The sequence below is a fragment of the Ciconia boyciana genome, chromosome 1 (genome assembly GCF_034638445.1).
Source record: "Ciconia boyciana chromosome 1, ASM3463844v1, whole genome shotgun sequence".
NCBI lineage: Eukaryota > Metazoa > Chordata > Aves > Ciconiiformes > Ciconiidae > Ciconia > Ciconia boyciana.
The window spans coordinates 217633687-217917509 of record NC_132934.1 but is presented as its reverse complement, the minus strand read 5'-3'; the positions used below and the strand labels follow the sequence as shown (position 1 = coordinate 217917509).

At 47.3% G+C, this 283823-nt stretch overlaps 4 protein-coding genes, 1 long non-coding RNA gene and 3 other non-coding genes across 14 annotated transcripts; 6 read left to right on the top strand and 2 right to left on the bottom strand.

Moving 5' to 3' along the window:
* Positions 1 to 4678: 4678 nt before the first annotated feature.
* Positions 4679 to 10715, top strand: RPS3 (ribosomal protein S3). Its single transcript, XM_072850931.1, has 7 exons — positions 4679 to 4804; positions 5675 to 5805; positions 6049 to 6142; positions 7266 to 7360; positions 8242 to 8429; positions 9713 to 9909; positions 10647 to 10715. The coding sequence occupies exons 1-6, from the start codon at positions 4775 to 4777 to the stop codon at positions 9904 to 9906; spliced, it is 732 nt and encodes a 243-aa protein (XP_072707032.1). The 5' UTR covers positions 4679 to 4774; the 3' UTR covers positions 9907 to 9909; positions 10647 to 10715.
* On the top strand, positions 7748 to 7894 carry LOC140646731 (small nucleolar RNA SNORD15). Its single transcript, XR_012040537.1, has one exon. It is a non-coding gene; the product is annotated as a small nucleolar RNA SNORD15 (small nucleolar RNA).
* Positions 9215 to 9362, top strand: LOC140646730 (small nucleolar RNA SNORD15). Its single transcript, XR_012040536.1, has one exon. It is a non-coding gene; the product is annotated as a small nucleolar RNA SNORD15 (small nucleolar RNA).
* On the top strand, positions 10122 to 10258 carry LOC140646732 (small nucleolar RNA SNORD15). The gene has a single exon (XR_012040538.1). It is a non-coding gene; the product is annotated as a small nucleolar RNA SNORD15 (small nucleolar RNA).
* A 2993-nt stretch (positions 10716 to 13708) lies between the features above and the next one.
* Positions 13709 to 20556, bottom strand: SERPINH1 (serpin family H member 1). 3 transcript variants are annotated; one of them, XM_072850930.1, is made up of 6 exons: positions 20456 to 20539; positions 19328 to 19371; positions 17282 to 17898; positions 16987 to 17085; positions 16339 to 16571; positions 13709 to 16157 (listed from the first exon to the last, which is right to left on the bottom strand). In XM_072850930.1, exons 3-6 carry the CDS (start codon positions 17862 to 17864, stop codon positions 15855 to 15857), a joined length of 1218 nt encoding a protein of 405 aa, XP_072707031.1. In that variant the 5' UTR covers positions 17865 to 17898; positions 19328 to 19371; positions 20456 to 20539; the 3' UTR covers positions 13709 to 15854. The 3 variants fall into 3 exon arrangements, with proteins under 3 accessions (XP_072707031.1, XP_072707028.1, XP_072707029.1); XM_072850927.1 differs by lacking the exon at positions 19328 to 19371 and having other exon boundaries at positions 20456 to 20556; XM_072850928.1 differs by lacking the exon at positions 19328 to 19371 and having other exon boundaries at positions 17282 to 17895; positions 20456 to 20556.
* A 4637-nt stretch (positions 20557 to 25193) lies between these two features.
* Positions 25194 to 27861, bottom strand: LOC140648955 (uncharacterized). The gene is made up of 3 exons (XR_012041420.1): positions 27732 to 27861; positions 27175 to 27329; positions 25194 to 25341 (listed from the first exon to the last, which is right to left on the bottom strand). It is a non-coding gene; the product is annotated as an uncharacterized lncRNA (long non-coding RNA).
* A 33873-nt stretch (positions 27862 to 61734) lies between these two features.
* Positions 61735 to 242945, top strand: GDPD5 (glycerophosphodiester phosphodiesterase domain containing 5). Of its 5 annotated transcripts, XM_072855447.1 has the most exons (17): positions 61735 to 61920; positions 106286 to 106453; positions 127934 to 128108; positions 189176 to 189279; positions 197664 to 197757; positions 198438 to 198497; positions 201854 to 201952; positions 204188 to 204281; positions 207946 to 208091; positions 220012 to 220094; positions 223335 to 223485; positions 224793 to 225011; positions 228495 to 228652; positions 230657 to 230804; positions 234299 to 234381; positions 240886 to 240998; positions 242361 to 242945. In XM_072855447.1, exons 3-17 carry the CDS (start codon positions 127992 to 127994, stop codon positions 242474 to 242476), a joined length of 1785 nt encoding a protein of 594 aa, XP_072711548.1. In that variant the 5' UTR covers positions 61735 to 61920; positions 106286 to 106453; positions 127934 to 127991; the 3' UTR covers positions 242477 to 242945. The 5 variants fall into 5 exon arrangements, with proteins under 5 accessions (XP_072711548.1, XP_072711569.1, XP_072711539.1 ...); XM_072855468.1 differs by lacking the exon at positions 106286 to 106453 and having other exon boundaries at positions 127945 to 128108; XM_072855438.1 differs by lacking the exon at positions 106286 to 106453.
* Positions 242946 to 252317: 9372 nt separating this feature from the next.
* Positions 252318 to 258518, top strand: KLHL35 (kelch like family member 35). Its single transcript, XM_072855424.1, has 6 exons — positions 252318 to 253207; positions 255093 to 255277; positions 255841 to 255959; positions 256453 to 256641; positions 257314 to 257502; positions 258330 to 258518. The coding sequence occupies exons 1-6, from the start codon at positions 252318 to 252320 to the stop codon at positions 258516 to 258518; spliced, it is 1761 nt and encodes a 586-aa protein (XP_072711525.1).
* Positions 258519 to 283823: the final 25305 nt, after the last annotated feature.

Sequence of the window (283823 nt, the reverse complement as noted above, 5' to 3'; positions counted from 1 at the left end):
GGAATCCCACGTTGCTATTTGTGGAAGGGACTGAAATGTTCCCAGCTGTGAAGGCCACGGCTTGGAGCCCACTGGCTTAGCCGGGCCATGTCTGGGGGGAAAGGGGACATTCCCTTGCTGCCTAACACCACCGAGGCCCCTGGTTTGTACCAGGGTGCAGCTTGACCCTGGCTCTGGTTGTCGATGCTGACCCTGAAATGCTGACACGACACATAGTTTCTCCTTAATAGGGCATGGAGAAGGCAATGCACGTCAGGCCCAGGCTTTTTGCTAATGTTGTGCCTTTCCCTGTCTTTATATGATCCAGAAATATATTGGCTGAGCCCCTCCTGGGTAAACTCGGCCTCAAAAAAAGATGATCTTGGGCAGATACTTCCTGCTCTGGAAGTATCATGGTCCCACGCTGGAAACCAGCAAACAGAGTGGGTTTTGTGCAGGTTAGGAGGGTCTTTCCTTAAAAATTGTTTGAGACCCTGGTTAATAGGGTCTTGGGCTCGGGTCCCTGCACAGAGACATCCTCAGCTGCTGGCCACTTCTCCAAAGCCAGTGTCTGATGGTCTGGCGTTACCCTGGGGTGAGGACCTCAAACGCAGATGTCCCCTCAACTTGGCACGGTGCTGGGACTGTGGGTTCCCCAAGTGCCACCCCAAACCTGACCACCTTCGTGGTCTTTTGAGCAAGATGTTCCTGCCTGGCCCCGTCCCCATCCCCCTGCCGCAATTTGCTGCTCTCTCCTTGGTGCTCACAGGCTGCTGTGGAGCTGGGCTGGAGCAGGGAAACGAGCAGGGCTTTAAATAACCTCCTCCAAAATATATGTGTGTTTGTGTTGGAGCGTTTCTGGGAGCTGGTTGACAGCCGGGCTCCAGAAACAGCAGGATGGGCCAGGGAGGGGGGAGGAAGGGGCAGGGGCGAGGGAGGAAAGAGGGGAGCTCCTCTAAGCCTCTTTGCTGCCAGGGAAAATGCGATACTGCACCATGCTGGAAGAAAAAAGGAAAGCTTTCCTTGGAACTGAGGTTTCTCCTGCCCATCTTGTGTCTCAGTGGTGGGCTGGGGAAAGGTCATGTGCACTCACGCTTGTTTGCAGCCCACGCAGAAACGCTGTGTTGGTCAGTCCTATGATCCATCCAGATGGATTAGGGATGTTCGAGGTACATCCCTGGCCTGTTGGCTTGAATATCTCCTCATAAGGTGGCTTCCCCGTCCCCTTTTCCTACCTGCTTTAAATACTGGGCATCCTTCTGAACTCCTCTGCAGCTCTGCCACAGCTCCATGCAGCCCAACGGCCCCAGCTCCTCCAGAGGATGAAGCTCAGTGGGTCCCTCTGAGGGGTCAGTTCAGAAAGCATGGTGCGGAGCAACCTGCAGGCTTAGATAGGGGGATAGAAATTAGGGTGCCCTACACCCAGGCCAATTTGTTGCAGATATAGGCTTGGATGAAGCGTCGGTGGCGATTTATACAGCGCTAGGAAGGGACCAGCACCTCTTCTGCTATCTGCATGTGAGCTGGCTTTGTCTCATTGTGTCCAGGGATGCAGATGGGGAAAAGCACCAGGAGCTCACAGAGTGCCTAAGCAGGTATTTCTGCCCAGAAAACATCAGCCCAGTCTGAGCCCTGGGCCCTTAGTGCCCCTCAAATCCATCCGTGGTCATCCTGGCTCCAGCCTGGCCACAGCCTCAGTCCCTGGGGCAGAGATCAGGAAGAGATCGATGGAGCTGTGGCTCCTAATTTTGGCCAAGAGGAAGTCCCCTTTGAGAACAGCACTGCTGGAGTCCCTGGACAGTAACTGGCACTTGAGGAGAACGGAGATGAAAGGAGAGAGGAGGATGGGGCCACCAGAGAGACCACTGAGGTCAGCGTCTTTTGGCAGCCTGAGAATGAGGGAAGAGAGTGGGAGCAGAGGACAACGGGCACAACCGGAGCAGGAAAGGGGGACGGGGGTGAGGGACAGCCTGTCCTGCTGCATCCCTTCTCTCTGGAGAGATCATAGCTCTCTGCAGAGGGTGGGGAGAGAGGTCGAAGGGTGGAGGGTGAGGGGCAGCCAAGCTTGGACAGGCCCAGAGGGAGGGGAAGGATTTGGCTGAGGGCTGGGCATGATGGTTGGACACCCCAGGAGTGAGAGAAAGGTGTTTGGTGACAACAAGAGGGGACACACTTCCCTCACCGGCAGCTGTCCTTGCAAAGTGGACCGTGGGCTGCTCCGGACGGGCTTTGTCTCGCCGATGTCTCCGTCATCCCTCAAATCCTGGACAAATGAATCCCTGGGGAAGAGGGAGGAGGGAGGTGAGGAGAGACACGAAGCTTTTCCCACCCTGGAAACCGTCTCCACTGACATCTAGTGGCAAAATAGTCCTTTCCCTGGTAGAGAGGAGAGCTGGCTCCTCCAGGCGCTGCTGCCTCCCCGCTGCTCCCCACGGGTGATGCTGGCGTGGGTGTTTGAAGGAGAGGTGTTTTACCAGCGCTGTACTGGTAATACTGGTATTCCCTGCATGGTTTGCCTGGCTACGTCTCAATGAGGCAGCAAAGCGATGACGAAAAACACGGGCCCCAAAACAGCACTGTCGGTGCAGTGACACTGTTACCGGGGCCCTGGCGGGGTTTGGCGCAGGAGTTAGCAGGGGCCAAACCTCAGCAGGGGTCCGGATGCGGCCACCCTGCTTGGGGGAGAGTTGGGCGAGGCTTCGGACACCCTCACTCACGCTCCCAGGCACCAAAGGTCCCACTCCGCTCTCCATCCTCCCTTCAAGGGTTGGTACCAGCTCCAGAGCAGAAGTGCCTTCTCCACCTCGCTGTTCCCAGAGTGATGCTGATTGTTGCCTGGCACGTTTATGGGACCTGATTTTTGCTCATTAACTTTCCATGATCTGAGCAGTCCAGCCTGAAAACGGAGGCAGTGTGGGAGGTGGCTGCCAAGCAGACCAGCCTGTGGCAATGCCTCTTGGCGGGGATGCGAGGGCCATCAACCGTCTAATTTTGAACCACCACTGGCCCCTAACCAGCAATCCACTACTGTCAGCTACCTACAAACAAGAGAGCAGCCAAGCTGGCTCAGAAGAAATCTAGTCCAGAGTTTCTTTCTGTAGCCAAAAGCCCAAAGAAAACTGAAAATATGACAAACCTGTTTGCAGCAAACACCCAGCTCCCACTGCCTTCATCTGCTCTTCGTGGGAGGACCACAAACAGTCAGACCCTGCCCATCCTCTCGAAGCTTGTGTGGGTTGGTAGATCTTGACCATGTTTTACCTTTCCCAGGTTAGGTCCCAACCTGCACAGCTTACTTCACGCAGAGGTGCTCCCAGACCTGTAAGCATCCCTGCTGCCCTGCTCTGACCCTCTCCCAGGTCTCCTCTACCCTTTTGGAAACAGAGGATCAGCTGTACCCAGTGGGCACACCACAGAGTTATTTACAGAGCCGTGAAATGATGGTCTCCCATTTCTGCCTTTTTGATCATTCTAACATTTAATTTCTTCTTTTCTTGCACAGACCCCTGCAGCATCCATGTAAGGAGCAGAGCTGTGCAATGCCCCTGCCTTCACCCATGGCTGCTCAGTTTCTGTAAAGCCTCTGGCAAAGCTTTCCAAGAGAAGCCTTTCAGGAAGCTAGGCAGCTCATTTCAACCTTTTTGCCCTTATTCCCCCATCTTCTGGCTCCCGTCTGGGAGGTTTGCAAGGCAGGACTTCCCTTCGCTGACTCCTCCCAAGCAGACCATATTTACCCACTAGTGTGCCGTTTTTTTCATGTATCGATTCTACCCATTATTATTATTTATAATTGAAATGGCGCAACCAAACCTGTAATCCCGTACGATCCCTAAACCGTTTAAAAAAAAAAAAAAGAATTGCCACTTTCCCCATCTTTGGCCACCACAGAAGTTTCAAGCGAGAAAACCCATCCTGCTGTTACTAATTTAACCCAGTGCCCAGACTGCAGAGGTGATGATACCATGGTAGGAGGAAAAAAAAACCACAGAAGATCTGCCCTGGAGCCCCAGCTGTCCTATTTACTGAATCATTTGTCTTGCAGCGAGGCATAGGGACCACAGCCCTGTTGCTCAAGATGCTGCACACATACAATAAGAAAGACCTGCAATAGCTTTAAGTTTACAGTTAACTATCATCCATATTTACGGTTAACTATAAATGGTTAATAGCTATTGTTAAAATTTACATAAAGTAGCAAATTACTGGATAACAGTACAGCATCAGCTGGCAGCAAAGACTCCTGGTATTTCCCTGGAAATAACCAAATAGCCTGTCCATGATTTTCACACCTTTTTCCTGATGGGTGTTTCCTTCATCTGTGACTGCCTAAAAAATAGGTTAAAACGACAGAAGCAGCCTGCTAGGAGGGGGGCTCTGCTGCTCTCCTCATCTCCCACCGGCCTGCGAGCTGTGCTCCCCTCACGCCTGGGGTGGCCGGTCACAGTGCTGTGAGGGGAAGGCCTGTTTACCACCAGAGCGGGCCTCCAGATAGAAAATCGGGGTGAATTATCATGCCGCTAACTCCTGTGCCCGTTTATACCGGTTTTATAGCCGTTTTAATGCCGGCTGTGGGCGTTCACAGCAGCCTGGCAGGGCGGAAAAACGCACTGACAGCGGTAGGGTTAAGCCTCCCCAACATGGCGGCGCGCCAGCGCACCGGGAAGACTACATTTCCCATCGGCCCCCGCCCGCCAGCCCACGTGATCTCGCCGGCCCAATGGGGAGCGGCGGAAGGCAGATATAGCCCTCCCTCCAGGGCCCGCTCCCTCCTTTCCGCCGGGCGGCGCGGCGCAAGATGGCGGTGCAGATCTCCAAGAAACGCAAGGTGAGAGCGGCGGCCCGGCTCGCCGCGGCCGCGGGGCGCCTCCATATCGGCTGGGTCACGCCGGGGGCGGCTCCGGGCCTCGCCGGAGCGGGGCGGCGGCGAGGGGATGGCGGCGGATGCGGGAGGATGGCGGCGGATGCGGCTCGGCGGCCCGGCGGGGAACATGGCGGCGGCGGCGGGAGGCCGGGGTGAGGGAGCGTGCGGGGGGCCTGGGGCGGGGAGGGAGCTGTGATTCCCCCCCACAGCCCTGCGTGGGGCTTGTACAGGGCTCTGGGCTTGTGTGCACGGGGGAGGCAGGCTGGGGTCGTGCTGAGGGGCGCGGAGCGGTGCTGGAAGCTGATGAATTTGATTGGATTTTATTTTACTTAGGGGAAACAGTTTGGGTTTAGTGACTCCCTGCGTCTGTGGGTCAGAGGGGCCGGGAGGGTGCGGGGCTCTGCCTGTCTTGGAGAAGGAGGGAGGCTTGGGGCCTGTGCACTGTCAGGGTGGAAGCGGGAGCCCTAGCAGCAGGCCTCTGTGGGGCTGGTAAAGGGATGTGACCCCTCTAATTATTTTACGTAAATTCACACTGAATCAAAATACGACCGCCAGACATAGCAGCGAGCTATGATTTCAGCATGAAGCGTGGCTGTAGCGAGGTGTGGATCAGGCAGTGCCGCAGGGTCCTGCTAGAAGTGAAATGTCTCTGGGAACTTCAGGGGAGATGCTTTTATTTCTCCCCCCTGCTGCTTCCTCTCAGTTGGGGGGAGAGAGACTGTTAAGTCTGCAGGATGGTCCCAGGGATGAATTGCTCCCAAACTCAGAAAGTGCAAATCTTGTGTTCAGGCTGAGCACTTGAACAGAGCTTGACTTGGTCCGTTTGTTTTTTAGTTTGTCGCTGACGGTATCTTCAAAGCTGAGCTGAATGAGTTTCTGACTCGTGAACTGGCTGAAGATGGGTACTCCGGAGTAGAAGTGCGGGTCACTCCAACCAGGACTGAGATTATCATACTTGCCACCAGGTAACTGAGATGCTGCTGTTGACTCATGGGTGCTGTGCAAGGCTGTAAGGGATGCTGCTGCAGGCTGAAGCTTAAACTGGTAAATATTATGGGAAGCTACTTGGGAAGGAGATCCTGAAGTGATCTTTAGTGATACAGCAGCATTACAACCCCTGACCTAAGTTAGATGCCCAGTACGGAAGCTCTTTGGGATGGTTACAGGCTCAGACGCTTTTCTCAGTCATACTGTACTTTTTTTTCCAGAACTCAGAACGTGCTGGGCGAGAAGGGGCGCCGCATCCGGGAGCTCACGGCTGTCGTGCAGAAGAGGTTTGGATTCCCTGAGGGAAGCGTTGAGGTAAAACTGTCTTGGTTAAAACAGTAGTAAAGTGGGTTGTGCAGTTAGTTTTGTGCACTGTCTGGATGGTGTCAGCTGAAAGGCGGTTTGACTTGAAGATAGCTTGGGGCGTTATCTTAGGGCGTTTTACCTGTTCTCACAAAACACTCTTGCACTGAAATACAAAATGATTTGCTGTTTGTGGTACATTGAGTGCTGTCACTTCGGCCGGTTTTCTCTGATTTCCCAAAAAGGAGGATGCAGATAACTTTTTAAACTTATCTGTACATATTTTATAGAGAATATTGCTATCCCAATATTGAGGTGAAAAGCTAGTCTAAGAGGATAATGTTTGGTATTCATGTGCTACCATTACCCTTATTGAATTCATAATGCTTCTTTCCTTATAAAGAAGCTGTTTTGGTGCGGAAGGATCTTGGAGATTTTTGAGTGTGATACTGTAATGAAATAGATAAAGTGACACACCAGCAATTTCCGGTCTTTTAATGTTTGAAATATGGTGCCCTTACTAGTCCTTTCCTCTAAAACAAATTGGAGGGGGGCGAATGTGGGGTCTGGGGTGGTGCTCCCATTTATTCCTGCTTGGCCAGTGTTGCTGGATCACATTATACAGTGAAGATTGCTGATTACCTCCAGCAAATGCTTAAACCTAACTGAATGGCACAGACCCTCACAGAGCACATCATGATTTGTCAGCTCTAGGAATATTGTGTGCATGATTTTGAATGTCTGCTTCTGAAGTATCAGACTTCGGTCTCTTGGAGATGTTAGATTTAATAATACACCTCACTCTCCCAGCTTTCAAAAATCAAACCTTTTCTTAGGTTTGATTTTAATACTTAAGCAGACTTCTGTAACTGATGTGTTGTAAAAACTGTATGTCAAGCAAAGTTCTTGTGATTGTCTGGATACCTTTCTCCAGTGATACCTAATGTTTTGGGGCTGTTTGAAGCAGCAGCTCTTTGAGACTGCACCATGGATGTTTTAATAGTCTCCTGACTTTCAGTGGAGCATCCTCAGTGTGTCTCAGCTCTGCCAGGAGTAGAAGACAGGCACCAAAGGAGTAATTACAAGTACCTTGAAATACAGCCCTGTTTCTGAGTTTACTTCTTTTTCTTTGTAGCTCTATGCCGAGAAGGTGGCCACAAGAGGTCTGTGTGCAATCGCTCAGGCAGAGTCCCTGCGGTACAAGCTTCTGGGAGGTTTAGCAGTGCGTCGGTGAGTAGAGCAAGTGGAATGTGATGGCACAGTGAGAAAGTGTGGGATTCAAATACCATTTTAAAAAAACTCCTTGCCAACTTGTCTTTAGTTTGAAAATTTAACCTAGTAATGCTGCGCTTGGAGAAGGCAGTTCATATGTTTGATAATTCCACCTTATAGAAGCTTTCTGTTTAGTACACAGTTACTTTTGATAGTAATTGCTAGATAATGTATTTCAGACATAAAAGTTGAAATCTTGGAGTAGATTACAGATTACAAGTTGTCTGGTGTGCATAAAGCTTGTATTTATTTCTTTGTGGAAAAACGGGTGGAGGAGTGAAACACAATTTCAAGCCTTCTGGCTGAATTATAGTTCAGGTGACAGTGGCCTTGCTTCTCAGATCCCTTCGGTGATGATAAGATGACGAGTCAGAAGCGGGTAGCTCTTGTTGCGGTACCTCTGCAGTGTCATGTTTTGTGATGCTGCATGTGGTCCTTCAGCAGGACCATCCTGTCGTCATTGAATGATTTAGAGGCATTTGTCTGAGAAGGGATGGGTAGCTCCACTCCTGACATGGGTGTGTTGGCCACCTTCAGCTGTGGAGCTGCTTTTGTGTTACAAAGAATGTGTAAGGACCACAGCAAGGACCGTAAGTCACAAAAGTTTTGTTAGACTGGGCTTGACAGTGCTAAAATGGTGTGAAGAATTTTGCTGCTTTGCGTAGCATTGACAGAGCTTTGGTTGCACGGGTGTGCGTTTGGAAGGCTTTTTACAAACAAAAGTTGAAGTCTGATTGCCTGTGCTTGAAATTGAGGTAAAATGCCTCCACGGAGAGGCATCCATGTGGATTTGGCAGAGTGGAAGTAACGCTGTGGCTGTTGCTGCTCTCTCCCTGCAGAGCCTGCTATGGTGTCCTCCGCTTCATCATGGAGAGCGGTGCCAAGGGTTGTGAGGTGGTTGTGTCTGGCAAACTCAGGGGTCAGCGTGCCAAGTCCATGAAGTTTGTGGATGGCTTGATGATCCACAGTGGCGACCCGGTGAATTACTACGTCGACACAGCCGTGCGTCATGTCCTTCTCCGGCAGGGTGAGTAGCTGGGATGCAGATCCCTTTGCAGCTCTGTTGGTTCCTTCTCTCAGTGCTTCAGAGCCAGAAGATCTCAACTCTGGCATCCTGTGCCTGCAGGTTGGAGGCTTCCCTCTGTCACCTGTGGGGTGGTAACTCACATGATTTTGATGCACCACTGATCTTGCAGAGTTGTGCTACCACTAGTTGTTCTGACTCTGAAAATCTGTTGTTTTCTTGAGCATTTGCAACTAAGCTCTCACTGTGGAGTTTCCACATTACATCTGAAGTAGAACTTTATTTGCATTTATGTTACGTGAATGGGAAATGGAGAAGGGGCCTTCAGCAGACAACGGAATTTTGTGTAGTCATCCCAGGTGATCCACTTCTCTAGTGGTGGGGATCGAATGTTTCCAGTTGAGAATGTGGCTTTAGATTTTCCAGATGCTCCAGATACTTGTGGCCTGTGGCCTCTGAGGTTGGTAGCAAAACAACTTACAAATGAAATGCATATTGACTGAGTTTAAGAGCTGTTGGCAGTTTGGATTCTGGCTTTCCTTGCTCTTAGGGGTAGCAGACAGAAGATGGGTGCTACAAGACCCATGAAAAAGCAAGTGTCAGACAGTTTTCCGCCATTGCTATAATCTGTCAGGTCTTCCCAGCTAAACCAGCCAAGCCTGCTTACACTTGTCCTTTCCCCTGGTAAAACACAGGTGACTTCTGCATCTTAATTGGCTTTGGGTTGCTTAATTGCAGAACACCTGATGTAGGGATACTGGCATAGACAAAGCTATTCTCCGTCTTCCCTTCAGTGATGATATGATGACGAGTCAGAAGGGATGTCCTTGTGTCATTGCAGCCTGTTCAGTGCCACGTTCTGTGGTGCTGTGCTAAGGCTGCCTTGGGCAGGATGTCCTATTCATTGGATGATTTAGAGGCATTTGTCTGAGAAGGGATGCAAAAAACCCGGTGCAATTTCCTTGGAAAGTGAGCTGAGTTATCCTGGGAAAGACAGGGTTTAAAAACCATGGCATGACTTAAGGATATAGCATGTTTTCATCACAGTCCCAGGCTGCAGTTAGCAGAGACAATTAATTGGATAAACACACTGATGTAAATTCACAGTAACTAGATTTTTAAGCTATAGCACATTTGTGTTAATCGGGTTGCATCTTCAGTGTTGTCAGGAGATGTTTTTGATGCAGGTAGCATATTTTGTCCCCTTGGGGCTCGTCGCTACGGAAGGTGTGCTTGATATTTTGTGTTGAATGAACATGTCTGTGTTGTCCTGTCACTCTTTGCAGGAGTACTGGGGATCAAAGTAAAGATCATGTTGCCCTGGGACCCAAGTGGAAAGATTGGCCCCAAGAAACCTCTGCCAGACCATGTCAGCATTGTGGAACCCAAAGAAGAGATCTTGCCCACCACCCCCATTTCAGAGCAGAAAGGTGGCAAACCAGAACAGCCAGCCATGCCTCAGCCGGTTCCCACTGCCTGAGGGGTAAGTGCCTGTGAGTGGTGGGAAGTAGCTTTGGTGAGGATCCATGCGGAAAAGGTGTCATGTCACCAAAAAAGCTGTCAGGTAGCTGGGGTACTGGGAGGAAAAGCTGCTGCATTGTACCAGGTGCAGTGATCATCTGGGTTGGGTTTAGAGTATTGCCCTGGATGAAGGGGGCACAGTTTAAGGCACGCTGTGAACCAGCTAAGCACGCCCTTCAGTGAAAATGAGATGACGAGTCTGAACGGGAATATTCTTGTCCAAGTGCCCTGTTTCATGTTGTGTTCTACAGCATGAGTTTGGGGACCTTGGGTCACAATTTGAGTGACTTAGAGGCATTTGTCTGAGAAGGGTTCAGTGCCTTGGATGTTTTCACATTGTACCACCTACTACCAGTGTGCGGTTGACAGCACAGGGTATTTATTCCTCATATACACCCCCAGTTCGGGACAGACTTGAAAATCAATAACGTTGAGCACGATATGTAGGCTAGTTTTGTAAGTAAATAATCAAGGTTTGAAATCCTGTCTCCCTGAATGAGTAGCTTCTAAGGCAGAAATTGATAGCTTGAAATTGTCTGAGACCTGCAGAAAGCAGAAAACAGTGGCTAAAATGCAAGAAGTGAGAGATGCTGTTTAATTTGAACTCTTGGAGCCTGTTTGTTCAGCATTTTGGGTAGGAGAATGGTTATGGGAAATGGTTTGCCAACATCTCACTCAGTATTTTGTTTTTCATTGTAGGGTTTGTAACATCTGCAACCAGAAGCTTGACTGTCCTGAAAACATCTCTTAATAAAATCACAAAAGACAGTGTTTGTGGAGGTGCTTTTTTTTGCAAGATGTATTCCAGGAAAGCCTTGCTCCTCCTGCCTTTGGTATGGAAGGAATTCTGTTGCATTTCTTCCAGCTTGTGTTACCCTTTTGGAGTGAACTTACCACATCCTGATCTAAACAAAGTGGGGACAAAATGCTGATTTCTAGGTAGAGCCGGAGCAGCAATCCAGTGTTTAGAGAGTCATGAATGACACTCCATGAACTGGAGTAGTACTGGTAATGCTTCAGTTACATACCAATCCCTTTCTCCGAGGTTTCCAGAAGAGGGAGCTTTTTAGCAATGTCCAAAGCAGTTGCGGTGGTTTATACCTTTCTGGCTTCATGTGAATGCTATATTCTCATGTGAAGTTCTATATTCTACTAAATGCTTTTTTCACATCCATACATCCATTTCCCTTATCGCTAAAAAGATGTTCACTATGTGACTTTCAGGGCTGTACACTGTATAGGAACATTATAGCTCCTGTTAGGGTCAGGTAACCTTAGTTGGTGGAGATATGGAGTGAGACAAACTTCTGAGTAGGTATTTACACATTAGTTGGGGCGGGGGGAAAAGTGTACACTCTGGATTTCAAACCTTCTGTCCTAAGCTTTGAGATGGAAATATGTTTAAGCGATTGGGGAAAAAACTTGTCTTCATTTGAGCTTGAGTATATAGTGCATTAATATGTCACTGTATTAATAACTGGCTTTAATGAGCTGTAGGATAACATAAGTAGATCCTGAAGTTGATAATAAGATGGCAGGGCTACTTACGCTATTAAAATGCATAGTCTGTAGGCAGGGATGTGTTTTCACTTCTCTTCTGTTGCTGTATGAGTTGCTTTTGATGCTGTTTTGTCTGCTGCGGTCAAGTTAAAGCCCTGTAGCTGAAGCAGTGAGACCGAGCATTTGGTTAAGTTTCAGACAGAGATTCTAGTTCTGTCAGCTCCTTTCCCAGTGTGTTTTTCCAAGTCCAGTGCAGTAATGGGAAGAGACTGTTATGCATGCGCATAAGACATCATGTTGTGTACAGGATCAAGGCTTTTGTTCAGATTTCGAGAAATTCAGAACCTATTTGTTGCATTGACAAAAATTGTACAAATCTGCAAAATTTGCTGCTTGGGAATAGCTTTTACATCCAGATTTCCATTTTCAGGAGGCTCCTCTGCCAGAGCTGGGCAGGTAACTTATGAAATGGAATTTCAAACTGATGGTGTCAGGAACTGGTCTGTCTGCCAACGTGTTTGGATGTGTGAGCCTCAGCCTTCCTGTTCCCAGCTTCTCTGGCAGGCTTCCTGGAAACCCAGCCTGGCAGGGTGCTGGCTGGGAAGCTGGTTAAGTCTGTCAGAGACAGATGTGCCTTCTCAGGGTGTCAGAGAATGAATCAGATTTCAGGTTTCTGTGTACGTCTTTCAGTGGAAAGCTTTAAAAATAAGTTATGACATGTTAAGTGTTAGAGTAAGTAATACCAACATTAATTTTTTAAATTTTTTTTAATGTGAATTTGAATTTTGAAAAAAAAATTCCAAAGAAAGGTGACAGACCGGCTTTGTCACTTCGCAGGAGCAGGAAATGTGTGAAAGCTGGAAGGCCTGAAGCAGTAGAAGGGTGACACACAGTGCAAGGCCTTGCATGTTGTATCTAAATTCTTAAAAGTCCCTATATACTAGATGATGATCAGCTGGAAATTTCTCCTGCAATCCTCCAGTGAGGCCTGGCTTTCCTGGAGATCACTCAACTCTTTTTCTGGTTTAGAGCCCTCCGACCCGGTCCATCAGCCCGTTAATCTCACAGTGCTGATCACTGGTAGAATCAAGAAATATTTAGTTGCTTGCGTGTAAGATCAAGAGGTGTGCAAGCAGTGTGTTTAAGAGTGGTATTGTATCTCGCTACACCCATCGTGTTGTGAGAAGCTGAGGACAACATCAAGGATTATCCCGTAATGGTTGAGGTTTGCATGTGTGAACTGAATACCTTTCTGGCATGCATTGGTTGGTGCATACCACCACCGTGAGCTGTTTGAAGAAGCTCCTAAAGGAGAGGTAAGGGGACTTGTTTAGTTCCCTGTGTCTTGAGGGTGCTGTCTTCCCTAGGGTGAAAACCACAAGTATTTAAAGCTGCTTGCAAGACGAGCTGGGGCTAGATGGGCTCAGGAGCTCTGGAAAGCTTTTCAGTTCCTTGCAATATTGCTGTTCCAGGTTGATGGTGTTCCTGGGTTGCCACAGTGCTGGAGATGGCTGCTGTAATTTTCTGCAGTGAAAGATTGATCTGGCAAGCATATGGTGCTTTTTCAGTCTGAGGAGCTCCATGAGGATGCGTGTGCCTGCCTATCCCAGATGTGCGCTATTTTGGCACAGGGAGAAGGGGAGATGTCTGTCTGTGGTTTTAGTTTTACTTCTGAGTGGCAGAAGGCTGCATGCTTGAATGGACAGCAGGTTAATCCATTTCCAGCAGTGGAAGGACGTGGGCCAGCAGGGTCTGACACTGCTGGATTTTCCAAGACTTAGCTGTATTCCCACGGCCATAGTGCAGGTTCTTGTGGTTCTTTTTCCTCTATCTCGACTGGATCTCGGCTAGAGAAGCTTTGGGTTGTAGGGTTGGGAAGGCTGGTCCCTGTGGCGAACACCTCAGTTTTATTCCTACACTGCTATATTTTCTCTTTAACTGAGCTATTTGCTGCTCTGTTAAATGTCAGAGCAGGGAAAGGCAGTAGGTCCTCTTGACTGTGAAGCATTAAAGATGCTGGATACTTGCAGTTTCAGGAGAAAAATGTTCAAGTGAAAAGCCAATCTGCTAAATAGTGTTCCCTTCCCACGACACAGATGTCATGGGAATTCACGTGTTGTTGTGCATTAAGTCTAATTTTGGTCCATAATTACCAGATTAAGAAAGGTGTGTTGGATTTAAGGATGGCAAGGAACCTCTCCAAGCTCTTTAAGAGTATTTTTTCCCACCCAAACCCTGCAAGTGACTGTGGCTGCCAGGGGTTCATTGAAAAAGTTTTATTGCAAAATTATACAACTGTCATTGTGTGGTACAAGAACAGACAATAAAAGCCATCAGACGCCTGCATCCACATGATGCAAATTATTCACAATATCCCACAGTGTGTTCTCGCCTTGCCCACCCCTTTTACCACCCCCCCCCCACCCCCCCCCCCCAATCCTCCATAACGTGCTACAGCATGTGGGTTTCAGTGCGCTGATTCACCGGGTAGTGTCTAGCTGGGCTTTAGGCTTCCTGTGCATTTGGGTATGTCCTTGTGGATTGCCTCCTACCTCCCAACACGGTGGGGAAAGCACTTTGGGAAGAGAGTAGGGACAAGATCTCCCATTCTGGCTGGCTTGGATAGGAATTAGGGCAGACAAGCTTTTTTGCAACTGTGTAACCTTGCAAACCTGGAGAAGGCACGGTCAGGTCAAACTTGGGGGCACAAGCTGCTGTATTTTTGCCTGTACGAAACACCTAATAGGAGACTTTGTGGTTGTAACTTTAATAAATAAGTGGAGTTAGTGCTGTGTATGGTCTGAAAAAATGCAGTATTTGGCTTCTATGTAGCAACCTGACAGCAAGCACATTGGCAGGGAAATAAAACAGAAAAGCAATGCAGTCACTGTCCTTGCTGGTTTCAAATAACTGGCACTTAAATTGTGATGCACAGATTTCTCTCATTTCAATAATCTTGTCATTACTTGCTTTGTGATGTCTCTCAGTGCGTAGCAAGGCTTACCTGACACATGCTTCAACGCTCGTGGGATCATATCAGTTACTTTAAATAATATTAACCTGATGATATCCCTTAAAGAGAAGAAGATAGGAATAGCCTCCAAGTCTAGGCTGGAGCAGGCCGTGAAACTTGCTAATTATCAGACATAAATACGAGTATAACTATAAATACATTTGTTTTTCAGTGTGCCCTTATCCAGGTCAGCCAACAGGGAGCTAAAGCGTCACGGAGGAGAGGAGCTTCAGAAAAGGGTCATTAGGAAGTCAGGTAACGGCAGCTCTAAAGCTTTGTATTTAAACGAAAGTGGAAGTGAACCTGATCCACCTCCCTGTGAGAAGCCAGCAGGAGTCCCTTGGCCTGCTATGGGAGCTGATGGGTACCAGCCCTGGTCATAATTGGGAGAACCTTCACAGTGGTAACTGTCTCTTTCCCAGCCCTATGTGCTGATGCAGAAGCACCGAGAGAAGCGGAGTTCCTCTCTTTGCCTGGTACAGGATGTTTAATTCCAGATGTTGGCCCAAGAGCCCCCTTCGTGATCCCCAGAGGGGTGGAGCACAGCCATTTCTACCATGCAAGAGTGTTGAAGGCACCTCAGGTTTATCTTTCTAGAAGCCCATCTGCTCTTGGCCTCTCTGCTGACACCCCAAGCCACTTACTTCTCTGTGAAGTGTTGAGCAAAGCTGCACTTGGCTTTGCAGTGAATGTTCTAGCTAAGGAGCTGATGACCTGCTGCAGTTGAAGCATCTAACAGTCATCCAGAGCAGGGTTAGGCAGGACAGAAAGGCACAACTCCATACAATCTCCGTTCTTACATGCTGTCACGGTCCTGCTCTGCTCCCAGGGCCATAGAGGGGGCTGGACCGCAGAATTGGCCCTTCGTGCTCTGTTATATACCACTGAAGATAGAAGAGAGAAGCAAGGAACAACTGCAGAGCGACCAGAGCCACTCTGGTGTGGTGCCGCATAGCATCAAAGGGGGACAAAAGTAAGTGGCAGAGCTGAATGTGCAGAAGCATTTGCGATGGAAGGGTGGAGGGCTTGTGCCTTTGCAGGGCCGATGGTAGCAGCAAGGTACTTAGCAGGAGGTTTAACTCTAGTGCAGGGAAGAGCTAGGCATCAGCCCGAACATCTCAGCTGAGGATGCCAGTAGCTGAGACAGTGCATGCCAGTTCCCTTGCACTCCTGGTGACCCTCTTGTGCCAGGCTCCCCTGTTCCTCTCTGGAGGTGGGTTTGTGCAATAAGTATTTTGGGGTGAGGTAAAAGTGTATGCTGGTTTCTCATCACAATGCACCCTGGTCTGAATAGCACCCATAGTTCGAGAAGGATACAAAATAGTGTTTCCCCTTTTTTGAAATCTCCCACTAAAAAACACAAACCAAAGCTCTGGGGAAAAAAAAAAAACTAACTACAACTCATCACGCATCTTGTCCCCTTTGGGCCTCACGAGTCTGCCGATGAAGAGAATGGAGTTGGTTTTATTGTCCTTGATCATGAAGATGAAGGGGTGGTCAGCATAGAAGAGCTTGGGGTTCCTCATCTCCTCTCGGCCGTAGATGTCAGCATCGTAGGGGTTCCCTTCTGTGTCCCATTCAAGAGCAGCAGCGTGGAAGACGTTGGACAGGTAAAGGTCTTTCTTGCCAGAGATCTTTGATAAGTCAGCCTTGGTTTTGTCAATGGCTTCTGTCAGGCCCAGATCAGCCAAGTGTTTCTAGGAGGAGAAAAAGGTCAGCAACCCTCCCAGAGATGACACAGTACAATCCTTTCCAGCCATGGTTAGACTAGCCGCTGGAAAAAGGATGACAGGCACAGATAACCCATCATCCCACTATCTTCTCTCCCACCCCAAAGAACTGTAAGGCCCAACTGTTTTCTTTAAGGACCTCCTTTACCTGAAGGTCGTGGCTGACTTCCAGGATGACTTTAGGCAGCGAGATGGCCACTGATCTCTTCTTCATCTTGCTGGCCCAGGCCTTTAGCTGCTCCCTGTTCAGCAGTTTCTCAACTCTCTCCAGAGGCTCCACATGGTTTGGCATGATAAAGATCATGCTGGAGAGCTTGTGAGCAAGTGGCATCTCTACCACCTGGAGTTTCTCTGTCTCATCATCATAGTAATTGTAGAGACCTTGAAATCAGAAGCAGGAAATGGTGAGATGTGGAGCAGAGGCAAAGTTACCCACAACCTTGTTGTGAATTCACCCTGGACTTTCCCTGACCAGCAAGGGAAGCGAGTCTGAACACTGTTTTGGGATCTGGCCCAGCATTACTGGACTTGGCAACAACTCAAAACTGCGGCTCTCGTTTGCGTGGTGAGCTAGGATTTATTCCTAACAGCCAAGCACCCAATAGTAAACATGGATTCTCTCTGCTCACAGAGAGATTGAGTCAGCAGAACAAGCACACTCTGCTTTGTTCCCTCTCACTCACTGACCCTGAGGCAAACCAATCTTGGAAGCAGTTGGTGGAAAACTGGGTAACGGAGCAGCAATGAGCATTAACTCCGCTTGGTCTTGACATGGGGCAGGAGGTTTGCAACGTACCTGTGCGATGCATCATGGGAACTCCCACAGTGTAGGAACGGGTCACCATGAAGCCACGGTTGTCCACCATCTTATGATGGAACTTCTCATCCCAGTGAGCTACAGGAGAGAGAAATTCAGGTTGTAAGAAAAGGGAATGACTGGTAACTTCATGCACAGTTCCTAACTACTCGCTCTGAAAAAGAGCACGCCTCCAGTGGACCTAGGATTTGTTCATCTTCCCATTTGGGCTGCTCTGTATTGGCTCACGCTAGGTTTTGGGTCACTTGTGTGAAGAATTGAAGGTAGAACTTACGCTTGAAGAACATGGCATTGACGATCAGGGCCCCATCAGTTTTCTCAACGTCTTTTGTGACCTCTGGGAGTTTCCCATCCGTGGTCTGGGCTGCCCACTCGTTAATGGATTTCAGGGCGCTCCTCTTGTCTCGGAAGTTGATCTTGGAGTGCTCGTAGTTGTAGTGTTTCTTGCTGTTCTTCACAAAGTCATCGGCGAAGTTGATGGAGGCAGGGCCGTACAAGCGGTTGCCGATCTTCCAGGTGACGTTGCGGGCTGTGCTGTTGCTGACCTCGTTCAGGAGCTCAGACAACCCACTGTGCATGTAGTCGTCGTTCAGTTTATCTGCGCTGAGCACTGCCTTGGCTTGGGAGGCGGTTGTGGCCTTGCCCCCGAGGGACACGAGGCCGAGTGAAGAGGCAACGACCACGGGGGACAGCAGGATGTTCTCCATGTTCTTGTCTTTTGCCATGGCATGGTAGAGGTTGAAGGCTAGCGTCGTGCTGCGGTCAGCCAGCGTTGTTGCCTTGTCGCTCAGCTTCCTGTCCTCTGAGGGCACGGCTGCAGCGAGGCCGCAGAGAGCAAGCACCAGAATAGTCCACATGGTTTCAGCAGCACCAGACACCTCTGAGGACCTGCTGGGAAGAAGAGCTCACCGTCAGCATGATTCACTCCCTTCCTGGAGCATGCAGAGACCCCAGGGGCTCTTCCAGTGAAACCTGCTCCAGTGATAGACAGAGCATCTGCATCAACGCTTCACTTGGGGTGCAACGATCCCAAGTCCACGCTGGGCTTTCCCCTGAGCAACAATTAGTCTTCAAGAGTCCAGGCTGCACTCTGGCATGCAGAGCCTGTGCATTTTGAATGAAAGCTTCCCTTATAAGCAATTTTACTGTATTACTCTATGTTCATGTACAGTAAATGATTTAAGGAGGGGCCAGGGAATGGAAGCAACAGATATTTCTGGTCAGGAAAAGCTAAAAGCGGGATGTTTCTGCTGCCTAGGGGCCACATAGCCCCTGGATTGACGGGCAGGGCTCTGCTATCACAGTCAGCATACGGCAGGGATCGTCCTCCCTGGGGACCCCAGCTTAGTAGCCAAGAGCTCAGCTTTCCAGACACTAGATGGAGCCCATGAGCTTCCACCAATAAGTCAGAGGGGCCCCTTGAGAAGATCCAACACTGTCTGGTCAGCTCTGTCTGACTTAGTTTTTGCCTGTACAGCCCTGCCAGGGAGGTAGCGGGACAGAGGAAGGTGGTGGACCCCTCCTTTCCCCCAGCAGAGCCCCTTCCCAATATGTTCATACATTAGGTAGATGCATCTCATCACAACGTAGGTGCACCTATCCCCAGCGAGGGCTCTGAGCTACTAGCTTCGATAAATCTGCAGGCTGCCCAGTCCTAAATGCTGTGCTTGAAAGCTCTTTGGAGCTCATCCCGCCTGCCTCCAAGGCTTTAACCTGTCCCCAGACCTTCCCTCCCTCCTAACTTCCCACTGCTCACAGCAAACCTTCCATATCGCAGATCCCCAGGGCTTAAATTCCACCTTCGCGCCCAAAGCGAGCTTTTCCTGACAGGCTGGATCATGCCTAAGGCTACAATGAAGTTGCGTTCCTCAGTCCTCTCCTCTCACCCTGCTCCGGGCCAGCCTCAGAGGCTGCTCCTTGCGTGCGGAGACAAGAAAGGGCTGTAACAGGGCAGCTTCAGGGTTAAAGCAAACAGAGCAGGAAGCGAAGGGCCCGCTGGGATTACATATGGAAGGAAACACGCACATAGCCCGAAGCAAAGAGAGTGCGCAGTTGCACCAGGGACCAGTTGCCAGAGTGGGGAATTACGTAGCCTCAGAGAGGGAGGCAATTTGTATCCTAAAATCCTTTTGGGAGCAAGCCTTCCGTTGAAAGGAAGAGCCATCCTGGCTACCTAAGAGCAAAGACTTGTGCAACAGGCTCAAAACTGCCCTTGATGCACTTTTAAGGCGCAGACAGCACTGGGTGCAGCAAGCATTTAAAATCTGAAAGGTTTTCTTTTGGGTTTTTTTTTTTTCTTCCCTTTTATTTCTAAAGATACCTTGAAACTCTTTCATAGTGAGGTCAACGTTTGCCTTTTTCATTCTGAAAGAAAACAGATACATGGAGTAGTTCTCTTGCAAGCAACGGGCGGCCCATGCCGCTTACATCCTCAGCTTAAAAAAGGTTCATTACTTCAGAGACCGGTGAGAAATTTGGCCGGGCTGCGATGAGTGACGCAGCCCATGGCGGCGAGACAGAGAAATTTTGCCCATCCTTGGATTACGGCTGAGATTATTGGTGAATTCATAACCCAGGGTGAAAATAGAGGGAATTTGGGGGAATGCGCAGCCGTAACATCCTCTCTTGCGTTCGTACAGCGCACCCCTGCAAAGGGACGCCCTGTGCCAACGTGGCATCCTGCAGACCTCCTCGGGGCTGTCGGGGACCTGCTCTCCTGGCAGGATTTGGAGGTGCCATCGCCCACGACGGCCAGCCAGAGGCACGCACCCCTTCGAGGACTGTATTTCTCCCATGACCAAGACAAAGCCGCAGGATGGAGGCATGCAAGCAAAAGGCCATTTCCATGTCAGGAGAGGAACGTGACGCTTCGTTAAGGCAGGCAGAAGGACAGGGTTAGTCAGTCTTGTCGCAGGGAGGCTGTAGGGAGAGCTCTTCCTCCTGCGCTGGGCCGGTGCCCAGGGTCCCGGAGGCTCCCAGGCTGGGCAGGAGCAGGGGCTGAAGGCTTTCTCCAGCCAGGGTTGCTCCGGGACCACTTGGACCAAGTTGGTGCTTCCCTTACCCCCTCTTCTCTTTCTTCACCCCCTGAAAACTTCTCCTGGGTGCAAACCCAGGGTGCAGCTTCGCTGCAACCGTCTTTAGCAAACTGGAGGTGGTGATGGTGGGAATCTTTTAATATCTTTTCTCCAAAAATAGAGCCAGCTTGTGGGGCAGTCCGTACCCTACACACATCCCCAATCGCAACCCACCCCAATGCAACCTACCCCCCATGCAACCCTCTTCCCCCCCATGCAATACCTCCCCCCCCGACTTCCCTGCCCTGTGGGGCCAACCAGGAGCATGCAGGACCCCAAAATAACACCCGGCCTGCTGCAATCTCAGCTTGGCCGCATCCCTGCCTGGCAGCGGTCCTGCGAACCGGGGCTGCCCCGGTCCCCCCCTCCCTTACCTGCGGCGGGGCGGTGCGGGGCTGGGACGCTGCTTTGCTCGGCTCCCCTGTGCACCTCGCCGTCCCGCGGAGGGGGTATATAAGGGGCCGGGGAGAAACTTCTGGAAAGTTGGGAAAAAACCTCTTAAAAACGCCTGGGGAGGGAGAGGAAGGGGAGGATCCGATAAAGCTCTCCCGACCTCCCGCCAATGGCAGGGAGCGCCCGGCCCCGCCGCTGCTGCGCGGGGGGGGTCCGGCGGGGCCGGGGGGACGCGCGGTCCCTCCTTCTGCCGGCACGGCCGGAGCTGCCTCTCTGCCTGCCCCCCGCCAGCCTCGCAGCAGGGCTACGGGAGGCTCTCCCAAGCCCAAAGGGTGCTTTTGCATTTTTACAAGGCTCTGGTGCATCTTATTCCCGCCCCCCCCGGCACCGCTTGAGGCTGGGTGGTTGGTGAATGAGGCGGGGGAGTTATTTATTTTTCTCTAAGGTGGCATCCTCCATGAAGTCGAGGGTGTTGCAAAGGGCTTCAGCCACGACCGGAGCAGTCACGGGCAGCGAATGTTTCACCATCTGCACCTGGGTCGAGCCACATCTTGCCACCTGAAATGCCCCCCTGTTTGGCGATACCCAAGAGGACCTGCATGCGCTCTGCAGGGACCTGATGGCCAAGTTACGGGCAGCTGGAGAACTTCCTCATATCGCTGTATCCCACAGACACTGGTTTTCCATCCATCTCCCCACCTGCACTAATACCCACCTCTCCTTTTCCCCAGCAGCTGGGCTGATGGAGGGGTGAACCTCTTACCCATCACATCGTCCATACTTCCAAATTTCCCCCTGCATCGTAGGCGTGAGATGAGCAGGTCGGATGGGGGCTGTTCTTCATTGTAGCACAACACGGTGGCAAAACCCTCGTGTCCGGCAAACGTACGCAGTTTAGAAAAGCGTTATGGCAGCAAATATTCGCAGCCCCAAAGTAATGTTGAAGGAGTTAAATGCTCATGCCGCCCAGTGCCAGACTGCCTGGCTGAGAGCGCTTGCAGCAAAGTATGTGCCATAGAGAAGTTTCCGCGCTGAGTCACGAGTATTGAACGCTGCTCGGTTTCAACCCTGTCACATTTTAAGCGGGCATGGGTTTTTTTTTTTAATGGCAATCTGGGATATCGTGATATTCTAGGTACCACCCAGTAATTAAGCATCATCCTCATTGATGGTTACCACATTAGCAGAAGGATGCCGCATCATTGTGTTGTTTAACTGATGTCTGTGTCTTTGCTTGCTTCTAATCACCAAGCAAGTTCATTCCCCCCCCATTAATGCTGGTTTTGGCTCTGCAAGTTTCTCTGCTTCCCTCACAAGATGGGTCTCAGCAGGTTGCTACCTCTTCCTATAGTAGAAAACAGCATCTGATTTAGTGTTCTGGCTTTGAATATTCTGCCCTCAGACCTGGGTTCTTGTCTTGCAAGCACCTTGCAATTGGGATCATCTCATCTTTCCGCTGTCCGTTTCCCTGCACAACATCCGTCCACTGCTTCTAGAAGATGGCATCAAAAAGTGACATTTTTCTTCTGTCTAAACCGTTCAGATGATGCCATGCGAGTAGATACTCCGCACCTCAAATGAGGAGAGGTCTTTGAGCCCTCCCTGTACAAAATTTCCTACCAGCTGCAATAACCCAGCTCCCCAGAACTCTTAATAGCAAACCAAAATGCGCGTTTCTACGATGATTTCGCTCACAGCACCGATTGCAGCAGCAAGACCTTGATAACAGCGGTTAGCAGATAACGGGAGGTTTGTTCTGGTCACTGGGTGTTTGCTTCTGGCTGTGAGAAAGATTGTCCCGTTCATCCATTCCCAATAGCCTTTATTATGGCTGATGGATATCATGGCGGTGTCATTTGCACAAAAGCTGTTACAGGGGAAAAGTGCCAAGGGGTCTCACTCGCTGGGCGACCTTTTGGGCGCCAAGCCTGAAGTCATTTCAGCTGCCTGAAGGCTCCTAGCTTTGTGTGATTTATTTAACTTTTTTTTGTTTTCTTTTTCAGTGGTGCGTGTGGAGAAAGAAATACCTGAACAAACCACGTTTCCAGCTGACATCTTCCCTGGGCATTTTGCATTCAAGCAGGTACCTTACGCTGCAGTCTTTAATGATAACGTGCCTAAACGGTCCTCATGGCCTCGCAGTGGTGATGTTCAGAGATCAGCTTCCTTCTGGGAGGGAGTCAATGGGAAAGAGAGGTTTGAAGTACCTTAAGCATCATATTTTCGGGTACGCTAGTATATATTTGGAGCAGTTTTCTTGGCTTTGTGTCTGCATAAATGATCAGAATGTGGCCCCAGGGTTTTTATAGCACGATCTTTGCTTTATTACTATGTTGCCATAGCAAAAAATGGATTTGCTGATAGCAAACAATCGATACGCAGGTGAAAAGTTACTGGTCTGTACCAGCAGCATATACCAGCTGAGAAATGAGAAAAGCTCCTTTAAACTTCCAGTGTCAGCTTGTCTTCTCTGCCAAGCTCTGAATTGCTCCACCTTCAAACCCTTCTGTGTAATTACTTCCCATGTAAGATTTTTTTTTTTCTTCCTAGTGAAATTTAAAATAAACTCAAAAACTTTTAATCTTGATCTCTTTCAATGCCTCCCAGCACCAAACTCCTTTGACACAAGTGCAGGGCTCTGTGCTTCAGTCCTTTTAAGTGGCTTTGCCTCAATAACGGGAATTGGGAGTTGAATAAAAATAGTTCTTTGTGTTTGAGGACAGGCAGCCCAGCATAAAGGTATTTCAAATTTTTGCCTGATTTTTAAATGTATATTCCCCCCTATTCCTGCTATCGCTAACTGTCCCACACTACTAATTCATCCCCCCAGACAACACAATTCTGGGTGCATTGCTCTAAGACAGCCACGATAAATCTACAGGGGTTTAGGATGTGAATATGCAGAAAATGAGTACATTCTGCCAAAATGTCAGCAAACAGCTTCATCTTGACCGTGAACATATTTTCCAGGGTAAAAGGGCTAGGAATCGGGCCGATCTGCATTGCAGGGGAAGATTTCTGTTGCTATCGAGTGATTTCCAAGTGCAATTGGACTTTGCAGGGGCTCTGGCCAGCGGTCCCTACCCCCACAGTGCCACGTAGGAGATCCTACAGCAGTGGGATGGGGGAGAGGACCGGGAAGGGGGAGCGATACTGGGAGTTGCCTTCTTCCGTCTTCTCTGCTCCTTTAATGAGAGGGCCCAGCTGCCAAAAGACACATCCACTTCTCCAGCCCAACTCCTCCCCTCCAGCCGCCCAGCTTTAAAACGCACTTGCGTGTAGGGCAAAACTTGCATTTCTTTTGTCGCGAGTTATTTCGAGTGCGGTTACGCTCCCTGGGGAGCCTTTGGATTTCGGTGGCTGCAGATCTGCTGAGCTATAACATACTTTAATTTAAAAAAACCCAAAGAGTTTGTGATATGGGTCTGATCCTACACGCCCTGACAAACCTGACGGAGATTTGCAGCCTCTTGTCGCAGTGCCTAGGCCGGGTGTGGGGGAGCTGCTGGGGTGGAGGACAGTGAAATCCGACTGGTACTGGAAGTCCTACACCCAGCTCTGCGGTATACAACCCATGCCCAGCTGTAAAACATCTGGACTGATGCTGTCGTGGTCGTTTGGCTTGTCTTATTTAAAGCAGTGTTACTAATTCACTTGATTACATATTAAAGGAGCGCTTTTATTTCTGCAAAGGCAAATGAAAGCAAACACTGCAGTCTAACAGGCTCTTTGGACACGACTTTTTAAATATAAACTCCAGCAGCTTTGCACATTCACCCTTTCCTGTAGGCTACAGTGACCCAGGAGTCTGACCCTTGTTTTCCTGTATCAGTGACAGAGTCTGTCATCTTCTAAGCTGGCATGAAGCAGTGCTGGTGCAGGATTTCTGTGTTCCAGGATCAAACATGCTCTGTAGCAAGGATAGCAGTGAAGGCAATTTGTAGAGCGGAGATACTTAGTCCCTTCTTGTAACTCTCAGCTTTAATGGGGCGGGGGATTAAAGCTGTTCACCAGATCCCACAGTTAAGAGCATGGAGCTGGGTAGAAGCTAGCAGGAGATCATTTTAAAACAGATCCCAGGCAGTCCTTTTTTCATGCAGTTGCATCCACAGGAGGTAGATGGGATCCAAGCTAAAAGGCTTAGACAAATTACATTAATTAGTTCCAGAAGTAGATACTAATGGGGATGTACGCTGAACATCCCTAATCCAGCAGGTGTGGGTGCTGGGGTGGCACAAGTGCAATGGACCACAGGCAAGCTGGAACCAGTTGCTTGCCCTAAAAGTGCTTGCCTCTCCCGTGGTCGCTGGTGGAGCAGGGCTAGCTGGACCACGCTGGCCTAGTAGGACATTTTGTACGTCTTTATGAGCCCCAGAGTTTATGAGCCTCACCTCCCCCTCTGGGTAACTCATTTACCTCTGGGGTTTCTCTGTGCTGCAGATGAGGAAGGCAGGGATGCTCAGAGCCAGCATGGGTCTGGCACTGAAGAGCAGCTGAGAAGCAGTCCTGGTGCTGAACATCTCTTGGAGGGAGCACAGCACTTGGCAGGATTAGGTCTTGGAGGATTAAAACCCATGGGACCTGCAAAGATCATGGTGGGGGCAGCCAAGGTGATACTGATCCTCTTTGCAGCCTCCACCTTGAATGCATCTAGTCTTCCCGCAGAGGATGCAACAAGCCTGCGAGACTCCTTGATACAGTCAAATTCCCGAATTTGCACGTCCCCATTGTGTCCCCCATCCTGGTGACAGCGTTATCTCACCTGCCTGCAAGGGTGAGACAAAGGCAGCCCTGATGTGAATGCTCCCCTGCCTCTGCACCGCTTCTCGCTTCTCCTGCCCGCATCTGCTGGGCATCGTTTTCTCACCTAATGAGCAGGAATGGACAGAGAAGGTGAACCAGCCTTAAAGAATCCCTGCCTAGGTCAGCTCAAACCTTCTCAAATCAGTTCAACCCTCCCCAGACCGTTTGTCAGTCCCAGGAGCAGTGTTATCACTGATTCAGCTGGGATTGCAGAGGCACTTGCGTGTGTCTCATCAGCCAAATCTCTCCCCAGACCAGAGCAAACGGTTCTGGATGGAGCCTGGAAGCAGCTGTGGCCTTAGGATCCAGCCTAAGGTCATCTCCCAGAGCCACGTGAGGAGCCATGGGGGCTGGGGCTGGTGGCAACCAGTATGACTCTAGGCTCAGGTGAGTTCCCAGTAGCACTCAAACACCATGGCTTCATCTCTAGGCAAACCAAGCGTGTGTTGGATGAGGGGTTCCCCATCCAGAGCTAGTCAGAGCTCACCTGGTTCTCTGGGTACCCACATGCAAAGGCTTTGGGGGGGATTCTGCTTCTCTGCTCAGCTCAAGGGCAAGTTCAGGATTGGCGCTTTAATTTTCCCCTTGCAACATCCTCCTTTGCCACTCTGAACTCATTCATGCAGCTCAAGGCATGTCGGAGCAATGGCTTTGCAGGCAGCAATGTCTCGGACTCAGGCAGAATCGCAGCCCATTTCCCTCTCTCTGGCTTGCACCCATGCCCGGGTCCCGGTTTGGCTGCAGCTGGAAGGGACCAGCTTTGTCTGAATAGACAGCACACAAAGGATGGCAGTGAAGCTGAAAGGCTGAGTGTCCCGTGGATCTGTGCCCTGGCCTGTCTGGTCTGCCGCATTGACGAGCCAAACTCATCTCTGCTAGCCGCATCCCCAGCCCGGAGCTGGGGATGCCGGTCCCTGGCTTTCTGGGAGGTCACAGGGTGGGTTTATGTGCCCTAAGGGTGCAAATTCAGCCTATGGATGCATGCATCCTCTGCAAAGCACCCGTCAGCTTCTGCTTCTTCAGCAGATGTGATGGAGGAGAAAAAGGAAGAGGGAAAGAACTGTGATTGCCCTAGAGGGGGGCGAATTCTCCATCCGTGGTATCACGCAGGTATGCCGTGATGCAGGAACACGGAACGACAGGCTAGCGAGGCCCCAGCTGCCGCTTTCCCACAGGGCATAGAGGAGAGAGACTCCCTTGATCCCAGCTTGTAATCCCTGTTTAATACACCCAGAGAAAAGTTCAAAATCCACAGGGTCTCCTGCCAACACGTGGAGGCGGGGGGGGGGGGAGGTGGAAATTCCTCTGGTGCTTTCGGGTGGAAAGAATGGCATCTGCGCGGCCTCGGCGGAGGTCCAGCACGGGTGACAGCAGATCTGATTGCAAACTCCTGCATCCTGTACCTTCCCGGGAGCTGGGTGGAGGAGATGGGGTCCTTGTGGACAGACGCAGCTTGGGGACAGGAGTTTGCCATCCCTGGGCAGCAAGCTGGGAGGACCCACGTGGTCGCCGGGTCCTGTGCTCTTTCTACACTGATACAGGAGCTCTGATTTGGGGTCGTGGCACAAACCAACAGGACTCAGGACTCCGGGGTACCCTTTCCAGGCTGGCTGGATGAGCTGTCTTGGACTGGTGATACGCACTCCTCAACCCCTCCCTTCTGCCTCGCAGTGACTGGGACTGTCTGAATCCACCCGAAAGTTAACCGAAAGAAAAAGAAAGCGGTTAGTTTTTCAGCCACGTCAGCCCCACGAACGCCAGGGCCATCTCAAGGGTAGGCTGCGAGAGCAGGGTGAGACCAGTGATTTGGGATGCTGTAGCTTCAGTTTCCCCACTGTGAGGAGCCTGAGGCAGGCACCAAGGAATGTGCCATTTCTAGTTTTTTACCCTTTATTACCAAATATGAGCAGAAAAGGCCCAGGAACGGGGAGGTCGGTCTGCTCAGAGTCATGCACGGAGTGCAGCTGCGAGGGGGAATCTCTGATGGCTCGTTAAAAGCTGAGTTCCCATCCGCTGCGACGTTAAAGCTCTTCGTCGTCTCTTCCTGGCTGCCTGTTTTCAAGAAGCATATGGGAACTTAAAAGGTTTGAGCTCTCTGCCTCTCCTTTAAATTTGATTGAAGCTGTCAGAAAGCTGAGAGGAGGCGTAGACCCACATGTGTCCCCCCCCCCCGCAGCACAGCAACGTTTCAGGCCTCTTCGAAGGAAACGGGATGTAAAAGGAAACCATTTATTCTGGAGCCAGCTGAGGGAACAGAAACGCCCCTAAAACCAACCCTTGCTTGGAGAGAGATCCTTCGGCAGCCAATCTTCTGCTTCCAGCTCGGAGCTGCGCTGGGGCGGGCAGTGGGGCGGGTTCAGCGTGTGCACGCGTGTGCACGCGTGTGCATGCGTGTGCACGCCCGCTTGTGTGTAGGCACACAAGTTACACAACTGCCTGTCTCACCAATCTTACCGGTGTCCCTCAAAGTGCCTTGGTTGTTGGAAATCAGGTCCCCAACAAGCTGAGCTGCAAAACTCTACCACTGGTGATGCCGATGGGATGGGGGAGCCGAATGCAGGACAGGGCTGAGGCTGGCGGTTTTGCTGCGTTGTGGGCTTCGGGGTGCTTGATGCAGCAGTTTTAAGGCAGAAAAGGAGGAGGGGAGAGATGAATCTGAGAAAAGACATGCTGGGCTCAGCACCCCCCTGCACCGGGCAGCAGTCCAGCAGGAACAAACAGCATGTACATCTCTCATCGCCCACGTGCTGCGGATGTGTAAGCAAAGGGATGCTTAGGAAGGGGCTTGGCAGCCTCTTCGTCTTTTCCGCTTTTAACAGAGGCAACGGAAAATCTGCCCAGAGAGATACAACAGGAGAAAGGGCTTCATCCTTCCCAGGGTCCAGGGACCACAGGCTCTTGGTTGCCCCAACCCTGGTGACCTTGTTGTGCTGATCTGGTGGGACCAAACCAGTTTGTGTCTAGATCCGAGTCGCTGCGTCTTTGCTTGGGATGACGCAATGCACCCACACGGGAGGCAAATGTCACACCGGTCGGGTCCCTTCACGTAGGTCCAAATTGGGTGAGGGACCATAACCCTCGCGGCAGTTTAGGAGGTACCTGCAAAAGGCCAAGACCAGTCTCCAAGGCACGGGGACTGGCTGGTGGAGGATTGAGCACGCGTCGATGAGAACAGAGAGAAGGCATTCGAGGGTTTCTTTGCTCTCTGTGTCATAAGAGTGGTTGAGCTCAAGTGAAAGTTACCCGGTTGAACTGAATTTGGCCTTTCCGAGCTTTCTAGTGCTTTTTGCAACTTTAATGCCAATTCTGATGTCACTTTGCAGTGCGTGATTGATACATAGTGTCACATGTACAGTTTAATACATTGAACCATGTATTTCTCTCTCTCTGAAGTTTCCTATATCCCAGACTACTGGTTCTGCATGCGGGACCCTTAGCAAAAAGGGACATCTTTTGTATGTCCCCATGCATCAAAAACCACATACTATGCTTAGCCTAAATACTCCTGCCTGTTTAAAACATGCCAGCAGAGAATTGCAGTGTGTATTTCCTAGCTACTGTATAGATTTGCAGTGAAAACTTGGCAGGAAAGAGGTGGCAGGCAGGATTTCTGGAAAATTCAAGGAGCCCACATGATGCAACCCTGATGCATTCTTGCAGAGCGACGTCTGCTAGTGCAATCTTTAGAAGGAGCCACTAGTGTTTTGCTCCAGATGTTAACGGGCTGCATCCACACATTAAAGACTTTTCCAGGGTCAGATCTCTGTCCTGCCAGAGCACCGGGGTTTGTGCTGCTCTTATTGCAGAGCCACATTCATGCGTCAGGGAGAATTATGTTAATTTTAGAAGCGAAAGCCACTGTTAGATTTCCATTTTCCTTCTTTTATAACTTGCAGGGAGGAAAGCTGTTCATCATCCAATGAACTTTTCTCTATTTCCCACTTTAGAATTAACCACAGCTGCCGCAGTCTTCACTAAAAGCACAAAAAAATCCATGCAGCCTTTGCAAACGTTTCTTCTTTGCTTCTTCCTCTCAAATCGCCCTCTGGCCATCGGACACAGCAAGTCTTGCAGGGTTTGAGCTGTGCGTGTGGCTGAGTCTTGTTACGCTCAGCTGGTGTCCTGGCCACTGGGAACCTGAAGGTCTTGGCAGGTACCTGGGATGGAACAGAGGGGATGGAAGTGCCTTTTGGCTGTTCCTATAGTTAAATTGGCTACTGTGGGCATTGGCAGCAGTTTGGCCGCTGCAGGTAAATATACCCTGGCCTTTATCTCTCTCCTACATCATTGCATAAACCAGAGGTTATATTCGTTCATAACACGCTGATGAAGATGTTGCGATGACCCCTGTATTGCTAACAGAAGTGTTTAACCGAGGAAGGTTTTTTTTCCTGGTCTTCCCAAATGGGTCTAGAAAGTCACCGAAATATTTAGTTGTGGGAATAGTCACACACTCAGGAGATGTCTGTGGCTGCATTGCTGCAGTAAGACTAGCAAATACAGACCCTAGAGCAGGGGAAGCCCTGTAGCTGGTCAGTGGGAGATGGCCATGCTGACGCAGGGCTCAGCATCTGCGAGCTGAGTCACAAAGAGAAGATCTGACTCATCGCATATGAAGATCTGCATCTGCAGATGTCCAAAAATTTTATGAAATTGGGCAAGGTTGATTGTCCTGGCTTAAGAGTTGGGGAAACTGAGGCACAGAGGACAAGTCTGGGGCAGATCCAGAAGCCAAGCATCCCGCACCATAAGTCCTGTACCAGTTTTACTGGTTTCCTTCTGCAAAAGAATTCTGCATTCCTTCGGCTGCATTCCTTCCCCAAAAGGATGCTGAGTACTTTACAGGGAGCCACAGAGGCATCTCCGCTCGCTCCCTGGACAGATCATCTGCCTGAAGGGCTGGTACCCTGGGATGCTGAGCTGCTCTTTGCCAGCTGCACCTAGGCAGGACTGAGCCCCTGTGATTACCCCAGCTCAAATCTCATCCAACAGAGATGGATCTCATGGCTAGGCAAGCTACACGGTCCTCACAGCCACAGAGCAGCCCTCCGTACCCTTGTCTTCTCTCCCACCTTCTGGTCAGTCTGTCATAAATCCCAGGCAGGAATAGGCTCTTGCTTTGTGTTTTTGTAGCCCCTAGCACCACGGGACCACGATCAATGACCCTTCTCCAATGTGGATGCCCAGATTTTGCTTTAAGCAAGGAGCTGTCTGTTTTCTACAGCGGGAGGAGATGCACAAACTGCCTCTCTTTTCACCTCCAGCCACCGGGCTGCCCAAAGGCAGCACCATTCATGCTCTTGGCCCAACACACAGTGAATTAAACATTTCTTGCATAGCACCCAGGGTTTGACAGGCTGTTTCCAACACTGGAGGAGGTATTGGTGCTGATGAACTTGGTTTTGCACACAAGGTTTCTTGTTCAGTGTGGGGCAGGGGTGGTTGGGCAAGCGTGGGAGAGATGGGGTAGGAGGCCTAGATGAATGAGGACCGTTGTTTCACTCCTGATTACCTTCAGGGGGATGCTGGATGTTTACCAGCCATGGACAAATGGCTTGGATTCAGTCTTTCAAAATAATTTGCACTTCTGGACTCTTGACTTTGACTACCAGACCTGTATCCCCCTGTGATCACTCCTGGTTTGGTACCCAGGGGGATGGAGTGGTTAGAAAGACATGTGTGAATCAAAGCCTCTTACAGATGCCCTTCTCCTCTCCTGCATGGAGCTGGCTCAAGCCCATCCAGCTGCGATTTGTTTCAAGCTCATTTTCTGCCCGAACATAGCGAAGAAGCAGGAAAGAATGAAAGGCAGCTCCTGAGCTTTGAATAGTTCAGGATGTGAATCAAGGGCTACAGTTTATTTAAAGGGAAACACTCAAATCCTAAACTTCCAAGGCCACAGGTATCTGTTGGATATGGTACTACCCAGCTGCGGTTATTGTTGGCTGCAGTTTCCAAGGGCAAAGCTATGTGCTGGACATGCAGAATCGTGGCGAAACCATAATTTGTACATTGTACAAATTGTAAACGAGCCAAATTTGCTTCCAGGTGGAGACAGTTAGAAGATCTCCAGATCCAAAATCCCAGTTTCTGTTCAAGCCCCATAAATGGTTCCTGCCCCAGCAGCCTCCTTTGATGCTGTGTCTGTGAGCTGTAACCCACCTAACAAGCACTCCTTTCATGGTCCTCTTCTAGGAGAACTCCCTGGCACCTCTTCAGACACAGCATCCATGTGGGAATTCGCAGTGGCATGGGAATCTGTTTTCTCAGTGAACACACTTGTGATGAGGGGTTTGCAGAGTAAAATGCAGAACATTTGGTGTCTCCTGTTCACCTTGACTCATGAACACCCTCCAATGCCACATTTCCAGGTTTGACTTCACTTTTTTTTTCAGGAATCCCCCATGAGCATCCCGTTGTCGCCATTTTTTTCTTTCTGCTTGCTTTTGGTTTTCAACTTTTGAAGTGGGTTTTTTTTTTAACCCTTTCCCATTCTTTGTCTGGACACCATGACAGGAGTTAGAGAAAAGCCATTTCTTCATCTCTTCCATGGACCCTGTGCCTCTGCTTTGAGCATGCGTCTGTGGTGGGACTCCTATTATGCACTTCCCGCATAGCAGCTAGCGGGGGATAAATCACAGAGAGGGCACATTGGGCTGTCGCTTTCACTTTGGTTAACAGATCCAAAGGTCTCAGAATCTTTCAAGCATCTAAATTAAATGTGTGGGTCTCTCCCAAGAGACGGGAACCTCGAGAGATTAATCTAGATCCCTCTTTGGATCATGGAGGAAGTCTGAGATCAGGTCTCATGTTAAAGCACATGTAGACCCTCTTTCTAGGCTTGACCTCCAGCTGTTAATCCACCTCCAGGCTGGATTATGTTTTTCCCCTGTGATGGTGCATCTTGGCACATCTGAAGTCTGGGAGCATTGCACCCCTGGAGAATTCATATCAGCAGCTATTGGGGAGTGAACACTGAATGCCAGGGAACATCTTATGGTGCAGTGAAAATGGAGGCTTGCCTGGCGTTGACCTTTCATTGATTCTGGTGCACATCAAGGGCAGGCGCTTGGCACAGCAAAGCTGTGAGAAGGACATCATTTCCCCATCCCTGCTGAGACTCCGTGAGCACCTGCATCACACCAAGCCTGGTGGGATTGCTCACCAAAGGGGCTGCCCTATTCCTTCTCCCTTATCCCCACTCCACCTTCATTCTTCTTCACACCACGTCCTGTTCATGCAAATCCAGGGGTAATCCGCTTGCGAGTTGATTTGGTGAATTACTTGGTTGTTGCTGGTGTTAGGAAGTGCAGGCAGATGACTGGGTTGCCTTTATATCTTAAGAGCCGGTGGGTGGGTCTCAATTTTCCTGTGGCATCACCATCACAGAATCACAGAATCGTATAGGTTGGAAAAGACCTTTAAGATCATCGAGTCCAACCGTAAACCTAACACTACCAAGACCACCACTGCACCATGTCCCTAAGCACCTCATCCAAACGTCTGTTAAATACTTCCAGGGATACTTTTAAATGCTTCCAGGGATCACACAGTCACCCTGGGATGTGGCAGCAGAGTCCAGGGCATTTAGAAACCCAGGACAGAAACATTTGGGTTTTCCCTCGTGGAAAAAATTGCCGACAGTGCTTTTGGGTGCCAGAGTTGGTCTTGGTGCTGGGAAGGTCTCGCTGTGTTTGATTCATTCAGTGGTCACCAAAAAGAATTGAGTTGTAATTGGGATGTATCTTCCGAACAAGCAAATTTGGATCTCAGGTGGAGCGAGAGGTAAACATGTGGGTGCAGCAGCAAGAATAGGCTAAAAGAGCAGTGCCTGAGAGCTGGTGGCTCATGTTTCACAGAATCACAGAATCACAGAATCGTATAGGTTGGAAAAGACCTTTAAGATCATCGAGTCCAACCATAAACCTAACACTGCCAAGCCCACCACTGCACCGTGTCCCTAAGCACCTCATCCACACGTCTGTTAAATACCTCCAGGGATGGCGACTCCACCACTTCCCTGGGCAGCCTCTTCCAATGCTTGATAACCCTTTCAGTGAAGTAAAATTTCCTAATATCCAGTCTAAACCTCCCCTGGCGCAACTTGAGGCCATTTCCTCTTGTCCTATCAAGGACAGGAGTAGGCTGGTAGTTTCCAGCCTACTCTTGCCATGTTGGTGGAAAGCTCTTAGCCCAACCTCATAAAAACAAAGGGAAATTGATGTGTGCAGCACCCACGTGCCTCGGACATCACTGATGTGGTCACTGAGGTCACAAAATTGGGTCCCCTGGGATAGGGTCAGCCCCATCTCTGGGCATGCAGAAAGCTGAACCCATGTGGGGCTTGCTGGGGGCTACTCACTGGTCTGGAGCAAAAGTCTGATGAGTGGTGAGCAGCTGGAGGCTGGCAGGTATTGGATGCTGGGTACGGATGAAGCTGGTTTCTCATCCCTCCTCTGCAAACCAGAGAGACACCCCAGCACAGTAAGTTTTAGTGATCTCATTGGTGGTGGAAGTATCTGTAGGACATCATGACCCTGCACAGCTCATGTGGCTTTCAAAATGAAATGTTAGATGTTTCATCAAATCTCCTTTCATTGCTGGGGTTGGTTATTTATCCTGCATGCCCACGGTGGGAAAAATTACCTGCTAGAAATGGCTCTCTGTTGATGGTGGAGGAGCTGCACAAACCTTCTCCAACGTTACAGGCACAGCTTTAGGAGGAGTGGAGTTTTTGTCCCAAGGGTCACTCCAGGAGATCAAATTCATTGTTCATTTGGGACAAATAAGGTCAGAAGGGGCAATTTTCTGGCCAAAAGGGAAATCCACAGCACTTAATTTGAAGGAAACATTTTGGTTTTTTTTTTTGTTTCACTATTCTTCTGAAGTAGAAAAGGGCTAAATGTAGCCTCAGATATCATTTTCAGACAAAGAAAATGAAAACAAATTAAAGACATCAAAACAAACTGCTTAGTTGGTTTTCCCCCATTTTTGTCTTCATTTTTCAAACACACCCCAAATTCAGAAATATCTTCAGTCACTGTGGCAGCGCCTGTCTTGATGAGTTAACTATTTAACAATGATTTTCTCCCTAATTCCAGCTAATAGAATAATTGGATCTGCTGAAGGCAAGTTCATAAAATGTGGAATGCATAATGAATCTGCTCTGGGCTCTGCCACTGAGTCACCACGTACCTTTGAATCAAGCGATGCACCGCTGCCTCAAGCTTTCCTGGTGGCAGGTTGAGCCGCAGAGTTTGCAGGAAGGTCTGCGGTCGCTGCGTGGAAGGGGCTATGAAGTGGGAGGTGGATCACTGGGCAGCAGGGTGGGGAGACACCCCAAAATCCCTGCAGGAACCAGCTTGGGCATCACAGGGCTGATGTTAGTGCAAATAAATCCTCATGGACATGAGGTTTCAGAGAAGCACTAGACATTACAGCACCGTGTTCTTCAGCAGGTCCTGTAGGACCTCATCACCTGCGTTTTCCCATTAGCTGGAGAACCTCAGCTGTCTTGCTTCAGATAAACAGAAAATTGTGTGCCTTGATGTCACCCCTGCTTCCCTGGGCTGGCACGATCACTGTCCTCGAGGGTGAGATCAAGGAGAAAACCTCCCCCAGCCTTGACTGCTGCCAGGTTTTCTCTTGTCTGTCCAAGCCCCAGTCCGATGCCCCGTATCCTGCACTGGGAATACACTTTGGGCTGCGTGTGGTCGTGTCTGACAGCTTCCCATACTTCAAAAAGTGCCAGAAAACCACAAGAAACAGCACAATCCCTGTTCTGCTGTCTCTGAGCTCCCTCTGATCCCTGGTGGAGCTGATGCCTACCCTTGGGAGAACAATTATATTTAGGAGGACTTTCTGGGCTGTAAGTGTCAGTGAGGAGTATGGAAAAGGCTACACCAAAGCAAGAGAGACCATTGGAAAGAGATGGATTTAAAAATAGTAGAGACAGAGGAGATGGTCTGGATGAGGTTCAGTGGCTAACAGAGAGATGGGAGCACAGAGATCAAATTAGCGTGCTGCAGGATTAATTTAGACCCTGTTCCTACATGGGTGGTGAGACACCAGCCCTGGGCAGGGCTTTCCCCTGCAGAGACTCCCCCATGCCCGTGGCACTGCTGCCTCTGCCCCGGGGGTTCCCGACCGAGCAGCGTCCAAGCACGGCTCCCACCCAGCTCCACGATGTCCCCTTCTGCGGAGCACCGTGGCCCACCTAAACCCATCCAACGTCCCTCTCTGCAGAGCTCGGGGCTGGCAGGGCCCTAAGTCTTGTCCCCCGGGGAAGCTCTCCCCTGGCTGCCAGGAGCCTGGAGACCTGCGGCTGCCCTGGGCTGGGGGAAACGCACTCATCCTGCCCCATGTCCCGTGTTACGGTCTCGCTGCTCCCCCAACTGCCCAGCTCCTGCACCGTGCCTCTGGGTGCGCGGCCCGGCTGTCTCCAGCCTTCCCCTTCCACAGCCCACGCCGCTGCGGGATTGGGACCTCGGCACCAAGGAGGACAAGCCGGGCACTTGGCCTCCACCGCACAACCCCTGCATGCCCCGCAGCTGGTGGTGGCACGGGGCTCCCGTGGCCGCGTTGCCTGCAGACCACAGCGTGCGACAGGGCGGGGGTAAAGAAAGAGCTCCGAGCCTCCGTGTGCAGGCAAGAGGCGTCTCGCCTTCCACTTGCCCTGGGAACGATGCTCTTCCCACTCAGTCCTCTCCGGTGCACTGGGAGCAGACCAAAGAGCTGGCCGGGGCCAGGCAGCAGACGGGGTTTGACCTTCCTGGTGCAGGAACCCGAGCTCTGGGGCTCTACTTGCATCCGTTGTTTCTTGGCCCTGGCACCCTTCGGCAGAGGGGCTGATATTGCTCCCACCCGTGGCGTTGTGCCTCGGCTCCTGGCCGAGGGCTGCCGGCAGACTCCTGAGCAGCTCCTGCGCTCTGACCCCACTGTGTCACCCTCTCTGGTGGGCGAGTCACCAGGGACCTGGCACGAAGCATTCACAGACCTGGTGAAGGTCTTACATGGGCTCCTTCTTCATTATGGGTGCTATAGCCCAGTAAATGCAGCATTGCCACTGCTAGGGCCAGGTTGCAGGCTTTGTGCTGGGTTTTAGGACCTCGGGAATGGAGTTTGCCAGTCCTGCTTTGTCTTAACTTGTCTTGAGCTGCCTGAAGCTTAGTTTTTTTGTCCTTGATTTAGTGGTAACCGCATTTTTCTTCATAACCAAGTGGCTATGACTAAGTTGTTTTACTTCTGCTTGTCTTTTTGTCTGTTGTAACCAAAGGTCCATATAGACATTAGGAACAAGCAGTTTATCTGTGCAGAATGAAATATTTCTGCCTCTCCTGTACTGATACAGGGTGGAAGAACAGAGGCACGATGTGACAGCGGAGGTCCTGAGCAGGGGGACGCAGGATGAGAGGGGCCACGGGCTGGTGCAGGAGCCCCCGGGGCTGTTCCTGGGTGCAGCAGGGGCCAGTGACACCAGAAGGGATCTGTATTTCCGAGCCAAGCGCAGTAGCAAGACTGGCTGGGGCCAGGAGGGAGAAAAAAAATGAAGCAAAGAAAGATGGATGAGTGCACCACATTTCACAGGGACCATTTTCTTCTCCTTACTTCTTGATGGGACCATCCTCTCCCATCCTCTGCCCTCACATCCTTGGCTTTCTCCTTTCTAGCTGATTCCTGAAGCTCGGGTTGGCTCACTGCTCGTTGCGTTGGCTCTGCAAATGCTTGCAGGCTCCTGGTGATGCACAGAGCTCTCAGCATCCCTGGGGTAGCCAGCCTGGTGGTAAATTATTCTTGGTGGCAAGAACAGCTCGTGGTATTTATGTAGTTGTCAGCAGATATTTCTGCTGACATTGGAGAGGAGCCTGGCGGGAAGAGGAACAGGCACTGATTTTGCAGGGACCTGGCTTTGCCTGCATGGAAACACCATTCCCATTTAACAGTGTGGGATTGCTGTGCTCGCTGCAGGTTAATCTCCCAGCCATGCTTGTTCATAGCATCCATGACACTCCCCCGTGGCTCCTTGATGCGCTGCTCGGTTGGTGCAGGGTGTTGCATAGCTAAAGGGGACATTCTGGGGACAACGCACACTGCTGGCCTTCCCAGGAGGGGCAGCCAGACCTGTGACTCCCCAGCCTGAGGGATGCTAAAGCAACCTGGGCACTCACCCAGCCTCTAGCTGCTCTGTCAGGGTGACACTATCGGGGACAACTGCAGCCCTGGGGCCTGATGCTGCTCCGATGCTACAGGTTTGGGGGGCAGGAGAACAGGGGGGGCTGCAGTCCTTCCCCCTGCAAGCGCTGGCCCCAAGCTGATGGGAACCTGAAAGGACGTTTTCCCCATTCTGCTGCAAATTGTGCGCTGTGATGTATCTGGGGCACCCTCAGAGCCCAGCCTGAGCTGTGAGCCGGCGGTAATCCTCCTGGCTGCAATACCCCTGGCTATAATATCAGTTTATTTTTTGGGGTAATGGGGTGGATTTCCATGAATTAGGATTACTTTGGCCCAGCATCTAGCAGAGGGGGGGGCACAGATGTGAGTGATGCCCTGGGGCTCTGCATTCATCTTCTCTCCTGGTTCATCCTGGTAAGAAAGACACTCAGACTCTGTAAAGTATTATTTAAAACGTGATTTATAGGAGTTAACACTAGAAAGAAGGCGATGATAGTATAGATAATCCCATGCCCCTTCAGATGCTGAGGACCCCAAATTGTGCAGCGTCGAATGGGTGCTTGACCAGCATGCAGCACGCCGGGAGATTCCGTATGTCTTTTCAGGTTTCATTTTAAAAGCTTTGGTCAATGCTGCTGTTCTGCTAGAAGGCAGAGAGAGGGAGTCCTTCTCCTTCTGTCTGAAGCACCTGCAGGATCCTCTTCTCTTGAAGAGGGTTCCCCAGGCTGCCCAAATCCCAATTGCCATGAGGAGTGGCTGAACTGTTCATCTCTTTTGCATGCAGGGAGGGAAAGAGAGGCAGGGAGCAGCTGGGAACTGCAGGAGAACCTTGCAGGAAGAGCGTAGGACAGGAGGGACTTAGAGCAGCTCTCTCATATAAAATCATAGAATCATAGAGTCACGGAATGGTTTGCGTTGGAAGGGACCTTAAAGATCATCTAGTGCCAACCCCCCCTGCCATGGGCAGGGACACCTTCCACTAGATCAGGTTGTTCAAAGCCCCATCCAAGCTGGCCTTGAAGGGGAACGTAACTTATCTCCTCCGTCCTTGACCATTATCAAAACCACAGAGGCTTCGTGCCAGGTCCCTGGTGACTCGCCCACCAGAGAGGGTGACACAGTGGGGTCAGAGCGCAGGAGCTGCTCAGGAGTCTGCAGGCAGCCCTCGGCCAGGAGCCGAGGCAGAACGCCACGGGTGGGAGCAATATCCGCCCCTCTGCCGAAGGGTGCCAGGGCCAAGAAACAACGGATGCAAGTAGAGCCCCAGAGCTCGGGTTCCTGCACCAGGAAGGTCAAACCCCGTCTGCTGCCTGGCCCCGGCCAGCTCTTTGGTCTGCTCCCAGTGCACCGGAGAGGACTGAGTGGGAAGAGCATCGTTCCCAGGGCAAGTGGAAGGCGAGACGCCTCTTGCCTGCACACGGAGGCTCGGAGCTCTTTCTTTACCCCCGCCCTGTCGCACGCCGTGGTCTGCAGGCAACGCGGCCACGGGAGCCCCGTGCCACCACCAGCTGCGGGGCATGCAGGGGTTGTGCGGTGGAGGCCAAGTGCCCGGCTTGTCCTCCTTGGTGCCGAGGTCCCAATCCCGCAGCGGCGTGGGCTGTGGAAGGGGAAGGCTGGAGACAGCCGGGCCGCGCACCCAGAGGCACGGTGCAGGAGCTGGGCAGTTGGGGGAGCAGCGAGACCGTAACACGGGACATGGGGCAGGATGAGTGCGTTTCCCCCAGCCCAGGGCAGCCGCAGGTCTCCAGGCTCCTGGCAGCCAGGGGAGAGCTTCCCCGGGGGACAAGACTTAGGGCCCTGCCAGCCCCGAGCTCTGCAGAGAGGGACGTTGGATGGGTTTAGGTGGGCCGCGGTGCTCCGCAGAAGGGGACATCGTGGAGCTGGGTGGGAGCCGTGCTTGGACGCTGCTCGGTCGGGAACCCCCGGGGCAGAGGCAGCAGTGCCACGGGCATGGGGGAGTCTCTGCAGGGGAAAGCCCTGCCCAGGGCTGGTGTCTCACCACCCATGTAGGAACAGGGTCTAAATTAATCCTGCAGCACGCTAATTTGATCTCTGTGCTCCCATCTCTCTGTTAGCCACTGAACCTCATCCAGACCATCTCCTCTGTCTCTACTATTTTTAAATCCATCTCTTTCCAATGGTCTCTCTTCCCACCTTGCAGCCCTTTTCTATAAGCTTGGCTGGAGGAAGGAACCCCCTGTAGAGCCGGCGGCAGCCCCTCGGGGAGCTGGAGGGCCAATCCTGCAGTCACAGAAACCCTTTAACACCCAGTGTTGGAGCCAACGTGGAGCTCAGAGCATTTCTGAATGATGCAAAGAGAAGAAAAGGCCACATCCCACCATGTGCCACCTCACGGGTGGCTCAGGGTATTTGCAATTTAAGCCCTGGTGTCAGGATGATGGTGTTGGTTGTATCTGCTGTGCACTGTTTTTTCCCTATTCTGGATTGTCAGTCCTTTTGGGTGGAAAAATCAAGCTCCAGGCATCTTCTGGGTATCCCAATGTGCCTCAAAATTGCCGGCTATATTGAGAAGAGGGACGTGCTGCCCTCCGTTGCTGTAGCTGTTGGTCACTATGCCATGAGGTGCCAGGTCTCCTGATTCTGGGGCACATCCATGTGTCCTTGAAGGACGTGCCAGCGTGCACAGCCCAAGCCAAGCAGCAAGCAAGACCTTTAGCAGGGGATGGGAAGAGCTGGCTTCCTACAAGGCACTAGGAACCGGAAAAAAAAAAAGGCTGGAGCCATCAGAGGGGGGTTGCAGTGATACGCTTATGGTCTCCCACTCAGGTCTGATCCAGCACTGCAGCCTCACATCAAACGCCAACCAGAAAGGGGGGTTTTGGCTTGTAGGGAAGCATTTTATTTTCTGTAATTAGTTCGATCTGAACTGGATGGACACCAAACATTTTCTCAATCGCTAGCGAGCCCTGAGCCGTGCAGTGCCTGATAGGAGCTGACAGCCTCAGTGGTGTTGGTGCAAATGCCAGCAAAACCTGCCGATCGACCTGAAAAACCCCTACAGATCTGACATGAAACATTTCATGCTCAGGGAATGGACATTTTAAACAAAACATCAGGAGCAGTTCCTGCTCAGATACCCTCCTCTCCTGACTTTGCAATTGCTAGTGGTGAGGAAAATCCCTGCAGAGTAACTCAGACCTGCTCTAACAGCCCCTTGCATTGGAATAATCAACTGAAGCAAGAAGTTTTACCCTATATATATCCAGGACAGAGAAATTAGAGCCTGTCATGATTATTACAGCCTGTCTGTGGTGATTTACTAGGCATCTGAGTGCTTATGCACACATCTCTGGGTGCCTCGCACTTGCCTTTCTTAAGGACACGATGTTTCCCGCAGGGATCTGCTGAATGAAGGGGGAATTAAAGGCATATGTTATTCACTGACACAGTTCATCAACAGGCCGGCTTCCCAAGGAGCAACAGCTCAGAGTCTCACCTTTGAGGGAGGATCGGCTTTATCATGGTGTGGCAGCTCGCCCAGGGAAAGCCAACACCGCACCCTGCCTCGGAGACAGCTGTGATGTATTCCGGAGCTGGATTTCTGCTTCTGTGCGATGGGGTGGTGAGACGTGGGGTCGAAGAGATGAGACAGGCTGCATCAAGGAGACAGGGAGGTGGTTTCACGCTTCCAGCATCCCCTCCTGTAACCACTCCAACATTGCATCCCCAACCCAACCTGGAAGGCAGGTCCCAGACCTGCTGGGGCTTTGCCTTCCCGAAGGAACCCCAGTGCTTTTCTCCTGGTGCCCAGAGCTCATTGCACAGCACAGCCCTTCCCCTGACCTCTGTGCAGAAGACTTATTAGATGCATGTAGGGATGTTCAGTCAGCTCCCTTTCGTGTTTGGATATGTGCTTGCTACCCACCCTGCAAACCTTTCTGCAGCCGCAGCCCATTTCCCCTGGGGAGTCTTGTTCCACCTCTAAACCCTATGGCCTTTTCCTTGCAAACACTTTATTTCCATCCTCTTGGCTCCCACCTCTGTCCTATAAACGGAAAGGCTTAGACAGACACTGTTGCACATTTAGGGCTGTGTGACCACGAGATTTACTGAAGCAAACCCAGTCAGCTGATCTATCCCAGCACACTCATTAAAAGAATTATTTTCCACTGACATTCAATCTGTGTCTGCACAGGGTGGAGGGAAAAAAAAAAAAGGGCGAGCTGGTATGTTTTTCATAACTGGTGAATGAAAGGCACACCAGCCAGTGTCCCAGGAGATGGGGCATGTCTCTGCCATACCTATATCACTATCTGCTATGGTCTTTATCAGGGAGTGTAGTGATAGGATGAGGTGTAATGGTTATAAACCGGAAGAGTGTAGATTTAGATTAGATATTAGGAAGAAATTCTTTACTGTGAGGATGGTGAGACACTGGGACAGGTTGCCCAGAGAAGTTGTGGATGCCCCATCCACAGGATGGAGGAGATAAGTTGTGTTCCCCTTCAGGGCCAGGTCAGATGGGGCTTTGAGCAACCTGATCTAGTGGAAGATGTCCCTGCCCATGGCAGGGGGGTTGGACTAGGTGACCTGTAAAGGTCCCTTCCAACCCAAACCATTCTGTGATTCTACCTGCAGCCTTTTCTCCTGGGTAGAGTCGGATAGGCTGGGACTACGAAGACCTCTCTTTACTCCCATAGGAAATTCTCTTCTGAGCAGCCAGCGTGAGCACTGTAGAGAGAAAGCTTCTCAAAGCAGATCTGAAGATCAGTACCATGATGGAGGGAGGCCCTACCCCACGCTGCGTAATACGTTTTAGTGTTTAAACAGCTTTTCCCTCTAGGAGATCAAAGGATTTGTTGTTATACCCTGAACAGGGTTTGCATAGGATGCGACCAGCTCTGGGGTGCGCACCAGCTGTGATGATGGGAAAGGATGGCACAAGCCTGGGAGGCACTGGCAGAGCAGAGAAGGCCATGCCCTTGTCCAGCAGGGTTAGATGCCATCGAGGGCTGGAGTAATGCACTTGCCAGCGTGCACGTCCCATGCTGGGGGGTGGACACCAGCCCCATCAGTTCTGAGCTCATCTGGAGGACATAAGGAGGAGGAGGAGACGGCTGGGGGACTCTGGGTGATCACAAGATGTTTAAGTCTGTGATTCTGCACGAGCAAAGGCAAATGAGGTCCCCAGATGCATCTGGAAGGGTGTTCTCAGCAGATCAGAGAAGGGTTAGAGCCACGGCACAGACTCTTTGCTGGTGGCACGGAGAGATCAGCCCAAGTCCTTGGAGGCACCAAACTCCTGCTGCTCCCAATGGCTGTCAGAGACTGATTTGCACATCCAGGGAGTCTGACAGAGCAGGAATGTGAATTCAAGCATCCAGTGCCCAATCTAGTGCTCTAAATGCTCAGCCATCCTCTCCCCTGACCTGCCAATCCCACACTGGCAGCTCCAGGACCAACCTGAAGATACATTTGAGCAAGGCAGAGATTTGAATTTGGTACTGAGATCTGAACTTCCATTCCTAATTGGATCAGATGCCAGCTTCACATACAGGCTGCTGAATCTAAAGCTCTTTCATAAAATGCACAGCTTACACTAAAAAGAAAGCTCAGGTGGGCATATAGCAGATGCGTTCTTGGGTTCATAGCTGCTTGAGCTCAGAGCTGTTTCAGCCCTCTTTTGATTGTCCCAAGTGGATGTTTTTTTGGGTTGACTCTACGCTGAGTTGGCCAACTGTAATGTGCAGCCTTAAACTCTATAATTTTCATAAAAAGTATTTCTAAGGGAACAGGGAAATACTATTGCCATTGTACCAGGCCCTACTAAAGTTCACTTGAAATGCCGTGTACAGTTCCTGCAGTTTGGATCAAGAAAAATCAAGTCAACCTGGAGTGAGTGCTGTTGAGCAGTGATGGGTTCTTCAAGACATGGCAGGTTTGGAGAGAGGACATTGATGTATCACTCGCTGGATACCAGGCAAAGAAGATGGTGTTGATGTGAAAAAAAGGCCAGCATCATCCTGGGCTGCGAGTCCTGCTAACAGTCTGCCTTCTGTTGTCTGCCTTGGAGAGCCTTTGGCTGGTGAGCTGTATGCAGCCTAGTGCAGATATCAAAACAGGGGGGGACCAACGAGAGACTTGGAAAAAAATGATGGGAGAGACTGGCAATCAGGAAAATGCAATTTCTGGGGAAAGATGGATTGAAATGGGATTTTTAGCCACAAGAAACCAAGTGGAGACATAAAATGGCCTTCAAATACATAGAAAAAGCTGGTACAATGAGGAAAGGAATAAACTTTTCCATGCCCAGGATACATAGGAGGAGATGTTACAGGCTTAAATCCTACCAATTAAGGTCAGACGTTAGGGAAAAATTATAAGGATGAAGAGAGAGGAGGCTGGAGAGGGCTTGCAGTTCCCATCGCTGGAGGTCTTAAAGCACATGGTAGATAAACACATACCATAGCTGGGCCTGCCTGGGGCAAGGGATGTCTCGGTGGCTTTTTGAGGGCTCTGTGGTTCCAAGTGAAAATGCTTTGTTTAGTCTAGGAAAACAAAGCATGAGCCATCACTGTCTATAAATATGTAGGGAGTCTGGAGAGGGAAGGGGTAGTAAACACACTGGAGAGAAAAAAAAGTGACTTTGAGACAACTTTGGGACAGTATGGACTGAGTGATGGGTGGGTGATGGCGAGGCAGGAGGAGGACTCTGAGCATCAGAAGGTCCCGTTCATGGCAGCAAGGATCTCCTCTGCCTCCCAAAGTGGGGAACTGAGAAAACCAGACTCACTCGAGGAGCTCAGCAGTCTCTGGGTGAGGTTACATGCCCTGGTGCAACTGAGGACTGCACCCAGTTTTCCAAATTCCTGTTGAGCCCTTAATGAAGCTCAGTGAAAACATTTGATGAAACCGTGGAAGGCCTTGAATTTTGTATGGTTTCAGCATAGGACTAACTATGGTTTCAGCATAGCTCAGGCTTGCTGCGACCATGAGCAGACTCATGTGGAAGGTGTCTCCTAGTAAGCATAACCCTCAAGCATTAAAATAGATTAGTTCAGTTGTAAGGGACCTACAACGATCATCTAGTCCAACTGCCTGACCACTTCAGGGCTAACCAAAAGTTAAAGCATATTATTAAGGGCATTGCCTAAATGCCGTTAATAAGTCAAACACGTCCCAGCCAGCACGAGCTGTGACCGGGGCTGCAAACATCTGGCCCAGCTCAGACAGGACCATCCTGCTGCAGCCGGCTGCTCTGTCCCTGTATGTTGGTGACCTCTCTGCTATTTTGCTGCAAATGATGTCCACATCTGGACTCTTTCCTTCCACCTTCAGCTTTCCAAGATCTCCTTTCAGGCTCTGCACCTTACGCTCCCCTAAAGAAATCAAGGCCTGCCCCCGAGGCTACCCTCGACCTACATCAGCACTGTAAATCACGCAGGGTTGGATTTATTGCTGTTGTGTGGTGAACTGAAGGTCTTGTATCACATCAGCAGCTGCTGCAGCATCAGTGCGACACGGGCTGCAGGACCGGGGTGTGCTCTGCAGGCACAGCAAGAGGCAGCTCCTGCTCTTGTGGGTTTTCTGCTTGTCTTGAAGGAGAAATGGAGGCAGAGGGTGAGTGGCTGCAGCTTACCCAGATGAGGGATGTGGTTATCCCATGAGTCATGGGCTACCTGGTAGTGTGGTCATCCCTGCATGTCTCCTTAGCACATGGCTGGACCTGCCTGCGCATATGCAGCTAATCTGAGCTTGCAAATAGACCCAAGGCTTCCTGGGAGGGTTGAGGTCCCTCATCGTGCCTTGCCCAGCCCTGGTGACCACAAAAGCCCTGGCTGCACCTAGGGACCATCATCGGGACAATTTGCACACGTGATGTCTTTCTGTTGATGACCAGTCCTCTGTCCCTCGTGATGGGGCAGCTGTCCCCAGTGTTTCAGTATTTCACCTCTCCTCCTTTCCAAAACACGTATTTGGCAGCTGGGAGAGAGTGGAGAGCTTGGGGGCCTCTTGGGTACATCCCTGCACAGCTGCTGACAGTTGGGGCCAGAGAAGGTCTCTGCTTCTTGGCTGCTCTTGACAGCTTGCCTTCACCCCTGCGACTCCTCCTTGTTGCTTTCCGGGGGATAGCTGAAAATCTCCAGGCAGAGAGAGGGGCTGGAGCGCTCCCACGGAGGGGACAGGGTGAGATGGAAATTCCTGCCGGGGATGAGTCACGCTCCGCGTGCACAGCTATGCCTGGAAAAAGCAACCACTGGCAACTGCTTCCCATCCTGCTGCGGTGCTCGGGGGGAAGAAGGGCTCGCCGGTTCCTTTGGGATCACATTTTTTTTGCTTGCTTTGTTCTAACGGGGATGCACGGCAGGGCTGAGCGTTTGCTGGGAGGCTGCAACTCCTTCTCCTGTGCATCAGCCTCTGCCCCAGCATCACACCAAAGCGCCTGGTGGCATTTACACTGTGGGATCAGAAGGAAAGAGGGAAAGGATCTCTTTGGGGGAGCCGTGCTGGTGTAAGATTGCTTCCCCAAGCAGGACTATTCCTGCTGTGCTCAGTGCGTTTCAAAGTGGCCACCCACGGGGAACCTCAGTCCCTCCGGTTCCCGGTTTAGGGGTAGGACTGTTGCATGGGAGCGAGCTGTCGGTGGGCCGTGCTGCGGAAGCTGCTGTATACACGCTCCCAGCCTCCAGACATTTCTAGCCTAAACACAGAAGTGAGGGGGAGCCACCAACATGGTTGTTTTTTGGTGTTTGTTTTTTTTTTTCTTTTGCAAAATAGTTTTCTTCAGAAAATGCTAATTGGTTGAACTCGCCCTTGCATACACGTCTGTGAGCCTGTATGGTGCTTACCAGGTTTCAACACATTTCCATTAGGAACAGGCTTTATGTTTTTTCTGCTCTAAGATAAGGGGAGAATTTTTAGGCTGGAGTTTCACCCAGGTTGGGGAGGAGCCGCAGAGCTCGGAATCAAATCCCAAATGACTGCCCAATTCCTAGCTAGTAAGGCACAAAGCATAGGGTGACTTTTTCTATTTTACCCACATCCCTCGTTTTTTTTTTTGGTCCCAGACCAACTGCACAAGTGCCAAAACCCCAGCACTTCGCAGGATACAAGCAACATTTTCCTTCCCAGCTCCTGGAGAGACACTACCCCGTTTTGTAGACACAGCACCCAAAGTGTTTGCTCACAGCCACTGGTAGTCGGGCACAAAGGTTTATCTGTGCTGCTGGGTCTGGGAGCATCCTCCCGGCCTGGATGCAGCAGTCGGTGCTACGCCGTACCAGTGCCATAAGGTCTGGATCCACACCAAACCCCTCCTTATCCCTGTAGTGATCACCTCTCCAACCCTCTGGGTTTTTCCCTATCAGCTCTTCCTCTATTTCACATTTACTTTTGTGGCATTTTGCCTCGAGATCAGGCAAAACTCACCATCCACCTCCCCGCATTTGTGCTTTATCGCCGACTGTGGGAAGCAATCGTACCGCTGCATTTATTTCTGCTTCCCACTCTGTTTAGTATTAAATTTTCTGAAAGATCCTCCTGCACAAGAGTCTCCTTCTGAGCACCAAAGCATTGCATGCACTTTGTAGGAAACATCCCCTGCTCGTGCCTCTCCAGCAAAGCCAAAATGCTCCTGCCTAAAAAACTATTTGTCAATCAGGCAATAACAGAGATGTTTTAGGCAGAGAGGGAGTAGCACTAAACAAGCTTTGAGTGGGGGCTTTGGTTCTGTGATGGAGCTGCAGAGCGTAATCTGTGTTTAACTTTGCTGGGGTGCAGGTTTCATGCATTGGGAAAATAATAGACCACCTCCTAGGCTGAATCTCTGGCTGATGGCTGGAATTTGAGGAAATCCTGCGAGTTTCTAATCTTAGGCTGCTTTTCCTGGGTAGTTTATTCCTTTAAATAGAAAGGCTTAAATGGGATTGACTCCTACAATCCTTCTGCTCTGGACTAGCCTGTAATCTGTAGTGGCCAGCAACGGGCATTGGTGCTGCATTGCACATCCTTCCTGCCTCTGCTGGGAAGGGAAAACGGGGCTTAGGTGGGCTCGCTTTCTGCTTCTTTGCCCCATCCGACCCACTTTTGCAGCCAATTTCAGCCACACTCGATGGGCGGTGGCAGCCTTCAAGCTTTGCGAAACTGGGCAGGCAGAGCGAAGTTATAACTGATCCATGGGGAAAAGGCTTGAATATGAGCACAACCCTTTATGAGGCACTAGAGAATCCACATGGCAGAAAGCCTCTGTGGCCACAGCCTGTCCTGGGTTTGACTCAGTGGTACCACGTGCTGAGAGCATCCCTCACTCCAAAAATAGTCCAAGGACATCTAAAACACAATGTGCTACTAAACCCACGGTGGAAGAATATTCCAGATATGGTGTTGAAAGGATGGTTATACATGGGTAAATCTGGAGGCTTCACCTCCAGGTAAGACACTTTGGAGTTCGTAATTGGGTCATTAATTCAGAAGAGCATAATTAACAGAGTAATTTAACCAGCTATGAAAGCCAAAGGCAGAAAGGTCGCTAAGTGGCTAGAAATCACCCTGCTGAAGAAATCCCACCGGGCCAGCTGGTGTTGGCAGCCCACGTTCGGTGTTGAGTGGGTAATGTGGTGGTACCACCTGGAGATCTGTCCCAGCTTCAGGCCTGGCCCCTCGGAGCAGCAGGGAAAGGACCCTGCTGTCTGCTGCTGCATGCGTCCAGACCTCTCCCAGGTTTCTCCTGGGCTGTTTGAAGCCCACGTGAAATGGGAAAGGAGGGAGTGGGTGGCAAGAACAGGTCATGGAGCAGAAGGGTGATGGACCCATTGCTGCAGCTCCTCAGCTCCATGGTCCCAGGCCATGCACAGCTGACTGCCAGACCATCGCCCAGGACTAATGGAGCAGAAAAAACAAACGCCGTGCTGTAAATGAACGAGATACAGCCCTGGTCGTGGAGAAAATTGAGACTGGGTGCATCTCTGTGAGATGTGGTGGGGCTGGTCACACTGGGCAAGAAGAGGTCCTTGAGGATGCAACCACTTCTGGTGTGAAGTGCCTCACTGACAGGCAGTGCCCAGCCACACTGCATCCTGGTCTTTTGCTAATGGTGTCTGTCTGTCCATGCAGGTGTGGTAGACACTTGGACCACAACCGCACCAGGACGCCCTCATCACAGGATCTTTCAGGTGAAATACCTGGGATGCTTTCTAAAGCTTATTTGTTCAGTCTGGAAGGGAGCATCTTGTTCATCTGCTCTGACTCACATACGAAACAGGTCAGAGAGCATTGTCCCCCACAACTTGGAATGGCACGAGGGAGCATCTTTTTTAGGGTGACCATCTATATATCTGTTTCAGGATGACCATCTACATTGCAGATCTCCAGGAGAGCAGTCCACCTCATCCCTCGCAAGTGAATGCAGGTTTCTCTGTAATTTTGCAGTGGGTGGTCACAGACTTGAGAGCTTGGCAGCCTTTTCAGTGGTGCTGTTTGCTGCAGAAACCACTTATTTTTATCCTTGTATGGAATAATCATCTCCTGATGTCTGTGCTGAAATCTGTGATACGTGCAGCTGAGCTCCCTAACTTTACAAGGTCTGTGCCACCACCCATCGCAGACCCCAAAGTAAGACACCAACCCTGGCTTTACCCATCCTCTTCCTCACCTCTGCAAATCCTTCTCCCTAAACGTACCCCTGGCCCTTCTCCTCAGCCAGAAGAGCATGTCCTGGAGAGCAGGTCCCACTGCGGTTGCCAACCTGTTCCCATGCTGGCCAGCAACTCCTAGACCAGATCACTTTATGTCTGTACACCCCTTGTCCAGAAGAAGAGTCCTTGCGCTGCCCCAGCCTGCCCCAGCTTCCCCACCCTGCTGATGTGTCTGCAATGCCCTCTGACGTGTCCTCAAGGCACAGGGAAGGGCAAACGGAGCATTTTCATCCTCCCACCACCCCGTCTTGGAGCGCGTGGGAAGTCCGACATTGCTGGGAGATTGCGATGAGTCAGCGTTTCCACGTGCTGAGTCACTGCAGGGAGGTGCCAGAGAGGAGGGGAGGATGCTCAGCCTCATCGGGGGATGTAAATGTCCCAGGAAGAAGATCTGTCTGAAAAATATTCCTATTAATGAAACCCACTGAGCTATCAAGGACAGGTCACCACCTTGTAGGGTTGCTTCTAGCAGGGCCACTATGGACTAGAAGTGTCACACCATGAGGAAAGGTTATTGCCTGGCCCTGCCGCCGTCCGAATCCTTTCAGATGGCCCACAGCTCACCATCTGGGAGGTGTGCCGCATCCCTAACCCATGGCTGCCCTTGCAGACCTGTCCTGCGACATGCAAAGGGGTGCCTCTTGGTAGCTTCATCATACCAAGTCTGGGGACCCATGCCGTCCAACATGCTGTACTGGCAGGGAGGCCATGGAGGAATGACGGGCACGTCCACAAAGCAGGGCTTTTGGGATGTCTTTTGAGTATAACTAAATCCCAGTCCCCCCACTGATGTGCTTTGTATCACTAGGGTTTGGTTTTTTTTAGGTAAAGAGGCTCCTGAGCACATGTGATGGCTTCAGGCATGGATTAGCTCAGGACTTCATCCCTGATGCTCAAAGCAGGTTTAAGATTTAAAGGTGAGAGTTGCAGCACGGGCAGGTCCTCCGTGCTGGACACCCTTGCTGACACCCCCACAGACACCCGAATATCATCGGTCCCTTGATGAACAGCACAGAGTGCACCAGGGGATGCTTTAAATACACGTCCCCAAATCACCCTCTCTCTTGCCAAGTACTTGCTGGCTGTAGGGACACTCCTCACAGCCAGCCTGAAGGAGTCCTGGTTATTTTTATCAAGCCCTTGATTTCCTCTCTCCTTTCTTTCAGCTATAAAATGGGGAAAAAATGAGCTCCTAGGATGATGACAGGACAGTGAGGGGGACCTTTCCCTCCACAGGTATCCGCACCACGGCAGAGCCAGATCTTCCTCCAGAAGATCTTCCTCCCTTCATCCTATCTGGGAGTTAACCTATTTGTTTTCTCATATGTGGCTTCCTTTCTCTTCACCCTCTCCTCCTCCTGAAAAGCAGGCCACAGGCAGGACACACGTGCATGACAGGGGTACAAACCCCAAATAGATTTAGGTGGACTTTTTCGCTCTTGTCTGAGTTCAATACTCCTTTCAGGTTCCCTGTTCTGGTTAAGTTCAGTAATAGAGTGAGGTAGTCCTGGCTTGAGATTTTCACCTCCATTTCCAGCTTCAATGGGATAAATTTCCAGGTCAAGAAGAGCTGGAAGAACCACCCCAGGAATTTTTGGTCTCAGGGTCTCTGCTAGGACCTGCCTTTAACATGAAATTAATTTTCTGTGCTTGCTCAGAGCAGAGGCCAAGCAGGGAGGGAGGCCAGAAAAATGGGGTCATGTTGGAATTTCTTTTTTCCTTCACTTAACTCTGAAATAAAAATATATCTCAAGCTTGTTTTGGGATTAACAAGAAAAAGTTCGTCTTGATGGGAACCATCTGTGGCCAGGAGATGCCGGCTGCTCTCTGCTTTCCACCCAGCACGCAGACGCTGTTATTTGGGGTGTGTTCCTCTCCCAAATATTATTCCTCTCATCCCTATGCTGGTCGGAGGAATCCCAACTATTTAAGGAGGCTTTTCTCTCTGGATGGGCCCAGCATTAAAAAGCAGCAGCAGCTCATTACACCTATATAACATAATATTTGCTTTCCTCATTACAACACCGCTGCCCGGCACGGCTTGCTGGTGGCTGCTGGTCTCGCTAGCGTAAATACTGGAAGCGTCTTTGTTGTAACCTTTCCACCCCAGACGTTACCTCATGTTCAAAGCAAATATCCTGTGGCCTCTCCGACCTGTCCTGCAAACCAGGAGGGGAAATATGCTCCAAGGAGTGGAGATGCCCTTGCTCCCTATCTGCTGTGCTGCTGAAAATGAGTGTATTTGCACCAGTCCCCCCCATGGTGTAGAGGACCGCGGTGATTGCTGGAGTGGCTGCTAACCCCACATGGGGCTTGGGGTGTCTGCCAATGACACGCAACAGCTTCTGGGTTGGAGGATTGGCAATGGGAGGATAAAGAGGTGTGTTTACAGCATCAGAAACGCCAGAGAGCATTCGAAGCAGGAAGAAGCCTCCTAAGGCCAGGAAGAGGAGGGGAAACTCAAGATGAAACCAGCAGAAGACAGGGCAGGTCTGGTCCCAGGAGGAAAAAAGGAGAGGCTGAATATATTACTCTGCTCTCACCATGCTTCCAGCAGGAAAGGAGGCTGAGATGCCTCCTCCTGGGATCGGCTCTTGGCAGGTTGAGCAGGAAGCTGGAAGCAAGACGAGACCAACAGTTTCTCCATGCTGCTGGGGCTGTGAGAGCCTCTCAGATGGCAGCTACATACCTGGCCTGGGATCCACCCTCTGCCGAAGCGCGAGGTGCCGAGCTGAGCTTAGCTAGGCATGAAATGGGCCAAAATGAGCACTTTGGGGGCTTTTACAAACCTGGTTCGAAGAAGGATTTTTGCACAGGCCTTACCGGCTGTGACACCTTCAGAGTGAGTCCAGACCTTGCTTGGGAGATGGTTTGGACTCATGTGCACAAGCGATGGCAGGATGCATAGGTCTTGCCTACGGTGCCCTCCTGCTTGTCCCTCGAGGACAACCTACTACACTGAATGTGGGGACCCTCGAGTTATTTTAATCTGCCAGGACTGAGTTAGCTCACATTTCCTCCATGGAGCCCAGCATGAGCTGGTTGGAAAGAAGGATGCTGCTCCCACATCACTACCTCCTTCCCACTGGGGCTGGCACAAAGTGTCCCAGTGTCACGGGCACTGGTAGATTTTGCAGTCCAGGGGATGAAGGCAAAAATGCCTTCCATCTTTGAGGCTAGCAAAATCCAGCCATAAGACACGGGCTTGTCCCCGCAGCCGGGGGCGCAGCCCATGCTCCCACCTCAGGAATGCGGGATGCTCTGACACTGCTTTGCCCAACCCTGCTCTGACCACGGGCTGGGAATAGTCATTGCTGCTGTCCCTGGCCAGGCAGCCAGCCCTACCCATCCTGCCTGTCTTGCATCCCTAGGGATTTGTATGATAATTGCTGAAACTCCCTTGGGTTTCATCCTGCCCTGGCACTGCAGGACCCCAGCGACGAGGAGCCCTTGCAGCTAAGTGCTGGCTCAGCCCTGGCCCAACCAGTGCCCCCAGTTCAATGGGACCGTTTTGCTACTGGTGACCATGAGGAGGTAGCAGGAGCTCTGCCAGCACAGCTTGGGTTGCAGAAGTGAAATCCTTGCTATGTCCAGGCCCTTTGCCTCCTCCTGCCATTTCACACCCCGCTTCGATTTCATCTAGGAGAGCACAGACGCTGCCTAAGGACTCTGGGCTTGAACACAGAGATAAACCCGTGTGGGTAGCGAGTGTGGCACATTCGCCATGCAAACGGAGCAGCGAAGCATTGGGAAGAGCTGTGTGGTCTCAGCTCTTAATGTGGCCCTAGAAATCTCCCAGGAAAAGTCTTCATGGAGGAGTTGGGGCCAGAGATCTTGAGCTGCTCCAGGGAAGGACAGGCAGCACACGGGCAGTTCTGCCCTTTGACTCAGCTATTTTAAGGCACTCGTGCTGTCTCCATGCACATGTCCTCCCCGGCAGAGAGGGTCTTGCTCACTCTTAGTCCCGAGTCACTGCTTGTCCGGTTCCCACCACACGAGCTCTGAGTCCTCCCTGGCTCTGACACACAAACCCGGGCTCCAACGCCACAGTTATGCTCAGACTAGTTTTGCATGATGAGGGGTGACCCCCTTCATCCATTCCTGCATTTATCCTTCCTGTGCGAACTGGTTAATTGGCTTTATGGTTAACACTCTCTGCAGTAGGTTGTAACACTCTGCAGCAGAAGAGGAGAGTGGTCCTGCTTTACTAGTGGTGGTTTTTTTGGGGTGTTGAACCTTTCAAGTGCACCTAACCTTCAGGCAACATCAGCTCTGACACTGACCACTCCACTCTGCTTAAAATCCTCTCCGTGAGCCCAGGCCACCCAAATGCTGGCTAGCACTAGTGGTGCTCTGCAAGGAGGACTCGTCTTTCCAAGATCTTATATTAAAGCCCTGATGGGACTTTATATTAAAAGCTTATATTAAAGCCCCAAATGCCAGTCTGACTTCAGTAGAGGAGTCTGTTTGTGCATAGTTACTGATGCTTGGACAACTGAACTCAGATGCATCCCACGTGCTGTATTTCACCCATCAAAAAGCAATTTACAGGTTAAATTTGTGTAAACCACTGGAACAACATCATGTAGAACCACATTATATTGCAGCAGGAAGAAAATACGTTGCTTCTTTATTAGAAAGGGAGGGGAACGGATTCACGTAGCATTTTTCAGACAAAGAGATTTTGAACTCCGGGGGTTTAATTTCAGCATTGTTTGCGCAAACACACTCCATCACAGACAGACTTAGCCAGAGGCTGTGATGGGTCTTTCATCCCAGCCTGCAGATAAAGCCCCTGTTATGGGGTCACCGAACAGAGACCTTCAAACCCTGCGTCTCTGCCCGAGAAAACTCCGGGATGGAGATAATCAGAAAACCGATGTTCCCCTTTGCCTCGCTGAATAAGAGAGGCTTTGTTCAGGGATACAGGTCAGGTTTGTGGCAGAGCCGCTTGCAAGAGATTTTATTTCAGCTACCTGCAAAGAAGCTATGAGAAGAATGTGGTAGGTTCCTCTCGGTCTGGAGAAATGGAGAGATATCACCTGAAGGTGTTTAATATTAAACTGGACCAGCGCGCATCTATGAAAGGTTTGACTGTGTGCCTATCTGTGTTTATATATAAACATCACCTCTAAAGTCATATTAATGTGGCTAAAGCCTTGCACAGGCTGGAGCAGGTGAAAGTCCTCCTGGAAGCAGCTGTATCGATGATCGTTTTTGTCAATAAAGATAGATTTCTTTGTTGGCACTGGGAACATAAACCATGAGCCCAGACCTTCCCATGCTCAGTGATGTGCAGGCACAGAACAAAGGCATCATCGAAAAGCCTCTGATTAATGTTTCGGTTAAGAGAAAACAAGCGGCGGGCAGGCAGGGAGCAAAAGGAAACAATGCAGCCCTGTTTGCACGGGAAAGCCGGCGAGCGGCTCTTGGGAGGATGCTGGGGTTTGCTTTCCAGGATGGATGTGATGGGAGCTCCTCCAGCAAAACCCACTGTGATTTCGATGCAAGCAAGGCTTGGCCTTCACACTCATCCTCTCTGACTCTTTGGGCCAGATGGTATCAGAGGCATCTCTGGTAAATCTCCTTCTCACAAGGGCAGGGAAAGCTTGCTTCACATGATGACAAATATATTTCTTTCCTTGCTGTTTCAGCCATTTTTGTGTATTAAGTGGACCACAATCTAGGATCTAGAAAATGCTGTTAGACACAGTCATTTTGACTCATTAGTTCAGAGATGGCTTTACCTACATGCCCTGAAGTTCTCACAATATATCTAAAACCAGTCTGGCAGTGGGTGGACAGCTATTCCCACCTACAGCTAAATGCACGTTTCAAAACAGGAGTTGCAGACTTGAAATTGTCTCGTTTGCCACCAATTATATATTCAGGACTGGATTTTCCTCCTTTAAACTACCTTCATTCAGGGAATCACCAGATAGTGAGGAGGATGCTGGTTTAATGGCTTTAGAAAAGGGAGGAAAAGGACCCTTGGTGGCGCTTATATGTTCCCTTCCAGGAGCAAAGAGCTTCAATATGATCTTAATTAATCCCTTTTCATATATGATTTCGTGTATAACCATCTCAGAGTGGTCTGGCTGTGTCCTCCTGACCCTTGAGCACCTAGAGTGGAGTAGCAGGACCAAAGACCTGTCCCATCCATACACTTATCATCTGCCTGATGCTGGTCTGTGTGGCTAGAGGGGAGGAAAGGAGATGGAAACTGCTCCTTGGTACCAGGAAGATGCACAGACAGGTCTTGGGACTGCCGTGCATCGCATCCCAGCGACAAGTGCTGCTGGCTGAGTCAGCATGCTCAGTCACTTTGGTTTTCTGTTCACTAGAGAAGATGCCTCCCTCCTCCAAAGATCTTCATGCAGACACCAGATGTACTCTTTCTGCTAACAACATGTGGGTGTAGTCAACAGGCATGTGTTTCATCAGCGAGGCCAGCTGCAGACCATAGGTGGATGGGGAGTGAGATGTCTGGTCTAAGTCCCTGCCCCTCAGATGAGCTGGAAGGGGAGCCACTAGTCCAGACTTACATCCAAATATCTATTTTACTGCTCCACTAATTGAACACAGCCATGAATATCTCTGGCACTCGTAGACCTTTGGTAACGAAGGCCGATGTGCAAGTCAATATGGGATTTTGTACTAATGCATGCCTCTTTTTTTCCCCTGTAACAGACCTGGGTTTATCCTGAGCCTCAGACTTAAAGCAGGAGATGAGGGTTATAGATGGGTTCATTACTTCCAATTGTGAGTACTTAATGTGGGAAAAAATGCCCACAAATAAAAGTTCAAAAGCCTGGGATACAAGACTGAGACTTGCCATCAACTCAGTTGTGGATACCCTTTGTGGCAATGGCTGTCCTTGTCAATTAAGAGGTCTGCACAAGATCATGCACCACTTCCCACCTCACCTCCATCCAGGAGGCTGTGGATAGACTGATCAGACCCTTGTTTCTCCAAGCAAGCTCTTTGAAGGGCTGTGGTGCCAGTCCAGGAGCTGTTTGCATAAGACATTGCTACAGGGCAATGTCCTTGAGGGCTTCAGAGGGAAAGGAGGGCACAGGGTGCTCTTCCTCCTGAGAAACCTCAATGGAGGCAGACATCCCTTACCTTGCCATTGGACCACCATCACCACAAAGACTCCTCCTGGCTCCTCCAGATGTTCTCATCTTTTGACAACCAACCTCTCCCCCTCCTCCATCCTTACGTTGCCTCTTCGCACATCTGAAGACAATTGATGCTTCCTGCAACTCTTTGGACTTTGCCAGCTTTATCCTTACTCTGTTTGGAGAGTAAAGCTGCTGCTTCTGAGTTTACAGAGTCACTCGCTGGGAAAGTTCATACTTTGCTCCTGAGGAATTGATTTTGAGGACGGTGGTGGAGAGGCTGTCCACGTGGGGAGATGGGGCTGAGAGAGCCAACGGCGTGATCAAACGCTGGTTAACCTTTGCCCAGGTGTACTCCACTTGCCTGTTCAAGGGCTCAGCTGCACCTTTCAGATATGAAAGAAGAGGAAATACCTCATATGACCAACCTGATAATATGCCTTATGTCATATTCTGCATTTATTTATATAAAACAGCCTATATTTAAATACCATCCCTGCAGCGGAGGAGCACCCAGTTTGCAATAAAGACATCAAATGGGGAGAGTTCTGCTTCTGTTTATCACTTTCCCCCATCGTTTCTCCTAACAGCTAAAAAGAAATGCTCGTTTGTCTTCTCAATTGACTTTGTTGTTGACTTCCAGCCGCTCGGTCTGTGTGAAGATGTGCTCAGGGCTAATTTTGTACTGATGACACGCCACAATGGATTTTATTCTGATGGTGAGGAAGGGATGCAGGGCGCTGACTGTAATTCTCTCTTCCAGGCTGTGCCAGGACAAAATTAGTCCTTTTTTTTTTTTTTTTCATGACCGTTTGGACCCTCGATATGGTCACAGTTTCTCCCCCATGCTGGAAGACTTTAGTGCAGTGATTAGGGGAGACTGAGTGTGTCTGGGACTTGATTTACCTACAGTGATAATCCGTGCCAGTGACTTTCCTCCTATTTAAGTACATTCATCTTATCTCCTGAAAGGGTTGTGGGGCTGCTGGTTAACCTACCACAGAGCAGGCAAACACAGCTATTGTGCAAACAGGCAAAGTGTTTCCTGACTTAGCGGACAAATGATATCTTCATTTCTAGTTGCTGGGTAACATCAAACATTCACATATTCGCCCTCAGTGATCTCTTCAGGGCTCACAAGGCCACCACTGCTCTTGCTGCAGGGATGGATACCTTGCCTGGGCTTGTTGGGGCAGATGGATGAGAAAAAAAGGGTGAAGGAGAGGTTGAAATACAGAGGTTGTAATAGTAAAATAGCTCTGCAAGTTCTCCCTGTAAATGTTATTATGGTAAAATAAATGTGCCTAAGGGGATGCTTGCAATCAACACCCTCCTTACACTTATTAGAGGCACAAAGGCCTTGGAGAAAGACTTAGGAAAAAGCACCTTAATGAAAATATTCGCAGCACAAACACAGGAAAGCGCAGATCTCCCTCCTGTTTGCCCTGCATTCCCCGAGTATTTGCATAGGCAAAACAATAGCGTGTCCCTTACCACGCTTCCTTCCCCTTGCCCAGGGCTGGTCGGATGCTGCGGGCTACGGGGCAGCCACGATGGGGATTTACCTCCCACCGGCTTCGCTGCCACGCACAGGCAGGCAGACAGACAGATGTACACATCTTGGCTCGCTTCCTGCCAGACATCTTCTAGATAAATTTGGCCTTGCTTTTTTCATGCTTCGTTTTCTTCCTCTACAAAATGGAGGTAGTATCGCAAATCTCCAAGCCTTGCTCAGCGCCCTCCATCCAGATGTGGCATGGGTTACATCGTCAATTAATCGGGTGTTCCTTGCTCTTCCCCAAAAAGCTAGCCATGGAGGAATCTGCTGCGCTTTCACCATACCCTGTCTTGTTTCCCAAACCTTCCTGTGGTTACCTTCCCACCCCTGACCACAGCAGCAAATGCAAAAAAAGAACATCCAAAGATGCTCTGACACTGGGGAGGACCAAGACACCAAAAGAGAGCCTTGGCTGGGTCATCGGAAGGGCTCAGGCAAGTGTTTCTCCAGCAAAGACTTCCCTCCCATGAGCCTGGAAGGAGGAAAAGAGGATTTTCCTCTACCTACAGAAGGGATGAAAACACAGTTTTGAGTGGAGGAGGGTGATGCTGTGGTTAGGGACTGTTCACCCCCTTCCTCTGTTCCCACTCCCGCAGGAAACTGCAGCATCTCCTTCACCGTTCCCCCACATGAAATATCAAAGCGCCGCCTCCTCTAAGACTTTGCACATGATGCCCTTCTGTGTCGCCAGATCTCCAGTCTTGTATTTCCCTGCCAGAAAACAAAAATTTCCCTTCTGGACCAATTTTTCCCTTCTATAAGCGTATAACGAAATGCTCTCAGGATGTGGTGTGAAATCTGCCTACGCCTGAAACTCGACTCTAGTTTAAAGCATCGGCGCTGAGCCGGGTCCTAATATGGAGCAGCTTAAAAAGTGATCACATGCTGTGAAGTGTCACTGGAGTAAAAAGGGTTTTAATGAGGGTTTTATAGGTGCATCGTTTTGAAATGAATGTGGCTGGGGATATACGGTGAGGCATGAGCACAGCAGAAATCCTAGCCATGTCGAAGGGAGATATTTAAAATAGCTTTGAGCACTCAAGGCTCTAAGCATGGGATAAGGAACTTTTAAATCTGAAAACAACTTTCCCAATCCAAAATTGTATCTATTTGCCTAGAACCTGTCTTGAAATTCATGTGAATTTTCCTTCTGTTGGCCACTCCATGACTTTTTTTTGACATTGCACAGCCTTTAGCAGCCAAAGTGCTGCTAGCAGCAGGGAAAGATGGTCTTTCTGCTCTTCATTCCTCTCTCACAGCTGCTTGGAGGTGGCTTGAAAAGGAAACCTTCCCCAGCCTTGCATCCCCAGCGGGAGCCTGTGTTGGATTCAACTGGGCAAGTCGGAGAAATATTCTGAAAATGTGCAAACTCCAATTCTTTTCGGAGGCATTTTGCTCAGCAAATGGATGGTAAAAAGCAAATTACTGGCTGACGTTAGGAGCAGCTGCAGTGTTTCTGGAACCTGACAAGTTAGAAGAATATTTTCTCCCAGCGCCAGAAGAAAATATTTTTCCCTTGATCTTACAAATGGCTGAACTCTTTCTGCTGAAATTAAAAGGAGACCATCCCTAGGCAGACACCCAGGCATGTAAAATTTCATCCCCCGTGTTTAAAGTCTGGCAAAGTCATAAGGACCAATGGTCACGACTTTGTTATGTGCCTTGAAATACCTGCATCTGCCCCGTACCCCCCTGCACATCCACCCTCACCCTGCGGGAAAACACATCCTAAAGCTCTGCAATGGACCCAGCAACGAGGCGGTGAAAAAAATGCTCCCACAGGATATATTTTCAACAGGATTTAAGATAATCACAGCTCTGAGGGACTTCTGATTTTGAAATGCTTGCCGTCAGCAGTGTTGTAAGGAAAAGCATTTGGCAAACAGCTACCAGGACCGCTGCCTGTAACGCTGCCTGTAACGCAACCCCGCGTCTCTTCTGCTGGGGCTGGGGATCGTCACTTTGGATCAGACTTTATATTCTGATTTTTCGCCTCCAGTCTTTTCCTGCAGGCGAGGTTTCCCTGCTGGTGGGTGCAGCTTCTTGGGTTATTTCTACGCCTCTTAGGAAAAGAGAGACAGTTGCCAGCGAGCTATTGGCTTTGTCTGTCTCCATAAAAATGAGCCTGGCATCTGTCTCGCACTTGCTTGCTATTTTGACAGCACATCCCCTCCTTTTGCACTGTTTGGACCATGCACTCCTCCAGGGCTGGCTCCGAGCAGGGGCCAAAATGGTGGAAAACGGCCAAGTTGCAGAAAGAAAGGGATCCGTTCCTCTCAGGTGAGTATTTTGCCACCTTGCATCAAGAAGGGCAAAAAATTCACACCAAGGATACAGTTCAGTTTTGTCCACAGTGCTGGGCAGCCCTGGATATCCTTCTCACCCTGGTTCACCCGTGCTGTTGCAGCGTGCAGAAAACAAGTCCTGAGCGTGGCGGAGACACATCAAAACACTCATCCTTTCCCCAAACTGCTACAATTTGAGGACCCTGTGCCAGAATGCCCATAGCGTGTAGATCAGGTCCGGGGGACCCGTCCATGGTGCACCTACACGCTTGGGAGATCAGGAGCTAATGTAAGACCAAGTGCAGGTGATAAAAGTGGATGGAAAAAGAAATGATGGGTGGGTTGGAAAGGGCACATTTACAGGAGCAGGAGAAATCGGGAGGCTGCAAAGCCCAAAGCTGTACCTGGCCCTTTTCATCCTCCTCCATCCACCCAGGTGGGAACACCCCGCTGTGCAAAACATCCCTCCTAGCAGGCTTTGAGACATGATTTCCTTCGGTATAAATACCCGAGAAATAAAAATATGAATGATGTATTTTCCCTCGTGACTACTCTGCTCCCTGCTGCCAAGTGGGGATTTACTGGTGCCCAGTTAACAGCAGCCTGGGGCGTATAGGGCCATATATTTGCTCTAACTTGCAGAGGTTTTCTAGGTTAGCTTTTTATTTTAGCTACACCCCATGTGTGTGTGTATGTACATGTTGCTCCCCGGGGTGGACAATTCCCAGACATCCTGGTACACAGGAGGAAGACGGAGGTGATGTGTGATGAAGATGTGTGATGAAGCATGTCCAGAGAAGGGCAACGGAGCTGGGGAAGGGTCTGGAGCACAAGGCTGATGGGGAGCGGCTGAGGGACCTGGGGTTGTTCAGCCTGGAGAAAAGGAGGCTGAGGGGAGACCTCATCGCTCTCTACAGCTGCCTGAAAGGAGGGTGTAGGGAGGTGGGGTCGGTCTCTTCTCCCAGGTAACAAGTGATAGGACGAGAGGAAATGGCCTCGAGTTGCGCCAGGGGAGGTTTAGACTGGATATTAGGAAATTTTACTTCACCGAAAGGGTTGTCCAGCACTGGCACAGGCTGCCCAGGGCAGTGGTGGAGTCGCCATCCCTGGAGGTATTTAACAGACGTGTGGATGAGGTGCTTAGGGACATGGTGCAGTGGTGGTGTTGGCAGTGTTAGGTTTAGGGTTGGACTCGATGATCTTAAAGGTCTTTTCCAACCTATACGATTCTGTGATTCTGTGAAGCCGGGCGTTCGCTGCCCTTTTAGGGCTCAGCGTTTCCAACCCCCCTGGAATAGTGCCAAGCACCCCACGGCTTTCCCAGCCCCCCGGGACTCCCAGGGTCGAGGTTTGGGGCAGCACCATGGAGGGGGCAAGGCTCTTCCCTTGGCAGGGATGGCTCCAACATTTCCCTTGGCAGGGGACCCCCCGACCCTTGGGACACCCCACCGCGGAGGGGCTTGCTCGCAGCCGGGCGCATCCCCGCAGGGACACCCCAAAAAGAGGGGCTACAAGCCTTTGGGTGTAGCCTGCCTCCTCCTCCTCCTCTTCCTCCTCCTCCTCTTCTTCCTCCTCCTGCCGCTGCCGCTGTCCGGGGCGGAGCCGCCCGCCCCAGCCCCCGCCCCGCTCCCGGGAGCGGGCGGCGGAGCCGAGCCGAGTCGCACCGGGCTGCGGGGACGGGGACGGGGACGCGGTGGTGCCACCTCCCTCCCGGCCCTTGGCTGTCCCCATCCCACCCTCTGCCAGGGGACGGCTCCCCCGCCGGCCTCGCTGCCGTGGGGAGCATCGCTCGGCGGGGCAGGGATCCCCCTCCCTCGGGGCTTGGCGACCTGGAGGATCTCCCAGCGGCAGCAGGTAAAGGGTTGGACTGGTTGGACTGGGAGGAAGGGGTGGCCTTTTGCATCCTCCCCCCCGCCCCCGGCGAGGGGGGTGCAGGGTTCCCAGGGGGGGTGAGGGGGGATGATGCTGAGCCGGGGCGGGGTGTTGGGTGTGTGACAGATATGCCGGGTTTGACCCCCAAAAGGTGCTCTGTTGTCCAAAAAGGTCTTTCTTTCCCCCAAAGGTGCTTCCTTACCCAAAGGATGTTTCTTTGCTCTCCGTGCCCCCCAAAACAGTGTATGCCCCCCCCCGCCATGGTGGCTTACCTGGCCGGGAGGATCCCAGGCAAAGTTGGGAGGTGAGGAGGTGCTACCATGTAGTGAGGGTCATGGGTGGGCACCCACCTGGGGAGAGGTCCTGGGGTACCCCCTCGGGTCCCCAAGGCACCCCCCCCCTCCCCAAGTTGCCAGGGCGTGGATCTGGCCACCCCCTTTTCTCCTCTAGGCCATACTTGTTTTACAGGTAACGCTTCATTTTTATACACCGCTCTCAAAATAATGGCATCTGCAGTGTCCCGCGGCCCCAGGGCTTTACACCCGGGTTGTCCGGCGCCTGAAATCCTGAGGCAGCAAAATCCCAAGAGCGATTTATTGCTGCTTGCCCAGCTGGAGGAGCACCCAAGCTCTCCTAGCACCCTCTGAGGATGCGATAGGGATGTCTTGGATGGCTCGTGGGGATATCCCCCCCGGAGCAAAGCCCTGTGTTAAGGACCCCAAATTTCTTGCCAGCACTGATCAGAGGGTGAAATACGGTGAACGTAGAGGGTATTATTTTGTGTTGATGCTTGGCAAAGAAATTGCTTGGAAAAAGGAATAATTCAGGAAAAAAAGAGGGAAAAAAATAATCTTATTGCTGTTTTATTGAAGCTCTCTCCCAAGTCCTGTATATTCACCGCCTAGAAAACTGGGCGTTGAGGAGTTGCAGTCGAAATGTGAGCCTTCCTCTGGAAAAGGTCTGTTGTAGCAATTCCTGATGTTGAAGCTGTGAAATTTCACCCCTGGCGAGATGGAAATGGGGACTCTTCAGCCAGAAAAAACCTGGCTTTGTCAAACTCGCCATGCTTTGGGTTTTCAGGGGTGGGTCTGTACAGCCACTGTTATTACTTGTAATCGTGTTGACTTAAGGGTTATTTTGGGGCTGGAAAGGGATTACGGCTAGATGATCGGAATAGTCATGACCACGCTGCATGTGAAATTAAAAAAAATTGAATTATGATTCTCTTTGCTAGCTCTTTGTCCCTGTATGAAGGAAAACGAGTACTTGCTCAGTAAGCCCGTACAGGTTTTTCTCTATTAGAAAGTTATGCCGTGTATGAAGAACATTAAACCTGACGGTGCCGTTCGGATGCTGTATTCTCCTCGGGATGCTCCCAGCTGCCAAGAAATTTAGACTGTTGCTTATTAGCGAGCAAAAGTTAGACCGGTGCTTATTCTTAAAGAGCTTTTTTGGGTTTGGATCACACAGTGATTCATGATAAATGCCTTCTACCTTCTTTCCTTCTTATAAATTGCTAGCTTGCACTTGGCAGGTGTGGCTGGGGAAAAGCTGAAGTAAATGGATTTCCTGCCTTGCATTTTGTCTGGCATGTCTATGTTCACCAGTCATCAGATTGCTACGGAAAGTGGTCCATTAATACATTATACAGCCTTTATTCACCTGAGCAGTGATGCATCCTGAATCCTCAAAGCCTGCTATTTTAACATATTTATTTTCCTCCGTCAAGACTTGAAGCATCTTCACGCCAATATCCCAGCCATATTTAGCTGCAGAATATTTCTCTGTGATTTAGGAGGTGCTTCTTCAGTGGCAAATATAAGCTCTGCTTTGAGGCAGAGTTAATTTTAGAGTGGGTGTCTCTGTCAAGCTGTACTTCTTCTATTAAATAAGCATGTTCTGCACGTTACGCTCTTCCCTGCGATGAATCCTGTACTTGAAGGCGAAGCATGACTGATGTTTGTCTTGTGCGTCGACAATGAGCAGCGCAAATAAAATGAGTTCTGGTTCGATCAATTTATTTGGTGTCAGGTTGTAGATTCAGAAACTGCTGGTTTGGAATTAATGATAAAGGGTTTAGTTTTTGCAAGGCAACACATTGCTTTTATGAACCAGGAAGATTATAATGAGATACTGAACCAGCTGCAAGGGCCAGGGACTATTTCTTGCACTTCTATCCATAAACTGCCATGCATATTTGATCTCAAGTAACTGCATTAAAATTGCCGTAGTGTTTCACACCGCTCAATGCCGAAATAAGTATATTTAGGGTTTTGTTGGTTGTTTTGTTTTTTTTTTTAATGTGTGGGTTACAGTAACTCACGGTTGCAAACGGTGTCGTAGGTTGAGGTGAAGATGCCGGTAGCAGATGGCTCATTCACCCTGTTGTTTGCTTAGAGGCACTTTGATGCTCACAGGTGGTGGAAGTTAGATCTGGGTCCCCTTTTAACAGACACACCTGCAGGGAATATTGTCCTTTAACTTGCTTTTAAGTCTTCCCGAGGGTGAAGATAAAGAGGGTATGGTTGCACCTTTGAAATACTCATGGCATTGCTGCTGTACAGCTACAGGCTTGTGTGTGAAGGTGTGGTTATCACTAACATTAAGAGTTTTGGGGTTGGATGTGGATGGGCACTTAGGGCTCCCCCTGAGAGCAGCTTTCCTACAAACATGGGGTGTAGGAACATGCTTTCCCTGGAGGCTGTGATGCTGGTTTGAAACTCCTTTTTCTTGAGAAGATGCATCCAGAGAGGCTGTGCTCCTGCCCAAAAGCCCTTTCATGAGATGCTTTGCACCTTCTTGCTGATATGGAGATGGAGTGGTGGGATCCACCTGGCAGCCACTTGGCTGTGGCCATAAAGAGTCTTTATTAGGCTGCAGCAGCTGATAATTGTGCTTCAAGGAGACCAAATGGTGGTAGTTCACCCTTGTGCAGAAAAATAGCAAGTGCCGTTGGTGTTGAGGAGGCTGTAGCTGCTTTGGGCTTTGCTGGTGCCAACTACAGCTGTTGTGGGGTGAGTGGTGTCTCGGCTTCTCCCCTTGTAGCGGGGTGTTTGCTCAGGGCTGTTGCTCCCCAAGATCATTGTACTGAGCTGGGCGTGAAGCTGAACGGTTCCTTCTGCTCAGGAGAGGGCAGTGTCACACCAACGAGCTGCTTTCTTAACCGTGCTAAAATACGCATGGAGGTGACAACCTTTGCCCAGCCAGGGGTCCAGGAGGGTCTTGCAGGGGTGCAATATCCAGTGTGGGTGTGGGACCCAGGCACCTTATTCCCCTTCCCTTCTTCCCCAAGCAAAATATTCCCCTTCCAGCTCCGTTCCCTGCTGGTTTTCCCTTACTCTGAGTACACTGCCGGTGTTTAACAGACCTTTGTAGGAATATTCTAAGCATGATGCTGGGAAAAGGGATTTAAAAGACTGTTTATAGCAGTTGCTTTTGCCTGCCAGCCCCTCTATAAACAGTGATTAGATACAGCTACTTGAATGCATGTCTTGACTTTCAAAATAAAAAGCTGCGCACTGGTGTTTGGCTCTGCTGCTTTTTTTCTCTTTAGCTAACCACTGTGTTCTCCCCACTTCCTCCAAAAATACCCACAGATACTGGCAGGACAACTGCCTGAATATTTGGTTAAATAGCCTGTCATTGCTCAATAACCTGAAAAAAGCCTTATTTTTATATGTAATTAAATATTTGTATAAGATTTCTGCCAAGGAACGGTTTCAAGGTACAGAGTGTTCCCCTGAAGGATATTCAGACAAGGACCTTCTTGGGTGGCAACTGGAAATTTTTCCGTGCCCATGCCTATCTCGATGCATCGCGTGTTTTCACATACTGAATCCATTACACGTTGTGATTGAGCTCTGTCTCTTTTGCCCGCCCGGTCTTTGGGCAGGATCAGCTTTATGAAAAATGTTTCTTTTGTGAATACTTTTTTGCACTGGTGTTTTTTTGGGTTTTGGTTTTTTTTTTTTTGTGGCTCTTGATCCAGGTATTGATGAAGTGGGCTGATATTTTTTTTTTTTTTCCGCTGGATGAAGGGTGGGATGGGGATAGGAGGGAGGCAAACAGCACCTCGCCTTGGGTGATGCACAAATCTGGGCAGCTCCGTCATCAGGCTCCCACATCCGTGCAGCGTCCCGCTGGTGGCTAATCTCTTCCTTGGAAATAGCTCGTACTGGTTTTAACGTAATTCTTTAGTCATGACAAAATTGAATCCTCCTGCTCTCTAACCACCGCGTCCCCTGTGTCGCCGGCTGCTTGGGAGCCAGGCTTTCTGGGAGGCTTTGCCTGGTGCTTGGGGTCCAGGTTGCTGGATCCCAGAAGACTTGGAGGTGATTGACTGTAAGTTTATGCTGTTCTTGTCTGGGAACGTTCAAAAGGATCTGTTTCACTTTCAGATTTACCATGTGGCACTGTGCTAAAGCAGCTTTTATCTTGCACTTTTCCCCTTAAAGCAGGCTTGCCTTTAATTTTTTATTTTTTTTTAAATCCTGCCATTTCTCTTAAAACTCTGCTGTAACTTGTACAATCTCTTTATAAATGTCTGGTGCCTGCATTTTGCTTCCCTTCCCCCCCCCTTGGTGAGCTGAAACGGAACTTCTCCCTCCCCCAGCCTGAGGTTAGATGCACAGTGCAGAAATATTCTGGTCGTCAGCTGTTTTTAGCTGCGCCGAGTTTCAGGCTCACATTTGCACAGGTTGCTCAGGGAAAGCATCTTGCATCTGACTTAAATAGCACAAGGTGAAGACCAGAGTTTCCTTTAATAGGTATTTTGGGTGTAGCATTTAAAAAGATGTAATGGACTGGCTGTACCCTTCAATGTCCAAGTGTTCTTCTGAGCCACTCTATTAGATTATATCTTGGGCCACTTATCTTGTATTGATGAATCTCTTGAGTTGACAGTCACCTAATCATAAATCAAATTGCTTGAGTCTAAAATCATGTCAGTGGTCTGGTTGCCTACTGCAGAATTGCAGCAAAACAAATACAATGTATTAAATTTTCAGACTTGGAGATGGCTACAGCCCTGTGGCTAGTGGTTGGCACTTGGTACCCAAAGGTCGTGGGCTGGTGGGCTGATGCACCGAGCGCTCCACGAGGTTGTCGGGAAGTAGGTCTAATCCTGGAGCAGGTCACTTAAGAGCTTGGAGAGGATTTGAGGTTCATGTCTAGGCTTGCCATCCTGCTAAATTTCCTAGGACCTTGCCACGAGGGCAGAAACCTGGGGTTAAGGGGCAGGCTTGGCCCCTCCAAGGTGTCCCTTGCGTGTGACCCCATCTGAAATGCACGTCCTGACTGCAGAGCTCTTTTCTGAGCAAAGCCTTGGAGGATGGTGGTAAAACTGGGATCTATTCAGGGCCATGTCTCAGGTCTCCTTGCCGTGCCCAGTGCTTTTCCATCATGCTGCCAAGGGGCAAGGTGGGGCTGGGGGCTTCCCAGGTCATGCTAACCAGAGGTGCTACTGCTGCCCAAACCCTGTCTCTGAGATGGAGAGAGAGAGGGCTTAGGCTTGTTTACAGGGATTTACCATGATGGTGAAGTCACTCTGTGATATTTGGGTGGATTTTGTTGCGTGTGTGTTTTTTGGGTTTGGTTTTTTTGTGGAGAGGTAATTAATGCTTTCCTTGGGATTAAAATATTTCCTGTGTGTCTCAGCTGTTGAGGTAGGAAGGAGTCATCCAACACTTTCACCTTTCTTGGAGACAAAAAAGGGCTTTTTGGAGAAGGTAAGAAGTGTATGTTCAAAACCAGTGTGTCTCTTTCTTACCCAACTACTTTCTTGTATGAAGAAGCCCCATAAAGAAGTTTCTTGAGGCTGTCAAGTGGGTGATGTTTTGTAGGCAGTCGCCTGATACAGCAGTGATTATGTTTGCAGGTATTGTGGGAATTTTGGTGTCAATCTACCTACTAATTATTCATGCATCTTGTCGATGAGACTTTAAACTGTCAGTCAAACCTATTGCAGTTTGAAATCCAGCAAACAGGCAGCGCTTGTGTCCTGGTCTGGGTGTCCAGGCAGAAATCCAGCTGCGTGATTTCCTCCATTTCTCTCGGGCTTTTTGGGTTGTGATTTCTCCATCCATGGCCGTGAGCTGGCTGTTTGAGCTTAGAGATCTGCACACTAATAATGGCTGAATAGTCCTTGTAATCTGTGGATGGTTTTGGGCTTGTTAGGAGCCCTGGAATTCATCAAGACAAGAGGTAAGGCAAGACCTATGGCTTCTCAAAATGTCTATTTTTAGATGCATTCCTGTTCACCTGCAAATTATGTTTATCATAAAGGATTGCTCTGCACTTAGTACACTGAACTTGTAAGCCCTGTTTTCCAGCTTTTACAGAGATATCAAAGTGCCTGCCAAAAATATATGTATTACTGTCTCGTTTTTCCCTATGCTCACAAGCTGGGTCCTATGAGCTCCTGAACCACTTGCCATGTTGCATTTGATGCTCTGTAAATATATAGTGGTGGGTGGATCTTATTTTAGGGGTGGGTTACCCCCCTGCTTGGGCTCTGGCATTAGCTTCAAAAGTTGCTGGTGTCTGACAGCCTGCAAGCTTCTCACAGTTATTCTTCTCCTCTGTTTCTGCTCCTGCCTGAAACCTGGAGACAGAATCTGTGTTAGAAACGAAGCAGCTAAACTCATATTTAGCTCTGAGTTAATTGCTGAAATGCAGAGTGCTTGCAGTCCTCATTAAAAGCCTAATTTAAAGTGCAAGGTTGACAGCTCGGCTGGAGATACTTCCCTTATCACAAGTGTTTCCTAATCTGTCTCCTTTGCGTAAGGATTTTTTTTGTTTGGATCTCCAGGCTCTTGCTCTTGGAGAGCTATACGTTGAAGGAATGCAGTGTACTTGTGGGTAAGACAGCTGTATATGTTAAAATGTTAATGTGATGGGAGTAAATGTGCTCTGGTGTCTCTTACGCTGCCAGGCAAGCCTTTGTGCCTCGCAAGGTCATGCCACTGCGTAGATGCGTATTCCTGAAACACAAACTGTGCAGGTTCTCCTTATACAGTTTTGCTTTGCCAAGAAAAATAAAGCTGCTTGTGGGATTATAGTGATAGAACCTCTGTCCCTGAAAACACGGGCAGGAGTGGTGCGGCTGAAGGCCATCACCCGAGGAAGCGTCCATCCTTGCATTTGTGCCTGGGCAAGTATCGGCCCTGCAGTGTGCTGTGGTTTCGGCTCCAGTCCTGAGCTTGCATGGGGTACGAGGAGTAACATGGATAACGAGGAACTCAGAACTTGCTCTGCAGTTTGCTAGACCTCTGGAGCTGGAAGGGAGTCTCTGGATGCAAGAGGGTCTTTGACTTTGGTGCAAACCATTCCCAACCCCCTTTGAGGAAGGTGGGCATCTCTCCTGCTGTTGCAGGAGCTGTGGTGGAGGCAGGAACCTGTTCAGCTTCCTAGATGTTGTCAACAGGGCCAACACATATAACTTGGGAGCCCTTAAGAAAATGAATAGTCCACCCAGAGCACCTTGCATTTGGTGACTAGGATTTAGCATCTACCAACCTTTTTCTTCTGCTGCATTTAAGGCAAAAGTCTTTAACTGAAGCAAGCTGTGACCATTAACTGAAGCGAGATGGACATATCTGGTAACGCAGCTCCATAAACTCGATGTAGCGTGGAAAATTGTTCTCCATGCTGAAGGGTGAGGGTGTTGGGGAGAAGGTGGGCAGTGCCACCAGGGTGGAAGTAACCCGCACGGGGACCCTGGGTGCAATGCTGTCCTTGCTGTACCCCAGAGTCCTGCGAAGCCATCATGCCTGCTGGCACCTGTGGCACTTGGGGACATGCTTGGTACTTGCCTGAGAGGAGGCACTGGCCGATATCTTTCTCTGGGCAGTGAAGAAGACCACAAAGAAGCTGTTAAATAGTCTATTTTTAAGGCATGAAAAACACAGCAGGAGTTCATGTGACCACCTGCCGTGGCTCAATGGGTACCGATGACTGACCCCACATGGACTAATGAAGAGGACAGCAAAGGGCAGAGCACCCTGCCAGCAACTGGGGGAAGTGGGAGCCTTTTACTGTGGTTTTTGTCTCTCCAAGGGAGATGAAAATACATGGCCTCTAGCTAGGAGCTGTCAGAGCTCTTGGGGCAATATGTCTACCTAGATCAAATCTTAACATACCCATTTGTCTCCCGCAAAAGAAAGACATGGAGTGCAAGCTGTTGATCTTGAATGTGAGGTTGATTCATTCAATTTTGGGTTTCCAGCCTTCAAAACTGGGCTGGAATGCACTGGGCTGGGTCTGTAATGACACTCTAGCTCCACCAGCAGTTGCTGCAGATTGGAAATGCTATTTCTTAGGGGTCACCTCTGTGGAGGTGTTGCAAACAGCTTGCCTGCTGCAGTCCATCTGCCAGGCTGGGAAAGCTTCGATGCACGCTGATCTCCAACCATGCTTGGCTGAATAGTGACATACTGGGAAGCCTTAATGATGCTGGTGACCTGCCCCAGTGTCACCTGCAGAGGGGTGATAAATGCCTTGGCTGCTGGATGGGCCCTTCTGGTAGGGGGTGAGAGGTGTGGGGAGAGAGGTCGGCTGGTTAATAGCAAGTCTGGATTTGAGCCCATGACCTGAAGGCAAAGGTTCCTGCTGGGCTGAAAATCCCTGGTGACTTTTATCTTCTTGATGTGCTAAACAGCACTGTTTGCAGTGGGAATGTGATTAGTTAGCAGGAACGAAGCCTGTGAGTTTACTGTGAAGCTGTAACCTGATGTCCAGACTTTTAGAGATGTCCCATAGTGAACAGTTACAGATCCGCTTCTAAGAGCAGAATAAGCTTAAACGAGGGGGGGAGGCCTCTGTATTTCTAAAAGTGTCAGCTTATAATGTTAAAACCCTTCTATTGTGAGAGTCCTTAAATCCAAGCTTCTGGGGTAATAGTCTGGTTGTCCTGAGTGCTCTATTGGATCCGTGAGACCATCACTTATGCTCTCTTGGCTTCTTCCCCCCAGCTCAGGGAAAACATTGGCTTTTTCCCTATTTTCCTGAACTTTGTAGCTCAGCTGCATGTTCCCTGGAGGGACATATCTGGATCACTGGCTTAAAGTCTGGAGTCTGCTCTGCTCCTCTCCTTGAGCAATCTGTGGGCTGGCTGTGGGGCTGCGGAGCTTTTGAGGGTATGTGGGGTGAGGAACAGGGAGCCCCTGAGGTCACGAGCTTGGACAAACAGAGTCAAAAGATGACGTGTCCACTCGTATTTCTGCACCTTCCTTTCCTGGGCATTACGTGCTTCCCTCTATCTCTGCTGTTATTTGCAATAGTGATAAGAAAGGCTCTGTAACAAGTGTGCTCTGTGGCAGATAAAACTTACTGTGCGCAAGAGCTGTTCCAGCTGAGAGCTTATCAGCACTATTAAAACTTTAACGATCAGTGAGGCTTGAGAGATGTGGGTGTTTCGGGTCCTTTAGCAGTACGGAAAAGTTCAATGAGGAATCGCGCTGGAAGTGCTGCTACTCTGTAAGTCCCTCTCAAATGTCTTTTTTTTTTTTTTAATAAAGTGGACAATTTGGGGAATGAGGCTTGTAAACTAGTCAAGCATGCATCTTAAATGGAGCCAGCTGGTTACCGTGCTGTATGTTTGTGCATGTAATGAGCTGGCTGATGCTTAATGAAGGTGGTAGCTGGTCTCCATGTGGCCTGAATTAAATTGAGGGATCCAGCTTCTGGCACCTAGCCAGGCTGCTCTTTGCTTGGTGAAAGAGCTCCTGGTGCTTTTGTGCAACTATTGAACACTAGTGCCGGGAGGACAGTTCTCCCAACTTGGCTTGATGCTCTTTCAGGGCACTGACCTCTGCAAAGATGGCGAAAACATGGGTTGAAGCTGGTAAAGGGTACTGTAATGTAGACCTGGGCCAGGAATCACTTGGCTCCCACCTTGATTTGGAAGTGTGTAATTCCAAGGAGCTCCCATGTGTTGTCTGAATGCACTTAGATGAGTAGAGAGGCTGCTGCAGTCTGAGCATGGGCACGTCTTGTTCTTCTCAGACTTGGGCAGCTGACTCCATGCTTATGCAGACATCTCCATCCTCTTGGGATCTGCAACCTGGAGCCCTCTCCAGTGGGTAGGTGCCCACAGCTTCTCTCTAAAAACAAGCATAGGGGTTATTCTCTTGTGCTAAACTCCCTAAGAGGGAGACGTGGTGATACCTGCTTCACAGGAGAGTGGTGTGATCAGAACAACTGCTTAGAAATTTCCTTTTCCCTTTTGGGATGAGGAAATGAAAATGTTCATCTCCAGCCTTTGCAAAAGCTCCTTCTCCAGGAAGGATGGAGCCTGGACATTGAAACCAGACAGCCAAGAACAAGTTAAGGACCTGGAAAGGGAACCTGTTTCTTTGGCTGCTCCTACTAGGAAGTGGAGCCACGGTGGGAAGGTACTTTCTTTCTTTCTTTGTTTGCTTCCCTGTTGTTTTTCATGACTCCTGCCAGCAATGCCACAAACGTTCAGAAAGTCATGGGAAAGGAGAGTCAAACCTGAGGTTCACCTGCTGTTGGCCCTTCCAGGTTGACATCCTCTTGCGTGCGGTGTCCCCTCTGTTGTGAACACAGGACAAATCAGTCCTGTTTTTTGCCACGTGTGTTAGGCCGTCCCTTTTTGAAGGCTTTATTTTTATCCCAGTTTTAGAATAACTTTATTTCCTTTTCTGTTGTACTGCTGTGCTGGAAAGGGTTCTCCAGAAGGGTGGCGTGGGTGGTGCATGAAGAAGTCTGGTTTGAACCAACTGGTGGCATGGCAGGAGATGGAGGAGGGAGGGAGCTAGGACTTGACAAGAGCGCTGCTTGCTATAGTATGGTGGCAGAAATATGCCTGCCTTCTGCGAATCCACGCTCCAGGGTTCAGCTGGCTGAGCCAGGGTTGGTCCAAGGAACTGGAGCAACCTGGCTGTGCTGCAGATAGTCTGAGCTGTTGAAAGAGATGGCTTTTGTCAAAAGTGGGAGCAAACGCTCGTTGCTGTTACATGCTGCTGCGCACAAGGTCAGCGTGACCGTCTGGTTCCCAAATTGGGCAGTCGGGCTCACTTTTTGAGCAAACGCTTACCGCTGCTCAGCCATGTAATCAGCTAATGGGATTTAACACAGCATCCAACGCTTCTAACTTGGCTTTGTGATAGCAACCTAATCCAAAAAAGCCAGAGTTAAAATAAGTGGAAATGTGAGTTCCTGGGGCTATCCAATTCCAGTACCTCATGTAGCAAAGCCATCTGATTTCTACCAGAATTGACACGCTAATCATTATATCTGAATTGACTCAAGATGTTGGAAAGCTGGGGAGAAAGAGCCTCTATTGGTACTTATTATAGCTCAAACACCTTATGCTTACGGCAGTGTCTCCTGTGAAATTTCTCTTGTTTAAATACTGCAGTCAGAAAACACAAACCAGCCTTTTGCATCGAGGTTGCAGTGATTTCACATCCTGTTTTTGCCTTGAGAGCTGCTAACTGGATCCCTGACCCATTTCATACTTTTTAGAATAAGTTTTCTGCTTCAAGTTGAAAGTGAAATACAGCTGTGGTGGAGCCTGGGGTTAGATCTAAGAGGAAGAGAAAATGAGTGAGTGGTGGTAGAAAGATGCAGCAGGCACAGCTTAAATCATATTGTATGTGTACCGTCTCACCTCTAACCTTTTGGGCTCTAGAACCAAAGCTGGACCTCAGCTCCATTTATGTGCTCATGTGGGTTTTTTTTTCCCAACCCTTTATTAGGGTCCAGAAGATAATTATTTACAAAGGCTTCTGGAGTCCCAGGAGGAGCATCTGGTGGAGAGGAGAGCTCTTGCCTGAGTGTTGCTGTTTCATGGGAGTGCCCTGGTGCTTGGTCAAGAAACTGGATTTTACATCCCCGTTGTGCGTGTCCCAGCTCAGCCGCTGTTGTCTTCTGCTGGCTGCTTTTTGCCTGGCTGTCCTAAAACTTATTGCTGTGTTTCAGCACTGCCTGAAGCTGATGAGATGTTCTGCTCCCAAACTGGCCATTTTTCATGATGGGTCCCATACGTTTGATTCCAAAAGGCTGGTGTTTTTTGGAAGGAAAGGTATGAGATAAATATTGCCTAAAACACTTGTGGCTGTCAGCTGTACTGAGCCAGCTCTTGGACAGGGGTGTGAGTAAAACCCTGTTACGTCTCATGCACCATCAGGTTTAATGCTTGCTAAACGGCAGAGCTGTCGAGAAAAAGCATTGGGCTGAGGCAATGTAGCTGGTATTAAAAAAAATAAATATAGCTGCAAGTGGCTGAGCTTTGAAATAAATTGTGCTGTGGCTGTGAGTGGATATTTAGGGACTGCTGAGGTGTCTGGATTCCCTCCAGGGCTCATTGCCAGATGAGAGATTTGGGAATTTCGGAAGGCAGCAGTTACCTGCCTGTGGGGGAAGTCTTGTGTCCCAGTAGTAATAAATCTTCTCCTTGTCATGAAACATGAGGGCTGTATTTAAGTAATTTTCTTGTTCTAGACTTGAAATCAGTTACAGAGTTTGATCTTCTAACTTTTTGTCATGTTGTAAATGATGGACAAGGTATGGTTTGCTGCTTCTCTTGCTTTTGTGGAAGAGCTGTAAAATGCTGAAAGATCTTGGTGTCGTGGTGGCATAGGCTTAGTGAAGACCTGTACGCCATGGCCATCCTGGAGCTCTCAGGTGGTTAAGGTCTGCTCAGGCTGATGTGTTTTGCTCCCGGAGTGCTTTAGTTGTGTCCTGTCACACTTCAGCTTGGGCAGAAAGCGCCTGTGTTTAAGAAACTCTTTGTTGTTGGTTGTTCATTTTGGTTTTTTGTTGGTTTTCTTTTTTCTTTTCCCCTCCTGGAAGTTACTTTGCAGAGCAAGAGAGTGTGACCGGAAAGATGAGCAGGACTTGCCTGAATGCACCACCTTGCAAAAATGGCCTGGACTTGCTTTCTGTGATTTCCCTTATTCCCTCCTGAAAGCTAGACCTTTCTCCTGTGCAGCTCGAGTCCTGCTGGGTTTTAGGGCAAGTGTTTGCTTTGAGCCTCGTGGGATCATAGGAAGCAGAACTTCACCCCTTGAGTGTAGGTGGCTGGTGCCCCATGTCAGCCTGTGTCCCTGTTGGATGCTCTCTGACTGTGATGTGGTCACCTCTGCTTGCATGGGCTCCACAGAGGAAATGGCAGCAGGGAATGACTGGTTGTCCCTGGGCTCTTGGGGGTTGGTGGGCCTCTTCCAAGCTCTCCAACCAGGAGAGCTTGAGTGGATGCATGGTGCATCATCAGTTAGCAGTGAAGGAGAAAGCAGAAATGTTGGTTGGTCTGTCCACAGCTGGGTGCATCCGCTACAGCTTCAGGGATATGGTCTGGTGGGTCTGAGGTCTCGTGTCTACCTGGGAGCCTGTCCCACAGTGGTTCACCTCAGCGATGCTGTGCACAGCCTGAAGTCCCAAGCAGAAATCTGTCTCCTCCATTGGTCATGCAAGAGATGTTTGCTTGCAGGAACTGGTGAACTCTGGGTCCTTCCTCTCCAGCAAGGTGAAGGCATCTGAAAATTACCGTCTTGAGAGAAGAGGGTTAGTTCTTGTGCTGTCTACCTCCTGTTTCACCCTGGGAACAATGAAGGACAGAGCTTTTTATCCTGCCTTTTAATTTAAGAAACACTTGAGCTGTTGGTTATTTGTCCTCAGATACTGTGAGGTAGCCACGAAGTCTTGGGTTGATGCTCTGATGATGACTCTAAAGGAAGGATGTCTCAAGTATTGGGTGATGATTGGGGTTCATCCGTCTTCTTTATGCTGACAGCCTCAGTGGTTTTGGTCAAGAAGCTAAGCGTCTTTCCTAGTTCTGTGACCACAAAGTAAAGGACGTGGCACTGCCTCAGTGGGGCAGGATGAGGATGTGAAGACTTGGATACTGTAGAAAGGTAGGTAGGTAGGTTTTTCCTTCCTTGAGGTATATTTCCATGAATCCAGCTTCCTCGGGTGCTGCTCTTTGGCTAATTGTGCTTCTGACACAACTGCTCTGCAGACATCTCTGATGGTGTCAAAAATGCATGGTTTCATGTGAGGAGTCAGGTGTCTGCTTTCCAGTACGCTTGCAACCAGGTCTGGACATACCTGGGGAGGGAGAGGCACCAGGAAGACCTGGTGTGAGCCACCTCTTTCTCCGAGGTTTGCCTTTTGGGAGGTCAAGACATGTGTCCTCAGTTGAAGATTGGTGTTAGTAGCCTGTACAAACTATCTGCAGGATCTGTGTTATCACAAGAGTATTTGTGCAACGCTCTCCTGCGTTCACCCAGTGAAGCGATGCAAACAAGCTGTCGAGCAGTTGTACGTCAAGGAAAGAGAGGCTTGTTCCTGGAAAACACCTCTCCTCAGGTGGGCTGCTCAGCCTTTTCCCACTCTGACACTGTTAGTTTGAGCTGGTAAGCTCAACTTTTTCAGGTGCCTGCTCTAACAAGTGGGAATACAACTCCAATGACATGTTCAGCGTATTTTTAGCAGGTTGACTGGAGGGAGGATGACAGCCCCTCCAGCAGAGCAGAGCTGCAGCTCGCTGTTGGCAGCGCTTCGAATGCACCGTGGGTGCCTTTTTGGGTGCAGACAGATGCCACCCTCAACCACGTAGCATCCCATTTTCTCTCTGTCAGGGGGTGAGATGCTTAAACCAAATCTACCTTAGCATCTGTACCACTGAGCTTGTGGTGAAGCTGGGATTCAAAGCCTTGTCCTGCAATCCCTGTCCCTAAATGCTTTGTGTGTGCGCTCTGCAGGTATGCTTTCCTCTGGCAGTGGGCAAAAACATTCTCCAAGAGCTGCCATGGAGAACTTGAAGGTGGTGGTTGAGCTACCCTGCAGAAGGGGCTGGGTAGCCTGCGGGCAGGGAGATGACTTGATGGAGGTTTATCTTTGGTGATGGGCTGGAATGGGTAGGGTGTGCAACACCTGCATGAAGGTGGTGAGACATGCTTGAGGGGTGGGAGTTTTGGGGGGTGGTGCAGGCTGAGATGTGAGAGAGGGTCTGGAAAATGCTGTGTAGGAGACTTTGCCTGGCTCCAACATCTTAGGAGACAGTTTTTGCTCCGTTATGGTAATAACCTCAGCGTAATGTCCGTGTTTCACACGAGCAGTGATACAGGTCCACTGGAGGACCATGGCCGCTAGAAATGGAGTATGTGGGATGGAATAAGAAAAGGGAATCTGCAATAGTTTTTTCCTCCTTCCCCTTTCCTTTCTAACAGTTTTTCTCCAGTGCAGAAACCAAATGATGAACGCTTAATTTGTGATTTTTTTTTTTTTTCCCCCCTGTGCCCCGATCCCCCCCGCCCCCCTAGTGATGGATGGTAACTAGATACCATAAATACTTTCAGCTTTGGACACAACCGGCCAAAAATAGCTGGGAGCTCTGGGGGCTGGTATTTGGTGACGGTCTCTGCTCACTTTATCCTGAGCATGCCAACGGGCTGAGTTCACAGAGCATCTTTGGAGCCAGCGGGGCATGAAGGTGGTAATGGGAAAACCTTCCTGCTGCTGTGGCAGTGACACAGGGACTGTTTCATCACTCTGTGGGATGCTCACTGTGGTGTGTGGTGCAGCTAGAAACCATTACCTGAGCATTGCTGCTTTTCACCCCAATGGCTGAGTATTTCTTGGTACCGTGGGGTTGTACTGAGAACATAATGGAGGTCTTCAAACCCAGGCAGCTCCCTGCAAAAGCAGATTTGGATGTGTAGAGGAGGTGTCTGTCCCAGTAACCGTGGATCAGCTGGGGTAGGAGTAAAATCCCAGTCTTATGGGTCTGATTACAGGACTGTGAGCTATCTTTAGCCACTCTTCCCCGAGAGGCGTTCGCACATGGTGCAGAAGTGTCTGACAGCTGAACCTGTCTCTGCTGCACCCCCACCAGCCTGCTTTAGAGAGACTCTGTGGGTTGCTCTGTGAATAATTTGGGAGGGGGGCAGGAGGGAATGTGTTGGCTCCTTGCGTTCAATATGGAAATGGCACTTTCCCATGCGGGGGTGGTAATAAATGGGGGATGTCGCTGGAGTTGATGAGCATGGGAGGTCTGCTTAGCCCTGGAAGCTCAGCTTTCCACTGGTGTTCTCAGGCTGATCTTAAGGTTGATGTTAAACTGTAAGACATTGTTTTCATGGTGCTTATTCACACGAAATAACCTCTCCACTGGAGGTGGGAACAGCATGGGCGTTGCTTCGAATGGCATGACTTAGTTTCTCCAAATATTGTTGGCAAAAGGGTAGTTTTCAGACTAAACATGGGTCTTTTTAGGACAGCTCATGAATTGTTACTGGGTAAAACATGGAATAAAGTGAAAACTGATTTAGTTGGGAGAGAGTTTGAGGCTGCTCTGTGCTATCATTCTGATGAACACTGGCAAGTCCAATTTTTGCTAAGCAGGGGCTGCTAACCTGGTGAGTCTCCCCATGGCTTAGCAGAAGCAGCACAATACACTTGGTTGTGAAGATGTGGGCAACTTTGTATGTTACTCAAACTTGTATTTTTCTAGCAATATAGGAACTGGCATTGCTGGTACATCAAGAACCTGACCTTAATGGAGATTCATCGTCCCTTGCAGTGTGAGGCAGGATGCTTTGATGCCTCTTGTAGCCCCTGCTGGACAAGTGTTTTTCTACCTGTACTTAGATATATGTTCCTATGAATGCTTGATGTTGATGAGTAACTGAAAAGTAACTTCCAGTCCTCTTTGTGAAATATCCCTATGAAGCTCAGTGGCCTTTACACGTGGAGGGGAGAGCAAGGCAAGCTGCTCTCTGGAAAGATTTGTTGCTAGATCCAAGGGTGATGCCTCTAGCCATCAGCAGGGACTTCTGGGTCAAACTGGGACCAGCCTGGAGGCTGCAACCAGGTTGGTATGTGGCATGGCTCAGGTGTGCGGGCTGTGGGTCTGAAATCACTTCTGACATGGCATGGGTTTTGTTCAGACCTTGTTCTTCCTCATTTTCCCCCGATTCTGCAGCCCTTGGAGAAGGGAATCGGTGATCTGCTGGAGGGAGGACTCTGGTCTGTGAAGACTTTTGGCTTGTCTCAGAAAATGCTCATGCTTTTCAAAGCACAAGCCGGGTGGTGGTTTTGCTGTCGGCAGACTCGCACCCTTGATTTCTCCGTGGATGCTGAGAAAGGGCAGGATTCCTCATAAAACCTTTTTCCATGCAAGCCACTGGCTGCATGGGTGCAGATGCACAGCAGTTATTTCCCTCATCTTTTTACGTGATGCTGCTTTTATGCCATATTTTACCCATCAAGGCACAGACCTCCTGTCCATGTTGTCCGTCTGACAAATGCACAGTTTGCCCATCATGCACAGGCTGCGCCGGGGAAGGAATATCTTGCTATATAAGAGGGAACTAAACCTTGCAGAGACATTGATCCATACAGGACTGTAGCCTATGATGCTGTACAGCTCACAGACCAAAGCCAGTTTATGGGAGGGTGGCTACCTAAATGGGGTGGTTGCTGAAAACACGGTTAGAAATGTCAGTGGTTATTTTGGCTTGAAAGAACTGAGTGTGCAACAAAACTTCCCGTGCAGTGTTTGCCTGGTTGAGTGGGGCTGAGGAAGATGCTGGTGAGTGTGCTGGTCTTCTGGCCCCATTCCTGCTCGCTGGCTGTAATGGTGACAGTAGCAAATTGCATCTGAACTGTTACTAAGTGCAATGACTCTGCAGTACATCATTGGCCTCCTGGTGCTACTTTTGGCAATGGGGTAACTTGGCTTGACTGCCTCTATTTATACAGCACACCCAATAGCTTGATCGCTCACAATTATACCGTTGAAGAAAATCACACTTATTTCCTGCCTGCATACCTGCTTTCTTGCTTGGCTTTCTCTGTTCCTCCAGCTCACTAATACTTTCATGCAGCCTCTCTGCTTTGAAGGCTACAGACAATGCTTGAGTCTTTTTAATCCCATTTCTTGTTGGGTGCCAAGATGCAAAGGCTTTTGCTTTCCCACCCTGGATATTGGCTGTGCACTGTAGCACCTCTGGAAAGGTTTTAATTTTAATAAGTAGTTAAAATTAAAACAAGCAATGAACTGAATTAACTATAGGTGGGATACTTGTCTGACTCTGATGTAATTTGTGAAACTTCAGTGCAGCAAAAAATGGATTTGTAAAGAGCTGTCTCCTCCTGAGTTTTTCCTGGGATGATTGCATTTTCCTCTTTACTCCAGACTGTAAGACTCCCACTTACTGATGCTATGCATAGCGTTGGACTTACTGCATTGGTCTGGGCACTTAAATAGCCCAAAGATATTGCCTTGCACCCAGCCCAGAATAAACCCTGAGCAAATCCGGGCACTAATTTTGGCATCCCACACCTCTCCGCTCCTTGTGCGGGAGAGCTGTGCTGGGAGGCAGGGCAGCAAAGTCACAGGTACTTAGCAGAGCGACCTCAGAGGAATCTTTTTCTTGGTGGAAACAGATGGAGTTTGACTTTGTGTCAATTATGAGCCTAGAATAACTCAATTTTACGGCAGAGGAAGTGGAAAGGTACAATGCTGCCACAGCCTGGATGCTGACAAGCAGGAATTGAGCTCGGAGGATAGCCATGCCTGGCACGTATGCTGATTATTTCCACACTTGAGAAGCTTGGCCATCAGAAGGAAACTGCTCTTGTCGTATTTCGTATAGGCCTCCGCTTGGGAAGGTGCTAAGCAGGGCATTATAAAGCATCTTCTTGAATGGCAACCTGGTGACAGATGCCATAGCTGAAGGCTTCTCTTGGAGAAGGGATGTCACAGCTAGTGTATGAGTGAGGATCTAAGGGGTAAGAGCCTTAAGAGGTCTCCTCTTCCCCGTCACTTGCTCACTATTCATGCACAACACTTGGCCAGTGGTATCTCTGGGAATGAGTACGGAAATAGAACAGATTTCATGTGGTTTCTTTGCTTTTTGGTTTTTCCACAGAGTTTGGATGTTCTGCTCACCATCATGCATTTTGGACAAGGAGGTGCTGGGGTGCTCAGCCAGTCACTACTGGCTCTACTCAGCCACTGTGTACCACTTCCCCCATAATTTGTCATCTCTCCCCATCTTCTCTGTGCTTGATGCACAAAAGTTGATTTTGAGGAAGAGTCAGAGCTGGGCTTTGCAGAGCACCATTGTGTCCAGGGCTTCCAGCAGTCACCTGGACTCCAGTGGTCTTCAGATGTCTCAGCTTTGTGCCTGGATGAAGGTACACAGTGCTTTGGGTCATGGTTAGTGGCAATCCATCCACTTGATTGTATCATGGCCAAAAAAGCTGCCGGGTGCTATAGATCAAAGAGCATTTCAAAGGGAGCTTCTACATCCTCTTTGGGGTGAGATGCAGGACACTGAGTGTTGTGGGTCTCCTGGTAGGTTCAGGTTTCTATAGCTTCTGGGCTCCATAAGCTGCTCCTTAAACTGTTGAAGAGCTGCTGTATCTGTTCCACAAGCCTCTGTGGGAAGGCTGGATATGGTCCTAGCGCTTTCCCCCAGCGTGTGGGGCAGAGCTGCTCGCCAGCTTTGTGTTAGTGGCTTGCTGAGGTCTCCAGCTAAATTTGTATGGCTAGCTAAATTAATAACTATGCAGTGACCTCCCATCTCCTGAAATGGAAAACAAAACTGTGGAACTACCCTAGGGAAGGAACTACCCTTGAGAGGGAAGGAGGCAGCATGGTTGCAACCATCCCCTTGGCTAGCAAAGATATGCGTGAAGGCACTGAACTGAACGCTTACCCTGGTCTGCAGCCTTTGGGGTGACTTAGACACCAGAAAAACTGCAGCTTCAAAACTTGCCTCCCTCAAGCCTGTTGCCAAAGCCTTTATTTTATTTATCGACTGGTCTTACTCAGCTGGGGATGGGATTAAATTTAACCTTGGCTGGATCTGCTCCCCAAGCTGGGTGTATCTCTGCTTTGCACCCCTTTCCTTAGCAGTCCCTGCTCTCCCTTGAGGGGGGAGCAAATATCTGAAAGACCCTCTTGAATCTGTGGGCTGCAGAGTCTTGTGGAGGACATCTGTTCAAATAGCAGTATCGCAATATAATTTTCTCGCAGCCCTGCACATGGATGCTTCTGCCTGTCCCTACCTGTATTTGTGGTGCTGAGCACTGCTCAGCAACCTGTGGTCTGTGGATGGCTTACTGGCCAGGTCAAAAGTGGTGGAGGTGAAATAGAGGCATGACTTGAACGTCGCTACCACATGTAGCTGCCTCTTAAATGTCCCTTAATATGCTGCAACTAACTTATTAAACGCAGATCTCTTGCCTCGGCAAGTGTGGGTCTCTCCTAAGCAATAATTAAAGTTTAACCCCAGTAGTCCTTGCTAACGTTTGCCTCTTACTTTTGAGGAAGGAAATGTGATCCTAATCTTTACATCAAATGGCATCTGTATTTCCATTGACAAAAGTAAATTTGTAATGTGCTTAATGAAGCCTAGAAGGATGTTTCAGATAATGGACAGAAAATATCTGCCTTCTTAAAACTTTCACCTCCTAAAGTTATTGCAAGACTTTCCTATTATGCTTAATAAAGTTTCTTTTTTTATCCTTTGAGCTTTCAGAGGAGAAAATGCTCTTGGAAAGCAGATGTCAGAGTTGAATTGCATGCTTCTTCTCTTAACCTTTGGGTTGAAAATGTTGAAAGTGCCTAGAAGCCAGCCTCTGGCTCTGTGGGAGATACCAATGAAAAGCTGCAGGTCAAAGAAGTGGAGAGAATTTCAGAAATTTGACTTTGCTTTTCAAACTTTGGTCGTCAGCCTCTCTAACCTGAGACCTGGGGAGTGTGTGTGTGTGTACGGGAAGCTGGTTGCTATAATGGGATTCTTGAATTCTTCTTCTAGAAGTCACCCTTGTCACAGAACTAACTTGGAGCAGTGTATTTTGGAGAACAGCTTCCCTGGCAGGTCTGTTGCTCCCGTGTTTGGGTTGTGTGTGTGGGGCAGGAATAGCTTATAAATAAAACTGCATGTTGCTAACTGGGGGTGGAGGAGGGAGGTCTCATGGCTGTGAACCCTATAACTTGAAAGACCAGCTTAATGTGAAGCCAAATGTGAGCTGACAAGATCATTTTTTAAAGGTGAGTGGTTTTGTTGCTGCCTTTATGTGCAGGGGATCAAACCCAGGGTTGCCAGAGCACCTTCCTCCTCTTGCCTGGCTCCTCATGTCTCGGGGTGTGTCAAACACCATGGGCAGCTGGATAGATGTCCCTGGTTTAAGAGAAAATAAAAGTGAAATTAAGCAGAGGGCACATGAAAGCAGTCGTTTTGGTCCTCAGCCCTGGCTGGATGCCATGCTGTATTTGCTCTGGCAAGATATGGGGTGAAATGGGAGATTATCTAGGACCTAGGAGAAGGTTGTAATGTGGGTGACAGCTGGCTGAAGGAACAAGAAGACCAAAAGGGAACATACTTGTTTTCTAGCAGGCTTTTGCACTTCCAGTTTTGGGCTGAAATCTTGGAGAACTAGGGAAAACAAGAGGAAGGATTTGATCTTCCTTTGGAGATACTTGTGCAAAGCATCTGACACTGTCCTGCATGACATTCTTGTCTCTAAATTGGAGAGACATGGATTTGATGGAGGGACCACTCAGTGGATAAGGAATTGGCTGGATGGTCACACTCAGAGTTGTGTTCAATGGCTCAATGTCAAGTGGAGACCAGTGATGAGTGGCATTCCTCAGGGGTTGGTATTGGGACTGGCGCTGTTCAACATCTTTGACAACGTGGATGGTGGGATTGAGTGCACCCTCAGCAAGTTTGCCAATGACACCAAGCTGTGTGGTGCGGTCAACACACTGGAGGGAAGGGATGCCATCCAGAGGGACCTTGACAGGCTTGAGAGGTGGGCCCGTGCGAACCTCAGGAAGTTCAACAAGGCCAAGTGCAAGGACCTGCACATGGGTCAGGGCAATCCCAAGCACAAATACAGGCTGGGCAGAGAATGGATTGAGGGCAGCCCTGAGGAGAAGGACTTGGGGGGTGTTGGTTGATGAGAAGCTCAACATGACCTGGCAATGTGCGCTCGCAGCCCAGAAAGCCAACCGTATCCTGGGCTGCAGCCAGAGCAGCGTGGCCAGCAGGGCGAGGGAGGGGATTCTGTCCCTCTGCTCTGCTCTGGTGAGACCCCCCATGCAGTACTGTGTCCAGCTCTGGGGCCCCAAACATAAGAAGGATGTGGACCTGTTGGAGTGAGTCCAGAGGAGGGCCATGAAGATGATCAGAGGGCTGGAGAACCTCTCCTATGAAGACAGGCTGAGAGAGTTGTTCAGCCTGGAGAAGAGAAGGCTCCAGGGATACCTTCTAGCAGCTTTCCAGTACCTGAAGGGGGCCTCCAAGAAAGCTGGAGAAGGACTTTTTACAAGGGCATGCAGCAATAGGAGAAGGGGTAACAGTTATAAACTGAAAGAGGGGAGACTTAGATTAGATATAAGGAAGAAAGTCTTCACTCTGAGGGTGGTGAGGCACTGGCACAGGTTGCCCATAGAAGTTGTGGATGCCCCATCCCTGGAAGTGTTCAAGGCCAGGTTGGATGGGGCTGTAAGCAACCTGATCTAGTGGAAGGTGTCCCTGCCCATGGCAGAGGGGTTGGAACCAGATGATGTTTGAAGGTCCCTTCCAACCCAAACCATTCCATGATAAGGTGGCTTAGGTTTAGTAGCAGGACATCTTTCCATTGGTAGTGATGTGCTGGGGCATGGCTGTGGGACCTCAGCACTCCAGGTTTTGAGAGCCACTTGGACAAGCCCTGTGCATCACTGACAAATTAATCTCCTATGCAGAGGTGGGAGTCAAGTTGGGTGACATCTCAAGGGTCTCCCCAGCACTGTGCTTCAGACATTCAGACACACTTGATGCTGCCAAGACAGCCTAGATAAGAGCATTCAGCTGGTCCCTGCCAGTGCCCTCTCCTCTGCTTGGTGGAAAGCTCATTTCCAGAGTATCTATAGGAACTTGTGAGAAGACATCGTTAAGGAAGGAACGGTGTCTGACCTCGTATTGCTGCTGTAGCATTGAAGCACACAGAGGTATTTGTAGGAAAAAGCTTAAAGATAATGGGGCATGTGAATGATAAGCAGACATGTCCAGTTTCCTTTGGGAAGAGGTGCAAAGACGTGATGTTTCTAGCACTAAAAAAGCAAGTGGAGAAGAGTGCTTTGCTTTGAGGCTCTTGCAGCATTTGAGATCAATTAAACTGAGTGTGCAAATGCTTTGCCTCTGCCAGCCACCATGGGGAGGTGATTTCTTTAACAATCAGCTAAAGATAGCCCCAACCTGTACTTTGAGGGACCAGGGATGGTCCAAGGTAGCGAAGCTGCACTCCTGGATGCTGGGGTAGGACAGGGCAGGGAGCTGAGATCCGACAGTGGGCTGTTACCGCTGTTAGCAGTGAAGGGCAGAGTAGCTTTGGTGGGATTAGCACTAAATGCTGTGCACAAGAAGGGTGGTTTGAGGCTTCAGATGTTTTGAACTTCTCATATTTGAAGGAGAAGGTATGGTAAGATCTTTGCTGAGATGGTGTCAGTAAAAAAAATCCCCAAACATATCCTTATTGCATGATTGTTATGTGCTAATAGGATTTAATTTCTGCAAAGCTTTTGATGAGAGGAGAAAGTACCTCAAAGGACCACAGGTATTTTGGGAAAGGCTTAAGTGGAATAAAATTCAGCTGCGATCATGTTACAGCAGGGAGGCTTGGAGTCAACTGAACCAGAGCAATGAGTTTTACCGTTGCTAAATAGGATGTGCACAGCCCCGTTTCTCCTGCCCGTGCAGATGTCCCTGGGTTCTTCCCTGTTGGATAGAGGGACATCTCTTCAATGAAAGGGGGAAAGGCAAGGGATGTGCTGGGCCTGCCGACTTTCCCGCGAAAGCTCCTGAAAAGCTTGCAGATGACGTGCTGCCCTGGGTTGGATTTGAATTTGTGACCCAGTGGTGAGCTGCTGCATTTTGCCCCTATTTCCTCATGCTGTCAGGGCTCTTGGGAGCTATCGAGCAGTGCAGTGAAAGCACAGCCCCATTTCCTGTGGCCTGTTTCGCTGGGGGAGGTGGAATAAGGAACCAGGTTCAGCCTTTGCGAATTTGAGGGGAAGGGGAGCGTGGAAGGTTTCCTTCCTGGGGAAAAGGGCTGGTAATGCAGCTCGGGAGTAATCAAACAAAGCAGCTTCTCTTCCCTTCTGGCTCGGAGTGGGTATGTGATGTCAAGGTAGCCCTAAGCCTTCCCAAAGACTATGGGACTTTCTTTTTCCCCTGTGGTGTGTTGGTTTTTTTTCTGGTTTTGGGGGGTGGGGTTGGGGAATTGGTTTATATACTTTATTGTTAAATCTCTCAAACAATGCTGCTTCCTCTTCCTTGGAGCAATTGTTCCCCATGCAGCTGACTCTCTTCCTTCCCCTTCCTCTCCATCATGGGAAGTGCTCTCCTGATGATGTATGGGCTCAACTTTAGTCTCTGGCTTACTTTCCTTTGTCCTGCTCAGGTCCCTCTTATTCTTGTGTAATTTCTGCCAGGATTCTCATCACAGGGTCCACAAAAACAGCTGCTTTAGTGCTGATGGAGAGAATTAACTATCAAAGCAGCTTCTACCTGCCAGAGACATGGGACTGCAAAGTCTAACAGGCTTCACAGTGCCACTAGGTTTCTTCCCTCAAGTTGATGTAGCCTCCTCCTTGGAGGGCTGCTTTCTTCCTTAAGGAAAAACTGGTGTTTTTATGATCAGCCTAATCTCAAAGGTTTTCAAACTCATCCATTTTGGGGGGCAAGGCTTGATAACTTTTTTTTTTTAGATTTTATTTTTATTGTTTTAATTTTTGCATCTACAATGCCCGAGAATCCCTGGCTTCCTCCCATCAGGCCTTGCATCTTCTCTTCCTGGACCAGACTCAGAGGAGAAGAGGTGAAGCCAAACTAGACAGTGGGTCTGAACAGTTATCAGCCATGTGGCTAAACGGAGACAGGCACCCACCTCTTCATTTGGGGCAGGGGAAGAAGAAAATGATGGAGATAGTGTCCATCTCAGACCAGCCAGTATTTTGCAAATAACTTCATGAAATGCTAAAGCCGTGCAAATCTCTACTTCTAAAGTATATCAATCCCATATATCATCTACTATAGCAGAAATTAGTACACTTGCCTTGAATACTACTGATAAGAAAGACATGGACCTTTTTGGAGTGGGTCCAGAGGAGGCCACAAAAATGATCAGAAGGATGGAACACCTCTCCTATGAGGAAAGACTGAGAGAGTTGGCGTTCTTCAGTCTGGAAAGAGAAGGCGCTGGGGAGACCTTATTGCAGCCTTTCAGTACTTAAAAGGAGTTTACAAGAAAGATGGGGACAGACTTTTTAGTAGGGTCTGCTGTGATAGGACAAGGGATAATGGTTTTAAACTAAAAGAGGGGGGATTCAGACTAGATCTAAGGAAGAAATTCTTTATGATGAGGGTGGTAAAACACTGGCCCGGGTTGCCCAGAGATGTGGTAGATGCCCCATCCCTGGAAACGTTCAAGGTCAGAGCTCTGAGCAACCTGATCTAGCTGAAGATGTCCCTGCTCATTGCAGGGGGGTTGGACTAGATGACCTTTAAAGGTCCCTTCCAACCTAAACTATTCTATGGTAAGATTAGATTTGTTCTCCAAGAGCATTTCCAAGGAAAAGCTGTCATAAATCAGGCCTTGACAGAACAGCATGAGAAAGCAGCTCACCTGTTCACTAAGCCTTCACTGTGAGCACAGGGATTGACTTGGACCTGAGCAATTCATGGTGTGCCATATGCAGAAATAATAAGCCCTTGGATATTACAGGCTTAAGGGCATAAGCAACCACCTGATTATGCAGTTACTTTGCTATGACCTACTTCTTTTTCAAAATATCCCCTAGACTCCATGACACAGCAGATAAGAACTTCCAAGTCCTTTCAGCATTTATCAGAAGAGCTTCCTGCAGGGATCTGTCAGTGATTTATGCTGGGGAGGAAGAGGAAAGGCAGCTGGTGTGAATGTTTCATGATAGGCTTTGGATTGCTTAGCTCATGGAGTGAGCTAGGAAGGGCAGCAGCAAACTGGTGGGTTTTGCCCTCTCCTGTTGGGTGGAAATCACATGGTCTAATTAAGCAAAAGCAGTTGTTGATAATATGTTTTAAGGGATTATATCATGGTTCAGCAGAACGGGGCGTGCAGCCAGAGCACGTTCATCCTGTTGATAAGGCCAACGCCCACTGTAAACAGTTATTAACAGTCTGAGCCTGTGCAAGATGCTCTAATGGAAAGCTGTAACTTGAGAAGAAGCCAGAAGCTCAGAGAAGCCCACGGTGGGTATTTAAAACCTTGTTCCCTTGGGCAGTGGTAAACTACCTTCTTGCATAGGGAACATAATTAATTTTATGGAGAGAAGTGAACCTAAATCCTTTCAGTGGCTACTTATATGTGATGGAATGATATAGCTGGGTTTCAAAGACTGTCCTGGTGTCCAGGGTCTGTCCTGGGGCATTGGGATGGTGTTGATCTGTTCTTCTGTGTGTAGATTTTGGAGCAGCATCCCTTGACCTTGTGCAGTTCCTAGCTTTCTTTGTGCTTTCGTTTACCAGTTTGCAGAGCAGCAATAAAATGCTGCAGCTACAAGACCCGTTCTAGCAAGTTGGTGCATAAACCCTTTTTCTAGCAAATGAGAGCCTTGGGGTTGGAATTTAGGAGGAAGAAGAAACTGAAAAGTGAGAGCACATCTGCACTTCCCTGCTAAAAATTACTAGTGTAGAGGAGGAGAGGGTGGTGTTTCCTTGGAGTACAAAGCTGATGAGCGTCTGAAAACTATCCACTTGGCAGAGCTGGAGATGAAGTTATCTGGTGGGGTGGGTGACTATTCCACTCCCCAGAGCAGAGAAGGCGTATGTAGGTGATTTAGTCCAGCTCTGCTGCAGAAACTAATCTTCATGGGACTGGTTACTGCCATAGTTATGGTTTTGGATAGGAGCTTCTCTTGGAAAGCTCAGATTTATGTGTTGACTTGAATTTGGGGCTTTCTGTGGTGGAGGCTTGCATAGCTGGATGCTCTGCGGGAGTGTGGCCCTCTCGGGAAGACACCTCATGCAGTAACATGGAGGATGAGGCCAATTTTTCTGGAAATTATGTTAGTATCTGGCTTGGATCCTACAGTAGATTTCAATTCTAGGACATGTGGTGAGAATTGTGCTAGAGCTGTAACAAATAATCAGCCAAATCTGAGGATTTAACACCACCTTCTGCTTCCAGTACAGTCCAGAAGGTAAGTCTGGGATCCAGTTGTCACTGGAAGGCTCCAACTTTGCCCAGGAATGTGAAATTCAAGTTTTCTGGCTTCAGTGGCATTATTAATGGCTTAGTTAAGTTGTTTCTAGATCACTTTGATCTCCTACTTGCCCTTACAATGCCAGTGCAGCTAATGAAAAATGTGGAGGAGGGGAGTGACTTTTCCATTGTTAATACAAGAATCCTTCAAAAAGGAGGGGAGTTAATTTAAAATTATTCTTTAACCTCCTTCCTCCACACATAACAAGGGGGGACCAGAAATGCCAAGGCATTGGGCAGTCCAGGTAAGGTGGAACCTGACCTAAACATGACTAGTTTAATTTATTTAGAGAAGCAAATCGAAAGGTTACAAGGGTGTGAATATGTTGCCTGGCCTTAATGCGACTTTCTGTATCGGTGGAGGACAAGACACCAGAGTACTCCAGGCTGCAGAGATGAGCGTTGAGGCTCTTGTACACACTGCAGTGGTTTCCCACCTCCAGTCATGTTTTTCTCATGTCCCAGGTTGTGGCCAAGCTCAGTACCAAGCACCCTGGATTTTAGAAATGGTGAGGAGATTTTGCTTGCAGGAGATGTTGATGGATGGATGCTACATGGGCCAGGCTGTGGGGAGGCGAGAGCACCTCTAAGTCCTTCTGGGACCACGGGAATGGAAATTACCTTCCAGCAGATGTTTTGCTCCCAGAAATATTGGGCCAAATCTATATTGTAGAAGTACTACAGAGCAAATATAACACTTGCTTTGGCCAAGGTGGCTTTTTAAAATTTTCCTTTTTTGTGTGCTTGCCTAACTGGCCATGGGTACCACGATGTGCCGGATGACTGCCTTCCTACGTGTGCAGGAATGGAGGCTGTTTGGTGTCTTAAAGAATTAAAACCAATGCAGATTCTCACTCTGGCTTCTCCTGTGAGCTGAAGAGAAAATCCTTTTTGTGCCCTTCTCAAAGCACATGGAGATTAGGAATTGCAAGTAATCCTCTGAAATGATTATTGACTGAATTGCTTGGAAATTATGCTGTGTGCTGACTTGACAGATAAGACCCTGAAGCAGTGTGGTCTGAGCTGTACCTAAGCATCTGTCCTTGCCATATCACAGTCACTGTGAGGCTTTACCTGCATCTGCAGTGGTCGAAAGCCAGATGTATTTTTAGACATTGTCCAAACTGTTTAATGCTGTCTCCTGGGGACAAGAGTGGTTGCACAGAGGATTTTTCTCTTGTACTGAGAGTTCATTTGGGCATTGTAGGAAGCACAGAGGGGATGCTGATGGAGTGGGAACTGGGACTGTGGTGGCTGCAGCACCTGAAATGCTGCTGAACAAAAGTGTTAGGTTGTTATCTCTGATTCCTTATTGCTGCTTTTAATTAAAAATAAAAAAATAAAAAATTGCAAAGTGAGGAGCTATTAGGAGATATGCAGGAAATGGTGAGTCTCTCTGTGGCAGGGGTCCAAACACCGATATGTTGACCTGGTGCTGGCCAGGCTGGAGGATCTGGGGCTCAAGACACCTCTTGGTTGACTTATTCTGGGAGGTGGGCTGAGATTCCCCCTTCCCTCCTCTTGGGAGGTGATAATGTGTTCTCCAGGGCATCCCTCACTGGAGGAGGATGGCAGAAACTTGGGGAGAAGTCCTGTAGAGACCAACTTGGGTACTCTTCGAAGCACTGCACATACAACTCTGCTTTTGTGCAAGGAATAACATCACTGGCTCATCCAGAAATGTCAAATGAGTCTCCAAGACAAGCTCCCATGTAACCTGCAGCAGCCCTTAGATTGCTGGAGCCTGTTTTGAATCAGAAATGCTCCACAGATACAGCTGTAGTAGTGTTGTTTTTCTGAAGTGCTGATCCACTTCCTTCCTTTCCAATTCCTCAAAAGAAAACAAGTCAGTTGATTTAGGCACCAAAATACGCTGCTGACTCTGCACAAGTTGTTTGCTCTTCTCTTGTGTCCTTTTTTTTTTTCCTTAGCTGAATTGCCCCAGAGTTTGGGCTCCAGGGAAGGTACTTCTGGAAAATCTTCAATGCAAAGCTGATCCAGAGGCATAGAAAAGAGCAGAGGAACAGAGTCGATGCTTAAAGATATACTGTCATCAGATATACATTTCCAGCTTCCATGCTTATTGCTTGGAGACCTCTTGCATGAGCTGTGTAAAACTTATATCCCTGTTTAAATACAACTGTTCTTTTTTACAATAGGTCTTGGTGGAATTTGCTCTTAAAAGCATATCCCCCTTGAAAGTCTATAAACTTGGTCTCCCCAGTGTCCTATCATAGAACCATTTAGGTTGGAAAAGACCCTTAAGATCATCGAGATCTATGCCAAGGAGTTTTGCAGGTGAGCTGTGTGGTGACCATCGCTTCTGATGTTGGACCTGCCACTGTTGGTGGAACCATATTGCAAAGAGCCCAGGAGGCTCTTTGCCTCCTGGGGTGAGTTTTGGGCTCCTGTACACCGCCACATCTCTGCGGTGTGATCCCCAGACAGACCATGTGCAAAGGCACCAGCCTTAGCTTGGTGCTGCAGAAAGCCATGGAGGACCTTTGTGTCATGTCCCTTGGGACAGGGACTGTGAATGGCATGGATGGGGCAGGTCTGTGCTGCTGCTGCGAGGGTGGCTTCAGCTCCTGTTCAGCCTGACCTTGGTTGTCTGAATCACCCCGTTTAATCCCTGTACTTATTCAAAATTGGTGTCAACGGAGAGCGTCTGAGCAGAGATTAGTGGTGCACGAATGAGGCTGCCTGCAAAAGCATGGAGAGAAAATTGAAGTTTTCCTGGAGCTCTTGTTTGGTGGGTTTTTTTTAGCTTTGTGTTCTGAACTAGTTACTGGAGAGCTGCCTCAAGGGCCATAGTGCAAAGGGATACCTAATGCAAGGACTCCTTCATCCCTAAGTAAAACCATCCCAGTTCTCTGCTGACCTCCTCCAGCATGTTGGTGCGAGCCGGGTGCCTTCGAAGTGACAGCTGTGGGGTGGCCTGGCTGCCTGTGTTGCTCTGGCTGATCTGCACTAATGCACTGTTTGTAGAGTCAAGCCTGTTTTGCTAATAATAGGCAGCTTTGTGGGAGATAAGCACCAGACTGACCTTATCTGTGCCCATCACGTTTGACCCGAAGGGAGCTTATTAGCTTGTGTTTCTTACTGTGGTGTGTGTGTATGGGAAATAAGGAGGGAAAATACAGTTTTTAAACTATCAGAGGAGCCTTTGGAAGAGAAAGGCTGCTTAAAGAAACTCACAGGTGTGCATGGTGTAGCTGGAAGCACCTCTGAAATGGTGGTGGGTTGTGCTGGCACAAGTCCTGTCCCCTGGGACTTTCCCACTCCTTTGGGATGGGTGACAGTGACGTGGCATGTGCCTTGCTCCAGCCTGACTCCCTGCATCTCCTGGGACCTCAAGGAAGAAATGAATCTCTGTGCTTTTGGGGCTGTGTTGGCCAAAATGGAGGATAACCAAACCCCTTGTCTTTTAAGCTGCTCTGCATCAGGGACTACACCGCAGGGTGCAGGAGCCCCGTTCATTTTAAGCAGGAGTGTGCTGCGGGTCCTGCATGTTTTTCTGCATCGATCCCTGTGAGATGAGCAGGAGCCCCCTGTGTTGCACAGGTGGATGGATGGAGGGGCAGAAACTGTTTTCTTGTGCAGCATGAGGGGATTCAGCCTCTGTGCGTGTGTGTGACCACACACTAAAACCTGGTACTTGGAAATGCCGTGCGTAGGCAGTTCTCTGGCTCCTTTGTGGGGAAGGGCTGATGTTCAGCATCCAAAGTGAGTACCCAAAGCTAGAGGCTGGTGTTGAATTTTCATTAACACCAGCTCACTACACCTAAGGTCATCTGCTCTTCTAAGTGCTTACAGTTTAAAAAGCAGTCTAGAAATCCTGACTCTGCTTCATGTGCTCTTTCACTGTCTGTGCCTTCTGGATATGAATTCAGCATGAAACGGTGCTTTTCAGATGTTTCAAAAGCTGCCTACAGAAATACTGGGAGGAAAACTAATGGGTAAACTTTCTGGGAGATGGGAGAGTGTTTGTTTCTGCCTTTCCTTTGGTGGAAGGGCTCAGAGTGTGTTTGTAAAGACGTGTGTTGGTTTTATTAACTAGCAGAGTCAGATGTCTCCTAGGCTGGTGGGATCTACTCTTCTCTCCCAGGCGTTTGGAGAAAAAAATGTTTGAGAAGATTACAGCAAGGAAAGATGCTAATGAATATTCATCAGGAATAACGGGTTTATTCCTTGGTGTACTTGCATTTCTGTTATCTTGTTATGCCTCTGTTTATTCCTGGAGCAGCAGAAGGTCACGGTGACGCGTATTAAGATGCCAGTGTTGTCTGTCTTGGTCACACAGTGGCAGTCCTTGTGGGCTGTTAACTGGGGAGTCCTTCGTTGCGAAATACCGCTGTGACAGCAGTGGTGCCTTTGAGGCAGAGGAAATTTTGGAAGTGTTTAAGGGTCTTGTGCTGGAGCTTCTCATGAGAGTGAACCACCAGCTTCTGTGGATGCTGTGGACTGGTGTTGGTCCAGGGATGCCTGTGAAAGCATTGGTCTGCATTCCTCAAGGTGTTTCTTGGATGCTTAGGCTGACGTGATGCTTTAATCCTGGTGTGTTGTTTGTGGTAGAAGCTCTGTGAGCTCTTAGCATTGAGGAGCTTTTTTTACCCTGTGAATGGAAAAAGTGGAGGTAGAAATGCAGAGTTCAAAGTACAGGTGGTGTCACGCTTGATGTCATCTGCTGCCCCAAATTGGGAGGATGGTGGGAAGGGGCTGCAATGGCTTGACAAGAGGCAGCACGTGTGCAACCACACCGCACAGCCGACTGGTTCCCCAGAGCACCGGCTGAGCTGTAAATGCCTGACATCAAGTTACGGGTCAGGCAAGGGCACTGTTTACATCCTGTAATTAACATCTGTGCAGTTAATCACCAGGGCTGGCAGACCCAGAGATGCTGGATCGGAGTCACGCTCTCTGTTGCGGTTGGACCCCTGTCCCAGAGATGACAGGAGGCTAATAACAAAGATGTGTTGACTTGGGCTGTCTGTGCTAATTTATTCTCCTCCCCCTTCCAGCATTTGGTTGCAGCGTATAAATCAACATCTTTATAAATCAGTGCTTTGACTTTAATTTCTTCCTCCTTTTTGGCCTCTTGGAAAACAAGGTTTGTGCAACTGTGCAGTTTTTCTTTAACACATGAACGTGTGGGCAGATTAAAGAAAACTTAGCAAAGGCAGAGCCTCGAACGCAGCATTTCTGTGCAAGCCGGTGCTTGGTGGGACATCAGAGCTGCTCACAGGAAGCCAAGCTGAGACCTTGGTAGGTTGCACAACCATTTCTTTGACTCTTGGAGACTTGGGTATCTTAATTACTTTTCAGTGCACTTGAAAATCTAATATTTGGCAGATAACTGTGTTTTGAAATATGTTAATAGCTTGCTGGCGTGATTAAACTTGCAAAGCAGGAAATGTTTGTGATGTATTGGTTCCCCCCCACCACTATCTCTTGTGTGGTGAATGCCATTCTCATTAAGGCTGCAAAAAAAGATTGTTGGCCCTCCCTGGTTTAAAGCAAACTTCAGAGGATGCAGTTACTGTCTCTCACAGAAGGATGGAGAAAGGGAAATGGGGATGATGACTGGAGATCTCCTTTTCCGTTGTGTGTCCACTGCAGAACGTGGGCCTGAGATGTCGCTGGGCTCCCTCAATCCCATGTGAATCCCAGCCACTATTAAATGCAACCGGCTACTCTCTTAGCAGCTGGTCTGTCTTCTGCTGCGAAAAGGACTTTGCGGCTATGAAGGTTTAAACCCTACTTTGTGTGACTTGCTTTCTCCTTTTGATTGGTATTAACTTGCCTTGGAGGTGAATAGAAATCCATGTGCTCTCTTTCATCTCAGTCTAAGCTGTGTATAAAGACTTTAATTCTGAATCTAAAAAGGCTAGAGGTGGTGAGGAACAAAATACAGCTTTCCTAGCAGATATAAAGTGACCTTCTTGTTAAAACCTGAGGCAGTTAAGACTCCTAAAACAGCTAGGTCTGTAAGAGTAGAGACACAGTTAATTAACATTTATCCAAATATGCTAGGGAGCTAGTTTACGTCCTTATCTCCCTAAAAATGTTATGGAAGGGCTGATGTGCCTTCGTCTCCCAAAGTGGTGAGGAAGAAGCAAGTTCTGGTCCAGAAGCTGTGAGGTAGAAGTGTTGAAGTCACCCATGAGTTATGCTTGACGAGTGAGCTCCAGGGAAAGGGGGGATGTGCCTCTCACCACTGAAGATGGTACAGAACATCTCTGGAACAGGTTGTTGGTAGCTTGTGGTGTGTGTTTTTGGGGTGAATCCCCTAAGGTAGCCCATGTGCATTAGTGCATGAACCCATATATATTCAATGCATTAATAAAAGTTCTCTGGAAAAGGCCAGGAGAGGATCCCAGCTCAGTCATGGAGAACTGGGAGGAAGGATGGCTGAGAAGCCTTATTTCCCAGCTGACTAGTTACATTACCAGCATGGGATTGCTGGAAGAGAGGCCAGGAGTGATATGGAAGAAGGGACAAGTGTCCAGCCTTTTGGGGCAGATTGTGATGGGCTTGTAGCTCTGATTTCCACCTACCCTTCCCTTTTTGAATCTGATAGGTGGCTGTTGGGATTTTCTGAAATCCCCAGTCTGAAGTCCACAGCAGCCTGAGGATTTCGGACTTCATTAAAAGCTTTGCCTTCAGTTATGGAGAAAAGCTTGAGGATGTGAATAGAGCAGAGTGACCCAAGCTACTGCCAGTGCTTTATTCAGCAGGCAGCACAGCTTGTATGTTGGATTTCCTGCACAAAAATTGCTGTGCCTTTCCTAAAGGAACAGTTGCCATGTTCCTCAAAGGATGAAGAATGGAGAGCAGGATCAGCATGAACTCGGGTTTGTCTGCCTCCCTGGTTGTTTTGAGCAGATGTGCTGTTGTGTTCCTGCAGTAGCTATTACTGTTACAAGAAAAAAACATTTAAGTTAGAGGTGCATCTCTACCACGCTGCAGCAAATGAAACTAAACTGATTGTCCCTCTCTGCTGGGTCCTCTGCAAACCCATGGGGAAAGGCCATGCCTCCTCACAAAGAGCAGAGAGCGAGCAGAGAGCCTGTGAGTGACCTGATGAAGACTGGGAGTGGGTGCACAGGTTGGGTCCAGAAGCTGATGTGAAGCTGTGCTGGGGGCTGATAAAGGTAGAAAGTGGTGCAGGAAGAAATCCTGCCTAGTTTTCCTGCTGCCAAGCATGTGTTTCACAAACACAATGCAGTGTCAGAGGCAAGAACTGGGTTCCTTGACCAGTTCCAGTTGATATGAAATCATAAATGTCTCTACTTCTTCTCTCAGTGGATCTCCCACCATCTTCTTGGAAGTGGAGGCAGCAGTACATATTTATTTATTTTAAATGTCTGCTTTGTGGCTGGCCACACCAAGACTCAGGCCATCTGCTTCATTTGTCAAGCTACAGTGCTCTCCTATCCCCCATGTGGTGTCTGCCATGTCCAAAACACTTAACTGCTAGTGTAACACTTCCCCCCCCCCCCCCCATTCTTCTTTATGCACAAGTTGGGTATCTTAAATTCCTCCAAACCAAATAATATCAATGTAGAGTTAAATGTCTTTATTGCCCAGCACCTGGTGGGGACAGATCTCCATAGGAGCACCATGCTGAACATCTCTGAAACAGAGGTGTCCATGTGGTGCTTGATTCCTTGCAGGGAAAATTACCTAGACCCTGATTAGAGTATCTCATCAGCAGGTCATCAGCTGCAATACATTGACTTGCTCAGAGGTGGCTTGAGACCTTGGTGCACCAGCACAGGTGTGTGTGAAAGCAGAGGCATAAGTGTCCTGCCAGCAACCTTGAATGACCTGCTAAACCCTTGTAACCTTGTGAAGAGCAGCCAGCAGCTGCCAAGAAATCTGATGGGAGTTGGCTGGTTAAGTGTTATGGCCAAATGGGTTTGGCTGGCAGGGCAGCAAGGCTGCTGAGGACAAATATTTTTGAGTGGTAAAGTATTCCCAAGCTCCCTGTCCCCGTGCTATTCCAGTAGCAGTGGTTCAGATGACAGCAGACCTTGGGAGCTCTTCTAAACATCTACTTGCTATCTATACCCAAAGCAACAGGGGCATAATGTGCCTGGTGACTCTCCATCCTGGAGCTGAGAGCTCTCTTCCTCTTGGTTTGAGTAGAAATGCTGTTGAAGGACAAGGCAGCTGGCTCACCTGGGATGTGGGAGGAAGACAACACAGGTTTGAAAGTCTCTTGCACATCCCAGGTACCTGTCTAAACCCTTGGGCTGTTTACGGACTGGTTTTGGTGGGAAAGATTAGGTGTTTTCTTTAACATCCCAGCTCTTTCTTCTGTAGGGTGGGAGGGGGAGATTTTTGTAAGCTGCATCCCATGAAGCTGGAGAAAGTTGTTGTTCTTGGTGTGCTTAACTGAAACGCAGCCAAGTTTCCCTGCCTGCTCTGACTGCAACCCTACAGAAAAGGCATGGGGAAGTGAATTATCCAGGTGGTGTTTGAATGTTCCAATCCCTGGTGAAGAGGCCAGAGAGAAATGAGGGATCATCTGGCAGGTTGTGCTTTAGGTGTCTTCATAGGTGGTGATGAGCAGGATACCACATCCTATGTCTGCTGGAGGGTTACTTGGATGCTTGGAGGTTGGAAGGACCCCAAATACCATGTATGTGATTCATGTTTATTTAAATATCAAAATTATACCAGAGATGCCTCCAGAGCCCAGGGTAGTGGCATCTATTAATGAGGGATGAGAACTCTAAGGACTTGTGGTGATTCACCTGCTGTCTTTGAGGATGAAACCAATCTTTCCTTAATCAATGCTGATAAAGAGTCTGTTGGTGCTATTGGTAAACAGCTATTGGCTGTTGGTAAATTGGAGCTATCTGATTCCTTGTAAATTGTTTTTTTCCTCTGTTTTTGTGCAACACAATCCCTGAACAGTCTTTAAATCTGAACTACATCTTTCTGCTCAACGCTCCTGTGATGCTGATAATCCTTCTCTACATCCTTTCACCCCCAAATATTTATGTGCATATAAAGAGGAGCAACAAATTTGGCTCGCCTCCACAGGGCTCTGTGACAATTTCAAACAAACTTGGCTTAGCTCTCAGTTCTCTCTTACTCTTAGCTGCATGACTGTCTTCCCCCATAATAAATTACCAGCATTTATTGGTCTTTTGACATACAGGTTTCCCAAGGGAAAGGAAGGAGACTGGCTGGACAAAGCCTTGTCTATAATCAGTTTGCAGTAGGCTTTGGACAGAAATTGCGATTGCTGGCTAGTACAACAAGGACTTTATGGCTCTATAACTGCATTTATGGCAACCAGGAGGTTTGGGAGATGCTGAATCATAGAATGGTTTGGGTTGGAAGGGACCTTAAAGATTATCTAATTCCAACTCCTCCTGCCATGGGCAGGGACATCTTTCACTAGATCAGGTTGCTTACAGCCCCATCCAACCTGGCCTTGAACACTTCCAGGGATGGGGCATCCACAACTTCTCTAGGCAACTTGTGCCAGTGCCTCACCACCCTCATAGTGAATGACTCACCCTCACCACCCTTCCTTAATATCTAATCTAAATCACCCTTCCTTATATCTAATTTAAATCTCCCCTCTTTCAGTTTAAAGCCATTACCCCTTGTCCTATCACTACATGCCCCTGTAAAAAGTCCTTCTCCAGCTTTCTTGGAGGCCCCCTTCAGGTACTGGAAAGCTGCTAGAAGGTCTCCCCGGAGCCTTCTCTTCTCCAGGCTGAACAACCCCAACTCTCTCAGCCTGTCTTCATAGGAGAGGTTCTCCAGCCCTCTGATCATCTTCATGGCCCTCCTCTGGACTCGTTCCAACAGGTCCATGTCCTTCTTATGTTTGGGGCCCCAGAGTTGGACGTAGTACTGGAGGTAGGGTCTCACAAGAGTGGAGCAGAGGGGCAGAATCACCTCCCTCGCCCTGCTGGCCACGCTGCTCTGGATGCAGCCCAGGATACGGTTGGCTTTCTGGGCTGCGAGCGCACATTGCCAGGTTATGTTGAGCTTCTCATCAACCAACACCCCCCAAGTCCTTCTCCTCAGGGCTGCCCTCAATCCATTCTCTGCCCAGCCTGTATTTGTGCTTGGGATTGCCCTGACCCATGTGCAGGTCCTTGCACTTGGCCTTGTTGAACTTCCTGAGGTTTGCACGGGCCCACCTCTCAAGCCTGTCAAGGTCCCTCTGGATGGCATCCTTTCCCTCCAGCGTGTTGACCGCACCACACAGCTTGGTGTCATTGGCAAACTTGCTGAGGGTGCACTCAATCCCACTGTCCATGTCACCGACAAAGGTGTTCGAACAGCGCCAGTCCCAATACCAACCCCTGAGGAATGCCACTCATCACTGGTCTCCACTTGACATCAAGCTGTCGACTGCAACTCTTTGAGTGTAACCATCCAGCCAATTTCTTATCCACTGAGTGGTCCCTCCATCAAATCCATGTTGCTCCAATTTAGAGACAAGGATGTTGTGTGGTACAGTGTCAAATGCTTTGCACAAGTCCAGGTAGATGATGTCAGTTGCTCTTCCTTTATCCACCAATGCTGTAACCCCCTCATAGAAGGCCACCAAACTTGTCAGGCACGATTTGTCCTCAGTGAAGCCATGCTGGCTGTCCTCAGTCACCTCCTTATTTTCCATATGCTTTAGCATAGTTTCCAGGAGATCTGCTCCGTGGTCTTGCTGGGCACAGAGGTGAGACTGACTGGCCTGTAGTTCCCCAGGTCTTCCTTTTTCCCCTTTTCCAGTCAGTGGGAACTTCACTGGACTGCCACGACTTCTCAAATATGATGGATAGTGGCTTAGCAACTTCATCCACCAGTTCCCTCGGAACCTGCGGCTGCATCTCGTCAGGTCACATGGACTTGTGCACCTTCAGGTTCCTTAGTTTCAAACCTCATCTTCTTCTGCGGTGGGCTGTTCTTCATTCTCCCAGTCCCTGCCTTTGCCCTCTGTGACTTGGGCAGTGTGGCTTGAGCACGTGCTGGTGAAGACTGAGGCAAAAAAGTCGTTGAGTACCTCAGCCTTCTCCATATCCTGGGTAACCAGGTCTCCTGTTTCCTTCTGGAGAGGGCCCACATTTTCCTTAGTCTTCCTTTTATCACTGACATACCTATACAAGCTTTTCTTGTTGCCCTTGACATCACTGGCCAGATTTAATTCTATCAGGGCTTTAGCTTTCCTAACCTTAGACTGTATTGTTAAGAGATTAACGTGTATAATATATGATAGTATTTGCATGTCAAGAACTGATGAGAAACCAGTGCATTTCTGGAAATGCATCACTGGAGACAGTTTTAGACGCTTTTTTTTCTCCTGCTGGGACGTGGGACTGTCAGTGCCGCTCATGTTCCCATCACTTGAAATTTGGCAGGTAACGTCTACCCCCTGTGGGCACCGTGTGCCTTTATGCCAGCGCTGGAAATGTGCTGACTTGGAGCTGTTTGAAAACTGCTACTCTCATTGCTTCTCTGCTTGTCCCAATTTCTTTTCAGCTGGCTGCAATAAGCCAGGAACATCCAATAACCTCCACCCAAGCATTGCTCTAGCAGCACCAGCACCAGGTGTGAGCTCATTGGCAAAAGCCAGCTGCATCGTGTGCCCTGGGTGAAGTAAGATCTGACTGTGTAAAATGAGCCGGATCTGTGGTTGATGTAAGATTGCTAGCTCTTGCTCCTTGGTTGCATTTATTCTATATCACCTTGTGCTGACACAGCTTAGTGCTTTAATGAAAATATTTTGCAATAACACATCTCGGACTCATCTAACCGAAGCTGGTGGTTAACCCAATCAACTCATGTCTGTGTGAGATCAGATGAATTTTTTTCATCTGAAAGACTTTCTCCTATAGAAAGGTATGTGGAATAGCTTGGGAGGAAGACTTCTCATGACTCCTAAAGATCGCCCTCAGTTTTTGCAAGTGCATTAGAAAACTTGAGCCTTCTGAGATGCAGAGTACTGCAGGGTGAATCTTGCGTAAATGCCACTGGTTCCACTTCACCTCTGGTTGCAATAACTGGGCTGACTGGACTCCATCCTGCTGGGGTGAGAAGTGGCTGAAGGCCAGCGACTTTCCTGCAGACTGACCTTGCAGAAGGTCGGTGGCTCTTGGGTAGGTAGTCCAGCACGAAGATCTGGTTTGAGAGCCTCAGCTTGCGTAATAAGAGTGAGAAAATTCCTACAGCGGGGGAGCTGCTGAGTGAAACTCTTTGTGTTCTGGCTCCCTGTTCCTCTCCTCTGGTATTTTCCTTGCATCATTGGCCTGTTGCACTTGGAGGGTGGATGGCTTTGATATCGATCTTGGTCAGGGAAGACACTGCTGTCCGTGGGTGTCCAGTTGGTGTTGTAGTCAAGCCAATGTGTCTCTCATCTCAATGGCTTTGTCCCTGTCCCCCTTCCAGTCTTGGAGGCTGGTTTTGAGAGAGGCTTTATGAAGGCACCAGACCTCCCACCTACCTGGAAGACACCCGCTCTTCCCCATCGTGCCTGAAGCAGAACCAAGGCAGGTGCTGGCAGAGGAGTCCAGTGGGAAATACTGCTGGCATGAGAGCTGAATCCAGGCCCTTGAGACCCCTGCTCATCCTGACCTCATTTGCTCCTGGACTGGGTGGTTGTGGTCTTGTTGCCTGGGCAGGAGGACGATTGCCCCTGCCTTGCAAGCAGCCCGCACGGAGCAGCCTGTGTCTGGAAGAGGCATCACTGCAGAGATTTTTGGCAGGGCTCCTGCCCATCTCTTGTGCTTGCAGAGCAGCAACAGTAGCTGCCTCATGCCCTCTCCCAGCCAGGAGGGAGAAGTAGGTCAGAATTTGCATTCTTTGCCTGACTTCTCTGCATAACTTGCACACTTTTTTTTTTTTCTCCCAGGTCCTCTTTTTAAACGAGCTGTTCTTGTACATGTGTGTTCCTTGGGCTCCCCTAAATCAGTGGGTGAAGACTTAAATTCAGATGTATGATTGGGCTTTAATATCTGTCTTCTCTCCAAGAGCACTTCTGGGAGACTCCTCAGACTCCAAAGGGCTGATCCCAGCATGTAAAAATCTGAACTAAATGCTTGGGGCAACGTCTTCATTTTTGGCTGTTGTATCGTCTGGATCAGGATTTAAATTTTCTCCTGTAGCTCTTTTTTGCATGACAAGAGCAAGTAATTAGGATGAAATCATCCGTGCTGCAAACGTGATGGTGAGATTTCTTTTCAGCGCTTCTCTATGTGTTTTGTTGCTGGTTTGCAATGTCCTGGTGGGGAGAAAAGAGAGAGATCAAGCGCAGCAGGCTCGTAGCAACTGGAGAAGCATCCGAGCGTTGCTGAAGTGCTGCAGGGCAGTCGAAGGATCGTTTCGTCGCGGTTTTGTGCACTGTGAGAAAAAGAGCTTTGTTGCAACAGCGGTCTGAAATAACAGATGAGGTGTGCCAGATGAGGTCTGGTGTGATGGGGCATCTAGCACAGAGGCTGGGACAGGAAATCGGGGTTAGCTGATGGTCTGCATAGTGGGGAGCATCCTTACGTGTTCCTGTAGGCTTTAAGATGCAAAGGGGCACCATCCATCAGCATGTCTTCCCCCCCAGATTTGCAGAAACCTGGCTTGGTCTGTGCTACCCCTCATAGTGTGATGGCAATTTGTCTTGTGGTTTTGAGACTGAGGTGTCTCTTTTTAGGATTTCTAGCTCTCGTTGCTGTTTCTTGTCCCCAGTTGAAAACAAGGTTCGGTTTCCTGTGTGATTCAGCATCTCTAACAGGTTTTTTTCAGTAATCTGGCAAAAAGGGGAATGTAACATCCTGAAATTGGGTGATTTTTCATAGGGGAGGGTTTCAACCTGTGATGGAAAGAAAAACCTGCTGCATGATTCTGGTCTGTCTTCACCTGTGTAGGTGACTCTTGCTGTGGTTTTTTTGTGGTTTTGCTCTAGAGGCCTATTTGCTTTTTTGTCGGTCTGAAATGTAAAGCAAATTGTGTGGTCTGAAGACAGGTGTATGGGTAAAAGTGATAGAAATGATATTAATGCAACATGATCATTGTTTTAATGGATTTTTCACTATATTTTTTTAAGTAGGGACAATATTTCACTGAGACTTTTGCTTTGTATTTTTTGTAGCATATACACGCATTTAGCTACAAATGGCTTGCTTTCTCTTTCCAAGGAAGTTTCAGTGTGGCTTACCTGGTGTATCTGCTTTATGTAAGTGAAACTGCAATCTGAGTCTGTCATAAGGCTTGTGCAGATAGCAGGCGATGTCATGTCTGTTCCCATTTGTGCCTCCTCTGCTAATGTTTAGCTGCCAAAAAGTGTCAGCAGCTTTGAGATGTCTCTGCACAGGAATGACCTTTTGGGAGCTGAACTTTTCCCCATCCTGCCCTGCTGTTTGATCTCTCTCCTTGGGGCTTTTGCATGTTCAAGCATTGATAGTAGGAAGGCTGCTTAAAAGTAAATATAAGGTAGAGTCTGAGTCTTTTTAAAGGGTTGGAAGAACTTAATTTGAGGGTAGGTTTGGGAATTGCAATGATTGCAATGAAAGCACCTTTGATTGCTTTTTGTTCCCTCTCTTACCTGCCATCCAGCTTTCTGTTCGCATTAATCCATGTGGATGTCCTATTGTTCCCTTTGGGTATTAGGTTTTTAATTGTGCTGTTGTGTTTTAAAAGCAGCGTGTCTACATGCTGAGAACCGCTTTTCAGAGTTGCGTGGTACGTGGGTGTACAAAAGATCACCTGGGGAGGAGAGGTGTTGCAAAAAAGGGGCTATTGTCTTTCTGCTTGAAATACCCTTAGAGATGAAACACATCCTGCACGTGTGTGTGCATGAACATAGCTAATCCTCCCCACCCAGGGCACTCAACCGTCACGATTTATATGGACTTTTAAGGTAACCTGGTTTTGTGGCTGTAATACGCCTCCTCCGTCACATATTCCCATTTCCAGCAAACAAAGGGGGGAATCACGTGCTGGTTTTTCAACCGTGGGATGTGGTTCTAGTCCCTGGATGATGCTGCGGTCAAACAAGAGTGCTGCAAAGGGCTTGTTACCCTTTGCTCAACATCCCTGTCTCTATAAAGAGCTTTTCTTTCTGTGTTGTGTTGCATCTGACCTTCCCTTCACCTCCAGCGTGGTTCAAATAAACCAGTATTATTCTGAACTCTTAAACTTCTCACTTCTATCTGTTCAGCTACTGATGCCCAAGTGATATTTGTACGTTGGGCAAGTGTCTCGGTGAATAGCCTGTTCTACACGCACTCAATAGCGCACAGGTTGCTGCGAAGAATAGCTCAATGGCTGCTGAACCTATGCATAAATCTGCCATCCTTTGCCTAGATCTGGAATCTCCTCTGTGTTGTATGGATAACGACAGGCAAAATGTTTGAGCTGTTGTGCAGGTGAAGTCTTGGCCACCTCCTGTTTCCAGTTTTGCTGCAAGTTTCCAAATTGTGTTAGTTAAACCATCTCGTGAGGAGAACTTCAAAGCCCAACAAGATTAAAATATACAATGAGTTTCTTCTGCCTCTAGGACCTGACTTTAGCAGGAAATCAATGATGAGCTTTGGCTTTCTTGTGCAGCCTTGTCTTGTAAGTAGGGGGATGATGAATGGATATCAGTTCAGTTCCTACTAGGCAATAACTGCAGCTGGAAATCCTTTCAGCTAATAAACTGCGTTGTAACTTAAAGCAAAAATTCAAGACTGTCGTAATACAAAGATGGAGATGATCTTGAATACAACTTATGGCTGCCAAGCTAAAAATAAAGAACTCGGTAGTGAGAAACTATTCTGGAGAGTATTTGCTCCATAAAGGAGGAGAAGACCTGCTGACAGCTCCTGTCTTTGGGAGTCCAGTGCTTCAGCCTCCATAGCAAAGGATGTTTGTTACAAAGCATGAGTGTGCAGTTAAAATACTATGCAAATCTCAAACTTCTTGCCAAGACTATTGACTGTCCTCTTAAAAGCTCTCATTTTCTTGTGCTTCTGATGAGCCTTGAGCTGGAGATGTGGCAGGAGGAGCTACCTGTCACAGCAGTGACAAAGGTTAATGCAGTAGAGCTGGTAGGGGAGAGAGATGACATTTTTTCTCTTGAAACTAAATGCAAGCATGTTTGTTTAAATGGCATCGTTGAGGCTGGGACTGTCTGGTGGGTGTTGGCATTGGATCTGCTGGAGCTGATTGTGTACCTGCTTTTTTCCTCTTCGGTGAAGCGGTCAGCTCTAGCAGATTGTTCAGGTTTTATTTTGGGGCAAAACAGATGATCCAGTTGGCTTTGCAGCCTTCAGTGTGATACATGAGAGGCTTGAGATTTGTGTGTGCCACTTGCTAAACTCTCCTGAAAAAAACCCTAGGCTTATTCTGATGTCTAAAAAGGTCATCTTGTCATGTTTGGTTGGTTTCTAGAGTGTGTAGGGAAAGGTTGAGGCTACCAAGCAACCAAGATACATGTTTCTTCTGAAACCTACCACAGAATGTGGCAGACCCAGGATGTTAATGGTTGGGGGAAAGAAGTGACTTTAAGTATAACAACTGTAATAATATCCTGTCTGGGTGCGCTGTAGAAGTTTGCAAACCTCCTTGTGTCCCCCTGCTACGTTTTAGGTGTTCATGAACATGTCAGACCCTCTTCCTTCTAGGGCTTTGTTTCAATCACTTCCACTTCATAGCTTGAGTGGGAGGAAAAAAAGGGAAAATCCTACATACTGGTAAGTTCAAGCTGTTTCTGTAGGAGCAAAGAGAATGGCAAAGATGAGCTTGCTCTTAAATACACTCTGGATGTAATGACAGACTCGGTGATCTGTTGTCTCGTTTGTTCTCTGATCTGCTCTGTGTGCTCCGCTCCTTCCTCCAGCGATACCCGTGGATTCTGGTAGGAGGTTGGAGCTGATGCTCTGAGGATGCCACTGTTTGTGTGTTTTGCTCATCCTAAAGTAATGTTGATAACGGGAGGAAGCTTTGAAGATTAGGGGTATTGGCCCTTTCATGATGCATAAGTTTGTAGCCACTTAGCTCACTCCCTTTAAAAAAAGAAATAGTAATAAAAAGTAGTATATAAAATCCCCAAATCTCCGTTCTTCTCTCCTTATCTTGACAGCAAAGAATTAAGATGCTGCCATCTGTGCATAAACCCCTCAACTTTTTCTGCAAGAGCCCCACTGTGCTGCTACGGGATGGATGTGTCTTGATGTCATTTGCTCTGTAGAAGAGGTCTCTTGGGACACACAAAACAAGCTGCAGGGAATTCAGGTGTGATGATAAAATAGTAAGTGAAGCCTTTGCATCCTTTCCAAGCAAGCCTGGGAGATCCCATTACTTTGCATCTTGTCTAGTTCCTGAAGTCTCTGAACAAGGGACCAGGAACCGGGGAAGCTGATGTGAAAGCTGGTGGGGTAGGGCTGGGGTTTACCAGCTGAGGGTCATCTCAACTCTTTTGATCTTGCTACAGAAGAAAGCAAAATCATTTTCCCATATGAAAGGGTGTCTGAAATAAGGTATGTTCCCATCTGTGCTACTTTCCTTAACAGGTGATGTGACCTTAGTGGCACAACCACTGAGTCTGTTCCTGTCTGAAAGCCATGCAGCCTTATATTACGGAAACTTTTCCATAGATAAATGTGGAGGCAATAATTCATGGTGGGGAGAGACTAAACCAGTGTTGTGAGCTCTAAACACATCCCATGGCATCCAGCTGTGACTTGACTTCTGCTGCAATAGTGGGGTAGTTGGACTGGTTGGCCTTGCTCCGGTGCCAGGCAGGGAACTGCCTGCGCAGGGACTTTATAATGGGGCCTCAAGCAGCCTGTTTTGTGCTGGCTGGACATGAGGCTGCGTTTACCTTGGGTCTGGTCTGCAGACAGCAGTGTAGTGTTCAGTTGTACTCAATGTTGTTGTACCAATTCTTGAAGTTGTACCAATCTTGAAGTTGGGTGCAATCTAGCTATGTGCTGGCTGTGGACCACGTGGAGCTCTTTGCAGCCATGACCAAACTGCCAGCAGGATTATCTCCTGCCATGTGGGCAAAGTGTTTCGGGCAAGACTGTTACGACTTTTATAGAAAGCTTGGGAACTTGAGAAGAAATGTCCCTTGAACCCTGTTGGGAAGGACGCCATACTAAGGAAAGGCACTGCTTACTGAGCACTCCATTACCAAAGAACAGCTGGCTCTACCCCTCTCTACTATTTCTAAAACATGTGTCTATATCTGTGATTATTTCTTGGCACCTGGTGGCCAACCACCAAAGTTGGGCTTGTCAAATTTGCAGGTCTGTTACAGTAAATAGCCTGAGTTTTCATGTGCAGGTTTGAAAAACAACAGCTTTGACACGTCAGTTTAGTTAAGGAGAAAACCCAAGGGCTTTCAGGAGCCTATGTTTAAAACGTCTACTTTGAGCTCAAGGAGAGATTTAAGAGAAATCGTGCGTACATCCCCATAAAAACTGAGCCACCTGTTGCAGAGAGGCCTCTTGAGCTTGGGTGTGCTGAGCAAGCTGCATATTCTGGGTTTAAACCTGTGGGCTGAACAAGTGCTAGGTGGCAAAGACGCTCCTCCAGCTTGGGGAACAAAACCTTATTAAGCTGTGAAAAGAAACACGAACAGCCCGTTGAAAGACGGAGCTAGACGAGACACGGAGCTGCCTCCGTGTTTTCACTCTAGAGGGATGCTGTGAAGCCAAACAGATTGAGGACCGAAGCGTAGGTGGTGTGTGAAGAAGGCACTTGCGTAATGTCACTGGAATAGAAACAGGTGTGTGACACTCTTGCTCTTGTCCCTGCTGCTGGAAGTAGGTGGTATCAGCTGTTTGCAAAAAAAAAAAAACTGGGAAGGTTTTAACAGGCTTTGGTAAGTCAATACTAAATGGAACAAAAAAGGAGAAAATGTGAAGTTCTCGAGGGCTTGGCAAAAGATTGAACAGCAAAGAACTCCATTTGAAAATGCCTAGAATCCGAGTTGGTTTTACAAGATATTAGTAATATTGGGACAGTGTGTTTTCTAGCCCAGTGAAAATGTTATTGCCCTTTTTTTAAATACTACTGAGGAAGAGCCAAGCTAAGGGATGAGGACTTTCTTGCAGTTGCTGCGCTGCTAAAGAGAGAAATGGGTATTCTTGGAAAGCAGCATGATCCAAAACCCCAGCTTGCTGGAATATGTAAAATTGCTTAGAAAGCTAAAAGTTAATAGCCAGCATTAAAGAGGGAGAAGATGGTGATTTACAGCAGTTTGGCCAACATTGTTAGCTTGAGGGATTTATGCTGGAAAAGATGTTTCCATCCTGACCAGCCGCACTCTTTTGGAGTTTATATGTTGGCTGTAAACCTCAGGCTGTTTTAAAACTTAGTAAAGTGCTTAGTTTCTCTAATGGAAACATCCATTTAGAAAGGGAGGAAAAAGGGAAAATACTAAATTCTTCTGAGTCCTCTTCCCAAGTCACTTGTGAACACAGTGTGAGTGGTGGTCACTTTTTTCCCAGGTCACTGGGTTGTGCTCTCCCTCGCCAGAGACACCTCTCTCAAACTTCTTTGCTGTAGGGAAGCTGCCTAAGCACTACCTCCCTTGCTTCTCTACAGTGCCTTGATGCATGGGAGAAAAATTGGCATGCGTCTGTGAAGGAAATGCAACACCTCTGGGCTTTCAAGTTCCTGAAAAGCCTCTTTTTTCACGTTGGCTAGTAAGCAATAGTTTGTTCTATTTTCTTCCTGTGTTTTTGTAGAATCACAGAATAGTTTGGGTTGGAAGGGACCTTTAAAGGTCACCTTGTCCAACCCCCCTGCCATGGGCAGGGACATCTTCAATCAGGCCAGGTTGCTCAAAGCCCCGTCTAACCTCACCTTAAATGTTTCCAGGGATGGGGCATCTACCACCTCTCTGGGCAACCTGGGCCAGTGTTTCACCACCTTCATGATACTTATACTTTGAGATGGCGTCACTCAGCACATGGACATGCCTTGCTCATCAATGTTCTTGCACAATGTTGTTGACACCAGTGTGTTAGTGGCAGCTCTGGGCAGGAGGCAGCCTAGGACTGGTCACACTGGTCCTACTGATGCAATGGGCAACAGAGTCCAGCTGCGTTTTCTGCAGAACAGGACCATGTTTTGCCTTGATTGATGAGATAAGAAAATGAAGGCTCACAAGCATGTATCCAGAGCTGTAGGGCATCAGTGTTCTGAATTCATGCTCTAAAGGAGGTGAATGCTTTTGGCTCAGCTTCTTCTGTGTGAATGCTCTTCCTGTAAGTCAACTCAGCTTAGAGAACAGGGATTCTCACTACCTTGTAAGGGCAGATTTTGGGTGCTGAGAGCTAGATGCTCCTCTGAGCTCAAGTGGGTTTGTAAGCCTGGCTCTCATCAAGCAGTCCGCAGAATATAAAGCGTTCCTCTGTAATTTGCTGTCAAGCAATTTCTGAGAACTTATTGGAATGCTAAGCCTGGGTTTTGGGGCAGAGTCTTACATTCCTTGAAGAAAGTGATTTCTGTACATAAATATAAAGTCATAGAATAAATAGTTCAGCTTGGGAGGGAGCTCAGGAGGTCATGTAGTCCAACCGCCTGCTCAGGTCAGCTATGAAATAATTTGAAGAGCAAGTTGATCAAATAACCCTGACAGCTGAACCTTGTGGGTTGCCAGAGCCCAGTATGATGTTGTAGGCTGACTCCAAAAGCACTGCTAGATGAGCAGGAACTGCCACAACCCCTCCCTGTGTGACACAGAAAAGTGTGAGCCAAGGGGTCTAAGTCTGCTGCGTTTTTGACTGATATGCAATTCACAACAGAATTAAAAAAAAAAAAAAAATCAAGTGTTCTTTGACTAGAAAAGGAGATGTTTTCTAGCTGTTGCTTAGATTTCTTTTGGCCTGCTTTGAAATAAAAGTAGTAAAATCAGTGGTTCACCTGGAGAGGGCAGGAAGAATATGCAAGGTTTGGGTCATGTCTCTCACTTGACACCTATGGGCTTAGAAGAGCCAAGGAAGGTAACTAGTTTAACTGAATTAGCTTTAGTGGGTGCAGAGATTAAAATGATTCCCCCCCCATGAATTAGGCATCTTCTGTCTCATCCACTCTTGGGGCTTCTTGATCAGCTTCTTGCTGACTTGAAGATGCATGTATTTCTCCCCAGCTTTCTTGGCTTAAGAGCTTCTGAAACTAGATTTACATGATAGCTGAGCTATGGTTTGAGCATGTTGGAAAAGGTAAGACGCTGCTTCAGGTGTTGTTTCCTGAAAAGGCACTGAATGGAATGACCGAGAGAAACAGTCACTGTCTGGTTAGGAAAGTGCTCTGTGGTCTCATATCTAAAATACTTTGATTTGGGGGAGCTAAGTGGTTTGTTTTAAATCTCTGAAATGAGTAGTTTCAGTAAGGCTGGGGCTGATAGGGATCTGGAAGATGGGCTAATAATGCCAGAATTCAGGTCAGAGAAGAAAGCGCTTCCTTCCCATTGTAACCCAGAAGGACTCTTACATAACTGTTCTTAAACCAGCTTAAGAGATAGCCGAGATGGAAAAAAACCTAGTCAAACATATTGCTGATAAGCCCACAGAATCCAAAAATAGGGTCCTGCTACTCAGAATGAAGAAGGACCTGTTGGAGGTAATGGTCTGCTAGAGATTGACAGAGAAATTTAAATGACTGTCAAATCAACCATGAGCCAGATAGACCTGCTGTCACACGTCAGCTGGACTGTGATCTTGACGTGAAGATACTCGTGTTGGTTTATAAATCGTGTCCTAGCTGGGAAAGCAAAGTCTTCTAGTTGTGGCAAGCAGTGTGGAAGCTCTTGTATCTCCCATGCCTTACCTAGACCATGATGCTCACATCTCATGGATGCAGGGGAAATGGGAGGTCTGAAACTCCTGCAGTGATGAAGCAGACTGAGCATTCGTGTCAGATTCCCTGTTTTCAGTTGAAAATAGTTCTTAAGACATGCAGAAACAGCTAGATTTCCAGATTTGGGAGCAAAGACATGAAGCACACTTGATTTCCGTTCCCCCACCCCCCCATTTGTTTCTCTTTTTCTTTCTTACTGATGATAGATGAACCTGCTAACTTGTTATGCCAGTGCTGATCCCTTCAGCCTTGTGCTTTCAATGAGCCCTTGAGGACTAGCAGGATCCTGGCCATTTTTATAAATGGAGAGATTGTCTTAGGCCCTATAAACACCTTGTAAGGACTAGGAAAGTGATTGACCTCCAGAGTTTCTTCCCCCTGGAATACTTTGAGGGGAAGGTTTGTTGGCTTGGAGCGTACTTGAGGGGGATTTTCTGAACTTGGCACAAACAATGGTCTCCAAAAGTTATTGTTCTTGTTGAATTCTTTTTTCCTGCCCCTCAGGTAGCTCTTTATCCTGTTAATGCAGGGTATTTTATGTTACAGCCTTGCGCAAATCTGAATGAATTAATTCTTGCTAAATGCAGTCCTTGTGTTTTCCTGCTGCACATCTTCCCATTAGTGGCCTGAAGCATGAGTGGTGAGTTGGGATTCCTCCTCCTCTTCTTCCGCACTGCGTAAATAGGTGCTCCTTTCCCTGTGACTCTGTACTTGCACCGTCAGGCACAGCTTCCCTGGTGTTTACACCTCCATCTGACTTATATTTCCTAATTCCATCTTCCTCTCCCCTTCTCCAGTTTGACCAGTTACCCAGCTGAGAAATGCTCTCTACAGCCTTCCACTACAGTCTGTCATCATGGCAGAGAGATAAATATCCCCCTTCTCTTTTCTACTCCCATATATACTTTCCAAATATACTTCTCTAGTCTGGAAGCTACTGTTTTTTCAGGAAAAAAACGCTTCCAGTTCTATAGCTTTCATTTTCTTTGCTTCTTGGCCAGCTCTTTTCCTTTGGAATTAAGAGTCTTCTGGTTTAGCCAGTCTGGATACTCGTGGCTTTGAACTCAGGTGTGCTCATCCAGGGAACAGTAATTTTTATGTTGATTTGTTCTTGAGTTTCAGTAATCTGTAAGAACCATTCCAACAAAAAGAAAGGTATTGCTAGTTGATGGTCTTTTTTGCTTGGGTTTGGTTTTTTTGTTTGCTTCTAGCGGTTATAAAGCCTAATCTTGAAATTTTTTGCTGAAATCACACTTGCAGAGGTGCTGTGTTGAGTACTTGGTGCTTTCTCTTAATTTGACGAATATGCCAGTATTTTTTCAGGACCTTTTCAATATGTTCAAGAGGTGTCAGAAACTCGTTTGGCCATCTATCAGCAACTTATTTAATGTGAGGTGCTCTCAATGCTTTACATTTTAACCAAAAAAAGTGTACCCAAGAGCAAATAAAGTCTAGTTCCTTTGGGACTTATTTCAACTCTTTAATCTTCCCACTTGCATCCTTTCATGTCCCCAGCTGTATGTGCTGACTAGTCTTTGACAGCGGGCTGCGTTAGAACTGCTCTGCTCTTGAGGGAGAGGTTCACTTGATCCTTTCCCACCCAGCAGCAACTCCTCTTGGAGAGCTTGCCAGTGCGTAACCGCTTTGCGGGTTGGAAGAGGCTGATGCTCCAGGGCATTGTTGCTTGGGGAGGGAAGCAAGGGTAGGGGAAGAGCAGAGGAGAACAGGAACAGAGACACTTATGCAATCACGCTGTGTTTTCTTAAGAAAATAAACTGAAAATAAAGGTATTTTTAGCTCCTGGCTAGTGTGAGGAAATCTGCCTGTTTTCTGCAGACAAGTAGCTTCCCTCAACATTCCTATCGAGGCAGGCTCTTAATCTGAATTGACTGGAGATGAAAACCCAAAGTGGCTTACTAGAAGTGAAGCAGGCTGAATTGAAAGCCATTTAATCCTGGAAATGCTGTGTTTGTGTGCAGCTGGCATGCCCTTTCAAGTTACATAGGCTAATTCTCCTGGGAACCTCTTAATAAATAAACCCTGGGGGGGTGTGCGTGTGTGAGAATTAAAAAAAAAAAAAAAAAAAAGCTTTTCTCTGGGAGTTCTGTGCTTCAGAAAGTCCTTCTCTGCTTTCCCAGGATGTGGCTGCTTTTTGGGCTGTATTCCAGATGTGTGAGGTGCCTGACCTGCCTGGGTAGGTGCTTCTGTCTTCAGAGCAAGCATAGCCTTGAAGACTAGCGTGTGTTTCTCTTGTTTCCTTGATGCTTGCCTAAGGATGGCTCATCAAAAGGTGTGTGGGAAGCCTTTTTTTAATTTTCCTTTTTTTTTTTGTCTGGTACTGAAAGGTCTGCCTTGAGGAGTGCCCTTGTCGTCTTTGTGGTGACATCTATGCCTTTCTAGGTAGGAAAGGAAAGGTCATCTTGTTGACTGAACGTATATTTCCCGTGATCAGTCATATTAGCACTGACTGAATGTTTGCATAACTGATCTTTAGTCTGTGATGCTGAGCACTCTGCCCCGGTAAAGATCTGCTGGGTATTTTTTTTCTTTTCACTACTGCAATGTCACAGAGTTGCTTAAGAAAAAATGAACTTTCAGGCTCTCCTTTTTCTGAGGCCTTTTCCTAGAAAGCTTAGCATTTTACAGGGAAGGGAAGAGAGATACTGGTGCCGTTGCATCCTGGCCTCTGGGCTCCTGTGGGACTTGCTGCTTAGCTGCTCCAGATGTTTGGATAAGCTGCTCTAGGCTGGAAGCAATTCCCACCAAATTACATAGCTATATGGTGATGGACCCCTTGGGGTCTTGCCTCAAGACCATGTTCTGTGTAGCATGAGGCTGAGGATCATAAGCAATGACCTAAATGGGCTTTAGTGCTTTGAGGCATGCCAGATGGAGAGCTTTGCACCAGCATCCCCAGACCCCATGGCTCATCGTAACCTGGCCGTAGTTTGCTCTGGATATCTTTGCCTGACCGACATCAATCACCTGATGGTTGTGAATGAGGAGGGGGAAAGATGTAGAAATGGCTGTAAGGATGGGCAGCAATGCTCAGCATTTCACAAGTTACAGGTTACCCCTATTCTTTACGATTTACTGACCTGTTCAGCTTTGTGTAGAGTTTCACTGGAGGTGGGGTGGAGGGAAGACAGCTGCCTTGCTGTCTTCTGTGCTGTCTTCTGCCTTCACTGCCTTGCCGTGAAGGCAGTTTGCGGCAGACGTCAGTGTTTCACGCTAACGATGACTAGCTTGGATCTGCCAGTTTGCTTATCGCTATTGATAATGTGCTGAGTGGTGGTGCCACTGGTAACTGTCTGGAAGAGTGTCACTGATGCTGGGGAGGGTGCTGGAATGGACTGGGTTAATGCTTGTATTAAAAATCCTCAAAAATGATTGACAGCACTTTGACTAATAGGTCTTGGATTTGCATCAGTAAATGAGTTTGTGAATCCCTCATGACTGGTCCTTTCCATAAGGAAAACAAGATAGTAGCTGATGTAACTGGCAGATGGAGTTTTGTTTTTTGTTTTTATTAGAACAGGACTCTGCAGGCAGGGGTTGGAAATGACTGTGAATCTCCTCTGTTAACTCTGGGAGTCACCCTGTGGATGGAGGGGTGGTTTCCTTCCTGACTTCACCCTCTCTCCTCTTCCCTTGATGTGTCATTTCTAATGTGAGTCAGAATGACCTTGACCAGAACTTTGAGATGCTCTTTGGAAAAGCGAGGAGCATTTGAGAACGTTGCAACCGCTTGCCAAGTCAATTGAGAAAATTCCCTTCTCCTGAAAGATTTATGCTGCTGCAGAGTAAAATCACTTTGTCCTTATTCATGTCTTCCTAAAGATCAACTCACAGGTTTTGAAGGAATACACACATCAGCAGTCAAGACAGTATTTACCTGGCGTTGAGTAACTGTGTGATAGGATGGTTGTAACTTGTCTTTCGTTACCCACTTGTTTCCTTAGATGCAATTTTCATTCACCACGCAGTGTCTAGGTTGTTGAGCTTGTAAATCCTCTGGGAGGGAAACTGTCACGTCTGTCTCCTTGCATTGAACAGACTGATTTATACAGAACTGGGAAGAATTCAATAATAACTGGAAAAAGGCTTTAGGAATGTGAGACAAACCTGTGCTTTATTGAGCATCTTTTGAACAGAAGAGGGGTAAACTGGATGTTAGCCCTTGCTGTGTCAGAAGTCCAAAATATCTGCTGTGCAATAGGGATAGAGGAGGGGATGGGGGTTGTGTATATCTCATTTTTCTGATATTGTTTTTGTTTCCATGTTTTTCAAGTGATCAGAAAGCTGTAGTGGAGACGATGAAATAGAAACAGCCAACTGTATGAGTCTGCCCTGACAACTCGTGAGAAGGGGATTATCTTATCACAGACTGGAATAGCTGTGGGGGGCAACATGTTAAATTTGGAGTCGCTTTATGAGAAAGGCTTCCAGGCTATGCTGTAGCTGCTTGCTTGAAAAACCTGCATGTGCATGTCAGTCTGGAAACTGAGGCTCCTGGGGGGACTGGCACTTGCTATATCTTTTAATCTGGGACCCGTCAGGTTGCTCGGGTGGGAGGGTACCTCAGGAGGGCTCTACTCCATCTGGGGTACTACTACTCCAGTAGTACCATCTACTCCAACACTGAGCTCAGGCCAGGTTGCTCAGAGCTTTGTCCAGACAGGTCTTGAAAACCTCCAAGGATAGACCTTGTGCAACCTTTCAGAGATACATCTAGCATTGAGAGCCTTCCTGAGTCAGAAGTGGCTATCTTCAGGTTTCAGAGACATGGTGCACGTGTCTGCCGTGAACCTTTCAAACTGCTCTCAGAGCTCACGTCACATCTGGCATTCCCAGGCCTGAGGCAGCAGCTCCCACTGTTTCTTCATATCACATGCATTCATGCTCTTGTTTTTGCTGAGAACTTTGATATTTCCCACCCCACGCCTATATTATAAAGATCAGTCAACAATCCTTCTGTATTCATCTCCTAATCCAGGCCAACTTTGGTTGTTGAACTCTCCTGGGCTTCATCTGTTAGCTCGTGGCTTTTTAGAGTACTCTATCCAAAAGTGAATACCTATAAGGCCTTTTCAGTGTCAGATGGTCTGTCTTGATTGCTCCAAATCAGTCCAGTTGCAATGAGAAGGAAAGAAAAAGTGCTACAGCCAGAAGCTCTCCAAAATCAGGGAGACGGAGTTGATGTGGAGTCTTTCACGTCACCAGATCCTGCTGACTGTCTTCTTTTTTGATTACTTTGGCCACAGCACATCTGGTGTGTTTGTAGTGGGAAGGAGTTTGTTGTGTGATTAGAGTCTTATCAAATTAATTTATGTGCGCTCGGTGTAGGAAGCCAAAACAGTATCCGGCTTGTAGAACAAGGGAGCTACAGAGGAGCAGCTAACTGCTATGGAACAGTGAATATTTGCTTTGGAAATGGAAGTAGAAATGATATCTTGGAAGACGCAGAAGGAATAGGTCTTGTGCGTGCAGGTCTTGTTGCCGATGTGATCGGTGAGGGTATTTCAGTGCTGTGCTGCACATGTTGGTTGTGTGCAGAATGGGAGGCAAGGAGCAGCAAGTATGTGAAAGCAACTTTACTCCTTCACTAATTTAGCTTCTCTGCTGCTTAAGAAAATTTTTTTGAAGAATGTTTCTTGCAGCCGTATGGAAGGAATCAATCATAGGAAATAAAGAGCTTGTAATCCATTTAACTAGGACGTTCCACCTCTCATTAAGCCAGAGACATTCGTGCTTAATTCTATGGATAGCAGTTGCACAGCAGACGTGCAGAGTATTGATTGTAAAATGAATCTTGCTGGTTTGGTCCCCCCCCTTACTGTTTCAATTAAAGTGAGTGCAGTGGGTGTGGAGGCATTTTGCTCATTCTCAGATGAGTGCTATTGGCATGGTTCATGCAGTTATCTTCTTTTCCTGCTGGCATGATCCAAATTTTCAGCAGTGCGGCAGGGAATGTGTCTTAGGGAAAGCAGATGACAAGCCCTCTACAGCAATGTGTTGGACAGGCGCTTCTGCTTTAGCTGCTAAGACCTTCCAGAGAAGATTAAAACTGCCCCTTGGAGGGCCAGTTAATACAGTTCACGTGGGATTACAACGAACTCTTCAGGGCTGTGTGTAGGAAAGGGTAATCAGGGAGGGGGGAGAAAAGCTTGTCTGTAAAGGAAACTGCTTGTCAGGGTATCCATGTTTAAAACCACTTCTGTTTCCACTTAATTCCTCAGCAAAAACATGTGCTGAAAATGGATAAGGCTTGATGTACACTTTTGTTTTGCAGCTTGGTGAAGATGGCAAAACTCCTGGAGTCTGTAGAGAGGAAAAATATTATGCAATCTTTTTAATTTCTTAAATAGTTTTTAATTCCTTGTCTGTGCTTGAGCCCCTTCAGAGTTTTCGTCAACATCTAGCTGTGCTGTCTTAGGTCTTGTCGTTTTCCACTGATGGCTTTTCCTCTCTTCTCTCACCTCGGGTGTCTCTGCTCAGGTTGAACATGGGGTGTCCTAGTCAAGACACAGCCTCCCTCCTATTCCAACTTCTCCCAGACCTGTTTGGTGCTTTCCTGCATATGTGTCTGGTTTTGTGGCTCAGATACCTCCTCTTCTATATCTTCTGCCAAGATCAACAGCAACTCCTGGTGCTGTCTGGGTCCTTGTGTTGTCTCACCCCAGCTTAACTGTTGAACTGTTATTTTATTTTTTTTTTTTAAACTGTTGAACTACTGTGTTCTTGTGCTGGTCTGAATGTTTCAGGCGTGCTGTCCCAAGGTGACTCCACCAGGCATGGTGCCAAGGCAGTGCTCACCACTGCTCCAAAGTGATGTGCTGCGATGACTTTTAGTGGGATCTGCCTGTCTTCCTCCCTGGCAGAGCTGATGGTCCGAGCCATGTACTGGAGCCACTGCGCCTGTACATGTCTAGGGAAGTCAGAGGCACTTGTGTGCATTTAGGACTGTGCCTAGTAAAAACCCTCTGCACCCAGCCTATTTCTGTGGTTGGTGCTGGCTGTAACGCAGAGGTTTCCTCCCTGTGGTCTCTCCACCGTTTACCGGCAGTGGCATAAACAGTTGGCTGCTGTAACATGGAAACTCCCGACTGCCTCCTGTATGCTGCCCTCCCTCTTCCCAAACACCACTGTCCCCGCTAGCTGGAATACTACTTGAATGCAAGGAAACTTTAGCAAAGTGACTGGCATATCTTCTGGTTGATCTGGCTAAGGGTTTCAGAGCCCTCATTTTGAGCAGGACTAGGATGTCCTCATCACTCTTATGATTTCATGCATCAGCACCTCCTGGTGCCTGACTGAACTTTTCAGTGTGTCAAGCCCATCTTCCTACAGGACAAAAGAGCATGCTGTGACCTCTTTTTATTTGGTCCTCCTGGATGCTACCGAGCAGCTCCTTCAAGGCAATACTGGCAAAGGCCCTCTTGGAAAGTCTAGTTGGCTTGTTCTTGGACAGGAAAACTGAAATTTGGTGTCTGCTAAGGTCTGCTGGTTTCCTGGCAGTTTCTAGCTTGGAAGTTAGCATATGTTTACTGAGTGCTGGCTCAGTAGGGTTGGGCTATACTCTCTCAGTGTAAAGATCGCGCAGCACTTGGGCTGCTGTAGCTTTTCACATAAAACTGTTTGCATTTCTAATCATGGTCAGTGACCCTGATGCAACACTGAGACTCTTAGCTTTTCTCAGCTAGAAAGCACTATATAAAGGAAATGTGCTTATAGGGATAATTAACTCCTTGGCATGGGAATTCAGGGTGTTGCTGTTACTGCCTTTATCAATCTTTCTTCTACTTTTTTTTTTGGGGGGGGGTGTGGGGGGTGTGGGGCAGAGTCCCTTTCAGCTTTCCTTACAACTGAATTCATCATTATTCCATGCTGTAACAGCAGTCTTTCTGTGCCTGCTGAACACTAGCCTATCTTGCCTGACACTTGCTGGCCTTTCTTGTCAAAGCATAAGAGACATCCTCTTATGGGCACCCCAACTTGAGCCTCCCCTAGGACATAGACTCAGAGAGATGGAAGCAGACACATCCCCCAGCTACCCTAAGGGTGGGATCAGCTCTATCCATGTCACTTAATGCATTTTTCTAGCTTGTTTGGGTACTTTCAACTCTGCCCAACCATGTGTCTCTGCAGCAGCTAATAGTTGACTTTCTCTGCTAGGCTGCTTAAAACTTCTCTTTGCTAATTCTAAAAGCCAAGAACCTCATTAGACTTGCAGATGTGAGCAATTCATGAGTTGTTGCCCATCTCTCCACCAGGCCCCAGAAGATCAAACTCTCTTCAACTCAGGTTGCCAGGAAGTCTTTGGCAGAGGGGACCAAAAGTATCCTCTTAAAGTGCTTCCTCTTAATGAAAAGTCCTCGTGTCCCATCTCTTTTGTCTGCTTCTTCCAATAACTTCAGAACCTGTTTATGGTTTCACCTGATTTATTTTAGATTGATTTATTTTTAAGAATAGTGGAGGTGTGGGAGGTAGGGCTCACAGGGCTTGTTAAAAATAAGGAGTAACATAGAGGAGATGATCCAAACAAGGCAAAAGGGAATCTGTGTTTTGAGGTGTCTCTTGGTGAACCACAGAGGTTTATTGCACAGGAACTACACCCATGGCAGGAAAAGCTTTGAGCAGAATTTGTTTTGGCCACTCGGATCTAACAGTGAAGCAGAGGCTTGGGAGGATACTCTGCTGCGTTAGCCTGCTCTCGGAGCTGTTGTGCTTTAGAAAATCAACCCTTAAACTCCAAAGCAAGCTGCATGTACTGTCTTTGGACTTTTCCAACTAGGGAAGACTAGATGTTGGACATATCTTATTTATCACCTGTTATTTCATAGTCTGAAGTGACTTTGGTCTCGTTTGCGCAGAAATCTTTGGTCTACTTCACTTCTTGTGTCTCTGATTCTGGAGCTATGTCTAGGCAAGACAGTATCCCAGGTAAATGTGTTGAGTGTCCTCACCGCTTTTCTGTCTATGTCTAGCTCTCTGTTGGCTTTCTAATTTCTGAGCATGAAGGAGAACTTGTGAACTTGTTGCACTGGTTTCCAGTGAAAAGTAACTTAGAAGCCAGGTGGGCGCAGCTCATGGGGCTCCTTGCACGTATTTGTCAACTCTGATCTGTTATCGGCTAGGTCTCCATTTCTGAATATCTCTCCAAGAAGAATCTGAACTGACCATGAACTGGATTGTTTGTACCTTGTCTATCCCTAGTGGTCTCTGCCAGGACAAAGTAAGTAGCTTGATCTTTGTCTTGGACATCATAGCTGGCACCCGGGGTTATTGCAGAACCTTATTCCTGCTGTCTTCTGAGGATGTACAGATGCAAACTGCTATTTAGGTAGAAATTGAAGTAATCGGGGAATTCTCTTACTGAGACTGTTTGCCACATGCTGTGATCCATCTCCTGGAGAGCATGCTTGTAGGGCCGGGCTCTGCCATGACGTGCCAATGCAGGTACAACCTGAAGTCAGGCAATGTGTGACCACCACCACTGCCATCACAGGCAAAAATGCAGTGCAGTCCTACCAATATTAAAAAGATTTGTGTAACTGGTGTTGTTTGCTTCCCAGCTTGGGGGGAGGAGGGAACCTGGCTCTTCTCAATGGCTTTGACTATATTGGGTTTTCAGAGCTGTGCCGAGGCCTTCACTTGCAAGGTTTTCTTGCAAGTCTCAAGCTTGTGCAGAAAGCAGAGATTGCATTTGGTTATTGCTCTGCAAGAAGTTTGTACAGGTTTTTCCGGTGTCCTGTTCCGCTTCTTCAACGCTTTTTAAAATGCTAGGCACCCAATATGCCCTTAGTTTGTGGAAAACGTTAAGAAGCTAGATTGCAGAGGGCGTTAGTATGTACTGTGCTTATTTATTTAGTGAGATTAAAGCCTAAGTTTTTCTTTTGTAATGCCTTTGAAGTGTTTATCTTTTGAAGTCTGAATTCTCATTAACTGGAAGTGTACAACCCCCAAACTACATGCTGCCCTAGTTTCAAAGCGTTAATTTTTTTAAAAAATACAAGAACAATAAACAACAGGTCAGACCCATAGGGGCTACACGTCAGCCAGATCCTGACTATTTGGGTCATCACTTGCCACTTTGTGAATCAAAGTGGTTCTGCAGGCTGTTGCCCTGGATTAGGATGTAGTCATAGGGTTTTGGCATCACCAGGCATCAGGGAGACAGCGATGTTCCCCTTCAGAGGTGTAAGATTTCTCTGATAGATCAAGACGAGGCCTGTAGACCTCTCTTTCATTTTCTTTTACTTATTTTTTTCCCCTTATTTTCTGTCATTGGGTCAGCAGCATTTGGCTTTTAGGGCAAGGGTGTTTTACCAATGTGTGCTTTCCTGCCTCGATTCTCATCCAGAAGACTCCACTTACATGCACAGACACATGTGCACATGGCAAGGAACACTTTGCTTCAGATTATCTTTTTGTTGTTGTTGTTAGCAGGGAAAAAATGTAGATGGTAACTGGCATTTTAATGCATCTGCTGCTTTTATTTGTGCAGGGACTCTTCAGTGTTATCTATATAAAACTGAATGTTTGTAGCCTGGGAAAAGTGGGTGGGAGACCTCTAACCCAACCCAATTTCCAAAGCAGGGCATAAACAATGTATTGGAAAGAATAACCCCACTGTGTCATGAAGAGGTCGTCAGCGATCAGAGGGGTCATCACAGCTGTTACTTGGGCACCTTCCACCACCGAAATGCATCATCTCAGCAGTTGAGGCTGTTTATGGCTTTGGGGTGTTCTCTCACCATTCCTGCCTTGAAATTAAATCTTTGCAAGTTGAGGTGTTCTGGGTCTGGGCCAACAAAATGTGGAAAGTACTGCTCAGCGTGTGCGTGCATATAGATTTCCTCCTGTGGGAACGGCTGTAGCAAACATCCCTCTGTAAGAGTTGTTCTGTTATTAAACAGATGGGGATATTGTCCCTCTTCCATTTCCACCTTCCAAGTCAGGGAAAGTGAAATTGCATTACTTTCGTTTGGATGAGTTCAGTATATTAAAGAAAAGATTGAGATGAAAACCATGTAGAGTCTGTGAAAGTCACGAGAATTTAGATCAATTCCTTCTAATGCTTGAAATTGTTTCAGTCCTGGCTGGGCAATAGAAGGGATTTCTTTTTTGCGTGTAGAACTGGAGGGTTTGCTCTGGAAGAGCTTAACTTCTATTGTTTAGAAAGTATTTAAGGAAAATCAGGATTTTCCAGTATAATTATGGAAACAATTGGCAAGAAGGCTTACAAGAATATCAATAGGGATAATTGGTTATCAGTGGTGTTCTCACCTAATCGGTATAGGTAATTATTTGCTTAACAAGGTTTTAAGTGTAACTAGCTTGATAGCAATTTTAATAAGAGATGGAGATATTGAAATTGTACAGAGGTTCTTGATAAACAGTGATCCCATGAGTCACCAATGAGAGGAAACACTTAATGTGGAAATCAGTAGAATCTGTCAAAGCTCATTTCAAATGGGTTAGCTAAAAAAAAAAATAAATCTCAAACAGCCTTGGGTCTGTATTTTCTGCATTTATTTGCATTGCAAGTGGGGCAAGTTTCCTTGGGCCTGATTTTTGAGAGATTGCACCTTGTGTGCTTGGACCCTGCTTGGCTTTTGAGTGTCCCACTGCTGCGATGGCCTTTTGGCCTCTCCAGATACGGAGGGAGCACGTGGAGGTATGCTGTGATGGTGACGGCATATCTCTGCTGTCCCCTGCACTCTCCAAACAAATCTGCCTTTCTGCAACCATGGGAGCCTCCTCATGGGAAGTCTACGCTTTCCATTTGCTGGGTCTTTCCAGCCACATCTTGATGGATAGAGATGTTGTAACATGGGTGTCCTCCTCTCCCCAGGTGCTTGGGTTTGCACACTCCAGCATCTCCTTAGACTTCAGGATTCATAAGCATGCATCAAGGCATCCTTGGCTATGTTTTGGTTCTTTCTTGGATGTGCTGATCCAAGTTAGGAGCCCTTGGCAGGCTCAAGCAAGAAGTCATGTGCTTATTGTACTGAACCAGCCTAGGGTATTTGGAAGAAGGCTGGAGGTACCAGGTCAAGGTAAGGCAGGCAGGAACCCATAGCTCTCATCTCTCCGCCCAGCTCCCCCAACCCACGCAGGTATTCAGAATAGTGCTGTCGGTAGTGTTGCTGGATGCGTGGTAAGCTGCTTGTCTCTGGGCTATTAAAAGATTTGTCCCAAGATGCTGAATGAGATCAGTGTGACCTGTGTGAAACTGGGTTGATAGAAAAAAAACTTGGAGGGGATTGGAGGCGAGGGCTTGGACTGTACCAAGCCTTGTGAAAGGGTTAGATGCTATTAAACCTGCTATTCCATGGCTTCATTCACATTATTTACTCGGTGCACTGCAGGACTTGTGCTGTTGCTCTTCCCTTTGCTAAAATGATAGCATTGAGATGGTTTAACAATTGGTCCTGATTGCTCTGTTCCCTCTCCACTCCAGGTTTCTGAGTATTGCTCTAAGGCTACAGGGATGGAGGAGTTAACTCACAGAGATAAAAATCCAAATTTTTAGGCCAGATCTCCCCAGAGAGCTTCCCTTTTAAATTTGCAACTTGAATTCTCTCTTGCCTTTTTTTTTCCTCCAAAGCTGTTTGGAAAGGAATAATGTGTCACAGGCTGTATCAGATACCTACAGTCCAGTATCTCAGGAATGCAATGTGTGCTAATTAGGCATCCTGGAGCCTTCAGAAAATGCTCCCACTGTATTTGCAGATGGGCTCTAGCCTGCTCCCCCTTTTTGGGCAAGATGGCTGGCAAACTCAGTTATTCAGCTCTAAGAAGTTTGTAGCCGTTGGCAGATGATGCATCTTTAAAGTCAAGGTTGATAGCTTATGTGGGTTTGTGTTTTCTATTTTATTTTTTTCCCCCTTCTGGTGCACGTTGCTGAATTTGAATAATTAATGTATGTTGTCTTGCTTCCTGTTTTCATTTCTGTATGTAATGCTAACCAGCAGAGGTTTGAATCATTCATAGCTGCTTTCTCCACCTCAAAGCTGTAGATGTCATGGGAACAGTGATTGTAAGGTACGGACTTTCTGCTTCTCTCCATTATATCCATTTCTGGAAGCAGGAGAAGTAAGTATTCAGTCCATGATCTCGGCCAAGCAAGGATCTCCGGACAGATGGTATCAGCGTGGTTTCTCTCGAGCAGCATCTTGCTTGCTGTGCTTCAGTCTCTTCCTGCATTTCTTGTTACAACTTTGGTGTCTGTGTGTGTGGTGGGGAGGATGGGATGCTGTGTTTTGTGTTTTCCTTTCTGTTGTGGGCTTTTGCGTACCTGCTCACGACATTCATGGAGAAGAGGGAATGATTTTAGGCTTGTAGGTTGTGCCTCATGCAATTCAACTGCATTTAGACATGGCTTTTTTGAAACTCACGTTGGATTTCTTCTCTTCATGCTTCCCCTGACTGCTTTTATGGAGAGCAGCCTGAATCTATGGGCTCCCATAGCATCTGCCTGTGCGGGGGTTAGTGAGAGGAATCAGGGTGGGAGCTTCACTTGGTGGCTTATGGAGCCTTTTCAGCTGTGTTTTCCCTTGCTTGTAATTTTTATCCTCTTGGTTGTTTTTAGTGGCTTCTACTGCTCTTAAAACCTTCCAGCAGTGCCTTGTGGTGATGGTGGACAGGTATGCTTTTGGGTTGCCCTTTTGTACTGAAAACACTTGCGTCCCTCCTGAACTCTGCCCGGAGATTGGGAGATGCTGGATTAGATGCTGCTGCGGGAGATTGGGAGATGCTCTTCAGAACTGGACAATAAACTCAAAGCTTTTGCATCTACCCTGGCTGTTGGTGTTCCTGGTAGGATTTTCTTCAGGGAGAAGGGTTGATTGCTGGTCCCTCTCCATCTCTGAAGTGCACTCATACCTTTCTAAAGCAATGCTGTTTGAAAAGGCTTTGGTGCCTCCACTACCTCGGGTTGTGCGGCAGAGTTCGTGCCTTTAACTGATAGCTTTGGATATGCAGTCACGAGAGAGATGTTTGTATCTTGAAGAGGTTGAATCAGGGATCCTGGTCATAGCCCTGAGGCGAGAACTCTTCATGTACCTGCTAATTTGTGGTGCTTGCCCAAACTTACCCTATTCCCTTCCCAGCCTTATCAGTTGCCTCCTGTGAGTTGTGCTGTGAAGTTTCAGCTAGGGACTTAAGTGCTCGAGCTTCAACTTTGTTAACGGAATGACGGATCCGTAACATGAGTTATATTATTTCCCAAAGGACAGCCTCTGCTCCCAGGCTCCTGCCACTTCAGATGAATTGGATTTCTATTTGAAAAGTCAGGGTTTGCCAGTTTTGACACTCTCTCTGTGTGTGGCTGGTGTACAGCACCACTTCTCCAGGTGTCTGGGCTGGAGAACAGCTAGGGGCTTCCCAGAAGAGTGGAGTGATGAAATGCTCGAGCGTAGCACTTGTGTTTGATTTTGCAATGCAGTTCTTGTAAGCTAGCAAATAAAATACATGGTCAAAGCTTTTAAAGATAGAGATGGTCTGTCTGCCCTCTTGCCTTGCATGACTAAAGCAGGAAGAGGTGGAAATCAGGAGAGATGCTGTACTTTGGAGATTAATTTATGAAGGATTTCTTGTAACAACTGTAGCCTGCTAGGTTTTCAGGATGGTAATATGGGGCTTGGCAGTGGAGTTGTTAATAGGTTGTGCATAATTTTTACGTCCTGCCTATGTCCCACAACGTCTTGCAGCAAGTGATGTACTTAGGATCTTCAGATTATGGCTTTGTCTAAGACCCTTAAATAGCATCTAACTTCACATGTCCTCAGTGTTTCTGTCCTATTCTAACTGACAGTTGTTTCTGCCTGCAGTGTGCTGCTGGCGCATGGGGAAGACAGACTGGGAAACTCATTTTGTAGGAACAATCTTGAAGCAGATAGCAGCTGAAGATAGGAGGCAACGTGTGCAGTGACTAATGCTGAGCTTTATAAATAGCATGAGAAAGGATGAAATGCAGGCAGGGAGGTGACCTCAAGCATGAGGCCATGGAGGTGGTGCAGCAGTGCTTAGGGGCAGATGAGCTGGGAGAGCATGGGGTGACATGGTCAGCAAATAGCTCTCGTTTCAGACTGAATGTGTTTTGTGCCTCTGTCCTGCATGTCCTCCCTGAGGGGATGAACAAAACCACATGGGGATCCAGCCCAGCTATGAACTGATATTCAAGTCCTGCACATCTCATGTCCTCTGCCTGGGTCAATGCCCCGAGCAGTGCCCAGAGCATTATAGAGGTGTTTGCTGAAAGGACAAAGCTACACTTTGTGTGTCAGTATAAGAGGAAGGCAGAGCACCTATGGGCTGTGGGCTCTGGAGACAGTATGGTAACGGTCTGGTGGGCTTTGAAACCACAGCAACCAACTAGCAAGATCTGTCTGCCTGCTGGATGCTGAGTCCTGATTAGAGAAGGCCAGGACAGGGCTGTCCTAGGCTGTCAGCTTGAAGCACAGAGTGTAAATGGACACAAAGAAGGACAGAAGCTGGAAGGGCTGAGCTGTCCGTGTCCTCGTTGACATTTCTAGACTCTGCCACAGCGTTTGCAACACCTGCAGCATCCCCTTACGCATCGGCTATAATGAAAAATACAGTCAACCCCATTCTTGGAGACTTCCTTCCATAGGATGTGGCAATGAAAGGCTCTTAAGTGGCTAGGTTATCTCCTTAAGTCCTGTCACGCTTGGCTGATGCCAGTGAGGATGTAGCTACTCAGAGCTGTCACAGCTTTTTGCAAGACCTGAGCACTGGGGATCCTGCCTGTAAGGAAATGAGGCATTTCCCCTAGAGAGGGTGCAATTTCTTTACTGCCCGCGTACGCTCCAGAAAAGTAACCGAGCACTTTGCAAGCTTGACTGCTGTTTGCAAGCTCAGCTCGCTCAGAGTGCCCTGACTATCCATGCAACGGCAACGTGTGGGGCTGTGGGTGTACGCTTGTGCACCAGGAACCTGTGGAAAACCCCTGGTGGGAGTTAAGTACAGCTGAGAGCAGCGTGACGCCACCAGACTGGCAAATACTTGCTTTGAGGTTCCCATCCCCGAACGCTGACTCTGTGAATTAGTAAGAGCGTACGATTACTTGGTCTGTTCTTGATATGAATCTCACCAGAGCCAAAAGCTACCATCTAAATAGATTTAAAAAAAACCCCAGCCCTTTGACGCACAAAGCATGTAGTCGATGGAATGGAGTACTTTCCCTCGAAACAGTGATGTTCCCACACGTGGCAAATAGAGCGGTGGCGATGGAGTTAGTCTGGTCCTTTGGGAGTGAATGCTGTTTGGTGGAGAGGAGATCTTTCTCCTGGGTGAAGGCTGCAACCAGCTCTGCATCCCTGTGAGTGCTCGTTGGAGATGCATGTAAAGGGAGAGGGTAATATCTGCCTCTTCTAGCATGCACAGAAATGTTAGCTCCTTGTCTGGGGCTGTTTTGCAGGCTCCATAGGATGCTCAAGATAAACTGATTTAGCTTGGCTGGGTTTCAACTTTGCAGAGGTCTCTGAATCAATTTTAAGGTTGTGCTTGCGGAGGGTATGGTTCTTTACATTTCAATCATTCATAAAAATCTAATCATCTGGGCTCCAAATAATCTGTCTACTGCTCTTGTCCTTGTGTGGCTTTTCTTACTGATAACTCCTATGAATACATTTGCTTTTAGTGGTGTGGGAGAAACTGCACAAGGAAATAAAACTTGCAAACTAATTAAACTTCTCAGTCCTGTTGAGTAACAAGCCGGAGATGTTGGCAGGGCTGGGAGTAGATCTGATTATCATTCCTACTCTCTTAATAGCCAGAGGACATGGTTAATTATTAAATTGCTTGTTAATGTATGGAAATATTGCTTGGCATTTTTAATTTCCCTTCTCCCCCCCCCCCCCGCCTCTTTTCTTTTCTCCTCTTGCTGAAGGGCGCTCCCAGGACCTGATGGATTTCTGATACCTCCCTCCTGAGGGGCTGGAAGGAGCATGGTTAAACACCAACCGCTGCAGTACTATGAGCCGCAGCTATGTTTGTCCTGTCTGACGGGGATCTACGGCTGCCGCTGGAAACGGTACCAGCGGTCACATGATGACACCACCAAGGTGGGTAGTTGACCGCATCGCCTCTTCCCGGTGACTTTGTATTGCGTGTGGGTGTGGGTCTTGGTTGAAAGTGCTGGATATTTGATTTTTTTTTTTTTCCTTTTGTTGGCTTGGATAGACCATGGAAACCACTGGCCACATGGCTTGGAGGTCTGCAAGAAGTCCTCACCATGTGGTTGACGTAGCAGATGGGCATGGTTAGCTGGTCACGGTGCTCAAAGGGATTGAGTGGTATGGGTTTGGCCAAATCCGTCTGTATTTTCCTTTTGGTACTGGGGGAGACTTCTGTTTTGCTCCTTGCTCTGTGTCTTATTGGTGTGCTTGTGTTTCTTTGGCTGAATATGTAGGAACTACATTTCTGTGTAGTCTCTAGCTTCTGTGCATGAGAAAACAAGTTTGTAGGTAGGGAAAGGCAGCAGGAGGTGAGAACTAGCTGGGGATAAACAGGGGAGCTGTTAGAGGTGACCTTCCCTCCCCTGGATAAATGCAGTTTTTAAGAGCTCTGGCAGAGGGTATCCAGGCAGCAGGGCTGGACTCACACCTTCCTTGTCATTTGGGGCTGTGAGTCGGGATCTCGTGAGATCTGATGTGTTTATAGGAAGAAATGTGAAAAAAACGCTGTCAAAGCTGCCCTATCTTGTCTTCCAAGTAATGGTGGTTGTGTATTACTGTTCTTCTGTGCTCTCATGTTGTCTGGGGTGCTTTTTTTTAGTGTGCTTACTACTTAGACATAAAAACCCCACAAAACAAAACTTAAATCTCATTTCTCCTGGCAATGATCCCAGGAGATTCTTTTGCTGCTTTTTGAGGGCTTAATTTTACTCCGGTGACAGTTAGCTGCTCTGTTTTGTTTAAATCTATAACCAAGGATCTTCCTGGCTGTGGAGTGCTTTTCCTCTGGAAAAGAGGCTGTTAAGGAGAAAACACTTCTAGGCGGTGGATCTTGTGCCAGAAACGATCCTGGTTCTGAATTGCATCGATTGTTGGTGGTGCAGCTTGGCCGGAGCTCCCATGTGAATTGAAAAGTCATGGCTTGCGTTTGTGCAGCGTAAAACAAATTTCCTTTTGCAAAGTAGAAATGTTTGCGCTGTTTTTCCTCCTCTTTCAGTCTGGCCAGCTTAGTCTGAGTGACCGCTTCTGAGCCAGCAGAAGTTTCCTTTGAGCAAATACCCGGGCACATCCGTAGCAGAGGGTGTAGCTGGGTTTCTAAGACTTTGTCAGGAAAACAGTGGGACGTAATGTCTTGGCATGTGTGCGTGTACTAACTTAAATACTCAAAATGCCTTATTCTGTATGCCTTATGAACTAGAACATTATGCTTCTCAGCTAAAAATCCATAGAAAAATTGCCATTGACGTTTTTTCAGTGAAAGCTGGCTCTGCTTGCACTGATTTATTTTACCAAAAAATCAGTGGCAGCTTTCCAATTCTACTTGGAATTGTAATTGTTTTTCTAGCGCTAGAAAGGAATTTGTTGTGTTTTAAAGGTATCTGAGCTAGGCTTAAAATATGTCCAGTCTCTGAGTTGGTCTTATTAAGGTCTACATGGGGCCTCAACTTCCACTTTGTTGAATAGAGAAATGGAGATGACAGCTATTGCAGGAGGAAGGGAAGAAAGTCTAAAATTAGCTACAGGCTATGCAAAACTAAGGTTTGAAGAATCTGTTCCCATCTTGCTGTCAATAAGATGCCTTGCAGGTGTTAGTGCTGGAATGAGCGATTGTAGGACTGTATGTGGAGGGAAAAAAAGTGCAAATGAAGGCTAATTGTCCTCAGTTGGACAGGTCTATTTGCATGTGCTTGAGTACTGCAGAGAATGGGTGTGAACTCTCTAGGATATGTGTAAGAGATGAATGAGAAACTTTTTTGGTCACAAAATAGTCCTTGGCTGTTTGAGCAAGCAGGTAGCTTCTATGGGCTACAAACCAATATTAGCATCCTTTGACCTCTCTGGATTGGGTGGGAGAGCATTTCATGGTATCACTCAAATTCAGGACCACTTGTACGGCAAACTCCACTCTCTGCAGTTGAGTGAAGCTCTGAAGCAGGGAAGGACTTACCCCAACATACAGGGTACTCCCAGCATTGGGGTTTCATGATCTCTGGTCTGCATGAGAGGACTTTTGGGATGGGTGGGAAAACTTGCCAAGATCCCAAGGTATTTGACTGGGATAGGAAGTTTTACATATGCTAATTGTCTCCAGCTGATGTATATGCAGCCACAATATTTAGGTGTATTCTGTAAGGGATTAGCCAGGAAAGTACCATACCATAACTTGGGTGCCTATTTGCTTTACACAAAGGCAGTGGCATGTTGATGATGATACCACCTATTGTATTGCCCTGTATCTGACCTGACAGTAACTCAGCCACTGCAAGCCCGGAGTAGAGGCAATTGTAGTACAACACATATTTTCCTGAGCATGGTTTCTATAAAAAGGCGTACGGCATACAAGGTCTTAAGTCTTGCAAAAATCTAGAGCTACCTGGGAAGGAAGGAATAAGGTATGTACATGTTATGTTTGTACTCTGTAATTATCAGAAAGCAAGGCATGTATTCAAAGAGCAACTTTTTTTAGTGTAGGCTATAGCACAGTTATCTGCTTTCTTTTTAAAAGATCAAACTTTCTAGAATAAAAGGCCTTCACCTAAATTTGGGTTACAACCCAACCTTGTGTCCTTGAAATCTTCTGCTGATGACTGTGAATGTTTTTCTGAATTGTGCTGGAGCTCAACAGCCAGAGTTTTAATGATCCCTCTCCTTTCCCCCAAATGTATGCAGATCAGGCTTTCTACTACACATTAAAAATTTACATGAAAATGAGAATTTTAATTGTAAGCTTGAGTTCTAAGTTTTTTGGGAGACTGCTTGCTAGAATTGTAATTCTCTTGCTTTCCTCTGATCTTTTGAGAATGGAGGAGGGGGTCTGAAGGCACCCAACCTGCAAACTTGGTCTCCTTTTTAAATTTTAAACAGCTGCAAAATTCCTTTTTCCTATTGTGTGCCTTCAGCTTTAATGGCAAGATCCTCTTTCACATTAAAAAAAAAAATAAAATCATGGGTTTTTTAATGAAAGGCATATAAAAGAGAAGAAATGGTCTTGCTGAGATTCAGACCATTATAATCTCTGTAGCTGGTGTGAGGAAGCAATTTCTGATCAAACTACAGCTTGTTCATCAGGTATTCAACCAAGGAAGTTCTTATTAAGTCAGTGCATCATCTTAACAGGGCTCTATCGCCCTGAACACAGAAACTGTGGGTAAATAAGCTTTGGCTTGTAGTTTCCATATGTGCTTTTAAAGGTCTAAAGTTCAGATGGCAGCTTCCAAGCTAGCTCCCAGCTACCACAATCCTGTTGATGGATTGCCAGCAATTAAACACAGAGAGTGGCACTGCTAATTGCGGTGTATGAACACAATGCTCTGTGTGCAGCTTGTGTGCTTCACCTGAAATGAACTGCTGCTGGGTATTACAACACCCGAATAGCTCCTGCTCCCAGGGTAGAGTCCAGGGCTGGCTGCGGCATCTTTTAAAATCCACCCAGAGATGTTGCAGGATCAGTATCCACGTGGGAGATATTGATGGGTTGCATTGTATAAACATGAAGTTAAATCTATCAACTGGTTTTGTTCAGGGTTTTTTTATTGCTTCCAAAACCATGTTGTCTGTACGCAGCAAATATCACACCTGGGAAATCATCCTAGGTGGGAGTGGGAAAAGATATATTCTGCAGAAGAAAATTGCAATGATAACTTTTATCTACCCAACAAACAGAAGGAGCCACTCTTATTGGCTGGCTGTATTGAAAAATCTTGGGATCTTTATTTATCCTATTTGACAGGGAACTAAAGAAGATAAAATACTATCACCATTTGCAAAGGGCTTTGGCTTCTCTGCTTAGCAGCAGGCACAGCTGGTACTCTACTTCCCAACCGCGAACCCTTCTGAGATGTAACTGGGAACTCTTCTTGTCTCCCCCATTTCCCTTGGAAGCTTCCCATGTTTACAAAACTATCTTTTCTTTCAGAAAATTGCCGAGAATAGGCAAGGATAGGTACCTGCTTTGGTTACATACAGTAGGAAGGGCTATCATCACCTGAGAATGAACCCAAAATTGGCAGCTTTGGATCCCAGGTGACTGAAATTGCAAGATCCCTGTGATTTTTCTGCTCTTCAACGTCATCTACAACATTTAAATGGAGGTCTCTTCATGAACTTTCTGTGAATGGTGCACTTCATGCTGCTTGTACAATCTCTTTTCTTCCTCCCATTTCTCTTGTAAACACCTCTGAGATGCGAGTGAAAGGAGCGGTATTAGTGATGAAATCTTGTACATAGGTAAATCCCACTGCTTTCTGAATGCTCTAATCCCACAGGTGTTAACCTGCGCATCTAATAAACCAAACCCTTGCAAGAACCTGAAAAGATGGTGAAACTGGAGCTAATGAGATGCACATCCAAGCTCAGGAGTGGGTTTCTTTGAAAGTTTTGGGAGTGATCAGGACTGATGGTCAATGAAACATGGGTTTGCAGGGTTGGATTTTGGGTATAATATTAATGTTTTGTTGTCCTTAAACACAACTTGTTCAGAATCCAGCTTAAAAAAAAAAAAATCCCTCTTATCTTTCAGTGTGGCTTTGTAGGGCTGATGCATATATGAACATAGCCTGTTTAAAGCCGCTGTGCCTCCCAGAAACCTCACTTTTAAAACTTGTTTTTGCACATCCAAGGCATCACCCCCTTCCTTTCTCAGAGATCCCCATTAGTTGCTGATGGGAACAGCACAGAGACCTGGTCCAAGAGCTGGAAATGCTAGTTGCTTGTACCCACCAGCTGCTTCTTGCTTCCAGCACTGCTGTTGGGTGGTATTTCCCCACTGCTGTATTTAGACTCTATTTCTATGTGCCAGCAAGTGTCCTGTTTTTTTTTTATTGTCCCCTCCCTGAACATGTGTCCTTGCAGGTGGTCTTTTCCCCACCTGGTACCTGGCTCCTCTGGTCCTATCAGTACCTGCTGCAACTTTTCCCTTTCTGCCTTTATCCTCTTTGGACAGTAATTTTCAGTGACTGTAGCAGAGATGTTTCCTCATTGCTCTTGGTTTGCAGGCTTGCTGCTCTCATCAGTGAAGAGCTGTCAAGCCCAGAACGATGCCTTGTAGCGTGTCAGCTCATCTGAACCCAGCAGCAGATGCTCCACAGTTCGTGGAGTTCAGGAGCTGCCGTGTTATGCACTGATGGATCTCAGTTTGAAGGTCTTTGGTACCCGATCAATAAAAGGGCAGTACTAGCTAGATATTAGAGGCTCCTTGGAAGCACCTTGGGCCAGGAGTGTTGCTTTATTCACTATCCCTCATGACAAACAGACTTCTATAACTTTGCTGGGGGAAATACTGAGAAATGTTATGAACACCTTCCTGGGGCTGCTCTGATTTAGTGTAATAAAAACTTAATAGGGCTTGGCAGAGTGCCTCAACCTTCCTGACCTGAGGCCTCTGCAGCAGATGGGCATGCTGAAGTGGGAGGGAACTGAGAATTTCCCAAGCCAACCAGTTCTTGCTCAGCACTCTCCAGGTACCACCCTGCCCTCCCCAGTATGATGTTCTAGTGTTAATAAATGGAACTGCTAATATTCAGGCAAAATATGAAAGCTTGTAATCAACACAACCCCACATATTTATCTTGCAGTGTGTGAAGTGGCATAAGTCCCTCTGCCAGCTTGGGGGTTTTTTTTCTGTAACCGGGTAAACTGAGGCACAAAAGTCAAGCTGTTGACATGACTTGGTGGTGGCCACCATTGATGAATTTTGAATCCCAGGAATCATCCGAACATGGACACTTCTGCCCAGTACCTGTGAATGCACTTAGGGGCTTCCTGATGGCACCAGCTGTTGCCTGTTGGTTTGGGACGGTAGGGATGGTATCTTGTGTGGCACTGTGGCTGATGCCACCAGGAATCACGGCTAACTTGGTGGGTCGCAGTTATATTCTCTGCAGCTTTAACTTGTCTGCCTGTAAGTTCAGGCTCTGGGTAATATTATAAGTGGCCCCTGAGCTGGGCGGACCTTTTTATAGGTGATTAACTCATATAGCTATGGCTTACAGAATTTCTAATACTTTGTCATACTACTTCATTCAGAAACTTTGAAGCGATCTATGTACGAGCTCCCTGTGATAAACAGCCAGGCCAGCCCCCTCAGATACACAAAAGTGCCTTGTGACTTTTCTGATGTTACGGGCCTCCGGGGTTTTATTTGGATTGTGGTATTTCCTTGTTATAGCTGCCAGATGTGCTCCCTCCAACTGTGTTGGTTTTTTTTCTTTATGCATTGTACTAATTATCTGGGTGAAAAATTGCATTGCTGGAGCCCATCATCCCTCCTGCCTCCTGTTTGCTCTGCATGTTTTCAGGAGGACATAGCAGATGCTGCTTCTCCTGTCCTCCTTGAAGCCACTGTGTGCGTGGTCTTGCCTTAAAGCGTAATTGGGGAAAGTGAGCTCAGCATTACTGAGTAGGTTGTTTGCCTAAAGAAACCCACTTAAGATGCACCAGAAAGTCCTTAAGTGGCCAGTGAAGCTCCAAAACTGCAGAATAGCAAAACAAAAGATTGTAAGGATGAACCTTTGCCACCCCCAGTTTTCATCCCAGGTTGCAGTGAAAACCAACCTTGAATTTACAGTGTAAAACAGGGCTGAATAATTAGTGTGTCTGTAGTCTGTGTTGACGAGCAGATCCAAGGACTGTGCTCTCTGTGCAGGAAAAGGCGGCTTTGGGCTGCTGAGGAGGGGATGGGGGAAGAAAGATGGGAACAACACCTTAAAGTTAGGGAAGGATATAGGGATAAAAGGGATTTTCAAACCCTTTAAAGATTCCCCAGACAAGCCAGGACAAAACTGGACTTGTCCTGTTTCTGATATTCAAGAAATCTCCATGTTTCTCTTGTCCTTACTCCAGCAGCAGCCAGAAGAGATGGCTCTTGTATTTTCTTTTTTTTTTTTTTTCTCTGTTTTATCTTTGGTTTCCAGACAGAAGTCTAGGCTGCCTGTGCTTCCCAGGAAACCCATTACATGTTATCAGGGGGTTTAGCCAAGCCTTTCCTAGAAAGTATTCAGAAAGAGATGACTTCAAACTTGCCGTGCTCAGCTTGGGGAAGCAGAAAGGCTGAGAGCAGATACGGTTGATGCCTTGAAGCTCATGAAGATAAGCACCACTGAAGGAGGGAACTTTAAAGGCTCAGATAGTTGGCTGTGGGGGCACTGATTTCTGACCTATTACTGGAGTGAGCTTCTTGAGAGAGACACGGAGCCAGAGTTTGGGGGTTTCCGGGGCGGCTGATGGAAGACATGGGAGGAAGCTGCAGCCCATCGTGTTGTGCCCTGTGCTGGGAAAGCTGATCTGAGACTTGGAAGTTGTGGTTGTTGCCAAAACAGCAACCAAAAATGACCTCAGGTGCTCTGCTTTAGATTGAGAGATGTTCGCCCTGATAATTTTCCTTGAGGTTTCTCTCTCTGAATTCTTCCTTGTATGTTTATAACTATGCCAGTGTTTCCATGACAATCATCCAGATTTTGGTACTTGGAGAAGAAAAGGCTCAGTGGATCTATTGCCTCCTGATGCAGCGTGTCCCATCTGGGATACTGCAGTGCAAGACTTACTGAACACGTGTGATTGCTTTGTAGCATTTTTTTTAAAAACTGGGTAAGAGAAAGGTGCTCTCTTAGTCCATTGACCAGCTACAGATGTGTTTAGAGCAGAAGATGCTTTAGCTGATGCATCCCTCTACCCCTTCCTACCACCCACCAAGTGGTTGCACAGGGCAGGTAAAGCAACCCAGCACGGAGCACAGCTACCCCCAATTTCTGCTCACAATATTGCTGCTGGGTTATAGAGGGTGACCACACCAGCGTAACTGGTACATCATAAATGCTGTGCGTTATGGTATGCGTTGGCTGCTGCTGAGCTATTAAAACATGCTCTTGTATGGGCATGTTGTTGTCACAGCAAAGAGATGGGGACTGCTGGGGCACGTGTAAGAGTGGTGGAGAAATACAGAAATGCCCAGAGCCAGATGCATCTCCCTGTCCTTTCTGCAAGCAGCATCATTAAAACATCAGCGGTGCTCACTTAGCAGGAAAAATTGGAGAGATGCTGTAATGGAGATGAGAAACCAAATTGCCCTTTATGATTTAAATAAATGCTTCACGCAGATGCCCTGGTTGGCGTGAGAGGTGAAGGCAGTGGGTTTGTTACGGCCTGTGGGGCAGCTGAACACGCTCACTAGAAAGCAGCAGCATCACTGGAGGAGCTGCACTGCCGCTTTTATTTCGGAGATGGGGTTTTTATATCGCGCATCTCCTAATCCTCTGTTTAAATAAATGCAAGGTGTCTGAACTGTGTAGATAGGAGGAGAGATGGGAGGGAATATCTAATACTTGTAATGCCTCTCCCTGCCTTTAAAGTGTCTATTGCTGCTCGTGTAGCTGCAAGCCAGTATAAATGAGATATCAAACTCTTCCTAATGAATTGGGTGTTCACTGTTAGAATTTATTCCCTTAAAGTGCAATGTGAATGATTCAAGATGGTCCATCTGGTTAAAAACATCACGTGGCCTTGAACTGAGGCTTCTGATGGCTTTTTTGGGTCCTTTTGTGAAAAGACAAATGAGGAGCTGTGATCCATCGACATAACGGGTTGCTGTGCTGTGTCTGCGATACGTGTATTAATTCACTTTGTAGTGAAATACTCTTGTAATTCCCGCTTGGCAAGAGCTGTTAAATGACCTGAACAGACGATCTAAGCCACGTTGGCGTGATATATCTGTGTGGCTTTGGAGCTGGGACTTTGCTGGGTCTTCAGTGCTAATCCCCAGACGGCCAAAGGTCACTGGTCACAGAAATTGCTTGCTTTGCTGAAAACCACTATTAGAGGATGGGTGAATTTGCCTTTTTTTCCATGCAGTTTCAATTTGTTAATGTTCACGACCGTAGGCCTGAGGACATGGGAGTTTTTGATGGAAAGAGGCTCTTTCAAGCCTGTTTGATTTGAGGTTGGGCGCTAAGGCATTGGATGCTGCATGTTGGACATGACCAGTAATTCAGAGCTGAATCCCCATGGATGGATGCATCCTATTATGTTGGAGTGATGGACTAAATGCAGGAAAATCCAATCACTGGATTAAATATTGATTTTTTTTTTTTTCCTTTTTAAAAATTTTCCTCAATGCTTGGAATTGAAAGCAAAACTACCCTGTTTTCAGGGCTTTGCACATCACTTAAACGTCCTTTAAATTCATCTTTGAACCCTTCATTTTACAGGGAGGGTGTGAGATGACACAGGGTGGATGACTGTGCAGGGAAGGGGGTTGAGATGTCTGTAGCTGCATGTGGACACCTCACCCTGCCCAGCCTCCAGCTCCTGCCGCAGGTTTTGCTGAACTCCCTCAGGTTTGTTGTCATTGCAGTTGCGCTGCCTTGCAGGAATTGCGCTGTTTGTGTTTGCAGTCTTGCTCCCTCATGAAATATGTTTCTCTTGGCTCTGGGAGATGCCTGGGAGTCAGGGAAAAGTGCAGACCTCTCCTTGTGTCTGGGGTTGCAGGTGGTTCTCCTGGGAGCACAGGTGCCATTCAAGTGTTGTCTTGCTCAGTGACGTTTGAATGCTGAAATGCATTCAAAGCTTCAGCAGTGGTGGAAATTTCCTCCTGCAGTGGGGAAGATGAAAAGGCAGGATTTCTCCCAATTTTTCCCAAGGCCATCTGCTAAAGAAGATCTTGTCTGAAGTGTGACTGCAGCCAGCCTTCAAGGCTGGACTGAATTTAGACAGGGTATCGTGCTGTCATATTATAACATGGTTTTTCTCTATCTCATTGTCTCTTCATTGCATATTCCCTAAAGCAGGTCTGTGGTCAGCTGAGCCAGGCAGGAATTGCATTTGCTGTGCGTGGTGCCATCCAACCAGACTTTGCAAGGAGTGTTACTGGGTCTATCTGGGAATGGCATGTTTTGGTCTTCATGAAGGAGCAACACCTCTCTTAGGCTGGGCAGGAGTCCCATGGTAGACTGGCAAGGAGCAGAGAGGCGTGCTCAGAAATTGGGCTTAACCTGCCAGGAGCTTGCTTATTGTTGAGACCTACATCCTCAGAGAGCTCCTAGAAAGGCTAGGATGAACCTGCTACAGGGCAAGGCTAATGTTGAAACTATTGTCTGCTTAGACAGGTGAGGCTGCAGAAGACCATTACTGGTCATCTCTGGGTCCTACCACGGAGGTACAAGCCCAGAAAGCGGGTGTATTCATGACTGCTTGACCAAAAGGCCAGGCTGCTGGGCAGCATTATAAATTACAGTCTATTCAATAACTACAGTTCTAGCCTTAATCGGTTTGAGTTGTGATTTTCCTCCAAAGCCACTCTTCAATATAAATAATCGGCCATTGACTGCAGATACTGTGGCCTCTGTAAATACCTGCTTGCTTCATGTGAAAGATGTTTCCTACTTCAGTAATGCTTGTTTGAAGGATGGGAAATCCCAAGCCCCTGGAACCCCAGGAAAGCCGCAGTGTTTGATAACTTGCTGCCTGGTGCAGCCTAATGCTGTCAGGGTGAGGATGTTTGACTAATGCTAAATCTCTGGCTTAGTCCTGATGTAGGCAAAATGCCTGTGGGAGGGAGTCTGCAAAACCCATTGACTGTTGTGCTTGAGTTAGGATTATGGACTCAGACTGGGTGATTAACGTGCCCTGTGATTTATAATGCTTTATAGGTGTCAAAGGTTTTTACTGCAGAGCATCTGCAAAACATGTTTCAGGCTATAAACAACCAGCACTGAACTGGAGCTGCATCTGGAGAAAGGGGGAAGGGAGGCAGGTGGGAGATATGGGAAAAAAGGGGGAAAAGAGGGAATTTTGGGCCATGGTCCATTGGAGCCAAACCTGTGCTTTGCTAACAAGAACTGGAAGCTCTGTCAGCTGGGTTTTGCCAGGGCTTTTCCCTGAGCGGTAGGGTATGGTGATGTCCTTCCAGTCTAAAGACAGTGGTGTGCAACCACTCTTGCAAAATCTTTACCAGTTTGAAAGATGCTGGGTGAGAGATGAGACTTGGATGCTTAATCAACTCATGGTTTACCATATCACTGTATATGGGCGGAGAGCCTTTCCAGGCTGTCCCTGTGAGTCCCCTGTACTGCTTTTGCCTGGGATAGAGTAAATTTTCTGCATAGCAGCTGGTATGGTGCTATGTTTTGGATTTGTGACCAAAACAGTGTTGATAACATCGGGATGTCTTAGCTATTGCTGAAGAGTGCTTACACAGACAGCATCAAGGTAGAATATTTACTGAATTCCTTCTAAAAGGGGGGAAAAAATGAGCCTGTTTTTCTGCTTGCTTTCCAAAACAAATACGTTTTCCTTCTTGGCTGTGTAGTTGCTGTTAGCGCTAGAGTTAGACTTTTAAAATTGAAGTGGATAACTTCTTTTCCAAAAGAGGCAATGGGAACCTGTACTCCTGTTGGTGCAAACTTTGTTGTTGGTAGCTGCACTAACACAAGTTGATTTGTGTTGCTGTTTACTTAGATATTTAGTCCTTTCCCATGTCTAGAGCCATAAGAGTATGAAGTTTGAAGAGAGCAGATGATAAAAGTGAAATTGTATTAAAATCATGGAAGCTTGACTTCTTGGTCTCTTGGTGTCTGAAGCCCTCTCTCTAATTTCAACAAGGATGGTGAAAAATCAGGGTCTTTTTCCAGAGGAGACTTTATTTTTCACACCCAGAGGGAAGCGAGTGTGACCTTGCTGCCCATCAGTTGGACTCAAGTGATTTTATTTTACTTTTGAGTTTGAATTTGCCAGTCTCCCAATCCACAGAGTCCACTCTCCCAGTGCCTTTCCCCAGTTTCCAGGTGTCCTGGAAGAGATTCAAGGACAGTTGTGCCGTGACAGAGCATAAAGCGCTGGAAAACAACTTTGCAGTGTGTCCTTGCTGGGTAGCTGGATGCCCTGGGACCGTGTATTGGCCAACAGAGAAGGCTTCCCCCCCACCCACAAAGAGGAGAACTCTTCCTGCCTCTCATAAAAGTAGACTTTGTGGAAGTTGATCAAGGATGCTTGTGGGTCCAAAATGACCACACAATTTAGCTAGATGAGAAAGAAACCTGGCATCAGGGTGAGTAAATGAATGAAATGGAGGAAATAAACTGGAGCAGGATTAGCTTGTGATGATGTTCCCTTGTGGGACAGAGGTGGTAGCACAGAGGTGGAAGTCATGCAAGCAACAGTTTGAGAGTAGCTGGGGTCTCCTGCCTTCCCCAGCATGTGTCCTGTGACCTGGGACACAGTCTCCTTCTTGTCACTACTGCTTGGCTCCATCCCAGCTCGCAGCCAGCTGTTCCCACCAAAACTGTGAACGGCCGAAAATAATTGTGCAAGATGTTGATGGAAACTAAGAGGCTGCATTCCCACAGGGTCCTGCTTGGGGACTGCTGATGAGCTGTGCTTTGCAAACAGCCTCCTGTTGCTGCCCTCTCTTTATTTTCAGCAGCGGATTAGATATTTATAAGAACAATTTAAACTTGGCACCACTTTAGCATTAATTTTAAATGGCTGTGAATAGCAGCCTTCAGGGAAGGGAAAAAAGAAAGCAGAGAGATCTCTGTGCGGAAGAGGCTGAACTTCTGTGAAGCCACGGGTAGAGCACAGATGGTCCAAGATGGTGGTGTCCTGCAGCTATAGCCCTTCTCAGAGATGTATATCAGTTTCCAGGGGAGATGTGCAAGTGGGTTTAAGTGCTCCATGAGGGTGCTGGTACTGTGCCAACAGGAGGAAAGATGCGGTGATGGTGAGCCCAGTTCTTGTCAGATGTGATGGGTGGGAGATGCTGCTGTGCAGATGGTGGGGCACAAGCTGATATATAGGTTGCTGCTGTGGGGAGACAGAGCAGGCTTAGGATGGGAAGGCTCCAAAAAGTGATGGGCTGCCAAATGTTGGGGAGGAGAACATGCTCTGGGAGGGTGAAAAGGGAGAAGGTGAGGCTTGAGCAGGGAGAGGGGTTCCCATGTCCTGCATCATCTGGGAGAAACCTGTCTAGGTGTCTGCCGTGCTAAAGAGCTTTTTGGAAGCTCTGCGCAACTCAGCACAGGGGTGCTCAAGTGAGGGATTGAAATATTTTGCTGTAGGCTTCAGCCAGGCACAGAGATGAGCCTGACCAGTGTTTCTTTATTTCCACTAATTCCTCTGCCCAAAGACACACATTGTCCTTCAACCTCATCCCTTTGTTATTGGATTAATGCAGAATTGAGAATAAAAGACTTGGGAAGAGTAAATTTTCAGTCAAGTACAGTTCGATAGGCAGTTGCTTTTAACAGCTGCTGCCAGCCTATGTATTTCTGAAAGGGGAGAAATGTTGATATAATGGGAAACAGAAGGCGTACACCAATACCCTCTTCTCTCCCATCTCTTTCATAAAAGTCCTGCCTCTATGCTGCTGGTAACTGATTTGGAGGCCAGGAGGAGGGCAAAGTAGGCTGGGGAGTGGGATGCTCTTGTGCACTTTTTTCCACTACTGATGTAATTTTCAATGTATGTGTATCATCTGCTTTTATTTTCCTTGGGTGACACGTCCTACTGCTTTGGTGAAAGCCACAGAGAGACAGCGCTGTGTGAAAGAGCAAGTGTTTGTGTCACGCTGTGGTTGCCCCGGCCCCACTGCACACCACCGTACTGTGACAGCTTCATGCTCCTTTGCAGAACACTGTTTGCGTGTGGGAAGGTCCTTTGGCTAAAAATGGTAGGGAAAAACCAAGTCCTTCTGCAGGACTGTGAACTTGTGATTAACAGAGCCATGCAATAAACCTTGCTCAGAAATCTTTGCAGAGGCAGCTGGTTTTGGAGCTCCTAAGTTCCTACAGATGCTGAAAATGAGCATCTGGGAAGAGGGCAATGTATTGTACCCACATGGGAAAGGCTGCAGCTAAGAATTCTCTTCTGTCTGGCTTACCACCTGGCCCATGAGCATAAACCAGCTGGCCAGTGAGCATAAACCCAGCTAGCATGGGGTAGATACACACTCATCCAATCCAAATGCTATACCCAAATAGTCATTGGCTTTTCCACTTCTTGTCCAGCATAAGGACTGGTCTATCTCAGTGGTCTCTGGCTTAGACCAGAAGTTACATCCTGGATTTAAGAAATCTCCTGATGAAAGATCTTGTGGTTTCCTGCAAAACGTCCATAACTGGCACTTTTTTGGCAGGTTACACTGAAACATCCTGATGTGCTGCTTTCTTTTAAGCTGGTTTTTGTTTTTTGTTAAACTGAATTTCTTGGCAGTGGAGTGCTGCAGGCTTTCCTCACAAGGTGTATTTGTGGGATGTAGCTCTGTATGAGGCACGTCTTGCCATGTCTAAAGATGATGAGTGGTAACTGCATCATGCTACAGACATGTGGACGTATTGAGGATTAACTCGTAGGTTCTGGTGCCGTTCTGGGTGCTCTTCAATGGTTTTGATGATGTTTTGCAAAACAGCATTGTCTTACGCTGTGTTTGGCTGTCTTACTGCTGTTCTGGAGAGTGGGTTGCACGATTTTGAATTGTCACATTTCCTCTGTGGCCTTAGGAAATACTGCAGGGATGGTTTAAAGTCTGCAGCAACCATCTTCATTTGCGTTGATGGACATGATTTTGCTTGAACAGGCTCTAACAATTCTTCACAAAAATGGATTACTCGGATCTATTTCTCACTGTTTCACTGCGGGCAATGTTTAGGATTTTCAGTCTCTGAAAACCATCTGATGCCTTTTCAGAAAGTGTGCCTAGAAACCATGTTTAGCTGTAGCACAATATTCAAGTAAGTGGGCGACATTCAGTGGCCTTACTTGTACAGAAGTCAAGCTAGATGATTTAACGGTCCCTTTGGTTTTTAAAATGCATGTGTTTTATTTCGTGATGTAAAAAGCTTCTAAATTGAGGGCAGAGGTTAGCTTGCCAAATACATCGCAGCTGTTCATCCTAATTTGGAAGAAGAGGCTGCTAGAAGTCCTGGAACAGAACGGCTTGGAAGCTGAAATGCTTTTGCATAATAATATCTTTCTGCCTTTTAATACAGATGTTCACATTCATGCCTCCTATTCTGGGAGTCTGGCCAAGTTTCTGCATAGAGGAACTGCACACAGTTCCTGGTCCTGTCCTTCACCCCAATATCATCCCAGAACAGGTACAGCCTGAGATTAATTTCCTTGCTGGAGTTTCCAATCTGTTTATTAATAAATCAAACAATGCGCTGTTTCAGACACATGGTTGCTTTTTGCAGTAAAGGGGTAGGTAGAGCATATTTCCCTAGGGGGCAATTGCTCTTTGTAGTTTGCAAGCTAGTCCCATTAAATTAAAAAAGCCACGACAAACTGAAACTCTGCAGCTTTCTTGAAGTGTGTGGGTTATCGCAGCGATGCTCGTTCAGGGGATTGAATCTGACGGTTGTGGCTGTGTCTTCCTTCCCCTTTACCAGGAAAAGGCTGTAGCAGTTCAGCAGGGTTTCTTGTATGCGTGCTTATTGCAAGCATTTTTGGGAAACAAATCTCTGCATCAGAAGACTCTCTATTCCCCACATAGCCTACTGCTCAAGCAAAGAGTTTTGGCATCTAGAAAGGTATTGATTGATGCGCTTTACTTAGGACCAGAGCAGACACCTTCTCCTCTGCCAGGCTGTGTATTCTGGCCCAGGCTTTCAGGAAGCTGCAGTTTGGGTCCAGTGAAACACGGAGATGACAGCAAAATTTCCTTACTCTGGGAGTTTGGTGGTGCTTACCATGGGATTTTTCTAAACCTCCAGGATGCATCATCTGAATTGCATTTCTGACCCCTCTGCCACCCTGCCACGCACACAAGGGCAGAGAAGCCACGTCCCAGATGAACACTGCTGCAGTGGGAGCTGGGTGTCTCCTGTAAAGTCTGGCTCTTCAGCAGCTGAAGAGCATCACCAAAGATTGTGAGATATGTAATAAATAGGAGGAGTTGGCAGCAAAATCTCTCCTGTGCTCTTAGCGTATGCGAACAAGCAGCTGGGCCAAACAGTGCACATTTAATTCTCCTGAACTTTTGCTCGTAATGCCTGTTCTGAATCCCCTTCAGGTCTCAGCAGCGATGCGGTCATAGCCAGCCCCACCAGACTTCTTGCAATGCTTTCCCTTGTGCTGGTTGCATGGTGGAGCCAAGGAAAAAGCCCTCCAGAATGTGCATGCAGGTGGCCAGATCCTGACCTGCAGTGAAGGCCAGACTCCTCCTCTTTGAGCAAAGACTGCTCAAAGCTGGAAAACTCATAGCAAAGACTAGGGAGCACAGATAGGTTACGATGATGTTTTGGGGGTTGTTCTTTCAAGCTGCTCTTGATGGACGTTGAGCCAACACCCAGAGTGTTGCTGCGAGGCCAGCTCTGCCTCCAGACCCAAAGGCCTGTGCACTTGGGGGGGTGTGTGTGCATGTGTGAAATCTTGATACTAGATATTAGTAATGTCAGCGCTTGGCTGCAGTTGCTGGAACCTCATGCTGCTGGACTCTGCTAGCAAACCGTGCTGCCACAACGTTGTGCGGTGCTGTTGGCTGCCTGTTCCCTGAGGTGCCATCTGCAATTCAGTTCTCAGCCCAATAAATGCATTAGTGGGGTGAGGAGGGGAAACATTGCTGTGCAAATGGGACTAAACTGACTAATGAAGTTAAATCCTTGGCCTGTTGTAAGGTCCTTTGCATAATCCTGCAAACAAGATTTGAGCTGGCTAGACCATGGTAGTAGCCTCGGCTTGTCAATGTGGTGGAAAAGCCTGAGAGCCCATGGATGTCTGAGTTATACCTTGTTTGGGTGCTTGGGTGTCCTGTGGTGCATGCAGGTTTCCGATGCTTTCAAAAGTGGTGTTGGGGTGTGGGTAAAATGAGGCCGTGCACCGTGACTGCGTGCACATGGGTGGTTTGGTGTCTGGTAGGTGGCTCTACAGCATTGTGTGGTTAGTGGAGAAGAACTTGAAGATACATGGAGATGTGGCTTTCTTGGCATCCGTCACAAGACATTTCAGTAATCTGCCAGTTTGTTGTTTTAGAGATGAGTTGGCTGCCTGTGGGATCAGGGTGGGGATCCAGACTGCCTCAACACTGAGGTGCTCAATTTGGCTGCCAGAAATGCTTGTGGGTTTTTTCTGTGAATTGGGAACCTCTGCACTAATGTGTTGGCTTATTAACAACATTGATTAGCAAAGCTTAAAAATATAACGACTGTTCTTCAGTGTTGGCTGTGAAGTTGATCTATGATTTTTTGACTGTCTTTACTGTCTCATGAGTCCCTCTTGATAAAGGGGCCTTGCATTTAGGGGTGTTTGATTGCAGATTCAACCTTTTTCTCCAGGTCATTTCCAGAACTACTGCTGAGCTCCAAAGTGTGATTTCAAGGGTGTAAGTGGCAGCTAGGGACATGCAAAGAGAAGCTGTGCTTGTCTGCAGCTGGAGGTTTTAATGGGGTTTTTTTGGTGACTAGTATTTGTAGCTCATCTCAACCTTGAAAATTATTCTTTCCCTTCGTGCTGTCTGTACAAGGAGCTGTTAAAGGAGAAGAGCTGATGAACTGGTCTGGACCCATCATTTGTCATGTTCTCCTTGACATGTGGTTTTGAGCCTTTATTTGGCAGCATGCTTATTTGCAGATGATGTCAGCCAGCACTTGAGAATCAATTGACTTCAGTGTAGTCAAAAGAGGCCCTTTTTCAGGGACAATTATGGGGGAAAAATGAAACAATTAAGGCCTTGTTTGAAGTCTGCTAAACTTGGAGCATTCTGACTCTTACAAATTGAGTTAACTTCCTTGTGTGCTTTCCTGAAGCTTTGCTGGCCAATTGCAAAGGTGAAATTTACTTTTGGGTGACAAAAAGCAGGACCGGTTACCATCAAATAAAGCTTGGATGGCTGTTCAAATCACTTTACATGTGCCAAAGATGGCCCCTGCTTTGAGAGCAGCTCTTACCTCTCTACCCCATCCATTGGGTGTCTGAGGCTGCTGGGCAGGGACCATGATAGGATAGCAGGATAGACAGCTCTTGACTCAAGGGTGACTTGACTAGCAGAGGCCTGGTGCTTTTAACCTCACCTTGTGCAAAAGTCTCCCTTCTGGGCTGAAATTCCCAAAGTGATTAAAAGCTCAACCATCTCAATGGGATCAAGTCAGTTGGGCAATTAGCAAAGGGAGAGGAGAGAGACCCAGCTTCTCTTCTCATCCCTTCCAGGAGAAACCAACCGTTCTCTTGATTGTGATGCTTGGGGCGATGCTTTTTTTTTTTTTTTTTGGTATTGGTGTTGTGCAAGACTCCAGTGATATCAGCCCTGTTGCCAGGCTGAGGACCGCAGGTTAACGTCGGAGGAAGAGTGTGTTGGCTTTTCCGCTCTACCAGACCGCTGGTTTTACCACAAGACTGCTTTCATTCTTGCTAGCTGCTGTCTCTTCATGTCTTACTTTTTTTTTTTGATGCAGCTATTCTGGCCTTTCTGGAAAAACAAACCGCCTCCTGGTTCCTCTAATTCAGAACACACCACTATGCCTTACTTTAGGGTTTGCTTAACAAGCCTAGTTTGTAACCACCTAAACCGCCACAGATCTCGAGCAAACCACACTGCTGCGAGCTGCGCCTTACTGTCTTGGTGTTTTCCTTCCCCAGTAAGGTCAGGAGCCTGAAGCTGAATCGGGTGGGGTGGTGTAGCTTTTAGCTGAGGGATATCTGGAGAGGGGATCTCATTTCATTGCTTTTCTTCTTGAGGTTGATGTAAATTAGTGTGTGCGTGTGTTTGCAAGAGTTATTAGCAATGTGCCCAAGTCTGAACAAGCTCTTTTACTGTAATTGTCTGCAGTCATCAGGGGTTCCTGCTTCTTCAGCAAGAAGTGAATGATAAACGGCACAACGCAAAATGAAACCTGCCTCGAGTCTGCTGTATTATGCTCCAGTGCATTTTCTGTGCTGCATAAGTGTGGCACTACTGTGGATATAAGGCCTTGAATGAGCTGTTGTGTGATGAGCAAACTCCAGCACTTAAATTATTCCCATGATGGCTGATTTCTCCCCCCCCCCAACATTTAGCCCTTGAGAGATAAAAAAAAAATAAAATAAAATAAATCCTGCAAGCAAATCTTCTGCCTTCTCTCCAGACGGATGCTGGCTTTGGATACTCAGCTGCTGCTGAAACTTGTGACTTCATTTGGTTTCCCTCTGGCAGTGCACTGAACCCATTTAAATCTCTTACAGGGAAAATAAGTAAATCCCTTCCATATGTCAAGTATTAGAAAAATACATGATTTCTTTGACTCACACAAAGCGTCCTGTTGTTTGGCAGACACAGAAACAAGTGCACCCTTGTTTCTGGGAAGCTGGGCTCTAACCTCATGCTGGTAAATCTAACATGTCACTGTCCACTATTTCAGATAGTCTCTGTTCACATTAGCTGGGCATGTGGAGGCTAGGGAGGACCCTGATCTTACCGATTTTCCCCTTAAAAGAGAGAGACTTCAGTTTTCCCTGCTCTAAATCTTTCTTATTATAGTCCTTCAGGTCACTGGCTTGCCCCCAAAGATAGGGGAGAAAGCGTTTTGCATATTAGCCTGTTCAATGGCTTTTGTTAACAGATGTGCCTTTGCCCTCTGGATCACATCACGTGGGATAAATAAGTCTGTCTGTGTATTGATGGGGTGATGTCTTGTGGAGCAAAGTGCAAGCACATAGGGCTTGCCAACTGGGTCAAACAAGAGGTCGTCTTGCCTGGCATCCCGTCTCTGCGAGGGTCCAGCAACGGGTTCTTGAGAGGAGCAATGGGTGCTTGTTTGTGCTCTGTGCTCTCTTCTCTCTCCTGGCTTCTGGCAAGCAATGGTTGAATGCAAAACATAGCATTGCTCCGTGAAGCTGCCTGTGCTCATCTGGAGTGACCTTGTGCCAACAGCTCGCTCCAGAAATGTTGTAAAATATAAAATGCCTCCTGGGCCGAAAAATGATCCTTGAATTGCTTTGAGGAATTCCTGGGAAATTGGGCACTGGCTTGTATCTGAATTGGGGTCTTTGTTGGAGGATGTGTTTCTGCTCATAGGGCTTGCAACGGCCTGGGACATTGCTTTTCAGCCTGGTACGTCTGTCCAGAGAAATGTTTCCTTAATGGCAAGCAGTAGCAGCAGAGGTCAGGCAGGTGAGGGGAGAGTGCAAGCCTTCTGTAATAGGGATATCAAGCACTCACTGCCTCTTCTGCTGGTGAACGGACCGTAACAGCTTTCAGGGTAACTGGAAGGGGACGCGAATTAAGCTTCTGTCATTACCCGCTGCTCCCTTTAGGTACACCAAGAGCTAGGGATGCCTCCCAGCAATGAATACGTGGGATGAGACATGAACCTTGGGCATCTTCCTCTTCCCGGTGCAGTGGATGGTCAATTTGGCCAAGAGGAAGATGACAGCGAGACAGGCAGGGCCTTGGGTGGGAAGGGGAGGGATAAATGGGGGTGGGAAAGTGCACAGAGGGTCTCCGCAAGAGCTTTTGGAGGTGCTAGAAGAGGCAATGCTGGCTGTGCACCCATGTGCTGGGGTATTTTTTTCTAGCAGAGGAGGTCCACATGCTGGGGACCTCTTGATCTTCCCTATGAATGGTTGTCTAGCATTAAATCCCCAGAAACGGTGGAAACAGGTCAGTGTATCTGGCGGTAGGATGTCCCTACTTCAGGGGGGATGTGGTAGTGGAGAGGTGGTGCGGAACAAGATGGTGGATGAAGCTTTTCGTCTGTCCCAGAATGGGCTGGGGAAAAGTGCTCTTTTACCCTAAAAATTTTCATTGTTCTTACCCCCTCCCTACTTGCCTGGCACCCTTGTTTTATGGGGATTATGAGCAGCCCAAGGGACAGCCTTCAACAAAAAGTGTGGTTAAAATACACGTGGAGATCCATTGACCTAAAAAAAAAAACCAAAACAAAAACCACCAAAATAACCCAAAACAAACAAGCAAACCAAAAATACAGCAAGCGAGGGATTGAAGTTTGGGTGCAGGTGACGGGAAATTCACTTAGCTAATATGCGTCCTTAGCAAGAAAGTCTTCTATTTGACAGCTACTTGAATGAATAAATCACAAAGGGATGAAGGAGCTACAGGCTGTCCACATATACAGCTGATCATCAGCCTTGCACCATGTAGTCCTTAACGTGACTTCTGCAACTGAGGCATGGGCAGGTTGGCGAAGGGAACATGAATTGTGTGGTGGTATGTCTGATAGGGGGATGAGTGCTGGTGTGAAGTCTCACTCCTTCCTTTCCTTTGTAGCTCTCATCCCATCTTGCCCTTTTTGTTCCTTTATAGCAGTTTGTAGCTATACGGATGGACTGAAATTCCAATCCTTTTTCTTGGGCTTATGAGATTGAGTTTTTTATACGTGCTTGCTGTCCTGATGCACTGAGACTTGTAAAACCTCAAGACAAGGCCTGGGGAAGAGGAAGGGGAGGATGAAGGGCAAGGAAATAAAACAGCAGTGGGGAGGGAATGTGACTCTGATCCAATAGTTGACTTCACTTTTTGATGTTAATTCTGATGTCCATCAACTTGCCTGGAAAGTGAGCAGAAAAACCTTTCCAATTTAATAGATATCGCTTGACAGTATCTTACAACTGGAAAAAAAAATTCATTTTCTAGTGAGATTGCTTTGGGTGGACACACGGACTTAGAGTAATAAAATGGCATTAGGGTAATTTTTGAGCCTACTCCCTCAGAAGACTGGAGAATTGGACGAGTGGCTGGAGATGGTCCCAGGGACCTCCTTCCATATATTGTATTTTCCCATACTTCTTAATCTAGGATATTGTTCCGCTGCTCTGAGCCTTTCCCTGTACTGTAGGACTCAGGCAGAGCTTACCTGCATGAGAGTAGAAACAAATTCAGGATCATCATCTCTTGGCTGTACTTTTGCTGGATTTCTGCAGTTACTGTTTAAAGAGATTTTTTTTCTTTTGTTCCTTCCCCAAGGTAGTTTTTAGCTCTGCTCAGGGGTGCCATGCTAAACTATCATCTTCATAATGCTTCTAGGGAGTACATGTCTTACCGGGTCTGAACTTGTGAATAAAGTGCTTTTTCTTCCAACTTCTTGTTCACGTATGGCTCAGTCTGATCTTTGCATCTTTGTTGCTCAGAAGCACAAACTGACTACCCGAAATGCAGGTGACCTCATCTAAATCAGTGCACTTTGTCCGCATGTGACCCAGACCCAAGTTGTGAGCTGCTCATGAATGATTTGACTTCATGTTCTGAGAGAGATGGCGTAGGTAAAGAGGATAAGGTTGTGGGCGCTGTAACGTACAAATTATGTGAAATAAACCCGAAATGTTTATTTCATGATGAACTTGCCCAACTGGTTGAGATTTCGGGTCTGGACCAGTTCTCCTTTTGACCTGTGCTCTACAGTAGTAAACCCACATCGGTCCATACCCAAAGGATGTAATACTCTGATGTCCTGGGACTATATATAGAGATTTTTTTTTCCCAGGCTGTACGAGTGTAGGGGAAAGCTGCTGTTGAATTCATCCTGATTCCTTAGGGATGCTATGGCAGGTCTGGTGTGAGGCAGTTGTCTTGACGGAAAGCGTCATGACATTTTTGCTACAGTGGGAGAGGTTGATGCAGGGCATGACAAATGCAGAGGCACCAAGAGGTTCTGTGTATTTATAGGTCTGTTTTCAATGGAAATGCTGGTTAATAACAGCGACAGCTTGGATCATGCTGGAGAATTTGGTAGCTGAATAGTTCCCAAGAGGCTGATAGCGTAAACACATTTAGAAGGAGAGAGATGAGCAGTGTCTGCCAGCCTGGGTTGTCTTTGTAATGCTTGGCATAGAAAACATCACAGGGCACCATTTATCCGCCATCAAACGTGTGATGTGGGGAGCTTGGCTCCTCAGAGAGCGACCAGCCCATTTCTCCTTTGCAGTAAAAATTCCCAAAAAAGTAACACACTTGGTTATTCCTCTCTCCTTTGTTGTTTTTTTTTTTTTTAAAAAAAAACAAAACAAAACCAACCAACTCTGTTGCTGATTCTGGAATACAACTCTGAGTCTCAGCAATATCCCTTTAAAACTTCCAGCCAACCTGGGAAATAGTCATTATTTTTTCCTTCCCCATCTTCCCTGGCTGGCTGGAACAGGGTTTTGAGCAAGTCCCTGCTCTATAATTCAGTGGATATTCTCACTGGGTTTAATTTCATCAGCTCTAGCATCAGTTCCTCACCGAGAGCCTGTCACTGTTTCCATAATAAACCGCAATACTTACGGGCAGCAGATAAATCTGTGAAAGTTTTTCTTTGCGTACGTATGAGCCTTCAAGCAGGGATCTGGGAGGAATTTTATATATTCAGTTGTTTAAATTAGAGCTGGAGGAAAAAGTTATCCATTTCATATGTGGTTGGTTTTTATTATTATTTCAATAAAAGTAAAAAATTGCTTTCCCTGTTTTCTTTGAGTCGGACTGCTTATGATTGTGGAATATGGAAATTCGTTTGAAAGAAAGTATTTCTGAAGTTACAGTTAGTTTTCACCAGCAGTTGTTGAAAACTGGAGTTGCCAGTACTTCAAACTTTATTACTGTTCTTGTGATGGGAGAATTTAGTGATGGGGCCAGCCTGCCCTCTGCAAATATATTAAACCAAACAGGAGGTGGCCTGGCATTTCCTATAAAAAGCAACTGAGAAAATCAAATAAAAATAGTCCTTCTGCCCACCCTGGGCTGAAGTGACAGGAAATGCCCTTAAAGCAACCTGTGCTTTTATGTCAGCATCCTAGTGCCAATTTCACTGGGATGAACCCGGAGGGCTGAATGAAGGGACAGCTGGAAAATGAATTTCTTTGGGGTTGATGACAAACTCTGCTCAGAGTTGTCTTTTAAATAGCTGCTCAGTGCAGAGACAGGGACCCTCTAGTTACGCTTAAGGGTTTTAATTGTGTTTAGTGAGAATAGCTAGTGAATAGATTGATGTGTAGGTCTGGTACTTGCTTTCACAAGTTTGCAACAGTTCTTGATTAAAAAGAAAATGGTATTCTCGGGGTGTATTTTTCTTTTTTCTTCAGACTTTTTTCCCCCTTTTAATCTTTTTCCTCTCATCTCCTTTCCTCCTGGTTTGGCGTAGGTTCCTGCTCCAACCTCAGACCTGCTGAGAGGTGGTGCAGGAACACAAAAACAAGACGAAGAGCAACACAACTGGCCTGAACTGGGGGGAACTGGTGGAAGAAGGAACCGGGAGGTGGGTTCTGGCCCCAGCTCCATGGTTTGCATCATTGCAAAGTCCCTTCCTACATGGAGGATGTGCAGTCATGGAGCTGTATCTTGTTACCTGATTTAACAAAGGTGGTTCATTTGGGGTCAAAGAAACTAATGAGAGGGTGGTATTTCCCTTAGGACTCTGTACAAGCACTCCGTCCTTGGAGATAAATGTGTGCTGGGAAAAAGAGTTTGTAATTCAGCACTGTGTGGCTTGTCAATCTGGAAGCCTATTGATAGCATTATAATTCGGACACTCTTACTGTTTTACTGCCTGAATTTCCAGCCTAAAGCGTGTCCATATGGGTTGCAGTGCCATACAGGGGCACATCCCAGGCAGATGCACCCTCTCTCAGGGGAGGTAGATGGTGGCTGTGCAGCAGATCAGGCAGGGACTGTTGGAAGAGATACAGCCTGGACCATATTGTAGGTCACGCAGCTCAGCCCATCATCTCTGAGACTGTCCAAGCCTCTCTTGCAAGTAGGATCATGGATGTGAACGGGATGCCAACCGCTGCAAATGCATGCATGAGTGCTTTGCCTTTACTCTCCCCACTTCTAGGCTGTGGGTAGAAGTGGTGCACTGGATTTATTCTGATTTCAACCCACCAAGGTCTGATTTGGGTGTAGGATAACACTCTTATAATCAACAGCCCACATGCTGGACTGTCAGCACTTGTTGGATAATGTTAAGCCAAGCATTTGCATTTGGTGGTTCCTTTCAACCTATGTTCCTTATTTGACTTTCTGGTTGGGTTTGGGATCTGTCTGTGCCCTGCTTTTTGCAATATTTATTATCCAGGCCATTGTGTGATCGGGAGTCTGGTGGTATCTCAGTACCACTTGAGTAACAACTCCATCACTCCTTCCTCTCCCCAGTGCATTACAGATGGGCAGAAAAATAATTATCACTGGAGTAATTTGCCTTACCTAGCTTGGTTTGTCTGATGGAGCCTGAGGTGAGGAACTAGTTGACTTTACAATGGATTTATTAATGTGAAATACAAACGCATCTGGCTCACCAGTTTTCCAAAATCAATGTGTCCTTCAAGGTTTGATCAGGTTCCTTTATACCGGCAGAGCGGTGGTGATGCAGAGCTGATTATTGGGCTAGAGAGGTGCCACTTGTCTCGGAAACATCTCTCCTCTGCCTGGATGTGTCTAACTGAAGTGGGTATATTTCAGAAAGTAAATGGATTGATATGAAACAAAACCACCCAGGAGTTTTAGCTAACGAGCTTATTCCTGCTTGGGGAAGCTGGAGCACTATTAGGGGCTGCTGCTCTTTATTGCTGCTTCTGATCTGTCTTTTTGAATAAAATAAAATAATGTTGTGTTTGCTTTGATCTTTACCAAAAACCTGACCAACTTTTCACCTGGTTTGCCAAGAATGTCCCCATCCCACACTGCAAGGTGTTTCCTTAGGTGCTATTGCTAAATCTTCAGCCTCCTCCATAAACTGCTAATTCTTCAGGGCACAGGGAGCTGCTTGTTTTCTGCAGGAGTTTTCCTAGCCGAGATGTGGAGTACTGACAGTGGAGCTGTGCATTATGCTAATAAACTGTGATTCAGTGCATTTAATTGTGTTTCATTGTGTGAGATGACTAGAATTCATTGAACGATAAAAATTGTGCTTGGTGCTAAGATTGGTGGTGTGTTTTGTTTTTTGGGTGGGTTTTTTTTTGTAATCTTATCTTTCTAAGCAGCCTGGACTGTGTTTGTGCCTCTTGCCTTAATATTCTGTCTTTCCCCTGTTTGTTTTTTTTTTTTTTAATTGTAATAAAAGCCCTGAATGATGGATATGATTGGGGCTGGTAAATTAAATGTAGGCCTGGGGTCTGGCCCTTGTCTTACCAGTCTTTGGCTTTCAAGGTGTGAATTCAATCTTTCTTCTTCATCTGCTGATGGGGAGCGCTGGCCTGATATCAATGAAGTGGCGTTTAACACTTTCAGTGCTCTGAAAATATACGTGTGAAAGTGCTGAAGTGGTGGTGAGCTGGTTAATATGTGCGTGTACCATCGCTTGGGGACCACATGTTGCAGTGGCCAAAAAATGTGCTTTTGCCCATATAGTGGTAATGTGAATTGAAATTGTAACTGGCTGTGGGCTATGCCATCCACGGTGAGGTTAGAAAACAAGTGAGGAATGCATGTAACACATCTAACCCTTGGTAGGCAATACATATCGATTTCTCTCTGTTTTTCCAGCATTTTAAGTAGAATCTGTCTCATTGGATGTTTGCATACATATGAGTTTATTAGGATTCTTTCTGCTTCCTCCTGTAGTTTGTGGCCAAATAACTGGTATAAACCTTTTCCTCCTGGGATCTTGTAATGGAAGTGTTTAAAACCTTCCTGGCATATATAAAGTGAGTAGAGGGATACGGAGTGGCAGGAAGAGGTGATTTTTTTTTTTTGTCTCTGAATATGACAGCAACGCAATGATGCTGCAAAGGCTTTTCAAAGGGTGTTGGAGAGTGGAGTGGCTGCAGGAGGATGCTGATGTATACAGGCACTTGTGTGACATATGGGATACAGTGTCCTAAAGGGCCGCAATGTGTCCTGGAGCAATCCTCCAGGCCTGACGTCTTCACGCTGAGACCAAATCCCTCCTGGGGAGATGCTGTGGTTGAACCTGTGTTTCTGTGCTCAAATGTAGGGATCTGTGGATAAACTTCTCTGTTGAGCAGCCAGGCTAAATTATTTAAAGTTATGCCTTGCTCCCTTTCCTAGAAACTTTTGCAAAATTCAAGAAAGCACTTTTTCCTGCTCTAGGACACACGATTTTCCCATGCTGCACTTGTTCCTCACAAGCAGACCAATGTGAGAGCATCTCAGCAGTTACAGCTGGGGAAGAGTGATGAAGAAGCAACCATCTCTCTCCCTTTTCTCTCCATCTTTCACATCGGTCAAAGCATAAGTGTTTGGGTTTTTTTTTTTCTAGCCTGGCTTTGCCAGGCAAGGAGTTGGATTGGAAACTCTGGTTGGGGGCAAGGTGTCTGGTGCATGGGCTGCACCAAGCTCACAGCTTGGTTTGTGGGCAGATGCTCCCCAGAGGCAAACGCATCTTGTGACTCGCTTGCAAATCTGCACCAGCCTTGGAGAACGGGATGCTCTAATTACATTTCTTGTCTCTTTGGCAAAATGCAAGCACTCTGGTCTAAATTATAGAGTCTCTGATTTCGAGAGCCTGTCCTCATTAGCATTTCAATTGCAAATCTGTGGCAGTTGTCTGCCTGCTAGAGCAGGGTCTTGGGGGGGAAGCTCTGGCTGAGGCTCCCTTCAGTTGTCTTGGTTCAAATCTTCCTTTTGCTGAGTGTTTTTAACCAGTTCTGCATCCAGTTAGCATGTTTCTTTTTTGCTTTTGCTCCCAGTGTTGCATCCTCGTTGTGTTTCAGCAATTTCAGTGTGAAACAAGTTGGGAGGATGTTCTTTTTTTAATCTTGGACCATTGCTAACGGGATCTGTGTGTTGGATCATAGCAAGAGGGAACGCTCATCTATGCTGATGCTAGACACGCTTTAGTCCCTGGCTGCATTGACCTGTCAGGATGTTTTAAAGTATTAAGTCAGCTGACAACTGGAGCTAAACAATTATATTTTGCAACAGGGTTAAGGTTTAGCAGAGTTCTCCACCCTCCCTGTCTAGGTGTGATTCATGAGATAATTCACTCCCTGTGCTCCTGAATTGTTTTCCTTATCAATTATCACTTGTTCTCCAGCCTGTCATTACATGCGGTTGGAAGTGCTGCTGTCAGCGTGGATGATGTGAGGTGGGCACGCCAGCTTCCCCGGGGGAATGCATTTGCCTCCGAGGCTGCCAGCAGTGATGGATGGGTTCACTTCAAGTCGGGTGCAGGCTAGAAATGCTCCTGCCACTTCTTTCAAAATGATGCTGGACAAGCATATAAAACCTGATGGATGGTGGCAATCTGTCACTGCAGGTGTTGGGGCGATGTGGTTTGCAGCAACCCACAAGGGCTGCTGAAGTGAATTGCTGGTTGTTTTTCTGTGGCCTTTTAGGGCTCGTTTCTCTGCTGTGTGTGAGATGCTCTTGAACCCATCTTGTTCTCAAGGGTACCTGACTCGCACCCCTTCTGCTTATTGAGGGCTATCTTGTAAAGCACTACAGGACATCTTTGGAGATGAAGACCTGTCTTCCTCTCCTCCCTTCACTCCCTCTGCCTTGTCTGCAAATGAGAATAGTAATCTTACCCTTAAGATGCTGCTTTTAAGGGTGTTGCTCTCTTTTTGCTTGTAAATGACTCCCATCAGCAACATTGGATATCACACCAGAGGGGGGATTTTGGAAACATCTGCTGGTGTTTGCACATTAACTGGTTTATGAGTGGTTAGCGCTAAAACTGCTTTATGAGAGGCCAGCACTCCATTCCTTATTAGTCCAGTGCCTCTGTGGCTGGAAAACAAATTAAATTTGAGATTTTCAACACTCGCAACCAATGTTTAAAGCTATTAGAGAGTTAGAAGAGGCTGAAATGACTGCTAAAGCACCCACTATAATCGTTACCACTGATTGAAGTATTTTTCAGGGGTGCCTTGTAATGCTCAATGTAAGTGCTTAATAAAGCAAACAAAAAGCAATGCTATGCTGTAATGGTTTTTGAAGCAGCTTCTGGACTTCCCTTCTTCACAAGGCTGCAGTGAAGCTGGGAGGGTGAATGCGGTCCAGGGAAAAAGGTCTCCCAGCCCTGGTGCTGATGCTTGGTGGTATCCTCTGTAAGGATGGCCATGGATGAGGGGACAGCGTCCCTGCTGGGAACAATCCCTTTGAAGCCTTCAGAGGATCTGAGGTCAGAAAAAGCAACAGGGGGAAAAGAAAGGCTCCAGCTTCTCCATTTCTGCAGTGCTTCCAGCAACACGGGCTTGTTCAACATCTAATGCTGCCCTGACTGATTTGTTTTTTCTTCCTTAGCAGTAAAATTACACATTGCTTTGGTTTTTTTATTTAATTAGTGCACACTACTTCTTCCCCTCCCTTCTTCCCTGTTCTGTTTTTCTCCCTCTTTCTGTCATCTCTTTTTTTGCTTGCAAGGAGAGAAATAGCCAAAATCTCTCTCCTAAGAGCTGCAATGCAAGTAATATCAGACTGTTCAAATGCAAACTCCTTTTAACTTGGATATCTCACGTGCACTAGAGCTTGCTGAGGACAATGAGTTCTTGTACTCCTGCTCCTGATGATGCTGATTTGAAGACAACACCAGACTGGGAGAGAGATTGTTTTTCCCCTGTTTTGAGATCTATAAAGAAAAGAGCTAGGTGACATTCATGGCACTTCTCAGAAACAGGCAAGGTGTGTTTCTTCTGCTTGTTATTCATATTTTTCTACTTTCTTTTTTTTTTAAAGTGTGTGAACAACTTTTTCAGGACCAAGTTGCTCCGATGCTGCTGGGCAGTAGGTGTTAAAATTGGGTGGAAACTCCTGGGGGGGGGGAAGAATTACAGGCTGTCATTGTTTCTTCTGTGTATGTTTGTGTCCTCCTTGGAGCAAGTTAAAACCTACCTGAGCTCTGCAGCTCCAGTTTCTCCTCTCTACTGATCTTCAGTGACCTATGTATCTCTTTCTCCATGGTGAAGGGAGATGCTGATAACAGCATAAAAACCTGTATCAGAGACCAGGGGAAAGACAAGATTTAGCAAATACAGCTCGAGGGGTGTAAGTGAATTGAAGTGATTAACATGGTGTTAGACTTCTGTAGGTATTAGACATCTGTAGTTCTTGCACAAATGAAGCTGCAGGGCACTGGGGTTTTCCTGGTGAGGGCTGCTCTGTTGCAGAAAACAGGGGGGCTGGCTTTGGCCAGCTGTACATTTGGCAAGGAGTTAGGGTCAGAGGTAGCTGTGCCAAATTTGGGCTGTTTTGTGACCCTTGGGTAGTGACGAGTCCAGCTGTTGTATTATAGAGTGAATATTGCCACCCACATCACTTCCAGGCTTGTCCGTGCAGCTGCTCTTTGTGCCCAAATTTAATTATAGCAGCGATATCTAAAGATGTGCATGTCCCTCCTTGTGATACCCCCCCCAAACCAGCACCCACAGAGGAAATTCCCCTTTTTACTCCTGCTTAAATGTGTGACTGTCATTTGAGAAGTGCTCTTGCTTCCCTTGCAGGCGACCCGTGAGAGTGAACCGATCCATTGCTGCGTGCTGAGGGGTCAAGGGCACGCGGTGTCCCATGTCACCTGTGATCTGATCTGGCACGTGTGGATGGCTGCTCTTGCCAAAAGAGCCTTGGGGGTTTCAAAGAGGATGGGGTAGTGAGGTCTATGTGCTGAAACGCTTGTACGGGGAATAAAAAGCTTGTAAAAACAAGGCTGACCACCCAGCAGAGCAGAGTATCGAGTTAATTTTACATATGTCAGCTGGAACTTTTAAAATCACCTGTTCTCCATGCTGGAACGGGTGCAGCTATAGAAAGTGGTGACAAAACAGTGCATTTAAAGAAAGTTTTGAAAAGGAGAGGGATTCGGGATCAGGAAGAGGACTCTAGGCATGGAGCTGAAAGGAAAAATTTGCAACTGATGGTCTTCAAATTAACATGTCTCTCCTGTGGATGGAGAAGGCCTTCGAGATGCAAGATCGGCAGATGCACTAAATGCCACCCAGTTATCTCTGGAAAGTCAGTTCCTAGGTGAGAAATCTGTGTCTTTTGAAGGACGGGAACAATGATGCTTTTGTAATGGAGACCCTGATCTTGGCAGGTTCCTCTGATAACTCCTTCTACAAGCACCCTGTGGTTCAGGCCGGTTTACAGGCTGCTAGGACTGTCTTGAGAGTTATGAGAGGTATGTCTGGTTTGAGACTGCCTGCAGTATGTATATAGTTTTTTGTACCCTATGGCTGCTCATGAACATATAGAGGAATTGTAGTACGTTGCCTGTTTCTTGGGTGTCTGAGGTGTGTGCCCCTGCCCAGGGAGGAGACTGGGGCTGCATGCCTGGATGGAAAGCCCAGGGTCTGGCTCAGTGTGAGAATGGGAGGGTTGCACAGTGTCCATCCCCCATCCTCCCCGGAGCTAGCTGGGAATCATTAATCTCCTTTATAAAGGAAGAAGGTTGGTTTTTGGAGAGTTTTGGAGCCCCAGGGAATGCAATCCTCAAAGACGGATGGTGTTGCAAAACCAGCTCTGAAAACATACTGGTTTGTTTATTTAACCTAAAGCTGCTGCTTCTTGCTGTGATGATGATAACTCTGCAACCATGTGTGCAAGAGGAAAACTGAATTTCTTCGTTTGCCTGTCAAATACAGTGGCGTTCAATTCAGACGTCAGACGTGGGGCTGGATGGGCAATACCAGAGTGTTTGTCTCATTCTGTTCCTGGGATAACGTGGTCTTGGCATGCAACTGTGCAAAATGCAACTCCTGGGCCAGTACACAATAACATCTGGGTAAAAGCTGTGCTCTTTTCCATCCTTTATGTGAACAGGGATCGAGTGTTGTCCCAGCCCCTGATGGCCGAGTTCAAAATCCCAGGCTTATATAAGCTCTGTTCTCTACATCCTGGTCCCGCCTATCCCATGTCTTCTGCCCAATATGCTTATGCTCAGTAACGTGTTGACTGACGTATGTTTTGGCAGCTTAAAGCTCTGGCTTTTCTGGAAAAGGGCCAATGAGCATCATGAAAACGCTACTGTTAGCTGCACTGCGCTGGCAGGTGGGGTCCTGTCCTTAGCTCCTGGTTTGCCACCACTCTTGTCTGCAAAGGGAATATCTGCTGCTTGTCTGCAGCATCTCGGTGATGTGCCTCAATGCACACTTATGTCTATACATCCAGCCTACCCCTATTTCAGTTGTAAGGGGGTGGGTCTAGAGTCTGCTTCTCCCCCCCACCCCTTCCTTCCTCTTTCTTTACCAAACTTCTCCTTTTCTGTAGTCTCTATGCTCTGGAGGAAAGCATGAATGAGATGAGAGGTCCTAAAGCCTTTACAGACCAACTTATCCAGAGTTTCTTATCTGATAGGATGCCAAGGCTTTTGGAAGTACAGCTTTCACACCCCTTTGGTGTTAGTTCTGAGGATTCCTGTTTTTCCCGTGGCTCCAAGGTTGATGCATCCAGTGTCACCCTTTGAGTGCACAGGAGCTGATCTGCCAGGCCTATGAGAAACCCTTGAAGTGAAAATATTCAAGATAAAAGGCTCCCAATCAACAATTTTTACCCTTACGGATTAATGAAGGCAAAAATCTGAACGAGAATATACTGAAATTGATTCTTCTTGTGTGCTGTCTCATTCTGCAAAAGGACTTCTGTGTTCTGCCTAACTGATTGGCTTTGCAGTGTTTTAACATAACAGGGTGGTTTGGGGTTAGCAAAGAGCAGTCTCTAGCAATGTGAACACTGGCCTGTGTATTGCGTGTGAAGAAGGCACGGCGCAAAGGGTCCTGGCGCTTTTTGACACTTCTTGGCTTTTCTATATAGACACTTTTCCTGATGTTGCAAGACTGCTAGGCTGTCTCAGCTGAGCAGCACTGTGAAGTAGCTTATTGCTCTATACAGATCTTGCCTTGCTGTCCTTCGTTGGATATCACTGATGCATACTAGAAAGGTTATGGGGACAAGTTTGTGATCATGCATGGGCTGTCTTCTCTATTAACCTCTCAAAAGACAAGACAGTCATAAGTTATTTTTCAGATGAGTTGAGCAGTGATGAATGACTCAACCTTTCAAAGTTCAACTCTAAGATCAGTTGGCTGAAAAGAAGTAGCATGTCTAGGAGGAACCATGGTAGGTTATGCTGCTGGGTCATCTGGGTGTAGGCTTGGTTGGCCATGCCAACACTCTCTGCTATAAGACATGAAATTTGCTCTGGCTACCAGATTGGAGACTGGGGAACATAAGTTTCTCACCCTAGCATGGCAAAGATTACACTGTTTTCAAGGATTGGTGCTAAAATTAAATCCTCATACTGCAAGGTCATTGGGGCATTCCCAAAAGTCTCAAATTACCTCTTAATTTAAGGTAACCCACAGCTCCTGTTGGCTTCAGGAGGATGTTAAGAGGACATTAGGATGCCAACTTGCTTCTGAAATGTAGGTTGCTGCTTATATGGATTTGGATGATGATTTCATCTCTGTATATGAAAATGTCAGCTCCCACTGTTCCCACTTCTGTGCTATGGGGTAAAACTTCCCTTCAAAGAGATACTGTGAAAGTTGCATTAATACACAGCTTTAAAGAAGAATCGCAGCTCTTATTTAGGACTTTTTTTTCCCCTTCCCTCTTCCAGTTGCCTAGGGAGAAAGATGTGGTCTTTGAGCCTAACTTCATAAAGAAGTGTCTATTGCAATTTCTTGGCTAGATATAAGTAAATGGGTTCCAAGTGTTAGGGGAAAAAGTCTGAAGTCTTGGTCTCAGTATCAGGGCCAAACCTAAGAGGCAAGTAGCCTAAATTTACTGGGATTTTTATTCTGTATTGGGCAAATCACGTTTGCAGAAGTGCCTCTTTTTGTATATGGCTTATCTTCATGGGCTACCAGTTACAGTCATCAGCTGGAGAGCCATGTGTCAGATTGGGGTGGGCAAATGACATGTTGCAGACTGAGGCTAGATGTCTGGAAGACAAGATAATAACTAGACGTGTGCCAACTTTTTTGTGCCACAAGTGCAAATGCACCTGCCTCCAATCGGTGCCATGTATTCAGTGGAAACACGTGTGCACAGCCCGCCTGGGTGCTGTGGGCCAAATTGGGGTGGTCCAGCTATGCAGAGAGGTGCAAAGACAACTGCAGAAACAGAGGTGACTCTGAATTAAAGGATTGCCCTTGACTTGGTATCATGCACCCAGCGCTGCAGCTGGTGGGTGGGTTGGCACGCGACCAGCTGGGTGCAGCCTGCTGGAGCACCTGGATTGAGGTGCACTTAAAATAATCGGGCAGCCTTCTGGGTCAGGGCAGTAAATAGTTGCAAAGAATAATTTAATCATTTCCCATCTGACAAAGACTAAAATCCTTTCTATTTTGAAATAGGGATCATGGTAGTTTAACAAATGCATTAAGGCAGCTGTAGTAAATGCACCTGTAACTGCAAATCACTGTGCTGCATTTTAGTCTTAAATAGTGCTGCTTTATTCTATGATAGGTCAAAATTGAGTACATTAAGTAAAGACCCGAAATGGCTTGCAAGCCTCTTAACTTTGGATGTAGCTGTTCAAAATGCAAAGTGCTGGTGTGGTTTTTATCTTCTAATTGGAAATGAATTCTTGTGCAGCATCCTGCATTCTATCCACTCCCTCCTAAGGTCCTGGGTAGAGTGGGAAAATGCAGCTAAATATCCAGAAATATTTTGAATTTGAGAGTTGGTGGAGAGAAACGGTGGATGTTTAGACAAGAATTCATCATAATAAAGTAGCTATCTATTCTTCTTGCCTTTTGAATATTTCGTGCAATAGCGGTCATTCTGCCAACTCTGGAAAAGTAAAATAAGTGCGTCTCAAGTTCAGAGAAAAAGCAAAGTGTGAAAGATACTTTACTGTGGGGCTCTAGGAAGTATCTGCTTTGAAAAAGGGACTTGGGAACTTGGAGTTTTGTCTTTCAACCCTACCTCTGAGTTTGTTGCCCTTTTTTCTTTTTTTTTAAAAAAAATTATTATTCCTAGAAACAGAATTTGCCTTTTTGGATGGCTTTGCATAGTGTTGAGAGGATGAGCCAATGCCCATCCTCCTGGAGAGCACTGTCTACAGAGAAGAGGTCAACCCATCTCAAAACTGAGAGCTTACTCTCTCTTACCTGGGTGGTCAGAGACAAAAGATGAGCAGGAAGGAATTAGTAAGTGGAGAAAAAATAAATATGTGGACATTCTTCAGGGGAAAGGTCACAGAACAAACGTACTGGCAAATTTTGGACTGTTGGCTTGCTTATGGGGTTGTGATGAAATGCTTTTTGTGTGTCTTCTGAATTGGTGAAAAAGAGGATTTGAGCTTAGTAATTCATGTATCAACATCTTGAGCTTTGTTTAAACACTTTTGTCTATGATCATAGTGCTGGCTTGAAATAGGATTATGGTTTGTTTTTCTTGGCTTCCCGAAATTTTGCTTAAGGAGGATTTTAGCTCTCTTATTAAGCCGTATTTACTATGTAAGGACACTAACACCGATGATGAAAGCTTGTGAAATAATTCATATGCTTCTTGTGTGTTTGGCTACTGCTTTATATTTGTTATAGCTTTCTACAGTAGATTTGCTTTCATATAATTTGGTGGGAGGAGGGTTATATACATATGAATCTAATTATTTTAAATAGTAGGGAAGGAGTCCTCCATAGCTGCATACTCTATCATTCCTGTCTGCAAAATTGCAGCTATTTATCCTCCTCGGGGTCCTGTTGCAGTCAAATTCCAGATGTCAGAGTTTGCTGGGTTTTAAAAATGATTTTAATTTTCTCAGAGGTCTAGAGAGTGTGTCAGGATTGATTTGCTGTCTGTGAATAGAGACTTTACTTTTGTGGCCTCTGAGCTTGAAAGACAACTTCAGGGCCACCATGTATCCTTTTGTAGGCTTTGGGAATATTGAAAACCAAATTATCCCGATCAGTCTCTTCTTGAAAATGTTACTTTTCCTGTAGAGAAATTGAGAAGGCTTGTAGGGAAAATGCAATGGGTTGGGTTACCTTGATGCAACTGCTTGTGCCTACACAATGTACCTACTACTGTCATCTCGGAGCCAAACAAGTGCAGGCATCCTGTGATGGGCTTGATGTGAGAAGGAAATATTTTTAATTGTTTTCAGGACTCACAAACAGTATTGTGCCTTTTACAAGAAAATAGATGTCAGAGTTGTGGATTCCTGAAAAATTCAAGATCTAACCTTCCCCCCCACCCCGCTGTTTCTGAACTGTAGGTAGGGGCAAAAATAAAATACGGATGCAGCAGAGATTGGGTTGGCTGTTGTGTGAAGTTGTTGATTGTTACGATTCCTCTGGAAGAGCTTTCCTGGCATTGGTTTTTAGGTTAAATGGGGCATATTTCTATGAATCTGTTGTGCTATTTTATCCCTGCTTCCTTCATCTCGTGTAGTTCTTCCTTTTCACTTGGTCCCAAAGCTGAGCTTGCTCTGCTTACTGCACTTGTTAAAGAAAAAGTAATTTTTCTGGCTGGGAATGAATCCTTGCAGTACACGGTCCTCCCTGTTTGTGGACGAGGAGGAGAAACGAAGTGCAAAGGGGTCAGGTTGCATTTTGGGAGGTTTGCTGGACTTTCTTGCTACAGGCACCACCTTTTTCTTGGCTGTTGAGCAGCATTTCTTCTTTGTGGCTGAAGGCAGGCATGAGCTCCTTTCACACACCCATGAAACAGGGAAAGAAAGGATAAGATCTTCTGCAGAAAGTGGGGAGGGTTCACGTGTCTAGGACTTGCACCTGGTCCAAGCAAAACATCATCAAGGTATTGCTCCAGGCCAGTCTGCCCTGCTGGAGGAGATCGCAGTTCAGTGTTTTACTGGCACGCTGGTTTTCCCTTGCCTCGCTCGGTGTACGGGGATGTTCAATACAGTTGTTTTCAAGATGCTCATGTTACTTATTGGCTGCTATTTGAACCTTGATACAGATCTATTGATTCCTTTGGCCTTTCTGTGACTTTCCCTCTGGAGCATCTGATCATGGTTCATCCTTGGAAAAGGCTGAATTGTTTTCTTTGACTATGTTACACTAAAAACAACCTATGGTTGAAGAGTACAAAACTGGGCTACAGCAGGTACCCAGGGTGGTGGGAAATTAGATAAACTGAATTCTTGGGGGGCTTGTAAAAGGTGGAGAGCTGGCCAGGTTATGGATTAAACAAGCAGTAAATCTCCTTCCACTGTCTGCCACGTGTTCAAATGCTGCCGTGTGTCCTCAGCAGACAAATAAAGATGTGTCTCTGCCCCAAAGGACAACTTCTGGGGGGAATTTCTAGATTCAGGGCAGTCCCTCTAGCTGTTACAGTTGCTTTTTTATCACTATTTTTTTTTTTTTCTACCATGGGTACTTTCAAGGCTACAAAGCAGCTTTGCTTGTGCATTTGTCATGTTCTGGTCAGCAAACTAGGACCATAATGAAAAACCTCCAAACATATCTTCAGGCCTGTGGTTTTCACATCTGTCTGTCCCTGGCAGCAGTGGCTGGACAGACCTCAGCTGAGGAGCAAGGCTGGTGCAGTTTTCCAAAGTTTGGAAGCTGCAAAGGCTTGCATTGTGTGCTCTGGCTGGTCAAATAGTCCCAATGTTTGGGTAACATGAACCACAGTCAGGACTGTGGGAAGCTGTAGACACCACATTGGGTTCACAAGAGATGTGGAAGGGGAAATGGAAACCCTACATCCTGCATGAACACCTGAGTCTTGGCAGATGCTGGTCCAACCCTGGGGAAGAAGAGGGTGGAAACTACAGTAGATTTATCCCCTCCTTGCTTGCCTTTCCCTTATATATAACTTTTCTGACTCATTAGACATCTCTGAGGTACTTACTCTAATCAAACAAAACGTCAATGCGACTTCCAGCACGTATTCTTGCTGGTCTAGCCCATTGAGACAGGTTTGCTCCTTCAAAGAGCCCAATAAAAGCAGGATTTGCTAAGGCAAAAACTTTTTTTCCTGATTTAACTAGATCAGCTTGGGCCGTGTTGTAGCAAGGAAAGTTGGCGTGTTTCAATGAAATTTGGCTGTGCTTCTGAATTACTGTTTGGAAAAGTTTCTCCTCTTTCTCTCCTGTCTTCTCCATCAACCAGCCCTTGGATCTCAATGTGAGCTGTCATTGCTTCCTTATTTATCATCGTGCAGAGTGAATCTTTTGCCTCCTGCTTCTGTATATCCCCCTGCCTAGATGAGTAAATGTTCTGGTTTGTGGGGTATTTTTGTAGCCAGTACAGAAAGATGCTTTGGTTAAAAAGATGCTGTTGGAGAGAGATGCTCGTGCTACAGAATTTTTATTGTAAAATTAAAGTGAATCCTAAATGTAATAAAGAATAAAAGAAGGGAGGTGCCATGTGTCACTATTCATGGCATTATGATAATTATGCTTCCAAAGCAGATTTTTAATTTGTACCCTGCTAGAGTTGTTGACTTTAATTTATAATCCAATAAACCTATAGATTGTTGCTGCAGGCAGGCATGTTATAGCAGGCCAGACCTAATAATTTAGAAGCAGTTTAGTAAGCTCAATAGCATCTACGGTACAATTGCTTTTATGGGCTGGTTTATCCCATTTGGCACTACCTTGTTTGTTTCTAGTGTGCTGCTGAGTTCTGAATTTACTGCCGCAACCCAAGAACAGCTTGTCTAATTTCTCTTGATGGGGGGAAATGAGCCTGTTTGGGTAATGATATGACTTGCTTTCCAACATCTCTGTGCTGGAGAGAGGTGACTGTCTGAGAGGAGACTCTAAGGAATAGATGTGAGATGACAGTGATGAAAGGGATGCTTGTGTACTCTTCAGAGTGGGCTTATTTCTGCCTTGATTTATAGTTTTTGTAGGTCCTTTTGCCCTGTGAGTTTGTTGGCTGACAGAGCAGAACTTCCTTTGTTGCTCTTGAATGCTTTCTGGGAAGCAGTTTGGTGGAAAAAAACTCCTGAGAATTTTTATGTTAAAGTGAGAGAAAAGTAGGACAGGAATCCTCATGCTCCACAGGGAGCACAGCCAAAGCTTTAAGTCACCCAGACGGCATAGCTCTAATATCAACTGAGAGTCTGGAGATGGTCAAGATGCTTGTGTTATTCACAATCCAGTGTGGTGCAGATGCCTGCATTATGCTTGAGGAATAAAGCCCTTGAATGATCTGAAATCCAGAGAAGGATGGGACTGGTTTGGTTGACCCTTGGCGAGCGAAGGCATAAACCTTGCTCTAAAGTCATGTCCTGTTGCTTTCAAAGCTGTTTGGGGATGTTTAGCCCTTGCAAGCAAGCTTTGTGCAGAGTATCTGAGTTCTGCTGATCCCAAGTCCATAGCTGGTGCAGGGATGGTGGTTTTTTAGAGGCTGCTTTGCACCAAATGGAGGATCTGGCTCTCATTTTTTAGCAAGTGTCTAGTGACTCTAACCTAGGAAACCTCCTAGGTGGTTTGAGGTATAATAGTGTCTGGTGAAAGGGCGAAGCTGAAATACTTGGAAGAAAGATGGGCTCATCATACTGAGCCCTTCCTAATCCATCTAAGGAATGCTCCGTCTCAGTCTCAAATCAGGAAGATTTCACATTTAACTGTGTGCCTTGACCACCCTGCATGTGACGGTGGAGTAGTGGGATGCTCGACTTTTTACTCCACCAGTGCAAGAAACGAGTTAAAGAAGAAATCTCCTTATTTTTTGCTGTATCAAGCCCTGTGACAAAGCAGAGATGTGATTTCATTCAGTACTGACTTGTATACTCAATTTATTACCCAAGCATATGCATAAAGCATTTTTTGTGTACCACACAACTTAGTTTCGATAAGGTGGGGTTTGGTTTTTTTTAAATACCTGCCAGCAGAAAACTCAAAGTTCAACCTTCTTCTCCAAGCTATTGTGTGATTCTGACACATTTATTTTATACTGTTTCTTGCATGACCCCAGGCAGCTACCGCATCTGTCTTGCGGTTTCCTACATACACATCTGCTGTGTGAAATAGCAATCACTGGGGAACACTGCGTGCTAATAACTCAGTTTTGCAGACAGCATTAAGCATATCAAGAAGAAAAAAGATTTGGCCACAAGAATAAATCTACCAGTTCCTCTGAAGTCCAAATCATAGGCTGGAGACCTTCTAATGCAGGCGATGTGCAAGGAGAGAGCTTCAGTCTGTCCGTTGAGCACAGCACAAACTTCTGGACCACAAGAGTTGGAGGACCACCACCAGTGAGGTGAAAGCACTGGGGCACCATTCTCCCAGCCGTGTAGATGACTGCTGAATAAATACTTTCAGTGAATAGTCAATTGGTGGCACTGAGCAGAACTGAAATTGGTCTGGGCCGGTTCTGTTCTTAAAACTGAATTAACCCATGGGCTTTGGCTGAGAGGCGAGTGAATTTAGCTCATAGCTTCCCATTCATGCAACCTATGCCTCTGGGTATTTCCAAGTGGAGAGAGACCTTTCCGTTCCTGTGTTGCATTTTTCAGACATGGATGTATCAAGCCAGAGGGAGGTGTTGTACTCCAAGATGTACCCAAGGACATGATGTGAATAAGCGTAAGGGACCAACAAGCTTGATCTGCTCTTGTTTGGTCCAGCATCTGTTATATTGGAGACATGGCTAAACTGGTTTTAGCACCCGTCTCTGGCAACAAGTCTCTTGCTGGAAATACCGACATCCATATGAAGTTCTTCCTGTGGCTTCCTAATTTGAGGTTGAGGGGGGGTCATGTTCCACCTTTTTCCTGTCTCTCACCTCCTGCGAGCTCAACTGTAAATTAGGTTGGGCTGTGGTCACAGTCTGCTTCCAGGCTGCTGCCATGTGATTTATTAACACTATGTTTTTGTTGGTTTTGTTTTTTTTTTTGTCTGGCACAGCGCAATCATTGCGTTAGGCAGGCTTTTTGTGGGGGTCCTGGGGTGGAGAAATCAGTTCTGATGTTGTTTCCTTAATGGATTAACAATCGGCAGAAAAGCTTTGCTCATCAAACATTCATGCCCTTTTGCTGGTGGAAAAAAATGTTTCTAATGTCAGGCAGGAACTGGCTCTATCTTTGTATCCTCGTAGTCTTTTGTGTTACTCCCAGGGCTACTGGCCACAGCCAGCAAATGCTTTGGGAAATGCCCCCTGTGATGTGAGATGGGTAATTGAAAATTCAGCTGTCTTTCAGGCACGAGGTGATGGTGCTAGCAGTTGTTGAACTTTCAGCATCTAATGGAGATCATTTGGAGCTAGAATGTCGAGGGAGATGATGGAAGAGCCTTTGCTTGAATAATTCAGGCAGAGTCTGAATTAAGACCGATGGGGAATAATCCTGTGTTACTGGAAATGGCAGTCCACATGATGGGCACAGCTGTCCAGCAATTCCATGCAGGGAGATGGGGCTTGGGGCCACCTTGCTTCAGTGACCAAAGCTCACAGTTCAATCTATCTTTGTCTTTTCTTTGTCATGAGTTTCCTAATAAAACATAATCAGTTTGGTATTAAATGCGACAGGACAATTCAAACGATTGCATCTCTTAGGGAGGCAGGAGCTACTGCTTGTGTTTAGCACTCAGTGCCATGGATTGCTTTAGAGCTATTGCTTTTCCTTTTATTTGCCTCTTCTAATAGCTGCAGCATGTTTGGTACTGGAGTAAGTCCAAGGCGAGTCTCCTCTTGAGTTTGTAGACTTAAACAGCAGATGCACCTCCTACCTCTGAGCTTCCTTGCCTGTTTTTGGATGGGAAGAAACAAAGAGTCCTAATGCATCTTTGCAAAATACCCGTGATATTCTCTTAGCGGATTTGAAGCATTAATAACCTGACTGCCGAAGAGTGATCTTTATCACATCTATAAAAAATCAGAAATATGGCTTTGCAAATCCTATATTTAGAAGTTCCATCAGTCTTGCTGAAATGGGAGCCGAGGTGCCGAAGATAATTTGGATATTTCCTGTGACAAAGAAACCTGGATTGTTTGGATGGGCATCCTGCAGGCAGTTGACAGCCTCGCGTTTGGCTGTGGGTTTGTAAATCAGGCTTTACTTTTCCATTGCCCTGTGCTTTGTGTAGGCAATATTTACCTACATATTGTCAGTATGAACAATAAGCAGGCCATAAGCAGGTGTCTTATACCTAACATGCCTTGATATAACTAGTCGTAATTATGAACCATGACTGCCATAGCTATTAATTGAAATATTAGGCATCCGTTCCTCACTAGCTGTCTCTGGCTGAGGCTCTGAGATGCACTAAAGAGCTCAGGGCCCGAAAAAGCCCAGCTAACAAGTAAAACCAGAACTATGGCCCATTGCAGACCTTCCATCTCCAAAACATCTACCTCAACAATGCTATCTTCTACTTAGGGATTTTGATGTCAAAGCCCACAGAGATGGCAGATGCCTTTTCAGTGACTGTGCGGATAACTTTCCTGCTGTTTTATTTTTTTGTTTTATTGTGTGAGCAATTATACATTTGTAGGGACAGGGAGAGAAATGGTTTGGAAAGCTTTTTTTGGGGAGGTAAAAATTAAATTAATGTAAAATCCAATTATTTTTTTCTCTCTACCATGCATTTGTCTTCCCTTGTTATTCCTTCAAGTCCAAGATATTTATCATGGTCTGAACAGAGCAGGAGGAGAAAAAATAACTTCTGATAGCAATGTGGTCAGCAGTCCTTAGAGCATCTTGACTGTCTGCCAAGGGTCCCTTCCATCGTGTAACAAGGAAATAAAGATTGAAAAGCTGCTCTTAAACTTCTGAAGTGAAAAAAATGCATGTGGCAACCTGTGTGCCCAAGCTGGCTGCTCAGCCTTTCTGCAAGGCTCTTTCACTTGAGGAAGGTACCTTGAAGGGTGTCCACGTATTTTGCTGTTAATGCCTGGATGGGTTTCACCTCCCTGCTTCTCTCCTGCCACTTCCACTGAAGTTTCTGCTAAGGACAAGATACCCAATGAGGGCTTCTTTTGACTGTTTTAATGCCTACCTGGGAAGGGTTTCTGGATGCAAAGGCTTGAGCTGATCTCTGGAAACTCTAGATACCGAGTCCTACTATCCCTTGCCCTGGTACTTCAGCTTCTGTGCTTGTATGTCGAGGATATTATTGGCCTGTTTGCCAGGTTACCTTGTGCCTTAAGGAGCTTCATACAGACTATAACTTACTGTGGGTAATTGGGATGGCAAGGGAGCAGTACCCTCCGATAGTGGATGTGGCAGCCCGTGGCTGTTACACGAGGCTGTGCTGGGACAGCTGGGCTGATACCCTCGCTGTTCAGATCATGGCCCTGTCTCTTGATGTCCAGTAAGATATGAGAATAAATTAATGCCATATGAGAAACAGAGATTGTAACTTGTTAGCCCATGGGGAAACAACTTTATTCCCGTTAATCATCATGGGGAGCACTAATGAAAGACCAGCCGGAGAAATTATCTGGTATAGCAGTTTTAAAAGATAAGAAAGGTGATGGTATACCAGGACCTGAGCTGCAGGGGTGGGATGTTGCTGTGATCTTCTCTCTTTTCCCTCCTGTTGTTTGCCTAGCTTCATGGGTTAGGTTCTTCTCCTGCATCTCTTGTTCACAGCAAGGGGCTAACTGTCGGGGAAGTGCCGTTGCCTGCCTGTCTGGATCATCCGTGAATTGGAGGTGGGTTTTATGGGTTGCAGCACAGTCCCTAGTAGATGAAAAGCAGCATAAAGTGGAAGCAATTGATCTCCTTTCCACCCTGCTCTGTGCAGGGAGGAGGTGGTGGCACATCCACGAAATGCTGGTGCATGCAGAGCCCTACAGCTGCCTGCCTCTGCAATCGCACCCTTTCTCCCTCAGCTGCAAAAATCAACATTTACACCCAAGGAGGCCAGCCCTGCTCTTACTGAGCTGTTTGTCGTGCTCTGGTGCTCATGGCATTTTTGGCTCCTCTACAAAGGGGCTTGTTTTCATGCCAATAAAAGAAACTTTGTGAGGAGTTAATTTTTTTAAAACTTGTGGACAGTTGAGGAAGTGAGTAATGAATATATATGTTAGTCCTCTGGACATGTTAAATCTGTGGTAGTGTGTGGGAGAGCTCAAACTCTGCTGTTACTTATCACGGAGGGTGGAATGTGACTTGACTTATGTCAAGGAAAGACATTCCTTTGCTCCATGAGGAAATTGGTGAAGGAGCGTTGAATGCAGGCTTTATACCTTGGTACGATGCAGGTTGTGCCTAATTTTGGGCTGAAGCAAATGACTGCCTTAGTCTCTTTCACAGCAGGAGAAAGGTTGTGTGTGGTTTCGATAAGAGTATCTTTTGGGATGCTATTGTTGACACTGTGGACAGTGCCTGTGTCATGATCTATTCTTGTGCTTGGAAATATTTTTATTAGCTTGATATGAAGCCAAAAGCCATGTTGTTTGTTGTCTATAAAGTCCCAGGCTGCAAAACAGTGATGCTTTGGGAATTCTTTCCCTGCATGCTTCCTCTAACTGTTTTCCCATGCACAGTATCTGTCTGGTCTGTTCCTCTCCTGGCCAGAACAGTGGCTTTATCTCCAACTCATGAAATACCTAGGTTGAGTTGAGCAAGGAAATTGTGTGAAAGCAGGTTGCTCATGCAAGATGTCCAATGTCATTGTGGTCAGTTGACCCTGGCTGGATGCCAGGTGCCCACCAAAGCCGCTCCATCACTCTCCCTCCTCAGCTGGACAGGGGAGAGAAAATATAACGAAAAGCTCATGGGTCGCGATAAGGGCAGGGAGAGATCATTCACCAATTACTGTCAAGGGCAAAACAGACTCGACTTGGGGAAAATTAATTTAATTTATTACCAATCAAATCGGAGTAGGATAATGAGAAATAAAGACTAAACCTTAGAACACCTTCCCCCTACCCCTCCCTTCTTCCTGGGCTTAACTTCACTCCCGAATTCTCTACCTCCCTCCTCCGCAGCAGCGCAGGGGGACGGGGAATGGGGGTTGCGGTCAGCTCATCACACGTTGCCTCTGCTGCTCCTTCCTCCTCAGGGGAGGACTCCTCACGCTCTTCCCCTGCTCCAGCGTGGGGTCCCTCCCACGGGAGACAGTCCTCCATGAACTGCTCCAGCGTGAGTCCTTCCCACGGGCTGCAGTTCTTCACAAACTGCTCCAGTGTGGGTCCCTTCAACGGGGTGCAGTCCTTCAGGAACAGACTGCTCCAGCGTGGGTTCCCCACAGGGTCACAAGCCCTGCCAGCAAACCTGCTCCAGCGTGGGCTCCTCTCTCCACGGGGCCACAGGTCCTGCCAGGAGCCTGCTCCAGGAGCCTGCCTCCTTTGGACACATCCACCTGCTCCAGTGTGGTGTCCTCCATGGGCAGCAGTGGATATCTGCTCCACCACGGACCTCCATGGGCTGCAGGGGGACAGTCTGCCTCACCATGGTCTTCACCATGGGCTGCAGGAGAATCTCTACTCCAGCGCCTTGAGCACCTCCTCCCCTCCTTCTTCACTGACCTTGGTTCTGCAGGGCTGTTTCTCTCACATATTCTCACTCCCCTCTCCAGCTGCAATTGCACAGGTTTTTTTCCCCTCCTTCTTCAGTACGTTATCCCAGAGTCTCTACCCCTGTTGCTGATGGGCTCAGCCTTGGCCAGTGGCGGGTCCATCTTGGAGCTGGCTGGCATTGGCTTCATTGGACATGGGGGAAGCTTCTAGCAGCTTCTCACAGAAGCCACCCCTGTACCCCCCCAGCTACCCAAACCTTGCCATGCAAACCCAATACAGTCATGTAGGAGAGCTGCAAGATTAGCACTTTTGCCTGGCATGTTTTACAACCAATGAGCGGTGAACCAGGAGCAATCTTGAGCTTTGACCATCTGGGTTATTTTCAGTGCGAGCTCTTTTGAACTTCTAGGAAATTTCTAGATGTGGCACTTCGGGACATGGTTTATTAGGCGTGGAGGTGTTGGGTTGACGGTCGGACTAGATGATCCTAGAGGTCTTTTCCAACCTTAATAATTCTATGATTCTATTCTATGAATTGTCCTCTTCAGGTTAGCTGCTTAAAGGAGAGTGGAAAGTCAGGCTGGCTGTGGTGCTGCTTTGAAAAAACTCTCGAGTACAGCAAGGTACAGAAACAGTGATGTGGCAGACCTGCTATTTCTGGAACACCTTCCATTGGAGGAATTGAAGTGCTTTAATCAGTGTGCAGCTCATGATGAGAGGGATAATTATTCCCATTTTTACAGTGTGGGAATATGAGAGAGATTAAAATGTCTTTTCTGAAATTGCAAACAATTTTATGGCAAGGAAATGAACTGAGCTTTCCCTCTAAAGGGCATCCTCCCAGTGTGCTTCGGTTGTCTCCAGGGGCACCCACTGGGCATCCCAGCAGAAATGTTAAGTTTGCTCTGATTCTGGAAAGGTGAATTGGGAATGTCCCTCCCTCGGGGGCCCAGTACCTCATCTCACTTGCGATGTCCCCTGCTCATTGCATGTCTTTATGCTTTTGCTACAGGTGATCATATGGTAATAAACAAAGAGAAGAAAACTATATTTATTTGGACAGTGCCGTTATTTTGGGATTTGAACAGTTCACGTGTCGGCTTGCTGTTGGAACGCACCAGGAGACAAAGCGGTTGCAATGCCTTTTTCAACACATGCATAGAGCAATCAGGCTCTCGCTCCTGCTTAAAACGGGATGGAAACGACTTACTTCTCTTGTCTGCAAATTGGCTGCTTGCGTTTTAGTCATGGTGATGGGTACTGAAAGGAGATAGCTGCAGGGTAATCTCATGGCTTCCCTCTGGACAAGTGTGACAGAGTTGTTATATAATTTGACTTTTCTATGCCAGAATCATAAGCATCACAGAAAAGGCGCAGTTGCAACAACAGTGATGTGTGATTTGTCAGAGCTGCTGGAAAGTGGAAAGGGGACCTTGCGTAAGTCAGATCTTCAGCTTCTTTGCTGCAGCTTTTATTAGCCGATAATTTTTGCTTATTGTTATCATCAGTTTTGTGCCTTCCAGACAGTGATTTCTGAATAACACAAGCATTTAGATATCTACTGCTTTATAGCTTTCCTTGCTGCTGTCCTCAGCTGGAGTCCAGCTGACCCATCAGGCAGGGGTAGTCAGCCCTTGGGTAGGTTGGATGGTGACCCCCCATCTGGGTAGTCAGCCCTTGCAAATGCCTTTTTAAGCTGTCGTTATCTGTCACTTGTGACACTGATGGAGAGAGAAGAAAGAGCCTATGTGGATTTCCACCTGGGGAAATGTTCTGGTTTGCCTTTTGGCACCACTTTTGTTGATGCTCCTGGCTTAGCTTTCTCCTTCTGCATCTGCTGGTGTGGGCATGGCCCTCTCTGCAGGTGGACCAAAATGACCACTGCGAGACCAAGCTTGGGTTTAGGGTTGGCAGATTTCACGTGCATAGCCTGTCACCTTGTGTGGAGCTACAACATGTTGGTATCTGTTGTTCATATAAAGCAAGGAGCCAAGCAAGATTTTCCTAGACCCAAATTGAGTCTAATCTGAGGTGTAATACAGGAGTCCTTTCAGATTGGCACTGCCAGGGTGAGCTTCCTTGTCATTTTGTGAACGTGTGGTCTTGTTTTCTGTGCATCTCTCCTTTGACTCCTTCTCCTTTCAAGTTGAAGGCTGTTTGTCTTTCCTTTTGAAGGAAGGTGGAAGACCTCATATTGATACCAAGAATGGCAACCATGGCCTCTTTTACTGTCAGGTTTTTTTCTTCCAGCACTGGTTGGTGATGTTCTCACCCTTTCAACCAGCAAAGAAATCCTTGGGGTTTTTCTTGTACCAAGCATCATGACCAAGTAGCATTTTTAGAGTTTGGTTTGCAGACATTTGCTGCTAAGGGAAGGGGTGCAAGGGAAAGAAATTGTCCAAGGAATAAGCTTACTGGCTGTTTCTTCTCCCAGTCCAATCCTTTGCCCTTGCATCTGTTTGACATCTGTATCAGACTATTTGGGATAGAACTATTTGCTCTGAACCAGAGCATTTCACAATGGAATTCCTGTGAACACTCCTGAAATACAGTAATTCTCTTTTAAAAAGGGATAAATATTCAGTATTTATCCTATCCACCATTCTTCCTAATGAAAGCCATGCTTATTAAACTCATAAACACCAAACAGGAAAGAGCTGGAGGCACGTCAGAGCCTGGGATTAAACTGAGCTGGACAAACTGCAAAAGCAGTCTGGGGCCAGGACAGAAATAGAATCAGTAAAGGCAAATTCGGAGCTATTTCCTCTAGCGTTGAGTGATCTGTTGAGATGCAGGGTGGTTGGGCCACAGCTTTGCTGATGGTGTCTGGGGGTTTTAATGACTACAAACTTTTCTAGGCCTGGCAGAGGATCCATCTAGCCAAATATCTTATTTCCAACAGGAGCCAGAAGCAGACAGCTAGGGAAGGACCTTCCAAAACCCCCAGGATGTGCACAAAATGACCCTCCTTCTGGTAATCAGTTTTTCTGAGATTTCTTGAGTAAGAGGTGGCATTGAGGCCATTACATTTAATAGCCTTCACTGGCTCTATTCTCAGTTAATTTACATAGTCCTTTTTTCATTAAACCTGCTTTTATTAAACCTATTTTTAATCTTAAAACCCATTGCCCCAGGATGTTGATGCTTTAATTAAAGTGAACTATAATCTGAACACAAGTCAACAACATCATGTGCCTGCGGAGAGGACTATCATGAGACTGGGATGTGTTAGCAGGAATAACATCCTCAGGAGGCATCCAGGATGCAGTCCTCCTGCTGCTTGATGCTGATGAGAGCTCAGCAGGGATGCTGTGCCCAGCAAGGCGCTCCACTTCAGGCAAGGCTTGGACCTCATCCAGTTGGTCTGTGCAAGAGCTATGGGCTGTATTTTTTTTTTTTTTTCTACATGAGCCTCATCAGTAGAGACTGAAAGAGCTGGACCTGTTTAGACTAGAAAAGACAGCTGCCTCCCCTCGGCCTCCAAATATGCAAAGTGTTTCGTAAAGAGAAAGGGAATAGTGCATCGTTAGCATCGGTAATAGGTTTATAATGCACCAGAGTCCCCTCTGGTGCAATACTCGAATCCTTCCATTAGTATGGTCAGAAGCACTGGCTATCACTGCTTACGTTGTTTGGGAAAGATACAGTAGATTAAAAACAGACTGTCGAGAGCTGTGAAAATAGACTAAATCTTGCTGTGGGGGGTAGATTGGGGAACCCCTATTGCTCTGTCCTGTTTTCTCATGAATCAGAGGCTCCCCAAGGGATTTTTGTTTACCTCTGTGCTGAATGAAAGAGGAGGATGTAATTGCAGGAGGTGGAGCTGGGCCGGGACACTATTATTGCTGCAGAAAGTCCCCTGGGGCCACTAATAGCCAGAAACAGCCCTGGCTCCAGCTGTGCACCTTCTCTGGAACAGCACAGGAATTCCCGTCGCAGTGCCATCGAGATGTTACCTCTGTTCAATAAAGTATACCTAGAGAGAAACTGGTCCTCTGTAATGGCAGAGTGTGGGGGGAAGGAGGGGCAGGCAAGTATGGGTTATCCCTTAATTTAGAAACCTTTATCCCTTTGCTTGCTACCTGGGCAAGCAAAACTGCCCAATTGCTCCTCAGCTTTGCAGGGCTGCAAGCCCTGAAGCCTGGAGGGAATTAGCGGTCCTGCCTGACTACCCTTTCTGGTTGTGTTTTTGGAGGCTGGGAGCCGAGGTGTTTTACAAAGTGTAATAATGTTATTTTTGGAGATTTGGCTCTCTTCTTCTTGCATCTGTTGATCTACAGTTCAATTATGGCAGCCCCAGCAGGAACACATATTTCAATAATATGTTCTCTGCCACTTTCTTTGACCTGCTAAATTGAATTGTAAATGGAGCATGTCATAGCTCAGAAATCTCATTCATGGCCTTCTCTAACAAGGTGTGCAGAGAGCTATTAGCCTAGTCTTTGCAATAATCAGATAAGATATGTCTGAGATGTGCAATGACTTTAGGAAGCATCTGGTTAGCTATCGAAGCCTCAGCAGCCAGAATGGTGGGAATTTTTTTTCCTCCTTACTTCAGACTCGTTGTCGGTTAGACTCAATTTCTTCCTTTTTCTTTCCATTTATTTATTGGCAGATGTCTCTTATGCAAGGCTACAGCGTGTTACCTAGGAGTAGTGAATTGGCCAAAACTTTTGCAGTGTTTATGAAGTGGTTAGACTGGCTCAAATTGGTTGTGTTGACAGATGTATCCTTCCAATCAGTCCATCTCCTGCCTGGAGAGGGCTGTAGCAAACAGAAAAAGTCCCCTATCTTATGAGATTTGAAGTACTAAGCAAAGGTGGGGAGGAGGGAGAAAGTTGAGGATGAAGAGTAAAAAGCAGGAGCTGGAGAATGTGTTCAAGTGGAGTTTTGCACCAGATGTTCATGGTCTTGGTTGTTAGATGGAGAGATAATGAAGCCTTTGGACAGGTTACAAATTACTATGAGAGCTGACTGATGCACTGTGGAGTCCTGCAGACTGCTGCCTGCTCTCTCTTGCATTCACGAGTCTTAAATCCAACAGAAGGATGAAAGCCTGATCCCTCTGCAGCCTCTCTAAGGTGAGGGAATTGAAACCCAGGCGCCTTGATTCTGTTCCCAATGTACGTAAGGTCTGGTAGGTCAACATATGCTAGTCAAGTATATTGATTTGTTCACTTAAAGGCTTCAAATCCTTGGCGTGCAAAGTACTTTCCCTTTATTATATCCCTCTGCAATACGTGATTCAGCTATTGGATGTACTTTTGGCAGTGATGGCTGATTGCATCCTGGGCTGTGATAGTGACAGTGCAGCCAGCAGCTTGAAGGATGGGGGTTTTCCTCTCTACTGACACTTGAGAGACTCCATCTGAGCACTGGGTCTGGTTTGCAGCTCCTCAAAACCAGGCAGGCAATAACAGACAGACTCCAAAATGGTTGGACCTGGAGCCTGGGACATACGAGGAGAAGCTGAGAGCTGGGGTTGTGCAGCAGGAGAAGCGGGGGGGATCTTATGGCTCTCTGCAACTATCTAAGGAGCGGTTGTAGAGAAGAAGACGGAGCTAGGCAAGAGGCAATGAACACAAGCTGTATCAAGGGAAATTCCAGCTAGATAGTAGGAATGTTTCTCCCCATGAGGATGGTCAAACCCTGGAGCAGGACCTAGAGGAGGGTGGGAATTTCCATCCTTGGAGACATTCAGACTGTGTTGGGACATTGCCCTGAGCAACCTGACCTGAGTTGGCCCTGCTTTGAGTGGGAGTTTAGAGCAGAGCCTGCCAGAGGCCCCTTGCTGCCCTCGGTTACTTCATCTTTAAATGTTTATTGGGGTCTACATTTGATGTTTGACCCCGTGATCAGAGCTAATGAGCTCAAAATCAACTGGGATGGAGAACTGTTCACATTTATAGTACGCAAATCACTGTTTTAAGGACTATGCATTCACATACCGTGAGTTATTAATGAAATCTTGTAACTTCACTGTAGGAACTGAAGTATTGTGCACATTGACAAAACGCTCCAGCTGATATTTGTTCTTTTTTATCCTCAGTTCCTAGTTCTAATGGGTGCAGCTGGGAGATGTAGTCATCTTTCATCTTCAGAGATGATTTAATAACTTGCTTGAAGATTTTCTTTTGTTTGTTCGAATGAAGTCCAATTGGGTAATCTGGAAATGAAGAATCATGCCTTCGATTTTTCTTTTGTATTCACTGGATAAATGTTAGCTTGCCTCCTTTCTGCTCTAAGCTAATACTGATAAATGCCTGCAGGAAATTGATTCTTGAAAATGTCAGAAAATAGAGTAGTGAAGACTCATTAGTAAACTCTTCATTGTATCCGGGAGTGAATTTAAACGACCTGAAAACACACTTGAGTAATGGTGGTGCTCCAGTTTGAGTCCAGCTCCTCTTGTATTTGCTCTTGAGGTAGAGAGCAGTTATTTAGGACTATGTGGCCTTGATCCTTCAACAGAATCCATTCATTTGCTAAAGGCAGGTGCAGGCCTGGACTGGTGCAGGTGGATATTTAGGGACACAAGGATGGTGTGCACTGCAGGAAGACAAAAATGCCTTTTCTGTCCTGCTGCATTTGCAAGTTTGAGGGCCTGGTTGTCTTGGATGTCTCTGTGAAGGCTGTCTCAGCATGGAGATTTATGGTGTCTTGTGGGAAAATGGTAAATATCTCATGGCAGGGAGATGGAGATGAGATTCATCCACAGGTTGCTTGGCTGCTCTGGTTAATATAGCTTAGCTCTTCTGAAAGCTCTGCATTTAATCTGGCAAGTGCTTTCTTCTGGGGTGAAGGCTTGAATTTAAAAGGAGTCATGGGAGAAGGACTTTTAGATGCATAGTGATGGAGCAAAGATCAGAGGAGGGATTCAGGAAGACCTCACCGTAGCCCAAGGGAAGTCAGTGGGCATCTGGACATCTGATCTGTGTGGAGCTATGGAGGTACTTAATGCAACTTGTTTGAAGTTACTGCTTGCTCTGGTGGTTTTGATGTACTTTTAATAACACTGGCTAACCCTAGTTGCTCCTGGATGATGTCCTTAGAATTGTAAGCAGATCTGATCAGCGTGCATTAAATCAAACAAGCAGTCTAAAGGAGCTGTTGTCTAGAGATCCTAGTGCTGGCAGGGCAGAACTGATGTAGGATGGTTTTCTCCAACTATGGATGTGACCTGTGATGGGGAGAAGACTGAAGCCAACAGAGCGTGGACCCAGGGTTGGGTTGCGTGCAAATAAAAAGCAAATGAGATTGGTGGCTAGGCTTAGGATAGCAGGCTGGCGTTCAAGAGGCTGAGGTCTGTCCCTGTCACTTGCCCCTATCCTCAGCATGTCACGTCACCACTCCAGGCTTTTGGGTTTTCCCCTTTGACTTTTCCATATTGCCCAGTTTGCAGCTGCAGTTGTTCCAGCAGTGTGGTTGGATGGGTGGAACGGGAGAAAGATGCCCACGTTTGATTTTGTGTGTGTGTGTGTATGTGTGGTCAGATCCATGTGCTGTTGTTCTCCATCTGCTTGTGCATGTCCTGACCGATGTGCTGCCAGGTTTTGGGAGGGCTCAGTCTCTCTCTGGTTTCCTCTGATCAGAAGTTCCAGCCTCAAGCTGAGATGCCCTTCAGCAAGAAATTGCTTTAAAATGGTATATTTCCTATAAAAGGCTTCTGTTTTTCACAACTGGAATGTTTCTGACAAAAAAAAAAGGGGGGGGGGGGAAGACATTGTCAAAAAGCTGTTTCCTGCTCTTGTTTGATTTTTATTTACTTATTTAATTATTTTTAATGAATGAACAGGAGGTTTATTGTGTTCAGGAGACAGAGAATGGGTAGGGTCCGCCACAAAGACTGAAAGCCATGAATTCCCAGAGGCACTTTGACTTGAACAAGAGCCCTGTTCATGTCAGATGACTGGCAATTCCAGAAACCAGTCTGTCCCTCCGATTGCTCCTTCACTGCTAGCTGGGGAGTGCAAGCTATGCTGGGAGAGGCTCTCCAGCAGGCACATCTGCCACCTCGCATGGCATGCCGTGGTCCTGGCTCAAATGGTGGTATTTGCAGAAAAGCTGGAAGGAGCAGACTGAAAGTTGAGACTGTTTAGCACCCCTTGTACACAAAGTTATCGTGAAAATCCTCCCTGGTCACGGGGACTGGAGGTGGAACATGTTTCTATTAATGTTGATGGAAAGAGACCCATGGGCTGGATGGTGGGGCGATATTCACACCATCCACTTGTAGGTGTTGAAAGTGAGAAGGTGGTTTCAGAGGCTCTTTATATAGCCAACAAAGAGGGTCAGCTTCCTCCAGAGCAAACTTAGATGATTTAATCAAAACCTTTGTTTGGAGCAAGCCTCTCATTGACTGTACCTGGAGACCTCTATAGCCTCACATATGTGTAGATAATAATTCTTGTCCAGGGTAGCTATAGATAAATACACTTGCTATTTTTTCAGTATGGAGTGACTTCCTTCCACAGTTTTTCAGTAGCTGGTTATATTTATTAGAAACAGGCTTCATGTCTCTGATCACAGAAACGTCTGACCAGAACAGAGATCCTATCAGCAGGTGAAATGGAAAAATAATTTTAACTAACTTGTTAGGTTGGATTACTCTGCACGATGTTTATTATAACTCAGTGTTAAAGTGGAGAAGTGAGTCAGATGTTTTTATGGCTCTGGCTTGCACTGACTTTTTCCAAATATGGGACCATAGAGCACTCAGTTTTTGAATTTGGAAAGCCAACTATTTTAAGAGGAAGGTTGAAAAATACGTATTTCAAAGGAGGAAGGGGATCTCTGAACAGTTTTGGCAGAATAAACCTCAGTTCTGCTCGAAGTAGCAATGAGACAAGAGGGTGTCTGCTCTGCCAATAGCATTTAATGACAAGTTATTTCCTGGTGCAGTGTGAAATATAAATTAACAGTCAAGAGGAATGCAGAATTGAAAGGGAACTCAGTTTATCCACTTTCCTGAAATAATGAATCTCGCAATAAAAGATTTTTGGTTCAAAGCCAGAGTGCAGGGGAGCGAGTTGGAGTTTTTCTATTGATTTTAGTGGGCTCGTCTGATCCTTTTAGCTGCCCTTCAGCCTCTCCACCGTCACGCTGTCTTTCCAGTCGGTAGCAAAAGCTACCCATCTTTCCTGTCTTTGCTCTTCAATGAAGGTGGTGTCTTTACATAGTGGTCTGTGGTGAAGGGCTTTTTTATTTTTTTTTCCTTGCTCTGTGGTTTAGGGGTTTTGGCTTCCCTTTGTAAATGTTAGTGAAGATCTTTCTTGATTTGAGGCCCTCCAGGCTAAGGGAGCTTTAAGTCTGAAGGGAATCAACAGTTGGGCTTTTTTAAAATTTTTTTTATTTTGCATTTTGCTGTTTGAGCCCCTCTTTTGAAGAACTGTCTTCTGTTTCACTGAATTTTGTTAAAAGACCAAGGCACCTGTAGAGCCAACTCACTTGAATTGTGAATGCGGGTTTATTCTTCCCTTCTTTTAAGCCCCCTTACACACTCTGTGAAGAGTTTTCATGGAGCGTTGTGAAGAAGAAAATTATGGTACCTCACTTGCCGCGCTCGTCTGACTTAAACTTCTTCGCCAAAACAGTATGTTGTTTCCTCTGACTGGTCTCAGTGGTGGCTTAGTGTAAAGTTGTTAATGTTTTCTAGCTTTTAGTCTTTTAAAGAAAATATCTTTTAATCAGGAAAAGAAATCTACTTTGTTGCGCATCTCCTCACTTTCAAGCAACCACCACCTCACCCCTACTTTTAAGGCCCTTTAGGTGAAATCTTGCTCGCTGTGATTTCAGCTGCTCTGGGAGAGCTTTGGGGACCTACTGCCACAGAGGGTTTGATGAGAGGATCTGTGCAATCCTCACAGTTGAATGTGAATCAAAAGGGGGACTGTAAAAAAAAACAAAACAAAACAAAAAAAAGTCTGTTTCCATCTGTGAGCTGCCATGATTATCTATACGGGTATAAATTGGGGCAAGCTCCCAGCAGCATTACAGGAGTGGCATTTGACTTCCTTCACCGGAAAGCTTCTAGGGATGCACACACAAGTTGGAAGGGACTCAACTTCGCCCACGCTGATTGATTGCTGGACCGTTGTTTGCTATGAGCTAATCCGTGGAGGAATGGAGCCCTAATCCATCCAGCACTGGCATTTCCTCTTACCCATTCACAGTTCAAAGCAGGCTTCTCTCTTTCCAGTTCATTTTGAAACTCTACGTTGCTTCTGGGTGCCAGAGAGGATGCTGGAGGCGGTAGGTTTGCTTTAGAGGGGCTTTTCAGTTTTATCCCAAGGCTGGGAGATGTATGTGCATCTCAAGGATGCAAGTCCTGCTGTTCCCTTGGGGTGAGCTGGCAGAGGTCTCCAGCAAGTGGAGGAGGGCATTTCAGGACCAGTGTTGACTGGGGTGACTCTAGCAACTTCAGTGAAGCAAATGTTTATGCTTTTGCTTCATCCATAGGCTGCCAGTAAATCAACTGGCTCTAGGCTTGGCTTTTCTTGGCTTTAATGGAGCAGACCTTGAGCCAATGCAACCTCCTCCTCCAGCTGGGCGCATAGGAGGAGCAAGGGGAGCAACTTAGCTCATTGCACAGCATTTTGGTGACCTTTGGGAATATACTTGGTAACAAATAAGCAATTTAATATGGTCTCACATGTTGTACCCCTCTGTTTTGCCTGCATGCCCCAGGCAGGGCCTGGGACATACTTTCTGATAGACCCAGCTTAATTATAAAAATATTTAAGCCTCCAGAAGAGGGGCAAGTGTAAATGCAGTGACAGCCACTTCTGATCAATGGAGTCTCACCCTGGGTGAGATCTTGATTTTAAGATCTTAAATGTTCCTTCTCTGTTCTGAGTCCAAATCACACTCTCTTTAGATCCTGATGCTATACCAATCTGTTTTTTGGGAAGATAATGGGCAATTTGGTGATCTAAAGGCTTGATAAGCGTACATCATGTAAATTATCAAATGGACGTGGTTCTGTCCTCTCTAGAACAGCACAGCGTTGAGTTGTGTTCACCCATAATTCAGCAGGGAATAGCTGTGGCAGACAAATGCGCATTAGCTCTGCGCATGGCTAGTTTTGGCAGAGGATCACTTTCTAGTGATAGCCAGGATACCTTCTCTAAAGAAACTTTTCAAAAAGTGTGGATTTGTTGGTTGAAGAATTTCTTTGGTTTACAAATGGTGTCACACTAAGAGATGTCTTCCAGCATATGTGCAATCAGCTAGAATGTAGAAATGGGTGAGAAATCTCATCGCTTCTAATATAGCAAGTTTGACTAAATTGAAATAGTCCCTGTAGGAGGGGGTAGGTGGGAGTGTGTATGTGGATGAACTTCATAATATCTCCTACAGAACTTACAGGAAATAAAATAATCTTCCTGAGCCTCTCTGCTTTCCTGCGCCACCGGTGCCAGGTGGTAAATAATGCCGTGACCTTCGCTGCGGCAGAAGAGGCTGGCGCAGACTTCAGTTAAGCAAAACTAATCCCCAAATTGGAAAATCTCTTCTGTGCTCTGTGAGGTGAAGTTCAGGGCTATTTTTAACATGTTGGATTAAAACGTGCAGCACAAGAGCAGGTAAAATGCACAAGCCAACTTCACAGTTGAATCACAAAATGGGTCTTTCTGTGGGAATTTTATTTATTTATTTTTTTTACTTTGGAGTGGGTTATGCTCCCACCTGACATAGGGTGGGCATTGGGGATGCACAAAAGTGGTGGAGAATGTGGACGAAACCCTGATTTTTTGTTTGGTTTGGTGTTTGTTTAAGGATTCTGTGATTTAAAATAATTTAAAAATCACTGACAAACTATAACTTGGTAACATGTCTCGGCCTTCATTTGTTTCCTTTTGGGGCTCTTTTGATTATGTCTTGCAGTAGATGCTCTTGCAGTAAGAAATCTTATTACCATTGCTAGAAGTGGCCCCACAATAGACCTGAGATCACAAGCACAGTGGTACGTGTAAGATGCCTGTTTTTGAAAGTGCTTCTGCAGTGCAAAATCTTCAACCTGTGCCTGACCCTTTAAAATATTGTCACTTCAAAGTCACTTCTCTTATTTGGATTGATACTCCCTCCATCCTTCTTTGGGCTGTGGCCATCTCAGTGGGCGTGCTCTGCAAAGACCTAGTCCAGGTGCCAGTTGGCTTTTTTTGAGCTTAAGCAAGCACGTGGTACATGTGCTGGAGGAAAAAAGAGACTCTTTATTTAATTGCTTTCCTTTAAAATTAAATGTTGGTATAAATGTTGGCACTGGTTTGTGCCATTCTGCAAGACACCATGGCTACATCTGCATTAGCAAGTAGTGTGGCCCAAGAGATGATGTTTGTGGAAAGAGACAGTTAGTGCTGAGATCCTGATATTCACGGTCCAAGCATTTTGGAGGTGGTGGTGTGGTCACTTAGGACTAGCTCTAATCTGGTCCTATGGACTGAGTGACCATTGGTGGTTGAGGTGCATTGGGTTCACTCCTGGAGCACATCTTCTGGTTTAGCTTCACCCAAAGCCTTTAGTGATGTGAACCAGAACACAGAAAGCAGGACAAAAGGGTGAGCTACTTCCAAAATGCATCCTGATAGGAATGAAGGTGCTAATACAGATGTGGTTGGTCGAGTTCATTTGCAGGACAATACTGAGTGCTGTGTGAGCTGTGTGTGTTTAAGCTTAGTGAGAGTAATTGGTGACTAGTGAGCATGTCCATCTTACTCCTGTGAGAAGAGGGAGAAACCGAAAGGGAAGGGTGGCGAAGGGAAGGTTTTCTAGAACAACTGCCAAAAATGTCAGTGCTGACATTCTTATAAAATCTCATGGAGCTCAAAATGTGGACATTTTTTCAAGCACCTTCAGACTTTCTAGTGGTTCCGCCTGAGTTTCTGTAGGTGAAGTGGCACCATTTCCTCCACCTACTTGTGGCTGTGATTGAGTGATCAGGATGACATGATTTTAAGTATTTTTGGCAGTAGAGGCTTGAAGCTGTTGCATGTTGCAGATTTCACCTTGCTTTAAAGCATGCGGGAGCTTGCAAAGTAAGGGCCTCTAAAGCTCTTCTGATGAGGGGCTATTGGAGGGAGGTTGTACAGGACCCAGGCTAAAATCACGTAGGTCAGATTCACATAGGTTCAGATTCTGGATCAGTTTGTGCTGAATAGCATCAGTGGGGCTGGGAAGATGTTCCCTGTTCTTCTGAAAGCCCACCCAGAACTGTGCTTGAACTCGCTGAAGTATGTCAACCTTGAAGCATTTGACTGGGTTTTCACAAAATCAGCCAGGCGAATATATCTGGCAAGTGCACCATCAAGGACAGACCAAAAATAGCTTTTGGAGAGCTTGACACAAGCTATGCTACTTGCATGTAAATGAGGGGAGGGGAAATATATATATTAAAAAAAAAAGCCCAAACATGTTCTGAAACGTTTTCCTTGGCTTGTTTATCAAATTGGTGTCATCCAGTGCATGAATACTGGCCAAGCTTTTCCCATAATGACCTTTAAAGAGCTGGAGAATTTTTTTTTTTTGGTAGCAATGTTATTCCTCAGGACTTGAGATACTTTAAACCTCACTTGCCTTGCAAAAACCTGTCCAGTTAATTGATTCAGCAGTGTTGCTGATAGGTGCAAGGAGGTGTTAGACTCAAATGGAGAGGAAGAAACAGTAAACAATAGGGAAAGTGAGGTTTGAAAGTTTGGAGATCTGCAAACTGGAAGGCATCCAGGAGAAAATACTCATAGTTTGCTGAAAGGGTTAGCAATTGCTTTCTCCTAGGGAGTTTTGGTGGGATGGAGTGAAGGTGTGAGAGGGTTTTGGTTTGGGTGTTTATATAATCCAGATGTCGAATGGGTGGATTTTAATCTGAAACTTCTTAGTTGGAAAGGGTTGGCTTGCCTGTGCAGCGGTGGTTGGTGTGGAGGAGGCTCATCGTGGAGAGATGTTGCAGCCTTGCTGCTGCTTTTCGGACTGGGGAAGGCTGGCGTTGGCTATGGAGTTGACGTAGATGCTATGGCTGGCATCCTGCTACCAAAGGTGGGGTGTTTTGTGGGGGAAAACCCCCATTCCAGCCTCAGTGCTTTCCCTCCAGGAGCTCACCTGTGTATATAGGTGCAGATCTGTGCATGAGTTGGGGACATGATAGTCTTTAAGCTCATGGCAGAGCAGTTTGGCCGTGGGGCTTTGGATGTACTCAGCAGGTGTGCTGTAGGAAGTCCCTTTGTACCACCTCCTCGTTCCTTTTGCCCCATTTATCTGGAACACAAAGCCCCGCATGGGAATTAGGAATTAGGCACCTGGTGCAACTGAAGTTTGATTGAAGTTGGATAACGAACTCGAGCTGAGTTGAACAAAAGTTTTAACCATAACCCCTGGCCAAGAATTGGGAATTTCTAGCAGAAAACATCATTTTTTGGCGCAGCAAAAATTAAATAATTCCAACCTTTTTTATTGCTTTCTTTTTCTTTTGGCGCTTTTTATGAGATGGAGCATACAAGGAAGAGCTGTATCACAAGATTGGTATCCAGGGTGATGCATGATGAAACATAGCCAATACACAGTTAAGTAAATAGCTTCAGCCCTTAAGATGGAAAGGGAAAGCAAAGAATAGTAGTGTTTCTTATATCACCAAAACAGTGTTTATATTGGTTACGTTGTTTTGCATAATTGAAAAGCCATGAGACAGTTCACTAGAGAAAAGGGCATTTTCAAAAGAGATTAATGGTGTGCTCAGGGTCTAGAAGGAAATTATAGTAGTAGAGTTGCTCATACACTTTTTCAATTTTCATCCCTTCTTGCTCATTCTGGGAAGAGAGGATTCGTTTGAATATTTTCCATAATGAATTTATTTCAGTGTTTTGTTCCGAACAGACTGGATGCTAGTTGAAACGGAAACACACGTGAGCTATTTAATGCCTGCAGAGTAAAACTAACAAGGAGCACATGGAAATGGTGCTGGTTAGGGGCAGTTTTCTTGTAACGCTGTTCTATTCATGGATGTCCTTGTAGTTTAGGATTTTACCCATGCTATTGGAGCGGGGCACTGAACAGGTGTTTTAGGGATTTTTTTTTTTTTTGGGGGGGGGGGAAACACGACGGACGGCGGGTGGAATATTGAAACATTCATCAAAACTGAATGTTGGTGCAAATATCTTTCATCCGGTGCTGGTTTGGTCTCTCCTCCTGCTGTATTATTTGCAAAACACTTACATATGTGGTGGTGGTGGGAATAAATGTTGCGGATGGCTGGTTTGGCTCTGCAGGATCTGAGTGCTCTGGGGGAAGGAGTAAAGGTTCATGTCTGTGTAGTAGTAGCATCCCTAACCGGCTGCGTAGTCTTTGCCATGTGATAACTACTCAGTCATTTACGCTGAACCCATGAGAGAGTAAGATGCCGAGTTGCATCTCTCACATGTGAATGGAAAAGTTAACTAAACAATTGCCTCAAACAAAAGCAAACAAGAAAACCCCAAACCACCAAAACCCCAAACAAACAAAAAGACCAGCTCTGTATCCAGAAATGCTCCCTCGTTCCACGTGCCCTGAGAGATGGAGAAATGCTGTCCCAGCCACACATAAGATGGTTCTACATAAATGACCTCTCTGCCCAGAGCTGGGGACCAGGGTTGCATCTCCCATCTTCCCCAGAGGAGAAAGGTCTGAAATCGGCCCTTGGAAATGTCTAGTTACTCCATCCAATCTCAACAGCTTCTACATGAGATGTGGGACAGGATGGGGCGCTGGCCCTGAAACGGGATAGTGTTAACGCTGACTTCTCTTTCCATCTGCAGTGGGAGCGCCTCTGGTTCCTCATCCTCACCTCGTCCTTCTTCCTGACCCTGGTCTGGTTTTACTTCTGGTGGGAAGTTCACAATGACTACAATGAAATCAACTGGTGAGTAGGGTTTCCACATAGTAGAGGGGCAAACCCTTAACAAATTTGGCTGCCATCGTGCGCCTCTAAGAGCTGTTTGACACTGGGTTGGGTGCATTTGGGTCCTTCAGATGGACTTGTTAATGACAGTAAAGGGAAAGCGAGGTGGGAAGTGAGACTGAAGGAGATGATCTTCTGCCTGTCTTCACTAATAGATGTAACGTGCCCTCACGTCTCCATTGCATGGCTGTGATGGAACTTGGGGTAGGTGTGCTCCCTGGTGAACAGCATGCGCAAACAAAGATGGTGCTGAAATCATGTAGAAGCTTTTTCGTTGTTTTTTTTGTTTGTTTGTTTCTATGGTTGGCTGGTTTTGGAAGTGGCTGAGCAATCTGGCTGCAACTTTCCACAAAATGACAAAAATTCAGCCTGAAGCAGACATGGGTGTGGAAAATTTTGCAAAGTTGGAAGCAGCTGAAAACAAGCTTTCCAGTGGGATGTGCTGGGGAGTTTAGGGTGTTGCCAGCTCCCCCCAGTGCTGGAAATTATTCTCCCTGTTACTATCTCAGCAGCATCTTAAAACATTTTGACAGTACCTTGGGCTCTCTTCTGACCAAACTGATTTGACATCAACTTCTTGTCAAATATAATATGTAAACTGTATTTTAAAATGCAGTGGGTAGTTGATCCCTTAAATAAATCACCTGCTTTAGATGCTGAAATTGTGTGAGGGAGAGTGTTTACTAACTTAATGACATGAGCTGTCTCCTCCCAGGAGTGTGGTTTTTCTCTTTGCTCAGACCCACACTCTGAGAACTGAAACCATCACCATTGCTCTTGATTATTTATAATACTAGCATGAAAAAAATGCCTTTTTTTTTTTTTTAAAGGGCATTTTGGAACTCCTCTTTCTTTCAGTTTGTACCTTCAGTAAGGGATGTAAATGCTTCTAGTCTGCTCCAGTGCAAAGCCAAATCTGTCTTAGTTCAAAGTTGAGAAAGGACTAAAAAAAAAAATCATGCAGAGATGAAGCAAAGCCCTGGGAATGCTGTCAGCGGGCATTGCAGCCATGGCGCTGCAAACGTTTTTGCAAATGAGTTTGCAAATACTCACGCAGGAATGGGAGGAGATGTGCAGGTCTGCTCTGGATACAAGAGGTATTTGGGCTTTAAAATGCCCACACATGTCTCCTGCAGACCAAAGCCTCTTCCCCTGCCATGCAACCCAGTGTGCATAGGGTGCTAGAAGCACTTCTGGATTGATAGCACTGGAAAAGCAAGCCCTCTAGTGCACAACAGTCATGGAAGAGGCTCTCTGGATGCAAAATAGCAGGGCTACATCTGTTCAAGCATTGCCATTCAGCGCTGAAAATGGGTCAGCGCTGCGTATGTGCTGTTAACCCCAATTAGATCCCCGCTCCACACACTGGCACCAGAGGTTGAGGTGAACAGCAGGGTTTCTGAAAAACAGCTTGAAATACTGCGGAAAGGCTGGGAGGGAGGATGATAATGTGGGGCGAGTTTTTAATTGCAGCCACGCTGTTTCCAAGCAGAGAGGAAACAATTTCCACTGGGTCCGTTCAGGCTGAGCCTGGCCCTCTTTCCTCCCAGCGCAGATGTGGGCTCCATTAAAACAGAACAGTTTTCATCAGATGGGGTGTAAAGGAGATGAAAGTGTCATTTTGGACCCAACAGAGCTGTGAGCCTGTTGCTGATGAGGTACAGTGGGGTTCTGGCTCTTAGAAACCCCATCTCTGCTGTTCCTCAGTGGCTATCACTTCTGGGCCATATTTGTGGACAGTGGTTCTTTGATACTTGTTTCTATTGCCTTCCTCTCTGGTCCACTGATTTATTTGCCAGCCATGACCTCTCTCAGCCTAGAGGACAGGCTTTTTGGGGCAAACACCATCTCTGTACAGGACCTAGCACACCAAGCTACTGTCAGGGGCTCCCTGGAGGCACTGGGATAAAGAGTTGCTGTTGCATTGGTGTGATGAGCTGCTGAGCTTGTTCCTGCCCGCCAAAGCTCATCCTTGTGAGCTCTCCTTCCTCACTTCACGTGCAGGCAACTACAATGAACTTCTTCAACCTGTCCCACCACAGCAGGTAAAGAAAGACTGGAGGCATCTGTCCAACCAGCCCCTCAAAGGAGGACTATTGCTAGCAGTAGACCAGGTTGACTGAGGTCTTGAAACCCCAAGGCTGAAGACTTCCCCCCTCTCTGGGACTTGTTCCAGCACTGCACTACGCTCTGTGAGGAGAAGATTTTCTAGTCCAGACCTCTAAGGGCCATTTCCCCTTGTGACAGTGTCTGTCACTCTTGAAGCGTTGGATTTCATCATCTTCATAACTGTCTGTCAGACAGCATAGGCAGCAACCAGATCATCTCATAGTCTCTTCTCTGTGAGACTAAACAAGCCCAGCTTCCTCAGGCTTTGCTAGTAAGCTATGTTGCCTGGGTGCCTCACCGTCTTGGTTTGGTAGTTCTGCATTGGACCCCCTACACATCCTCCTTGAACTGAGAAGCCCAAACCAGTGTATGGTGATGCTGGTGCCACCTCACCAGCACTGAGTGGAAGGGAGAGCAACTTCCCTTGGTCCGCGGGTGACACGTCTCTTAATGCCACCCAGTATGTGGTTTGACTTATTCACAGTGGAGGTACCATATTGGCTCATTCAACCTCATGTCCTCCATAACCTCAGGTCCTTCTCAGCAGGGTTATTAGCATGCTAATGTAAACCCTCATTATTCTGATTGAAACTACAATGCGCTGCAATACCTATCTTCGGTGTTCTTTTGGTTAAAACGGTACTTGAAACTTGAATTCATTAGGATGTTCTTTGTTTCTTAACCCAGATGTGCAGAGCATTGCTGAATGCTGCTGAGCAGCTGCCAGAGGTGACTTAAGAGGTAGCAGAAACCTACAGATGAGCATAGCAAACCCTGCCTGCGGTTCAGGCAGCATGTTTGTGGTCCAGCAGTGGATGCGCCTATCTATGTAAAACCAAACTGACCTAACTATATTGTGGCAGTGATAGGGTTTACCTACATAAATGTGGGTATTTGGCCTTTAAACTTGTAAAGACTTAAGGGACTATTCTGGGATTAAAATGGGCTTTAGAAAGACCATCAAAATTATAGCCCAGAACGTATTGCTTGCAGGCCTTTAACTTTTTTCTGCGAGGCTGAGTATGCAATGAGGTTCTTGTAAATGAAAGGGCTTTGTGACTCTTAAATTTAAGTAAATATTTTTTTTTTTCATTTATTGCTTTGGGCATTTCACTCTTTGGTGTCTACGCTTAATTGCATTATACTTCAGATCTCCAGTGTGCAAGCTATGTACTGCAACAGAAAGCTCAACGCTGATTAATGAAGGATGTGAGAGATGCTGTAATCTGTGAACCTGGCTGTGTTCTCTCTGGAGCAGGACTATAAATGCAAGTTTGTGTAGCAAATTTTTTCTTCCTTAGTTATGGAGAAGGCTCATCATAACTACCATGGAAACAGCATTTAAAAACAGTCGTTTGCACATCAAGTGAAGACCTGACACTTTGAGGGGCACTTGAGGGGATATCAGAGCAAAAACTTAACTGTACTGAAGCTGAGCTAAGGAAGCTCTTGGTGGTGCCATGAGCAAAGACTTCAGAGGAGCCCTCTTTTCTTTCTCCCTTTTTTTTTTTTTTTAAACTAACAGCATGTCCGATTCCCTCCATATCCCTTCTTTTATGGCTCTTTGAATCCCTGAGCAGAACCTGGACATGATTCGTATTTGTTGAGCCCAAGGACTTGCTCTCCAGATCCTACGTGGGAGCTTTACTCCTGGACAGAATGGATGGGGCAGTTGTCAGGCCAGAGTTTGGCTGATGAATGATGCTGGATTTGAGTGGTGGGGAGGAGGTTGAGTCTTTGACCAGCTTGCATGTGGCATTTGTGTCTGTTTTAACCAAAAAAAGCAATGAAAAAACCCTGGGTCCTGGCCTTGGTCAGTTTATTGAATGAGCCGATGAGTAGGGCTGAGGAGGAAGGCTAGTGGAACCATTTGATCTGAGCCCCTTGTTGTCAGATGTTGGAGAAGCCCAATGTCTACTGTGTTATGAGATCCTTTAATACAGTGAGGTCTGTCTCAACTCAGCCTTCTGGAGTCTCTGCTCAGGTGTGTTCAGCTCCTTTTCAGCAGGACTCCATCCTGAGATTGGTAAATCAGGATGGGCTTCATGCAGTCCTTGTGTTCAGAGGCACACAGGAGATCACAGCAGCCAGGCACTGCTCCAGGGCTTGTGTTTCTGCTGGGTGTGTGTGAGCAGTCCTGCTGCATCACCCACCCCATAACCATCTTGTCCTTGCTGTGCCAGAGGATTTGCATGGACAGCGACAGGCACTGTGGTTACTCCAACCCCCATGACAAGCATTGACAAAGCAATTGGAAAAGGGGCACCAGTCCTCAGCCTCTGGAGGTGACTCCTCCAGAGAAGGAGGAGTGAAGGAAAAGGTATGTGAAGGAAAGGTATCCCTTCAAGGAAGATGTTATATGCCACAACTGATATCGCTAACGCGTTCTTCTCAATCCCTTTGGCAGCAGAGTGCAGGCCACAGTTTGCTTTCACTTGGAGGGGCGTCCAGGACACCTGGAATCGACTGCCCCAGGGGTGGAAACACAGCCCTACCATTTGCCATGGACTGATCCAGACTGCACTGGAACAGGGTGAAGCTCCAGAACATCTGCAATACATTGATGACATCATTGTGTTGGCCAACACAGCAGAAGAAGTTTTTGAGAAAGGGAAGAAAATAGTCCAAATCCTCTGAAAGCCGGTTTTGACATAAAACAAAGTAAGGTCAAGGGACCTGCACAGGAGATGCAGTTTTTAGGAATAAAATGGCAAGATGGATGTCATCAGATCCCAATGGATGTGATCAACAAAATAACAGCCATGTCCTCCACCAACTAGCAAAAAGGAAACACAAGCTTTCTTAGGCATTGTGGGGTTTTGGAGAATGCATATCCCAAATTACAGTCCGATCGTAAGCCCTCTCTATCAAGTGACCCAGAAGAAGAATGATTTCAAATGGAGACCTGAGCAATGGCAAGCCTTTGAACAAATTACATGGGAGATAGTTCATGCAGTAGCCCTTGGGCCAGGCTGGGCAGGGCAAGATGCTCTACACTGCAGCCGGGGAGAATGGCCCTTCCTGGAGCCTCTGGCAGAAAGCACCAGGGGAGACTCGAGGTCAACCCTTAGGGTTTTGGAGTCGGGGATACAGAGGATCTGAGGCCTGCTATACTCCAACTGAGAAAGATATTGGCAGCATGTGAAGGGGTTTGAGCTGCTTCAGAAGTGGTTGGTCCTGAAGCACAGCTCCTCCTGGCACCCCGACTGCTGGTGCTGGGCTGGATGTTCAAAGGGAGGGTCCCCTCTACACACCATGCAACTGATGCTACGTGGAGTAAGTGGGTTGCACTGATCACACAACGGGCTCGAATAGGAAACCCCAGTTGCCCAGGAATCTTGGAAGTGATCACGGACGGGCCAGAAGGCAAAGATTTCGGACTATCGCCAGAGGAGGAGCCGATGCATGCTGAGGAGGCCCCACAGTACAATAAACTACCAGAAAATGACAAGTGATATGCCCTGGTCACTGATGGGTCCTGTAGTATTGTAGAAAGCATCGGAGGGGAAGGCTGCTATATGGAGTCCTATACGACAAGTTGCAGAAACTGCTGAAAGAGAAGATGAATCAAGTCAGTTTGCAGAGGTGAAGGCCATCCATCTGGCTTTGGATATGGCTGAACGAGAAAAATGGCCAGTGCTCTATCTCTGTACTGACTCATGGATGGTGGCAAATGCCCTGTGGGGGTGGTTGCAGCAATGGAAGCAGAGCAACCGGCAGTGCAGAGGCAAACCCATCTGGGCTGCCGCATTGTGGCAAGATATTGCTGCCTGGGTGGAGAACTTGGTTGTAAAAGTACGTCACGTAGATGCTCACGTACCCAAGGGTTGGGCCACTGAAGAACATCAGAACAACCGGCGGGTGGATCAGGCTGCTCAGATTGAAGTGGCTCAGGTGGATCTGGACTGGCAACATAAGGGTGAACTATTTATAGCTAGGTGGGCCCATGACACCTTGGGCCATCAAGGAAGAAATGCAACATATAGATGGGCTCGTGATCAAGGGGTGGACTGGATCATGGATGCTATTACACAGGTTATCCATGAATGTGAAACATGCACTGCAATCAAGAAAGCCAAGCGGTTAAAGCCTCTCTGGTATGGAGGATGATAGCTGCAATATAAATATGGGGAGGCCTGGCAGATCGATTATATCACACTCCCACAAACCCGCCAAGGTAAGCGCCATGTGCTTACAATGGTGGACGCAACCACTGGATGGCTGGAAACATATCCTGTGCCACGTGCCACTGCCTGGAACTCTATCCTGGGCCTTGAAAAGCAAGTCCTGTGGCGACATGGCACCCCAGAAAGAATTGAGTCAGACAATGGGACTCATTCCTGAAACAGCCTCATAGACACCTGGGCCAAAGAGCACGGCACTGAGTGGGTATATCACATCCCCTGTCATGCACCAGCCTCCGGGAAAATCGAACGATACAGTGGACTGTTAAAGACTACACTGAGAGCGACGGGTGCTGGGATGGGCAAACATCAGGATACACATTTAGCAAAGGCCACCTGGTTAGTCAGCACTAGGGGATCTGCCAATCGAGCTGGCCCTGCCCAGTCAAAACTTTTACGTACTGTAGAAGGGGATAAAGTCCCTGTAGTGCACATAAAAAATATGCTGGGGAAGACAGTCTGGGTTACTCCTGCCTCAGGCAAAGGCAAACCCATCCATGGGATTGCTTTTGCTCAAGGACCCAGGTGCACTTGATGAGAAATGAAGGAGGATGGGCAAGTCTGATGTGTACCTCAAGGGCATCTGATTTTGGGTGAGAATAGCTAATGATTTGAATAGTATGATGTTAATTGCTATATAATGCTGTATGCCATCACTACTATGGTTGCTATATGCCACATCAACAGTATTACAGTAAGAATCACCCAGATTAATGAAGAATGAATTTTGATGAAACTGAGCAAAGTGCAGCGATGATAGAACCAGAGAAGTGCAGCAGTGATGGAACCAGAACTGGCTTCAGCATGCAACAATCCAACACCACACACCATCTCTCCTGCCCTGAAAGACTGTTATGACAGATGGAGCCCAAAGTCATGGACTAAGTGAACTCAACAGACATTTTAGAGGGATGGCCCATAGACTAAGGGAATGATATCAGTGTGTATATGCCAAAATACAGGAAAGGTGGTGGTGATTAATTGGGATGTATTGAAAAGTGTGAGACTTGGGCATGATGGTATAGAGTAAGGGGTGGATACTGTTCTGGTTTCATCTGGGATAGAGTTAATTTTCTTCCTAGTAGCTGGTATAGTGCTGTGTTTTGGATTTAGTATGAGAATAATGTGATAACACACTGATGTTTTAATTACTGCTGAGCAGTGCTTACACAGTCAAGGCCTTTTCTTCTTCTCACCCCACCCCACCAGTGAGTAGGCTGGGGGTGCACAAGAAGTTGGGAAAGGACACAGCTGGGACAGCTGACCCCAGCTGACCAAAGGGATATTCCACAAAGCCATTGAATGGCCCATCTCTCACTTAGAGTTTTAAGGTAAATGGAAGGACCAGGACAAGGGAACTCACTGAGCCAAAAAACCCCACAGGCATCCTTCAGGCTAGGCAGACCAACCCTTCAGTCAGTTGAAGATGAGAAGATCAGAAGGATGCAGTTCCTCTAGCCAGCCCCATTTTGGAAAGTCCTGAGTCCAACTCCTGACAGTCTCCACTCTTGCAGGATTGGACCTTTTCTACAGTCCATTGGAATAAGAGACCATCTCAGACAGGTACAGGAGAGCCAATTTCTTCCATCGGCTCATCCCTCTGCAAAGAGTTTGCGTCTTGAGTATATAGCACAGCAACATGCGTTTTCTTCCCCTGTGCTTGATACTATCTCTATATTGTATTTATTAGTCTATGAGAACATGGGACAGCGTTGGATCTATTCTTTAGGCAACCACCACCACCACATGTGGGGATACTTTTCCCTTGTTCGTAGGGAATATTTTTCTGAAAACTCAAGTTCTGGTCCTGTATTATTTTCTTTTTTTCCCCAAAGTAACGTTGTTGCTGTGTTTGACATAATTGTCCGATTGCTCTTTGTAGAGTTAATTTCCCATGAGGGTTCAAAGCACAAACACTGGATTTTGTTTGAGTGGCTTGTTCTTTTTGCTGCCTATCTCTCATCTGTATGGTGGAAACCGAAAGGTGCATTTTCGAAAGTTTTGTCTAGTGCTGAATCTGTTCTTAATCTGTCCTTCACTCTTATCTTTCAGGTTTTTATATAACCGAATGGGATATTGGAGTGACTGGTCCATTCCGATACTTGTAACAACTGCTGCCGGCTTTACATACATTACAGTGTTACTGGTGAGTAGAATAAAATGCCATTTCCTAAAGGTTTGTGCATTTGTTTGAAAAAGGGTATGAACTTCTCAGTCCACCTATGACTTGAGCAATTTTCCTTTCAGAAGTGATTTCTCTCTCTCCTCTCTCTTTGCTTTAAGTTACCTAAAATAAATGGAAAGTGAAAAAAGCATGGTCTTTGACCTCAGATGATCAAGAGCAAAGACAGAGGCCCTGATACTGGTGGTGCAGCTGGCCTGAGGAGAAATACAGCTTTTGTTTCCCTCAGTATAGCCCCAACCCCACTTTGGTGTATCTGCCAATCACAAGTACAAGTTGTTTCCCCTCATCCCAGGGTGCTGGGACCTTCAAGGTGGTGTCCGTTGAGGTAGTATGCTGGTACCTGGCCCCATGTAGTCAGTGCTTCCTGAGGTCCCAGGAGCTGTGCACCCATGGACTCCAACCCATGGCTCTCCAACTCCCTGCCTCTTGGAAGCTGGTCTTTCCCTCCACATCCTTGGCTTTGGAGAGGATCTGTCTGTACAGATAAGCTAGGTGGTGTCTGCTGGACCCATCCCCACCCGAGCCCTGCTTTCTGCCCCGGCCTGTTGGGTTATCTTTTGGGGTGGTGGTGTGTTCCTGCATGTGCAAACGCTTGATGGTTGTGATGTGCCATTGTCTGACTCCTGATTTCTTCCTCCCAGATACTAGCACTATGTCACATAGCTGTGGGACAGCAAATGAACCTGCACTGGCTTCACAAGGTAAATGGCTCTTCTCAGCTTGGAAAGGAGCCTGTCTTATCTCAATAAGACAGGAGTCTTGAGTGGTGGTGTATGTGGTACTTGCTTTCGTGGTGGTTTTGGGAGGAGCATAAACTTTAGATGTCTGTGGCGCATGTGTCCTCATCTCAGAGGACTGAGCAAATTGCACAGTAGGAGCAGTCAAAGCCTGGGGAAAATAACTTTGTTCCATGGTTGGTGAAACGCTTTGGAGTACCTGCTGACAGGGGACCCACTTCTGGAGATTAAGAAACACCATGTCATTAGAGCAGCTTGACTTTGGTCTCAGCTCAGTGTGGTACTCCATTATGAACCTCTCTGGTCCTCCTTTCTGTGCTGAACCCAGCCCTGGAGGAGGGGCCAAGCAGATGTGAAGCTTTTCAGGATGTGCTTGGAGGAACTGACTGTGGAAAAGCCTGTGGAGAAGATGTAGGTGTTAAAACTGGGGGTGTGCAATGTTCAGGTTGTGGTTTGCTGGAATCCAAGGAGGTCCTCATTTGTATGTAAAGCAGTTCGAAAAAAAATTTGCTGTGAAACGTAAGAGAAGATGCAGATCTGGTGTTTGGAGCACAGAAGGGGAGAGGAAGGGTATGTAGCAAGCTGCAGGGAGAGACAGTGCCAAAGAAAATGGCTTGGCAGGATTCAATTGTAACTGGCAATCTGCTAATAGGCAATTAAGGGACCAGTCCTGAATCTGCCAATACACAGCTCCTCCTGAAACTGGTTGCTCTGCACGTGACAAGATCTTGCAGGATCAGAGCCTGAACAGATGTACCACCCCCCAGGACAGGGAGAGCACAGAACTCCCCACCCTCTCTTTTTTTTTTTTTTTCCTAGAAACTGTGGAAATTATGCTTCCTCGGGAGGAGGGGATGCAATACAAAGAGGGGGTTGGGGCCGTCTGACTGCTGCTGGAAAATAAATTGTTGATTCTTGAGTCTAACATATGTTTCTTCATGGGGGAAGTGGTATTTTTCAGACATGCTCCAGGTGGCTAGTGGGTTTGGATGAGTAAGTCCAGAAGAGGAATGTGTTGGTGGAGATCAGTTAGTTCTTGCCTACAGAAACCCACCCTTCCTCCCCTTCTTCCAAAAAAGTCCACCTTTCATCACAACTCAGATGTGTAGCTCTGTCTCTCTCTTCCCTTCCCCACACCTCCCTCAGCTTTCTAAGGAGGTTTAGGTAAGAGATTGGATTAAGTTTAATATTCTTCTCTGCAACTGTGCTGAATTACCTTCAAATATAGATTAAAGCACGTGGGAAAGGCTGGTATGTGCAAATAGCACAATTCCTTCCAATTTTCTCCTGTAATCCTGCAAAAAAAGCTGAGGATTGTAAGCCAAGTTGGAGATGCATGGGGGAGGGCAAGAAGCAATAAATTGGAGCTCATGAGAGGAGGAAATGATTAAATGGAGATACGCTTCTGTCCTGACACCTCTGTGCTGCACAGGGCAGCAACACCACGTGAATTAGGGCTGTACAGAAGAAATCTAGTTGACAGTCTTCTGTTGCTGCTGAATTGGAGTTCAGCTTTGGGGGATATAAAATGGATGAAAAGTAGATTCAATCCAGGTTGTGTGCTGGTGTTACACTCTGGCAGGCAGCCCAGAGGTCTGACTACAGGATGGGGGAGCAGAATGACTACTGCATGCAATGCCCCATGGTGAAGTGCAATCGTCCACATGCATTGCTTTGTGCCTTATTAATTCAGAGTCCTTAATAAGGAAATATCTTGAAATAGTGTCTTGCTGTTGTAGGTAGCTGGGAGGTGTCCCAAGTAGCTGGGAGGTGTCCCAAGTAGCTGGGAGGTATCTTTTAAATAGGCAAGTGAATCCCATCCTTCCTTGGATGAGCAGAGTGGGTTGGTTAGGGTTAGCAGGTGGTTTGAATGCAGCCTCTTGGCTCAGGGATCCTCTTCAACCTGGGGCAGCTGGATCTCTTGGCCCCTTCTGCTGCCCCATGTGCTTTGTTCATGTTCCCCGAAAGCTGGAGGCTCAGGGTAAGCCACTGCTGTCCTATGGACACCTCTTGTGCTGTTGGCAGGTCTGTCTGCGGACATCTAGGAGAGGAACAGCAGGTGGGAACCAAGGGCTAAACTAGAATGAAAAATCATGTCCTTAGGTACAAAAGTGATTTCTGTAAACGTCGGGAATGTGGGGTTTTTTATTTGTTTGTCTAAGGTAGTAAGTAAATCTGAAATCAGTCTAGAGATGTCCTGTGCATCCTAGATGATTAGTTCACTGTTACATATCAGTTGGACTTTTCTGCCCAAGTCTCCCACACAGATTTCAGATCTAGACAGTACATGGGATCAAGACACAGAGAAGCAGCATCCTTTTAATCCAGCAGGCATGCAGTACAACAGAGACTGAGATACCAGACGGAGAGGCGGAAGATGGTGAACTATTTTTTGACAGACTGCCTAGATTTTAGCTCTTTACAGCTGGAGTTATTTCTATGGCAGTTTTTGATGGTTTGAACTTTTTACCTTCAAAATGGAGGTGACATTTTCTTTCTGACTGCTCCGCTCAGATTTCTGAGTGCTTCCACATGGAGGGAGAGGGAGACTGGGGGAAGTGGCTGATGGACTGGGTCTTGTTCTGCCATCTCAGTTCAGCCACTGTCACCCAGAGCCTCTTCTCAAGCTGCAATATCTGTTATAACTGCTCTTTCAACATGGCTTGGATGCTGACTGCACAGTTGTTGCCATTTCAGACCCAAAGTGAAGTCACATCCATGCACAAAGTTGTGCTGAACCATCTCAGAGATGATTGCTTAGTGATGGGGATGCGCAGCCTTGCTTGCACACAATGTTCACCCTTTACGGAGAAGTGCCGTGTGTGTTTATCTGTTGGGTGTGTTCAAGTTTTATCCCTGAACAGAAGCGTTGGAGAGTCAAGTAGAGCGAAGTCCATCAACCTCCCATAGCGCTGGGTGCATCACGGGCTGTTGCAGCAGGGCCAGGAAAATCTGGGATCATCTCCTGAAGTTGCCTGGCAGAACCCAATCCGTATTTAAGCTGTTTCTGATCCAGTTTGTCGGCAGGGCAAATCACCTGATCTTCCCACGCCACTGGCCACTGTGTGAAGAAAGTGAGAGATCATCCATGCGATGTGCCCTCCTGGGACTGTTTAGCCCAGTGTTGTATCTTCAGTGGTGGAAAGGGGAGGTTATGCTTGGACAGCACACAAGCCCAACCTCTTTCCTTGTGGGTCCTAAGGCTAGTTGTTTTAGGCCGTTTATTACGTACAAAATTTTTCTCTCTCCATTTCCCAATCTGTAAAACTGCTATGATAATGATAGGCTCCAACATGTAAATACTCTCATATTTGTTGCAGATTGGCCTGATGACAACCTTGATAACTACCGTGGTGACCATGTCATCGATAGCACAGCTTTGGGACGACGAATGGGAGATGGTATTTATTTCACTGCAAGTGAGTTGTCTGCAAGGATGCTTCTCTGGGTGGGGAAAGGGGCCAGTGCAGCTACATTTCATGGACTTCGTGTCTTTCTACTGTATAAAACCCTGTCTTGGTGTTTATCACTCCCAAAATTGAAATCTTGGCAATGAGAAAATTTGCAGCAAAAATCCCATGGAGTCCTCAAGGCCACCACATCACTTTGTCTCCATCTCCTGGGCTCTTTCCTTTAAACTCAAACCAGGGCTTGGCTGCAGAGTTAGAGGTGGAAAATACCGAGGCTGGGTGTGACTCAGAATTGCTGGAGGGAGAGGGCAATTCCTCCACTTGGTTTGGCTAGCAATGCTCTGGACGTTGGTGTCCAGGCCTGGAGCATCATGCTCTTCCCAGTCCTATGGGAGGAGTACTCTGGGTTTGTTTTTACATTGCACATAAATTTATATATATCTTAAAAAGAATGCAACTTCTGTGCTCTAGTCCTGTTTTAAGAAAGACTTGTGGTATGCTGCAGGGCTATATAAGTGTTAGAGGAAAATAGTTACAAACTGTTGATTTCCTGATAGATCTGTTCTCTATTCCTTTTTTTCTTCTTCCTCAAAAAGGGGTCCAAAAAATATTTTGCCCATGAAAGGCTTGGGAGGTTTTACTGGTGATCACTGCTGTATATTTAGGAGTATGCAAATATACACAAATACAGGGGGGAAAAATAGCATTCACACAAGTGACTAACATTTCTCAGAAGTGCTTCCCTTCCCTTTTTTTTTTTTTTTAAAGATTTAGGCAAGCAATTGGAGAGCAAAAACATGACTCAGAGGATCCATCTCAGACTTTCTCTCGTGGTGATACACCATGGTGATACACAGCCCAGTGCGTTCATAGAATCATAGAACAGTTTGGGTTGGAAGGGACTTTTAAAGGTCACCTAGTCCAAACCCCCTGCAATGAGCAGGGACATCTTCCACTAGAGCAGGTTGCTCAGAACCCCATCCAGTCTGAGCTTGAATGTTTCCAGGGATGGGGCATCTACTACCTCTCTAGGCAACCTGGGCCAGTGCTTCACCGCCCTCATTGTGAAAAATTTCTTCCTTAGATCTAGTCTGAATCTCCCCTCTTTTAGTTTAAAACCATCACCCCTTGTCCTATCGCTACAGGCCCTGCTAAAAAGTCTGTCCCCATCTTTCTTAAAAACCCTCTTTATATATTGAAAGGCCACAATAAGGTCTTCCCAGATCCTCCTCTTCTCCAGGCTGAACAACCCCAACTCTCTCAGCCTGTCCTCATAGCAGAGGTGCTCCAGCCCTCTGACCATTTTCATGGCCTCCTCTGGACCCGCTCCCACAGCTCCATGTCCTTCCTGTGCTGAGGACCCCAGAGCTGGACGCAGCACTGCAGGGGGGGTCTCACCAGAGCAGAGCAGAGGGGCAGAATCCCCTCCCTCGCCCTGCTGGCCACGCTGCTCTGGCTGCAGCCCAGGATACGGTTGGCTTTCTGGGCTGCGAGCGTGCGTTGTCAACTCATGTCCAGCTTTTCATCCACTGGTGCCCCCAAGTCCTTCTCCGCAGGGCTGCTCTCAATCCCTTCATCCCCCAGCCTGTATGGATACCGGGGGTTGCCCTGACCCATGTGCAGGACCCTGCACTTGGCCTTGTTGAACCTCATGAGGTTCATGTGGGCTCACTTCTCAAGCTTGTCCAGGTCCCTCTGGATGGCATCCTGTCCCTCAGGTGTGTCAACCGCACCACTCAGCTCGGTGTCATCTGCAAACTTGCTGAGGGTGCACCTGATCTCGCTGTCTGTGTCATTGATGAAGATACTAAACAAGTCCTGGTCCCAGTACAGACCCCTGAGGGACACCACTCGTCACCTATCTCCATCTGGACATTGAGGCATTGACCAGTGTTCAACTGGACTACAAGAAATTTAAAACTTGGTGGCACCAGGAGTCTTACTTGAATTTGCATGGTGTCTAAGGAGGCCTTTTCCAAATATCTGTTATTGGGTGAGCTCTTCCCCAAGAAGGGGTTTAGAGCTTTCCTGTTTTGCCTTCATAGTGGCCTGACTGCCAAAGGCAATGGTAGGGTTTGGAAGAAGAGTCGGCCAAAACAATGCAGGAGCCTGACGTAGGAATGGTGTGAAATCCAACTGGAAACAGAGTGGTCTGATGCACTATGGAGCCTGCAAGATCAATGAATTTGCAAGGTGCTGGGGTGTTTGTCATAATTTTTTCTCTCCTGTTCTTTTGTCTTGCAGGCCACAGCCCCTTTCTTGCACATAGGAGCACTTGCAGCGGTCACGGCCCTGTCGTGGTTGATAGCGGGGCAGTTTGCACGAACGGAGAAAGCCAGTGAGTACCACTCGTGTCCTTGTGTGGTGGTCAGGGGCTGGTGGGGCGTTGGGTCCTCCCGTTGGGAACCAGCTGGCAGGAGGCAGTGCTGGTTCCTTCCCTGGGCTCGGCAGCCTCCAGCTCAGCCATGCTGGGGAGGTGGATGCTTTCCTAGAGTAACGTGGCTGAAAGTGGAGTGGGTGATCTGGGGATGCATCCAGATCCCATGGCTGCTGCTTTGTGGTCAGAAGTGCGCCAGGGTTGGAGGTGAAAGGGCTGTTTTCAATGATGCAATGAATAAAAGCATCCAGACTTCCATCAATCTGCTTTGGAAAAAATAAATGCACCCTCCACAGCTAACGTGAAGTGTTCTTCTGCTCTGGATCCTATAAGCACTTCTCCCTTCCTCCATCTCCTTGGCTTTTGTTCACCTGCATTTCTAGGTGGATCTGGCTTTTGAAAGCCTTCGTGGACTTGTCGCTTGTGATGCAGTAGCACCCAGAGGGCTCAGTAGAGATCTGGTCACCTGATGGCTAGCTGCTTCCTTAAATGCACATTGAGACATGGTCACAGGTCTAAAGGAGAGAGTGGTGAAGGACACACTGAACCCAGGTCATCTTATTGATGGTCCTGTCCTCCGAAATAAGCTCTTCTGTGCATCTCCCCTGTCCCACCTCATTGCTGGGGGTCTCCCAAGCCTGAGCTGTTCCTCCAGGTTTTCTTGTGAAATAATTTGATCCTTCTGTGCCCTCAGAAGTGTTTTTCTTCAGGGCGTCCATGGATGTTCTCAGGTATTTGTGCCAGCTCCAGAAAAATTATTTTAATTGGTATTTAACCTGCAGCAAAATACAAGCCCTGGAAGGATTTGGCAGCACTTGCGAAAGACTTCCAAGAAGTGGGAGTTAAGAATGAGGAAATGGTGTCTGAAGATGGAAAGATTTTGATATCCAGAGAGACCTTTCAAAGAAAGAATTGCTCTGCCTTAATTTATAAATATGCCAATAAAGCTGTACCTGGTGGTTCTTAAATATGTCCTAGGATGTAATTAGGCTGCCAGTTGAGGGAGGATTTGTGGTTATGCCTAGAGCAGAGACTGCATGTGCTGCTTCTGAATTCCTCATACTTTTTCTCTTGCAGCTGAGTTCCCCGAAAATGGCTTTTTGTTTGTTTTTAATAAGCCAGGAAGCTGTTTTCCTTCTCTCTTTTTCTGCTCCTGGGTTGTTTTTTTTTTTTGTTTGTTTGTTTTTAAGGAAAAACATTCATCTCTTCTGTACCATTGTATCTTTTAAAGTTATTTCAGGGTCATTTTACTTGTGAAAGGTATCTTACCTGGAGGAGTTTACAGGCTTTTTGGTACAGATAGGTTTGACGTGGTGGTGTTAAAAATGGAAGATAAGAACTGAAATCTCTGTGAGAACCTACAGTCACTTGTAGTGGGAAAATAAGATTTCACTCACTAATAATAATCTTTTTGGAAATAACTGGTGCAGCTGCAGTCATTGGTGCAACGATCTGTTCTTGTCATTTTTGAGGCATGTGACAATCTTCAGCAACTGGCTTTTTTACTGAGCACATTTACACTTTTTTGTTGTTATTGTTCCCCCTGTGCTACTTTTTCCGAACCTGGAGAATAGAAGTTTCTTGAATAGCTACAGTGTTTTAAAAGGTAGTAGCTTGTTTTCAAAGCTTGCTTCTGAGGTCAGGTAGAAAACATTGGACTCAAAGCAGCCCTGGAAGCCTTGAATAGCAAATGGCAGTGTGAGAAACATGTTCTTCCAGGAGCCCAAACTAGGCTGGAGTGGTCACTAAGAGCAGGAGGAGTGGAGAAGGAAGGCTTGCGTCTAAATGTTGTTGTTGGTGGTGTCGTGTTGTAGAAAGTGGGCGATTTATCTATCCTGCTTGCTTGGCTTGGGTGGTCACCAGGAGAGTTTCTTCCATACAGACCATCCAACCTCAAATTGAACAGTATGTACTTTGCTTGAATTTCATGCGTGCATTTCATTTCGTTTTTTTGAGCGTGGTCGCAGTTCCCACATATACATGGCTAGGTGAAATCTTCGGCTCCATTTTAATGTGGTCTGTGACCCATCCTGGGCATCCTTTCCTTGTGGGTACAGTCCAATGATAAAAATATTTGGAAGCCCATGCATTTCACGTAGTGCTTGCCTTTAGTCTGAATCTGAGCTGTTTAATCCCTAAACTGCAGTACCAGAAAGGAAGGGACCAGATTCTTTGCACAGCCTGAGACTTTCCTGACAATTAGGCTGATTTTCAAAGCCTGGTTGGTGTGTGGTGTTCCTGGAGTGAGCAAGAATTGGGTCAGGATAATGTCCTATGTGCGTCTGGAGGTTTTGATGCTGGTAGTGCACAACTCCAGGGCACCGTACCTTTATGGTGCAGGACACAGCATGAACTCACTTAGCAAGGTGCCGTTCAGTTCCTTGAATGCTCTGTGGGTGATTGACATCTCTTCCAGAGAGGAGGAAAAATTAGCTGGCAAAGTTACTAGTGTTACTTTCTGGCTTGTAGTAACATGTTTGAATGAGGCTATTAGATGCTGGAAGCAAAAAGCAGTTTGTTTATGTGTGAAACAAGATCAGTTGTGGTCAGGACCAGAGCTGGTCTGTTCTCTTCTTCCCCTAATAAAAAAAATGCCTTCTCCATCTTGCTTCCATGGCAAATATTTGTTTTAAAGGGTTTTTTTGGAGGTTCTGCCTTGAGTTTCAAAGCCTTAATGAGTTTGAAAAATAAATAATAATAATAAAAAAAATAAATGAAGTCTTATGCTTTAATATCTGTGGTTTCAAGTGACTCCAAATAGCTCAGGAGTTCAAAGGTGCCTGTTGTTCTTTATAAGGCATACGCGTCTGTTGGGAACAAGGGGTGTTTCTGTTGTGCTGTCAGCACCTTTGAAAGATTCCCAGATACTTTGGACTTTGTGAGAAGTCACTGGTAGTCGGAAGCGGGAGGCTGAGGCATGGTGTGGGAGGCAGGACTGCTCATCCGGCCCCAAGCGCTGCAGCCAGCACCCTCGTCGCTGCATTTGCTGGTCCTGTAATATTGCTGCTTGCAGAGACCCTGAGGAGTGCAGCACCATCACAGCCCAAGGATTTATTTAAACACGTCCAACTTAATCAGTAAAACATTATTGCAAATGAACTCGGTTCTGGCTGGCACAAATCCTAATGCAGAAGCAGTTAAAGTGGAGTTACCCTGGCTGAAATGGGTGGTGTTGGTGAACCACCAATGTAAACACAAGTGATGTAAACCCAAGTGATATTAAATGCGCTGACATGGTGCCGTGACTTATTTGTAGATATGTTTAACTGGTGATCTATTTCTGCTGTCAGGCAGGGCAAAATTTGGTTCTGTCCTACCCAAAGGGCTGGAAATCAGCAGTGTTTTGGGCTACATTACTGGGACTTTAAGCAATTTGCCTAACTTTTTGTTTCACCAATAGAAAAGGAAGTGAAAACCTTCCTCAGGACTTGATTAGCTCAAAGAGATTTTTTTAAATAGAGTATGCTTTCCCCTAAACACAGAGCTTTGCTGTTGTACTAGGGGCAACGGCTGTAGACCAGTCTCTCCTATGGAGGAAGATGAAGGTGTCTTGACTTTGCTCCTGTGGTGTGAGGAGGTCAGGACCAACGTTTTCACCATCTCTCTCTCTCTCTCTCTCTCTCAGCTTCTCAGATGCTGATGTTCACTGCATATCTCGCAGCTGTAGTTGCACTTTACCTCGTCCCCCTCACCATCTCGTCCCCTTGCATAATGGAGAAGAAGGCTCTGGGACCAAAGCCAGCCATTATAGGTCACCGTGGAGCACCGATGGTGAGTAGTCTCACATTATTAGTACTGTGTCATCTGACTCTTCTGCCTGTGTAAAGGACGGTACCAGATCTGATGGTCTCCAGGGTGCTCTCCAGAGAATATATATGACAAATATAACTTTGAGGCACCCCTCCTAGCTAGAATTACTGTGGTGGTAAATCAGTGCATGAACTGAATCAAGTCACGCCCCAGATGTTCTAGATGCCTTACAAACAAAAGGGCAACCCTTGCCTTGCTCAGGGTGGTTTGTGCCATTGCATTTTTCTGGCTGCTGGTTCTGTTCTTTTGCTCTCCAGGCTTGGCCCTTGAGTTGCAGCAGTAGAAGTTTGTGATTTTTTTTATTTTTTTTTTAGAGGTTGAGGCTTAGTCTTTGTGTCCTTTGCAGGACCTCACCAGCACTGGTTAAACTCAGCTCACAGCAAGATGCCTTCAGTATGTGGCAATCTGCAAAAACAAACAAACAAGCTGTGCTGACCCTATATGACTGCATGGTAGTCTTGCACTGCAGGTCATCATGAGACTGCGTGAGGTGGTGAAACATTCCTGTCATCTGCCTCTGGGTAGACCTTGAAATCATAATCATATAGTCCTTTCTTCTCCAAGGTTTCTGGACATGTCCAGGCTAAAGATGGGGCGTGTTGGCTTGGGCACAGCCCTGGGCTCAGATAAAGCTGTCCTGTGGTGTTTGGTCTTACTCGTCTGGGTCTCTAGTTTGGGTGCTTCTGTACCTAGGCCTGTTGAATGGTTGCACCTCCATCTCTCTCTGCTGGTTGATTGACTTCAGACAAGATAGCATACTGCATTGTAGGCACTGGCCTTGCGAATGTGTTTTTGTGTGGTTTTTTTTTTTTTTTTTTTTTAAGGCATCCAACTAACTCTTTTGCTGACATTCAAAGCAGAAAAAATATCTGTATAGGCTGTCAGAACCTATTTGGCAGGCTGGAACGTGCTTGAGCTCCTCTCCAGGTTCAAGAGTGCGCACTAGCAGTTGGCTAGGTGAGATAAACACCTGTCATGACAGAGAAGTATTTTATTTTAGTTCTCTCTATTTTTAATGATTTCTTTCTTTAAGCAATCCCTTGAAATGCCAGCTTAATTTGCGTCACTCTTTTAACTATATTGCCTCTGTGGGTGATGGAATGAAGTTCTGGGCATGATAAATGCTTTTTCTTCTCCCACTGAGTTTGTACCAACCATGAAGGCCAGAATCAGCCAAGTGAGAACCTGGGCTCTGCATGCTTTCTACATGGCAGGAAATCACAAAATCTGTTAGGAGATTTTCTTCCTGTGGGGTTTCCAGGCCTTTGTGCCCTCTGTAGCCTTCTAAAGAAACTAAACAGCAGACAAATTCCTTCTATCGTCCAGCTAGTTTACATAAACCTTATCTGGAGCGAGACTCCCAGCAGAGACTTGGCCCTTTGCTTCGCTTCGCTTCGTGTTCTTCCTTGGAGCCAGCAAACACTCCTTGCAGTATGGAACAAACCTATCTGGGAAGATGCTGCTTGCATGTTAGGGTGCAGAGGGCTGCAAAGGTTGATCAAGAGCAGTGGTGGAGGACGCTCAGTGCTGCGTGTGGAACTGTGGCCCAGGTGGTGTTCAGCAGGGTACATCCCTCCCCTTCACCATTCCCGATACACAGAGCTGGTTGTCTGATAGCAGCAGACGGTTTGCTCTGAAGCCCACAGGAAGCAAGATCAGAGACTAGCAAGCTGTTCCAACCTCCAAGCAATAGTCTGCATGTCCCATGATGAGTTGGCAGTAGGTTTATCCAAGTGCTTTGCCTTTGCTGAATGTGTAGTGAGTGTCCTCCCACTGTGCTTTTGAATGGCAAAGCTGAGATGGGATAAGAACGATGAGGACCAGAGAGAGGTGGTCAAAACTTCCTTCTGTACTTCCATCTGTGCTCAGCTTTTCACTCTATCAAATGTCACCCTGAGTTTGAAGAGCTCCACCTACAGTGCAAGTCCTCAGGTTGTGCCAAGTCATATCTGCTTGGAAACGAATGATTTTAAAGCCTTACCAGAAGGCATTTTTGCTAATAGTGTCTTGTTTCACAGGGCTGCTTGTTACGCTTTTGCTGTTGAACCCAACTGTATGTAGATTTAGTTTGGAGAAATGGCCAAGTGGAGCTGGGGAGGAGGAAATAGCCCAGAGAAGAGTCTGGAGACTGGGCTGTAGGACACAGACATCCTCCCTTGGGCAATGTCAAGATCAAAAGTCTGCAGAGCCTGGGAGTTTGGGACCTGAGGTGAAACTAGATCTAGTGGGACTGGAGATGATAAAAAGCAATGCAATATTTGCCTTCAAATCTCCTGAAGCAAGACAAATGTGATTTGCTGTGCAGACAAACATGCTCTCTGATAGAGCCTGATAGCTGGTTGCTTCGCCCGTCTGGCAGGACTGGGTCCGTAATATTGCATTTGCATGTCCAGTGCTCTTATACTAGAAAGACACAAATACAACTGAGTGCTCTTCTGACTAAAGCGAGCAAAGGAGATCTGTGGGATGGCTGAATCACACAGAATCGTATAGGTTGGAAAAGACCTTTAAGATCATCGAGTCCAACTGTAAACCTAACACTGCCAAGACACTGCCAAGACTATAAAACCACTACCCCATGTCCCTAAGCACCTCATCCAAACGTCTGTTAAATACCTCCAGGGATGGCGACTCCACCACTTCCCTGGGCAGCCTCTTCCAATGCTGGACAACCCTTTCAGTGAAGACATTTTTCTTAATATCCAGTCTAAACCTCCCCTGGCGCAACTTGAGGCCATTTCCTCTCGTCCTATCACTTGTTACCTGGGAGAAGAGACCAACCCTCACCTCTCTACAACCTCCTTTCAGGTAGCTGTAGAGAGCAATAAGGTCTCCCCTCAGCCTCCTTTTCTCCAGGCTGAACAACCCCAGTTCCCTCAGCCGCTCCCCATCAGCCTTGTGCTCCAGACCCTTCCCCAGCTCCATTGCCCTTCTCTGGACACGCTCCAGCCCCTCAATGTCTCTCTTGGAGTGAGGGGCCCAACACTGAACACAGTATTCGAGGTGCGGCCTCACCAGTGCTGAGTCCAGGGGAACAATCACTGCCCTAGTCCTGCTGGCCATGCTATTTTTGATACAAGCCAGGATGCCATTGGCTTTCTTGGCCATCTGGGCACACTGCTGGCTCATATTCAGGCAGCTGTCAACCAGCACCCCCAGGTCCTTCTCTGCTGGGCAGCTTTCCAGCCACTCTTCCCCAAGCCTGTAGCGTTGCATGGGGTTGTTGTGACCCAAGTGCAGGACCCTGCACTTGGCCTTGTTGAACCTCATACAATTGGCCCCAGCCCATTGATCCAGCCTGTGCAGGTCCCTCTGTAGAGCCTTCCTACCCTCAAGCAGATCAACGCTCCCACCCAACTTGGTGTCATCTGCAAACTTACTGAGGGTGCACTCGATCCCCTCGTCCAGATCATTGATAAAGATATTAAACAGAACTGGCCCCAACACAGAGCCCTGGGGAACACCACTTGTGACCGGCCACCAACTGGAGTAAACTCCATTCCCCACCACTCTTTGGGCCCGGCCATCCAGCCAGTTCTTTACCCAGCAAAGAGTACACCTATCCAGCCAGTTTCTCCAGAGAATGCTGTGGGAAACAGTGTCAAAGTCTTTACTGATGTCTAGATAGACAACATCCACAGCCTTTCCCTCATCCACTAGGTGGGTCACCTTGTTGTAGAAGATCAGGTTGGTTGGTTCTACAGCTGAAGACGCTTGTTGTCCTGAAATAAAGGATTTGCTAGGGACGTGGCATATGGTATATGGGGCAAAAGGTGGTGAAATGGAGAGTTTCCTAGGAAAGCTGTAAATGTGTGAACTTCCTGAAGGATACAGTACTGAGCGATACTGATCCACCAGTGCATGCAGCCTGCTCCTCAAACAGGGGCAACGATCTTCCTTTGCACTCCAGAGCCTGCTTTCCTCTGTGTACGCACACACCCTGTCTCTCTTCTCTTGTCCCTTTAGGACTTTTAAGAGCAGCATTTATAGCTTCTGTGTGAGTGCGACTCAGCTGCTGTCCTTGTTCTGTGGAGGAAAAAAAGTGAGGAACAGAGGCCATATGGCTCATATAATTTGTCTTGAAACACTGGAGGAGGGAAAAAGTCCTTGCATTTTAAGTAGCAAGAGAAAATCAGAAACCATCCTGACATCTGTACCTAGATGAAACGTGGCTTTTTGCAGTACAGGAGAGCTGCTGGTTCCGCACTGGCTGACCATTTGTATGTAGCGGTAGTGCTCCTCCAAGCAATGTCCCTTTGGCATCATCCTGTTCCCCTGTGAGCTTTAATTCACTGCTAGAAAGGCTCTTCTGCATGACTCCTGTCTTCCCTTGCCTAAATGTCATCCAGTCATACCCACTTTTCGCTATGCTAAATGTCCATTCCCATCAGGGTGCTATCTGAAAACCTTTTCTCTTAGCAGGTGTTTAGTTAATCAATCAGTTTCTTTTCAAAGGCTCTTTTAAAATGAATTATTCAGTCTCCAGATCTGTTTCTGTCCTTCCTGGACTCTCATCAGGAGAGCATCAGGGTCGTGGCAGCCATGTTCTGGGAACTGAGGGCTCCAGCCCTCACTTGATGTCTGTTGGTTTGAAAGGGTCTTGCCTGATGGGTACAGGAATCGTCTGACACCCCAAAACATGAGATGGGGTTCTCTGTAAATTTTGAATGTTAATATGTTAAACTTTTCAGATGGTTTTATGAGTAGGTGTCTGTTGTCTTTGGTCTTCCATCTTTTTTTATTCTTCTTACAGAAATCTAGTTGCATTTTGTCTTCAATGGCAATAGACTTGACTGTCTTCTCCCTGTGATGGTAAATATGCCACTTATGCTGAGGATAAGCCAAAACAAGGGTAGAAGGTAAAAGCTGGGACCACATCTGAGATGGAAATGAGGAACTTCATCCAGTAGGACACCAACTTCTACTGCCATTTGCACCTTTAAAGTCTTCTCCCAAATGTCTTTCCTCACATGGTGCTTCAGGTTGAGGCAGGTTGTCTTTGCTTTTGGGATCTGAAGAAGGTGCTGTCCATAATGTTGAACCCTACTTGCTTTTAGGTTGCTAGTCCTAAATGTATGTTCCTTATAAGAATAATTAGGCCCATCATGATGATTTTTCATCTCAGATTGAAGGTAAATCACCCAAAGGATTAATAATAGCAAGGACTTATTGAGCAAGAGCTGTATCTGTCTCCTTGGAAACCTTCATGAAGCCTGGAAACTCACCTCCCGTTACTGGAACCAAAAAGGTACTGGTTGGTCTAAAAACAATCAGGCTAAACCTGCGGAAACCATCCAAGTACGTCGGAGACAAGAGCAGCTCTTGATTTCAGAGCTGGAGGCTACAAATAGCATCGAAATAAACGCTTTTGGTGAGCCACCCGTACAGCTGGTTTTCAACATGTCTTAACAGCACTGAGAAAGACTGCGCCGAAACAGCTGTCCGTGTGCCGCGAAGCATGCAGCGCTCATGCCATTGGGCTCCTTCCTGCATGGCAGACGATGCCCATCTCCTTGCTGAGCGCAGGCACCGCGCTGGGAGGAACATTTTTCAGCAGTGCTGACTCATTGGCTTTGTACAACTCCAGAGTGGAAAAGTACCCATTGCTGGGACAAAGTACCTTGGTGGGCAGCCAACATTTAATTGCACGTAGGATTTGCCTGTTGGGTTACTGCATGGGAATGTTTTGCCTTGATAGGGAGCATGTTATGCTGTTCCCAGGAAAATTCCAGCAAATATGGCATTGCACTTGTGGAGGTGTATGGTGTTTTTTGGGTTTGTTTTTGTTCTTGTTTTTGGTTGGGGGTTTTTTTGACACCTGGTGGTGAAGCCTCCAATATATGTTGGTGTTCTCACAGAGATGATTTTTTTGTCATCTTGTAGTGCCAACTATTGATAGAAACAGTAATGAAGACTTCTGGTTGGGACTGTGGCTTATTGGAGAGCTTTCAGCTAATGAAGAAGAACTGGTGATTTCTTTCTGTTGCCTTGGGGTTTTGGTTTTCTTGGTGGTTTTGAGGGCCTTTATTTCATTTTATCTTGGGTACCAAAACTTTGCAACCACCTATTTGGGATGGCTTTGTTTTTTAAAGGCTCTGAAGTGCTTTGGTCTGTACTGCTTGTGCTGCTGAAATCAAGAAGCATTTGGTTTGCTGTACATCTTATGCACCCCCACCTATTAAAAATATGGCCAGTTAACCTCTCTGCTGGTCTGATCGATAGTAACAAACAATCACAATTAGCATCTTCTGTCAGACCTGGAGAAAGGCTTGTATTCACTGAAATAAATCTACGTAGGGTTAGCTAGTCTTTCATTAAATCAAGCTTCAGCTTTTTTTGTGTGCAGTACAATAATAATGAGGTCTCATCTCCTGTATCTAGTTATTAAATCCCTGATGGCTTTTTGCTTATGAGTTTATTCTGTTGTCCAAGGCAATACTTTTCTCTTTTTGTTTTGCACTTTTTCCCTTCCTTTCAGTCTAGTTGAGCTGTTTCCCGAAGCACTGGATATGGATGCTCTCTAAAATACCTAGAATTCCTAGGTATTTGTAGTGAGGTGGGTGTCGGTCTCTTCTCCCAAGTAACTAGCGATATGACGAGAGGAAATGGCCTCAAGTTGCATCAGGAGGGGTTTAGATATTAGGGAATTAGGAATTAGGATATTAGGAAAAATTTCTTCACCGAAAGGGTGGTCAAGCATTGGAAGGGGCTGCCCAGAGAGGTGGTGGAGTCACCATCCCTGGAGGAGTTCAAAAAACGTGTAGATGTGGCACTTCGGGACATGGTTTAGTAGGCGTGGAGGTGTTGGGTTGACGGTTGGACTGGATGATCCTAGAGGTCTTTTCCAACCTTAATGATTCTATGATTAAAGATACATTTTATTTTATTTTTTAAACAGTATTGTTATTGCCACATAGTGACCTGGCATAGGGACACTAATGCTGAAATCAGCGTACTTGGCAGATCCCACACTAAGCCCCATACAGGGAACTTCCAAAGGCCATCTTTTTACATGAAGAAAAATGCCATTTTTCAGGTATCACCCTAATTATGCCTTGTGTTTTTAGTCCAATTATTGGCTTATGAGGAGATTGATACTGGAAAGGAAAGATAAGGGAGGGAAAACTAAAAAAATTTAAAACTATGCTCATGTTTCCAAAAGGATGAGAAAATATCCTTAAAGCTTGTCGATGAAGCAAAGACCAAATCATTCGGTGCAGCTCAGCACACGATGCCAGAAGTGTGCAGTGGCTGCAGTTTGGAACAAATTTGGTGGTTCTGTGCAAGCTTCTTTGTTAGCCTCCCCAACATGCAAATGATGCAGTGATTTTTTTGTTGTTGTTTTTGAAGGCCTGGCAAGGTGGCTAATTAGGGAAAAATACAGTGTAGCGATGTCCAACTGTAGCAAAACTATGCTGTTCTAACTAGCACGCTTTCATAATCTTCGTTAAGGAAGGTCCAAAGCTCTTGACGCCATTTGAAAGCATTTGCAATTGACTTCTAAGCACAAAAATAGTCAAAATAAGTTAATTCATGGGTAATTTTCTAGAAATGACTTGCTGCATCTCTGTAGTAGGAAGAAATTAATAGTAGCCTGATTTTTGCAAGGGATGAGCCTATCAAACCAAGTGCGAAGAGAAGGAACAGCTTCTAGAAACCCTGCACGGGGTCTGTCTGTGGCTTTCAGTGGATGTTGGCATGGTTTATATAGGACAAAGGTTTTGGAGTGAAATCATTGCTTTGTGCCCCAGGGCTTCCTTCACTTCAGCACTGGTTTCTTAAGAAATTTGTTGTGTCCAGTTGCACTGGATCACTGCAAACCTGGATTTGGGTTTTCGACATAACGTGCCTGAATGTATTGTACCAAGGAGGAAAATCCATCAAAGAAACTGGGGGGAGACAGAGAGAAATACAAGCAGAAAGATTATGCATTTATTTAGTTCTTGCAGTTTTGCTGTAATACTTTTTAAAGAAATCGGCACTAATCTCAGCAAGTAATTTCTGTACCAGCAACTGTCCCACTTGGATGCATGTCTGCCTTAAAAATGCTGAATTTAGGGCTTCAGCTCCCTCTTTCTTGGAGGGAGACAGAGACAGGCTGGGATGGTGGAAATATCTCTTACTCATATTCTCCCTTTTCACCAAAAACTCACATATGAACTCCTGGTACAGAGAGATCCCACATCCAAAGTGGTGCCAGGGGAACCTCTGGGAATAGGCAGCATCTGATTTTAGGGGGCAGGGTTAAATTTGCTTTCCTGGCTTTCCGATTGACCTTTACTGGGTTATGTCATTAGTGTGAGTGGCTTGTTCAGTCCCCTCAAGGCTAGGATTGTCCTAGAGGTTTAGAAACCGGGGAGGACATCTTTCTGCGTCGATGATGGACTCATTTGGAGATGCAATTATTTATTTCAGGGTGACTGGCTCTGGCCAGGTTAGGAGCTTACGCACCACGTGCTCACAAGAAGATGACGTCTTTGCCTGGAAGGTTTATAATCTACTTTTCAAAAGCTTCTGACAGACAGAGAATCGGGCGGTCAAGTAATAGCATTGTGGTGTTACAGAGACTACTCGGCACAAGCCATCATGAGGCACGGTGTTACGGAGAGCACTTCTGCTGACGTCCGTGCTGTTTGCTGATTCAGAGCAGCCAGAGATGTTCATCCATCTGTGATGCTCTTCAAGAGGATGCTCTTCACTTCTAGTGGTGGTGTGATGAAGATGACATTACAGCTCCTAAGTGTGTACTTGGATGGTCAGATCTTAAGTGACAGCCTGTCCTTAGAACAGTTTTAAAATGCTGCTTCCTCTGCATGGCTGCAGTTTTCAATACAGACCTGGCCAGAGTTTTGTAAGTTTATTTAACTTCCGTTTGGCATCAAATTCCTGGGAAAGGAATGGATATGCCTTGTACCTGAGCAGCCGCATGCAGCCCCGGTGGAATCCAGTTAAGTTTTGCCTTTTGTGAAGGGTGAAGCATGGTCTGCAAGCTCTGTAGGGGCTAGAGATGAGATGGGAGTGGGATACTCCACTCCTGGGGTTGAGATCGTCTCTCCATGGGGTTAAGCTCAGTGGCATCTGTCTGAGTGCTGAGGATGGGACAGTCACAGTGTGCTGAGTTTTAAAACTCAAAGAAAATCTCAGTTTTTAACTCACTGCAACCTGTATTTTAGCAGTGCCCCTAAGATGCACGAACATCACTACTATCTTTACATGGCCAAATTTGTCCAGCCTGGCAAACAGAAATCCCCTCCCCAAAAGGCTGTTTTCCTGTTTGGCTTTCATCTGTTGCTTCTGCATGCAGTCTCACCTCTGTCTAAATTTGCTTTTCCCCAGTCCAGCTGATGGAGGCTCTTACATATTGACTTGTCACCTCAAATCTGTTTGGCTCTGTGTTTCCTTCAAACGCCTCCAGCAGTGGAGGCTGGGACTCCTGCTCCTTAACCTAAAGTTAAGTCGTCCTCTGCGTCTCAAACCAACTGCATCGCAGGAGGGCTGGGGTCCAAGCAAGGCTTGACCCTGGCCCTGCAGAAACTGAAATACACTGAAAAGAGGCAGAAAGCTTTTTTAATCTTGTTATCAAACAGCAGAGCCTGTGTCCTCTCTGGGTTAGGATTCTGCTGTGCCAGAGTTTGGTGTACAGGTAAGACACAAGAAGACCTTGGTCATGCTGATCCATCTCTACAGAGGTGGAATACTGTTGTAGCCACACTCATTTGCCTTCATTAGCCCCGATTCATGTAATATGAGCTCTTCGTTGTGTAGGTGGGCAACAGCAGTGTTGCCCTGCCCTTGTCGAAGGGTTTTATGTTGATTGCTTAGTGGAGGTAGTCCAACGTGCCCTTTCCAGTCTCCCTTAGCCTGAGAGATGATTTACAACTCAACACACTTTGGCTTTCTATTCTTTGTATGCCCACATCCCTGGCGAGACTGCTTATAGGGGCGTGGGTTCAGCTGCTGCTTGAAGTGGTGTCACATCTTGAGCTGGGACTTGCATTGCATCCACCCAGCAACCCTTCCTGACTTTGGTGGTCTTGCATCACCCTTTGGTTTCTCTAGTTCAGCCGTCTCTAGTTTGAACACTACACACTTTATTTCCTTGTGATTGCTGCAGTCTCCAAAAGCAAATATTGAGCATTACCCTGCAGAGAGAGGATCACCTTGCAATGTTATCCTGAGGAAACCTGAGCTACTTGCGGGGGGGGGTAACCCGAGATGCTGAAAGCAACCCAAGGAAATGGAGCAGGTCTGCCTGGATGGGATCTCTAGATCTTTATGTGGCTGCTGCTCCCTGCTGACAGCTCTGGGCATCGTGAATATATTGCAAAAAGCTCTTTCAGCTCGACCTTGCATGACCCAGCGCTGGGCTGTGCAAGAGGGTGTGATGGGGGCGTTGCCTCTGTCTCCTAGACAAGTCAGGCTTTGATTGGGAGCTTTTTTAGGAAGATAACGTGCCTCTGTGTTGCCTTTGAACAAAAGGAAAAATGAACGAGTGTTGAAGCGTGGCTTGAGCCAGAGGAATTCAGTAGAGAGATACCGGAGCTATGTGAAGGTTGTTGCTGACGCTTGGTCTGATTATTTTACCCCAAAGCTTTGCTGACCTGAGCGTGTAAAGTCATCAGCTAATAAGAAAACAAATGATTCTCAGAGACACCTTAAACTCTTGAGCAGTTTTTTGTATTTATTGTGCATGGTGCTTGCATGGCGCATTTAGGCCTTTATTCTTAATTATTCCTCTTTCCAAACCCTGAGTAATTCTTGAAAAGCATGGGTTGTGAACGCTCATTGTGTCTTGATGGGAACTTAGTGATCCTGGTGGCAGCAGAGATGAGTGGAGAACCAGGATGTTACAGGTGCTCTAAACCTGAAAGCAAAATTGGAAAGAGAAAATGATTTTTAAAATAGCTTTATTCTGATGTGCTTGTGTTTCAGTGCAGAAAACTTGCCAGTTTTTTTCTCCTTAGTTGTCTTTTTTTTTTTTCCTGGTCTGCCTGTTGTTGGTTTATGGACATTTTTGGGGCTAGCTATACTGTACTGGTTTTGTAGAAAAACAAAGTGTTTGTCTTCACACTGTATTGTTTTTAAGCAAACCCAAATTCTGTTACCATCTGCTCCATTCAACAGGAATGAATTTGAAATAAAATTTGAGTCCTTATCTGTGATAGCCATAGTGATAAATTTTCCAGGCTTAAGGGTATTTTTTAAAAATTGTTGTTAAAGCTAACTAGAACATCTGTTATTAGAGAAATCATCTGATTTTTAGACTGAGTAATAGATGACTTCATTGAATGAGTAGATGTGGAAATAAAATGTGTGCTACAGAACCTGTGATCTAGTTGTTCTCCATGGTATGGATAATACCCTCGTTTATGGACTTTCTTCTTTCTATAATGGCATTGTAATCACTGTTTGCATAGAAAAGTAGGAGAATGAAGAACTGTTAAGGTGTTTTAGATAGCTCTAGATATAACCTGTGGATAGAGAATTGGCATCACATTAACAATCACTTTCTGGGGATCTCCAGCAAGCCATTGTTTGGGGGACCACGCAGATCTCTCATACACTAATTTTGCACCAGACCTCGAGCTAGCCAGGTTTCTGGTTATTGCAGGTCATGATAACTCTGCATTGAACTCTGACCCGTGCGTGAAAGAACATTAGTGGAGTCAAATGTATTGGTCATCTTCAAACTTCAGTAAGATGCAATTCTGCCTGGGGGACGCTGGTACTCTGGTGTAACTGGCCACTATGTAATCTGCAAAACAAGATTGTTTTGGCTCCCTAATATTTCTAAACCTTCCTCCCAGCATCCTCACTGACACTGCTTCGTAAACTTTTCCACTTACTACTAGTCCCTCATTGCTCTTTTTTACCCCCATAGTTGGCACCAGAAAACACTCTGATGTCCTTCCAGAAGGCAGTGGAGCAGAAGACGTATGGAGTCCAAGCTGATGTAGTACTGAGGTAAGCCAGTGTGCTGGTTGGTCTGAGACTCTGTGGATGGCCCAAACCATGCTGGAGGGTCTTTCCTATCTGGTGTGTGTCTGGTTGTTACGGCTTTTTCCTATTGAAAAGGGCTCTTGTGGTGAACGTATCTGATAACTCCTAGCTGTCTGCATTTGTTTTGCACAGATGCTACTAATTGTTTCACTGAGATGATGATTAAAGGTGAAGTTGTCCAGGTGGGGGAACCTGGATACCTTTGTCATGAAACTAATCTTCATTTGCAGGAAGACTGTAGTTTGTCCTAGAGCTTGCTTTATTGCAGTGAAACACAGCACCTGGTTTCTAGCCTGGCTTGAAGTCAGCTGGCCTTGGGAAGAGACAGAACCGCTTATATGTGACTTTTGCTGGGATGACCCAGGTGCAGAGAGAGCGGAGATCCCAAACTGGCTTCACTGCACTGCCAGTCTTCAAGAGGGTTTTTACCAGCTTTGCAAAACCGTCACAAGAATTTAGCAGCCCAGGAGTAAGCCCTTTCTGCTCCTCCTCCCCTCCCTCGCATGTCACTAATGCTGAGGGAAGGAGGAACCCGGTGATACTGTTGACTGTCAGAAAGCCGTTCCTGGCAGGCAAATGTTGAGCTGAATTGACGAGGCCAATTGAGAGAGGATTTAGAGAGGGTTGTTTCAAGAACCGTGCTTTTTCCAGGAGTTTGGCTATTCTTTAATATTCTTGTTCCTTTTCTGAATTGTGTTTTTTCGCATGTGTTACATAGATGTGCAAGAGGGCAGAAGTGGCATGAAGGGAACAGTAACGCCTTATCTTGGTGATCCCTCAGTTTGTCTCAGTTCCAGTTATAAATACAAGAAAGGCTCAAAGCTGATATTTTCTTTTTTCCCTGACTGCTTTGGAGCTTGGTGTTGATGGAAAGATATTTTTGCCTGGTGAAAGATGGGCTTCTGAAGTTTAATTGTTGGGGTGCTTTTTTGTTTTTTGTATAATTGTTTGAGAGCAAATGATATAAAAACTAAAGGAATTTCTTCCACCTAGGGAGTGGAAGGTCATCGTGGAAGGATGAAAGATGAATTGGGATGTTTGCAATACAATTCTTCTTTCAAAAATCAGTTCATTAACTGTTGTGGAAGGACAACTACTTGATTGTCCACACTCACAAATGAGCACTCAGCTCATGCGGTGGCTGAATTAGTGGCTTCCATTAGCACTGGCCAAGAGGAGAGGTGGACTCCAAGAACTTTCCATGTTGCCACTCATCAGCTATCCCAGAGGAGCACTCCAAGCATCCATAGCTTAAACAATGCCTTTGATGGCCTAATTATCTGAGGCCCCCTCTGAGACCCAAGTGTCTTTATGAAAAGAGGACTCCATTGACCTTCAGACCAAAAATTGAGCTGTCAATACAGCTGGCAGCAACTTTGGCAAGAGTTTGCAGCACAACACCCTGTGCTGTCCATATCCCTTTGGAAGATGCTCTTTGTGCCTGTGGCTCGATGGGCCCGCTCCACCTGGGATGTCCCCATGTTCCTCTAGGCACATATCAGCCATGAGTGGGCTGCTTGGACATACACTCAGACCTATCACATCCTGCTCCCTACCCATTACACACCCCAAACTGGGTGGCCCTGGTTACAAAGCCAACTTTGCTTCAAACAGCAGGAGCATAGTATCACTGTGTGTTCTCCTCTCATTTTCTACCTCCTCCCACATCTCGTCTTCTAAAGCTCTGCTTTCTGTCTCTGAATTATTTTTTCAAACCTGTGCCTCCTAATACATTGTGGTTATCCATGAGTAGTGCTGAGTGACTCCGTAAGGGGAAGGATTAGACAGGAGGGAGCAAATGTTAAGTGCCCCATAGGATTTCCGCGCTGTGGTTAAGGCTTAGCAGTATCTGATGATGCGCTGCTATGCGATGTTAAGACTTGAGCTCCTATCTCCCTGAAACACTCCACACTCTTAATTCTGCAGTTGCTTAGCATATTTTCTTTTTTTTTTTTAACTGTATTTATAAAAAACCCTTCTGATTGCAGCAACATAGTGTGCTGCTGAGCATGGTATGGCTGTGTCAGCACGTTGCTTTGGGTTGGGGGGGAAGTAGTTGGCACAGTGCACGCTAGAAATAGCAAATAAAGATGCCAGTGACCTTTATGATAAGGGCATTCTGCAGGCAATGGTAAAGCTGAGGCAGCATTTGCTCCATCATCTAAAATTGTTTTTTGTTTTCCCTCTATCTCTGGGGGTGAGTGCTCTGGGTTGTCTCCTAATTCAAATGGGGTTTGTATTTTAGCCCCATCTTCTTTCCAGACTTTATGTGAGTCTCCTATTATGAAGATGGGCTCCTTGATTTGGAAAATGTCATTATAATCAGGCTGGCTGTGCTGGGTTCATCTTGATTTCTGAGTGCAGACAACTGTCCCCCTGCCCTTGATAGAAACTGTCACTGCACTGTATGGTGTTACCACTGATCCAGTCACAGAAAATTGGGCTGGAAGAAAGTTTAAAGAGCTTTTTAGGTTTCCCAGAACCATTGTTCTGTAATATCTAGGTGGCTTAAAAACCACAGGGCATGCATTTGGCTATTTAGTTTCATCTGAGAGGCGGGTTTTCTTTAAGATGCATGAACTTAACAACTCATGTGAGTATAGCTTTTTCCTGAAACCAGTTTTCGATTGGAAAAGGCAATTTCAGAGCAATTTTGGTAGCTTGGAGCCCTTGCATCTTGCTGAAAGCCTGTGAACATTAAGTACCCATATAGTCTGAGAGCCTTTGAAAATCTTACTCATCATCTACTATTAACAATTTGAGAATAGTTTGTGTGTGTGTCTGTGCATACAGGGTATGGAAAACCTCTGAGCTACAGAGGGGAGCTACAGACATTGCAGAAAGCTTTGGTTAGCGTGAGCGTTCAGGGTGGGTGTTCTTGTCCAAGCTACCAGAGTTTGGCACTCTAGAGATTTTTGAAGGGGTAGTGGAGTGGTGAGGGAGGGAAGGATGGATGGATAGGGCTATGTCAGCATTTAAATGACTGCAAACATCTAGCAGGTATCTAAAAGACTTTTTCCTCTCGGTGAATCTTATTTCAACTGGTCTTGGGGATGCTGGGGATGTGTTAAGCTGGTTGAGATTTTCACTATGATTTTGATGTGAAGCCATGAGAGAGGCTGGGGTGGGAATGGGCATTTCACTAGTACTGTGTACGTGGTGGTGCACCTCCAGCTGTAATGGGGCCTCTGACTGTCTTTGCAGCTATGACGGAGTGCCGTTTCTGATGCATGACAAGACACTCAGGAGAACAACAAACGTGGAGGAATTGTTTCCAGAGCGGGCCTACGAGCACTCCTCCATGTTCAACTGGACCGACCTGGAAAAGCTCAATGCTGGAGAGTGGTTCCTACAGGTGCGTACGGCCATGGAGAGGGTGTCCTGGAGCCATGGCCGCCAGAGGAAAGCTCATGCCTAAACCCTCTTTCAGGTGGAGAGGTGTAGATCCATCTCCTCAGTGGAGTGGTCTGAAGTGCAGCTGGACCAAGAACCCATGAACCACATTTAGTTCTGTCCTCTACTAAACTTAGACTTGGTCTAAAAGACTTGTTGTCTTTCTGTGCCTCTTCCACCACCTGGAAGAAGGGGCCTTAATGCCTGATTGACACCACAAAGAACTTCAAGACCCCCAGGAGGGGGAATATGATTTTAAAGAGAAGGGAAAAGATGGTGTGTTATATGCTGTTCCTTTAATTTACTTTTGGAGACAATTGTCTTTACAAAGAAAAAGCAAGAAATTCAGCCTTTGAAGTCCAGGGTGGGAAGAATTGCTGTGGGATGGGCTTGACCCATCCTTTGGCATGCAGCCAGGTTGCAGGTGGGATTTCTTTTTGCCAAGCTGCTCTCCGGCCAGTGGCCGTAACCTTCTTGAAGAGCATTATCTGTGGTCTGGAAGGAGGGCTGCAGCACTCTGGCACACTCATGCAAGCTTGAACGTGGCTTGCTGAGGCATCGCTGCAGTGATGCAAGCTCAAATACCACTTTCACGTGCCTCCTTGGAGCTTTCTGGGTGCTTGCTTGGTGGAAGCCTGAAGCCACCATAGCTTCACTGCTATTCGGATCTGAGCTGGTCTGGAGATGTGATGGGGATATATATGTATTACAGCTGTGTGTGCTGCTACATAGAAACTTGGTTGGCATGCAGATGTGGTTGTGGGAATGCAGGGAAAACTGCTGCTTGCCAGATGAGTAGGGCCAAGACAGCAGCTGGAAGGCTGCTTTTTGGGATGTACTTTGAAGCAGAGTCATTCCTGAATGTCCTTAAGTTAGGAGCCCATCTCTTCCAACAGCCCATAGCTCCTGTCTGATCACTCTTAGTTATATAATAGCTGGTCCTTTTTATTTTTGGATTCTGAAGAATTCTTGGTGATCATGTACATAGTGTGATAAAGTACATTTTTTTAGCTTAATAACTTGGAAAATTACATTACTGCCATATAGCTCTGCTGTCCCCCTGAAAATGGGGTGACCTGCCCAGCACACCTTGCTCTTGGTGACCTCCCCTTGGGTAAGGAAACTGAGGCACCGAGCTTCAGCAAGCTGCAAGAGGGTCATCAAGCGTAGCTGCCAGCTGTTGCCAAGGTGGGAGAGAAAAGGGTCTTCCCCTGTATGGGAGGAGTCTGGGCTTTGTAGCACTAATGTCAGGATGTGATTTGCTTTCAGAATGACCCTTTCTGGACGGCCAGGTCTCTCTCAATGTCTGACTACTTGGAAGCTGCCAACCAGTCAGTCTGCAAGCTGGCAGATATGCTAGAGGTGATCAAGGACAACACATCGCTCATCCTGAACTTCCAGGAGCTGCCACCAGCTCATCCTTACTACAGCACTTACATCAACATCACCCTGGAAACCATCCTGGCATCGGGAATTCGGCAACAGGCTGTGAGTTCTGTGGGGTTGGTGATGTTTCCAAAATTGCCCTCCTTATGGGTTCCCCGAATCCTTGAGTGTCTTATTTGATGCATTTGAACACTTGATTTGAAATGTCACTTCATGCCAAGAAGTCATGCTGGGGAAGACTATGCCTCTAGGCTGGTGGTTCCAGAGGCTTGGTAGCATCTTGGACTGTACTCATGGTAGTATAGCTAGTAGATGGAGGAAAGTGATTATTCCCCTTACTCAGCAATCATGCGTTCAGTGTGGGGTTCACCAGTACAAGACAGATGTTGATAAAGCGGGTAAGTCCGGAGGGAACTGAGTCTCTTCATCCTGGAAAAGGAAAGACTTTGGACAGCTGCTGTTAAGGTCTCCCCAGTACCAGCAAGGAGGTTGTTGAAAAGTTGGACTGAAGCTCTTCACTGAGCTGCATGTCAGGAGCGTGGGAGACAGTGGTCATAAATTGAAACAGGAGAGGTTCCCGCTGGATATAAGGAAACTAGTTTTCCCTGTGAGTGCAGGCAAGTGTTGAGACAGACCTGGAAAGACTGAGGGATCTCCATCCTTGGAGCTTTTCAAGACCCGACTAGACAAAGACCTGGGCAACCTGGTCTAAAATCAGTAATGGCCCTGGTTTGTGTTGGAGTAGAGATCTCCTGAGGTCTCTTCCCACCAAGCGATTCGGTAAGAGCGTTGGACACGAGAAGAGGCTGAGAAGTGGAGGCCACTTGTGTGCAGCAGGGAGCCCTTCCTCTCCCTCTGACTCCTTGTTTTTAAGTAATTGTAGTGGGCTCACCCTGGCTGGATGCCGGGTGCATACCAAAGCCGCTCTATCACTCCCCTCCTCAAGAGGAGAGGAGAGAGAAAATATAAAGACAGGCTCGTGGGTCGAGATAAGGACAGGGAGAGATCATTCACCAATTACTGTCAAGGGCAAAACAGACTCGACTTGGGGAAAATTAATTTAATTTATTACCAATCAAATCGGAGTAGGATAATGAGAAATAAAGACTAAATCTTAGAACACCTTCCCCCTACCCCTCCCTTCTTCCTGGGCTTAACTTCACTCCCGAATTCTCTACCTCCCTCCTCCGCAGCAGCGCAGGGGGACGGGGAATGGGGGTTGCGGTCAGCTCATCACACGTTGCCTCTGCCGCTCCTTCCTCCTCAGGGGAGGACTCCTCACACTCCTCCCCTGCTCCAGCGTGGGGTCCCTCCCACGGGAGACAGTCCTCCATGAACTGCTCCAGCGTGAGTCCTTCCCACGGGCTGCAGTTCTTCATGTACTGTGCCAGCGTGGGTCCCTTCCATGGGGTGCAGTCCTTCAGGAACAGACTGCTCCAGCGTGGGTCCCCCACAGGGTCACAAGCCCTGCCAGCAAACCTGCTCCAGCGTGGGCTCCTCTCTCCATGGGGCCACAGGTCCTGCCAGGAGCCTGCTCCAGTGCAGGCTCTCCACAGGGTCACAGCCTCCTTCGGGCACATCCACCTGCTCCGGTGTGGTGTCCTCCATGGGCAGCAGTGGATATCTCCTCCACCGTGGACCTCCATGGGCTGCAGGGGGACAGTCTGCCTGACCGTGGTCTTCACCATGGGCTGCAGGAGAACCTCTACTCCAGCGCCTGGAGCACCTCCTCCCCTCCTTCTTCACTGACCTTGGTATCTGCAGGGCTGTTTCTCTCACATATTCTCACTCTTCTCTCCAGCTGCAATTTTGCAGGGGTTGTTTGTTGGTTTTTTTTTTTTCCCCTCTTCTTAAATACGTTATCCCAGAGTCTCTACCCCTGTCGCTGATGGGCTCAGCCTTGGCCAGTGGCGGGTCCATCTTGGAGCTGGCTGGCATTGGCTCTATTGGACATGGGGGAAGCTTCTAGCAGCTTCTCACAGAAGCCACCCCTGTAGCTCCCTGGGTACCAAAACCTTGCCATGCAAACCCAATGCAGTAATCCTTCTGCCTGGGCTGAGCAGCTGTTTCAGCCTAGAGTCAGCTTCTTCTCGGACAAGAAATGGTATCCTGGAGCTGCGGGGTTTTCAGCAAAAGGAGGTCTATGTATCTGCAGAGGTCTCTTCCAGACTTTCATTTCTGCCCTAGAATTGTCCTTGCTGGGTTATGCCAAACATTTTGATTTCCAGCTCTGAGCGGTTGCAGGCAGAGCCCAGCCAGCCTTGTTAGCTGTGTCCTCTCTGACCACAAGGTATAGAGCTTCACCCAGCCCATCAGGAGCTCCCTCTGATGCAATGATCTCTTCTGGAGGGACAGCACCACTTCCTATGTGTCAGAAGGGCAACCAGACCTGGGGACTCTGGGTGTCCCTTGGAAAACTTCTCTTCTTGACCTGTCTAGGGAAGGAAATCTGGTCCTTTCACTTGTCCTGTGCTCTCCCTTGAATATGGGCTGGTGAAAAATAGCGTAGTAGGGCTGGCAAGTGGAATGACTACATCCCTTGCAGCTCAGATGTTTTATCTATACCAATTAGGTGCATCTGCATGCACAGACAAGTTTAGCACTGGCTTGTGCAGTGATGGGCCCAGGAGGGAACAGAGTTATTTTTAACTTCAATCTGTCTTTCTAACGACTGACACTGCCACCCAATTTCCAATTAACTCCGTGGCTGCAGTGACAGTGTTATCCACAAGCCTCTGCCAGCTTGGCTAGATCCAAAGGAGGACCATGCTGTCGTCTCCTTGGATATTGGAATGGAGAGAAGGAGAAAAATAGAGAAAGCATAGATGTGGGGTTGTAAATCGATATTTCTCACCCAGGTTTTATGGTTCCCTATTGAAAATGCATACGGCTGCATCTGTGCTGCTCTGATGCTTTGGTAGATGAGTGTCACTGAGTTATTAAATATGGGTTAAAGCAATGCAATGCCCAGTGGTACTGCTGAGATCATATGGTTGGGCCCAGCCTCTGCATGGCACAAGCCATAAAACTGCCCAGCTTGGTTCCTGCAGCCACTTTACATCTGGCAGCTGAGCATGTTAACAGTAATTAATTTGACATGCTTTTAAAGCGTGGTATGAACTTAGGGAAATCCTTGCCCTGGGTTGGAGTAGATGTAGCCCTGATAAGAGGGTGATTAAAACTAGTCTTTAGCATGGGATCATGGGAGGCTTCTCCTGTGCATCCTGTCTGCACTGCCAATTTTATGTCCTTAGTTCTCTTTGTGCCCTGAACTGGGCAGGGAGGACAGGTTTTCAAGGATACACCATGTCTCTTCTCAGGATCCCTTGGCCTGATCTCTTTGTATCTCAACCCTTTTCACCTCTAAGATTTTGCGCGTTACAGCCCTCTGGGCTTTCGACAATCCTGAAATGTATTTGAATAGAGACGTGGGAGGCTGTAAGTGTCTCCTGGACAATTTGTATGACAAACAAGGCAGTCTCTCATGTGATTTTGCATCTGGCTTGGTGTAAAGTGGCTGTCTTGTGTCACCAGCTTTGTGAACAGTCTTTGCCGTAGCCGTCCTCTGTCTTGCTCCCTCCACAGGTGATGTGGCTGCCGGACACGGAGAGGCAGCTGGTCAGACAGATTGCGCCGGGTTTCCAGCAGACTTCTGGCCTCAAGCTGGACGCAGAGCGCATGAGGGAGAAGGGCATTGTGAAGCTCAACCTGCGTTACACCAAGGTCACGAACGAGGATGTCAGGTACGGCTTTCTGTTTGGACACTGCGTGATAGCCCACATGCTCCATGGCAGGTATCCACAGCTCTGTGCATCCTTGCTAACCTCATGCCCTGTGTGCACCCCTGGCTCAGCAGCATCTTTTCTGATCATCCCAGGCTGTTTTATCTGCACAGAGTTGTCTTTTCAGATGGACTTAGTCTTGAAAGCTTGAGCTGTGCAAGCTTGTCTCTACCCATCACCCAGAATCCAGGCTGTTCCCAGGAGCACACAGTTGACTCTAATAACTCTACATATTAATTCAGTATATGATGATCCTTTTTGAAATACAAAATATATGAATCGGCTGATTCTTATTACACTGTCAGCTCTGGAAAAAGTGAAGGCTTTTCACACCGAGTACCTCTGAGTGCTCTTTCATCCTCATTAGCAGCTGCCCTTTGCTTCTGTTCGTCTGCTCCAGAGTTGCTACCACAGAATTTTGATTAGTCCAAAGTCTGGATATGCTTTCAGAAATTTCTCTTTGCAGAGAATTCACCTGATTCATTATTGTCCTTTGTCAGCTATTTAGACTGGTCAAGTCTCCTCTTTAATGAGATTGGCAGCATGGGGTTCCTCTCCTTCTGCTTGAGCCTGTATTTGAACCATACAGCGTGTTAGCTCCTGGCTTTGCCCTCTTCTCGGAACGGCAGATTGTCTCCAGTAGAGCTTTTCTATTTTTTTAGAGTTGAAATCTTTTCCCCAAAGAAATACTTGAAAATGAAACAGGTTTGCAGAAGAAAAATGTCTTCAAAGGAGCTGTTTTACTGTAGGTTTGGGCTGGAAGTAGAGAAGAGCTGAGCCTGCAGCTGTCTGAGAGCGTGGTCCTATTTAGCGTAATCCAGTGGTGTCCTTCTGGGGCTGCCAGCAATTGGTCTAGTTGCTCGCCCTTAAAACAAAGTCTGTGCTTTACCTGCAGGATAATTCCTGCCTCTTTTCCCCCTGGTCTCTTTGCTCCACCTCATGGAGAGGACCGTATGCCAACTCTCTCATCTATCCCAGCTCATCAACCCCAATCTCTCATCGATCCCACCTCAGCTGTCTTCAAAATCAGACCTGCCACCTGAGTGTTTCCTGAACCCTGAAGGCCTTGTGGCGCCCACTCAAATGTTGCTGCAGTCCTGTAGCACGATCCAGAGCAGGCTCAACAAGCCCTGGTATAACACAGTTTCCTCAGTCCCCCCAAAAATCAGCATCTGGATGTAACATTGCTGCGACCACCTCTGCCTTTGAGAATCCCTTAGCCTTTGGAGCAGCTTGATCATGTTGTGAGCTCTGAGATGTCCACATCTTGTACAGTGGCTTCCCACCTCAAAGCGCTTTGCTGATACTGAATTGCAAGGATTAATCTCTGTGCTGCCCATGCAAGGGAGATTAGTGATGCTTCTGCTTCGTAGATAAGGAAACAGAGCAATTTATGCAAATCGTATGGGTACAGGGAGTCCGCTATCAGTGCTTGGTTTGTTGCTGACAGCTCTTGTACCCCAGCTTGCAGTTTTAGCTTCTTTGAAAATGACCTCAGGAGACTGAAAGCTGTAACTCTGCGACCGTCCCCAAAACAAGGGCACGGGAGTTGTAGGAATTGATGTCGGAAATGCAGTCTGGCAGTTTTTAATTAAGTAAATTGCCAATGAAGTGTTACAGGCATCTGAGCCAGAAGTTAATTTTACATCAACATGATGAGGCGGTTGTTAGAAAAACATGACGTGCCCATCATTCGTGAGGAAGTATCTGAGATGGGCTGTGGATTGGGTCAGATAGCATCCAAGAGGTGAAGAAAGCTTTCAAGTTCAAACCACTTGATTGCAATGCCCTTGGGTTGCTTATGAAGTGACTGTGCCCTGTTAAAAAAACCTATTTCATACAATTCAAACCCAATAAATCTAGCCGTGATTACAGCGGTGGTTGATGGCAAGAGCTCTCCTCTTGGAGATGAGGGTCTGATGTTCGCTGGGGGACTCAGATTTCACCCTGTCTGTCTCCTGGCAGGGACTACACCGTGGCGAACCTGAGCGTGAATCTCTACACTGTGAACGAGCCCTGGCTATACTCCATCCTGTGGTGTGCCGGCGTCCAGTCGGTCACCTCCGACAGCTCCCACGTCCTTCGCAAGGTGCCTTTTCCCATCTGGCTAATGGTAAGCACGATGCCTGGGAAGCTGCTGTGAAACCCCTGGAAGGAAGGGGATGCAGTGGAGGGGTGTAGAGGTGGCTGTTGACCACTCCAGCCATGTGTCTAGTGGGTTTCTCCAGGAAGGTTTGGTTGGATTCAACGTGCTATTGGGCTTGAGGGTTTTCACCCTCTGTGTGCCTGAGCCCTGAGATGGTAACGGATCAATGTTTCTCTTGCATAATCCCTTCCTTCAGATGGCCTCGTCTCTCCTCGTACAGGGTGTGGGAGCCTTGGAGGTTGTGTTGCATGTCCCATTTAACCCACATGATTTTCCCTTTTTCCTCTGATGGAAAAACACCTTTCCAGACCTGCTGAGCAGCTGTTAGAGTTGCAGGAGAATCAGGTACACAGGTGAACCAGCAAACCTGGCTTCTGTGTTTCAGGCAGGCTTCAAAACTAGCTTTTTGCCTACTTTTAATACCAAATGAGGACAAGTGTTACCTCTGGCTACCCCATTGCCGGACAAGGAACAACCAGAGACCAAAGGTAGCCCCCTTACCCATCATATTAGCCAGTAAACTCTCTGAAAACTCTGCTAGCACTTTGGGTCTCTGAACCAAACAGAAATATTCATGTTGGAGTGGAAGGAAAATGACGAAATAGTTGCATCAAAGGATTCCCAAAACAAGAGTTCAGCTGCCGAGGTGTAACTGCATGTGATGGAGGGGCTATTTTCTGATTATAGATCCTGTCAGGGGTGGGAGAGGAGGCAGCTGTTTTACCTGCTGCTCTGGCAGATTTCTTGGGAAAGGGGAGAATAAGATGAGCACAAGGAGTATTTAACGTTAATGAGTTATCTGCATCTTTAGCTGGAGGCAGGACCTCAAGACTACTGCCTAGATGGATGAACATCTATGCACGGTGTCCTTAGCCTTAGCTTAACCTACTGCTTGTGTCTGACTACACAAATTCACACTGGTGCATGCTGAAGCTGGAGAATTGAAAATGGTTTTATAAAGGCTGAATCTGTTGGCAGATTATCATCGTCTGAATTGTGCTGCTGCAAACATCTGTCCTCCACCACAGCTGGCAGGAGTTGTGTGCACATCACTGGCAGCTTTTTACTCCAAAAGCCCTTTTGCCAACGATGAAAAGCAGCTGATAGTTGGAGCCCTCCTCCAAGGGCTCTCCCATCTGCTGGATTTCCAACTCTGCTGTGAATGCACACTCTTATATCACCGGCAGCATAAAAATCCCTTGACTTCCTGCATATTGAAGTGCCTGGCTGATGTAATCTAACCAGCTCTGCCATCTGAGCCCTGTGCACCACGTGGAACATGGCTCAAGAGCTGGAGCAAGAGCCAAAGCTGGAGGCTTTGGCTGCCCACTGCCCTCGGGGGCTTTGTTGGGCTTTATCGCTAGCTGAGCAGTGCAAATCTGTTGTGCTCCATTCACCTAGAGGCCATTTCCAATTGCAAAAATACATTTAACTTGTGTTTCGGTTAAAAAAAGGAAAAACAAGAAAAAGTGACAGTCTCTCTCCCCTCTACTCTTGATGGAAAGCTGCTGGTAAGAACAGAAGCCATCAGACATTGGCATAGAGAAGGGCTTTGAAAAGCTTGAGCTGGGGTTCAGGCCCTAACTTGATGTCCTTAAAGCGGGTGCCCAGTGTGACCCCTCTCCACAATTTTGGGAATCTCCCTCAGAGCCAGGGTTTGAGTTGCTCTCTTCCCAGTTACACTGAATTGATGAAGGGTTTGACAGGCTGCAAACGTGAGGATTTCAGGAGTAGGACTTACTTTGGGTAAAGTTTATAAAAGAAACCCCAAATAATCCCACTGAAACAGCCCTATCTAAAAAAGGGGAACTGCGGGTGAAATATAGCAAATTCCTGAGCAGGTCTCAGTGTGGATGGAGCAGGACAAGAAGTTGGGTCCGCAATAGATGTTTGCTGACCTGTGCTCCCTCCTCTGCCGGGCTGAGGAGACACACGCTTACTGGGCATTGCTAATAACGGTGTGTGTGCGGTGCATGTCTTTGAGAAATTCCAGTTTTCCCCTTCTGATCACCTTGAAATTCCATTTTTGTTACTTATAAAACCTTGATTTGGTACCAAAAACTTCTAGCTTTGAGCTTTCTGTAGGTCTTTAAAGAAATATGTGTAATACCTGTAATCAGGTGCTGGAGTTTTCCCAGAAAGCTGTGTTTATGTCTACCTATTGCTTGGGGTATATCACAGGAAATGCAACTTTTGCCCCACAGGAAAACTTGCTATTTGGGTTCTTCAGTTGTGCAATACCAACAGTTGCATAAATGAAAAATTTAGATGTGTAGATTTTGTTCTAACTTAGAAGTATCTTGAGTTTTCATTCAAAATAGTTATGATGGCACTCTCCTGCCAAGAAAATGGGAAACATCAATTTTGTGTCTGTTGGTCTTAATACATGCAGCAAATGTAACACTAAATGTCACCCTTCTGTAATTAAGCTGGCAAATACAAGGATTAAATCTTCATCAGAAGCATTGGCTAATTAAAGCATTACCCTGCTAATTCTATGGTATACTTTCACAGGATAAATTGAGACACACAAAGATTCACTGAGCAGAAAAACAAGTTATTCTCTGCTGGGAGACAGAGGTAGCAGAGTTGATGCCTCCCAATTGGTTTTATCCATGTCACACTACCATTGCGTGAACTCATCTTTATGCATTATGTATTCTATTTCTCTAAGGAAATATTACTTGTGTGCATTGGTGGTGGTGGTGGTGGTTGTGATGGATCTGTCTGGTATGAAATCAGCAAGCTTGTCCTGGTTGAGACTAGTCCAGGTTTGGGATAGGAGAAATTCGTTAGCATCATTGGTGGCCATCTTGGGTAGGTGCCTTCTGAGCATCATCAGGAGTTGATTATTATTATTATCACTTTACTTTGTTGTCTTTCCTGGGCAGCACAAAAATCAATGTGAAGTAGTGTGCTTCTGTGCTGAGTTCAGACGATGGGTTCAGCTGGGTTTAGCTGGTGTGATGACCACAGCCACTTAGACTGGCAAACGAAGCCAGAGCTACCAGTGCCTTAAAGGACAGAAATTGAGAAGTATATGCTTATAGCATGGGAACTGTGCAGAACAGCTAACACGAGCACTCAAAACGGACCCTGCGTGTCTCGTGCAATGTGTATATATTTCTGTTTTCCTACAGACTTGGATTTCCAAACAGCATCTTACCCTCACCTCGAGGTACAGCTGAGATAGGAAGCTTTCAGCCCACAAAACCCTGAGAAAATATCAGCACACAAAAGGAAGGAGAGTTTAAAATTGTTCCTGTTTGCGGTTTTTCCTGATAACGTCATTTTGGATGACAGGCTAGCATTAGAAGTGTCATAAACGTTGTGATTTATATGCGACCCCTGCAGCTCTGTGCTTTTCTTTCTGCCCTGGTGGTAACTTTAGCAATGTGTGGTCTCTCTGTGATTGTACAAACCAGAAGGTTTAAGGTCTGCTTCTGTTTTTTGTCTTCCAGCCTCCAGACGAGTACTACCTAATCTGGATCACGTCTGATCTCATTTCATTTATCGTAATTGTAGGAGTTTTTACATTCCAGAAGTAAGTACCATTGTTACAGCTCGACTGTCATGTATTTGTGGCGTATGTTTTTGTTCAGAGCGTGGGGTGGAGATGGGAGAGAGGAGCACCGTGCTCCTCGGGCACTTGGATTGCAATAGCAGGGAAACTGTTCATTAAAAATCCCTACAAAGACTGCAAACAATAATTCCACTTCTGAGATGTGACATTGAATTGGATGTAGTCGCTACTTTTTAAGAAGAATGAGAGATCTCAAAATAGTAGCAATAGATGCCTTGCTCTGCTCATAAATGCGTGTGGGGGAGAAACTGTAAATGCTTTAGGGAAATGGACATTGAGAAAGAGATTAAAACACTTTGAAGGAAGAAGAGGAGATGTTTTGAGATTCCACCATTATAGTCTTCAAAAAGAACATGTTACACTTTTCTTAAATCAGTTTGTTCCTCTTTGGATGAAGAAATAGAAATATCATGATTTAGCAAATCAAATCAGTTTCTTAGTTTGATGCATAGAGAAAGTCTCTCCATTTTCTAAAGGAAAGGGATAGCAGGGATTTGATGAGGGCACGGCAGAAGCCTCTCTGTTAGCCAGGGTCCCTGAAAACAAATGTGGAGCATAAAACCTAGGAGCAGAGCAAGTTAAGACACTGATCAATCAGCAGGAGGTAAATCAACTTCCTAAAGGCAGAGCTGGCCAAGCTACCCTCCTCTTGATTATACTGGGGGAAACTACGCTGTCCTCCTGTTGATATGCCTTTTCTCCTTGGAGGCATTTTAGCTGTCAGCGATGACAGTGTAATAACCCTCTCTGGGAAAAGCACGAGCTCAGAGAGAGATGCTCTCCCTCCAGCGAGAAGCAGCAGCCTTCTCCTGGGGAAACGTGTCATTCTGAAATTGCATCCCCTCTTCCCCGCCTCTATAATCTCATCTGCTTTGGCATGCACAAACGACTGTCCTAGAGACATCAAGGGACCTACGCTTTCCTTCCTTCTTGATATCCGAAATGCCTTTGCGTTAGGAGCAGCAATTTAATTTGCTTCAGCCTCATGAGCTAGTGATTTTGCTGTTGTGTTGTCCCAGATCATCTGCTTGCAGCAATCTCTTTCCTTCCTCTGGGTGCATAATTACCCGTGTATTTTCGCCATGTTACAGTAGGCTGTTGCTTCTGCCAGCATCCGCTATGGATTTTACTTCAGGCCACATGTTGGGTCTGTCTATAATTGTGTCTAAATTTGACTTGCACAGTCCCATGCTGGTAGACCTGTGCCTAGCGGGTTCCCAGTTCCAGCATGGGATAATGGAGTGAGCAGCAGATTCAGAACTCCTCTCAGACAGATTTTGCAACAGTTAATGAAACCCCTGACCAACATGAGATTAAAATTTTTCTAAGAAGTCTTGTGGTCTGAATTGTGGCCAATTAACCCTTTCCTCCAGAAGGGCACTGTGGCTGTGTTGTCTGGAAGCTTCCTCCACTCCCTCAAATTCATCAATTGGTTTAATAAGAGATGTCCCTGCTCTTAAGACCTGGTATTTCTCTGTCAGATACAGAAATGCATGGAAGAGTCTGGAGACAGGGACTGACCTCTCTGAAGAGCAGAATTTGAAGGCCAAGTTTTGCAGTCTTTTGCATCATCTCCCCAAGTCAGTTTTAGAAGGCTTTCCTGAATCGGACCCAGGAGACCATGGCTGAAGAAATTAAATTGATTCAACCTGCTGAATGGGAACTATAGGTCCCAGAGCAGCTCGAAATGATGCATGCTTGGAGAGAGGGAGAAGTCGCAGCTACATGGACTTTGCAATAGCTGGACTCTTCCTCTCTGCACAGATTGAATTTCTTCCAGTTTGGAAGAGGTTTGATGGAGTAGGGCAAGAGGAAGCAGGGTAAGGAAGGAAAGCATTATTGCAGGATTTCTCTTCCACCCTCAGTGTAAGTGTGATACAGGTGAGAAGAGCTGGAAACTGCCACCAGCTTTTCCCAGGGTCCATCAAACTGGACCACAGAGCTCCCTGCCCAGCCTCTGGACCTGACGTAGAAAGGCAGTTGCTCACAGAGGTCTGGCCGCGTGGGGTCCATCATAGCGGGGCCAAATGTCGTCTTTTGGATCTCTCCCTTGGGACAACTCAAGCCCAAGTCAGTAGAAGGAAAAAGGAGAAACTCTACCACCAGAAGTTGGACTGTCTGCAGCAGAGGGCTTGCTCTTCCAAGAGCCTTGTGCAGGAGAGGCCCATTTCCCTGCCGTTTCAGTTTCTCCACCACATGAAAGAATTGGTAGCAGCATTGAGGATATATCAAAAACAAATCGCAGCAGATTTGCCCAGATACTACCTGCTGATGTGATTCAGCTCCGGGAAATGGGGCTTGGCATTTGGCCTTCACTGTTGTGGTTGGTTTTTTTGTTTTGGGGTTTTTTTTCTCCCCAAGTCCTTTTTGGGGCAAAACAGAGCTGCTTCCTTCATGCAAGGATGAGGGGGCGGGTGGGAACAGAGCCACCGCTTCGATGTGCTCGTCCTCTCTCCTACGCATGGCTTGTCTCTCCTCCGTAGCCGCGGGTAGGGATTGCTCCTGCTGTTCTGCTTCAGCCCTGGTGACAGGATCGTGGCAGCCTCTCCGGAGGGGAAATACCAACTGTGATGACTTCTAACCGATCTTTTTTTGCCTCTTTGCCTTGTTTATTTTCTTACTGCTCTGACTGTTGTGCATGTTCCTCCTCTTTCTCTCTCTGCTGCATTCTGGCATCTCACAGCTATCACATGATCAGGTAATTCTGGTGCTTTCCTCCTCTTTCTCTTTTTCATTCAACCTTCCTTTCTCTCTTTCTTTCTCCCTCTCTGCTATGGCTTCACTGCAGATGGACAGGGCAGGACGCAGTTTTTCACGATGCTTTCAAACATCTGGCTTCACAGGGGGACCATAAGGGTCTGAACGTTGCATAGTCCATAGCCATGAGCACCACGGGAGCCTGATGCTGAAGCCAGTGGATGTTCTGAAGGCAATCTGACCTTGTGTTACAATGATCCAAGTCTCTGCCTTTTAAAACAGTGCTATTCTGAGGTTCTGCAGTGTGTTGTAATTGGGAAATTCCCAGTGGATGTAATGCTTTCTCCATGGAAATAATCCCATGCAAAATATCCCCTTCCTTCCTGCATTTATGAGAGGGTTTTGAGACCAACCTCTTCTAAATTGGCCGATTCTAAAGAAAATTATATGTAACCTGTTCAGTTATATAAAGTAGCACTTCTCTAGCCCTGGGAATGAATTAATAAGGCTAATAGCTGGAAGGGTTTGGCTCTTCCATTGCTGCACTTGGAGCTTGGGATCCTTCAGGAGTCTCTTCCCAGTTACACCACTGTTAAACTGGAAATGCAGTGTGAAAATAAATAGCATTGCACCCAGGAAAGGAATGAGCCTGGGATGCTGGTTTTGAAGTGCCATCAATTAGAAACCCAGATTTCTCCTTGTATTGGCTGTTTTCTCACCAGTTGTTCTCATCCCCTTGGAGGGAAGCGCTGTCGCTTTTCTGCAGTAAAGCCTTCACTGTGTCCGTACTTGGACCAAACTTTTCACGTGTTACCTTCTCCATTCCTTCCGCTGTGTGCCATGGGGTTGTATTTCTAAGGACTTGGCTACTCCCTCTCTGTGCTTATTTGCCCCTCTCCCTCTGCCCACCCACCACCTCGGGGGTCGGGGTTGGCCACCTGCAAGTATTGCCTGCTCCACGAGGTACCTTGGACTTGCGGCGTTACATCCTCGCGGCATCTCCCCAAAACAGGACCTGGCTATGGGGCTGGGCTGAACCCTTCTATGGGTGCAGGGAGGTTGGGTGTTTTCCCCTTCTCGCCTCCCCCTTGCTCCCTGGCTCGTGGATAAGGAGAAGACAGGCATGGAGGAGTTGGGCAGGCTTTAGGCAGGAGCGGTCGCAGGTTGGGGACTCTGTGGTTGCAGCTGGCTTGGCTCTTTGCTCGCTCCATCTTATCACCTTGGTACCTATCGACCCTGTTTTCTCCCCAAACTGCCCCTCTCCCATCCCCTTTCCCTGCCATTTAGCATCTCCCCTCCAAACCAAGGGTCTGGTCATGGCCCTAACATGGTGTATGCTGTCTCTGTGTTGTCCCAGTATTTTTTAGTCTGTTCCCACCCCGTGTCCGTCTGGTCTGCTTTGATGCCAACCTCCCAGAACAAGACCTACCTGCTGTCTGTCTGGCCTTTTTGCGCGCTGCTGTCCTAAACGTGGCCGATCACAACAGAGCCCAAGGGGGTAGGAGAGGTGCTGTTTTCTATTAAACAAGCTTTCTGGAGACCCAAAGGCTACTGAGCACAGCAGAGAGTATTTCCTGTGGTGTTGGAGTTGCATTGTGATTAAACGTACTGGTGGCTCTTAGAAGAGGGTATTTCAAAGTACCCCTGAAAAATGGGGTCACCCTCTCCTAGCTTGTTCAATCAAGGCAATGCACCCCTGTGAGAGGAGTCATTGGCCCCTCTTGCATACTTAACCAACCTGGGTCTGACCACAGCCACCATGTGAGATGGGGAGCAGAGAGCAGTGGTCATTCCTCTTGGCAGGAGGAGAAAAGCCCTTGGTCCCTGCACCCCTTTGAGGCTGGGCTGTCTGTGCCTCAAAATAGCCCATGCCCTCCATGGGATGTCTAGGACCTATGGGCGAGAGATCATCATGCCTTTTGGCCACACAACCCAGCCTGATGCTGAAAATCCTGGTGTTGTGGGCAAAGAAAAGACTGGTTGTTGTAGCAATACGTTTTGGTCCTGACTATAGTTTAAGGAGGGTCTTATCCTATGAGTTCCTATGCACTTGCAACCACATTAACCTTAGTGGGATCTGCCTGCATGGGACACTAAGGGCAAAAATGATCTTCTTCCAGGTCAGAGTGGCTCAGCTTAGATGATGATGATAGAAGAAAAATATTTTTTTATATTTTTTAAATTTTTTTATACTTTAATGTCTTTGCCTCCTTGTGCTTCCTCTGTGTTTCTTCTGTCCATGGGTCTGTGAGTTGTCGTGTTGCCATCCCACCCCTTCTTTTCTCTGTAGCAGAGCATCCACCTTCACCCGTACCCCGGTCAAAGCCTGATGGTGTGGTGTTACCCACTGGGATTTGGGAAGGGGATGGAAACCCCATGAAATGGACACCAGCTAGATTTTCCTGGAAAAATTGCAGAACCTCTTTTGTGGATGTTGCTTTGTCACGCTGATGCTGTGGACCCAGGCTGGAGATCTGTGGGGCTCCTCAAATCCTCTGCTCCTGGGGCTGGGTAGGGGGTTAGAAATTTAAGAGAAGGTGGTTGTCACCTTTTAAAAAAAAAAAAAAAAAAAAAAAAAAAATTAAAAAATCACCTTCTTTTGTGTGGGTGAGCCACTAGATGGTGCCAGAAGATCAGAAACCCCATAAACCACCCTAAATCCCTGCTGTTTCTCCATCAAATAGCCTTATAGCATCCCTGGCTCTGGCAGGGAGAATGGGATTTACTTGAAAGCCTTCCTCTGTGGCCAGGAGGTAGGACGAATCTGTGGGGTGTGGGCTGTGAAAGCCTGGTCTAAACAGCATCCCTTTGCAATGGCATCTTGGGTACGGCTGCTTTGCCTGAGCCCACCAAGCCCTGTTTTCCCCTGTTGCAGCAGCAGTCCACCTCTCGCTCCTAATGCCAGCAGCTCTGCAGCTGAGGGTCTGCTGCAGGGATGCTCTCAGGCTGAAAAACAGTTTTAAAAGCAAAATCCCCCTTGAACTTGCTGCCATTGCTTATTACTAACATCAGTAATTTTCTTTACATGCATTCAGTAATGAGAATAAAAGTCTGGCTAATTCTAAGTCAAGCCAAGTTCCCATCGCCTCATATTGTTCATGTGGTGGAAACTTTTGGTGAACACAGAGTTTCATCAAGGCTTAAGAAGCGGAGGGTTTGTGTAGAAACATTTAAGTGAAGACCTGGCATTTGGGGAGGGAAGTGCACTGGGAGAAATTACATCTAAGGGCACTGTATGTGACAGCTACCTGCACTGGGACTGCTTGTACTTTCCTGCAGAGCAGCTCATGTCGGTGTCTTTGCTGTGTCTCAGGTTTGAGACCTTAAATTGTCTTTGAGCTCTCTTCTCCCACAAGTGTGAGCATGTCACTCAGTGAGGAAAAGGTTATGGTTTCTTTACTTGGCTTGGTCTTTTGTTCTGTTCCCTCTTTCTAACCCTAAGAGTCAAAATAGCCCTACCCCCTTTGGGCAGATGGATAGCTGATGTGATAGAGAGGGGTCTGGGGCATCTGCAGTCCTTGGTGAAATTAGTGGAATTAGGATGCTCAAGGTGGTTAAAGATGACCTGCTTGTATGTCTGTACCCCTCTGAGATAACATGCTCATCTCTGAACATCCTCCTACCATGCGGGGTTGCGTAGGTGCAAGGGAGCAAAGGCAAGAGGGTCTCTGGGACTTGTTGGTCTCCACATTGTTGGTGGCCACTTGCATTGAGGATGCTCCCGTGGTTGGGGAGACCAGCCCCTGATATCCCCCTCTTGTCTTGCAGGTGGCGCCTAGGAAGCATCAGGACCTACAACCCGGAGCAGATCATGCTCAGTGCTGCTGTCCGCCGGTCCAGCCGGGATGTCAAGATCATGAAGGAGAAGCTGATCTTCTCAGGTATGGATGTGGCTGGTCAGTCAGATCCCTTTGCTCCATCCCTCAGCTGTCACCTTGCTCTCTGCTGATGGAGGAGGTGGTCTTGATACAGGTGTCATCTGCTGGTGGGACAGGGTGACTGGACTGACCCTGCTGTGCTGAACCACTTGTGGGATATGGTCACGGCTCGTCCATCCCAAACTGGTGTAGGTCTGAGCACTGATTTGCTCAGAAATCCTGCATTTAATTTCTTAAGTGATACCATGCAGCTCTCATACTGTCCCACATCATCTCCACTCTGAATTGTCAACAGTGTGTCAAAAGCTATAAAACCCATTCAAATAATGGCATAGGTCACCACAGATAGCGGTGATGAGTTTGGGGTAGACCTGGAATTCCATGTTCCTGCAGACTGAGGGGTTCCTGATATCCTTGTGCTCCTCCCAGAGTTTATTTGTGTTGGAACATCTCAGCCCACCTCTAAGAAAGATCTCAGAAATGTACAAAGTGTACAAAGAGGGAAACATTTAGGTTTAAAAGATTAAAGTTGGTGCATGAAGCTGAAAAACTCCCATTTGAAGGAATGTGAATATAATCTCCCCCTGAGCTTTGTTATGGGTTTTCTTTCTTTGTATTTAGGGGCTAGAGATCTCCAGCAGGGATCAGGATTTTTTTTGTACTGGGCACATACACAGCAAAACGACAACTCTTGCTTCAAAGAGCTTATTGTGTGAAATGCGGGCCTGATTCTGCCCTCCAGAAATGGTGAAAATCAGGTGTAAATCCAGGGAACCCAGAGAGGGAAAGCATTTGGTCACAGCAGAATTAAGCCTCCCCAACATGTTCCAGACATAAAATGTCCTAGACACAAAATATCCTTAGAGGTAGGGGACATATATTCAAGTTTTGTGCCTCTGAAACAAATGTTCTTGCTTATGGTGGGTGTTTACATTTAAAACAATGGTGGTTGCACGTTTTTCCCAGTGAAACCAGTGACTATAGGAGTCTCCCCTTTTCCAGAACGGTCATTTGGGTAGAGATTAAGTTCAGGTACTTTGCACCCTTTTCCCACAGGTGACTAATTCAGCCTGTGGCATAGCATCATGTGTATGGGGGGGTCCAGCTTTGCCTCTGGTGGTGGCAGGGTTGTCAGGGTCTGAAATATAGAGGTGAGCTCCTATTTGGAGGCAGATCCTGTTCAGAACTGGTTTTAAATGGGTGCAGCGTTACTAAACCTGGGGTGAAATCCCTGTAGGATCAGGTGGATCCCATGTAGTGGAATTGTACAGCCGCTCAGTGCCTCGGTTTCCCCATCCATGGGGGGCTCTTGGGACTTGCACCCCTGTGACAATGTGTCCCCCCCACCTTCTCTACCCTCCCCAGAGATCAACAATGGCGTGGAGACCACGGACGAGCTGTCTCTCTGCTCCGAGAACGGCTATGCCAACGAGATGGTCACCCCCACGGATCATCGGGACACCAGGCTGCGGATGAACTGAGGGGCTCCAACCCAACCCCGGCGTGTGGCCGCCCCTGCGTTCGCTCCGGCAGTGAGAGCTGTGCTCTCCTGCTTGTTGTGGGATGGGAACCTTTGAGGAACTGCTGGTCGGGCAGAGACCCCTTCCCATACCCCATCACTAGCTGCTCCACCTCCTTGGTTGTGAGGTTGTGGGGCTTATTTTTGTAAATATGTAGAAAATCTGAATTTTTTTGTCTCTCTTTTGAGTGTAATTTTTCCAGGGCATGAGTGGAAATACCGTGTTCATTAAATCCTCAACCTTATGGCTGAAGTTATTTGAATCTTGACGTGACAGCCTGAGACTCCCTGGGGGGTTCTGGGAAAAACACGTTGGACGTGTCTCCCCTTTCTCCCCCTTGCCCTGCTCCACTCCTTCCCTTGGTGCAGCGACTGTGTAGCTGAACGTCGTGATGTTCTTGTGAAGTGTCATTTTTGTTACAGTTTTTTTGTCCCCCCCCCCCCCTCCCCCTTTCCTGGGCAATGAAGTTTTAGCTCTAATGCAACAAGAGGCTGTTGGGAGGAGAGAAGCTTTCCTAGGAGAGGAGAGAGCACCGCTCTTCCCTGCTGAAGTTGAGAACCAGGGAAGGGGTTGTACTGGCTCAGTCACTTGGGCACCTTCTCCCTGTCCTGTCCTCCTTCCCCAAAGCCTGGATGCTCGCAGGGGAATGGCCTTCTTGAAATGTCCTGCTGCAGTCTTGAAGGCAAATCCTGAGCATTGGCTGTAGATTAGCCTCTGCTGGCAGCAATGCTTTCATTTTTTATTTTTTTTTCCTTTTTTCTTTCTATCTTCTCCCTGAGTTGGGCTCTGTCAGGAGCCCAGATGGCTTGCAAAAAGCAATGCCGTGGGCACCATCACCACTCAGATCTGGCTAAAGTGCCTGCCACTTCAAGTGGCATTTGCAGTCACTCCTTGCTTCCCTGTCCTTGCACCCGTGTAGGAAGAGGAGGTGGTGGTGCAGTGTGAGCTTCCCCCTCTCTGGGCCAAGGAGATGCTCATGGATGAAGGAGTTGTAAATAGTTTGGAAAGTGAAGCAGCCCCCGAGTATAATTTATTCCTGCAAGGAGACCTTTCCTCCTTGCTTTAAAAGCAGGATCTTTAAAGCTGCGTGTTCGTGTCCTCCAGAGGAGCGATGGTCTTGCAGCAGATGCTGACAGGCTCATGAAGGCAAGAGCTCTCATCAGCGTGTATGCAAAAGGCTTTAAACCAAAATCCTAGACCAGAGGTTAAAAGAAAAAAAAAAAAAAGCTCAGACGCAAAGTAGATGACAGTTGAATTTTATCCCCTCCCTGAAATGGCTCACAGCCAGCCCAAGGGCGGTCTCAGCTCTCTGCTCTTGACCTTCAAGGCCTTGTGGAGAGGAGCCTGTTTTTGGGTCACTTTGCTGTTCACACGGAGCCTGTTCCCAAGGCAGCTGAAGCCAGCCGGAAGGCTGTCGGAGCTGTGAATGGGTCTTGGCTCAGTCCCCGTGGCCTTCTGATGTTGGGTTGCTCCCTTCCTTGCTGGATCTTGGTCGACACAACGTACAACGTGAGAAATACCATTGAGTGTGAGCTTCCTTTGAAGCTTGGTGTGTGCTGCCTTGAAAGCGATGGGACCATCAAAGTTGTTTACTGTGGAGGGAATGGGAGCTGAGGCTGAGTCTTCGGGTGCTGACCAAGCTGGGTTGTAGAGCCTGTGAATGGCTGGGAGAAGTCACCTTGCAGAGGAGAAAGCGGTCTGGGGGATGCTGATGTGCATCACATTTGACACCCAAAGCAGGCTTGGAAAGGCCAGAAATAAGCCACGATAAAACCAGCCTCGAGCAGTTTGTTCTTGTTTTGGCAGCACTGAACTGCTCTATCTTTTTTAAGCCGTACTCCAGTAACATTTTGAAACCCCGAAGTCTTGGGCTTAGTGTGTAAGAATTGGGGGCAAAAGTGGCCAACTTATCTATGTAAAAGAAAAATAAGCCTACTGATAGTGAAAATTGTGATGCTTTAATAAGCACTTCCTAAGCAGTGCAAATCAAGACTTTAATTCCTTTGCATCTACCCTGGGTTTTTATGAATGTAAGTGGAATAAGACCCTGGTCCATGCTCCCTCTTACCTTCCCCAAAGACTGTCCTTCTATATGGTACACTCTCAAGTCTGTGAAACACGGTGTGTTTTTTCTGCAGAACTGCAAGATTTTGGTGGATTTGAAGGCTTTTGAGAACAAAGTTGCTTCTCCTTTTAATGTGGTGCTGTATTGAAACATTCCTGGTGGATTGTCATTGCCAAGTGAGAGATGATGTTAAATCTCAGCATCTGTTGATAATCACCTGCATGTTCTGTTTTTATCCTTGGAGATGACTTTATTGAAAGGTCAAGTGCTTAAAAGCTTGGAAGTGTTAAAAGCAATCCAACAAAGACTTGTTTTCACAATTCACTTTTTTCTTTCTTTTTTTTTATGACGAGACCCAAACTTTATTCGTAATGCACTGACTGTTACCATTATCGTCCTGAATACTTGCTACCTTTTTTTTTTTAAAGGGATGATACTTTTTTGATGAAAATAGAGCTAGACCAAAATAAACTCTGCAATGCTCTGTGAAATAAACTGTCAGTATTCCCCTGCCAGTCTGTGACATTGTTTTGTGTTCTGGGATCGTTTGCAAAATGGCGATGCCTTGATCTTCCTCCTGTGTTTCTGCTTTTTCATGCTTCATGAGGGAGCTAAAGGTCTGACCAGAGGGAGTTTTGGAGATCCATCTGTCTTGAGATCGGTACAGTTGTGTTGCATCTCCTCTTGCTGACATCTAGCTGTGTGGTACAGTTGACACACCTGAGGGAAGGGATGCTATTCAAGAGGGACCTGGACAAGCTCAAGAAGTGGGCCCACATGAACCTCATGAGGTTCAACAAGGCCAAGTGCAGGGTCCTGCACCTGGAAACCCCTGGTATCCATACAGGCTGGGGGATGAAGGGATGGAGAGCAGCCCTGCAGAGAAGGACTTGGGGGTGCTGGTGGATGAAAAGCTGGACATGAGCAGACAATGTGCGCTCGCAGCCCAGAAAGCCAACCATATCCTGGGCTGCAGCCAGAGCAGCGTGGCCAGCAGGGCGAGGGAGGGGATTCTGCCCCTCTGCTCCGCTCTGGTGAGACCCCCCCTGCAGTGCTGCGTCCAGCTCTGGGGTCCTCAGCACAGGAAAGACATGGAGCTGTGGGAGCGGGTCCAGAGGAGGCCATGAAAATGGTCAGAGGGCTGGAACACCTCTGCTGTGGAGAAAAGCTGGGAGAGTTGGGGTTGTTCAGCCTGGAGAAGAGGGGAGACCTCTCTGGGGAGACCTTATAGCGGCCTTCCAGTACTTAAAGGGGGCTGATAAGAAAGATGGGGAGGGACTTTTTAGCAGGGCCTGCTGCAATAGGACAAGGGGTGATGGTTTTAAAATAAAAGAGGGTAGTTTTAGACTACATATAACAAAGACATTTTTTACGATGAGGGTGGTGAGACACCAGCACAGGTTGCCCAGAGAGGTGGTAGATGCCCCATCCCTGGAAACATTCAAGGCCAGGTTGGACGTGGCTCTGAGCAACCTGATCTAGTTGAAGATGTCCCTGCTCATTGCGGGGGGGTTTGGACTAGGTGACCTTGAAAGGTCCCTTCCAACCCAAACTGTTCCATGATTCTGTGGTTCTCTCCCATCCAGGTTTTATAAGAAAGTAGCTGAAAAGCAATCATGCAGAGAAGAGGTGACTGTGCAGACCTGAGTCTTGAACAGTAATGACAGAATAATTTTTCAGTGTTTGTGGCCACATGGGGACAATGATGCACCCATAGAAGCGATTGGGCAGCAGTTTTAAACCAAACGGGAAGCAATGTATTTTTAACATTATGCAAGTCATTGCCTCAGGGTGCTGTGAAGGCCAAAAACCATAAGCACGTTCAAAGAGGAATAAATGGTTCATATGTCCATTAGTACTTATTAAACACAGGAGTCTGGATGCAAGATCCAGCTTGGGAAGTCCCTGAGCAGTTCTTTGCTAAATGTGTATATTAAGGGAAAGGCTTGCTTGGTGCTTGCTCTATTTTTTTTATTCTTTACCCCAAGATCTGGTCCCAGCTGCAGACAGAGGGTGCTTTGGGTGAGAAGGGGATCTTGTCTGGGTCAGCGTGGGATTGTTCTTTGTTAAGCAGCTGTTTTCTCCAGCCCCTGAATGGCTGCATTTAACTGATAGTTGAAAGGGATTAAAGTAAATACAACGCTATCTCGCTGGTTGGTGATGGGTAGTCAGTACCGTGTCATGAATTTGACTGGCTCTGGGAATAGCATTTGAGTGTTCAATATAAAATTGCCCTAGGGGAAGGGGTAGCGCTCCTGATATCTACAGTATTGAATAATCCCTAACTGGAGGCTGTCGTTGCTGTACCCTAGGGAAAGATATTGAAAAGTTGAAAGGAGAGAAATGAGAGTCATGTAGGCTGTGTCTGTTATTCAAATAAAAGAGCTGAGGATTGGTTGCTGGCTCTAAGCCCAAATGGCTTGGGTCAGCCAACATTGTGCTATTTAACTCTTTTTCTTCCTCTCTAAAACTGCCCTTATTTATAAGAGCTTAGTGGTACAGCTGGGATAGTTCTCATGGTATCTGGGAACCTTTCCAGCCCTTTAAATTTGTCAGTAGATTTGTAGTCCTGGGGTCTGGGAGGTGATGCTGATGTGACCATGCCCTAGGCCTACGCAGTTATCTGCTATAAGAAGGCTCTCTTATATCTCTGCTAAAGCCTTAATATGATGCAGTGGCTAGGAGCTTTCAAAGTTCAAACTCAGCACTAAAAGTCTAGCCATGATGTGAGCAGCAGCAGCGGCATGAGGCTGAAGGCTGGTTTTCCTTCTCCAGGACTCTTGGTGCAAGCAACCTCTTCTTGGATGAAGCTCCTGCCCAGGTTTCAAGCTCAATGTGGGTATTGATAATATGTGAAATAGGAAACCAAGTTGTTTTTTTTTCCCTCTTAAGCTCTTAGTTTTCTCCCTCTCTTCCTTCTGGACCCTGTTTCTATTCTAGTTACTTCTCTGCCCTTACTCATCTACTTGGCTCTCCTGCTTTGGTCTCTTCTCCCAGTGGCTGGTGGCTGCCCTTCACTTCTGCTAACTGGCTGAGGGTGAAAAGAGGGTGTTCTGACTCTCCATGGCAAGGTGGAGCCATGGATGGTGGTGCCAGGAGTGCATAGACAGCTGTCCTGGATAGGATGCATTTCCTTCTCTTCGACATGTGGTAGGGAGGTAGAGACCACAGCGTTATCAACTCCTAGTGACCATCTGCCTCAAGATGTCTCACCATGGTCGCCGTTACCTGATTTATCCAAAACTCTCTTCTACCTTTCCTCTTGTCCTTTCCATTCTTTTTTCCTTGCTTTCCTTTCAGCTTAGCTGCATCCCTTCTCCTTCCTATTCCTTTCTCCTCCTGACATGCATAGTCTGCTGCTCCTTCAGGAAGCTTTGATCCTACATTCACAGCGAGCTTTCCCCAACAGATGCCTGGAGTTCCTGGTCCTATCTACTTGTATTTCCCTTCTGCATCCTTTTAATGCTTGTGGCTTTGTGCCTAATGGCTTCTACGGGCCATTTGCCAGGGGCTGAGCATTTTTAATGTGAAGAAGGGATTTTAGAGTCCTAATTAACTGTAAGATCACTGCTCCTGGTGTCTGTGTCTACCCTGGGAGAAGACCCAGGGCACTGGGAGCAAAGGAGAGGTTGAGCTCCTGCCCTGCATAAGGCATCCTTCCTCCGGTGCTGTCTACCCCTTTCAAACACCCCCACATCCTGCAGCTCTATGGGGTATTTAATGCCCTCTGTTTCAAGCAAAAAGCCCACAAGCATGGGTTGTAGCACAGCCTTTGCACAGTGACAGCCACTTTGGGGCATGGTGGCTCACACAGGGAGATCCAGGGCCAAGTGCAGTGCAGTCTGGCTGTAGAAATCTGCTCGATAGGCGGCTTGGCATGGCCAAGGGGACAGCTGCACCCTGCAAAGCCTTCTCATTGTGGTCACTTTGTGTGTTTACAACTCTTAGTAGCTGGTCCTCCCCACCTCTGGGGCTGCACACACTGCTGGGGTTTGGTTTTGAACAGGTTGGTAGCCCTGTGCTTTATGGCTGCAAGAAGATGACAGCTTTGCAATCTTGCTGAAGAGCTTCCAACACTCTGGAGACCTTTTTGCTGTGCCCCACGGGGCAGGATCAGTGCTGTGCTGCCATTTGTCCTGATGACCCACTCCTGGTCATCTCTAGCTCCATCAGTGCGCAGACATGGTTGCACCCCTGGTCGGTGCAGCCTGGCAGTGCCAACACTATCAGGGTGGAAGGTCCTAAGAGCAAATCCCCCAACCCTCCCAGCCCACTGCGCGGGCTGGGAAACCACACTCCCTTCCAGGTTGCCAGTGATTCATATGTAAATGCTGGGAGCAAGCAGGATGCCAGCTTGTGCCCTGCATCTAGTGATGGGAGAGGAGCAGAAAGGAGCCAGCTAGCAAATGCAGCAGCGCTGCCCTGCAGAAAGGCTATTTCAGGATGACAACATGCAGGGGCTGGTTATTAATAATATTTCTCTTAATCTAGTGTGAAATAATACAAGTTGGTCAAAGTGATGCTGGGCAATGGAGGGAAGGCTGGCTGCATCAAATTAGGGAGTTTGACAGCCTTCAGCCCAAGGGTTACTTCGTGGATCTTCCCCAGGGCTCCTTTGATCCCTGCTATGAACATTTAAAAATTCAGCCGACAACTGGGATCAGGTTGGAGGGGAGGGTGCAGAAAGCCACACGGAGCAAACCTCCCCTTCTGTCCTCATCATCCTCAAGGACCTAATTACCTAATTATCACACGTTAATGAGGGGGACTGCAGCTCCTCCCTGACCCAGTCCATTCCTGCTCCAGGCGTCTTTTTGCTCACAGAGCCGTATTTTATTTATCGTCTTTAGTCTGGTTTCCAGCAAGCCGGAGACTCTATCAAATGAATTGTTCCACCTGGACCCCAATTTGCTCTCCAGATGGCTCGGCCCTCTTAAGCTGCCCTGGTGTGATATATTTTCCCTGAGCTGTGATGGGTTTTCCCTTGGTCCTGGCTCCTCCCTGGCTGGCTGTTATTGACAGCTGCATGGCTAATGCCCGGTAGCTCTCCGGCATGTCATTCAGGAGAAACAAAAGCAGATTTCTCCCCCACCTCTCTGGCAGTGAGGATAAAGGGGATGCTTTTGTGTTTCCCCAAGCATTGCTGGAGAAGGGCTGAGCGTGCTTTGCAGAGGGGACTCGTCTCCGTGAAGAGCCCCGACGTGGATGGGAGCTCTCCGAGAGGGAAGTTGAGTCTTCGCTAGGTCCCACCTGGAGGACACAACCTGTGGGCCGGGTAACGTTGGACTTCTTGCACTATAGCAGCTGGGGAGGCTTGTAAAAAAAAAAAAAAAAAAAAAACCAAAAAAACCCAGCATTTGCTGCTGTGTGGTACTTGGATGGAGAGGGTGACCTGGAGAGGAGTGTGCATGGGTGAGGGCAATGGGGCAAACCCACTGTTTCTTTGGCATTGGTGTCGTTTGTCTCATGGGTAGACAGGAGCGATGTGAGCTGGGGAAAGGCATTTGGATTAACCGGGGAGGGAGGAGGGTGTCTCTTTGTAAGGAGGTCAGCCTGAGCTGTTTCTTCCCAGCACTGAGCCGTACAGAGCTCTGCATGCCCCTGATGGCTCGGAAACGTGTGCGGATCAGGAGAGAAGCGGGGATATAGATGTGTTTGGCTTGGCTGGAGCCGCGTGTGTCAGCGAAACGTGGAGTCCGCCGTGTTCTTTGCAAAGGCGTCTCTAGAGAGCTGCCTTTGTTGTAACTTCTCTAAATCACTTTGAACTGACTAACAGCAATTCCCTCCTGTACGCAGCCCTGAGCACCCATCAGTGGCATTCGGGGTGTTTAGAGCCTTCATCCATTCCCACAGGATTTCTTAGATGTTTAGTTAGGGCTTGTCGTGCTGCTTCACCGTTCTTTAGGTCTCTGCAGCTCGCCCATTGCACAGGCAGAGGTGTTTTCCCCGTTGCTGGGGGATTCTGGAGGCACAAAGGATACGGTGACACTTTCTTGGGGTGGTGGGGTGAGGCTCCTCAGGACTAGATCTGGTTGTCCTACACGCAGCTACCCTGGTGCAGGTGCAGCCAGGAGGTGTCCTCTGGAGCATGGGGAGAATCTGAGCATCTTTGGGGTCTGTGGTCATACGTGATGGCTGTCTGGGAGGTGCAGGTGTAGGAAAAGAGATGAAGGACTAGAGCTAAGACAGGGATTTTGACTCATGAGAAATTCAAGGTAATCCTCCGCAAGGGATGTGCTACCTGCCTTCCTGCAGGGAAGCGTGTGGACACCACAAAGCCACTGATGTCTGGTAACTTGTCACCCCAGTGGGGACTTGTGCTTCTGCCAGAGGCTTGTGGTGAGATGCTCCAGAGCCTGACCCTTAAGAGGTCAGGCTCTGGTCAGAGGACCCTTAAGAGCAGAGCCTGAGCCACCCCCAAAAGGGCTCTTTGCTGTTACAGAGCCTCAGAAAAGCAATCTAAAACCTGCATGGCCATGGTAGAAGCTGTGATCAGGAGTGCTCAGCTGATGGCCCTCACTGGCACCCCCACTCTCTGTCATGCTTTTAACACAGAGGTGGTGGCATTGCTGTGCCCCTTTTATTTAACGTCCAGCTGGTGAGAGCAGTCGGGCAAGCACCAGGAAACCCAGGTTCAATCCTGTACTCACTCTTCCTCCCAGCATCTGGGTCTGTGCAACACTGATGGGTCAGGGTGGGCTTTTGGGGACAAGTGGAGGAAATGGGGCAGAGCCAACCTGTTAGTGGGTCTAGGACACTGGAGGCAGCGGAGGGTTTGGGGTCTCTGATTCTCTCACTGTTGTCAGAGTGAGTCGATTCTTGTCGCTATTGCGATGCCATGATGCTCCCCTGCTTTTCAGACCCTGCCTCTGCAGGTAGAGGTCCTTCTCCCCAGGGATTACTCTTTACAGGTGATCTGGCTGTCTCACGTCCACTTGAGCAGGGATCACCCTTTTGGATGTGCAGCTATTTGCAGCCTCCAGGCTGAGCACGTGGGTGCTCAGGATGGGTCCTGCTGCTCACGCTGTCAGTGTGAACTGTTAGAGCTCGAATGAGGGAAGTCTGCTGTGCTTCGTTGCAATCGCTTTATGAAGTCCTTTAGGAAAGACTTAAAATCATCTGGAGAGCAAATCTAGCAGAAAGGTATGTCAGGTGTAGACATCTCCCCTGCTTTTGGGCAGGTCGTGTCAATAGCTACCTTTGGCAAATCTCAATCTCACATCCTTACTTCTGCTTTTTTTTTTTTTCCTGGAATCAGACATCTGGGGAAACGTGGTGGACAGAAAAAGTCAAAATGCTGCATTTCTCCCAGCTGGGCTGTACTGTGGAGCGCTTGCATTTGGCAGGACAAGGAAAGCAGTTCATAAGAGCTGCAAGATGTCAGAAAGAACGGAAAGGGTGTCGAGCTGTTAGTACAGCATAGGTTGGGCAAGGCAACTGCCTTAGAAGAAACATCTCCTAAAAGCAGAAGATGACATCTCCATAGCAGCAAATACTGAGATGGGGTTGGATTGGAAATATCCTAGTGCCCATCACTGTGGTTTGGAGGCAATGTTGGTTACTGAGGAGGAGCCGTGTGTGCAGATGAAGGGGCAGAGTCTGGCTATATTTTGGCTGGAATCTGTACTTCCTCATGGCACCAAGGAAGATGCAGAAACTGTGATGGTGTTGGACATTGCAGTCAGATATTTTAATAGTGTACTGTTCTCTTGTCTCCTTCACTGCTTCCCAATCAGGATGCATCGAATGATGAAAGAAGAATCAAGTTTCAGGACAAGCAGCCTGGAAAATGTAACGCGGGACCCGAGCAAAGAAAAGCTGCACATGAAGCTCTGCAGTGGGTCCTGCCATGCTGAGCAAATCCTCCAGACACTGAACTCCTACCGGCAGAGCGGCATCTTCACAGATGTGGTGCTCTTAATTGATGGACAAGAATTCCCCTGTCACCGTGCTACTTTGTCAGCCAACAGCACGTATTTCCGGGCCATGTTTGGTGGCAATCTCAAGGAAGGCCACCAGGATATCATTAATATCCAGAAGATTTCTGCTTCCACCATGTCTCTCCTTCTTGACTATATGTATGGGGGGAACATCATCATTCAGGAGGACAATGTTGAAGGCATCTTGGAACTGTCTGACTTGCTGCAGATCTCCAAGCTCAGAGATGCTTGTGTCACCTTCCTTGAAGGCCGGCTTCACCCATGCAATTGTTTGGGCATCATGAAGTTTGCTGATTCATTCTCCATCACGTCCCTGACAGAAAAGAGCAAGAGGTTCATGCTGGAGTGTTTTGTGGAGGTGTCATGTCATGAAGAGTTCCTGGAGATGGGTGTGAAGGAGCTGGTTGAATATCTGTCCGATGAGCAGCTGGTGGTCCCCAAGGAGGAAGTGGTCTTCGAAGCAGTCATGCGCTGGGTACGGCATGACATACCTGCCAGGAAGGGAGCCTTGAAGGAGCTCCTTGAGCATGTGCGTCTGCCTCTGCTCGACCCCACCTACTTCCTGGAGAAGGTGGAAATGGATGGACTCATCCAGGACTCAAAGGAGTGCATTCCTCTACTGCATGAGGCCCGCAAGTACTACATCCTCGGGAACGAGGTCAGCTCTTTGCGATCAAGGCCCAGAAGGTAAAACTCAGCATCTTGTTCCCTAGACCTGCATGGCTCAAGTTGATGGATCTTGAAGTTTCAGTGTTCTTGGGTTGTTTTTCCTCCCCCCCCCACCCCGCCCAATTGCTTCACTTTTGGCATCCCTGTTTCCAAAATGGAGACATTGGAGATGTTTGCCTAGCTTAAAAGATTCCTGTGAAATTTATACTAATGCATGTGCCACTTTTTTTTTTGTTGGCAAAAACTGCTGTAGTCACAATGTTCTGTGCAATGATGCTCTCCAGATATGTGTCCAGACTATGGGCAGGAAAAGGTGTTTGTAGCTCTCGACTTCCATCTGCTTTCACAAATGGGTAGAGCACTGGGTTGAGACCTGTTTTCCATTCCCAGCTCTGCCACTGGTCTGCTCTCATTTCACCTCTTTTGGTCTCTCTCTCACCTTCTCCAAGCTGTCTGTTAGCAGGAAACCTTGGACCAGTCTCAGTCCTCCTGGCCATCAGCGTGGTGCCTACCTCAAAGGCATTGCTGCAGGGTCAGGAATTACTATGCAGTGAAAAAAAAGCAGTTACTGTCCAGGTGGCTACCTAGGCATCCCCAAATTATTATTTATTTTTTTATTTTTTTCTTTCCATTGATTTATTGATGAACAGCAGAAGATAAAAAGATACTGGCCCAGGCAGCTGCCAGTGTAAAGTGGAGGAGGCAAAGAAAAAGTGATTTCTAGGGTTGAGTGTGTGTGGAAATCTGCACCTTTTTGTGACTGTGAAGTTTGGATTTGACCAGCCATGGTTTAAGTCTCTGCTGTTTCTTCATGGTGCCACAGGTCCCTTAGTATGTGCTTGGTAAGAGTGCTGATGGACACCTCTGCTCTGGGGTGGGTTGCTACATCAAACCGAGTTGGTTTGCAGGGCTCCCCATCCTTTTCTAAAGGACGCCCATGACCATGGGGCTGCAGGACCAGGTTTTTGTGCTCTCCAGCTCTTCAGCCCAAGGAGTGCAGGTTTTTTTGCCGCTCAGTGGAGCAGCCTGGGCAGAAGGACGGAGATTGCCCCAGTGCATCTCAGAAGTCCCAGCCTGGCATTTAGGGCATGTTTCTGTCAGGTGGAAGAGATGGTTTGACACATCTTCTCTGTGCTGAATACCACAACAGGCTATTATGTAGAGAACTGCTCAACAACAGGGTCCGTGGTGACCTCGTCAAGGATGCAAACAGCTAAAATTCACTGGGGATAAATCCCACCCCCCAGCATCCACATTTAACCTCCCTCCTTTTACAGAGTTGGTCTTAAGTGAATTGTCTCAGCCTGCACAAACCATGGCAGAGCTGGGGATTGGACCAAGTCTTTCAAATCCTCTTTCACCCTCCTCTTTCCTCTCCCCTTCCCTCCCACAGAGCCGTTCCTCTGTTGCCACCTACTAGCTGGCAGGATTTTCCTTCCCCTGCTGTCTGTCTCGTCTGCTCACTGCTATTAGGGCTGGAGAGAAAGAGATTTCCTGGAAACACTTTTCTCTCCAGGCAGAGAGCTTGTTGCAGGCGGGATGCCAGGAACAGCTTTCCACGCTTGTGGCTGTGCCTTAAGGATTAGGCTTGATTGTGCTGGAAGGGGGAGGGTGAGTGGCAGGAGGCAATCTCACGAAGGACTTTTAAAGGTCATTCCCATTTTCTTTCCCTATGCAATTTGGACCCCTTCCCACCTGATCTGGGAGTTGCCTTTGATTTGAATGTGCAGACAAAAGGGAAGGTGCAGGTGTGAAATAATTTGCCCAGAAAATCAGTAGCTGGTGCAGGAGAGGAGCCAGCTCTATCCATTGGACTGTGCTGCCAATGCCCTAGATAGGATGGGAGGGATGATGGAAAGAAGTAGCCTGGCCCAGGGACTTACCCATGCCTTTCATGGTCTAGGTTCATGGAGATGGCAGAAGTCATCGTCATCATTGGGGGCTGTGATAAGAAAGGCCTTCTGAAGCTGCCCTTCACAGACCTCTACCACCCAAGGAGTAGGCAGTGGACAGCCCTTTCCAGCGTGCCTGGCTACACCAAGTCAGAGTTTGCTGCCTGCACACTGAAGAACGATGTGTACATATCAGGTGAGATACCCTGGATCAGATGGTCCCTTCCTGGTTGCAAAGAACAGCACGACCTCTGCTTGGACAGCTACTCCTTAGGTCTATTCACTAGGACTCATTCACATGCATCCCACCTTTGGAGCAAAGTCACTTCTAGGTGAAGTTTATCCTTAGGTGGTTTGGATTTTGCTGTCCCAAGGAACAATTTCACCTTTGAGGGGGAAGATGGCAGTATTAAAAAAGCCTTTCCCTCCTGTCAAAATTGTTCAGCTGTGGAATGAGCTGGTTTTGGTGTGTGCTGTCAGATAGGGTTTCCTAAAACATCAGGGTCTCCTGCCTGTCCCTCGCTTAAAATACAATGCCCATCAGATGAGTTCTATATAAGGGATGGAGCAATGTAACAAGTGCCTTGAAGTCCAGACGGTATCTCCCTTGAGAAGTTGAGTTTACATGGCCATAACCCAATAATCGTATTCTGGCCTAACTTGTTCCATTGCATGGAGGAACTATGCAATATTGTGGCGTAGTGAGGTGATGGGGCTGTTCCTGGGATCGCACCAGCCCTCCATCCCTCTGTTTTGCAGGAGGACACATCAGCAGCAACGATGTTTGGGTGCTGAGCTCCCAGCTGAATGTCTGGATCAAAGTTGCTTGTCTGCAGAAAGGTCGATGGAGGCACAAAATGGCAACACTTCAGGGCAAGGTAAGCAATGGCCCAAATTTTGGAAGAAGCCACGTGGAGCACTGTCCCCCACTTCTCCTGCTGCCCAGTACAATGAGAAACTGTCAGTGTGTGTTTGTCTTCTGGGTCATTTACAGTTGCTTTTGATGGGAGAACAACTAGGACGTAACCAAGACGTCATTGTTTCAGCTGGGTGTGTGTTGTCACCTGAAGTAGCCACAAATGAAGTTGTAGCAATAAGATCTACCATGGGATGGTGCAAGATTTCTGCAGGAAGCTGTGTTAAGTCTTTGGGTGAAAGCTACACAGTGTGGGCTATTTCATAGAATCATAGAATGGTTTGAGTTGGAAGGGACCTTTAAAGGTCATCTAGTCCAACCCCAAGGTTTTACTGTGGCTTGATGTCCGTCTTTCTGGCCAAGTCCTAGCCTCCCCTCATGTATGCCGTGACAGCGTAGCCCATTAGGCGAGTCCAGAAGTTTCTAATCGGCTTGCTTTGCTCCTTTTGTGGCAGATCTATGCTGTGGGAGGCTTTGATGGTTTTTACCGCCTCTCCAGCGTGGAGTGCTATGACACCTTCTCCAACAGCTGGTCAACCTTGGCCCCGCTGCCTCAAGCCGTGAGCTCAGCGGCTGTGGTCTCCTGCCTGAACAAGCTCTATGTGCTGGGTGGTGCTGTGGATGACACCGCTAACACCGACAAGGTATTGCTGGGGCATCAATAATGGACAGACACCTAAAAAAAGAAGGTTTGCCAGGGAATGTGGAGGGAAATGGGGTTGTCCTTAAGCTACAAGGGCCCCTTTTTTTTTTGAAGACTAATGAAGGCTCCCTTATTATAAGATGAGAAGTCATACATTTAAATGGAAGCCAATGAGACTTAAGGACCAGAGAGGGAAGGTGTCAGGAGTTGACAGTGTATTAGGCATGGTTTCAGTAGAGCCTGTTCTGCTCTGAAGCCTGGTCAGCCCTGAGGCACCACAGGAACAAACCTCCAACACTGTGGGCATTCACGTCAGATGAGCAGCAACAGTAGTAACTGCCTGGAGGAGACCTCTGCAAGCCAGACATGCTTCTGGTCTCCCAAGCTGCAGGAAGAGACATCAGTGCTTCTCAGCTCTGCCTCTGAACACTTAACCATGTGCTGTCTGGGTCAAGGACAGCCACCCTGGCTGCTTGTAGTTTGTCTGGGAGACTTGAATGCAAGAGGGAATGCTAGAACCCCTCATCCCTTTGCTCACTGCACTGGTCTCTGGGTGTGAAGTTCCCATCTGTGTTTCTGTCCCCATGCACTTTTATTTGTAGTGAATATGAGCTTCATCCAAGCAGGGAGATGTGGTAAATTCATGTTCCCATAGCTGCATTTCTCCTCCCAGGTCCAGTGTTATGATCCAGAGGACAACAAGTGGACGCTCTTGTCTCCCACCCCTTTTTACCAGAGGTGCATCAGTGCTGTCTGCTTGGACAACATCATTTATGTTGTAGGTGGACTCCTCAGTAAAATCTTCAGCTACGATCCAAGAAAAGACAGCTGGCGAGAAGTGGCCACCCTCCCTGGGCCTCTGGTAAGGAAGAGCTTTAGGAAAGAAGCTCTGAGCCTTTCCTCTCTCTCTAGGATAGGAGCCACCTGTGCTTTGCTGAGATTGAAAGCAAGGAAAATACATTGTGAGCTGGGGTCTGAGCATGTGAACGTGACCTATGCAGAGCAACTCAAACATATGTACTCACCATCAGTGTCCATACTGCTTGGAGGATGTCTCTCCTACAGCAAACCCAAGTTTTCTTGCTGAGCTAGTCTTCTTGACTAGCTATTAATGCCAGAGGAGTGGATCTGTAGGGTGAAACCACTGGTGTTGAGGACCTGTTCTCCACACTATGTGTTTCAGGGTGAGGGTTATACTGGCTCTAGTCTGGTCTGTGGTCTGAACACGGACTGATGGTGGTTGTGTATCTTGGTTTAGTGTCATCACAGTTTTGCACTCCAAAGCCATGCTGCGATGTGAGCTGTGGCACACTGAAGAGGAATGATGGGACACATCTCATCCCGATCTGAATTAAAATGCCCGTATCAGTGCACCCTTATAAGTGGCTTTAACAGGGAGGTGCTGGCTGGGTCTCTGGTCTCTTGGCGTGCTTGTGAGGCTGGGGGACTGCCAGAAACAGCAACGGTCCCATCGCTGGCTTGAGGCATTTCAAGTGCCTAAACTCTTACTGAAACAGTAAGATTGCAGCACCCCAAGGGCCAGACATCACTTATCCTATCTACTTTCACTCCCTTCTGCTGGGCAGGTGAGAGTTGAGCCCATTGCAATGACTCACCCCCCTGCTCAGCCCCATTGCCTAAAGCTGGAGTCTTGCTCCTCAGCTCTTGGGCTTTCTTTCTGCTTTCCAGGAGAGTTGTGGCCTGACGGTGTGTGGAGGGAAGATTTACATCCTGGGCGGCCGAGACGAGAACGGAGAAGGCACGGACAAAGCGTTCACTTTCGACCCGGTAACGGGGAGCGTGGAGCAGCAGCCGCCGCTGCAGCGCTGTACCAGTTATCACGGCTGCGTGACCATCCTGCAGCGCATGAACAGATGACCACGGGGCTCCAACTGCGTCCACCTCCCACCCAGAGCCTCCCCTTGAGACAGTGGCCACCCAGCATGTGGACAGACATCTCACCTTTGTGTGGGGAAGGGCAATACAAGCCACTGAAGATGTGCTCCAGCCAGCCCCTGAGCAGCCTCTATTTTGTTTTTCCTGGCCTCATGATGCAAGTGGCTTTGATGCTGATCTAGGCCAGAGGATGAAGGGGTCCTGGGCTGTGTGAAGCTGCATCGCAGACCTTGCCACAGTAGGATTCAAGTATCCTTGCAGTCCCTGAAACTACTGAATTTGACCTTTACTTAGGTTTTCCTGGCTGTAGATTACAGTTTTCTGTTATGTTGGCAACAGAGGCTCACTGTCCTGCAAGGACATGTGTTTGCTGCTTTCTGATGCCCAAGACTGTTGCAGTAACGATTACGGTTAAAGGATCCAATTCTTTAGCTAAAGCTATCAGGTATTTGTGCGTTTAGCTCTCTAGGACCCTGTGTCAAACCACAGTGATGACCTAAATGGCCATTAATGTCCATGAACAGCTAGTCCCATTACAGTGGAGTGCTAAGACCGAGACTTCAAAGCTGATATCCCAAGAAAATTTCTCCACTAAATCCCCAAAAGCCTGGTGAAATAGTCCAAGCTCTGACTCCATTCTGCACATGCTATATGAGGGTTTATTCCCCTAAAGCGCAGAGTGCTGCCTCTTTTCATACATGCTTTGTGGTTGGACTGCTGTCTCACTGTGTCTTTGTCATTGAGACGACAAGTGGATTGTGCAGCCAAGAGTTCCTTCTTTGGAGAGCAGAAGTAGGGGAATATTAACGTGTAGGAATTAAGCACGGAGACCTGAAGCATGGTAGCTGCAGAATCACATCTGGCTCATTTTGGCTCTGGAGTATGCTAGCAAGTATTAAAATAAACTCAATATTTAACAGATTTGATACAGAGTCCCTGGGAGCCTGAACATGCAGCTTATTTGGAGGGCAAGTGTTCAATTACACAGACTGCGTTGCTCCAAGCCAGTTGGTCTCAGGTCTAGAAATGATCCTGAGCTCATTTGATTTTGTAGAATAGCCATAGCTTTTGGTGCCAGTGTCTTTAGTCCATGACTGGAACTGGTAATTTCTGATGGCTCCATGTAAATGTTCATGTTGTTCAATTAGGGACTTAGTTGCTGCCAAATGTAGAGTGGGGTCTCTTAAAAACTCCCATTACTTGTACATTGCAGGGTGCACCCCCCTACAGCAGGCTGCAGGCTGGCTGCTGTTTTCTCTGGACCTTCCTTTCCTCACCCCAAGGATGACCTCTTCCTGAAGTAGAGGAAACAACTATGTCCACTGGTGCAGATAACTCCCCTTTTCAGGGCCTTTTAATTGTCTTAAACCTCTTGTTTTTACCTGCTTCCACCATATAGCTGTTTTTTATGTGGTCTTCTTTAGTACTTTTCTTTTCTGTCAACTCTGAGAAGTTCGCCTCTTCTTCGTGATGATATCAGACTTACCTGTGAAACATAGCAAAAAGATGTCCCTGCTGAAGAACCAAAATTGGCTGTAACTGAAGCACGCTGATCTCCTCTTCTCTTTAGGAAATGTGTGCTCTTCCATTGCCCAAGCGACAAGGAAGGTCTTTTCATTGCATGAAATGTACCTTGCGCTCCTCACAGTCACGTCTGGAAAGTCTCAGGGCTATCATAACCAATTTGTTCATCAAGGTGCACTATCTGGACATTCTCAGCCTCAAATTCTCCTTAAGGCCTGTGCATGTGGGTTAGTCCTTTTATCAGATCATGAGCAGCACAATGTGTCCTTTAAGCAATATAAAGGAGAGTCAATGCTGGTATAGGTTATTCCCATGAGGAGAGAAAAGGAAGTTCATGCTGGTAAAAGGCAATTTTATTTGCAATCAAATTGCATCCACAGTTGGGCCTTTAATGGGAATGGAGATGTCAGGAGAAACTGTCACCTCTCCTTCAGTTAGTTACATTGGCACAAAAGAAGGCATGAGCACATCAACCCATGCTGTGATAGCCTTCAGGGCCAGAGACACCTTTATTCTCCTATAGCCTGATTTCCTGGGGACCTCAAATCACAGTCCAGTCCATCTCTCCTCCCCAGTTTTGCCTCTCTTACTGTTCCCCTGTGCCTTAAGCAATTCACCGCTTTGGTACGGGTGCCCCTTCAAAGCGTGTGGCTTGGGACCCAGTATCTCCACCTCGCCCCACGATTCATGTGGCCAAGGAGGTTTTTAATTCTCCACAAACTGTCCCGTTAGCATGTCCCTCCTTTTGGTCTGCACTTTGGAAAACACTGCTGGTGTTTCAAGAGAATGAGCGCACCCAGAGCTTGCAAGGGCAGGCATTGAGCAAAGTCTGCTCAACTGAGGATGGTGAGCATCGTGAGGAGTCAGGCCTTATAAAAGGGATGGTTCTCATGCCAAATTTTTGCCATGCTTAAGGTATATAGAACAGGGCTGTGAACACAGACATATCTTGCTTGGCTGCTGGCAGATCTTTGTGCTCTTCTTCTTGAAAAGAGCATAGTAATATATTTGGACATAGCAATAGCTTTGATTGATAGAAAAAAGGAAGAGTGGAGTTTGCCAGTTGCACTTACAACTTCTCTTTCCACAGTCTTTCCTGATTTTCCTAATGCCTCCTGGGAGTCTCTTGCTGTACTTCACACCTTATTCCTGTAGAAGTAAACACACTCAAAAGGGTAGAAGATATTCTCATCAGCTTTCCCACGTGCTTTTGACATGTGTGGTGTGTTGCAATAGGTGTAACATGGTGGTGGAAGTTGTGGCATAGATACTAAAACGTTTGCCTTGTTCTTGGTCCTGATATTCACTGTACCACTGAAATGTGTTTGTATTTTGTAAGGGCTGTGGGCACGCAGGGGAGGGTTAGAGAAGGAATTTAACTTGGGTATTTTTTAGAAATAAATATTCGCCTTGACTCCTAAGTGCTTTTGCTGCAGGAATTTAATTTGCGCGTATTGCTTCATGACATTCCAAAAATACAGTGTTGATGGAGCATCAGAGGAGCTTTGGGAGAACCATCCTTGAGGTGTCCCAGCCTCTCTCTGGGATACCTGAATCCTCAGTCTAAGCAAGTAGGAAGCTCAAGGTATAACTTTTTATCTGCAGGGAATGGTATCTTTCACTATTGTATGGGGTCATGGCCAAGTCAGTGTAGAGAAGGTGCCTGGATCATTCCAACTCAGCTGAAGGATGGGGAAACTTTTACTCATACTTTGGCACGATGGAAAGACTATTTCCAGAGAAAATGAAAAACTATTTGTCTTGGCTGATTCTTGCTCTTTGGTGTGGCAGAAGAACACAAAACATGAAACCGGCTGCCACTACAATCTGCTTCAGTTTCTGAGATGACTTTTCTCAAACCACAAGTAAAGCACCTCCTTGCTGTGTTTACAGTAATACACAGACTTACTGTGGGAGCTTTGTATAGTAAAAGATGTAGAAGAAAGTAGTGATCATCTGCAAAGCATGTGCAGTAGTTTCAGCTTTATGTATTTAAGCTTTTAAAAACAAAATAAAGGACTTTTTTTGCACTCCAAAACAGCGACTATCAATCACTTCCAAGTAGTACTTAAACCATCCCTTCCCCCACCCCATCCTTTTGGTTTTCCTGCTGCCCGTCTCAGCAGTTGTGTTATTTTGGGTATGTTTGTATTTTGGATGGGAGCCAGAGGGAAAAGAAAAAGCTTTTTGTGAACAAATCACAGGGATGGTGTAGACAGCAAGACCTTCAGGGACTGATAACATTTGTCCATGACACACAAACTAGGAGAATTATAAATAACCTGGAAAACAGGACTGCTGTGGAAAGCAAGCTGGACTGCTTGGTAGCCTTTGCCACCTAGTAAAAAAAAATGCCTTTTTCATGAAGGCAAATGAGATGTGATGCAACTGGGCAAGAAACAAATGCCACCCAGAGCTAGAGAAGGATCCTGTGGAGCGGCGTTCAGAGAGGGATTTGGTGGGTAGAATGGAGAAGCAGCTGAAATAGTTTCCAGTGTGACACTGTTAGCAGAGACGTGAGTCTGGGATGTGTGAGCAGAGGGATGACACAGAGGGCTGCACTGGGTCACTGCTATCATTGCAGTGGAGAAGGGACTGTGGGAGCAGATCCATTTGGTGGAGCATGTGAAAATCCTGAGGAGCAGAGTAGAGCCATCAAAATTATTCAGGAGTGGGATAAGGATTACAGGGTGCTCAGTCTGTGATATTTAGCAGAAAGAAGGCACAGACACTTTTGATACCAAGTCTTGGTGACCTGAGTGTCATATAGGTACCTTCACAGACGCTGCTGGGTCCTTCAGATCCTCAGCAAGCAAAACCCAATTGTGGGAAGATGAAGTCATGTAAATCTAAACGAGGGTTTATATACCTGAGCTGAGGTTCATCAGCTTGAGCTTTCACCCATCAGAAAGTCAGTTGTACTCCTCAAAGGTAGAAACTGCAGCCTCCTCCAAAGTCACTAGGGAAAAAGGGCCCCTCTAAAGAATGAGTCAAGCCCCTTGCCTTAGCTGTGTCTCTAGGAGCAAGATGAGTAGCCCACTGGAGCTGCCTCTCACTCCTGGGGGACTTGAGGTAGACCTTGATGACTACTTTGAAGTAGCTACCTAAGCTTTAGGTGGAAAAGGCTTCCTTTAGGAGGAAGCTTCTCTCCTACCCTGCAAGTCCTCTATGTCAAGACTACATGCATTTTTGAAAGATATGTTTTAGTTCTATAAAATTATCACGCTCTCAAGAACTGTGATAAATGGAGGAGTAATTCTAGCACTTGTCTCAAAGAAAGTTTGAGCGTGCTGCTGCATGGAGTGAAACCATCTGCCTCCAGCTCTGGTCTACTATGGCATCATGAAAAGGTCACTAATCTGTGCTTTGGCAGGAGGTGAGAGCCATCAGTGCTTTGCCGTGGGCACCTGGGGGAACATTTTTCACCACCCAATGCTCTCTACATAATGCAAGGCTGAGATAGCTGCATTCAGGCAAAGCTTTCTGACAGGATGCTTACTCAAGGCTTATTCACGGGAGATGACAACAGATCCCCACCATTTTGCCATGGACTGGGGTTGGGCTAAGCCCACTACTGACTTCCACAGACCCAGACAGAGACCACCTTTAAGGTTGCCATTGACTTGCCATGTACCTGTGACACTATCAGTGGTCGTAGAAACTATTTCATCCTCTCACTCCCCATGCTGCCCTTTCGCCTCTCTTAAGCCCAAACCTTCCTTCCCTAGTTTTGTCTTGTCACATACAGGCTTGGCCTGCAGAGATTTATCACTTGCCCCGTGACATCCCCCGGCCTGGGCTGTTTTGCCTATTCCTGTTCCTTCTTGCCCGACCACTTCAGGCCTGATGTGTGTGCTGCCTCGAATGAATCCAGCTTATTTGCTCATATGGTAATTGTTGCTTTTAATGCACAGAGCAGAAAAAACACCTCCCCAGCATGAATGTGGCAAGGCATCACTATGCTCCAGCCCCTGGAGATGTTGAAGCTGTCTTTGCATTAGGCTGTCCAGCTGGCAGGAGATGATAGCATAGTGGGGCAGGAGAGCAGTGCGCAGGGATGCAAGTCCCATCTGAAAGGATGAGGTAGTGCTGATTAACTCAGATTAAGGGTCACAATAGCCAGCTGGGAACTGGTGGGCAGAGATAATAGCAGTTTCAGTGGCTGTCTCTCTAGCTTTAAATATTCCTGTAAGAAGGAATGGGAGGGGGCAACTGTGTCAGATTTATTGCAAGGTTGATGTGACCAGATTTATTTCCTATTAAATGCAAATAATGGTTGGACCAGCAGGGTCATTCAGACCCAGTACCTGGCTTCAAATTCCCACTTCATGTGGAATAAGATGTTTACCAGTTTGTAGTGATAAGGATTGAATCCTGCTTGTAGGGCTTATACACACGCTGCAGCTCTTCATGGGTGCAAAAGCACTGGGTTGTGTGTATAGACACAACAGGGGTTGTCCAGCTGTTGAGCTTCATGTGTTGGTTCTCAACTGCTTCATCTCACATGTGGTGCGATGGCTCACCTGAGAAAGCTTGTGCCTGAATGCAAGGAGAGGATTCCCAAGTCCTGGGACTCAGTACCGAGCAGCAGCTGGTATTTTGTGGTCTATATACTGTTTTTCACCCTGTGGCCATAAAATATCAGAGGGTAGACTGAGAACTATTGCAAAGTAGAGGAAAAAAAAAGGATATTCCTAGGCATGCAAACAGCAGACAAAACTGAGTGACCTAAAAGTCCTAAACATTTCAAGTTGAACTAAATACTTATTTACTTGAAAGGCAAAGAGTTACACTGAGAGCCTAGATCCTCTGGAAGCTTTGGTGGTCTCTAGGTATTCTCTCCCCTGGGTTACATGTGCCTTGGATTAACAAGAATGAAAAATGCTGATTTAACAATCTCAGCAGTCTAGGAAGTGATCAAATTCTTAAGACTATACCTGAAAAATTAAACAGAAAAGAGGGAGCTTCCCCTGAAAGGGAGGGTGAGGGACTTGGTGCTTTGTTATAGAGCAATTGGTTGATGCACGAAGCACAAGTATTGCTGAAAGGTCATCCAAAAATGAATCCAGGTGAGCTGGAGCATAGATGATAGAAGATGACACGAAGGAGACACTTTGCTCAAGCGGATACTGGGCTTGGAGCAAGCATTGCCCCACCACACCTTTGCAGAGATATCGAGATATAAAGTACGCAAAGTTAATTTTGCATCAGTCAGTCGTGATGACACCAGACTGAGACAGCAACACTCACCCAGCCCCAGAGAGTTGGAAATCTGCACCTGAGCAACTTTGACCTGAGCAACTTACCCCAAAACACCGCTAGCTGCAGAAGGGGCGGTTGGAGTTGGGGTTGTCCCCAAGGACTGTGCTGCACAGGTGGGCAGGGGTTACCACACGTAACATCTCTGAGGAAGGTAGTACTTGTCCCACAGAGCCGGCCAAGGGTACCCCACTGCTCTGCATGGGAAGGTTGGCCGGGCCCCCATCCAGCCTGGGCTTGGCAAAATGCTGGTCATTGACAGTCTGTGCGGGGTCTCCCTTTTCGGTTCCTATTAATCTCTGCAGAAAGGGGATTCAGAGGCATGCCTGGGCTGTGGCCAGCAGCCTTTGTGCTCACCGCTTTGGTGACAGAGCCTGTTTTCAATGAGCCGCCGAGACACCGAAAGGAGACTGAAAGCCTCTCTGTGCAACAAGCCCCACCGGCAGCAGGAAACAGGGGCTGCTCTGCATGGAGGAGCCGCAGCCGCTCGAGGAGGCTATTCTACCCACGTAAGCCAGTCGGGCAGCTCTGTCCTCCGTGCGCGGCAGGGATGCTCAAAGGAGCGTCAAGAGCTGGATGCAAAGGCTGAAGAGGAGGGGAAAATCCGGAATGTGGAGCAAAACAGGTGATTCTTTGTCATAAAGTACAATAAAGGTATGTAAGAGCTAAACTGTGGTTGCTTCAGTAATTAAGTAGGTCTGCCTAGCTCATCCCATGTGGCTCTCACTGTTGAAATATGCTTTTCTCCTTTTAATACTCTTGTGGGGTAGGGAAATACCCCAGTCAGAGGGGGCACTGGAAGACCCAGCTCTGCAAAGCTGTGGGTGCCCTGAAGCATTTCTCCAGCCTGAGGAATAGATAAAGGCCATAGTGACTTGTCCAAGGACTCAGGTAAGAAGCAGAGATGGGGGTTGAGGACAGGAATCTCCCCACCTGACTTAAACTACTTTATAGAGGTACTAGAGCCCTGCTTTCCTGGACATGGCTGAACACCTGCCTGCCGATGGGAAGGAGGGAATGAATTCCTTGTTTTGCTTTGCTTGCGTGCGCGGCTTTTGCTTTACCTATTAAACTGTCCTTATCTCAACCCACGAGTTCTCTCACTTTTAGTCTTCTGATTCTCTGCTCCATCCCACCAGCGGGGAGTGAGCGAGCGGCTGGGTGGTGCTCAGTTGCCAGCTAGGGTTAAACCACGACAAAAAGGTCCCACTTGGATGAGGATCGTCCTCTTGGAATAAAAATATTACCTTGGTCATGCTTGGGCCACTCCCCACAGATGCATCTGCTCTTGGCAGCTTTAATAGGATATTGCATGTATCACAAACCTTCAGCGGCACTTTAATTAAGCCCTGAAGATAGATACTGGCTCATTTTACTCCATATCTGTCTTCTTTCTGGAGAGCAGAGCAACTCTGCATGAAGTCTCTAGGTTGACCCAGTATTTGCCTTTGCCAATTCTTCCCTGTCTGACCTCAAACCAACTCATTTAACCTACCAAATATCTTTGTTCCACCATCAGTGAGTCCAACATATCTTCTTTCTTCACTCTATAGCACCGGTCCCTGAAGAAAAAGCTGCAGCTGGATCAAACTGAATTCTTCACTGTGCTATAAGAGATCTGAAGAAGCACAGCACAACAGCCTTCATTGTGGGAATGGGTGGGTGAAGTGCAAAAGAGTAAAGTAAAATAAGACTTTAAATGAAAGAATCATCTCTCTGATGTCTCCAAAGATTTTTTGAACAGTTCAGTGAACAAGTAACTGAAAGGACAACTACTTGACAACCTATTTTGATTGCTTTATCTAAATTATACATATTTTAAGTAAGTATCTATATAACAAACGTATGACATAGAACTAAGCTGAACTCCTAAACTACGAACAAAAGTCCCCAAACAGGGGACTACAGCAAATCTAATTTGGCAAGAGGCCATTACCTTTTAAGGTAAAAGATAAGATATTGCGATAGGAGCTCCACAACCATGTTGATGTCGTGTTCACTGTGTAAGAGGAGAAAAATGTCAGCAGTGAAATAATCCTTGGCAAAACAGTGCACAACACACAAGTGCAACACAAGCTATGAAGGGGGGGTAGGGGATAAAATCTTCTTGAGGTCCTTGAGCTAGTGCAGTTTTCTCATCACAGCTGGCTCTGAGGAGTTTTCATCATCTTGATCCTGTCTCTGTCCTACTGCAATGAGCCTACGGGGAGCCAGCACTCATGGTCACCTCTCTGGAGAGCTGCTTGCTTCTCTGCTGCTTCCAGCTCCCCTTTCAGCTGCATTATATTGTTCCTCTGACTCTTGCATATGTGGGCAAGCTCTCCCAATGCCTCCTGTAACTGGGAGGTCTGTTGCTTTTCTTTCTTGTATTGCTGCTGGACACCTTCCAATTTGTCCTCAAGGCACTGAGCAAAATTTTTGATTTTTTGAGCTTCACTTCTGTTTCCTAGCAAGTCTGTTACAGTTTGATAGTCTTCACATGCAGCCAGCTGGTCAGCCATACCACTGATTTGCAAGATGAGTTATTGACACTCTTCAGGGTTTTGTTTTTGTATTCTAGTAGTCGGAGCCTTTCTTCCCTTTGTTGCACTGTGTCTTTGATGTTCTTCCTTTCCTTCTGCAAATCTTCCATCAACATCTTGTAACAGCCTATCTTGGCTTGCAAGCCGTGATTCAGAATTTGCACATCTTTGATTTCTTTTTTCAGCTCATAGTTTCTCATGCTGAGGTTGGCGACCAAATCCCTGAGATCCCATATGTGATTTTGCAATGTATCATTGAAAGAGGTCATATCCTGAAATGACATTTGCTGGGGATGTCCATGCTAGTGGTGGAGGAAAGGAGCGGGGTCTGGAGAGGTGAAACATTGGAAAACTGTAGAGGAAGGGGGGGGAGAGTAAAATTTTGATCACTTCGAAGATTCCAAATCTGATGTTTAGTGTTACTGCATTTGACCACCTATCCTGCTCCTAGTGACCATTTCTCTTTATCAGCAGGACCATTTGAGTTCATCATTACTCACGTGGATTAGAGCTGCTATGAAAATTGGAGGCCATATGCTTTGGGCCCATCCCTTTGGCCCTGGAAGAAGAGAAATCTGCAATATATGAGCTGGGTATACTGTAAAGTGTATGGCTTGAGTCCAAACAAACCAGGCTGCAATCATCTTCAGATCTAGTTAAAAAACATCAACCTAGAGAAATTTCTTCCAGCAAGTCCGCATCTTCCCTAGACTATTTCACCCCCTTTCCTTCCCTTTAGGAAGACTATGACTAAGACCGTTTTAACTAAGAATCCTGGACTGAACCAATAACCTGTTAGAAAACATAAAAATAAGCATAACAAAGCCTATTTTCTCAAGATCAAGAGTTTTCTCCTCCTTCACTCCAAGCAGTGCACTCCCAGAGCCCCTGTCTCAAGAAGAAATTACAAATAGTAGAGGAGATTTATGCTTTTGGGAGACACATGCTCTCTCCTTCTCTTTTCCTCTGATTAGGGCATTCCAGGAGTTATTACAGGAGGTGTTACCAATGGTATCAAAGCTCTCCATACTGACTAACTCAATCTCCTCCATTTTTTAACTCTTAGGGCCTGATGCAGAACATAGGAGAGTTTATAAAAAGCCTTTTACTGACTACAGCAGCCTGAGGACCAAGCCCTCTTTTAGCCCCTGATGTGAAAGGCATGCACGAGCTGTCATGAAAAACCTGCATCTAAAGCTGCAGAATGGCTCTGAATCAACTTCTATTTTCATAATGACACAAGGAAAAAAAAAAAGAAAAAAGAAAAAAACAAAGCTGTCTTTATGCATGTGAATAGATGCATCTTTAGGCCACGTGAAAGTAGATGATGGGGACAGTATGGTGAGCCCTTGGGGTTGCCTTCACCCCTCTGCACCCGGCCCATCAATCATTTAACATGCTAAAATAGGCACCTACTGCCCCACATGTGTAATGCCTTTAACTTCTCAATGCCCCTCTTTTAGAGGAGTTTGCTCAGCTTCCATGCAACGAGAGCAGTATGATACCTCCAAAGTAGGAAATATTCATCTCCCACTGAACCTGATGGGCTATGGGTGCCCAGTGCCCCAAGGGGCTGTTGTTCTTTGTTTGCTCAGGGTTGCCCAGTAAGTCGGTGGCAGAACATGGATTTCAATGTACATCTCCCATAGTGCCAGGGCTTTTGCAGTCTCAGTTCTTTCAGCTCTTGTAGTCTGCTACTTGCATGCAAACACGAGCTTGCCTGGTTACAATCCCTCTCATTGTCTGCAACACCTTGGCCAAAGAGAATGGAAGCAGGCTTTGCATGACTCCAATGCAAAACCACAGGCTGGCTGGGGGAGCTGGGAAAGACACCACTAGACAGGCAAAGACATTTTAGCCTTATAAAGAGAAATATGACAGATGCCAGAAGTGATTCAAAGACAGTAAATAAGAAATATTTGGTCATTCTCATAATGCACAAACTAGAGGTCATTTAATTAAATTACCAGGTGGGAAGCTATAAACATGCTGAAGCAGATATTCTCTTTCATGTCATTAATCTGTGAACTCGTTACCACAAGATATTGTGGATGTCAAAAATTTACATGGGCTCAGGAAAGCAAATGGACAAAGTTCATGAAAGAAAAATCCCATAGGTTGTATAAGCACAAAGATACCATTTCTAGCTCAAGAAAACGATGAGCTGCAAACTGCTGGGGGAATATACAGTGAAAGCACCAATATCTACTTGCACCTTCTATTGGTCTTGAAATACTGGGTTAGAAAGATGTCTAACCTGAGCCCAAATAGCTGTTCCTGGGGTCTAAAAGGCTGAGTTTACCAAGGGCCCACGTAATGCCTGCTCCAGACTGGAAGACCCAACAGCAGGCTCTGTTTCAGCCCTTGTGAGCTGCTGAGCAGCCCCAGCCTTTACACTACATGCAATATAAATTACTGTAACATTCTGTTGGGCTGAGCTGAATTTGCCTCAGAGAGATGATTTGGCCTTAAGCAGCTTTTCTGCCAGAGATGGAGGGATTCGGGGGCTACACAGAGATATAAACCAGCCATCTCCACTGCGCCCCTCAAAAAGATTAAGTGAGGGGAGTGATCCTGATTATGGGTCTTTTATATGAAGGCAAGGGGAAACAACACAGATTTATTCAGGTCAGGGGAATACTGAGCAGCTGATCACATGCTAAATATTTATGTCCAGCTGGGGGATTCCTCAGAATGATATTTTTCCACCCATCTGTAATGAAGCTGGCAGCAGACGCTCTCCAGAGCTCATTAATGTAGTGGTAACTATGTCTATAAATCCCGATGTCAGGACTCGCCTGGGCAGAGGACAGGGCTGGATTTGCTTTGGCTGCAGATGAGATTTTTGACAGTGGGTCAGAAGCTTTTCGAGCTCTGAACCGGTGAGACTTTGTCCCTTGCTCTCGGACTATGCTACCCTGGCTGGTGACAATTTGCTTTCTAAGCGGGGGCTGGAGAGGAGAGCTGCTGGCTTTGATTGCAAAGTCAACAGTAGATCAAAGAGATGATAAAGGCTCAGGGCATTCCTTCTTTCTTTCCCTGTGTCCTGCTCAGTCTCCGATACCAGTCGGTGATGCAGGATTTCTGTTTCAACCAGGAATGTCCCCTCCACCAGCCTGGGGTGGTGGTGACCTCCTAGAGAAGCTCTGATGGTGCCTTGGTCAGCATACAGCCGCCCTTCTCAGACACAGATGGGAATGCGATCAGCACACAGTGTATTACATGAAACACCTTTCTATAGGGTTTTCTTACAATCTCACTCCTTTCCTGGTTGCTGGGTGGCTTTGATCTCAGCCCACTCCCTCCTGGAGGAGCACAATAGGTCTTGGCTTGTCTTTGGTTTAGGTGTTGGCACATGGGTTTGCTTAAACCTGGCTATGTTATAATCAGTTGTAATAACAGCATAACACTTTAGGAACTGGCCTGTCCAGGGGTGACCAGCTCTTTCAAGAGGCCTCAGCCCATCTGCTGAGACACTGGCAGAGGCCAGAGGATGCTTTTGTCTCAGTGGAGGTGGATTTGGAAGAGAATTGGTGGCAGGGTTTGCCCAGAGAGGTTGTGCAAGCTGCATCCTTGAAGGTTTTCAAGCCACAACTGGATAAATCCCTGAGTCCAAACCCCAGAGCTAACCCTGCTGTGAGCAGGAGGTTGCACTAGAGACCTCCTGAAGTCCCTTCCAGCTCGCATTGACCGTGGTCCTATGGGACAGCCATTTGAGTTTGTCACGAGGAGCTACTAAACAACAGAGACAGCATCTCTCCTGCCCCAGGTGGGGTAAATCTCCCAGCGGAGACCATCCATCCACTGGGGACCAAGGGGTGACCTGCAGGCATAACTTGGGGGCTGAAATGCCCCCAAATGCACATGGATCCCCATGCTGGTATTCTCATTTTTCAGCCTTTGTTCTAGTCTTATTAGTTAGACTGGCTCAACACATTCCACACCAATGCAGATGCGGTTTTTTTCCTCCTTTGAAAGGGCTTTCTTCTATAGGAGGTTTAATCCTCCCCCCGCTTCCATGCTTGGTACCCATCCTGTATCTACCCCTATAATTGCACAGATATTACAGAGAAATGTTGCTTCCACGAAGGTCAGTGGGTCAAAATGGAAATGCAGGTATCTCAGCATGAAATTTATTTGTCCTCCAGCTGATACACATGGAAAGTGTCAGAATAAGTGATTGATGGGCTGAGCATTGCCCAGCCGTGTACAGTCAGAGCCAGCCCAGCCTGGGGACAACTCTTTGTGTGCAGACCATCCCCAAACCCACTGCTAAATAAATGCACATGCAAGTAAACAGGACTATTTCCTATGTTTGCAGATGAGAAAGGATAAGAAATATTTACTCCCTCCACTGTCAGTCTTTAACCAATTTATTCCAGGAAAAATGGAGTGAGTGAGGAAAACAAAGTGAGTAATAAGACGGGAATGGAGCTACCCTGCTGGGAATTCATCTGAACAGATGGATCTCCCACTGTATAAATATTTGATCGTGTTTCTGATCAAAGGCATGTGAGTAATTCAGTAACCTGTGTTCAAGCAGGAAAACAGAAAAGCCTTTCTTTTAATAAAAATCTTGCCTCTCTCAAGCCCACACCCCTTAAAGAACAGCAATTAGGGGAGAGGAAAAAACAATTATAATATAGAAGTGTTCAAGGATGAGCAAAAATGTGTCAGAAAATTGCAATTTTCATGGGTCAGCTGGGAGGCAGGAGCAGTTTATTTGCCCAGGCGCATCCGTTCATATCCAGCCTGATCTGCCATCGGGGCTGGGTGTCAGCTTGGTTTCAGCCTCTGCTGTGCAGACAGATGTTTATGTGGTTGGCCACTAACTCTGTCTTGTGACTGACCTTGCCCTCTTCTCCTCCCACAAGGAAAAAATCCTTATTGTGCACAAATAATCCTGGGAGAAACCCTGGAAGTCCTCACATCCACCCATTAGAGAGCACTGATTTTTTTTTTTTCTCCTCTCTCTAAGCACTTATTATGAGTCAGATAAGTCCACCAAGGGCAAGTCCTGCCTGACCAACCTAGTGGCTTTCTATGATGGAGTGACTACATCAGCGGACAAAGAAAGAGCTACGGATGTCGTCTAGCTGGAATTCTGTAAGGCCTTTGACATGGTCCCCCACAACATCCTTCTCTCTAAATTGGAGAGATATGGATTTGATGGGTGGACTGTTCTCTAGATGAGGACTGGGTTGGATGGTCGCATCCAGACGGTAGTGGTCAATGGCTCAACGTCCAGATGGAGATCAGTGACGTGTGGTGTCCCTCAGGGGTCCATACTGGGACCAGGACTGTTTAGTATCTTCATCAATGACACAGACAGTGGGATCGCGTGCACCCTCAGCAAGTTTGCAGATGACACCGAGTGGTGCGGTTGACACACCTGAGGGACAGGATGCCATCCAGAGGGACTGGGACAAGCTTGAGAGGTGGGCCTACGTGAACTTCATGAGGTTCAACAAGGCCAAGTGCAGGGTCCTGCACCGGGGTCAGGGCAACCCCCAGTATCAACACAGGCTGGGGGATGAAGGGATGGAGAGCAGCCCTGCGGAGAAGGACTTGGGGGCACCGGTGGATGAAAAGCTGGACATGACCTGGCAATGTGCGCTTGCAGCCCAGAAAGCCAACCGTATCCTGGGCTGCAGCCAGAGCAGCGTGGCCAGCAGGGCGAGGGAGGGGATTCTGCCCCTCTGCTCTGCTCTGGTGAGACCCCCCCTGCAGTGCTGCGTCCAGCTCTGGGGTCCTCAGCACAGGAAGGACATGGAGCTGTGGGAGCGGGTCCAGAGGAGGCCACAAAAATGGTCAGAGGGCTGGAACACCTCTGCTGTGGAGAAAGGCTGAGAGAGTTGGGGTTGTTCAGCCTGGAGAAGAGAAGGCTCTGGGGAGACCTTATAGCGGCCTTCCAGTACTTAAAGGGGGCTGATAAGAAACACAGGGACAGACTTTTTAGCAGGGTCTGCTGCAATAGGACAAGGGGTGATGGTTTTAAACTAAAAGAGGGGAGATTCAGACTAGATCTAAGGAAGAAATGTTTTACGCTGAGGGTAGTGAAACAGTGGCCCAGGTTGCCCAGAGAGGTGGTAGATGCCCCATCCCTGGAAACGTTCAAGGTCAGGTTGGACAGGGCTCTGAGCAACCTGATCTAGCGGAAGATGTCCCTTGCTCATTGCAGGGGGGTTGGACTAGATGACCTTTAAAGGTCCCTCCCAACCCAAACTGTTCTATGATTCTATGATTCTATGATTTGTCATGTAATGAGCTTGCCATCTGTGGGTTCTCCATACATTATTTCACAGTGCACTTGGGAATAAATGGAGGGTGTATGTGTACATGCATATAAATATGTGTAGATTTTGCTCTTCCTTGACATTTTGACCTACATTTTTATTGGACAAGACCAATAAAAAGACCTTAAAAAGTATAAACTCTCCATGAAAGAGCGTTTAGTTTTTTCAGGCAGATGGAAATATTTTGCTGTATTGTTCATGCAATAATAATAATAATAAAAATATAATAATTCAATCCAAAGTAATCTTGGTTAAAATTCTGAAAACACTACTTCCAGCTATAACAGCCAAATGTGGTATTCTGATTTTGTTGAAAGCTTTCCTTCCCTGTTTTCTTTTCCTCTCCTCTCCTCTCCTCTCCTCTCCTCTCCTCTCCTCTCCTCTCCTCTCCTCTCCTCTCCTCTCCTCTCCTCTCCTCTCCTCTCCTCTCCTCTCCTCACCTCTCCTCTCCTCTCCTCTCCTCTCCTCTCCTCTCCTCTCCTCTCCTCTCCTCTCCCCTCCTCTCCCCTCCTCTCCTCTCCTCTCCCCTCCTCTCCCCTCCTCTCCTCTCCTCTCCTCTCCTCTCCTCTCCTCTCCTCTCCTCTCCTCTCCTCTCCTCTCCTCTCCTCTCCTCTCCTCTCCTCTCCTCTCCTCTCCTCTCCTCTCCTCTCCTTTCCCTCCCTCCCCTCCCCTCCCCTCCCCTCCCTCCCTCCCTCTCCTCCCTCCCTCCCTCCTCTCCTCTCCTCTCCTCTCCTCTCCTCTCCTCTCCTCTCCTCTCCTCTCCTCTCCTCTCCTCTCCTCTCCTCTCCTCTCCTCTCCTCTCCTCTCCTCTTCCTCTTTAACAAAGGTTCAACATGAAGAAAATGTCTGAAGGTGTATAATTCCCTCAGTGTGTTTTTTTTTTTTCCAAAACCAGCTGTCATAAATATGTGTAAGGACCAACCCAAACCAGGGGTTTTGTTTGCTTGCAGTGATGGCTGCAAATATTCTGTACGGGGGTGCATGATGTATTTACAATGCATCAAGGGGAGATGAAAGAGGACTGGGAAGACCTTCTGAAAGGCGTAGTGAAGCGAGGCCAGCAAGCCTGAATTTGGGGTATTTGCAAGGTACACTTGCCCTCTCCGATGATCAATGCTTGGGAGCCACTGCCTTGCTCCGCTACCTGCTCAGCAGACCAAGAGCCCTCTTCCCGTTCCTATTTCCAAGGCAGAAGCGCCATCTGCTGCAATATCAACACTTCTCCATCCAAAAACTCCAAGATTTTCTCAAAACCCATCCAGTTAGTAAAAACTGGGAAAGGAGAAGGTGTTTTCCGTCTCCTGGATGAAATGGGGACTCAGTAACACACAAGGCTCCTGCCCAGGCCCGGTGCCTTGGCCAGTAGGCTCTGGGTAGGAGGCACCTCTGCAAAATAACTTTTGCTTCTAGGGAGCATTGTGTCCCTCTCCATCTCGGGGTGTCCCCTTGGGCCAAGGGTGCTCAGACCCCCTTTCCAGTTCACATACAGCTGCCAGCTCAACCTGTATGGCTGGCATTTAAGTTGGTCCTCGTTTGTCCAAAATGAAGGGATCAGAGGAAAGGATGGTTGAAATGAGCCCTGAAAAGGGGAAGGTGGTTCCCATTACACTCCTGCAACTACAGTGGAGCTGGGGAGGTCCCAGACAAGGCTCACAGCATCATAGGTTAATCCAAGCTCGCCGACTTGTCTTAGCATCATCGAAGCATGATGCACCCCTGTCTGACATGCACTGACTCAGCTTCTTGGGGTCCAGGTCCTGCAGCTTGAACCTGACCAGGCAAATAATACCTGGGCCACCTTGGAGAAGGGGCTGTGATACTTACTTGCTTCAGGATGTCCAAGAAAACAGGTTTGTCGAAGTGGCCATGAATGCTAAACTTTCACTTTTGTCAAATAAAATTGTGGGGTTGTTTGTTTCTTCCCCCCCACCCAAGTAAAAAACCTACGTCATTGTAATTGCCTGCCTGGCTTAGGTGGGAGCACACGAATGGCTTCCTGGGGATGGAGGTGAAATCTGGCTGCATGACTCAAAGATTGGTCCCATCTTTGACTTGGAGGTGGTCAGGGACTTCTCCGTGAGAAAGAAAAAGGCGGGGGGGGGAAACGTGTGATTCAGCCTGAGAGACCCGCTGCTCAGGTCATGCTATGGCTCAGAAGGAAAACTGAGGCATGAAGGGATGCATGAGAAAATTTTGCCTAATTCTCCAATTCCATAGCACCAACACCCCCTCTTCCCAGCATCTTAATCTGCCACGCAAATCCTGACTGCTGTTAGGCCTGCTTGCTCCGAGATATGTGTGTGCACAGGACAGGGTGGCTGCAGGATCAAGCTCACCACCATGACCACCCCATGCAAAGCCCAGACAGGCTCCAAGGTGTAACCTTATGGGTTTAACCTCTGCTTGGACTCCCCTGAGCCTCACTCCTGCTTGTTCCCTGATCTACAAAACCACCTTTGAATGTTGAGGTTCCCAAGCATGTAAAATATTCCCTGGGCTCACATATTACAGCTGTTCCTGCTGGAAATATTGTCCCTGTTACAGAATCACAGAATCGTATAGGTTGGAAAAGACCTTTAAGATCATCGAGTCCAACCGTAAACCTAACACTGCCAAGCCCACCACTGCACCATGTCCCTAAGCACCTCATCCAAACGTCTGTTAAATACCTCCAGGGATGGCGACTCCACCACTTCCCTGGGCAGCCTCTTCCAATGCTGGACAACCCTTTCAGTGAAGTAAACTTTCCTAATATCCATTCTAATGTTGATGTGTTTTAATGGAACATCCTTTTCCCCCCCCATTTTTTGTCTAAATCATGTGCAATCAATCAGTTACTTGTTCTCTCCTTGCTTATAAGCTTTCTGGGGCAGGAACCCCTGCTTTGCACCGTCCGTGAGAGGGGGTGTTATATGACCACTTATCACAACTGGACAGTAGCAGAATCCTTGTCCATGCCTAGATCTTTTGAATGCTCTGCTGATACATAAAATAATCACTACAGAACTGCCATGGACATTTCTGAAGCTGGGAGGGACAGGCAGTCCTAGAGCAGCCATAGGCTGCAGTTCTATCCACTTTCTGGGGTATTTCTTTTGGTGTGCTAGTTAAATCTGGTCTCTCTTAAGGACAGTTTGCAAATCTGAAGACCCACCCCAAGGCTGTTTGAAGGCAGTGTGGCCAAGGCATCATCTCACCCTGCTTGCAGTCTTGCTCCTCACCAGTGGGTGTCACCTCAAAACCACCAGTCCCTGGACTTTGTCGCTCTAGCCAGGCTGTATTTCAGCCCACTCACTGTGCTTTCCGGTAGGGTTTCCTCAACCTGGAAAGGGTGTTGTCCTCTTCTTCCTGCCGCTATGTCCATCCTTACAATTGCATCTGCAGGTAGAGCTACTGCAGTCTGGGTTTGCACAGCACAGAGGATGAGGACAAGGCCCGGCTTAGCTGTCGCTGTCTGGGGCTGTGGCTGGATCAGTAGCAATCGATAAGAACACAAGATGACCCATGCACGCACCAGTTTTTACCCATCTTCTCTTTGCAGCCCCCTCTTTAATCCCATGCGCTGCAGCTCTGGATCCTGCTGGACCTGGGTGCTGCTTTCAGAGGGAAGGAGCTGGGACCATACGGCTTTGCAAACACCAACCATGGATTTTGGGTACACAGCAAAGAGGTGATTCTTTACATCCAACATATTAAAATGTAGCAAGGAGCCAGGTAAGACATGAAGAAATATAGCATGGAGCCAGCTAAGACATGGAGAAGAAGAGAAGGCTCCAGGGCGACCGCATTGTGGTTGTTCAGTACTTAAAAGGGGGCCACATCTTATCTTATCTTAATTATAAGAAAGATGGGGACAGACTTTTTAGCAGGGTCTGCCGCAATAGGACAAGGGGTGATGGTTTTAAACTAAAAGAGGGGAGATTCAGACTAGATCTAAGGAAGAAATGTTTTACACTGAGGGTGGTGAAACAGTGGCCCAGGTTGCCCAGAGAGGTGGTAGATGCCCCATCCCTGGAAACATTCAAGGTCAGGTTGGATGGGGTTCTGAGCAACCTGATCTGGTTGAAGATGTCCCTGCCCATGGCAGGGGAGTTGGACAAGGTGACCTTTAAAGGTCCCTTCCAACCCAAACCATTCTATGATTCAATGAAACTCACAGTAATGGCAGCAAAAGTCTGGGATGGGCTGCTGGGGAAAAGAGCTTGTTTGTAGCATTTTTATCCCAGGTGAGGTTTGTTTTAAACAAACATAGGTCAGAGGTAGCTTACGTAGAGTAGATCCTGTGGAGGGAGCCAAGATACTGGAGGCTGCTTTAACCCGGATTACTGGGTGCTGGAAAGGGGTCTGCACGTGAATATTTCCCTTTGTGGGTGTCCTGAGCTGCCCAGGCTGAGCTCTGGGCTCTGTACAGCATTTTAAGACCTCGAGCAGACAAGTTTAAAGCAGACTTATGTCACTGCTTTGCAGCAGACATGGCTGCAATGACAGCATGGATATGCTGCAGAAAAAAAGAGCCAGAGCTGGAGTTTGGTTACAGACCAAACATCGAACACGGGTCCAGATTCCGTCCCAAAACCAGTTCAAATTCGCCTCTGGTCACAACTGTCTAAAGGTACAAAGGGGAAGCAGGGTGAAGCTTCTTCCTAGGAGAAGCACTGAGGCTCAGCGTCCAGCTCCACTACAAACCATCCACCTCACTTTGGCCAAAGCCCTCACCCTCACTATAGATGGGTCCCCACCTGCAAAATGGAGACTGCCACAGCAGCATGTAGGCACCTCGCAAAGGAGCGGCCATCTATTGCTCAACAGAGCCACTTTCCAGCAAAAATCTCAGGTTTGTTTGTGAGAGAGGTTTTATGATGATAAATCCCCTAAGAGTTGAGGTGGGACAGGACCCATGGCAGGGAGAGGCGGGGACGCATCTCAGGAGGTTGCCTCTGCATCTCAATTTGTTTTCATCAGCATCCCACCGACTCAGGAAGCGAGAGCCCCTAATAACATCCCACTGTTGCTTGCCATGGAAACGGCTGAGCCAGTACCGTCAGCAGTCAGGTTAAGCAGTGCATGACACCATGATGCTCATGCACAGCCCTGGGTGACCAGGTTTGAAAATGAAAACGAAGCCGAGTTTGCTGGGCAGGTGGGGGTGTGCTTCTGTTGGGCTGCTGTCTCTGATAAGCACCAGATGGTTGGAAATCCCCAAACACATATGCAACTCCTCCCTTTCACCTTTTCCTGGAAAAAATGGGCTGGGATCAGGACACTATAATACCGTTGCTCCTAACCACCCACTGCTCACAAAGCCAGACCTGAATAGACTGATCACTCCTGAAAGCGGTCACAGTGCTTTCCTGTTCCTGAAGCAATCAAGCATCATATCTGTGATGAGAGCTTTGTTTTGAACACTTCTTTGACCTTCTGGCTTTCAAGGAGAGCTCAAAAGTGCCCATGGGGCTCTGACCCACAGCAGACTGTGGATCCTCCAGCACCATCCCTTACACAGAGAAGATGCTCTGAGCACATCTTCCTAGAAACAGCGGTAAGAAATAGGGTGCTTCAGGAATATGAATATGTGGATCACTTCCATCTCTCCAAGTATTACTAGCAAAGCACTAGGCCAGCCTGAGGGTGTCTAGGAGCCTTAGACCAATGAATCTCCTTGACTTGCTGTTTTCCTCCCCCTTCCTTCTCTTATCCTGTAACATTAAATGGTACCTCCGACCTCCTGGATTTTGTAATGATGATTTATGGGGATGTTTGCACCGTGGAAAGGCTGAGTGCGTTGTTCCTTTGCCTGTTGTGTCTGAGTGCCCATCCACCCCCACAACAGGACACTTTTTGCCTGGGCCTCTCTTCCAGCCATGGCAATGACAGAGCATGCACTGGGCAAGCACTAAACCATGTGGCTTGGTTGGGTGAAGAGCAGGTCCTTGTTCTTGTACAGGGGAAAATGCAATAGGGATCCCTTCTGGCTGGGGGAGAAAGCTGTACCATGGTTTTTCCCTTGTGTGTTGGCCCAGGCTCCAGCTCAGAAGACCATATTTGAGCAGCTATGGGCCAACTCTGGCAGATCTCTGGCTTGCAAAGACCTAAAGCTGCAAATCTTGGGCACTGATTGACCTCCTCATCCATACAAAAGCTCAGCAGCCACCAAACCCACAGGTACTGCAAGGGTGATGCCCAAGTTCCTCCTCCAGTAACTAAGATGCCCTGGCAGGATGTGGTGGAGCTGGCAAGGCAAGAAAGGACATGTTGGTCCCTTGCAGCCAAGAGGTGATTCCTGGAGCAAATACAGGACCCAAATTTGCAGCAGGGTGTTTGACCAGTGTCTTTTTGTCACGAGGATGCTGAGGGGGACATGCTGTTCTGTCTCAGCCCATCCTGCTTGGTGCTGTGCCAGCCTGGCTCTTCCCAGCCCCTAGAGATGTCACCCTCACTAGAGATGCAGAGGGGGTTTCTGATGTCCTCAAAAGCCTCCCCAAGCCATCAGGAAGAGAGGGAGTTGCTTCATCTATGTATTATTTCACTGCGATGCAGCAAAGGCGCCTGCATTAGGCCTTTCCATCAGTCATCCCTCAATTACACCTCGGCTGATTGACTCCTCTCTTCTCTTTCCTTTCAAAAGCACGTCATTAATGGGCGAGAGGCCGATTGCACTTCACGTTAATTCAGTTGGCTGGGCCAGAGAGTAAAACGAATGTTTTCCTGAGCTAGATTTACTCCCCCGAGAGACCCCTCTCCCCCTTCCTCCCCTCCCCTTGCCATCTGCTCATGACAAGTGCTCTCGGCTCTCCTCCTATCCACCAACACCCATCCATCTCCATCAGCACAGCTAGTTGTGCTGAGCGTGCCGCATAATAAGATCTCTGCTCTCTAATTAGCCCTGTGCATGCTGATTTTCTAGCCATGACAAAAATAGGAATAAAGGGCTGGAGGGTAGGGAGTGGAAAGGCACCTTCTTCTTAAATACCTGTTTGTACCAATCAGGGATGCTACAGAGCAGGCTGGGAATCAGAGGAAAAGTATTTGGGGCTTGTTTGTTCAAAACAAAACAAGGTTTGTTCAAAACCTCAAAACACTTCTCTGAGTTTTGAGGTTTTGGAAGAGGATTTGTTTGCATTGGACCCTTGCACCCAAAAGGTGATTCCTGGTGCAAATAGAGGACCCAAATTAATGTTTGCACCTGCACTGGTTGAAGTGGTGGGGTAATGTGAGATTGCAGCGTGAGCTGCATCCTTCCGGGGCGAGCAGTAAGAGAGGACTGAGGGCATACAGGGATTTTGCACACAGGGCGTGCAGTGGTTGCATATCTGCTTCCCTGGTTTCAAGGGGTTTCTCTGGATCTGAAGAAGAAACTATCTGCAACCCTGGTGCTAGCCTTTCTTTTGGGTCTCAGTTACTCCAAAGAGAAGAAACCTACACACCAGTACTTTTTTTCCTCCTTTTTCCCCCTTGTTTTTCTTTTTTTCTTTTGAGAACTGTGAAGGGAATTCAATTTCTTAAGCAACAGAACCTTTTAACTCTTTCTGAATTAGGTGGGATTTTTTTTCCTTGCAGAAAATGCTTGCTGTCTTCTAAATAGTGATAGTTAATTGTGTGCCCACTACTGAGGTGTCACAGCACATCTCACCCTTGAGCTAAAGCCATAATTTCATGGATAATTTATACCATAGTCCCCATCTGGCCAGCAATGGTGATACGGGATGTCCAGCCTTAGGACTTTGGGTACCACATCAAAACCAGGCCGCCTGCTGCAATGCAAAAAGCTTGGTTTTTCTTCCACTTTGGAAGACCACTAGTTGCCGGTGGGTTAACATGGTCCAGGCAGAGTTTGGGCTGGCTCTAGGATGGTGCAGTCCCACATGCCACCATCCTACCCTGCACACCTAAGGTGAGCATCGCATGGAGGCAGTGACTTCATCTCACACGTAGCTAGCTCAGATGCCCCTACCACAGTCCTTCTCCTAACCTTGGCTGGCTTTTCTCTGTGTTTTCCTTTAATCAGTCTCTTCCTAGGGCATTGCCTCTTCTGCTGCCCAGATTATCACCTGCTTCATGGTGCGTATGATTTTTATCCCTTCATTTATATGGTTCTCCCTCTCTATTTCCTTCAAGCTCCCTATCTTCTCCTGCATATATATTTTTGCGGAGTGTTAAATATAGAATGATGGAGAAGATTATGGTAAGGGGTGGTAGTTAGGAGGTGAGCTACATGTGATGGACCATACACATCCTGGTTATGGCTGAGAACATCAACATAGCCTAGGGAAATTGGAGGCACGTTTTGGGAATGGGCAGGGTGAGACAGAGAGATTAAAAGGCTCCTTCCCTGTGGCTACCAAACCAGAGGGGAATGAAAGGAGAGGGAAGGGCCTGAAGGGGAGGCTGGGGTAGGTGGCTCCCAGTGCTGAGGCAGCAGGGAGGACATCCCCATCCCTCATGGCTTATTAGCGGCTTTGCTCCGCCAAGGGTCTGCAGGCTTTCCAGTTCAGCTCCCAGACCTTTCCTGTGGCAGTGCTGCAGAAATCAAGGGCACTGGGCAGAAACCAAGCCACCTCTCTGCTGTTTTATCTACAGAGGAGGGAAAAACAGAGACACCCAGTTTCCAGGATGTCCAAGGATGCACGGGAGAACATATTGCCTCCTCCTTGCATGATGGGCATGTGTGCAATTTTGGGATCATGTCTACATGGAGGCCAACAGAGATTTTTTCAGCCACCAAATCCCTGCATTACATTTTTTTAACATGACTTGGAGCTTGCACAGGCTCTTTGAATTCTACCAGGGCACAAGCACAGGTATCTCATCTGTGAAAATGAGTTTAGAGAGCAAATGTGGAACAGGCCGTGGCCTCCAACACTGATTTAACCCACAAGTTCATAAATGTTTAAGCCACATCCCAGGTAGAAATTGCTCTCAGTTTTACTGAGATGGGGCAGATAAATGGCTGGACCAGTGCATTGGTCTCAAATACATCCAGGAGTCCTGAAGCATCTATGGGGGGAACCCCGCTGAGGAAGCGATGTTTGTGAGCAGCTGTTTGGTAGCAGGGGTATGTTGAGGAATGACAGATGGACTGACAGATGGGAAAACAGACTGCTGACAGCATGTTTTCAAAGCTGCTTGCCTTTACTTTGTCTATTATACTTTTTGTTGCTAGTGTATTTATTCTGGAGAAGCAAAGGACCTCTCCTCAGATATGGGTGCGTTCTCTGCTAGCAAACCGGAGTTAAAAGTGAGGGAGGCTTTGGTTTCTCATGCATGTAGTTGGTCTTGCTGCAGTAGAGTTGAAGATGCTGCTAAGAGCAATCTGAAGAGTGATTTGCTGGGGACACTGGGCTTGGAGGGAGGAGGAGCTGATGAGGGGGGACTAAATGGACAGAATGAGTCTGCTGCTGGCTGGCTGGCTTCTCCTGGGCAGGGAGCTACTGCGACCACCAGACCAGCACCCTCATGGGATCCCAGGGTAACCCAGGCTGGAAGGGACCTTAGGAGAATATCCAACCACGTCCTCCTAGGAGAGTGAATGCTGTGGCCAGCTGTATGGTTTTGTAGTATCATTACGGTGCCTGAAATAGTTTTGCGGAGGGGATGACAGCAATGGGTGGCTGAAGGCGATGTTCACCTGGGCATGCTGCCTTTAGAAACGAATAGAAAGATATCCCACCCTCCAAAGCACTTGATTA

Coding starts and splice junctions, on each gene's coding strand:
- RPS3 (XM_072850931.1), top strand. CDS start 4,775: ATGGCGGTGCAGATCTCCAAGAAACGCAAG. Junction 5,806..6,048: donor ATTATCATACTTGCCACCAG/GTAACTGAGATG, acceptor TTTTTTTTCCAG/AACTCAGAACGTGCTGGGCG. Junction 6,143..7,265: donor TCCCTGAGGGAAGCGTTGAG/GTAAAACTGTCT, acceptor TTTTCTTTGTAG/CTCTATGCCGAGAAGGTGGC.
- SERPINH1 (XM_072850927.1), bottom strand. CDS start 17,864: ATGTGGACTATTCTGGTGCTTGCTCTCTGCGGCCTCGCTGCAGCCGTG. Junction 17,086..17,281: donor CAATGCCATGTTCTTCAAGC/GTAAGTTCTACC, acceptor TCTCTCCTGTAG/CTCACTGGGATGAGAAGTTC. Junction 16,158..16,338: donor AAGTCAGCCACGACCTTCAG/GTAAAGGAGGTC, acceptor TTCTCCTCCTAG/AAACACTTGGCTGATCTGGG.
- GDPD5 (XM_072855468.1), top strand. CDS start 127,992: ATGGTTAAACACCAACCGCTGCAGTACTATGAGCCGCAGCTATGTTTG. Junction 198,498..201,853: donor ACCTGCACTGGCTTCACAAG/GTAAATGGCTCT, acceptor TATTTGTTGCAG/ATTGGCCTGATGACAACCTT. Junction 220,095..223,334: donor CAAGCTGATGTAGTACTGAG/GTAAGCCAGTGT, acceptor CTGTCTTTGCAG/CTATGACGGAGTGCCGTTTC.
- KLHL35 (XM_072855424.1), top strand. CDS start 252,318: ATGCATCGAATGATGAAAGAAGAATCAAGTTTCAGGACAAGCAGCCTG. Junction 255,960..256,452: donor TGGCAACACTTCAGGGCAAG/GTAAGCAATGGC, acceptor CTTTTGTGGCAG/ATCTATGCTGTGGGAGGCTT. Junction 257,503..258,329: donor CCACCCTCCCTGGGCCTCTG/GTAAGGAAGAGC, acceptor TCTGCTTTCCAG/GAGAGTTGTGGCCTGACGGT.